The sequence below is a fragment of the Epinephelus lanceolatus genome, chromosome 1, assembly GCF_041903045.1.
Source record: "Epinephelus lanceolatus isolate andai-2023 chromosome 1, ASM4190304v1, whole genome shotgun sequence".
In the NCBI taxonomy this organism is placed as follows: Eukaryota; Metazoa; Chordata; class Actinopteri; order Perciformes; family Serranidae; genus Epinephelus; species Epinephelus lanceolatus.
In genome coordinates this window covers 18,221,034-18,509,391 of record NC_135734.1, presented here as the reverse complement: position 1 = coordinate 18,509,391, position 288,358 = coordinate 18,221,034, and the positions used below count along the sequence as shown (strand labels likewise).

At 41.4% G+C, this 288,358-nt stretch overlaps 11 protein-coding genes and 2 non-coding genes across 26 annotated transcripts; 8 read left to right on the top strand and 5 right to left on the bottom strand.

The window, feature by feature from the left end:
* The first annotated feature begins 24,265 nt into the window (after positions 1 to 24,265).
* LOC117256516 (uncharacterized) lies at positions 24,266 to 27,316 on the top strand. The gene is made up of 2 exons (XM_033625966.2): positions 24,266 to 24,637; positions 25,103 to 27,316. Exons 1-2 carry the CDS (start codon positions 24,394 to 24,396, stop codon positions 26,395 to 26,397), a joined length of 1,539 nt encoding a protein of 512 aa, XP_033481857.1. The 5' UTR covers positions 24,266 to 24,393; the 3' UTR covers positions 26,398 to 27,316.
* A 37,670-nt stretch (positions 27,317 to 64,986) lies between these two features.
* On the top strand, positions 64,987 to 171,142 carry celf4 (CUGBP, Elav-like family member 4). 11 transcript variants are annotated; one of them, XM_078166904.1, is made up of 14 exons: positions 64,987 to 65,590; positions 93,436 to 93,518; positions 148,485 to 148,533; positions 156,266 to 156,391; positions 157,382 to 157,461; positions 157,783 to 157,923; positions 158,293 to 158,431; positions 159,442 to 159,594; positions 160,021 to 160,131; positions 161,675 to 161,737; positions 162,124 to 162,201; positions 164,150 to 164,293; positions 165,445 to 165,639; positions 169,371 to 171,142. In XM_078166904.1, exons 1-13 carry the CDS (start codon positions 65,314 to 65,316, stop codon positions 165,570 to 165,572), a joined length of 1,572 nt encoding a protein of 523 aa, XP_078023030.1. In that variant the 5' UTR covers positions 64,987 to 65,313; the 3' UTR covers positions 165,573 to 165,639; positions 169,371 to 171,142. The 11 variants fall into 11 exon arrangements, with proteins under 11 accessions (XP_078023030.1, XP_033482280.1, XP_078023036.1 ...); XM_033626389.2 differs by having other exon boundaries at positions 162,121 to 162,201; XM_078166910.1 differs by having other exon boundaries at positions 156,263 to 156,391; positions 164,150 to 164,233.
* A 4,515-nt stretch (positions 171,143 to 175,657) lies between these two features.
* kiaa1328 (KIAA1328 ortholog) lies at positions 175,658 to 193,483 on the bottom strand. The gene is made up of 12 exons (XM_033625917.2): positions 193,400 to 193,483; positions 192,856 to 192,891; positions 191,040 to 191,314; positions 190,765 to 190,865; positions 190,488 to 190,603; positions 184,210 to 184,334; positions 182,526 to 182,914; positions 182,159 to 182,377; positions 181,823 to 181,918; positions 181,565 to 181,656; positions 181,188 to 181,299; positions 175,658 to 176,055 (listed from the first exon to the last, which is right to left on the bottom strand). Exons 1-12 carry the CDS (start codon positions 193,452 to 193,454, stop codon positions 175,827 to 175,829), a joined length of 1,845 nt encoding a protein of 614 aa, XP_033481808.2. The 5' UTR covers positions 193,455 to 193,483; the 3' UTR covers positions 175,658 to 175,826.
* Positions 193,484 to 193,627: 144 nt separating this feature from the next.
* Positions 193,628 to 196,357, top strand: tpgs2 (tubulin polyglutamylase complex subunit 2). The gene is made up of 7 exons (XM_033627095.2): positions 193,628 to 193,799; positions 193,915 to 193,994; positions 194,079 to 194,166; positions 194,333 to 194,473; positions 194,641 to 194,754; positions 194,882 to 195,045; positions 195,517 to 196,357. The coding sequence occupies exons 1-7, from the start codon at positions 193,724 to 193,726 to the stop codon at positions 195,733 to 195,735; spliced, it is 882 nt and encodes a 293-aa protein (XP_033482986.1). The 5' UTR covers positions 193,628 to 193,723; the 3' UTR covers positions 195,736 to 196,357.
* aqp7 (aquaporin 7) lies at positions 196,333 to 202,996 on the bottom strand. Its single transcript, XM_033627093.2, has 6 exons — positions 202,684 to 202,996; positions 201,396 to 201,522; positions 201,157 to 201,294; positions 199,642 to 199,760; positions 199,288 to 199,505; positions 196,333 to 197,954 (listed from the first exon to the last, which is right to left on the bottom strand). The coding sequence occupies exons 1-6, from the start codon at positions 202,819 to 202,821 to the stop codon at positions 197,756 to 197,758; spliced, it is 939 nt and encodes a 312-aa protein (XP_033482984.2). The 5' UTR covers positions 202,822 to 202,996; the 3' UTR covers positions 196,333 to 197,755.
* A 6,462-nt stretch (positions 202,997 to 209,458) lies between these two features.
* LOC117256731 (uncharacterized) lies at positions 209,459 to 215,348 on the top strand. The gene is made up of 4 exons (XM_033626338.2): positions 209,459 to 209,810; positions 210,310 to 210,438; positions 211,521 to 211,636; positions 212,295 to 215,348. The coding sequence occupies exons 1-4, from the start codon at positions 209,654 to 209,656 to the stop codon at positions 213,771 to 213,773; spliced, it is 1,881 nt and encodes a 626-aa protein (XP_033482229.2). The 5' UTR covers positions 209,459 to 209,653; the 3' UTR covers positions 213,774 to 215,348.
* A 5,957-nt stretch (positions 215,349 to 221,305) lies between these two features.
* Positions 221,306 to 240,360, top strand: LOC117256732 (retinol dehydrogenase 12). The gene is made up of 6 exons (XM_033626339.2): positions 221,306 to 221,645; positions 229,135 to 229,374; positions 229,522 to 229,611; positions 229,747 to 229,935; positions 231,822 to 231,931; positions 238,153 to 240,360. Exons 1-6 carry the CDS (start codon positions 221,489 to 221,491, stop codon positions 238,330 to 238,332), a joined length of 966 nt encoding a protein of 321 aa, XP_033482230.2. The 5' UTR covers positions 221,306 to 221,488; the 3' UTR covers positions 238,333 to 240,360.
* mlnl (motilin-like) lies at positions 239,575 to 243,222 on the bottom strand. 2 transcript variants are annotated; one of them, XM_033626342.2, is made up of 5 exons: positions 243,068 to 243,222; positions 242,365 to 242,495; positions 240,789 to 240,890; positions 240,586 to 240,691; positions 239,575 to 240,422 (listed from the first exon to the last, which is right to left on the bottom strand). In XM_033626342.2, the coding sequence occupies exons 2-5, from the start codon at positions 242,482 to 242,484 to the stop codon at positions 240,415 to 240,417; spliced, it is 336 nt and encodes a 111-aa protein (XP_033482233.1). In that variant the 5' UTR covers positions 242,485 to 242,495; positions 243,068 to 243,222; the 3' UTR covers positions 239,575 to 240,414. The 2 variants fall into 2 exon arrangements, with proteins under 2 accessions (XP_033482233.1, XP_033482234.1); XM_033626343.2 differs by lacking the exon at positions 243,068 to 243,222 and adding an exon at positions 242,934 to 243,044.
* Positions 243,223 to 246,966: 3,744 nt separating this feature from the next.
* Positions 246,967 to 254,035, top strand: nop56 (NOP56 ribonucleoprotein homolog). Its single transcript, XM_033627407.2, has 12 exons — positions 246,967 to 247,060; positions 247,741 to 247,830; positions 247,910 to 248,024; positions 249,275 to 249,439; positions 249,696 to 249,894; positions 250,181 to 250,368; positions 250,713 to 250,864; positions 251,055 to 251,155; positions 252,371 to 252,519; positions 252,729 to 252,850; positions 253,108 to 253,221; positions 253,468 to 254,035. The coding sequence occupies exons 1-12, from the start codon at positions 247,058 to 247,060 to the stop codon at positions 253,801 to 253,803; spliced, it is 1,734 nt and encodes a 577-aa protein (XP_033483298.1). The 5' UTR covers positions 246,967 to 247,057; the 3' UTR covers positions 253,804 to 254,035.
* On the top strand, positions 250,485 to 250,604 carry LOC117257573 (small nucleolar RNA SNORA26). The gene has a single exon (XR_004501710.1). It is a non-coding gene; the product is annotated as a small nucleolar RNA SNORA26 (small nucleolar RNA).
* On the top strand, positions 252,964 to 253,032 carry LOC117257568 (small nucleolar RNA SNORD57). Its single transcript, XR_004501705.1, has one exon. It is a non-coding gene; the product is annotated as a small nucleolar RNA SNORD57 (small nucleolar RNA).
* Positions 254,036 to 256,779: 2,744 nt separating the features above from the next.
* ubap2a (ubiquitin associated protein 2a) lies at positions 256,780 to 272,119 on the bottom strand. Of its 3 annotated transcripts, none has more exons than XM_033627291.2 (27): positions 271,986 to 272,119; positions 269,964 to 270,101; positions 269,424 to 269,501; positions 269,104 to 269,214; positions 266,217 to 266,379; positions 266,004 to 266,087; positions 265,859 to 265,922; positions 265,176 to 265,273; positions 264,938 to 264,996; positions 264,764 to 264,834; positions 264,367 to 264,553; positions 263,947 to 264,217; positions 263,513 to 263,814; positions 262,839 to 263,065; positions 262,454 to 262,736; positions 260,798 to 260,837; positions 260,488 to 260,662; positions 260,194 to 260,245; positions 259,665 to 259,974; positions 259,391 to 259,482; positions 259,242 to 259,292; positions 259,030 to 259,123; positions 258,520 to 258,936; positions 258,176 to 258,280; positions 258,004 to 258,071; positions 257,695 to 257,886; positions 256,780 to 257,605 (listed from the first exon to the last, which is right to left on the bottom strand). In XM_033627291.2, exons 2-27 carry the CDS (start codon positions 270,057 to 270,059, stop codon positions 257,510 to 257,512), a joined length of 3,786 nt encoding a protein of 1,261 aa, XP_033483182.2. In that variant the 5' UTR covers positions 270,060 to 270,101; positions 271,986 to 272,119; the 3' UTR covers positions 256,780 to 257,509. The 3 variants fall into 3 exon arrangements, with proteins under 3 accessions (XP_033483182.2, XP_033483185.2, XP_033483184.2); XM_033627294.2 differs by having other exon boundaries at positions 264,944 to 264,996; XM_033627293.2 differs by lacking the exon at positions 271,986 to 272,119 and adding an exon at positions 271,442 to 271,556.
* Positions 272,120 to 275,025: 2,906 nt separating this feature from the next.
* On the bottom strand, positions 275,026 to 286,730 carry dcaf12 (DDB1 and CUL4 associated factor 12). Its single transcript, XM_033627471.2, has 9 exons — positions 286,326 to 286,730; positions 282,714 to 283,004; positions 280,886 to 281,164; positions 280,411 to 280,471; positions 279,437 to 279,630; positions 278,593 to 278,658; positions 278,069 to 278,231; positions 277,237 to 277,415; positions 275,026 to 277,088 (listed from the first exon to the last, which is right to left on the bottom strand). Exons 1-9 carry the CDS (start codon positions 286,383 to 286,385, stop codon positions 276,930 to 276,932), a joined length of 1,452 nt encoding a protein of 483 aa, XP_033483362.1. The 5' UTR covers positions 286,386 to 286,730; the 3' UTR covers positions 275,026 to 276,929.
* Positions 286,731 to 288,358: the final 1,628 nt, after the last annotated feature.

Below are 288,358 nucleotides of genomic sequence, written 5' to 3'. Positions count from 1 at the left end.
CTCACTTTTTAAAATTGAAGTGAAAATGAACCTTATCTATGCTCTCTTCAAAGCCAGACTCCAATACTAAGTGTTTTTGGGGAAAATACATGTATTAAAGAAGTACTGAGCAATCAATATGTTCACCGTTTTCTGTGGAGGCATGTGAGAGAAATGTTTTCTTCATGAATTCAAGGTAACATGGCCCGACGAATTGATTTACAAATGGTCATTTTGTGGGTAAAGTATTCCTTTAAGATTGGCCGCTCTCCATGTCATATGATATCTAGTCTTTCTGACAACATACAGGGATGGAAAACATTATAATAATGTAAGGTAAATATATAATATTCATTTAGGTGAATGAGAGAGCCAGACATTTCCAGAAAATATATATATTTTTAAATGAAAAACTGTTAATCATATTGGGTACAATGATTACTTTTTTCTCTCAATGTTTTTCCATCAGTCTTTTTTGTGTATTTGTTTGTTTTTTTATGTGTCTTGCTGTGCAAACAATTAATGTGCAATGATACATTTAATCTACTTGTTAGACTTTTAATGGAATCTTGATTTATTGACTTCTTGAGTGTCAACTTAATTTTTTTTCATTTTGTTTTGTATAGTCGTGCTATAAAAGGGTATCCTAGCATTACTTGTTTCCTTGGGTCTTTTGTATTGCCATTGAGAGAAATACGTGTCATTGCTGTATAGGTCTGTTGTGGACCAAGCAGTCAAGCACAAAGAGCACAGGTTTAAAGTTACGAAAAGGTGGGTTTATTTTCCCCCTGAATTTTTTTTTTTTTTTTCAAAAGCAAATGACTAAAGACAACAGAATTAGACCTATAGGGCCCTTAAAAGAGGTTAACAAACATAATGCTACTGGAAAATAAGGCAACAAACAGATCCAACAGAATGAGCCACTGGGGCAACATACAGGCTGATCAGACCAAATTAAACACAAAGGGAAAAACTTACATAGACAGTAACTAAAACTAACACAAAGAAACCCCTAATCCTCCCATGATGTCACAGCTCTTGGTTTGTTCCACGAGATGACCTACTGCATAAAACCAGACTCCGCCCTCAGTCCCATCTTTTACCAACCTCCAACCAGGAAGTGACTTCAGGTAACTCAAAGACAAGCTGCAAATGGCAACATGACAAAACAATGTAAACTAACTGTGTGCACTTCATCTAAAAAACATTGTGTTGTCGAAGTGCTAAAAATTCTAAACTAAACAAACTGGTGTTGTATGTATTTTAAGTGACTGCAAATTAAAGGTAACTGAAAATGTGGTTATGGCATCTGTGAGTTATTCAACCTTTTGGCCATCCCAAGGTCTTATTCATATTGAAGTTCCTCAAAAAACAGTCATAAAATGCCCAGAGCTTGATATTTCTAAGTAGTAACTTTGATATTTTGAGGCCATAATTGCAGGTGCATTTGATTATTAATCTTAAAAAAGTCTTCGCCCGTCACTCCAGAAACTTCATTCTACTGACAAGGGACTTCCTGACATTTGAACCTGTGTGGGTTGTCCACACCTTGATGTCACATAAGACTCATTAACATCATTAAGTCAAAGTGGCAGTTATTTAATATTCAGATGAGTTGAAATGTGAATTGTTGGGAAGACACCTGGGGAGAAATGCCATAACAGGATGTGACCTTGACGAGTCATGTAACATCAACGTGAACAACCCACACAGGTTAAAATGCATTTCACCTACTACGTCTGAACATCTCCTCACACAGTATAGTCATATAACTAGTATAAATGCGCACAGCACTTTCTGTTAATAGTTTCTGTCTGTTCATGCTCTGCTGTACACTGCGTTGTACAGGAGTTAGTTCCCTGTGCACTTTGGGATGAGGCTTGTCAGCTGCTACCACATTTGGCTTAACAGGTACTGCTATTAGTGCCCTGTTCTCAGCAGGGTCAGTGCCTTTACAATGGTTTCCCTCTGCACTTATAAAGATTGCTACGTTTGTCTGGTCTGTTGTGGGAGTATAGGGAGGCCTGGACCCTCTCAGAGGACAAGACCTTGTATGAGATGGAGGTAACAAAATGCAATTAAACATGTGTTGTACCATCTGTAAGTCCAAGGAAGAGCTTGTATGCAGTGACCAGAAGCAAAAGATGGCTTGGTGCGATGCGATACTGTGGCTGTTTGGGTTATGACTTAATTTGTTATTCAGGTAACTACTAGCTGATAATCCTGGTTTATGTCACTGTGTGTCAGTTTTATGTTGAAAGGTACAGAAACTGCTGGTATTCAGAAGCTACTGTGCCTCTATAGAGTATTCTGTTTCAGTGCAATAGGTAAGAGAAGGGCGACTTGCCACATCTGTACTGTTCTGGTCTGTAAATCATTGGTTAGAGAGCCTAGAGACTATTCATGCTGTCAATGAAGCTTGCAGAAGTGAAAGGCAACAGAGAGAGAGTTTCTGTCGCAAATCTCATCCTCTCCTGACACCTGTCATCATTCACTTTTTTTGCAGAAGAAGAGCAGTTTCATTCTGTGGACCCAGGAAGAAAATAGTATTGAATAACCCCCTTGGTCAAATATTTTTTGAGGAACTTCAGGCGGTGTGATAAATTAGGTGGCCCTGTGGATCGATAGCGCCTGCTTTCTTCATAGCTCAAGATGGGATTTGTCAAATTCGGGGCTGGAGAGAGAAGTCCATTAAGTTCATCACACTGACTGGCTGTAATTTGGAGGTAAGAAAAAAACAACTGCATATGGAGACTGTGTGTATGTGCATGTATGAGCATGTGTGGATGTGTAGAGTATCAGAATCTGGTTTACTGCAGATTAGATTGTCACATAAAAGGAATTTGATTTGGTGTTCTGGTGCATAGACAAGAAACATAAATATAGAATAGTAAAAAAAATATGGTAAAAATATTTAAATATTGCTCTTATTGAATCCCATTCATGATTCTTTGCTTTTTTTGTTTAGTTTATTACTAATATTTCATATATATATATTTAGATATTATTATCACTGGTTTCTGTTTTAAATCAGCAGATTCTAGGATAACAAACTACAAGACTGAAAGACTATAGACCCTTAGGTTGTGACAGAATGAAATCTTAATAGGTTAACTGCAAGATAAATTATATAATGTTGTTATGTAGTGCTGACTTTGAGTAATTGTTGGGACAAAACTCACTTAGACACAGGTCACTCACAGGCATGTTTCTAAAAACAAATTTTTAGTTCATGACAGTCTGAACAGTGGTGATATATAAGCAAAGATGGAAATAAATACAAGAGGAGTACAAAGAAAAAACAGAACAAAACTAGGGACCATCTTGGAGTGGGATCATTTCAACCACCATACAGCGATCTGCGACTTAGACAAATGTCGACCAAGGGCGCATAGTTGGCTGAGGGCTATTGGCCCCTTCTCTACTTCCTGACCCCTTACTCTTAGCCTCCTTGCTCACTGAGATCTCGTCTACGTCCAAGGTTTTGAAGCTATCATGTTGACAAAATCTGTCCACAGACAGACAGACAGACAGACATATGAACGCCTGGTGAAGTGCTCAAAACGGCTTCTTTCGTAGTTCCCATTACAATCGATGTCTCCAGGACCCATTTTGCCACAATGAAGCACACACACACACTCATACACACCGACTCACAAGCTGAAAACTACACCAGCTGTCACTGTGTTACTGTAGATGGAAATAAAAACAACTATTCCAAAAACTTTTATTGTCTGCAAAGGTTTGAAAGTGAGAATTTCTTACGCCTATGATAACTTTTAGGCCACTTGCAGCACATCAAGCCGTAAATGCTTAACTGACACGTAGAGTGGTCTAGGAATGAGTCCTAAGAAATGAGTTAGCATTTTAGCTCTTCCGGTTCCCTCGTCTTGAAGTCAATTAGTTTATTTCAATGGGTTTTTGGTTAAATGCCTAAAATAAGTTCCATGGTTAAAACAAGCTTAAAGGCGCTGTATGTAAGAATGTGGCCAAAACGGTTACTGCACTCAAATTCAAAATACTGCCGCAAGTCGTGTCCGCCGCCTCCTCCCCTACAGATTTGAGGTTGCTGGACAGTGGCATGCTGGAGACTGATTTGTTTGCCCACGGGCGGCTGCCATGGGAGGGCTGCGTCGCCGCGTCCTTGATCTTCGGTTTTCCAGCGGACCGTTCGAGCAAGTCCGGCTTCTCTGCTGCTAACGCTGCTGCCGGGATACAGCTGAGGAGGAGCCGGCTGCTAATGCTATGTACCGGGACACTGCTAACGCTGCTGCCGGGATACAGCTGAGGAGGAGCCGGCTGCTAATGCTATGTACCGGGACACTGCTAATGCTGCTTGCCGTAGCTCAGTCGTAACTGTAACTGATGCTGAGACTCTACTGACTGTGTGACTGGTAGACGGCGGTGGGTGGCGCAACAGGTCAAAACACAAATTCAAAACATAAACATGATTTGCAGACCGTAAAAATGTTTTTTAAATGCGAATATTCTGGCTGTACTATTGTTGTCGGTGAGATCAGTATGTTATATGAACATTATTCCTTAGTCTCTGTGACATATTAGGAGGATTTTACAACTATTTGCTTTAGATTTCTTACATATAGCTCCTTTAAGAGACTTTCACATTTTGTTCTATGCCATAAAACATGTCATGTCATGTCACACTTATTATTTTTTAAGCTTTTATGTGTCTTAAAAAAAGGCAATGGCTAACAAGTGGCTAAATGAGACTACAGAATGTCATCACACCAAACACGGTTTTACAGCCTCGTTGTGGTGGCAGCGTTAAGTCAGGCGACAGGGGTGTAGTTCATTTATAGCCTAACATTAGCTTTTTACTTCTGGTGATTGCATTTAGGCTTGAAAAATTAAAACTTGTGTTGATTGTGAAGATTATCTTGCTGAATAAATCGTGTAAGTGTAATAAACATTTGTTTGCCACAGAGATTATTCTCTGCAGTAATCCAAAATCCAGTGGAAAAATCCTGTAGGGTTTTTGAAGAAGGAACCAGTGTGATACTAACTTCACATCAGCCTGCAAAAAAACGTCATCCCACACGGAAACATGCTGAAGAGCTGAGGACAATCAGCAGCATTGTCATTGTCACAGAGCGCTACCCGTTTTACATAATACATAATTACCTGACACATTTACTGTTTTAAAATATTGATCAGGAGCATCATCTGCTAAATGTTCATACAGCACTCTTAAAAACATTATTAACAATATGGATTTTTTAACAGATACTGAGTGAATAATAAAACAAATATTTTTTACAGATGTTTATTAGGTTTAGTTACATTCATGTAATTTATAGTGGTAGCTCACATTAAGCCAGTGGTTAATGAAGTTAATAAATACAAGCATGCATGACATTATTACACAAAGCATGAATTATTTGTGATTCTCTGCCATAAATACAATATGATTAGATGCACTTGGTTCATCTGTAAAATTTATGCAGTCTGCAAAAATGTATGCCTGAATACTTAGTGAATCTGTGTGCATTCGATTGCACAACCGCTGAATGCTTGTGTGTGCCGCTTGGCGAAGGTCACGGTGGCAACGTCCCTGCACGGTGATGTCATGTGCAAGCTTTACAGCAGTAATACCTAAAAGACCGATAAAAAAAACACAAACAAGTCAGAAGTTTTAATTAGACATGTTATTTGCTTAAAACAAAAAAGTAATTCCTTGCAACAACACATTGTTCCAGCTACACTGTAAAAGTTGTGAGGAACACTGTGTAACACTGTAGTTGGAGCTGCAGCTTGGTAATGTTTTAAATTGTGTGTTCTCATAAAGTATTCATGAACTCAGTTCAGTTTAATGCTGGAAATTTGAAGGGGAAACAACATAACAGAAATGCACAATTAAGGAAGAGAGAATCTCAGCAGTATTAAATCCTAATATTATGTCACTTGGTTATGCAACATATATAAACATAGCCCTTGATTACACAGTGTTTTTCTGGATCACCATCTAAAGAATATTATGTCATCAACACTGTTATCTTGCAAATCCTTCTGCTCTTCTTCCCTCTTCATCATGCTGCCCTATAGATTCTTATGTGACACACAATTTCAAAAAAATGGCATCCTGTCATTTGCTTTTACATAGGCACCATTCCAACAGTCCAACTTCTGGCATGCTAATGGCTGGCAGTCTTAATTAAAATGTCAAGGTGGCGTGATGTCCCATTAAGACTCCCCTCCCCTCCCCATGCCTTTTCTGCTTCTGATCCTCCCCAGGGACCTATTAGCCCAGGCCAAAATGATTGAAGTTCAAAGAGGTGAGCCCGAAGGTTGGATGCTCATCGCTTCGCGCTTCGCCGTCATCCCAGCATCCTCCAACCCTGACCTTTAGCAAGACAGCCGTCCCCGCTAATGTGCTCGCATATCTAATGAGAGAGCGCTTTAGACTCAGACCTCCCTGTCAGCTGTGTAGGCGATAATGCCACCAACGGTTACCCACCCTCCTCTTCCAGCCCGCCTCCAACCACCTCCACACTGACTAAACAAAAAAAAAAGAAAACGCAAAGTAATTTGTCAAGCTCTCCTGTCCCTCATTGTTGGACGATCCTTTGGCGCTTTGCATCTTTTTGATTCACCTTCTCCGCTTTCTCCCTCTCTACTTCTCCAGCTGTCCTTCTCTTTTCTTTACAGTAGCTGTTCTGCCGCTCCCTGTCCTCTTCCTTCCAAGGAAAGGTTATTGGAAAGGACAGGGCAATGCCTGCTTTTCATAACAGGCTCCTGTGGCTGTCACCGAGTGGCAGGGCCATTCTAATGAGCCTCTCTCACACATGGATGTAATGACGCTTCGACCATGTGAATCAGATTGTGTCAATATTATTTGTGTTATTGAAATGAGCACACCAAAGAAGGCCTCATTGGGTAATTGGTCCAGAATGTGAAGAACTGAACTCACTGTCCAGGTGGAGTCATCCACCAGCAGTATAAAATGACAGGTGTAGCTACAGCTGCTTTACCTGAGAACATGATGTGATGTGGTCGAACTTGAAGTTTACCAAACATTTGGATTATAGCAACATAACTGACTCTCCACATTTAAGGTTCTTGACACACCAAGCTGAAAGTCGGCCGTCGGTCAATGTTGAGCCGTCAGTGAGTGTCTGTCGCCCTAGTTTTCGCAATTTGTCCTGCAGTGTTGGCACTTGTTGGCCCTTGTCAGCTGTTTTTTGGCCTATTCAGCATGTTGAATTGCCGTCGGAGACAGCGGAGCCTGTCAGCGAGTGAATTCACTCTTATTGGTTATTCAGCTAACTTTAGTTTTAACTTTAGTTGTTTCTGTCAGCTAAGCAAGCAAACGACTAACGGCCTATTTCCACCAGATGCGTGTTGGTTGCGTCTCCGCTCCGGCACGGCAGCGGAGCCGATAGGATTCAATTCTAGTTAATGTGTGTGTTTCCACCGGCTGCGGCTGTGCTGCATTTCGGCTCCGGCTCAGCTCCGGCACTCCAGAGCCCTCCGCAACAGATACGCAGGACTTCTATTTTTGCCGGACGCCAGAGCACAACGCAGCAATTTAGCACAGAGCAGATCATGCGGGGCGGGAAGTCGTGCACAGAAACAAAATAAAACATCCGGTTAATTTTCAAAATAAAATACAATGTTCACGGCGGATCATATTTCCCTGCACTACACCTTGAAAACTACATAATGGGCAGAGGCAGGCCTGAAGTCAACAGGTCAGAGGTTTTCAGACATAATTTCACCTCGTTGACACCATGGATGAGGAGATATTAATCATGGCAGTGTACCGAGATGTCTTCCGGCGGAGCTGCTCCGCTCCGCACAGCAAACACAGCCGGTGGGTATTGACGGAAGACGGAGCATGCAGCAGATAACCAGCGCTGCCGTTCCGCAACGGACACGCATCCAGTGGAAATCCAGTGTAAAGTTAAGAGAGCATGAGATCATAAAACATCGTTACACTAAGTAAGATTATATTTTTTAGCCATTGAGCTCTTTAGATGAAACAGTTTGTAATTGTTTGTTATTATTTGCTGGCACTCAGTAAATATCCTTTGGTCTTTCAATATCAGGTTGTGTTATTAAGGTCCTAACAGGCTAACTAACGTCTTGAACCCGTCCTGTTGGTCTTCCGGTTTCTGTTTTTGAATGACAAATACAAACTACCACCACCTGCTGGTATGTGGAGTTATTTTCTCTCATACGGGCGCTGAACATATGTGCTAGTTAGTCTGGTCTTTGCAGTGTGTTGAAGCAACAAACATAGACTTTCACCCGGACCACGTCACGTAAGATTATAAAGTTCTTCCTAAACCTAACCCATGTGCTGTTGTTGGCAAAACCCAACCACATGTGGTTGTTGCTGAAGAAATAAAACATAAATTCACGGTGTCTACAACCAAACATTGATATGTGATGAGGCTGGAGTGAGAATGTGTTGGAGCATCAAAAAATTCCGCCGTCCAGGTCATCTCATCCTGCTGCTAGAGGGTGCCTCTGTGTGTCGGTGTCTCATGACTAAGTGTCAGTATTTGACGAGTTGGGAGAGAGACCGGGTTGATTCAAGTGTAACGTTTTGGCCGAGAGACAGTGAGAGGTGATGTGAGGCGACGCAACAGTCAGCCTTCATCGCCACTAATGTTGATGTCAGATTTGTGTATCTGGGCCTTAAGACAGCATTGGGATGCAGCTAATGAACTAGTGTCCATGTGTGTAGGAAGCCTTGTTTCCCATGAGAGCTGTGGTGAAGCAAGCCAGAGTGGTTGTGTTAATGATGTTCGTGTGTGTGTGTGTGTGTGTGTGTGTGTGTGTTTGTGAGCGACACACACGTCTTTCACCAGAGTGTTGCTCGCATCTCCTCTTGTACCTCTAGCCCATCTCCACCACAATGACCGCACGCCTAAAAGCACACACACCTCTTGTTCCACGTGTCTTAAACCTCTGGGACCTCCCCAACCTTCCCTCTTGACCTCCCCAGAGACAATTATCCCTACCCAGCAGCCCCCACCCCCCACCCCCTCTTCTTAATGGCTGTGGGTGGGATGGGGTCAAGGTAATCACTGGGCCATGAATATTTGTACCCACTCACTTCATCAGTGTGAGATTACCAACAGGGAAATCAATGAGCAGTGCCCTAATGAAGGATCTACACTTGTGCCCAATGGACCTGTTAGTTTTTATCTTTTTCTCCTAATATGGTATCAATGAGGTCCCCAGATACTGTGGCTCATGTATCATACAGTATGTGGCACTGGTGTGATGAGGGAAGGCAGGCTATTCACAAACCGTGCAGAATGTGCAAACTTTCATCATATTCAGGTTGTTGTAGTCATACTATTAGACTATACACATCAAGCAGCAGGGTTACTTTCATTAGCAATCGAGCTGAACAAGTTTTCACATGCTGAGTGGGCTATGTTACATTCATGCCGTAAAATAACTATGTGTTGTGTCAATAAAAATAATACAACTCTGACAATGTTATTATGGAATAATATCAGTGTTTTATGGTGGTGAGAGTTGCCTTTGTTCAAATGATCTCTGCTGAAATAACCCAATAAACAATGACACTTTGTCACTGAACACGAGCTCTTGTAAACTCCCAAGAATTTGTGGGTTTTGCAGTGTTGTGCATGGCAAATACCTCGTAAACAAAGGTGGCACAGAAATATGGCTACAGGAAAGGGTCAGCGTTGTGATTTATGCTTTCTGTTGGTTGTATATTTTCTAAGTTTGAGCTGACAGTCTGTTGGCAGACAACTGACTTCCATCTGTACAGACACTCACTGTACACACATAACTTACACATACTGTACTGTATATGACGCACAATTAGGAGGTGCACACTAAAAAAAAAAAAAAATCGCACTTTGCTGGACAGAAACACACATTCATGCACGGTGTCTCTCAGGTGCACAATGCACACACACACATTCAGATACATACGCAAACATACTGCTTGGCCCTCGGTCTGCCGCGCTCCAGCGACCCTATCTTATTAAAGCCTGTCAGCATAGCTAGCACTATCATAAGCTTTTTATTATTGACTCGGAAAATATGATAATTTGGAAATCACAGGCTGCCTCCTAAAGACTCCACCGTCACTTTCAATTTTAGCTGCTCTCCCTTCTTTTAATGGGAATGATGAGATAGCAGGAACTTCACAAGCTTCACGAGTTACACACTTTCTCCCTTCTCCCCCAGTATGTTAAATTATTTATTTATTTGTGTTTTTTTAATTAGTACATTATAATTGAGGTCTGTCACCTATTGCACCTTCAAAGAAAGCTAAAACAAATTTAATTAAAAGCGGTATCTCCTTTCATAGGGGAAATTGAATTATGTTTGAAGTAGGAGAGATTGCCAGCTGACAATATGTTTTCTTTATTAAATCAGCTTCTTTACCTTTTACTTTCATTTTTATAGCTTCCTTAGAATCCAATGCGAATCCATTCCTGGCACCCGCTGCAGTGCCAGTACTTTTTTATTTTGTGGCTCTGTATGTAAAATAAATTGTGTGCACTGTTTATTTTCTGCAATGTAAATGAACTTGAGCACCAGTGATCTGAAACTGAACACACTCCATATTGCATGAATTAAAACAGGGTTTCAAAAGAAGCAGTTAGTTTACAGATAGTGAGTTTATAGCTGAAAGTACACCGACCAAGATCTCTAACTCATCCACCCACAGATTTTCACTTCTTCTCCTATCAGCTCTTGTCTCCCTCCTCCCTCTTAGGGCTCTCAGCATTCTGGGATTACCTCCCTATCTATTCTTTGCATTCCCAGAGGCTCGCCGTGTGATCCATAATTCAACAGTGCCCCTATTTCTGGCCAAACTAGAATTTGAACTGTCCCATAATCTCCATCTGGCACTTGGAGGCTTAATCGGAGTAAACACTGTTGCTTCAATATTTTATTGACCCTCCGTCTTGATAAGACATAATTGGCATTTCTAATCTGAAGCGAGGAAATCTCAGGACCAGGTCCACAGTGTGGCTGAGTGGTGCGCCGCACGGGGCGGTCAGTCTGAGGAGGTGGAGAGGGAGTGGGGGGGGAAGAGATGGACCAATATACAGTAGAGTAATCCTTCCTTCAGAAAACACTCTTGTGTTAACAGAGGCCCTGCTCCCTCCTGGAAGGTGCAACAGGAAGGTAGCCCTGAGCTGTGGTCTGAGAGAGCACTCTGGCTCTATGATTGTGGCTACATAATCCTCTCCATTTGAAGAGGCTTGGTCTGCAGAAGCTGCTCCAAGAACAATGCTGGAGGGCAGGAATGATTCTGAGAAAACTCTGAAAAGCAATAAATGGTGCCCTCTCTAAAACAAATCTGATTGTCCCAGTTAAGACATGGATTGGACTCTCTTTAAGGAATACACTTACCTAAAAAATTATCATTTGTATATCAATTACTCACCTCATGTTACATTTCATTTGTCAAGAAAACTGCGTTTTTCTCGCATCCCTCCATGGTGAACGAAGGATACAAAGAAGGACAAAGTTACTGATGGATAAGAGTAAAGGGGGCTGTGTTTACCAAAGACAAAACTGTATCAAAACATCGCCTCATACATCTATTCAAAGTCTTCCGAAACACATGTATTTTTGCTAAAACCTTACAATGTAAAATACTTCCTCATACAAGTAGCACACTTGGGCAAGCACATCGGGTACCCAGGAACAGCGGTGGGCTTTAAAGCCAATTCTATATCGTAGCCAAACAACATTTGGGTCCGTAATGTGATACTGACATCAGAGAACTAACAGCAACAAGAGCCCCCTGCTGCATCGCCTCTCCTCACCATATCTCAGCCAAAACATTGCACATGAACACACCAAACTGACGGCCAACAAGCGTGTGTGTTCTGCGCCTGCATGAGAAGACGTCCCCTCCATACAAGCAGATGTTAGTAGTCTGTAATGGTAATTCATAAAGAGAAACCAGAAGACCGTCGTGACGCTAGTTAGCCAGTTAGCATATTAACAACACAATCCAATGTTTAAAGAACAGAGCACATGCAACAGTCAACAATAACACAAACTATTATAAAAAAGTTTCTGCTAAAGAGCTCAATGGATATAAGTAATCTTACCTCATATAACAAGTTTGTTTCAACCTCAGTCCCTCTCGCTCTTTGTTTACATTTGTCACTTCTCATGCGCTGAGATTAACTGCCAGTCAGAGTGATTTCATTTCATTCAGCACGCTGAATCGGCAGGGAAAAGGCCAAATAGCACCAACGAGGGCCAACAGTGCGGGACACACCACACCGACAAGGGCAGCAGGCGCTTTTTGAGAGTCACAGTCTTCACGAAATAACTCATTTCACTATCGGAATTTGGTCAGTTTGGTCCGATAAAATTTTAAAAGTGAATTGCCGTCCTGTGTATCCTGTTGTTCCCCATTTACCACACTATACAGAGCAACCAGTCATCTCTTTTAGCAACATTTTTTAAAAATCTCAAAGAGCTACAGGATTAATTAGGATTAATCATTTTTATCCCCATTCAAGATAGCAGGGGTCTAAACTTGAAGTTAGCCACTTGGTCGCTGTAAGTCCCCAGTGACTTCCTCTGTGAGAACCATGATGTGGAAGATTCGATTCATTTCATACTGTGGAAATCAAGCATTTTTGGCTTTATGTGCCATTGAGCAACTTTCAAGGGAATGACCAAGACCATGCCTCCAGCACTGCATCCAGTTCTTTTTATACAACCAAGAAACGTGTGCATTTAAACTCTGCTTGTGTATTCCATTGAGCAGAGTTCGACCCACGTGCTTCCCGAGGCTTGCTCTTTATCAATGCATGAAACTGTTTATGTGGAAACAATTTAAATACTAAGGTCTTAGCGAAAATGCATGTTAAGTACAGAGCACACGACTGGAAAAATGAGACTTGTATAATACTGCATTGCGTGAGTGTTTGTTAATGGATGTTTTCATATAGTTTTTCCGTTGTTAAACACAGACGCTATTTATTCCAATTCATCAAGAATTTTTTCAGTTAGTCTGTTCACCATGGCGGCATGTGAGAAAAACAAAGTTCTCTTCCTGAACTCCCATAATACAGGCTGAGTAATTGATAAACAAATGATCTCCTTGTGGGTGAGGTATTCTGAATACCATAAAGCCTGGCAATGCTTTATGACATTCTGATTATTTAAAGCATTAATCATATTATGTGGTTTGTACTCATGGTTTTATCTGGACTGAGAAGAGAGACGTCTTAATCAAAACAGAACCACGTGAATTCGTCTTTAAATTAAGACTATTGGTGAATCGTAGCATTTGTCTCGTCTTTCCATTGTGTGGGCCGCAGGACAAAGATATTACAAATAGCACCTTAAATGCTGCCACGCTCACTCAGCCAGTGATGCGATTTTGAAGGTGGCTCTCCAGCCCCCCCTCCCTCCACCTTCCCTTTGATCTTCCCTGTTATTGTCGTCTCACAATCCCAGTTTTGAGGGGGTGGCTTCTTGGCCTTTTGCCCATCTCCCAGGCTTTTCTCGGTAGACTCACTGCAAAAGCAATTCCTAAAACTTCTCCAGAATTGTCATAAAACTTTTAACTCCGGTCAAAGAATGAGCAGACTGGTATTCTGTTAACAATCCACACACCTGCATACAATTTCACACTGACTTAAACAACAGAATGGGTTAGTGGGAAGGGAGAGCATCTGACAGATATGTATCCATGCACATTTTGCATTGAAAACAGATTCCATTAGGGCCAAAGGTATTTCTCCCTGGGGCAGATCTTGTGAAAGTGAGAAAGATGGAAAATTGGCCAAGGCGAGCAGCTGAGAGCTAATGGATCAAAATTACCCCCGTCACAAAGTTTGGACGAGAGCTGACAAAATTGCTTTTTTCCGCTAACCCCTTTTCTCTCCCATCCCTCCCTTCCCCTCCTCTCATACACCCCGCATCTCAATATGAAACGCAGACAGAGAAATCCATCTGTAACGCAGGCATTGTCAGCGACTCGCAATTTACACCCATCCTTCTCTGCAGCTGTTCCTGTGCTTGATGGCGTGATAAATTAATCTTTTTCCGTGCCACTGCGTCAATTCTTTTAAAAGAATACATTAAGACACGTTAGAGACATTTTTTTTCCTGAAGTAAACATTTTTTTCTATCTCCCCTCTCAGTCACCATGACAAATCATATTCTCAGATGAAGAGAGAGAAAGCAGAGAGAAAAGAGGGGGGAAAGGGAGAACTGAGAGGCGAGAGCAACAGGGATGAGGAGAAAAGAGAGATTTTGGAGAGCCGAAGCACGGAGCTGCAGACTCACTCAAAGCGTGTCATTTAAGTATTCGTCAACATTTCCTGAGGGCAAATATAGTGGTCATAGCTGATCAAGCATAATGTCTGACATTCATTCTCATTGCCAGAGATGACAGAATGAGCAGTGCTCAGGCTGATTCCCCCGGCAGTCCAACCCACGAAAATCAACAGGCAACCGTCATTTGTCTCTGTTTGTCTCCGAAGCAACTCAGATTGTCCATCAACTACAGCACGCATCGCACCGGAATTTATATTGCACCTCCTATCTTCATACATTTTCATTGTCATAAAGATCTAAATCCCTGTTTCTGTTGCTGTTTTTGAAAGATACCACCAGCCAGCTAAGACTCCTGTTGAAGATTAGGTTCTCAAATGACTATTAGCTGAGATGTATTATACTGAGTCTGACACAGAACCACGAAATATGTTTAAATCGTTCTTTCATGATTAATGCTGCCGTTATGGCTGTACTCCAAGCTGTTGTTGTCCTCACCAACACAACATACAGTATGCACACATACAGTACTATACAAGGTGCATGACATGAATATTCACTCTATAAACCAGAGGGACATGTACCCCAAAGGGTACTTTTGTTGCCAGAGCATCCATAGAAAATGCACTGATACAACTTTACTACACATTGATGTAATGCTAATCTGATGTATATTTACAATAACCAGGAAAATGCTAGTGTCAAAGGCTACAGATAGAAATAGACAGTTATTTTAATGCCTAATGGTTGGAATTATTAGCTAGAAGACTAAACATTTGAATTGGCAACTAATAGAACTCAAAATAACAGATACATGGTTAAAATATGACAATATCCACTGTGATATAATGCCAAGGCAGATGGTATTTGCACCCAGGTGTCCGTAGCCAGCAATGCTTTTCCAACACATTCTCACTCTGACCTCTTCACATATTGATGTTTGGTCATGGACTTTCAACGTCCTGATACAACCTGCAAGGTACCTTGAATGCGTTGGTTGTTGACATTCTGGGGGGGTGGCGAGCCTAAAATAAGGACCAGCTGCGTTTCATGTCGATGTTCATGTTTTCGTCTGTCTGACACCATAAGTCACTGCATAAGTGCTGGACTTCGATGTGTGCAATTAGCAGTTTTATACATCCTACAAAGTGAAAGAGTCTAAAAATAAAAGGCCAACACTGATTCACACGTGACTCAAACCCTGGTCTTTTGCATGAAAGTCCTGGTCCTCTCTGGATTTTGTCGGTCTTTTGTTGGTCTCGTCACATCAAGGTGATGAGTACTAACGGATCACGGCACACAGCGGAATCCATAATAAAGCGCCATGAGGGTGGGTGTAAATAGCCAAATAGCTGCAGTAAGAATGTTTTCACCCAGGTGCAAATCGACACTCTGTAATGTTAATAACACCTCTTAAAGAGCCTTTCAAAAGAACATATTCAGAACATAGGAGGTAGTGGTGGGACTCCAAAATTTCTACATTTTAATAATTGACTGATATCTAAGTTCAGGTGGGTGAATCCTGAGTTTCTCATCATACAGTGTGTTTGAAAGTAACTCACGAGGTTTGTTACCTCTTACCATTGCAGTTAGGTAACCCCTTGAATTACCTTCTTTCAACACTATATTAAACCTTTGAGCTTCACATGGCAAAGGCATGCCCTACAGTTGGACTAACCAGGATCCACTTGGCTTGTCAGCCAGAGAAGGGCTTTGAACGAGAGAGCACACAGGTGCACCTGGAGATGGATGAGAGGGGGGATCAAGATCCTCCAGGGACACCGAGACCTCCAACTCCCCTCAGAGCAGCAGCCCCTGCTGGGCAAATGGATCACTCAGCCTTTGGTTCTCTCAAAACACCTCAGACCACTTTGTAAAGAAGAAAAAAAAGCACCCAAGAGCACGGTAAATCTACTTTAAGGGAGATGTACATGTATATTCATGCAGTGACAGGTTGTGAAGGTACACTCTCAAATAATGAATGCAAAGAAAATGTTCATGCATACAACCGCACAGTGCAGAGATGTATAAAAAATTCACACATACATGCTCTCACAGCAGATTTAAATGCACAACATATTCATGCATTTGAATAGCATTTATATCCCATGACTTTACAAGCAGTGTTGGAATAATGCGCATTAAAATTATTCTGTTGTTAAAACAATGTCTATGGCAAGTCAGCATGGCAAATTAACTGCTAAAGCACAGTTCAACCCAAAGTCAATAATGCATATTTTCCTCTCACTTATATGTGGGTTAAAGCGTACCTATGACAGCTATACCCATAGGCTTTAAAGCTACGCCATAGCCAACACTTGCCTTCTCAAAAACATACATTTAAAGGGACATTTTACCCCAAAATCAAAAGTACATAGTTTCCCTCATATCCACAGTGCTATTATCAATCTCTTTTTTTGGTGTAAGGTGGTTGAGTGTTGAAGATATTGGCTGTAGAGATGTCTGCCTTCTCTGTAACGGAACAAGATGGCACTTGCCTCACAGCAAGAGGGTTCCTGGTTCAAACCCAGGGTGGGCAGTTGGATGTTCTCCTCATGCCAGCGTGGGTTTTCTCCTGGTACTCCAGCTTCCTCCCACAGTCCAAAGACATGCAGGTTAACTGGTGACTCTAAATTGTCCGTAGGTGTGAATGTGAGCGCGAATGGTTGTCTGTCTCTATGTGTCAGCCCTGTGATAGTCTGGTGACCTGTCCAGGGTGTACCCCGCCTCTTGTCCAGTGTCAGCTGGGGTAGAGCGGTTATGGAAAATGAATGAATGATGAGATTGCAATGTCTCTTTCCAGATGGTTACTGGTTACTCAAATAATCCACAGAAACTAGAAACTATTTTCTTTCTACCAAACTACAATTCAAATCATATCAATGTGTAGAACATAGCATCCATCTACTCATGGACAGGAGGCTCTGACATGCTTGTGAAAATGCAAGATGTAAACATTAAAGGCGTCCTCTTCAGCTGAGCTTAACGCGAGTCAGGTCAGAGGTGCTAGGTGAGCTAGCAGTAGATGCACACTTCTTTCTGTGCGGTGATGCCGTAGGCAGGGTACTCATAGTTCCAACATGAAACTGCTCACAGCAAGGTCTGTGAATTATTTCTTGAGTCACCAGGTCATGATTTCTGGAAACAACTCACTTAAAACAACCTAGATTGATAAATAGCACTAAAGGTAAGAGGAGTGATGGCGAGATGTGTCCCTTGAACATATTGTACTAAGCAGCCACAGTGTGCACTCAGGGGACGCATACATGTCTCCTGAACACTCCTCACTGTCATGAATTTATGTGTTCTATAAGACATATATATATGTATATATATAATATCACCTGTCAATTTGTTTTCCTTCCCACTGAAATCAACCTCAAACTCCCCTAAAAAGCAATTTACCTAAAAGTGACTATCCATTTCATACACTGAGGACTCACTGCTGCAGCAGATGGAGCATGCGAGGAACACGGATAGATTTACAACTCATCACTTTGAGAGTAAAACTGGCACATACACAGCCTGTGTTTTATTATTGCATCACTGAGACCACACAGATTGCCAGTAACTCCTGTATCACTTGGTACTATTCTGAGATCTTAAGCCCCTCTCACCTTAGGTGCTCTGGTTATGAGAGACAATTTCCTGTGTGCCAGTTCCCATGGAGACTTGCTGAAGACCACAGTGCAAGTGCGAGTCTTGCAGAGAGGAGAAGAGAAAAAGTTAAATGCTGCAATACTCTGATGGTTTGGTAAGCCTGGTGAAACACACAGCTCATCAGAAAACATCGAAGAAATACATCATGTTTCCCTTTTTGTGTCAGATCATTAAAACAAAAAAGAAGAGATGACATTGTTATAAAAGACGTGTTGTCGAGGAGATATTCAGAGTCATGTTCATGAACTTTGCGAGGTCAGACGACTCATCTGGGACATTAGGGGGAGCACTGACTTTTCTAGCCAGAATTTCTGCGTGCAGAGTATAGTGGAAGGCCCCTGTTGTGACCAAATTAAAGGATCTTCTTTTGTTTGACAAACTCCACAGGGGAGATCAAGCGTAGGCAGAAACCCTTTTTGCCGCTGTTTCTAAGATTTCTCTCTTTTCTATTTTTTTTCCACGGAAGAAAGGATGTGAGGCACTGTCAAGACGAGCCCCCTGCAAAGAAGCAATTAAAAGCTCGGCCTTGTGAAGGTCTCGCTGCAGTACAGCCAGAAAAACAGCCTCGTGGTCGGGTGAAATGGAAAATGAAAAGCTTCCATCAGTCGTTTGATAGCAGGAGTTTGTTACAAGTTTACCAAAACAGCAGGAATGTGCCATAAAGGAGACTCACACGTGCTTGTCAATGATAAAATGCATAAGACCAAGTTGAAATTCATTCCTTTGCTGGTGAAACATGCCTGCATCAGACTTTAAAAGGCAGAAAAAAACAGAGCTTTGATACTGTAAGTAAGTGTCAGACTGCTGCTTGGAAACAGGAAGAATAAGACAGCAACGACAAGCAACCAAGGTTTTAAATCCTTTCATACCTTCGAGCAATCATTTTGGGTCAAGGAGTCTTAAAAAGCACATATGTGCTACTACAGCGAATGTTTATTCTGCTTTGCCAAATTTGGTTTAAGAGGCCTGTTGCAGTTGATTCTGCACTTCTGATGCAATCCAAGGTAAGGTTTGCTCGCATTACATTTTAGTTTGTCAGCTCCTTTCTTTGTGTAATTGCGGTGCCAATCATGATGGGGACTGTTTGGGTACATGTCGAGCATTTATGGTAACGATGCTAAATTGTTGTCGTGGTGAATTAGCATTATCGTGCAGTCTGTGCGTAGGGTGACATAAGAGAAACTTGTCTTCGCTTGCCGCTGCCAGTTGGCATCAAGAAATGGGGTTTTGAGACACAGAGGAGGAGTGTGGGATGGAAAGAGGATGAGAGAGATTTTCAGAGGAGAGGGGGCACGATTATCGCAGCACTATGACTTCAGATAGATGAGGATTCATAAAAGCAGACACAGGAGAGTGACAGAGAGAATGATACAGGGCTGCCTTATTACTGTGTAAATGTGATTTAGAAATGTTGAGAGAAAATTCTGAGCAACAAAAGATCTTTGATGATGAATTTAAATAATAATACATTCAATAATGATACATGACTAATATGAATTAATGATCAAATTGGTTAAAATACCAGTGTATTTGTATTACTCGCATCAGAAATCTCTCTGTCACATTATGGTGAATCATACATTATAGCAATAAGTCTAGGTATATGGTCAAGGATAGATTTAGCTTTAGGTCAGGATAAAAGTAAAGGTTACGGGTGCAGTGGTTAGTGTTAGCCTTAAGCCGGATTTATACGTATATGTGGGTTAAAGCGAACCTTTGACAGCTACATCCATAGACTCTAATCATATGCCATATGATTGGCATGCTGTCTCCAATATATAACTACATTTAAAGGGACATTTTACCCAAAAACCAAAAGCACTTAGTTTTCCTCTTATCTGAAATGCTATTTATCAGTCTAGACTGTTTTGGTGTGAGTTGCAGAGTGTTGGAGATATCGGCTGTAGATGTCTGCCTTCTCTCCAATATAATGGAACTAGATGGCACTCAGCTTGTGGTGCTCAAAGCACTAAAAAATACATTTGAAAAACTCAGCAGCAATGTCTCTTTCCATAAATCATGACCTGGTTACTAAAGATAATCCACAGACCTTGTTGTTAGCAGCTTTATGTAGGAACTACTTTCTTTCTACTAAATGACACCCGCCAACTGTATCACTACGCAGAAAGAAGCATGCATCTACTGCTAGCTCACCTAGCACCACTAAGCCAGCTAATTTTACACCTCAGCTGAGGAGTACATCATCATTGTTTACATCTCCCTGTCAATGAGAAGATGCACTCTTCCTTCTGTGCAGTGATACGGTTGGCAGGTGTAGTACGGTGGAAAGAAAATAGTTTCTAAATAAAACTGCTCACAACAAGGTCTTTGGATTATCTTGAGGAACCAGGTCATGCTTTCTTGAAAGAGAAATTGCTGTTGAGTTTTAAAAGAGGTCAACTAAACAGAGCCTAGGTCAGACTATGCTAACTTAACAAAAATTAAATAAAAATGAGTGGACTAAACTAGCTTAAACAAACTGAACAAAAGGGGAGCATGCAGTGTATAATGGCTGATCAGACCATTTTTGAAACAAAGGGGTAGCACAAAAACAAACTCTACCACCTAAACTACAGACGAAACAAAACAGGTCAAATAGTCTTGCAGTGTAAGGAATTTTTGCAAATAACTAAAACAAAAGCACCGATAAACTATACTACTCTAAATATATAACACCATTTCTATATTCTTAATTCTTAATAGCTTTTTTACTGGATATACTTAATATATCTGTACTATATTGAGTCTATACTCTCAATCATCACTTAAGACCCACTAGAGGTGTGTGGCAGTGTATATCTCCTGAGACTTTGCCCTCTGCCTGTATTTCCTTCTTATTATCTGTGTTTGGGACATTTGTGTGTGTGTGTGTGTGTGTGTGTGTGTGTGTACCCCCACAGCGCTCAGCTGAGGTCAGGGATTTATAAAAAGGTAGGGACTAGTTGCCAGACTGTAAGCGGCGAAAAAATAACACACATGTAGCAAGGTCAAACACCAAACGAAAGAGAATCCAGGGTTGGCTTTTACTTTAGCTTTCACTGATGAGCATGTTGAATAACACAAACCACAATCCTGCATTGCATACCATAAGACAGTCATATATTGTTCAGATTCCTTAGCCTAATAAAGTGCAGGATAGTCAGTGTGGTTTCTGACCATTTTTCTTGTGAATATGGAATTTTCCACATATAATAAAGGTTGTATGATGTACTTGTTATTTTTAATCTTATCTTGACTAGAATATAGTATTATATCAAATATAATTAGCATATTTCAACATTAATCTAATATTACATCAGATAATACCAGGTAGTTTGTTACTCATATATTTGCTACATCAACCCAAACCATCTTTTGTAAAGAGTGAAAAAAGGGTTGAGAAATACTCAGTTTTCCAGACCACATAAATCACACTTATAATCAATATTCAGCTTGAATCTTTCTAACCCGAGAATTCTATGTGGCCTAATATCTTGGAAGATGCTCCCTTAGCTTGTTGTTCACACAGTATTTGTCAAAAAAGTGTTGATGCTTTCTCACACTGCATTGGGATCATTAAATAAGGAAGACCAAATACATCTAAGAATGGACAGTAATTAAACTTATTGTGTTCCCAATATTTTTGTTGGAGTGCTTCTCTTTAAATATATTAATTATACCAATATAAATATTTTTCACAGTGGTAGAGATTTTTAATATAAGGACACTTTCTGGTATAGCATAAAAACAATAGCATACTACTTTGGTTTTACAGGTATTTTGAATTTATCAATACATTAATTCTAGGATAATAAGTTACCATTTTCGTAGTGACCTAACAGTGGAATTACAACTTTCGTCATGCGATACCATTGAGCTCCAAAAGACTGTTTCTCTTCTTTTCACAGTCAGGCTCTTTGATGTTGGCTTTTTATTTATGAACACAGATTTTCTCCTCATAAACATTTGATATGGAATAACAAAAATATAAAATATAAAAATAAATCAATCTTCTATGACAGTTGGGTTCAAAGTAATATTTTGCTGGTATCACAACTGATTAATTATAGCTGCTGTGCAGCAATGGGTCAGGTCCGGGCATTTTTAGGCAATTCTGAGCAACAAGCAGAAGAATTGGAAGACATTTAGGAATTTAGCAACACAATCCGCCTTTTGCATCAGCTGAGGCTTGAACTCACAACCTGAGACTAAGAATCAATTTCTATCTCACTGAGCTAATTAGTCAGTGACAATTCATGTGTAGCTTCACAAACTGACGAAGCCAGACGTGCAGGTTTAGCAGCCGTCCATGCATGGAAAAGCAGATTTCAAACCACTGTAAAAAAAAATCAGTTATCGAAACAAAAATCAGAAAATACACATATTGCATCTAGACAGCATGGAGATGTTGGTAATTTGTTTGTAACAATGATTGATTTGCTTCATAAGTGAAAAACTGATGTTTAACTAGTTGAGCTATGTGCAAAGTGAGAAGCCTCAGATGGTTTCACACTGAAGTATTGACACTGGATCTGGATTGGTTTATTTTCAAGCATGAGAAGGCAGATTTTCTATCAGGAAGAAGACTTGAAGATGCTGCACAGTGATCAGTCACGCTCCTAACCTAAGACAGTCATCTACCGCTCTAAACTAATTGGCAAGTACCAACTCAACAGTGGCTTCACAAACTGAGTAAGCCATTCACTGTTGTGCAGGAAAGCAGCCATCCGTGCATGGAAATGCAGATTTCAAACCACTGTAAAAAATTCAGTTATCGAAACAAAAATCTGAAAATATACATATTGCATCTAGACAGCATGGAGATGTTGGTAATTTGTTTGTAACAATGACTGATTTGCTCCATAAGTGAAAAACTGATGTTTAAAATTGCCATTTTTACATTGACTCCAATTGTTCACATTAGAGCAAAATTCAAAATGCTGTCAAAAATTCAGTTTTTGAGATAAAATTCTGAAATTTGCCACACATCATCTACCATGATGCTAGAATTTTGTCATTTTTTTCATGAACATTGAAGATTTATTTATCAAGAATTTGCATGTATATGTTTACAGTCAAACATTTTGATGCACTGTATGGTATCAACATAAAGGATAACAAATAAAATCTAAAAAAAAAAAATTGTACACATTTGGTACAATGCCCTGCAACTTCTCACTGCAAACACTATTGGAATTGTCACTTTGAAAATTAAATTGGAAATCTGGACTGATTAAAACAAATATTTTGTCAACAATAAGGTTAGTGAAGTGCATTTTACAATTTAATCTATCCAACAAATCACCTTTTAAAATATAGAAATGATCTTTCTGAATCTTGTGTTCTATAATACTGGCACAGAAACAATTATACCTTTATTTTATGAATGCATTAAGTAGCAGAAAAAAATATCCTGGATTGATGTTAAACATGATTGATGTTATTTTCTTATTATGAAAAAAAATAAATATCTGGACAGAGGTCATATCTTTATTTTGAATCTTCTCATTTCACATGGCAAGCTTTTCATCCAAATGGTCAGTGGTGTAGTGGAGGGTATATGGGTTATATCCACCTCTATTTCAGGCCATTTACAGTATACCCACCTATCAGCTAAAACGCCATTGGAATATAGGAGCGTACACCTACTTATTCCTCGGCAACCTACTAATCTACCTTTTAGTACAAGCATGTCATCAATTACACCTCTTATCTTACATATTTACCAGATATTTAATGCTCTGTTGTTTTTAGAACTGGGCCCAGTGAGTGACCTTGACCCCGGGGTATCCACTGGTTGTTACTGGTTGTGAACATTAAAATATTGTTACTGTACTTGGTGTAACTATCATTTGAAGCATTCTCTAGCACAAGAATTACCTTTGGGATATAAAAAAAGTTCTATTAAATTGAGTTAACTTGACTTGAACTGAACTGAAATGAAATCCAATGTCCACCACCTGAAGCATGAACTGACGCTGTACTTTAAAATACTATAAGGACTGACAAATAAAGCCATCAGGACTATGATCATTTACAATTCCTTGAAAACCTTATTTTTTTTTTATTTTTAAGTATATAAGTACCCCTGCTGTTCTTTGTTCTTGTTATCAGTTGTATTTTTTAATGCTTTGTATCATTTTTGATTGAATAAAGGACGTTCAGCTGTCCCCCATAGACATACATTGTGAGAGAGACGTGTGTAAATGTGTGGATAAGTGTGAAATGACTCGTTTCATTATCAGACTTTGATCCATCGGTCTGATCACATTTGGAAAGTCTAGAGAGGGGCAAACGACTGATTCAAGTAAACGGAGCGCTAAACCGGAAGTTGCTGGCGGAAGTCAGTAATGCGCATGCTCCGTGGGCCCAAGATGCGGAAGCAGCTCTAAGTCCGTTCAACTGTTGTCTTCACATATCCATGCTGTGTCTGGAGACGTGCTTTGCGAGTACTTAATGCGTTTATACTGACGTTACATGCTTATCAAGGACGTTTAAGTCATGGGAGGAAGTACTTGTTGTGTCATTGGCTGTAGCGGCCGTTCACACGACGGACAAGGTAAAAAGATAAACAACGGGATGTCTTTCTATAGTTTCCCTGCGTGGAGGCAGAACCAGGGAAGTTATGTGTCCCACGTCACGAAGAGCAGACGGATGGCGTGGATATCAGCTGTAGGGCGACTAGACCTCAAGTTTAGCAACATCCCAAGATCATATAAAGTGTGCTCGAGACATTTTCATTCAGGTGAGTGTCACAATTTGCTCAGCATTGTGCTGTACTTGGTGTTTGGGAGCAGTTTACTGTCAGGGCTTTCTGCTACAAAGCGTGTTTAACGTTGTGAATGGGTCCGTTTTAACCCAGTCAACGTTTTTTTCCTTAACTTACCAAGTTGTATTGTTGTTTAAACCCAGGAATAGTGAGTTAGCGAGTTGGCAAGTTGGTTTGTTTATATGGAAGATAGCCCGCTGCGATTACACGTAAAGATGGCTGCCGCTCTGACCATCCTGTTATGTTGATTTAAATAAGAATGTCCTTTCTACCCTCATTTTATGTCTATGCCTAAACTTAACCAAACTGCGGCTGAAAACTAAAGCCAAAAGCTTTTCTATTTTGTGTTTATGACTTTCCTGTTGGTTGCAAATAACTTGTATCCGTGTAGTAGTCTTTTTTCTGTCTTGGTTGTTAATTCAGCATTATGTCTCCCTGAAGGTAAACCTGCATATGAAATGGATGAGTCACATCCAGACTGGGCTCCAACACTACACCTGGGTCACTTTGAAGATCATGCCACAGAGTCACACCAGCAATCTCGCCAGCTAAAAAAAGGAAAGATGGAAGTGACAGCAGCGGATGGTGTGGACGGTGAAAACCAGGCAGAAGAGGAGGTTTGTGGAAAATGGGCAGAGGTGGTCGTGGCAGTAGACGAGGATCACGGAGACCAGGATGAAGAGGAAGCAGCAGAAGATGAAGTGGCACATGAACCGACAGCTAAGAGACCAAAAACAGAATGTCAGTTCTGTGAGCGCAGCAGTGCAGAAATCGACCGTCTGTTGCAGGAGAACAAGGAGCTCAGGTGTGAGCTGAATAAGAGAAGGATGGATGAACACTTCTTGGAGGCTAACACAGACAAGGTCCAGTATTACACAGGACTTCCATGTTTTGCTATTTTAGTCGCACTGTTCAACAATGTTAAGCCCTCCCTGCCGGTTACAAAGAACTTATCACCCTTTCAAATGATTTTATTGACACTCATGCGTCTGAGGCTTGATCTTCCAGTCCAGCACCTCGCCCACCTCTTTAGTGTTTCATGTGAAACTCTTTCCGCTGCCTTTGCTGACACCGTAGACGTTTTATATGCACGCCTTAACCCTTTGGTGCACTGGCCAGAGAGGCATTGTTTACAAGCCACAAAACCACAGAAATTTTTGGAAGCTTTTGGCCAACGTGCTGTTATTATTGTTGACTGCTTTGAAATACGTACAGAAAGGCAATCTGATGTAAAATCACATCCACTGGCTTTATCCCACAGCAAAAGTATGGACACAATGAAATACCTCATTGGTATTACACCACAAGGTGCGATATCATTTATTTCCAAGGGCTGGGAGGGGCACTCCTCTGACATGCACATAACTGAAAACTGTGGCCTTCTTAACAAATTGTCACCAGGTGATATAGTGTTAGCTGATCGAGGCTTTGACATCAAAGAAAGTGTGGGACTGATGTGTGCGGAGGTTAAAGCTCCTGCGATCACTAATGGACAATGTCAACTTGATGCTAAGGATGAAGAAAGCACACGAGCAATAGCACACCTACGGGTTCATGTTGGAAGGGTGATTGATGGCATGCGCAACAAGTACACAATGTTACATAAGACAATACCAGCTAGTTTGTTACTCCCGTGTGAGGGTGAGGAGATGACGCTCCTCGACAAGATTGTGAATGTTTGTTTCATTCTAATTAACATGTGTCCCAATGTGGCTGCAAAACCTGATGGATCTTAAAATGTGCATGATGAATGGGTGCTTTTCAACCAGCTTTGTATCACAACAGTGTGGGTAGTCTGTGTAAATGAACTATGGCAAACTTCCCTCCATTTTACCAGCTCTCAGATCTCTCTGCTCATCTGTCAGCTCCACTGGGTGATGCCTTTTACAGACGCAAAGAGTAAAGGAGCAGATCGAGAGTGAGGGCCACTCCTCTCCCTCTCTCTCTTAAACGCAGACTAAACCCAGATCAAATAGTAAGACTAAGCAGTGCTGGTCAAATATAAACCAAGATTCTGTCACTGCGTTGCCTATTTTTGCCTCAAATGTTTTCTGAAGCATATTCTAACTTACTGTTAACAGTAATTTGAGATTGTTTGCTACCAGCTGGCTGTCATATTGTTTCCTGTGGAAAAACGACCTAACTCACATTAAGTCACCCACTAGCAGGAGGGTTTATTGATCCAATGCAGCGCAGTGCAGTCTGGTAGTTGTAGGCTTTCTACCTCTTGCGCAAAAGCAAATACCACAGCCCTTCTACTGTGTTTTCTGTGGTTATATAGCATAGACACCAGTTACATGAACGAAAACATCTTTTCAGCAGTGAAATACTTGTGTAAATGTTATAGGAGATGTTGGTATATGTCATATATATACTATATATATATATATATATGTACAAGTCATATATATATATATATATATATATATATATATATATACAAGTCATATATATATATATATACACAAGTCATATATATATATATATGACTTGTATGCTTTTTAGCTAAATGTTTTGATGATGAAATGTTTATAGACTGATGTTTGTTTTTGATGATGAAATTTTTTGTACACTTGAGTGCTTCACATTAAAACACATGACATCATATGACCTTGTAAAACTTTGCTTTAATAAAAAAAAAAGTATTTTTAAGTACAATGTGCAATTTTTGGGTTCTTATTGTAGTGAAGGTAGTACACCGCAACACTGAACTTTTCCAAGTATGTGAACAATATGATTGTCAGAGCAAAGTAAACATCTTCAGACAGAGCAGTAACAGGCCACAAATAGTACAGTATACCTTAATAAAAGGAAGTAATAACAGGACTTATTATTATTGATTATTTATTTTAACTATTTACTTAATTCATCTATTAGTTGTTTGGTGTGTAAATAATGAGTAAACAGTGATAAATTCCCTCCACAGGCTCATGGAGACCAAGGTAATCTCATCAAATGCTGTGTTTTGTCAAAAAACAATCAAAAACCAAAGATATTCAGTTCACTGTACGGTTAAGACACAAAAACAAAACATTTGAGCTGCTGAAACCATTTAATTTTTTGGCATTTTCTTCCTGTCAAAATGACTTTAACAATTAATGGCTTACCAACTAGCTGCCAAATAACTTAATGTCAATCAACTGATAGATTAAGTGATTAATTGTAACTAAATAACAATGTGCATATATCAATAAAAGCAATCAGTGTGATAGAGCAGTAGGTTATGAATGGCAGCAGTATAAAATGATGCAAAAAACACTGAGAAGAAACAGCTTAACCTAGCGTGACAGTGTTTACTCTTCGTTTCAGATGCACAGCAGCCGACCTACATGGCAGGACAGGTAAGTTGTGCTTACAGTGACCGTGGAATATTTCTATAGTAATATTTGGCTCCGTGCTCCAGAAGGCACACTCTCTCAAAGGACTTACGTGCTTTTTGTACACATGATTCCCAGAATTCCTGGTCTGGAAAGACATGTACCACAACCATGTCCTTAAGAGTCCAAACAACCAGGTCTCAGCAGTTTGATCCAGTTACAAAGATTTGTGTCTGTGTATGGAAACAGTGTGTTTTCTTAAGCTGAAGCTTATTGTAGGACAATAGAGACAGAAGTCTTTGTCCTTTGTTTCTCAGGCCTGCTGGATGCTGCATGTTTTTATATATTTGGAAGGACACTTCTTTTCAAGGCAGCCTTTTCTACAGCAGTCGCACATTGTGAGTCCTTCAGTGGTTTAGTTCATTTTAGGTTTTGTTTGCCAACGAAAATCATTTAAATACACAAGACAAAAATAAAATAAATTAATAACAATATGTCATTATTTTTGAAGCAGTGACAAACTAAAGCAAGTTTTGCTGAAGCAAGGTGAAGGCTAAAGTATGTATTGCACAAATACTTTATACATTAATTACAATGTAAAACCCCAAATCCCCCAAAATATTCATATACATGCGCTAGTCTCAATGATTTAATTTTATATTTGTAAATCATCTCAGTTTTTATCATTTTTTTTAATCTTGCATATGTATTACACGTATTTCTTTTCATTTGCAATGCGACTCCACAAATGAGCTCCTTTGACTGTTATACATCTTTGTTTTTGTAAACTTCTAATTCCTTAGTTAACACTGACTCGCAAATATGGGGCAGCTTCTGGATATATGCAGAATGCATCTTTTTTGTTTTACCTTATACATTAGTACTAATCTACAGGTTGGTTAATGATAATCAGCTCTGTTTACAATTCTAAAGCTTTCTTCTGTAGCAAAAAAAATAATAATTTGTGATTCTTTTGTATGTGTTTTCTTATACCTCTACTCATTCAGCTTTTAGGTTTGTGTGATGAGGGTCTCTGCTTTTGAGAGCGGCCTTCAGAGCATCCATCTCATGCTCGACACCCCACCTGGTATGGGTGGTAGTTGCTTTGTGTTGTGAGTTGCACACCTGTTTCACAACGGTTAGAGCTGGCCTTTCCAAACTGGTGGCAAATACAGCACACATGTTTGAGGTTATAATTCTTCCAGTCCGACATGATGCGCACCAAGCGTTAGACTAATGCTGCTGCCTTGTGCACATCTCAACAGCTGCTGCCTGTGTGTCAGTCACACTTGCAGCATGTGTGTGTTTCTCACAGTGCGGCAGGATAACTGACAGTTCATATGTATCTATGCCTTTATCATAAAGAGATGTTGCTAAGCGTTGAGGCACTGCAAAGAGCTCTGCTGCTTCTGCATATTGTGTGTAATATTCCTCCATCCATGACAAACCAACAGATTTGCTATGCTGCAGCAGTGTTTCAAGTAGTGGTGATAACCACTCTTGATTACCTGGTGGATTTACATTTTTTGGCACATCTGCTTATGGCTGATGTGGTGGAGCATACACTCATACACTGGTCAAGCACTTTCTTCTGCACCACTGAAGAGGTGTAGTCAATCTTGTAGCCCACTTCAGCATGGATGTTGCTCAAATATTTGGTCGAAACCCAGTAGGTGCATCTGTGACAGTCTTTGCCCCACGAATCCAAACAGTAGCGTCCAGTTTGAAATACTCAATAACACTCAGTGTTACATACCTTTGAATGACAGTGTTTCCACAGTTCAGAGGTTTATACATTTTCGAACATTTAAAACTGCCTGATTGTGCAGCAGTATATGCACTTACACCACAAACAAGAGTGGTAAAAATATTGGGAAATGTGAGGGGAGGTAAACTGTCAGGAGCAAGCAGGGCGAACAGCATGCACATCCAAAAAACTTCTACAGGTGCTGGATCAAAAAATCAAACTCAAAGAACCAGACGGAAGATCCACACTGTATTAAAAGCTCCCAGCAGTTTTAATTGTGCAATGTTTTGATCTTACAGAGATCTCTGTCAGGCATTTCGAAATCACCATCACAAAGGTAAACTGTCAAGGTCACAAATCCATTCTTCTTTCAGTATTTTAATAAGGATCCATGCTTCTGATAATACAGTGTTTCTTTGCCAGTGATAGGAGTTTGTTTCTGAACAATACCTTTTCTTTCAAGCTACTTTCAAGCATATATCGCGAGCAGTGCAAGGAGGAGTACTGACAGGTCCGGGGGCTTGTTTGGTCCATCCGTGGCATCACAATATGGCAGTTTCGCCCCAAAATGCACTGCACTTTGACGTTAGTTGGCAAGTGCTATAGATAGAGTATTCCTTTAACTAAATGTGCACACTACAAAAAACTATAAATACTACACTATAAATAAAAAAATAAAAAAATGTACAGCAAGCAACATAAACTATGAGATAAACTATGAGTATGCTGTGTAAAACAAAAGCAATGTGTCTTCATGTATCTGTTTGCAAATTTATTGTGCAATGTGCACAAAGTGAACAAAGGTCAAACATAATGAGGAGAAAATAAACTATTAAAGAAGTATTTCTCAGGTGAAAAGGTGGTCTTTTCATGAAACTAGATTGTCTATGCAGCTGCATTGTAGTGGGGAGAAAGGTTGGACTGATTACCCAGAGCCCCAGTGGGAGGGGGCCCTTGAAAACCTTGGAATGAAAAGTCTGGGTTTGTTTGCACCCTGACTTAATAGTGAAAGCCCTTTGAGGCTCCTATTATCCCTTAAGGTTGCAAAATAGTTTAGTCCACCCGCGCACTAAGTTTGTCTCTAAACATCATAAATAATAATAAGAATTTAGGAAACTCTGGTTCAAGGACTTTATCAACTCAGTGGTGTGACAGATGAGCACAAGCAGGAGGATTTCAACCTTTTATGTTGAGGTAGTTTGAGCTGGTTTGTTTAACAAAAGAAGAAAGGAATAAAGAATATTAAACTAGACATCATGATTCCTGATTTGGAATAAGCAATAATCCAGCAAGGGTAATTTAACTTCAAACACAATAACTATAAACCTAGGGATCAGGAAATAACTTAACTGAAGCTTAATCAACACAACAAATAAATAATTATCATCTAGGTTTCTATTAATGCATTTAAATCAAAGGAAACTCACATTGTATAGACTCAGTTCAAACATTAGAAGGTAGGATGAGGCTGGTCAACATGCTCCTTTGTCCTCCAGAGAAAAAGGACTGCCACCTGTGAGCTGCTGCTACATATAGACTCTGGGCTCCATCCATCCAGGAAGAGGGAGGCAGTTAGGGATGACTGGGGATTTTTCATGCAGGTAGATGGAGACAGGTAGAGAGGTGCTTAAGGATTTTCTACAGAGAGACATGGATCAAGAGAGGGTGGGTGGGGCCCACAAAGATTGCTTATGCATAGGAGCCAGAATTTGGTGCTATGGCCCTGTGTCTATGCTGTAAAAAGATGAAAATACTTTTGAAATTGTTGTTAGATGCCTAGAGAAGATTAAGCAAAGGAGCTGTGGAATTTGCTTTTGCTCAAGAGGTAGAAACCTACAACAGTACTGCACCGCACTGAATGCTCCCACAGGTGGGTCAGTAATGCAAGCTTGTTTCTCCACAGGAAATAATATGGCAGCTGACCGATAACAAATCTTGTATTTCAGTGAAACATTAATCTAAATAATAAATAGAATATGTTTTTGAAAACATATCTTGGTTAATATTTTGCCAGCAGTGCTTAATTTTACTGTTTGATCTTGTTTTTTTCAGCGTCCACTTTATGTATTGTTGAATTGTTTCCAATCTGCTGTCATCCATCCTCATGATATAACTACACTTCAAAAGGAGGTAGGGGTATGAGGGGAAGAGATGCCCATGCCCACTTAGGAAGTGTATACCATTTCATACCACTGATGCAGCTTGTAATGCAGTATCTTTTGTTGTAGAGAATCTGTGGTAGCAGCAGCCCTCAATGAAAATCAGAGAGTATATATGTAATTAATATAGAAACCTGAGGTGTATGCAGGAGGAGTACTGAAATTTAAATCAGCTTTGTGTCAGCAGGTGCAGCCATTACAGGTAATTTAAAGCACAGCATTAACTCACTGTTTCATTTGGCCAAAGTGTTGGAAAACTGATAATGAGTGTTAGTTAGGATGCTGTGAATAACATATTATCAATTCCAGATTTGTAAAGCTTTTTGTGTGGTTTGAAGGACATTCTGTGGAAGTATGTAATAAAATGCTGGTAAACATTAAGCATGGGTTGGCTAATAGTTGTATTTCTTCCACTGCAATTTTAAAACTGGAGTTGTGCCTTGAGGACACACAGACTTGTGGCTGCCTCAGCTGTGTGAACCTAAATATCTGGTTTTTATTTGAAATATTATGCCGAAGCCAGAGGGTATGTGAAATTGTAATTCTTTTACTTTTATGTCGAGCTAATTTAACTGCCACTATTTGTCTTATTTTGAGTCCTTTGCCAAATAATTAGATTTTATTAGTATTTGTTACTTTTGCAGGTTTTTAATATTTCAATAAGGTTTTAATAACACCGGCTCCTCTGTCTCAGTGCAGGGTTCCCTGCTAGCTGCCTGTGGGTGCACTGGGGCAGTCTCTACTTTGCAGGTGAGTGGTGTGTTTTGGGTCCTAGTTGTAATGTATCAACTCTTAACTGGTGTTTCACTTTGTGTTGCCTCATTCTGCCCCGTTACAGTCTATTTTTTTTAGCAGGACCAGCAGATAAAATTCTCTTTTGTCAGATGTGATCAATACAACAGCACGTTCTATCAGTGCTCCAGTTGGCTTTGTGACTGCGGTGGCCATTTAAAAAATGAATGCACCTGCACTCTGTTGATAGACAAGGGGGTATTAGGCTAAGCCCTTGATTACAAAGCTATAGCAGCAGGATAGCTTGCAATTAGCTGCATGCAATTTACATGTATGAGAGCTTGTGACTAGCAGCTGTTGAGAATTTGAACTGGAACAAAATATGATTTGTTAGCCTATATTTTTACTCTAAAGATTTTAATTGACATCTACTTTGCATGTTAGTGCGAGTGTGTTCACACGAGCCATTAACTGTTCCTGTCCTGGTCTGTGCGGTGGTTGCTTCTATTTCAAGTCCGTTTTTCTTACAATAATATATTTTTTGCATTCATTGTAATGTCTCACAGTTGTACATTATAGCTAGTTTTATGTGCACACACTTTGAGCACTCTTATTTCTGGAATCATTGCTGCATGCAGCCTACGCCGTTCAACTTGCTTTCATCCCATTCTCCCCTGTCCTGCATCATAATGTCCTATCGAATTTTCAGCTCAGTTCAACATACTGTATCATATGCCTCAAAGCAAATGCTACAGAAAGGGGAACAAAATTCATATTACTTTTTTGCGTTCCATGTGTCAAGCCGTTAATGGACGGTGAGTGGAAGTGAAAAGCAGGAGCATTTTCATCTTTCCTTTCTCTGTCTCTTTTACACTCTGCGAGGAAGCACATGTAAATTGGCTACGAAAGGAGAGGTAGAAAACAATTATGGGCGCGACGCGCCTGAGAGAAATGAGTCTATTGCTTGACCTGTAATGAAGTGGAAAGTTGACAAGCCGGCTTTGTGTGACTCGCAGATTTGAATGCAAGGAAATGACTCCTCTGTACTGTCAACCAACAGGAAAAGATTGCCAATTATAAGTGCTGGCCTTCTACTGGCGCCTAGCAGGCATACTGATGGGCGAGGATGGACATGAATATTCAGTGGACATGAATATTAATGCTAACATTTTATAATAATGTCGCTAACAAGACCTTAACAAACTATTAGTTAATGATTAATTAAACATGAAAGACAGTCATTAATCATGCTATAAATATATGAACATGATAAGTCCATCATTAATGTGACAAGAGTTAAAAAGCTGTCTAGTAAACAAAGAACATGTATACTTTCACTCGCGTTAATACATCCATATGTAAACATCTAACAGCTACCCCCTTTGGGAAAAAACATAACAACAGTAATAGTCTGTAACATGACTATAAAGTTGATTCAACACCTTTCTAAAAGAAAAATTAAACATTAAAACCGTCATGATGATGGATTTATTGCAGGGCCGATGTATTACACTGCATTTGTTTTTTCTAGGTGGCAATTGAGTAAATATGCTCAGTTAAAAAAATGCTGCAACAGAGATTTGCTCAGCTAACCTGTTCAACAATACAGTTAAAAGCATATTTTGATGGAATTTGGGAACAGTTTTGTAGATCTATACTGTGGATTCAAACTCCTGGTTGACTCTTTAAAAAGGAGCATGAAGTCTTCTCTTATCCCCCACATTATTGGCAGCTTCAATATCTCCACTTTTACTCTGATATTTTATTTCCTGTCAAGCTTATGTGCATTTCCAGTCTCTTTTCATGATATTTTAGAGAATTGGTATCTACCTTAAATGAAGGGAACATTGTGTAACATTTTGCTGGATTTAGAGGCATCTAGCCGTGAGGACTGCAGATTGCAACGAGCTGAAACTTTTCCTGGGTAGAATTTCTTAGTGTTTATTGTTCAGGAGATTTTTTACCAGGAGCTGATTTATCCGCAGATGTCTCTTCATCTCCAAAGCAAACAGACTAGGTGATTAAAACTGGTAAAAACACTGAATAAAGCAGTTTCACGTTACAAAACAGTGTTTCTCTTACGCTGTTCGGCATGTTGCAGATGGGCCACAAGCCCAGCACCTACTAATGTGTGCTCATCTACTTTTCTTTGATAACTTAAAGTCCACACCAGGGGCAATTGCTCTGAGACAACAAGGGAGTCTGAACTTCCCTTAAAATTTCATAGACGAAATTGTCAAATATGCACTATTGAATTTACATTAAAATAAGAATTTACATTGCATTACATGTTACATATACCCGCACGTGTTCAGGAGGTTTTTAACAGGTGCCGAATTCTCTGCAAAGGGTCTCCTCCTTTCCGAAACAAACAGACCAGGTGATTTAGACCAGTGAAAACGCTGAATAAAGCAGCTTCACGTTAGTTTTTTCTGATGCTCTCATTGCAGAGGAACTCCTAACTACAGTGGCTGACATGAAAACGTGAAGACGCAAATCGCCCTGTGTAGAGCCAGTGTTTTGATTGTTTGTTCTGGACTACTTTAGAAACATGGTGATGCGACATGGCGATCTCTGTGGACAAGGACCAGCTTCCTGTGTAGCTATAAACAGCTCAGTCTAAGGTTACGAAAACAGTTGATTATAAACCAAGGAAAACATTCTTATTATCTTATATTCCATTTCTGCCAATATATCGCCCTAAATCCTACACACTGAACCATTACATGAATATATTACCTGGCATGCAGATGGTCGTTCCTTCAGTAGTTCCAAACTAAGGGACGGCCTGATGAAGTGATCCAGGTGGCCTTAAAACTCCCGGTCAAGTACACTTTGCACCATATCCATCCTTGTTAACAGAGCTGCTGAATATTTCTGAGTCACGCACAGCTGGTGCTACTGCAGCTCTTGGGATGTAGTGCTTGCCAGATTCAACATGAGGTCCCTTTTATTTGCCAGAAAATCTCCCCCGTGGAGCGCAGATTAAATATCAATTAATAAAACCCAGGTAGGTTCCTAAAGATTGCTTATTTGTGTTGAAATATGTGCATCGCTTGAATATTTTAGAGGGTGTGTGCAGCCTGAAACTGTGTGCTCAGCTGGTTCTGTGTATCTGTGAGGGCGAGATGTAGGTGTGTGTTTGTGTGTGTGTGTGTGTAGGGGTGGGGGGGGTTGCCTTTGTGCGGCGCGGCTGTGTGTATCCAATTCCAGTGTATTTAACAAGATATCTCACTTCCTCCTTTTTTTATCTTGATTCCATTTCTTGCCAGCACTCAGGGGAGCAGAATTCATTCGCACTCGTTTTTCCTTTTTCCTTTTTCTCTTTACTCTGCTGTGCACAAATTGTAACTCAGCCATTTCTGTGCAGCGGGGACGTTCTTCAGCAAGTGATTGTCATTCAGTTTCAAATTAGTTTGGGCTGATCTACCATGCAATAAAATCTCAACATGCTGGACAGAATGACATACTATTCAGCATGATTGTAATGGCCTGAAGTTGAGCGAGATGTGTTGTCATTGTCTCACAGCACATTGTGTGTCATCAGAAAAGTTACAGCATGCTGCTTTGCAAGCTGATAGCCTTGTTGTTTCTTTGGCATGATGTGTTTGTATATGCGCAAACATTTATTATGCATTTTAGCATGTTTCTGCCTGCATATATACGCTTGCCCTTGTGTATATAGAGTGTATAGAGTCCATACAGTATGTGCCTGAGTGTATCTGTATGGCTGTGCATGTGCCACCGTCTGTCTATCTGAGTGACTGACTGACAAAAGGCCCCCAGAGGATGGAGGCATGACAATCGCTCACCCTTCCAGTGTCATTCAGCATAGTACAGGAGCCATTAACTTTTAAAGCCAGGCCTCTCTAACAGCAGGCCTCATGCCGTTTAGCCGCCCCTCTGCAACACTTCAAATGGCCATGATGGACAGGAGTCAGACCTCTGTGTCTTGGCAGGGTTGCAGGGTGGAGCACTATGCCCCTGTCCCGCACTGTGGCACTGTTGGCACTGTTGGCACCTGGCTCCGGCTGTGTGTGTATGCGTATGTGTGTGCGTGCAGTCCGTCGGACACCGAGGTCGAGAGAATGCATCTTGATTGACAAGTCTCATCAGGGATAACTTAATGGCACCACCACCTACCAATTAGAAGTCATCAAGGTCCCCAATTGAAAGTGGTTAATAAATAATGTATAGCCACAGTAATACCACATAATCTGGATATCAGAAAGTCAAAGGTGGATGCATTATTAATGGGGCCAAATTGGACTTTAATAACTGTTCCACTGAATCCCACACCGCAGCAGAATTCACTTATGTTAATATGCCTTTATTATTAATGGGCAGCCATTTTCTAAAATGTTAACTGACTGGGGTGCTCCAGAGGCAGTTGCCAAGATTGACGAGCTTCGCGTCTGGGGAGAAAGAGGTGGGGGGGTGAGCGGGGGCTTGCTTATTTATTTATTCACCTACCTGTAGCACGTCGGCCCACATCATTGTGTCAATAATTCCCTAGTAAAGCCATTAGGCATGATCACAGAGGCCCAATTAACTCTGCAATGTGTGAGATGACAATCGTACATCATTAGCCCTATAATGGCATGCAGTGCCACAGCCTCTTTAAAAACAAACATCAAGGCTATTACTGGGAATATATGCCGTTGTCAACGTTGCTGCTCCAACCATTCTGACTTGTGCTCAAATGCTCTGCTGGAGATGTGCACGTCAAGTGTTATGGGACATTACACCAAATGTGTTTCGGTGAACTACTATGGGTTTTTCAGATTGAATGCATCTTCATCAAGGCATATTTGTGATGATCAAGTGCGCGGTATCTGCATGCGATTGCTGCATAACACAAATTAAGAGCTGCACTGTGTTGGTACTGATGTGCTGTTTGGAATAGGGTTCCTATACATTTGGAAACTAAGAAGAGCAATACAAAATGTCCAAAAGGCTGCTCTGTCACCCTGATTTAAATTCACCCATTCCTCGGCTCAGTGGGAGCTCACTGCGACTTCTGAGACAATTTGGTGGAGGCATCTCTAAAGGGGAACCGATAGACTAGCTAATATGTTCTCTCATGGTATTTGCATAATGTCCATGGTGCATCGCCAGAGAGCTGTTCTGCTCCAGTTCCCCCTTGTAATATATCTGGCAGCGCTTCTAAAATGCAGTTGTCGCTGGCACTGGCTTACAAATCAGACAGTGAAGCCCCATCCAGAATATCAAAGAAAACACGGTTTCAAAATATTTGTTTACCATCTGCTTTTGGACTATGTCCTGCACAAATCAACTTGATGAGATTGACTCTTGTTTTTTTTTTTTTGTTTTTGTTTTTTTTTTGTGGTGTACAAGTCCAAGATTTTTTTTTCTTCCATCTCGTCAAAGGTATTAGACCTAGAAGAAATAACACTGCCACGGTTGACAGTGGCGCATACAGCTCTTTACTTGTGTTGGCACAGCAGTTCAACATCGCCTTAAAAGCTCCCCTGCCCTCACATTCATAGGGATGTCTGTCTTCTAAATTGGTGGCAGAGGTGGTATCCATCTGTGTGTCACTTCTGCATGAATTATATTGTGGATGTTTGTCTGAAGCTTGTTATGCTCAGTATTTTGACATCCCCACACAGATGTTACCGTTATTACTGACCTAACCACCTTGTGTCTGTGTATGATACAGTATAGTTCCACAAGATGCATTTATATTCTTCTCACACTGTATGTTTACATCCTGATCTTGGCCTGTTCTCTCAAGCCAGTTCTTTCCTATCGGACCTTATGTTTATTTTGCTCCGGTATGCACAGTTGTGTAAGAATAAAACTCCAGGACACCCTGAACTTTCTGACCTAAACTCTGTTTAAATAGCTCAAAACATTCAGTCTGCTTTTTTTCTTAAAGAGAGAAAAAACAAACGAGGTCTATCCTCATTAGCACCTGAGTATTTTTGGGCTTTCAGTGAAAATAACTGAGTGCCATTTTTTGTTTTGTTTCTTTCTTAGTGAAGCAGCAGGCATCAAAGAAGACTGTGTTCTCCTCTAGGGACATGCTGTGATCTATACATAGATAGATACCACGGCATTATTAAGACATGGGTGCATTCAGTATACTGACATCACAGCCTGAAACTCTTGCGTTCCTCGAAATAGAGGGGTCCCAGAGGAGAGCAAGAGGGGTCAGAGACTGATTAAGGTAACTGCTCTCTGATCACAGACTATCCGCTGCTTTTCACAAACACAGCTTTACTAAATGCTGCCCACTCGCACTGCTAAACCTTAAAATCTTGTTTAGTAACAACTAATGTTTGTTCGGGTTGATGAACTGCCAGTATCGATGAAATAATTGACGTAACACTCAGTCTCCTCCTCTGTCACTCCCTCCTCATTAGTCATCTTGCCTCAACGCTCAGTTGACTTTGCGCTTCCTGTCAGTGGAGGCATCTAATCGACTAAAGCGGGTGTTTTCTGCCTCAGTAACAGAAATTTGCAAGGGTATGAGGAGACGGGAGGAAGCAGTGGAATTAAATGCACTGTAGAGGGATTGAGTGTGACAAGGCTGGGTTGTGTAAGAAAATCCTGTTTTCCAACTTTCTGACAGTCAGTCAATATATTGACAGCGTTTGTCACTACAGTACAGCTTTGGCGGGAATAGCAAGATGCCATCCAACCTAGGCTGACCTGTCATGCTTCGATTCGCTGTCGCACCGGCTCTTTGCAGGTGAAAATCCCGAAGCACGGAAGACAGGCTGCTCTGACAGTGAGGGCAATTCTTCCCTGGCATCCAAAACTGACAACCATCTCTTCAGGCGTCACAAACACCTCTGCAAAAAAGTTCCCTCAAACACTTTGGATGCTCATGGTTGAATAATATGCCACAGGGATGCTTCTAAAACTCCAAGAGAGAGATGAGGGAACTATAACTGCTTGTTAGCACAATTAAAAGTGAAGTTTATTTAGTCTCAACACTAAATTAATTAAAACACTTACCTCAACATCACAGACATGTATGTGAAGTCTGTTGGTTGAGTGTTGCACTAATGAGCATGTGCAATGAAAACAGAAGAAAACCTGGAGGTGAAACTTTTTTATGGCTAATCCACTCAGTAAACAATTTTCATTCAGTTTAACTGGCGCCATCTTGAAGTCTGGTATTCAGTTTTAATGATACATCTCTGGTACTAATGCACTGTAGCTGCTGTCATTAGCCCCTTTTACACAGCCTCACCAAGGCAGGAATTTCACGCTGTTATTCCACGTCACTGTTTTATATAAAAGGTACAACCTCAGAATGGGGGGACAGAGTTGTCTCGCCTTTAAGCCGGTATCAGAGGTAGAAACAGCGCTGAAGAAACGTCTTTGTAAAAGGGACAGCCAGCAGGACGGGAACGTGGACAAGATGGGTGTGACGTTTTGATGACATGTTATGTGTGCGCTCCACTCCCTGATTTTAGAAGCAGCTGGTGACAGTTAACAGCTCACTCAAAGAAGAAAAACAGCAGCCGTAAATGTCTGCAAATTAGGGAAACAATAAGACCAGGGAGCTTCTTAACCTCTGAGCCAAGGACAAGATCAACCGCCATGTGACAGGGACAGTAACTGATGTCGTTGTTTAGAAAGTGCTGCTGACGCATATGTTATATGTAATGCTAGACACAGACACTATTGTTTTACATGTTACGCTTGTCACGCCTCTTTTGCTTACATAGTGCTCGCATGCAGTCTATAATCACAGACTGGAGTGGCATGATGTCGCTGTTGTTTGGTTCTGTGTAAAAATGCAAAGGCTGCGTAAAGAAGAGACTTGGTAGCGGCCCTGATCTCTGTGTGAAAAGGGCTTTTAACATGTAACTACCTCCAGTAGCATTACTTCCAAGGCCAGAAACTGGCATAGCTTAACTAACCACATTAGTTTTGTGGGGTGACAGGTCACCAAAAAACAAACAAACAAACAAACACAACGAGAACTACTATATTGTTTTCTAAAGCTAAAAGTTGGGCTTTACGGAGTCTCTAATGTCCCATATGTTAATATTTTTATGTGCACAGAAGATAATCTTGCGCGCATAAGTTAATAATTTTTGCATGCAAGATAAGAAAATATTACCTTTCGGGACTTGCCCTGCCCTGTAGGTCTTAGATGCTATTGGAGTTTAGGCTAACGTTAGTAGCTCTGTCCTGCTCTTTGTTTGATATAGGGAAGTTAACAGCAACTCCCAAACACATCAGTTGGTCCTCACCCTAAACGTATTTAGTAATAACAGAAAACGTACTGTTTAAAAATATGAGGAAGTACATGAGATAAGCAGCCAATCATGAAAGAAATGCTAATCTTAAATTTTTCATCATCATACTTAAAATACTAGGACTACTAATGAACTCTAAACTGCAAGAACAATGCACATATCTCCTACGTGGATCATAAGCTGGTGAGGATGCTGACTTTATGCCAATCACAAACAGTGAGTCAGCTGGAAACATGAAAACGTCAGAGTCAGTGTTTTCAACTAGCGCATGAGAGCTAAATCTACCACTGTTATCACTGTAAACTGTGTACTAGACCAGACGATTGAAGATGTTGTAATAGCAACTGTAACTAATGGGAAAGGGGGTTCGCAAGCGGTCAATAAAGATGGCTAGCAACAATTTCTGAGAAACACTAATCTCTAAAGTATGGGGTTGTTTAAAAAAGTTCCAGCACCTTAAGTGTATAGGCTGATTCTTATACTTTTCAGACATTTTTAATTCTGCAATCACCAGTTACACAACAGCTGTTAAACACTTGAGCTCAGTAACAAGTTTCCTAATTAAGGCGCCACTCAGAATAATGCATATCTGTCACTGACTAGATGAGGTTCTGACTTATATTGTACACAAATAGGAAAGTTTAACAACTCAGTTTGTAACGTACAATTTGGCAGATTCAATCCAGATACAAAAACAAAAAAAGCTGCATGTAACTGCAGTGAAATATTGGGGCTATTAGAGTTTCATTTGTATGTGGTGGATAATGAGACATTAAATTACTTTGGCATCAAGTACCATAAGAGAGTAAAACATGGGTAATTGAATCATGGACAGTAGAAAGAGATGGAAGTGCAAAAAAAGGAAATAAATAAATGAAACAAGTTGCAAGTTTATATTTGAAAGAACAGAAAATGGCCTTTATGATGACTTTCACATGGGCTCTGCTCCCACCATGGAAAATTGCTTCTTTTGGTGTTTGTGCGTCTGTACCACACCCTTTCAAATCATAACCAAAGCTCCTAAACACGAACACACCAGGAGGTTGGAAATGTCAAACGTTCCCCTTTTTTTCCCCTCTCCCTTGGTATTCCATCGCTGTCTCACGACTCCATTTTTCCTTGCCTCTTTTGTGCCTGTCCTCTCTCCCTTTCAGTGGAGATGGAGAGGGTGAGGGAGTGGTGCCAGCAATGTCACGGCTGGAGAAAGCTTATCCTGGGTAGAGGGGTCTGTGTATAGAGTCAATCAGAGCTGTACAAACCCTTGATTGCCATTGACATTTACCGGGGGCCCATTTCCAATTAATCTTCAAGGGCCTCCACCTCTTGAAGCCTGATTACGATTTTCCCCCCGACAAACTGGCTAATTTGTAATTGGCCATGTGTCTGGCAGAGGAGGCTCTCCTTTATCACTGCTAGATTGAGACGTGGGGGAAAGGGAGATAGATGGGGGAAGCATCCCTACCCACCCTGTCTGCGTCCTGTCTTGCATAAAATAAATAAATTATTTTAAATGTATCTTTACATTGCAACATAACCTATGATTACAACATATAATCTAAATTCAAGATATTTTTTTGCTTGTTGTTTTATTTTTTTTCAGAGGGGTAAAGGCAGGTAATTTGGGAAACTTTCATTTGGGACCCCTAAAACTCTGAATACTACCTTGAGTGTTACTTTTAGAACTTGTCATAGACCTCACCTGTGTTTCTTTAAAGAAAATGTGTTGCCTGGGGCGTTGGTGGCTTAGTGGATAGAGCAGGCGCCTCATATACAAGGCTGTTGCAGCAGCGGCCTGGGTTCGGCTCCAGCCTGTGGCCCTTTGCTGCATGTCACTCCCTCCCTCTCTCTCCCCCTTTCACACTTAACTGTCCTATCGATTAAAGGCTAAATGGCCCAAAAAATATCTTTAAAAAAGAAAATGTGTTGCCAAGCAAAATACTGCAGAAACTTTGGAGCGTCAAACACATCAAGAACCCTTATCTCACTCTGATGACATGTTCAGGTAAAATGGGGCAGCTGGTAAGATAATACGAGTCAGTCATTTTTTATTTCTTGTTTGAATGCTTAAATCAAATAAGTTCAGTCATGAATTAATTAAATCAATAAACTAATTATTATTATTAAAAAAGAGTGGACATATGTGTGTGTGCTTTCATGTGTTTAACAGAGATGGCTAATTCTAGACTATTACGGCTAACATGAACTCACTGCAACATCCTGTGTGTGTGTGTTTGTGTAGGTCTAATACCTCATTTTTTTAAAGTGACAAAACACTACAAAGGTCTGTAACATTACATTTATGGCACTTGGTAGCCTAAAAATCTAAAAATATCCTGATTTCACGTCAGAAAAATGTCCCATTTTAGCTCAATTTTTGTGTTCCCATTTTACCTGCTTGCCTTAAATACTCACTCAAAACCCTTTCCCATAAAAAGCAAAGTGTATTGTGAGAATATTTTGACTATACATCAAACATGTAATAAAATGCAACATCCTACAACCATTTATACTCGTATTGTTTTAGCTGCAGCACTCTTATTTCCAAAAAGAGAAAATCAACATGCCACATGGCTCTGCTCATCCTAGTTATCTCAGACCAATCAAAATGATTGTTTTATGTACAGTGCATTTGTAGTAACAGTGCAACATGTTTATTGATTGGCTGCTAACATTGAAAGAGCCAAAATGTAAAGCCTTATTTATCCTGATATCTCGAATTACCTGACTTCACCCTGAGCCTGTCGTTTGTCTGTGTAATTCTGTATCAGATATAAAGATGAAGGTGTACTGTAGGTTTAAACATCAGATTTCATTTGTGAAATTCAAACTGTACAAGTTGTTCAAACTTTGTAAGTCCTGTTGTCTCACACTGTTGTTTACAGGTTCGGAGAATGTACCTCGGCTGTGTTGTGCTGCAGCGCTGCTTGTGCGAAGCTGCTGGTGAGGCGGCATGCTGTATGTTATTTAGTCTCTCACATATAGTGAGTAGATCACATCCTGCTGTGAAGACAGACACATACATACACATGCACCGCCTGCATGCTGGGAGATACTTATTCAGACTGCAAAGACACATGATTGTTCACAGGAGCGCACACGCGGTACACGAATAGGAGAGAGAGGAGAATGCATGTGAATATATGTGTATATTTAGCTTCACCAGGTTCTTTTCACATTCAAAAACGATCTGCCACTGACTTCATGGATATTATTTTGTAAACATCCCCACACACAGAGCACCATCATTATCAAAGATACAGTGCGTTCACATCCTGCACCTCTTTTTTGTGTAGTCGCTTGCTTTACTCTCCTTGCCTTCTCCCTCTGCTCGTCAAACTAACACACACACACACACACACACTCACAAACACAGTTATTCTGAATAAAGTGATAAAGGAACATTGTGTCCCTCACTCATCTGTAGACAGTATCAGTCAGAGAAATTTATACGCCCACAAACTCTCATATAAACACATTTTTTTCAGGGTTCTTTCTTTTTTTCTGGTACTTTCCTCTGTTTTCCTCCCTGTGTCTCACCACCGCTGCTGGATCATGAAGGGAGAGGGAGGGCAGTAGTGGAAGTGGGATTCCCAGACTGCCCGTTCGCCCAGCCCAGCCCCTGCACTGGCTTGATAACGCCGTCTCCGTCTCCCCCTCTACCCCCCGCCTCCTCGCCCTACTCCTCCCTCTGCCCCAGGCTGCTGTGCTCTGCAGACCCGTGCCCATGGCAAAGCCACCCAGGAATCTTATCTCCTGCCCAGGCTCATTCCTGGCCCTGCCTGTCTGCCTGCCTGCCTGCTGCTATGCATGCCCTCCATGTGTGTGTGTGTGTGTGTGTGTGTGTGTGTGTGTGTGCTTGTGTGCGTGCTCTCCACCTGTCCATTTCTCTCTCTCCCTCTTTCAGCCTGTTTGTCTCCTCGTCTCTCCATCTGGAAGACCACAGTCTTCCCAGAATTCCTGACACCGATCATGTGCCACTGATGCCACTGAGGTCCTGACCCGGTCACGTACAGCAGTCTCAGTGTGTCTTAATGTGTGCCTGTCGGACAGCCAGATTTCCAACACGCCTGCCTGGACCCCGCCACTGACTGTCTGTCTGTCTGTCTTTATGCTTGTCCACCAGCATGTGTGTCTTCCTCTATCACTGTCTATCTGCCCCGGTGTCTTTCTGCATGTTTTTCTACCTGTCATCTTACAGTACATGCTTGGCTGTCTCTCTATCTGCCAGTCTGTTTTCCTGTCCACATCCACCAGCTTGTGTATCAATCGTTCTACCAGTCACATCGCTGTCCGTCCATCTGTCTGTTTTCGTCACTGTCTGCCTGGTCTGTTTCTGTTTTCCACCATGTTTCTCTGCCTGTCATCTTATGTTCTTGTCTTTCTCCATCTTTCTCTCAATATGCCGGTTTATTTTTAATGCTGTTTTTTGTACGCTCGCCTCATTGGTCTTATATTAAACTTCAGTCCCAGAGGACTTCTGCAGACACAGTGAGTATACAAAATGCACACATTTAAAGCAGCTCCAATCAATACTAACAATGTATAAAGTTACTGTCGTAATGTGAAAGGTGGAGCTCATAATGACAAACCCAGGGAAAATTATCACTTAACTCTGCGTTCCCCTCAGCTCTGTGGAGCATTTTAGTGTTTTAGTTTTACAGTGCTTAACTTAACTGTTTTAGATCACTCTCGCCACTCTGATTCACTGTGTTTTCCAGATGCAGCAGGCAGCAGTTTTTAACAAAAAACTTCAGATAACCCCCGTTTGCTCTGAGCTCAACACCTAATGGCAGCTAGACAAAGCAAGCAACTAGCTGGTGAACACTGTGTTCACCAGCTATTACAACATTTAGCAGATAAGGAGCCTGATATTTTTCTCAGGAGTTGGTGGAGACCAAAAACAGAGCTAAAAAGAAAGTAAATAGTGGACATACATTCATCAACTTAACTTAACATCAACTTTAGTCTTAGTCTTGAGACAAAAATGCTTAGTCACATTTTAGTCATTTTCATCCTTCATAGTTTTAGTCGACGAAAATTCATGACATTTTAGTTGTTACATTTATTTTGTTTTCTATGTTTTTGTTTTTTATCTTCAAACTAATCCAGTAAGGCTAATTCATGTATCAGAAATTAGAATCAAGGTGACAGGTTGTACAAAAATGTAGACTTTTTTTTTCTACAACTACTAATAATGTCTACACACTTACAAACTTGCATTTCTCCAGCAGTTTTTGACAGGTTCAAGGGCTGATTTCGAGCACACACCTACTGATCATCATTTGAAAAGCTCAACATCTCTCTATTTATGCACTCAAAAACTTTGACACCACAAATAACTAATCTGAGACAACTAGGATTTGGCTCCATGTTCAGTGTTAACTCTGATTTATTGATCTCAGCGTTAAGAAGCAGAAAAATATTTTCTGCAATGTGTTAGTCTGGATTTTTGAACATGTGTCCTCTCACAGAGTTGGTGATTAAAACTAAACTTTCATCACTGTCAGAGAAAACTGATCTGAGTTCAGACTGTTTATTTACAGCACAGCAACACTCACAGATAACTGAGCCTCCTACCTGCCTGTCAAACAGCACCAACCCATAAACCTTCTGGATACAGCCTGGATTTGATTGCAGTCCTATGAAGATCAGCTGTGAAGTCCTGCGGCCAGTGGCTGCTTGCTCTGCTGCCGTTCAGCAACTAACAGGTGGGGCTGCGGCTAACAAACTCCACAAATCCATTCAACAGCTCCACCATGTACAGTCAGACACACACAGCTGGTTATTTACTGCTGAATTACAGCTCATAACTTGCACCAATGGCTGACGCTGCTCCTGTGTGAGTTTGCTGGCTAGCCAAACATCCAGACACAGACTATTTACTGGAGTTTGCCAGCCCGTTGCCAATGCGGCTTTTGAAGATAATTACAAGCACTGCTTTCAGCTTTAAATGTGTGATTGATTAGTTTTTCTCATCGGAATCTTTTTTTTTTTTTGGCTCGTCATCTTCCCGTTTTCATCATGGAAAAAATGGATGATGAAAAATTTTCACCGTAGTTTTTCAACAAAATTGAACACTGGTCTGCATGATAAATAATAAACCACTGTTTGACAAAACTTCCCTACCCTGTCTGTTGGACTTAGCCACAATTTAATTTGTCCCTAGTAAAGATACAAATGAACAGGAATACGTGGTTTGCATTTTAACAAAGTCACTTCCTAAAACAGCTGGGCACTGTGTTTTTAGCAAAGGTCACTTAGACAGGAGTAAATAGAGTATTTGTTGGGGACTATTTCCAGCTGTGGATTCATACATATTTGGTGCTCTACTTTGGTGCACCAGGATAGTGTATGTGCAATTGACTGGAAATACACAGTGCCCATTTTCATGGCAATGTGTGAACATGTCACTCAGTGCAACAGTGTTGCTCTTTTATGTAGTTTTAATCGTTTTGTGGCTAAGAGGCACAAACTATATCAGTCTTTTGCTAAACAGGCAAGATGTGTTAGTAGGATCCACTCAGTGTTATTTTTGTCTCTTCTTTTCCAGAATTTGTTGACAAAGCTTGTGATATTCTAGATTTTTCTTATCTTATAAACAACCAAAACTGTCTCCTGGGACAAATCTAGTCTGGTGTGTTTCTGCGTGTGTGTGGGGGGAGAAAGTAAACCAGCGTTGACGTAGTTTGATTTCTTTGTGTGACTTTCACACTGCACGACATGTGTACATCACCCATTATTCAATTACATCAGACAACAGAACGAGAGGCGTTTGCTACCTTGAAACTCTTGGATATGACAAGAAAAACAGCCAGAGAGTGAGACAGATGCCCCAGAGCACTCATCGTCTCAACAATTGACATGAGTAATAATCAACGTCTCCACCGACACGCCATTCAAATCTCCTCCCATCGACATCTTTGATATTGCTCGAGGCATTGTTCATTTGTTGTTCCACACGTCCGTCATGGTACAACTAGCCCCCCCAACCCACATCCACCCCTCCCCTAAACACACACACAAACACGCACACGCATACACTTCTCATTCTTCCCTGTCTGCGGCTGAAATGACTATTGACGTTTGGGTTTGGATTTGAAATGTGTTGGAACAGAGAAAGGTGGCGCGTGTGGTGAGGGAGGAGGGGGGGGGATTAGTTTGGACATAAAACAGCTCTTCCCTAGGAGGGCAGAGAGAGGGCCATTTCACAGGGGGTAGTCCCGGATATTATGTTCATTCCCTTTCTTTGTAATTTTATTAATGGGGAGAACATTAATCCTCACTCAGCCTGAGACCACACAGTCGGCAGTGGAATTTTTTGGTGGTGTGTTACAAAGATTTGTTGTTCATACCGAGAGGGGACGAGTTTTTAGTCGTCTGTAGCCTCCCTGAGTGTCTTTTCTCCGTCACACTGATGTGATGAGCCCCTCACACCAGCGTCTTTGTCTTGTTTTTCTGTGTTCCTGCTGGAGGATTGTGTGGTTGTGTGTTTCCTAAAAAACAAAAAAACAGGAGGGAAGGAGGGGGATTAAAGACACTGCTGTGTGTCCTTGTTCCTTCGTCTTTTCCTGTCTCCTTTGGTCTGTTTACCTCTCTGTGATGGAGGTCAATCATATTACTTCTCAATCAAAATAGTGATCCGTAATACCCGTGCTTTCTTAGTTTCAGTTCATTTAACAAGGATAATAGAGATTGATGTAAATATTCCATATGACATATCATCATTCAGCTAATGATGTTTTGTTGATTACCACATTAGCTCTCCTGATTCTACCTTCACATGAGGAATTATGGTAAAAATGATGCTGATGTTAAATGTCTAATGAAAGCCTGTAGCTCCTTTAGGTCGGCCATGTTCACTGGACCGTTTTAGTTACACGCAGGGGCAACGAAAATGAGGCGGCTCGTTCCAAAGTCAGAGGAAATTTAACATCAATAAATCATTACCGTGTTAATTTCGATCACCATAAATCACAGTAAACAAGCGAGCTCATCGCTGAGAAAATTGGCAGGCTCTATCGTTAAAGCTGTCAGAGTTTCTGACGGTGCTGGAAGAAAGTTTGATGGAAGACAACTTTCAGCGTGTATAACAATGCCAGGGAGCAGTGACAGCATGGGATAAGGCTTATGGAAAATGCGTTCTCCATTTTAGAAACTCAATTATCACCTCGACAATGTCCTCATTTGTTATGGTAATTATACAGTGCTAAGGTATCACAGTTGGGTGGCATAGAGGCTCAGTGGTTAACATTATCGCCACACAGCAAGAAGGTCCTGGACTCTAGCACAACCTGCAAAGACACATAATCTCCCCGTGTCTGCATGTGTCAGTGGTGCAAAGTGACGGATTGTGTTTACTCAAGTACTGAACAGTTTTGAGGTACCTGCACTTTACTTGAGTATTTGTATTCTTTGCTATTTTATACTACATGTCAGATGGAAATAGTGTTCTTTTTACTCCACACTGCAGCTGGAGCTACTGGTAATACAGGTTACAAATTAAACTAACAGTATCTGAAGTAGTTAAATAAACCCTAGCATGATCAGTAACTAGAGGAAAATACTGCTTATGCCTTGATGCTTCAGTATGAACAATATAATAATTTATAATACTGTACTGTATCTATTTGTCAATACTGTAATGTACATTTTGCAGATATTACATGGGTGACTTCTAATGGCATATTTTTACATTGTGCCATTCCTTTTTTACTTGAGCACTCTGGTTCCTCCCACAGAGCAGAGACTTGGAGCTTAAGTTAAATGTGAATGTTAACTTGCCTGTAGGTGGGTATATGTTTGTCAGTGTACTGTATGTGCTTGAACCCTGCAAGAGATTAAAAAAAATACTAGAAATGCTACATTTGAGCTAGAATAGTGTGTTGGTTCAGTCCTTAGGTCAGACTCATTCTGCATCACAACTGTGTGCTGAAGTGGATATCTTCATATATGTCAGGATACAGCAAATTTAACATTATGCAAAAGCACACAGGAAATAATGAAATTGCTGATTTGTAGACAAGTGTGCTGTGACCAAAATCAAGGTTATTAAAAAAGCAGAAGGCTTGGAAACATGTTGTCGCAGTGTCACAGTAGCTTAATTCTGGACATTTTTAGTATTTGGAAATGAAGCAACTCATTGGAAACCAGTCAAAATGCTGCTTAAAGGTACAGATGTATGTGCCAGTTTCTTACCAAATGCATGTCTTAGTCTGTCTGCTCTTACTTGCAAACATGATGCATGGAATTTTACAGACAAATGGTAGTTAGAGGAAATTATAATGCTAACCTACACACAGTTATTTAATTTAATTTAATTTAATCTTATTTTATTTTATTCAATTTTATTTTATTTGGTATGGACAACACAGTAGGATTGCAGGATTAGAACTGCACATTAATGGACCAGATGCGCTGTGTTTAGTGTTTGTAGCAAAACACTAATTTGCAACACCTGTCCACAGGAGGCTTTGTAACAATTAAACTGAAAGCTCTACAGGGAGTGAGAAATGAACTAAGTGTCCTAAAACATCAACTGGCCGCACAGGTTAGAAGCACAGATCACAAATCCTGACAAACTGTTCACCAAAGCAATGATCACACAGCCTAAGGAATGTCTGGCTCTTGTGTCACAATATCACACTATGTATTCTGTATAAATATATATATATATGTTGTGTGTTGCTGTAAGTGCATGTATCTGTGGTTTTTGAGGCACACATAATCTACACTCTGAAAAGGAAATTCTCCTCTCTCGGGGACAATACAATCTGTTCAACTATTACAGAGCCTTGAAGTGTTTGTTCTTCACCAGGTTCTGTTCTGTGCAAAACTACCTGGCACCGTCATTAAATGAGAGTGTTTGACCAGATCGCTTGAGCTAATAGCTAATTCTACACTCCGAGTTTAACAGGAGGTTGAGGTTTGAGTCTCCTCATAACTCATTGTGGTTTATTTTCTACCCTCAAAGTGCACGCACACGTCACTGATGCTGTCGCTCGGAAACCTGCCTATGCAATGCACCATGAACAACACTATTTACACATGTAAAACCAAAACCTCGGTAGGTCATTTTTTAAATTGTGTGCTTGCCTTTTCTTTTTAAATAACACGATATGATGATGTAACAATAATTATATTGTTATAATTTTGTCCTGTTATCCCTGTTTAAAGTTGTTTTGTTTTTCCTGGAGCTGAAATAAGACTACTTTAGATATATTTATACAATTGTATATGCTGACAACATTTGTATTTTTGATGTTTTCACTTTATGTATTATCTGGGGTTTTTCTGGACGAAGCAAAGACTTGTGGGCATAATTTTCCCATCTATATCCATTTGGGCTGTGCTTCTGTTTTTTGTTGGATATAAATGAATGGAAGTGGAAGCATCAATTCCACAACACGCCTCAGAGACATCTGGTTCCCTGCAGGCTTTATGTCAGAGCCGCACTTCCAGGCAGGTGCATTCCCTTTGTGTTTGAGACAGGGGAGCAGAGTACTGCGGTGTAGAGGAGATCGATCCGTCCTGGGAAGTGTTGTCTCTGCCTCTGCATGACATGAGGTTCTAACATCAAGGGAGAGGTCAACCGGCAAGAGTCAGGCCGACACACCTGTGTCCATTAGGCATGTGTGTGTGTGTGTAGGGCGGCACATATACACACAACAACTAATACATATACGATCATCTAAATTCATCCTCTGGTGCACATCAACATATCAGACACATATTTGTAAGTGTTCATGCTATATTAATTCTGTTAATTCCATTTTCCGGACAAGATTTGAGGATCGCTCAAGTGGTGGATATATATGTTCATTTAGGATGAAGTTGCCTTGGAAACATCTCCTAGCAGCATCACCCTAGTTAACTTCTACCTCCTAATGATTCAACACCTCAGTAATGAGGTCTAGGTCGGTAATTAAGAACAGCACCACGTCACATTTTTCTCTCTTTAAGCAGAAAGGCATATAGTGAGAAGAAAACAACATTTCTGGGGGTTTTTTTTAAACAAAATAAGAACTCCCTGTCAATTTGCAAAGCGTATCTGATATGTGGAAATTTGCAAAACCACAAACTATCACTCTTTAGGTGCACTACTTGTGTGCATTTCCTTTTTGTGTTACAAAAAAGGAAGAAACATTTATTCTGGAATATGGTAAGATTTTTACTCTGTAAGCAGCTCCCATAGAGCTGATCAACCTTTGTCTGTTCATGCACAGCACTCTAAAATGTGATTTCAGGATCTGCACTCAGTGTAGTCAGTATCTAAGTGCTACAATTTGTAAAACACTGCTGTTAATACATTTTTCTTGTCAGCTGCATGAGTGAGTTAAAAGAAAGATAGTGAACACTGAACCTAGGCCTTGTGATATGTCTTTCCCTGTGGGCTTACTATATCCAGATTAAGGGAGAGTTCACAGATAGGCGACAGGCTCCAGCACCCATATCCAATCAGACGGTTCCCTCAGGGGAACCATGTGGTGCACACATATGTGGCCACAGCCTCACAGCATGACACCACGGTGTCCTCCAGGAGTCCTCCACGAGGATCACGGGAAGCTGTGAGGGAAAGTGCAGCACTTTGAGCGAACGCTGGGTAATGTATTTGAAGATTAGGCGGTGCGTTTATGAGCACTGGCAAAATATGTCATGGTTTATATTATGTTCTCGCTGCAGCGCGAGTACAAGTAGGAAGACAAGGGGAGGAAGGGAGGGTGTGCTCATGTGCTGTCGTCTGCCTTTTTGAAGGCTCGCACTCTTCAAGGCTCTCCTTCCTTCTCCTCAAAAGCCTTTCTGAAAGTCTATTTGTAACACTGCTTACTTCTTCCCAGCTCCCTTTATCCGACAACACAATGTGGGTGTTGTATCCACGTCTGTGTGCATTGTAATGAATATGTGCATGTGTGTGCATGAAAATGCTTTATGTGGTCCAAATGTGTGTAGCACTGCCAGCTGAAGAATGAGTCATATTTTCTCTATCAAAAGGAGACACAAACTGTATAATGTACATCCACCTCCTGACTAAGATATTTAGGAACAGCCTTCTCTTTTCCCCCTCTTCTTTTCTCAACTCCATTATGAAATTTCTCCATTGCAGCTCCATATATATATATATATATATATTCACACACATACACCTTTCCACGGTTTTAGGACTGCATTACATTTTATGAAAACCCTCACACAATGACATCGGGCCCTAGAAAACCAAATAACCCAGCACCACTCCCAGAGCCATCACACTTGATCCGTGTATGAATGAATCACACTATGCTACCATTTTCCTCTCATCTCCCTTCCTGCCCCCCTACAGAACCGGAGCAAAGCCATAGCTCATATTTCCACTGACAAAAGAGGTGACAGTGAAAGGAAAGTGAAAAGGCTATAATAAATGCTACGGGAGAGGTACAAGGAAGAGAGTGCGGCGTCTGAAAACGGTAACCTTTTTCAGATGCTGATTTAGTATTCATTATTAATGACCTTTCCCTACCTGAGCAAAGCTGTTGCCAGGAAGCCCCTTCGTGTTTGTGTCTGCCAGAAGCTGGGGGCAGACGCTACGGCCTAGTTCAGACTTGTTGGCTGATGGATTTCTACACTCGGTATGTGTCTTTCGCACAAACACTGTTTAATTTGTCCCACAGAGCCCACGTGCTGAGTAAAGAATAGTATGAACATAGTGGGCAAGATGTTAAAGTTCAGAGAGACATGCTCGACACCAATTAGGGGTCAGACAGGTAAGATTGGTGTTTTGGTATTTACATTTTCTGTCTCTGCCTGGAGAGACACAGCAGAAGAAAATGTTGGCATTGTGCGTTTCTGAAAACCTCTGGAACATTGTGTTTCATACATATATCAACATTTCTAAAGTGGCGTGGTTTGAATACATGTTTATGAGCTGACTTTGTCATCAGGAGGTGGAGGGCATGTTGAATAGCGTGACATTTAGTTGAGATTGCTGCCAAACTACAGACCGCTGTCACAGACCAACAACAACAAACCACCTATTTTTCAGTGAGATTTCGGTGGCTTCTCCAGTTGTGATTGTGCCACTGAAAGCAGTTATTTTTTTGTGAGACACTGGTGGCATTTTTTTCCATAATTGTGCCACCAAATCTGTGTTCTTATGCCAAAACATGATCCTTTCTTGACAATAACCAAGTGGGTTTTATGCTTGAACATAACCACATGTTGTTGTTGAACAGAAACAAAATGGTTTCAAACTGTCCACTTCATAATAATGTACACATATAACATATTGGAGGGTTGCAGAAACATGCACTGCCAACATTTATTCTGATTGTGTTGCAGCGAGATGAAATGCAGAGCTGGATACAGGCAGTATGAGGAAGCCATCCTTTCCTCTCAGTCATCTTTCATTTACTGCTTTCTATCTCATCAAAAAGCATTTTTCATGCTAATTGAACTTAAAGAGCAACCATGCGTACAGCGCAGTGTGAGTGTGCGCCTGTGGAATGCACATGCATGTGTGTGTGTGTTTGTGAGTTCGAACAATGGCCTTAAACGTGTTCATCCAGGCTCGATATTCTATTCACAGAGCCCACACACTGACAATCATTCCTACACCGTGAAAGACATACTCCTAAGCACATTCGAACTTCACTGCCAGGCAGTACAGTAAAACTGATCTATCTATCTATCGCTCCACCTGTCTGTTTATCTAGCAATCCCTTCCATCATTCTGTCATCCTTTTGTCTGTCTGCCTCCATTCATCTGTCATTATCAGACAAAAAAAAATGTAACACATACTTCCTCTCCCCAGCCGATAAGACTCTACACATCACTCAGGAGCAAACCACGGGGGCCCCGGAAAGACACACACACGCACCAAACTCTACAAGAACTCACCTCAATTACACCATTATTTCTTTTGTTGTCATTTTTCTGTCTAAGACTTGAAACATATTTCCGCGCGGCCTCTTTTGTCTAGCCAAATGCCAAATTATTATATTGTAATCATAGGCTCTTCTCTGTGCCAGGGATTTAACTGCATCGTCAATATTCGCTATCACTTCCCCTTAGCAGCTATAATTAGACTGCTTACTGGGATGGTATTGTGAAGAACTTCAGCCAAACCAAAGTCTCGCAGCCTTCTGTGAGGAGAGGGCTTTGAGAATAACAATTAAAAGACCTTGTTTTGCCATCATCAAGCAGTGCAAGGGACTGTAGACTTGCCAGAACTGGTGGTTCATTGCTATTCAGGTGGTTTGTGTTCAGGTGGTTTTATCACAAAATACTAGCTTAAAGAGCTCTGTGGAGTGAGTTACCACTGAAGAGGTTCAGAAAGCAGAACAACTCTAAATGGAACATATTGTACACGCTGTAAGACAATGGTAATACTTTACTCTAAAATTCTAAACCTTAACATTTCTGTTTTATTTGATATCGTGACACCTGTGGTTACAAGTGCAGGTCAATACTACAGGTCCCAGAATCCCGTGGGGCAGATTATTGCAGTGGTGACTTTGTAAGAAATGCAATATAAACAGAATGACGCCTATTGTTTCTGCTTACAGTTCAATCAACTTGTGTTATTGGTATGCACATGTAGGCAGTTTGAGTCAAAGGCGGAAATGGCGGACTCCGCCACTACTCATGAAAACAACTATATAAAATATTTACTAGTGCTGAGCAGAATGCTTCGAAGCTTCAAAGTTCCAATCGTTGCCATAGTAATCGAAGTCCAAATCAGTATTCAAATGCTCTATTGCTGGAATAGTTTTAAGATTTATAAATATGACCCCCAAAAAGTCAAGTTTCTTGATTGGCCAAAGGAAACTAGCATATGATAAATCTGCAACCAGCTTGGCCAGTCACCTGAAACCCATAGGTAACAGCTAAGCCATTCTGCAAAGTATTCTGAAGTTTTGATTAATCACAATATTTCGCAGTGAAGCTTCCTGGTATTCAGGACGGCTCTAGTATTTACAGAATGTAAATATATTAACTGGTTTATCACTGAAGAAATGCCAAATCTAACATTTTTTTAAAAAGTTGAGTTGAGTTTCATTTAAAGGTCCCCTCCAAACACATTTTTACACAAGTATGTGAAAGTACTTAATATTGATATTTTCTCACATAAAAAGTAAAAGAATAAAACTCTGAAAAGGGGCCAGAGACTGTTTTACTCTTTCTCCTTCACTGAGAAATTCTGGATCTGGCCTCAGCCCTGCCCACCACCACTGCTCACACTAGGCTGACCGCTGAAAGAGCAGTGCACATCAAGATGGCTGGCATCAACATTAGAGGAAACATAGGAGAGATTCAGTCATACATGTTTGAGCCTCAGTCTGACCCAGACTCAGATGAGGAGTCCATTGTACTAAAATTGGCCGCTAGCAGAATGGTAAGGGAAGTTAGCATGTTTTATTTGTTTGTTAGCTTGTTAGCTTGTAGGCTAACTGGCAGTGGCTGATACGGCATTAGTGTTTGTGAAACATGCAATGATATCTGCTATGAAAGGGTTTGGGGAGATAGTAAAGGGAAGTTCCATGGTCCAGTTTACATCCAGAAACTGAACACTCTACCATGTTTGCTGTCAAAACTGTCACTATGCTAATGCTAACTCTGCTGTCTGTACTGACGGTGTTGTGTCAAAGTGTGCTCTCCTGTTGTTATCCCATATTAGACAGCAACTGGCTTTCATATTTGTGACGTACCTAATCTTACTTTTCCTGGAGTACGTTTGAATCTCAATTTGAGGGAAGAGCAAAGACATCACCCACCAAAGTAGAGCAATGTGGAAACACCTCTCTGGTGTAAACGTTGCACAGATACAAGTCAGTATAGTCAAGGTCGGACATTTAAGGGGACATAAGAACACTAGAAAAACATTTTTGAGTGGAATGTGGATCTTTAATAAACATTTAAGGATTATTTATAGCAATTGACAGAATTTATAAGGAGTATACAAACATGTAAATGGTTTAAAACACACGATAATATAAATGCAAGCACATTTTGAAATGTTTTTTAATTCTTAGTATTTGTCAGCAATTAGAATTCTGCTATTGATTTTATATTACTTTGTGTTATTACATTGTTACTCATTATATATTTTTCACATATACATAAATACTTGCATCGGCTTAAAACTATTTCATAGTGTGCTACAAAGCATTAATTCAATGTGTGTATGGGCCATTCTACCGAATTGGTGCAAACTGCTGTCCCCAAACAAAAAACCAAATTTAAAAAACATTTAAGTATGCAAATTTTACATGTTTAATAAGATCTTGCAGTTATCTATTGAAACACCAAATGATATTTAAGATATCAGTATGCTTAATATATATAAAATCATCATTTATAGGGTACTTTACATTGTGAGGTGGCTGTCCCCAACCCCAACTCCTAAATTTCAATTCATGAAAATGATAGTGAAATGATTTTTATAAAATGTTCTTTTGTTCTTTTTAGAAGGGTCTTTTTGATTTATTTGAAATGGAAGTGTAAAAAAGTAGATTGATTTTATATATTTTTTGTAAATCATGAAAATGTGTGTAAAAAATCTTGTCCCTCATTTTCTTGTCACTACCGAAACATTGTAGGTTTTAGTCCATAGGCTAAGACTGATTTAAGCCACACCTCTAATTTTTTTATCAGGAAGTATTCCTTTGTCCCTCTCATGTTTTGGCTGCATGGTGAGTAGCTAGGTCTCATCATTTTGAAGAAAAGGTGTTCAAAAGTCTGAAAATCAGTGTGTAACTTTAAGAGACGTCACTACCGAACACCTATTTACTGCACTTAAACAAACTTTTTTTGGTTTTATGGCAGAAAAAATAGTTTTTATGTGTGTGCAATAGTTCAGAAAACTGCTAGCTAACCATGTGCTGATTATCCTCTTTAAGCGAGGCTAGCTAGTTATCTAAAATTGTCACTACCGAAACAGTCACTACCGAAACGGTGTAATCTGAAATTCAAGCACTGTTATGTCATTTTCAGATATTTAATGTCAGATGTGTGTCTGATATACATGTGTTCAACATTTATGAGTTATTAGTTATTTTTATTGACATAAAATGATGACAGTCTTATTCAGCCGTGACAAACAATATATTGTGGTCACTACCGAAACGGTATTGTCACTACTGAAAATGTGCCGTCACTACCGAAACATGTGATGTTTTGTCAAAAATAAAGTATATTGAATTATGAACTAAGATATTGTGATGGTCTTTGGTTCAATGTGTATTAAAACTAATGAATCCTAAAGTTTGTAATCATTATGAACAACTTTATGCCCTTTTCAAAGAAAAATTGGATTCAAAATCCAATGATTCTGATAAATAATGGTTAAAAAATTTGTTAAAATTATATAGTTTTCAATTTACCTGTGAATTTTGAAAAATAAAATTTCAAAAAAATATATTTACAAGGTAGATATAAACAAAATTTTTATAGATTAATATAACCATTTATTTCATGTGATATTTCATTGTGTTTCGGTAGTGACAAATTTTGGGAGAGGAAAAATATTCCAAAACTGTATGAAAATACAAAATGAGAATTAACTGTACAACTACTAGAAATGTGTACCTTGGATATTATACAACTAACATACATGAAAAGTTTTGGGGAAAAGACACATTTATTTCAAGATGTTTCCAACTCTGACTTTGCACCAATTCTGTAGAATGGCCCGTATACTGCTTATGAATGCTAAATAGGGGGACTTGAATTGAAGTGTTGCCAAGAAATCCAGTGATGGATTATCCATTATTGTCCTGTCTCCTGACATTTTTGGACATGTGGATCAGCAGAGAGGCTACCAGCCCACAGTATATAACTTATCTGTAAACCTGTCACAGCAGCATTGTTTCACTTGTGTGTGTGTGTGTGTGTAGAGGGACATTCCTGCTAGTAAATAAAATCTCTGCTTGACAAGGCCGATGGAATTTCTGGGTCACATGATCAAAGACAGGCTCATATTTGCTTTTGCATGTAGGTTTGTTCACTTGTCCTGCGCCCATCACATGTGAATTACAGTGATCTAAAAATATGATGCACACATACACATGAGTGAGCACATGCACACTGTGTTAACACACACACATTCGCACACTTCCACACACGCGGTGACACAAGCGCTACACCTCATCCTTACTCCAGACATTTTTTGCCCAGGGGTATACCAGAGAACCAGGTGTTATCTCACTCCCCTGTGAGTCCCACTTTCCTCCCCAGAGCAATTAATGACACCGTGGAGTCAGAAACTTTGGCCCCAAAATGGCTGCCTATCTGGAATGGAGGTGTCACATCACCCTGACAACCAGGTCAAGCCCTCGGAGTATCATCAGTGTGCGCCAACAAAGCCAGGGGTCAGGGTTCAACTCACCTCCTGACCCCTCTGTGGAATTGATCTGTTGTAGTGGAAATAGGATTTTTGGTGCTGCATGATTCAGACAGCAGCCAGAGAGTGGAGACATTTTCTGCCTTGAATGATTGACTAGATGACTCACAACATCAGACACGACAATACGGTTTTATAGCCACAAAAGAACTGCAGAGGAATTAGGTTAATTTTCTGTCATGTTTCCGAGTGTGAAAGCATGTGTATGTATGGGTGCATCTATGTGCCTGAAGCTGCATTTATATGTGCGTGGTGCATACCAGTGCATGTGTGATGTTGTCAAGAAGCTGGTGTTTGTCAAGAGGCTTGTGTTTTCAGGGCAGCGAGTCAGTCAAGGAGAGGAGCTGTCAACACGGCTGATCTGTGCAGCTGGCATTCGGCACAGGCAGAGACGCCCACCCATGTCAAATGTCACAGCACTAATTTCTTTCCAATGTAGCCCAGGTATAACCGCAGGGGCGAGAGACAGACACACCTCATTGCTCCACAGAATGAGATTCCCAGGAGACTGTGCAATTCACAAATCTACAGGCTTTATTTTAATGAAATCCATAGCATCTTGTCATTTTCTGTTTTGTGCTCGGCTGTATGCTCGTTCTAGGAATTTTGGGCAGCATCTGCGTAATGCAACAATTTTCCAATTCTTACAGATAAATGGGGATTGTGTGCCTGTTAATATCTTGCACTGTGGCACCATTTAAACTTTGTTAAACTTAGTTCGTATAACTGCTGAAAATTATTTCTATTGCCTCTGGTCACTGGAGGGTGATGCCTCGCATTCTTAAATTATGCGTTAAATATGTGTGGCCATACTTTGGGGACCTACACGTGTGCTAATTTTATCAAGCACACAATATCCTACAGTGTGTGTGTTAAACTAAAGAAAGGTTGCAGGACATGTTTAGTCCATACATGTGCTGGCAGGATGTTGTACAAATAATTTTAATGGTTCTAAAACGCATTATTGAATGCATTTGTGCCTTTGTTTGTTTTTGCCCATGGGGAGACAATATCCCGCCTCTCAACCCAGTGTCAACAAACTTCCACTGTAAGACTGCTCATTCCACACATGACCCAATAAAAAACATTTTTCCTCTGGAAGAAATAAGAAATATTCCCACTCCCAATTACCAGCGATGTTTCTTTGGGTTTATGCATATCTCTGTGTCCTTCCCTATTAATGCCTTCATAAACAAATCATTTCATATGTAAACTAGATGGAAGTCGTTGTGTATAATGAATATGAAAACTCCACACGTGACATACAGTATAAGTAAAATCATCATGCCACACAGATACAGTACATGCCAAGAACGTTGTGTACTTTTTTATAAGATGACATGCACACATCTGAAATTACTGCGGTAATTTTTTCCTTGGCACATCCCTTCCAATCTCTAACAAATTGGTGCTAATCAAGTTAAAGGGGACCTTCCTGCCCTCCTCGTCCCTCTAAACTTTCTCAGCATTTAGTCATGCACCTGCCGTTTCCTCATTCCTTTGCGCTCTTCCTCCTAAATTACTGGGAGGTGATATACAGCCTGGGTGTCCCAAGGCTACAGGAGATTTAGAACTTTGTCCCATATGAAGGAGAGGTGAGAAAAGACATTACTATGCAGAATAGGTAATATTGAAAACGCCAGAGCTTTTTATGGTGCCCCATGCAGATTATCAATCTATTTGTGTAACTTGGCTACCCAGAATTTCATTTCCCTTTTCATTTATTTGCCTTGCTGCAACCGTTTACAGTGCCGAAACTGAAAATTGAAGCCATGACGAGCGGGGGAGCAATATTCCAAGGGCGAAATAGGCCTCTTGTGCTGTATGATTGCAAAGGTTCATTTGGAAAGGGGAGGGGGAGGGAATGAAGTGACCTCTTTTTGATGAGCTCAGAGAATATTTTGAGGGAAACATGGAGTCCCCATATGGTTGTCTACACCTTGTCCATGCTGTCGTCTTATAGGCCTCGAGCTTTCTGAGGTGTTATTGAGGATTTATTGCGCTCCTTGCCTTTTAAAAGAGCAACACTTGTCCGTATTGCCCTAAATTAAATTCAGCACCATGAACAGAGGCGTACATTTGGTAGCAGGGCCCTGTGTTAGTTTCAGCACCATGGACAGAGGCAGATCTCTGTGTTTGGTCTTGTTGTACAACTGCCGCTTTGTCATTAATAGGCTGCAAATATTAACAAAGTCCAGCCTTGATTCATATCACTACACAGCTTTTGGAAATGAAAATGAATATTTTTTATACAGAGTTTAGTGTTACAGAGAATAAAAAATGAAACGTGTTTGACAGACCTGGTGCTTTGAATTGCTCTCAGTGTGCCTGTGCAGTGGGCACAAATGATTTGAAGAGCCACACGGTCACATTTGAGTATACCCAAACGGATTAAAATAAGTGCCATTTTGGGAGCGAAAAGACACACAGTTACACGTCTTGCTCGTTAATTGCGTGTTATTATTATCAGTCCGATGGGCTCAGTCACCGAAGCCATTTCACTCCGGGCGACACTGAAAACATTTCATAGTGGCTCACAGGTAGTGTGCTGTGTGACGAAACAGACCGTGAGGGAACCATCGTGGCGCCATACCTTACATAATCATCACAGCAGTACCCACTGAACATAATTACAATGATTTGTGCCCTCCCATTTCACCCTTGTATTAAAAAATATTGCTCGAGGTAAGTCGGGCGTGAGCGCAGGCAAGGCTGCTGTGGTGAATGGAGTGTGGCCCCGAGGGAAAGCTTGGAGAGCAGTGCACGGTGTCATGCCAAAGAAAGCCAAGTCCCCCCCCCCACCCCCACCTCTCCACCTCCACCCTTCTCCACCCCTCCCGCCCCGCCGGGGCCCGGTCATGCCGTGAGAACGGGATGACATTACCGGGCCATTTAGCTGGCGGAGGAGCAGAAAAAGGTGAGAGAGGCGCCGAGTGTGTCGCTTTTGTTATTTAATGGTTGGCTAATGTCTAGGCGGAGGGGGGTATGCCTCATAGCCAAAAAATGAAAACAAATAGGTCAACATTATGAGCCTTGGATGTCGCTGCTATACTGTGAGGCCTTGGGGCTGCGTGGTTTGACTGAAGACACTGAAGCAGAACTGGAGAACACAACCGGTTCATTTTGATCATCACTGGAGGATTGTGGTCTGTGTACCCCACACTTTACCCTGTGGCCTGACATGAATATAACATATTATCATATATAGTAGGTATAGTATGATCATATGTGTAGTACTTTATGATTACTGTGGCCAAAACAGCTCACAGTAACAGTGTTATCGCAAAATATCTATAGGAATTTTGAAAAATAATAATATATATTCAGTCAAATTCATCTTGAACTTTGCTTATGTTTTTATACTTCTTCCTGGCAAATTAATTACACCCCAACGAGTGCAGGGAGGTGGAGACAGTCTGTAAAAATAACAATACAAAAGTGAACAGAAAGAGCAATTACACTTAATTGATATTGCAAAGGCAAGCAGATGGTGTTAGGAGGGGGAGACAAAGTGAGAAGGGAAAGAAATTATTTAAAACGTGCTGGATTATTTATATGATATTATAACATGTGTATGATTAACATGTTCTCAGTATTTAATCTTTGAATATCGCGGTTATTGTCAGTACCGGTATACCGTGACACCTCTGAGGCAACGACTTTTACCGGCTTTGCGTGTTTGTACACACGATTATGTGTACATGTGTGTGTATGTGTGTCAAGTACATTCCTTGTATTCCACACAGTGTAGATCATAATGTATATGCATCTTTATTCAACATGTGGATATTAATTTGCTGTCTTTCTGTGAGATAGCATCCCACACTGAAGCAGACAGAGACATGGTTAAGGACCACCCAGCCTGAGACACATTATAGGCTATAGCTCCTCTGTCACTGATTAATTTTCCATATACCTTGCTGATTGTTTAAGTGACATTCCTCAGACTGGATTTCAATAGGAATATGAGCACTCTTATCATTAACACATTGCCATGACCTCAGGTGTAGCTGTCCTTTAGGAACAGAGATAAACACCATGAACTGAGTCCCAAAGGAATAAAAGAGAATGGCCAGTGATCTGAACAGAGAGGTCATGCCAGTGCTCAGGTTAGAATTGAATGGGGAAATATCTGATCTTATATATCCAAAAGACGTGTCCGTCATCCTAAATTGTGCCCACTTTGAGAGTCCATTTGCACCTTCCCCATGTCACTAAATTCGGAGGTGTAAGATCACAGGTTAGGGGCAAAACAGTAAGATGATCAGTGTCAGATAATAAAGATCATTCTGTCTGGAGCATGGTGCTAAAAAAAATGTAATATGTTGAACCCAAGAGAGCAGGAATTTCTCTCCTTTTTTTCTACCTGTTTAATCAGGAATGCTCAGTTAATTTCTATCACAGACGTAAATGTGCTTTTAATTTATGTGTAATTGTTTTAGACCTTCACTCTGAATGGGGTTTAATATCAGCACCTAACTCACTCACACTAGATTTTCATAAATCAAGGACTGCTATAATCAGACTGGCCACTTTAAATTTGATTAAAAAACTGTTTGGCTGATGCCTAAAGGCCTGAAGTAAGCTCAAAATTAATTTCACGAGGAAACTGAATATTACATGTCCTTCCAAATGATCATTCAACCCCCTTTTTTAACGACGAAATAGCTCCTCTGATGTGTTTGTGTATTTACAGTGTGAATTATGATTGAGATTTTTCTTTTTGCTTTTTGTCTTTGTGAGTGTGAGGAAGCCTAAAGAGTTGCCGACGTCGCTGAATGTGGATTTTCCGTGCGTCGTGTCAATTTGTCCCACTCCTGTGTGACTTTTTTCCCCCTCTGATGTGCCCCCTCTGTACGCCACTCGGCGGTGCTCACAGACTTCCCCTTTCTGGAAATCAAATCATCTAATCCACATGACTTTGGAAATGGCAGAGGAAGCTAATAATACGTCGTCTCACCGGTGCGCACACACAAAAAAAAATGCGTTTGCAGTCGACATTAACGAGCAGTCGGGACCGTCGGATGAATCCTGCATCGGTGTGTTTTTAGTTTCGCCTGCGGGACTGTGTGCGTTTCAGCACCACGGAGCTGTCCACGGTCCAGGAGCGAAGTGAAGATGCAGGGAGTCACTGCTGCTGCTGCTGCTGCTGCTGTCGAAGATGAGGAAAGCTACAAGATGATATGAAGTGTGATTCAAGCACAAATCAAACCTCCTCTCCCATCACACCTACAGCAACTCTTTATTCTGACTGAAGCAAAAACACATCAGGAGTAATCTGCTGTCAGACAGCTGTGCAGCTTATTACCATTAATAAGAACAGTGTGCATGTCAGTCACGATGTAATGCATTCTCGAGTTGGTGAATGTGTAGTTATTTGCTCTGAGTAGGAGCACAAAGGACCGTATTCTCTATATTTCTCTATTTATAGACCCTCTCCCCTCGCTGGAATGTACCACTCGGTCCTCGCAGGAGAAAAGGGGGGACAGAAAACGCTGGGTTTGACATATGCCGAGTTTATAGCGGCCCCCCTTTGTTCAAACCTCCCCACTGTTCTGGCTGAGATTGAACTGGCCCCGTCCGTTTAAACCGAGAAGACACCCATACCGACTCCTCAATGCAAAAAAATAAAAGGGTGCCAAGAAGCTGGGACGAGGGAACGTGGGTGTAAATAGACAGTGAACGCTCTTGGTCTCTCTCTCTCCCTCTCTCTCTCTCCCTCTCCCTCCCCCTTCTCTTTCTCTCTGTCTCTCTTTTATGAAATCAATGAACGAGTTATTGGGTAGGACATAAATATAAGGAATCAAAGCCTCCACCGGGACCAACGGCATTGCGCGCTTTTGATATGCGTCTTCGCCAAATGCTACATGTGTTTTCACATCAGTGTAAATATTGGCTTTGATAGGACGAGAGTGGAATCAGCTCTGGCACGGCTTGGTCTCGGAACCAAATTTTGACCAAGACTTCCACCAGCTTTTTTTTTTTTTTTATTTATTATTATTTTTCAACGTAAAAACGATTCCTCCACCATCACCATCTGCTGCTGTTGTACCCATCCCAACTCACTGGCCGGTCCGAAGATGGCAACTTTAACCAACGGGCAGGTGGACGGCACGGTGCACGGTGTCGGTGTAGTCTCCGCCAGCACGAACGGGCTCGTGAACGGATTAAGCCACAGCCACAGCCCGGTGGGCTGCCCGGCCACCATCCCCATGAAGGACCACGATGCCATCAAACTCTTCATCGGTCAGATCCCCCGCAACCTGGACGAGAAGGACCTCCGGCCCCTCTTCGAGGAGTTCGGCAAGATCTACGAGCTCACTGTGCTGAAGGACCGCTTCACGGGCATGCACAAAGGTGGGTTAAGCCCGTGTTCCCAGAGACAGCTATGCTTCTACATGTTTTTGTCAGTGTGAAATCTGTCACACACTGGTGAGAGTGAGGATCCTAAAATCACGATTGTTGGCAAAATGTGCAATTTTCCGTCAGGCTGACTTTACGCATGTTGTTGTCGGGATTTGTGGCAACCAAAAAAAGGACATTTATCCCTTTGTTAGACTTTTCATTGCTTCTCCGATCCAGTGCATCATTTTCAGTCTTATTGGGCAAACATATCCAAGCATGAGGGTGTCACGAATCGGGAGTCACGACGGCATGAATTTATGTAGGGTGATATTAGGAGGAGCAATGTTCCTATGTGGGCAGTGTGTGCACGGGAGTATTCACACATCTAGTCCGGCGGTTGTAAACGTGCTTTCATTCACTACAGCGCTAAATCCAGGCCATTAACCTCACGTTTTCACGTTGCAATAGCGGGGAGGCTGTGTGTGATTGCCCGCAGCACCGTACACTCTGTTGCCCGTAACTCTCTCGCTGTGTGTGTGTGTGTGTGTGTGTGTGTGTGTATGTGGAGGGGGGGGGGCGGTCGCGCGTGCACGTGTGTACGCACGTGTGCAACACAAGAGGAGTAGGCCAATGAATATATAGTAATTTTCTACAGCCTTTTAAAAACCTTTTTGAGATATTCAGGTGCTGGTGATCTGAGTTATTCCTCCTTAAATATGAAATTTAAACTATAAAATAGAAACGTAAATTGCACAGAAATATTTTAATTGATTTTTAAAAAACTTTCTCACTCTGTGCAGCTGATTTTATACCTGCTCCCAGTGTCCTGTCTTCGTTACAGCTGTGAATTATCATAAACTTTTGGGATAACAATGCTGTATGGCCTTTTGGTGTAATATTAACAGCCTGCCTTGTGTTTTTGGTGCAACAGGAATGACTCTGCTTTATTCCTGTATTTTATTTTCCACTCTCAAGGGAAGGGTCATTCTCTGCAAATCACCATCTAATGAGAGGTCACTAATTGATCTGCCATACCTGCAGGACATCACCCAGGGGAGCAAAGTACATTAAGAATGAGCTATCACTTTTTGGGAACCCCCCCTGTCTTCCTCCCTTTAAAGCCCCCTCCGTCCCATGTAAACAATGTGTGACATGCACCATGTGTCAGGAAATGATTATGATATACAAATAATCGCAGAGGGCGGAGACTGTCTGCAGGCATGGGGAAACCAAAGAGGTGGAGAAGGGAAGGGGGGGGGGGGGGGGGGGGAGGTTATCTTTTATTAATAGCCCAGCTGTAGTAGCGACTCCCTGTTGGACAGTTAATCACCAGTGGCCCCAGAACTATAGGCACGGCTCGCCAGCTGATTCTAAGAACTGTCTCCTCACCGCGATATACGGCCCTGCTTCCCAGGCTGGGCCCCCGCTTTCATTAGCGAGCCCCCGCTGCGCTCATATTTTAACTAGCTGGAGGCTCTAGCTACTCCCTGGCTCGCCAGCTCACTGGCTCCTTGCAACCTGCTCGAAGGCCGCATACCCTCCACACACTCCTAACACCTTCCTGAAGTTTCTATAGAAGCTTCCCCAAATTAGCAGTAAAAGACAGCACGTCCCACAAATAACAGGCACAGTGAGTGACTGTGTGCTCTGCCGTCAAACTGCTTTTATTGAAGACTACACAGCATAGCATGAATCAGGTATGGGATGCAATCACAGCGAGAGTTTGAGACAAAAGTAAATACATTTATGAGAAGATACACAAATATTTTGGAGGGAAATGATGCATGCTGTTTCTCTGTGCCTTGTGAAATGAAAGCTATCTAAACTGTTAAACTCTGGCACTTTTTCCTGTATTTGTTCCAAAAAGTCTGGCTCACTGTTGCCAACCAGAAGCTGAAAAACTGTCAACTCATCAGTGCCATTTTGGTGGTCTAAAATAGTGTTGTACATTTTGTACATGCATGTTCCGATCTGTCACGACCCTCCCCTCTCCCCTTTTCCCTCAGCTCCTTCATGCAGTATGCATTTTTCAGAGTCCTGCTATAGAGTGGAAAGAGTCAAACCGAGGACATGATGACCCTTTAAGGTGTGAAATGCTCCAGTGGACTGAGGTCTATAGAGCTGCCCACCAGAAAACTCCTCTTCTATTCTTCTCCTCCATCTTTTCTCCTCTTCATTAACTCTGCTTGATCCCCCTCATTCTTTGCTTTCCCTTTTTCGCCTTTTGTCTTCACTTTATGTACTCGCTGTGACATGTTGCCTGTTCCAGTGACAGTGCATCATGTTGGATAATGGCTGTGGTAGCACAAAAGCCTCGGCTTGAACCGGAGATTGTAGATGATCAACTGTCATTTCCTTTACAATTTTGTTCTACCTCTGGTTTTTTCCTCTCAAATGGCACACAACTTGGTAACTGTCATCGCTAACAATGTAATGCCTCATCTGGGGATACTGTTGCATTCATTTAACTCTACCCAAAGAGACATGGCACCTTTACAAAGAAATAAGCATGGTTTTCAGCTGGATAATACAAAGCTTTTTTTTCTGCTACGGCAGGTAATAAAAGGCTCTCCTGTTCTGCTGTACATCAACAAGCCTAAAGAAACAGCCTTTGCTGTGGTAATGCTGCTGAAGAAAGAGACCCCTATTATGGCCATTGTCAGCCGTGCCTGTGATACTATTGCCATAACCCTCCCCATAATGACTCCATGTATCACTAGTAATCTAGTCTTTAGGATTCTGTCCCCTTGGAATGGAGGGGTGGAGGGAGCGGGGAGGAGGGGAGTATGGGACGGGGGTCTGCAGAGGCTCGGAGCGGGCGCAGGGACACCAGTGCAGGCCTACATTCTCCCAATGATTTTATTTCTCTCCCCTCTGCGACCGAGCCATGCTAATAGAGGCCATTTATAATGGTCACCGGCTGCTGCTGCTGCTGCTGCTGCTGCTGCTGCTGCTGCTGCTACCAAGCACAACGGGGCTGAGAGGCACGGCTAGCACAAAGAGCCAGCCCTTTTCTCTTTCTCCTCTCCCTGGCGATGCAGCATGGGAGGTGGAGATCTATTCAGGAAGAGAAGGTGTAGATATGATTGCTAGCACTATTCATCAGCCTGATTTCATGTAATAATCACCGGGGTAATTGAGCTGCAATGATACGGGGAAGACATTTAATAACCGAAGGTGTTATCTATTGTTTACTGCTGTCACATCTTCAGGCAGTATTGTGTTCCAGGCCAAACCTTTATTGTCTACATTTTCGTTTTTTCTGAGCAAATGCAAATGCAACTGTCACCAAGTTTGTTTTACGGCTGTTGTTTCATTTGGTGGTAATTTAATGCGAGTAATATATTTGTCCTTGGCCAAACTAAATACATTAGCAACAGTTCTCGCCATAGGCTCAGACAGTTAAAGTGGCTGCAAAGCCAGAGAGTTGCTCAAAGTCAAAGCAGGTGCTGAAACTCCACTTAGATTTGAGCCAAAAAGTCCATTTTGACCTGGCAAGTGATGTAAATAAAATGTCACAGGTCTTCAGTGCGGGTCATCTGCTTTTAAAAGAAGACACCACTGGTAAAATAACTGTGGGGATTAATGATAACATGTGGGCTGTTTTTCAGTTTAATCTCAATACTTGAGAAAATGGTTTAATATGTTTAAAAATCAAACAAGTGGAGATACAGCGTAATGACCAATGGTAATCGTGTTAAAATTTACCCATACTGCAGATGGCTTATGCCACAGATGGGGGTTATAATCTATGCAGCACATAAAGGGAGTTATGGTTCCCTCTGAACGTCTATGGTATTGATATTTCAGCCCTTTTAAGTGAATGTGTCAGGGGAGCAGGTTCAGAGCAGATCATTGGGCTCATCGTGTTTGGTGAGGCCAGGAAGTCACGATGCCAAAAACATGAAAGTCTCATGCTGTGTTTTATTGCAGGCAATTAGGTGTTACAGGTTGCCATTAGAGGAGTACTGTCTGCAGGAAAAAAAGGAGGATAAAGCCAAATTTGGCTCTGAACAAAGAGAGAGAAGTGCGGGTGTGTTTTTTCGTCCTGCAGGTCTGCGTTAATGCAGCATGCGTTCCGGCCGAAAAATTTCACTCTCGTTGCATCATCCTCTCTCTGTGGGATCCTTCTCTCTCCTCCTCTCGCATTTGGTTTGGGATGAGTGTGTGTTGGTGTGTGTGTGTGTTCATGTGCTCCTCCTCTCCTCACTGGCCCAGAATCCTCCACTCAGCTCAGCTCAGAATGCGCGCTCAGGCCCCACATTGTGCCCCGTTTCTATGAAGATGCGTCGCAATCGATTTTTGAGTGTTTTGTCAGGGAGAAAGGCAACATGTGTCACAGGGGGGGTCGCTTCGTACCAAAGTACACTCGACCACCAGCGCCACACCCACACACGCCACCACCACCCCTGTCCTGGCACAACCCAGAACTGCCAAGCAACAAGAGGGGAAACAAGAGGCGGAGTCTGAGCGGGGAGTACAGTGAGCCTAATTTGTCAGGAGGGCCGTTGTCAAGGCAGCACTGCCTCTGTTGTCCATTATTATTGGAGGGGACTGTCAGATGGGGGCCGGCTGATGGCCAAGCAGGGAGCCAGTTAGTCACAGTGAGAGATGACCGCACCAAGCCAAAGGAGGGAGTGCTCGTGGAGCTCGTGCAAGGATTAGCATGCTAACAGCAGGTTTGGAGTCATGAGGCCTGTCAGGGAGGTGGAGCCCTCTGGCTCGTCTGACCTCGGCGGTTCTCTCATTAAAACCACTGACCTTTACACACAGACAGAGAGAGATAATGTAAAGGGATGGCTCTACCTACATGGTCATCTCATTTCACTTCCTAAAGAGTGGATGAAACAAGCTGACATGTGTTCAGCACAAACTGCAAGTTTGGTAAAAGTATACAAGGGTAAATATGTTGTGTGCACATGTATATACATATATATATATATATATATTGGTAACACATTGATGGGTGAGAACTAGAAGGGCATATGTGACATTTGGGGCAAAGATGAGTTATATATATCAAATGAAAGCTCCTGATGAGCAAAATACCCAAAAGGGAACTTTTGAATTCTTAACCAATCTTAAGTTATTAATCAAAAACCAAAAGACTTAACACTGAACACACTGAACTAATTGGGGTCAAAACGGACGTAACTGCACTTACTTAAAAACTTTTTTTTTCTCAATAAATGTCAAAATATTGTTAATTTAGTACACTGTCATCCACATGTTTATGAAGTTTTAATATTTAAGATTAAAAGAAATAAAGAAACATAACAAACTCACTCACTTACTTCCCTCTGGTTCTCACCCCTCAATATGTACCAGTAACAAACGATTTAAAGTGTGCCGCATATTTGAAATGACTGTAATTTCAAACATACAGTCACATTGCCATTTATAGGCATTTGCCTCTCAGAAAACTTTTTGTGTTGATAGTTCAGGAGGGCATGCATGTCTGGTATCATACAGTTAAATGGTGGAGTCAGCATATATCAAGGTGTTAGTGTGTAGTTAATGGTTCCATGTGGCAAAGTCATGGCTCACTGTGGACGGCAGTGCTGACCTGTGGAGAAGCATAACACTGAAGATTTGTGGCCATCGTTACGGGTCAGAGAGACTGCTGATCTCAGCAATTTTCAGATAGATAGATAGATAGATAGATAGATAGATAGATAGATAGATAGATAGATAGATAGATAGAAGCTTTTTTATTTGCTTATTTTCAAGTGAATTTTTTGGTGTGAGAATCTCTCCAGGCATGTGATGTTTTATTTTTCCCATAAGACCACTGACTGTGTTAACTCACACTCGGATATCAATATTCTGATATACTAGAGACAAAAGTGATCCATAATACTTCCAACAGTTTCGAAGGCGAAAAACATCTCTGAAACATTTATATGCACAGTGGAAAAGCTTTCTTGTGTTTTGACACAGTTAAACTCCTCGGCCGATAGCCCACAGCTGGGTTAAAATAAAGTCTGCCTTAAATGTTTCATCAACATTTGGCCTTTTGTTTTCCATAAAGACAGGCTAAACAACTTGCACATGCTTCCCTCCTGCTTTCCTACTGCCGCGTGCATTGCCCCAGTGTACTGTTCTTCCAGAGGATGAAGAAAAAAATCATTTTTTTTGACAAATGCTCCTTGGAGAGGTAAATATTTTCTGTTTTCAAGGCTCTTGCATCAGCTAAGTATTATTGTGCTTCGTGTTCAATTTTTAAAAAGTTGACGCTTAAGGCCTCTTCAATCTTTTAGGTACACTTAATACCACTTCCAAGCCCCCCCGCTTCAAATACCGGTGGCCGGTTCAGGAGATGGTGAATGCAATACTTTTGAAATGTTGGAAAGTCTTACATGTTGTTTTTGAGATTTACTTTTGTTCCACTGATGATTTCATACTAATAATAGAGCTTCCTGTGGGGAGGAGCCCTGCGTTTTTTCTAAATATGTTTGGGTTTTGGTTTTTTTTGCAAGTTTAAAAAAAATCATCATAGTTCAGGATTAGCTAAGTAAAATATACTGATAAATAAAAACATATTCATGCAGCTTCACACATTATAGTCCCCACATGTGATCTCTCTCTCTGTTATTCCATATACTTTACATTTTGTTCCATTTCTGGCTTTCTTATCTGTGCCAAGCAATTACACGGGCACCATGCTCTATATGTAGTTGTTCGGTGTGAAAGGCTTAAACACCATTTCCTTTGTTCGCCAGTCAAAAGGTTATGAATCTCCTCTGTGCGTGAACTTGGAAACTGGTGTTTTTTGCCTTTTGGATTAGAGCTGCAGGCTCCTTTTATCAAGCTTTGCATAGTGAGGAGGCATTATGATAGGGAATATTATAATATCCGTATGTGTACAGTATATGTGTGTGTTTATACGGGCATGTATACATTTTCTCTGTATATTTGTTGTGTGTTCATCCCTTTATGTGCATATGGTTTTGATATATGAATGTGTGTGTGTGATTAAACTGCAGATTATAGTACTGCATGTGCCAAATATCAGCCCGAACTGAAGCAGTACTTCATAGTAACTTTTAATGTTTAATTGTAGTATTTATATTTAAGGCCGAAACCCGACTCGAACCCTCAGTGTCTGCACATTAAAATGGGTCCAGCTGCAGCTCTCTGCTGCAGAGGCTTTCCACGAGGAACGAGCAGCATGACACAGCAGCAATGTGAAAAATAGAAGCAAAGTTTGTCACAGCTAACTGTGGCAGTGGCCCATTAATGCGTATCCGTTAAGCATTTATTCTCGTTACATATTCTGCTCCAAATGTCTTTTATTGGCTTCAAACTGCAGCTAATACATTTAAATGTTTTTTTAACATTGTTCTCAAGGTCAAGTTGTGTTTTAATATCACAGAAAAAAAATCAAATCATTGTTATTACCTTGCAAACAGATATTGTAATAAGCCCCTGTGATTCCTCCAACCAGTGATACATGATACTTTCAATTACCTTTTTAGCCCATACACAATTGGCTCATATACACTAAACAAATCATTCGGCTTTGGAGATTTATGGTTCATAGAAAGTTGAATTGATGTTTATTCTCAACCAAATTGCTAAACATAACTCGAAGTGGCGTATCTGGGTCTGCCTGCTGGAATACTCCAAAGCAGGGATTACACGAGCCGTGTACTATTTGTCCCAGACAGAAAGCGCGTCAAAGACTGTCGAGCATGTGTGACTTGTCAGGCCGCACACATATTTAGCTTCCTCTGTATGCATGCATACCGTCTCCTGTGCTGTGCGATGACTGCCAGGTTTGAGTGTCCCTGATTCAATTCGCTTTCTTCCCCCATCTCCCTTCATGCCTATTTCATGTCCCCCCAATTAAAAATGCACCACGTTGACTTGTAAAAGGAAGGTGGGAATGGAGGTTAGGGCTTTTCAAAGATCTCTCTCAATTATTCAAGAGCAGGTTTGATTCAGAAAATGGAGGAGGATTAATAAGTCATGCAGAAGTTTTCAGAGGTTTTGGTAGCAAATGTAATGCAAGATGTTCTGATGAAACTAGCAGGAGCATCGACCAGAAAGAACAGTTTGTTGTCAATTGGGCTTGGCAAGTTTTGACTCCCAGAGTCAGCATCCTACATTTATGCTATCACTTCTCTTTAACAGATGTGAGAGGGATGTCTGAAGTTAGCAACTCAGGTCAGAGAAGCTTTGTTCTGTTTTATATTTAAGAAATATATTTAGTTGGCACAGTGCTGAATGACAAAAGGCAACTGAAGAGCTTTGAATTTGCGTTTCAATTTTTTGCATTTGTTTCTGGATACCCACTGGGTCCATATCATTCCATTTTCATTCCCCAAAAAACTGCAAATCAGTGCCTTTTGCTATCAGATATTACCATTCAAATCATATTGGCATAACATTGAGGGAAAGTACATCAAGGCTTTATCCTATCCTGCTGGTTGGAGAGCAGATAGACCAAAACATATCGCTGCAGAGGGAGATGGTGCAAGAGTGCGTAAAACGACAAGGAGCTCAAGACAGAGAGAGCGAGGGGAGAGAGGGAAGGAGAATTAGAGAGATGTTGAAACAGGGATGATGTAAGAGAATGCGTGAAAAGAGGCGAGGGAGATCCATGGAAGAGAGTTCGGGTGGGGGGTTGCACACAAAGGCAGACAAAGAATATCAAGAGGCAGAGCGATATACAAGAAAGAGAGCAGAGATTGTAAAGAGAGGTGCAGACTAAAAATGGAGGCACAGGGAGATTGTTCAATGACAGGCACGGAGTGAGCAAAAAGGAAGAGGGAAGGGGCTGAGAAGAAAAGACAGACAGAGAGAGAGAAGTAGAAAGAGTGAGGGAGTCCCAGAGACAGATGTCGCCCTCGCTGGCCCCGGCAGATTGATAGCTTCTGGCCCAGTTCCATGCCAGGCTTTGACCCCTCTGTCCTCTGCTGTAATTTATAGGCTGCGTTTTGCCAGATTTAAGCACTACTCTGTGGCCATCATGGCTCGAGAAGGAAGAATGACCTTCCTGGGATGGGAGCAGAATTAGACCCCTGCAGCTCTCAGCCACCCTGGGGGTAAATCAGCAAGTGCCCTCCATATTAGAGTGATCTCTGACAACATGTTAATTGGACAGGTTTTACGGTATGTTTGTCAAGCAATCATTTCTTCCCCGTGTATATTAGCTCCTGCTCTTTCATCACGAATTTCAATATGCACTAGTATTGTATTTGAGTTTTAGTGTGTTTAGCGTCTGCCAGAATAAATGTCTGCGTATCAGTCCAGTCACATTGCCATCAACACACAGCAGGTGAGAGGATGAATATATTTGATACATTTTGGGTGACACTGGAGCTCAAGATTTTGGCCTCATGCTGCGACAAGTCTGGACAAACTATTGTTGTTATGAAGTCATTTCCAATACTTCAAGTAACAGCAATAAAATAAAAGATTGTGTTGTCTTTACACTTTTTATAGAGCTTAATTTCTACAGAAAAAAAAAAAGTTTGAAAAAGGATGGAAAACCAGAAATCTGATTAGCTGTTGATGCTCAAGGATCACCAAATCCAAACCAACCAAGACAGTACTTGTAATATATATTGATAAAAAATATAGATTAAAAACAAGTTGCTATCCTGCGATAGGCAACCACATACCAGTGTCCAAAATAACCAACAAAAAATCATGATCAGGAATAAACTTGACAAATGGCCATTATTATTATTACTACTGTTCGTATTATTACAGTGCAGTTCTGCATGTGGTTTGTCCAAGTGGTGTTGCTGTACCCCAACAGAACACAGCTCACAGATGTATTCAACTAACACTAACATCTTGCTGTTCATGAATTATGTTATATTTGTCAGTTTGCTCATGTCAGGTGTCAATCATTTATGTCGTGTACAGTACAATGTATAGCTTTACATGCTTGTGATAAATAATGTAATATAATGGGAGGTTGGGGGGGTTAGACTACCTCAGCAGATTTGCCCTCCCCCTCATGTTGACTTCATGGCTACGGCCTTGAAAGCAACAGTTTTAACTTTGGCAGAGAACTGAGGGTCCATGTGGGAGTCTATCTATCGTATTAAAAAGCTGACTGACAAAAATGTTTTAGGGTCTTTAAGGGAGACTCTTGGAAATAAGTGAGGAAACGTAAGTGTGAGTGACTGACGTTCAGCTGGATTTAAGCAGGTCTGTGCAGGTTGTGAGGATCACTTTACCGGGGATGATTTTGTATCTCAAGAGCAGGTGGAAAACTTCACGGGTATGTTAACACACAATGAAGGTGGTTATGAGAAAATATACATTCTACGGAAATCAAAAAACATTTTCACTGAATTTCACTGAGCAATATGTAACAAAAGAAATGGAGCTGTAGCCAATGGCAAACAAACACAAGGTTTGAGTATTTCATTTACATCAAACAAAGCGCAAGCAGAGTACTCACCTTAAACGTGGTGTTCACCGAGCTGCTAATGCTCTATAGTGAATGCACTCTTTATTTATTTTTATTTATTTATATACCAGTGCCTTGTATTTGTGATCTTTTATCCATTTCATTGCAACTCATTTTCAATTTCCTCAGAAGTTTATTTATATATTTAACATCTGAACTTACAATTATATAAATACATGTTATTATGAGGTTATTGCGGCCAAATTAATTGCCTTGGAGTGTCCATTGTATTAAATATTGAACATTTCTTTTTTCAGTCTGCTGATCAAAGACACCTCAGACCACTGTCTGCACCTTTTTGTGTTTTTTAAGGTCTCCGTCACTCAGAGGCCGAGTTGCTTAATGACTGACCAGCTGCCGCCTTCGTGAGTCAGGCACTAATTTTTGCAGGCGCAAATTAAATGAAAAGCGAGGCACAAGTTTGCACTATGGTTTCTTGTAAAGTAAATATGGCCCTGTGTGTATCCGGCGTGTGCCTTCCAGTAGACTAACTTGGCTGGCTAGCCGGTGGGCTCAGCTGGGCTTGTGCTTGGCCATTCAGAGCGTTACTTCAATGCACAAATCAGCCCAGGGAATGATCTGGACAGAAAGCCTTCAGCAAATTATTACAGATTTGCAATTTAATGGCTTCTGAGGTCTCTCCCAGCCCCACACAGGTTCCCGACGAGACAGAGCCCATTAGTTTGGTCCTTTAATCACAGAACAGGAGATGGGAATCCTGGCCAAACCTATACATACCCCGCTTCACTTGGTGTGGAATGATTTCATGGGTTTATAGATAGAGACAGAGAAGTCTGTGCATGAGAGCAGGCATGTGTGAGTGCGTACGTGTGTGTGTAGGAGAGAGAGAAAACAACGCGTCCCTCTATGGATTGTTTATCAATACCATGAGGACGCACTGGGCAGGAGCAATTAATTTGGCATTGGCTATACCCAAAGCCAACAGAAGTCCACTTCATAAATACATAAAAATGGAAAACAAGTCTCCAATGTCATGTTCCAAAAATGTTTTCATTAAAAGTGGTTTCAGTTTAAGTTAAACATGAAAATGTTTTAATCAGCAACATTAAAGTTATAATTTTATCATTGTAATTAAATTTAATCATCAAGAGAGAAACATGACAAATGTTCAGTTAGTTGAGCAAAGTTTAGAAGAATCACTTTGTGTTCTGCTAAACTCCAGTAGACTGACCTGTTTCAGACTGAGCTGCAGAACAGCCCCTCACTTAAGCCTGTAAATAAAGAAAATATATTTGCTTGTGATTTATTACATTTTCTGTGAATTAATCGGCAGTTAGGCTCCAGACCCAAAGCTCTGTGTTATGGTCCATTATGGATTTACAGTGCAAGATTTCCCATTTATACAGGCTGAAAGAATGTATTTTAGATAATGACTTAACTTTTCTGATACTATTTGCGACAGACAAATGGCCAGCTTATACAGGGTGTTTAAGCAAGTCTTTTCCCTGACACTATACTTGCCCTGAGTAATGTGCCATCGATGCAAAATGTAAAAACTATCACTCCAATCTGCCTTTCAATGTCCCAATTTGTCCAAGAGGAAGCCAAGCTTTCTAAATGAGCTGGACAAAAGTGACTGCCAAAGGGGATGAATATATATAATTATCTGTGGCTGGAGCACCAACAAAGGGACTTTGAAAATCAACTTCGTGCGCCAAAGGCTTCATTAGCCTGACGACAACAAAATGTCCCCTCAACTCGCAGGCAGGGAAACACAGGTATCTGCAAAGCCATTATAAAAGCACGCCGCGCAGCCTCCTGTAGCCCAACCGCTATCTGTTTGGGATTAGAAGCTACTTAATGCGCTAATGTTAATATGCTAATGTGTTAATGTTATGTTTGAATTATTAGGTGATTTAAGAAATGGCTGGCTGCTGTTTTGTTGGTCTTACGCATTGACACGTTCGAAAGGACGGATAACTGTGTTTACTTTGCATATGGAAATCCCCGAATGTCTTTCATCTGTCCTTCCTATAGCGACTAGTGGTCCATGTTAGCTTTGCAAACATCTTAATTGTGTTAAATGGAGGAAAAAGGGGGGAAGATTAAAAGCCATTAATGTGTGTTGCGTGAGGGTGTGCTATTCCCGGGACGGTGCTTTTGTTCACTTTGGCAAAGCAGACGAGAGAGTTTCACCTTGAAACTCAATGCACACCAGAAACATTGTCATTGTGTGTGCCTAAAACGCTGCTGTCTCTCGCTCGCACTGTTTTATACACTGTCAGACTTGCTTCGCTTCGTCTTTGCATTTCTTTTTGTGATCGCCTCTCTCCATCCTCCTTCCTCCCTTTGTACGTCTCTCCCATTTTCTCTCATTCTGTCTCTCTCTTGCTTTTCCCTTTGTAGCACTGTTTCTCTCCATCACTCTCTCTCTCTCTCTGTCTGTCTGTCTAAGCGTCAGATAAGCTCACTGGGGGAGACTTTAGAGGACTCTCCATCTGTGTATAAATAGCTCTGGATGAATTATTGAGGGACCTGGGGTTGCTAATAATCCCGCAGGACCCATCTGACAATGACACAGAAGATGGAGGGAAAACAATTACGCAGGCTTTCTCCTTCAGAAGAGTGGGAATGGGAGTGGGGGGGACTCGGCGGCCTCTGGGAGCCTCCTCGCGGGGCCCAACATCTTGGCTAATAAACCCAATTAAGTCTCCGGAATCAATCGGAGCCCCGGGGGCGTCCTCTCTCTTCCTTCCCCGGATGGCGTGCAACAACAGGAAGTGTAATGATTCATGTTCCCCCTTCTGCGTTTGGATCGTCCTCTCATCTCCATCTTGCAGGTTGGCAAGGCGGACGGGACAGGACAGGATGTCCGCCGAGGCAGGATAATAGGACAGGGAGAGGAAAGGAGAGGAGAGGCGAGTAGAGTGGAGAGGAGAGGTGCACAGAGGAATATTAATGGGAGTGTTTATCCTGTAAGTGTTTTACCGGGGGGACGAGACATGGGACCACTCCCATGACAGAGTTAAAGCACTTTGTCTTCTTAGTGATACATGATTCATCTCCAGACGGATATTTGATAAATCGGCTTTGCCAGGTCCTTGTCTGACTGTTGACTCTTTCTATCTATCTATCTATCTATCTATCCAATTTTGGCAGATTCCAAGTTTCTTTCTTTGTAAGAAATATAATTGGCAAAATTTTCTAACTTTTTAAAAATGGAAAAATCTGTTTTATGTTCATAGTAAAACATTTAAACTATTGAAACACTTTTATATTTTCATCAAAATTGCACCAGGCTACAGGACCGTCTCTCACTGTCATTCCAATAAATCTCAAATAAAGCATTTTTGTTGAAAAAAAAACAAAAAACACTTTATCAACATGTTTTACCTTCACAAAAGAAACCAGGTGCAACAGATAAAGAAAAAAGATTATTCTATAGTGTGCATGAACATTTATGATAGAGAGTCAACTGTCTATCAGTCTGTCAGTGTATCTATCCATCTATTGCAGGCTGTTATGCCAGTATACAAGGCTGCATGACAACAGAAAGTAAAACATGAAAAAATGTCTTCTCTCTATGCATTTTATTTATTAGTGTAATGGTTCAGTGTCTGCAGATTCCAAAGCTATCGTCAGGTAGAAATGATTCTGCAAAACCCCGGATAACATTCAGTAGCCAGGTTTCCATCCATATGTTGAGCAAATTTTAACCTGATTTCCAGAAAATTGGCAAAACAAAATCCAAATGAATGCAAGTTTCCATCCTCTACTGTTGTATGAATATTTATAAGAGCTGGTTCATTGAGATAAACAGCCAGTGGCGTTGGTTCTCCAGTCAAATACCATTGAATCTCAAAGATTTGAGTCCTGGCTGATTTGTTGACACCTACGTTTCATATTAAAGGTCACGGAGTTCTGGGTGCAGCAAAACAAACTATTGTCATTTTAATAAATAAGTCAGGCAAATATTGGCCTTTTTCCATCATTCTGTGAGCAACCGTGATCTGATTTTACCCTGCACATGACACTGGTCTGCAGACAGCAGGGCACAGTTAGAGTGAAAGTGAAAGTTGGTTACCTCGCTAAGTTTGAGGTGCACCTCAGCCTGTCGCCTGCAGCTCTTCATCTAACAGCTCACTGTTGCTTCTTGTTCTGTAACTCCCTGCAATATTTCAAACTGATCTGCTTTTTTAAAAAATGCAGAAAATGACTGTTGTCTTGTTTTGCGGACACATTTTTGATGAACAATAGCAGTAGGTGCTAATCTCACTGAAAAACACATACTTGTAATGTGAAGCTGCAGCAGTGGGGCTTGCATTAGTAATATCTTAATTACAGCATTTTTGTCACAAATGTCACCCTCGACACCCACTTCATAATATTGCACATATATAAGCATGGCAATGCCTTCATCAGCGGGCCATACACTCAATCACCATTGTGTTACCTCATGCAGCGATAGGTGGTTACCTCGCAGACATTTATTTAAATGGAAATCTTCCAGGTTAGAAGAAGATGTCCCAACAGGATAACGGGATTAAAAGATTTCCAAGCAAACCTCAAATAGCGGAAAACAACATAGAAAACATGATGAGATATGGCATTTCTCTTTTGTTAAAGTCACATACTTTGTACAGTTTGTTTATATCACTTCACCAGCTTTTCCCCTTCAACTAAGCAAAAAAACTTTTTAGTAATGTTTCAAATGTTCTTCGAATTTCTGGTGTTCCCACTCAGGGTTTTTTTATGTGTGTGGTAGAGATGGAATCTCTGGGATGCTGGCTCAACAGCTCCTCTAAGGACCAGACTCTGATTAGAGAGTAGGGCACGGAGAGTTCATTCCAAAATAAACTTTAATGGTCACTTGAAGGAAAGGGTGAGTGTGTTTCAATGGAAAAATTTGCAATGGATCTCACCTAGGGAAGTGAGACATCATCAACTATGGCAGGTGCGCTAGAACCAAATTAAGAAAAATTCAAAATTATAAAGGGGCTTAACAACAATTATGATAATGGAAACTGAAATGGGTAGGCATTCCTACAATGTGTATATTGAAAACGCACATGAAAACAGGTGAATAGAAACACAAGGACTGACATTTGTTATGTCATGTTTTCAAAATTCTCCCTTTCTGTAAATGTGCACATATAGACGACATGACTTACATTAACATAAATCATAGTTAAGGTTAGACAACGTGAATCCTTGGTCCAGGTCAAGAAAATAATAGTTCAAGTTAATTAAAAAAAAACAATAACATTAAGAGCAAGTTTGTGACAGGAGGTAAATTCCAGTCTTGTGCATAAAAGACGGATGTACTATGTGCTCATCCGAAACCCCAACCTCCACACCCTGACTTGCCGCCTCAGGGTGCACTACATCCTGTGCTGGTAATGAACACTGGCTGTGGACATTTATTATGAAAGTGCAGAATCGTTCACTCTGAGCGTACTGGTGATTCTGTGAAACTGGGCTGGTATTTTCTCTCTTCTTAAGCCCTGACGTCCATGAGAGCAACCCAAATCACAGAAGAGATGAAGCAAGACATTCAACCTTAAAGTGCTGTGTTGTCTGGTTTTCAGAAGAGAGTTTTAGTGTCCCATGACGCTCTAAACACTGTTTCAGAGGTTTTTCCACTACGCCAAGTATAAAGTTCCCAAATGAAACACTGAACAGCGATTGGGCATGAAAATGCTCCAAAATAAACTCCATCTGTTATCAGTTGTACATTGTTATATTAGTCAGCATCAATAAATTTCCCAAAGTGCCCGACCTGGTATGTAACAGCGCAGACTTTTGGTTCATCTTAGGAGTCACTCCACGTTTAATAATTCATATTGTGAAAAGCTAAATTTGGGTCTCCCAAACATTTCCAGACAAAATGGCTGAGGTAGGATGAGAGTGAGACGATTCATCTGCCCGGATATTGGGGACAGCTCTAGACGTTCAGTGTGTGTGTAGGTGTGTGCGTGTGTGTTTTACCATCAGGGGAGCTTTTAACAAGTGTGTGCATGAGTGTGTGCTCAACCATTTATGTTACATGTGATTCATTGGGTGTTAGTGTTGCTCAGGAAGTTATTTTACTTTGTGGCACAAGAGCTCAAGCGTCACGTTAGCCCAGTTTGTGCACAAGTTTGTGTGTGGCTGTGTGTGTGTGTTTGCATGTGTTCTCTGCCCCAACCCTCAAGGGGCCGGGTGCAGGGGGTGGGCAGGGTGGAGGGAGGGGGCTGGTGGGTGGTGTGAGGGGACGACTCTGTCCTAATGATGCATTTTCTACGCCATTGATTCAGCGGCTCTGCTCTCCAGTAAATCCTTCACATGCAACACATTAAAGCTGGCCCTTTTTCCTCCTTCGCCAATCGATTAGCACAGCTTAGAGACGGCCACTCTGGGAAGCAGGGCGAGAGATGGGACTTGTTATCTTCAGGGACTCACACACACGCACATACACTTACACACACACACACGAATAACATTTGAAGTTGCTAATTCTTTCTCACCCTTTTTTATGTAATAAAAAATGTAAATCTATCTGAGGTTGTAATGTGAAAGTGCATCAAAGTGTGTGAGAACATTTTTATTTGAATGCATTTGCTATTAATACCTGTAATCTCTGGATTACTGCATGCATTTTAATATGGAGGTTGCCCACATCCAATTCTCTTGGTCTTTATTTGCTCAAGTTATTTTGTGTGTGTGTGTGTGTCTGTGTGTTGTTTTGTTTTTTCATTCTAGCCTCTTAAAGGTACCACTGTGCACAGATACAGGAGTGTGGCATGCACTTAAGAGTTTTCATTGTAGTCATCAGTGATTTTCTGAGCCTTTATTGCCATGAATCAGGTAATTTTTATTCCCACATTAGTTGCCGACACATTTTTGGGTAACTTCTAAGCAATTTGTTAAGTTTTTTTTTTCCAGCGTGCCCTGTCCGAACACATTCATTTGGCGCAATGATATAACAGTTTTGCTTTAAATGCCCAGTTATTAAAATTTATGTGACACCCCACAGTCAATCGGAACTCAGTATTAGCCCAGGATACAGTATAATAACTTTTATTTGACGATCTTCATATCCTCATATCAGAGAGTAATTTAGTTACAACCGGAGCCGCTATTGTTCTAAATTACTATGTCCTGCACTTTTAAGAATGAAGAAAAAAAGGCACAGATGTGCAGTAGCGCTGTCCCTTTGCGTTTCATCTGTCACCTGGTTATTAACTTCTGCTCTGTCTTTTCTTGCTCTCCAGTGGCGTGCTCGGTGTGTGTTTCTATATTACAGATTCTTCTCATTCCCCCAAAAGAGCGGACTAAGAGATCTGCATATAGTCGCCTATAGGAGAGCCAGGACTGCTATTACACTCCATTATAAATGAATTCACCTCCTTTTTCATAATACTGCCCTTAGTTCTGCCTCACTCTGCTGAAATAATATCATACTCAAGACCAGCATTCATTAGTCCACGAAACAGCTCCTGAATTTTCAAGGCCTTTTTTTACAGAATGAAAAAAAAAAATGCTTGATGTGGTCTCTGAACAGTAATTGGCACCCCCCCCCCCCCCCCCCCCCCCCCCCCCCCCCCCACACACACACACACACACACACACACACACACACACCCTGTTCACACAGAGTACAGTAGCATTCTCTGAGCTCGTCTTGTGTGCTTCAAAGTGCTTTTTTATTTAATCAGGTTTTACAGCTGCCAATTAAAGATTTTAAGATGATACGGGGAGAAAGTTGAAGTGTTCCTGGAGACCTTGGCCGTGTCCCCTAAAATAGCCTCTTTCCTCTGTCTCTTTTTTCCATTGTGAGTAATGATCTGAAAGGTCAGCAGAGGTGAAGGGGATATGAGCGACTGCTGCTCACTTTATTGAATTACGATGCCTCACAGAACCAAAAGTGTGAGTGTGACTTGTCTGGGTGCTTTTTTTTTTCCTTTGGTGCCAAATTCAGTGGGAGACATTTAACATAGACGAGTCTGCGGTTTTAATTAATCCAAAAAATTTCAATATATAACACTATAAGGACCTTTTCACAAAGACATTGAGATGGTTTGACATGCTCAACATGTAGGAAAACATCTGTCGGAGGTATATAAATACGGTTGCAATAGCTGTGTATATTTGATTTCCAGAAGCAGAATTTGCCACATTGCACTTATCAACTTTTCTAATTTTATAGTGTTTTGAGGCAGATGCAAACTGAAACGCAACAATCACATGACAGTTAAGGCCAATTGTATCATTCTTGAATCAGAAACTCTTGTAACACGACACTTACAGAGTTAGTAGTAGGCAATTTGTTGATTTTAAAGTGTTCATTTTGTAAACAGCATGCACACAGTTAAGTTGTGTCTCGTTTCAAAGGTTATGTCAAGTCAATTTTTATTTATATAGCATTAATCATAAAATAAGTTATCTCAGGACACTTCATAGAGCAGGTCTAGACCATACACTTTTAATCTACAGACGAATTCCCACCAAAAGCAAGCACACTGTGCAACAATGGCAAAAATGTCCTTTTGATGTACCCACTGTTCCTATGATGGTGACTATAACCAACCACATGAATGTTACACAAACTTCAGGACTAGTTTCATCATGTTGAGACCATCACACGGCAGTAAGCCAAACGTAATGTTTGTTGGTTGCATTAAGGAATACAGGCGAATGAATACAAGTTTGTGTTTTGAGTGATGTAATTTATTTACTTGAGCTGAGCCAATGAAGCCACATTTGAAACATCTATTCTGAGGAAAAGTTGCAGGGCAGGCAGAGGTCAAGCTCGTCTAATAGCCTAGACTATAAAAGCGTAGCTAAGCAAGCTTGTATTTCCTGCAGGCACTGTGAATGCATCACAAGCTGGCCAAGTTTAACAGACTGCTTTTATCATTATTTAAGTAACGTCACATCATCGTAAACTTAGCTGCTCCAAAAAATGAAAGGATGTTTTGCTGCCCTTTCATCTTTACTACTTAACAGTTAGCTATAGACTTAGAAAAAAAATCATTTAACTCGCTCAAAGATTACTGCCCGCAGCTACTGACAGCTTTTAATGGGGAATGTTTCCTTGCATGTTTCTCAATGCATGAGACGTAAATTGATCAACACAGCTTAAAAGTCCGAATTAAAAATATGAGCATTCTGTTTGTTTTTATTGTCTCTCTTGCATGACATGCGTTAGTGATGATTGGATCTTCAAATGTAAATTAATTTTGAGAAAAAGAATAGCGGAGCATCGTTCCAGTGTGCTCAACAGCACTACACCTATGGTTACAAGTCTGAGTCTGGACCCGAGGGATGGAGAGGGATGGCAGGGTGAAAAAGAGGACACGTGGTCATTTTGCTAACAAGGGCGACACCGTCTCTCCTCGTTTCCTCTTAAAGCTCCTACTGCTGATTAGTATTCCTCTGTTGCACTCAGTGGTACTCGTTTTCACCACATGACTAAAAGACCAAGGCTTTATATGCTATTTCTCTGAACACAATGAGTCAAGAATTTTCGTCTTTACTCTGACCCATTTCAAGAGTGAATTGAAGAGTGTTATCTAAGCCTTAGCACTCACAAAAATCCAGTCAGAACGTTCTTGTCTTAAGGTCAATCTTTTAAAAAGGAGAAAAAAAACATTCTTCTGTTTATTGAGCAAAGGCTGTCCTTGGTCAACCCTTTCAGGCGGAGATAAGTGCTAACAGAACTGAGGTAGGGGGAGATGTGGAGATTTCTATTGACTGACTGAAATTGGACAGCCTCAAACAAAGTTTCATGCCAAAGTTTTTCGAGGCAGAGTTCCAGGGCTATGCAGCGTGGAGTTTCAGCCGCGCCGTGGATAAAGCTTTTTAATGCTATTGACTCTTTTTAGGCTCTTACCAAGATGTTCTGAAATATTTAAATGATCACTGGGAGTTTCTCCCCGTCTGTGGCTGGGAATAAAAGGATAGAGTGAGAGGAGGGAACTTTTTATGTCAGCCTTTTACAATCCCTGAATTAATAGGCACAAGATAATTAGAGAATTCTGTGCAATAACATTGTCCCCAAGCTCTCTAGTCTTGTGTGGCGTCAGGCAATGCATGCTGGTAAAAAGTAATTCATGTGTCCAGTAACGCTGCAAAACGCTAATTCAGGAAGGCATTAGTGGTTTTACTTTTATCACAATCATAATTAGTTTCAAAGGAGAATTGCAAGGTCGGAGCGTCTCCATCCAGGGCCACAGCTGCCACTGAGGTCACAGAGGTCATGGTCTTTCTATTGTTCTGAGGAGTTTGGGGATTTTATCAACCGTACATTCTGTAATAACACGTAAAATGTACATGATGGGACTAAATATCTTTGGATTTGACTATTTAGCCAAAAAAAATAATTGAATTAAATATGACAAGGGACATTGCCACCAACAATTACAGCAGCTATAAACAGTATTTTTATATCAATGGACAATGCCTCTGTGTATGTGAAAGCGATCGCTCGTAGTGACAAGCCCACAGAGAACTATCCTCTGGCCCTCCAGTTCCCCTCCGTACTCTGTAGCTTTTTAACTTCTTTCGACTAACTATTTTTATGTTATTACTATAAATTGTTTTGCCTCATTTTTACCACTCTCATGTTGTTTCCAGCAGCAGGCAGCTGTTTGGGCCAAAAAAGCTAAAAAAAAAAAAAAAAAACCTCCCTATACACTGCCTAAAGGATTTATCCAGTGGTAGGTAGTAATGGGTTGCATTTACTCCATTACATGCAGTTTGATTTTTTAAATGACTTGTACTACTAAGAGTTGTTGTTTTGCAAAATATTTCTTACTCTTACTCAGGTACATTTGCAATAAAATATTTGTGCCTACATTGGCCTACACACTTCTTGCCACTTTTGCTGTTACATTTAGCTGTAACAAATTTTCATATTCAGCTGAGCTCACACTCATGACAGGGATTGTAACACAGCAAGCCAGAAGCACCCATACACACACGCACAGAACAAACACATGATGCAGAGCAGACTGTGTCCGAGCCTGTCCTGTGAGGATTCAGTAACCCATGGATTCCACCGGGTGCAGCTGGGCCTCGCTCCAGTGTGGTGTCGAAGTCTGTTCCTCCGTCCAATAGTGTTTCCCTCCCGTTAGAATGATAGTGAATGCGACACGACCAGCAGAGCTGATCACAGCCTGTCTAGACAAAGTTTATGATTCCACCAGATGTGCTGCAGCATAAGCAGCGCTCCACTCTCTTCTGCTGGTGACACAAAGATCTTTTGGTGTTGTTTTGCTTAAGGAGATTAAACAGTAGTCAACAGCTTGTGTTTTGTCATTTGTCTGGTTCTGGATGTGGCAGTTTGAGTACAATTAATATCCACTTCACTTTTGTTATTACCAGTTGACAACCTTGAATGTGATACACTGATGTAATAAATCGCATCTAAGTTAGTCGAGTAGTTTTTTTTTTCTTTACAAGATACTTTTGTACACTTACTTGAGTAGTTATTTTTGTACTTCTGCTTCAGAAAATATATTATAAAGTAATAATACTTTTACTAGATCACCTTTCTAGTCCTCCAACCACTCAGAGTGCTTTTCACATTGCGAGTCACAGTCACCCATTCACACACACATTCATAAAATGATGGCCAAGGATACCACACAAGGTGCCACCTGCTACTCACTGTTTTTAACACACTCACACACCAATGGAACAGCCATCAGGAGCAATTTGGGGTTCAGTACCTTGCTCAAGGATACTTCGACATGTGGACTGGAGGATCCAGGTATCGCACTGTTAATCTTCCCGAACCGTTGATCTACCAAGAGCCAGATAATTCCCACAGAAGCTGGTGGAGACCAAAAACAGAGCTTAAAGGAAAGTGATTATTAAACTCCAAATGCAAGCTAAAGTTGCTCTGTTCTGTAAACGGGCAACTATCACATTAGTCGTATTAACTTTAAAGTTACAATATGTCAGTGTTGTGTTTACGCTTGTTTTGCTGCCCCCAAGTGGCCAAAAAACAGTTATTCTAAGTTTAAAAATAAAAGACAGTCCCAGTCAATATAGCTGAGAACATGTCAAAATATTACAGCTGATTTTCAGTGCATACCTTTATAACTCATGAAACCTGCTTTAGTTATATCAGAGAAACTAAGAAGTCAATTTAAATCCGCAGTGTTGGTTTTCAAATATATTGATCCCAAGAGGATGACTTAAAATCAAATGTTATCTCTGTAGGTATAAATAGAGAGATAGTATATATACAGTAGTTTCCCAACAGTCAACTTGGGGAAACTACACCCAGCAAAGACAGCTCATCAAGTACACGTGTCCCGTAGTTAACAAGGTCAAAGCTCTATGTGGTCCAACACAGCTGTCGTTTAAATGAGGCCTGGTGACAGTTGGTGGATTTCACCACTGAAGCTCGTGTCTTTTCTTCTTTCCCCACCAGTAAGTATTCATAGTCTCCACCATTCCCTTGCTGCTTTCTTTCATCTTCTCTCCTTTTCTTCTCCACATTCCTCTCTCTCTGTCTCTCACTCTTTTTCCTGTTTCTCTCTCTCTCGGTGGGTGTGTGTCCCTTTAGGGTGTCTGCAGCGGTTGAGATAAGAAGCGAGTGTAGGACACAGGGGGATGGTGTTCACAGAAGCTAGGTGATCTTATCTACTCTCTCTCTCTCTCTCTCTCTCTCCCTCTCCCTCTCTTACCGAGCATCCCTCGCTGTTCTGCTTCTCCTCTCTGCTCTTCTCCTCCCCCTCTTTCTTTTTGCTTCCCCCCCCCCCCCCCCCCACATCTCTCTCCTCTCCTCTCGTCTCACACACACACGCGCGCGTTCTCTCAGATCCCCTCTGCGCTGCTGTTGATTTGAATTTGAAGTGATGGGAAACCAAATTGGCAGCATTGACAGCAGAAACAAACAGCTTATCTCTCTCTCCTGGGCCAATATGGGTCTTAGTCAGATACTAGAGCCGCTGCCAGCATCTGACTTGTGACAATGATGATAAATTGAACGTTTGTTGACTGTCACTTTTCATGTGTATGTATGTGAGCTTGTGTGTGTGCGACTGCGTTAGCATCTCCGTGTCTACATACGTGTGTGTGTATGTGTGTGTGTGTGTGTATGTGTGTATACACTCAGTGGTGGAACATAAATAAAAAAAAGTACAGCATGTAAGCACAGTTTGGAGGTACTTGTACTTTACTTTTTTCAAAGTTTCAAACAGGGAAATATTTTTCTTTTTACTACATATATACGCAAACTTTAGTTACTAGTTAATTTGCAGTTTAAGATTTTTTATACAAAACATATGATAATTGTAGATGAATAAACCCACTTCCAAACAGATGTACTTATACCCGAGAGGATACCTCTGTGGGGTACGTGGAAAGATTGTGAATTTAAAATAATAATTATGATTTGGTAAAAATGGAAGTATCCACATATTTGTCATTAGAAGGAAAAACAGGCAGGATTATAAACTGTTATGAGGCTGATCTTAATTATATATTTAGTGTTATAATGAACAGTAAACTGGCTACAAAAGACCGAGGGCACAGGGTATGTTTGAGCCAGTTGTAGCACTTCGAGCATTTGGATTTACAAGATGTATGTAGTATAGAAATGATAGGAAATAAGGTAATGGGCGATGCCATGCAACAAAGGTCTCCAGCCAGACTCAAACAGGGGACATTGTAAGTGCATAGTCAGCATTTTTAAATCCTAATATTCTAAGATAAAATAAGAATCTATTTTTGCAAGTACATTGATTTGCTGCCTGAATTATGTTCCCTGGCGATACTTTTTCAAGTGTAGGAAGGGCTTCGTTTTTGTGTTGCCTGCAGGTCAGAGTAGGTGGTTGGCTGGATGGTGGGCGTTTAAAGTCTGTTTTAAACTAAGACCATGAACTTTCCCTAACCTTAACCAAAGTGCTTTTGTTGCCTAAACCCAACCACAGACAAGAGTCTGGATATGAACCCTTGGATTCTGGTGTCACAGTCCTGTGCTTTGTGTGTGTAGTGTGTAGTGTTTCATATAAATAAAGAAACATCTCTGAACATAATCCAGGCAGTGATTATGTTGTTACGAAAACCTTTTTATGAAAGCAATTCAGTGATAGTGATACAAATGCATTATGCAGTTTCAGTGAATCAGAATGAATAGTGTATTGCAAGTAGGGCTGCCCCCTAGTAAGAATTTTCCTAGTTGACCAGTAGTCGTCATATAGGGCCATTCATCGACTAGTCATCCACATGTTTACGCTATAAATCTAATTATTAAATGATATATTTTGGGTGGGGCAACACAATGGTTTTGGTTCAAGGTGTGAGAAAGAATAGTATCAGTAACACTGTTAACATTGTGCTACATTACAGAGAAATACAAAACCGTACTAATGAACCTTCATTAATATAGGCCTATATTTTATCTACAAGTGCATGTCACACACTGAGCGAGCCGCCTGTTAATGACGCTGTCGGCTAATGGGCATGTAGCTACTTCCATGTTTCAGATGATACGTCATGTTTGTAGTCGACCAACGAAGATGAGTTTACATATCATCTTGGATTCGTCCTTTACTTCTCAAAATGATGCCACACTTTGGATTTCCTGCCGGACATGTTATTAACTAGCCTGTGTGATAACGGCAGGTACCAGCCCTGGAAATTAATGTGACTTCTGTCTGACTGCTGAGCGTGGCCACTTCCTTTGTCTGTCCTTTCAAATTAAATTCCTACATGGTCCAGTCATATAGGTTTTGATTTATTTTGACAAGGTGCAGCTCCTAATTTTTCACGTTTCACGTTTGTGTTTTTTGTTTTGTCTGCGACTAAGCGACCAATGAAATCTCGCTGACTAATGACCTTTCTGGTCAACTAACATTTGGTTGACTATTAGAAGGCAGCCCTTACTGCAAGATTGCCTAGTTTGGCAAAAAACAAATGAAAAATGCTGTCAGTTTTTTTTGCTAATACGTTCAGTATAAACATTTTTGTGACTTGCTTGATATTTTAATTAGCAACATTTCCTCATTATGTTCAAAAAGACCACTATTCGCTCAGCATTATGTGCCCCCCTATAAAACGTATTTGCTCTTTCAAATTAGTAGTAGCCTATGTAAAAGCAATTTTTTAGGAGACAGGTCCGGCCTGTGAGTGTTGAAACGTAACCATAAAACACGTTTGTCAAGCTTTAGATGCTACAAGCTTATATTATATGGAAAAAGTGGATATTGTAGAAAAACAAATTCATTATTGTCATCAAACTCTCCACTGATATCTTCAGTGTCAATATTTTGCAACTTGGCAAATATGTGATTTGGCAAAGTTATCGTGTTAAAAGAATAGAAAGTGTAATCCTGGTGCCATTATATTTTGTAATGACAGTATTTGTAGAGATGTGTAGTATAGAAATGTAATTTCTAGGCAGCAGTGTTATATAAAGGGACACTTGACCTCATCTGACTGGGCTGTGGATTTGACATGACTAGATGAGACAAGAGAGGCTGGGTACCCCTGGATTAACCTTCCCAACAGGAAATTAAGTAGTTGACATTATTTCCATATCAGCTACCCACAACATTAAAATGTTGCTTACACGTGCATCTGTAATAACAAAAAGTGCAATATATAATATAACACTTAGAGATAAAAGTGCTATTTTGGGAGTATTTGTTACGTTGTGGTCTGGTATTGCTGCTGGATCTGAACACATCTTCCATTACTGAATACACTGGATGCTGTGGGTGCCCGTGCTCCAAACACACGTGTGAGTGTCAGGCGTGTGAATCAGAGGCTCGCGTGTGTTTCCTGTGGGACAACGCCGGCATGTAGCGTTAACACGACAGGCCCGGAGAGGACGAGGAGGTAGCCAAGCTGTCAGCGGCCAGCTCCCACTTCGCCTAATGAGAAAGAGGCCCGTTAATTAAAAACACCAACAGGCGGAGCTCCCCAGTGTCCCGCCATCAGGACGACCCGGGGTTAAAGACACGGAGCCGAGAGGATGGGAGGCATGCTGCTTCTACATACACTACATGGTGCTGCCCTCAACAATAAATAGCCCCCAGTATGCAAGAAGAACAAAGCAAAGCACAACTGGAAATAGCTTTAAGAGGAAGGGGCTTTCTTTAAACTGCACTGTGCTCGTGTTTATTTGGCGGGGGGAGGGGTCTGTGATGATCGTCTGCTCAGCCCTTGATGTTTCCAGAACAAACTGTGGTTCTTTTGTCTCTTTGTGCTCGTGTTAGTAGCATGGCAGCAGGGAACAATTTGTCAATGTCTGCACAGAGACTTCTGTGATCCAAAAAATGAAAATAAAATTACCCAAAAGCCAGTGCATTAAGAGGTTTTTTTTCCTTGCAGCTTTAATGTTTACCACATTGTTCACTAAAAGAACCCTTCAAATGCTTCAAATGTATTCTAATATCATCACTGTGCAAACCCACAGACTAATTGTCCCTTGTGGATGACTTTTCCTTTCTTTCCCTGAATTTATTTGAATTCCATTTAAGTTATTATTTTTTTTCATTAAGTTAGAAAATTTCCAGAGCAAATATGCAAAACACCTGCAAATACAGTGTGAAGAATATTTGCCTCAGATTGAATCGTGTCACCGCAGCCTATCGTGCAATCGTCTTTGTAAGTGTTTTATTAAACTGTCAAACACATGAATCATTAGCCTTGATCTGCAGATTGACAGTTTGTCAGCTCTCTGACAGTGGCGTGCGCCTCACTGTCAACAGGGGGTGGCGAGGGAGCGGCTTACACGTTCCCCACGGCTTCTTCTTCTTCCTTGCCTCCTGCGTCTCCATCTTCCTTCCACCCCCACATGTCAGCCCAGGTGCTAACAAAACCGAGGATTGTGGGTAGTCTTGGAACATATGGAGCAGGGAGACGGAGAAATGAAGGGTGGAGGGAGGGGAGGGGGAGGGCGGGGGGGTGAGAAAGAGAGAGAAGCTGTCAGGGAAATGTCTATCCCTGTCACAGCAGCCAGAAGAGTGCGATGGACGAATGGATAACTGCTATTTCAGACTGCCAGGGAGAAAGCACAGTCAGATTTGATGTGTTTTGCGGGCAGATTGGCTCTCGCGCAACAGAATGCACAAATCGTCGCATCTCTAAGCCGCAATTTTTGGTCTTTTTTTTTTTTTTTTTTTGCTTGCGTATGGATTGCGTTTGTGTACAGAGGAATGTTCCGTTTGTTCAGTCGCTGAAATGCTGTTCACTGTGCACAAACACGCGCAGGCACACACACAAACACGAGCAAATTCCCAGTGCGGCCATGTAGACAGAGTTTCAGAGCTATGGCTGCAGGCTTACTCTCTCTCTCTCTGTGTTTGTGTGTGTGTGTGTGTGTGTGTGTGTTGTTTTTGGCTATCCGCTGGTGATTGGTGCAGCCCCCTCCCATGTTTCTTTCTCTCCTTCTCTGTCCTCAGTTCACATAATATAATCATCTCTCTCTCTCTCTCTCTCTCTCTCTCTCGCTGTATTTCAGGCTGTGCCTTCCTCACCTACTGTGCCAGAGAGTCGGCCCTGAAAGCCCAGAATGCATTGCACGAGCAGAAGACCCTGCCAGGGGTAAGTCATACACGAAGAAACGCCATGTCGACCCAGAAGCGAAAATCTTACATAAACACATCTTGGATTCACTCCGGCAGACACACCAACACAGATGCTCATTTTTAACATATAATGCCGTATATTCATTTCAAATCAAAGGGGACTGACTGTCTTTGCCATGCTTGTCATGTTCTGTTTATCACTGGCTGTACACCAGACATGAGCACAGCCCTTCTTTCTCTTAAATATCAGCCCCCCCCTCTCTTCCACTGCCTCCCTCTCTCTTCACTTTGACAGTCACACACACAAACCCATAGGGAGAAACCACACACAGCATCGCATCATAGGCATACTATTTATAGTCCTTCCTCCAGTTTGTGTAAATGAGTGTGTGCCTCCGTGTGTGTGTGTGTGTGTGTGGGCAAGTGTGTGAGAGATAGACGGAGAAGGATGAGAAGTGGGTGAGTGGGTGGATGTGGGCTATTTTGTACATTTACGTGCACGCTCTGCATCATGAGTGTGCATCATGAATGTACATCACGACAGCGTATCTTCACAACAGATGTTCACATGCTGTGGATTTTTGCACTCACATGTACACTGCAGCTGGAAGCAAAGCATGTCTCGTTTCAATGCACAGCTCCTATTCATGTGCGCTGGAACGAAGGGTTTTTGGCGTTGTGGTAAAGAAGAGGTAGATATTCAGTTGTTAGTGTGTGTGTGTGTGTGTGTGTGTGTGTGTGTGAGGGATTATATGCATTGTGAGCATTTTCTTTAGTGTACACATGATTTGATGATTACATGTGCGCACGTCTGTAATACGTTTCAGTTAGTGTGTGTTTGAGCGTGCATGCACCTGATTGCACGTGCGTCCTATTCTTGCGTGTGTGTACACACGCAACCCGCCTGCGCATGTGTGCGTATGTGCGTGTTAGGAAGTTTTGATGCGTCTCTGTCAGGCCTGGCTTGGTTTGCTCTGTTCGTTTTTAATGACGCCTCCAGGGAAGCTGACAGTCGCCGTGTTGAGCGCACAGCCTTTGATGTGAGTGATTATGACATCACAGACGTGCAGCCGAGAAGAGCGGAGGAGTGGGGATCCGTGCTCTCAGTTTTTTTTTTCTCTTCCACTTCCCAGTGGCATATTATTCAGAAAGAAAGAGGGAGGGAGAGACAGAGACACAGAGAGAGAGAGGAGGAGAGATTAAATATTTGGCCAAAACCAGAATGCGATTTTGTGTTCACACAAAATGTGCTGCCGATTGATGTTTTTGCCTTTGTTGCTATTGTTTGACACAGACCTGAAGAGATGGGCACAAAAACAACCTTTTATAAGGATTCTGTCTTTACATGTTTAAGGGAAAGAGACTGTATTTGGCTTCACACGCTACATAGTAATGCATCAACAACGTTTAATCAGTCACTTGCAATCAACATTGCTTTAGAAGGAAATGCTAATTAGCACTGCCTTTGCCAGCGGAGGACAGTCTCAGGTTTGCATTTGATCGATGGTGAGCGTTAAGTAAACAAAGGTAATGCCATAGGACAGACCTAGATGCTCAACAAACCCTGAAGCCGAGCGTTTGGAGAGGCAGACCAGGAGACTGTCTTTTGTTGCTGGTGGAGGTAAAGCCAGCAAAACAGAATAAATGAGTTCATTAGAAACAGAGCGAGGACTTGGCCCTGGGAAAGGCAGTGGGACGTTTTATGGCACACAAGTACACTCTCTTTCCTCCGTTCCTTTGGGGTTTTTTTCACCTACCTTCTTTTCTTCCTCCTTCCATCCTCTATCAATCCCCCACTCACAGGCCAACACAACCAAAACCCTGCAAATGAAATCCCTTTTTTCCCCCTTAAAGCCTCTTTCCCCTTCACTTCGCGTCCTGATGCGCTTTTTATCGTCAAAGTTGCTCCCCAACCCTTACATTTAAAAAGTTTTCTGCCGTCTTTATTCTTTCGCTGCCAGGTGAGCTGAGAGAAGAGGGGATTTGGCTTCCTAGAGGAAATGCCCTGTAAGCATGGCTGTAGGCTGTTGGTGTAGCTCAGACAAAGTACTAAGGGCTGCCTTGTGTGTGTGTGTGTGTGTGTGTGTGTGTGTGTGTGTGTGTGTGTGTGTGTGTGTGCGTGCGTGCGCAACTGAGCAGGTGCAGTGTCAGGAGAGACTTTGGGTAAACAAGCGACAAGCAAAAATACTGATGTTAAAGTGACACTGACATTGAACTATTTGTGATAGATGACAAATTGTTTTCACATCCCTCATTCATAGTGCCACAAACTCAAGGTACACAGGATTATGCTGATGGAGAGTAACTTTCTGCTAACGTAATTAAATCAACTCTACTGACACAGAAACAACTGCACTGTATGAGGACACTCAAAACACTCAAGAGGTACATAATGATAAGAAGCACCAAAAGCTCCCCGCAGCTTTGGATGGATCACAGACCTCGCAAGCACAGGCCCAGGGGTTCAAGGGGGCCACAAAGGTGGTGTCTCTATTTGGAGTGACTGTTTTGAACATTTTTCATTGGTTCAGTAAAAAGTAGGGTGTCCAAATCATGCTTTTTTTGCTCCTGATCCCAATCCAAGTCCTTCAATTATGAGCCAATTAGTCCTGATATTTATTTTTTTATTGTCTTTTTGTTTATTTTCTCCAACATTATTCAGCTGCACAGTGCACACTTCAAGTACAATGAGCCTATCATAAAACTTCAGTTAAAAGCCGAGTCTCAATTAAACAGTGAGTCCCTTTTAATGGCCAGGTGTGGCTACACATTCTGACCAATAAACCCCAGGTGTGTCTGCCACTGATGCTGCAAAGCACTTCTTTTTTATAGAAGTTCTTTGGATGTATTAAACCTCTTGAAGCCCAACGAGTTGTCGGCTACCTGCTTCAGCTAACATTAGTTGGCTGCTTAGATCGCCCATACAAGAATAAATGTTTGTCAGTATGGACATATACACATCATAAGCTTGGTTAGATTCTCTACAATTTAAACATTCATTGTACTGAATCCATGAGCACCAACGTATAATTCATTCAGATTTGCCGGACTGGTATGCAAGAGAGATGAAAAAAAAAAAAAAGGTAGTGACTCCTTGCCTCTGAAGCAGTCATGACATCTGAACTTGGATCTGTTTCTTGATTATTCAGCCTACATTCCTTTAGTCCATGGGGGTCCTCTGATCAAAATAATCAAAAGGGGTTTTCATAGAAATTAAACCAATTTGTGAACATTGTTTTAACAATACTGTTGTGTCAGTATGCCCTGTGTCATAACTCTCCCTCTCAAATGAATGATTCATAATCAATATGTTATAAGGTAGCCTTATATTTTGTACAAGTAATATTCATACTGGTTTAAATAAACAATTTGATAGTGGGCTACTTCCCATGTTTGCTGAGCAAGAGTTTTGTGTGAAAGGAATTAAAGGCCTGTCCCATATAGACCCCTGTCCAAAATATACACCAGCTGAATTCAGTGATTGAAGCAAATACAAGCCCGGGTTATTAATTGAAGTTCTACGGCACACTGAATTTAGTTAAAATAAATACAAATAAAAACTAAAACCATAGACTGTATAAAATAATGGCCGGAGCCACCGTGATATCACCCATTGGTTTGTGGACTCCTGTTTTGAAGCCTCCAGTTCAGCATTTCGTCGACACCATCTTGGATTTTTGGAGTCAGAGCTGACCATATTTGGATGAGAACATCAAGCTGTGGAGGAGGAAAGGGTGGATCTGATCCATAGACTGCTGCAACGCCTCGCAGAAATCCTGTCACTTACAGTAAAGCAGCCCTTATATATGTGTAAATTTAAGCCTTAATAAAATGCAAACAGGTGAGTTACATGAAAATTCATCCCCTGTACAGTTGTCATGAAGGGGGACATTAGCTATAGAGACCAAAACTGCTGTTCGTACCAGGCTGTAAACATGTTTATGTCTGCAGGAAAGTTGGGCATTTTAACATGGGGGTCTATGGGGATTGATTCCCTTCTGGAGCCAGCCTCAAGTGGCCAATCATGGAACTGCAGTTTTTGGCACTTCGAAATTCAGCTTTAATTTCCAGCCTCAGAGGTTGCCACTTGAATATAACCTGTACCACAAGTTTACATTGAATGTTTCCTATAATATATTGAATAACATATTTATTTTTGTTGTTGTTGTTTTTTGCAATATATATATCACATATAATGTGGATCTGTTTTGCCAGGAGTCTTTAGACAGCTTCTTAAATCTCCAGCATGAAGAATGTACTAACATCCAGATGTAGTTTTCAACCAACAGCAGCACTTTAGAGCTGTAGAAAAATGATAAATTCCCCCCCCCCCCAAAAGAATTTAATTATGTGGTTACTGTCTCTTTCGTAACCTGTCAATTCTTTCCAGTGTGGAGAAACACAGTCAATATAGTGCAAGATGTCCATTGAAGAAGTTTTGTGTCCTTAGCTGAAGTACACAGCTATTGAGCGGATAAATAGAGAAGGTTGTTTTTGGAGATAGTGACGTGAGACAGGCTTAAAATGGGGCGCGTCCCAAACGCCGGGCCCTGGCTGCCATATTTGTGATCCTGCGCTCCAGTTTCAGACTCGTACTACAGCAAGAGGCATTAAAAAGCCTCTATTGATTCTGGCAAAAGTCCTCACGAGTGGGAGGATGTGTTTCTGTAAGCGCACGTGTGTGTGTGGTTGTGTGCGTATGTGCGGGTCACAGGGTGGAGTTGCAGAACTCAAGCTAGTGCAGTGTGTGTACAAACCACAGGGTACAAATACCCACCAGCAAATCCTCCCTCACACACATAAATACTCTCTCACGCAAAAAATAAATAAATAAAATAATAAAAAAAAACTGATCTGGCATCCACTCAAACACACTGTCAGATTTACAGTATGTAGTGCTGAGGCACTACCATGTGCCCCCACACAGTGCACAAAAAGAGCATGCACTCCTGAATACTTAGCACCGTGTTCCAAGTTGGAATAATGCATAGAAATATACACCAGCACGCACAGGTACAAAACACACCGCTGATACTCACAACACATGCGCTCACTCTCCAAACCCGTCTCTTGTAACGGCAATACAACACTCCTCGTAAACACTTCCATTCAACAACATGATACTCTGATACTCACAGAAAGAGAGAGGGGGAGAGAAATAGGGAGAAAGTAAAAGAGGGAGCGAGCGAGAGAGAGAAATACGGCGTCGATTGACTCGCACTGTAATAGTGAGCCAGATGAGAAAATATAGAACACTGTGAATCAATGCGTCATTTCAGAGCGCTTTCACACACACACACACACGCACACGCACACGCACACGCACACACACATACACACACACATACATAATGGGGCACATATACACACAGAGTTTTCAGCCTAGGGGCAAACAAACAACAGAAAAGACAGAAAAGCAAATGAATAGCAGGAGGGAGGAAAGAGGAAGGGGCTGATGAAGGCAGGTTGGAGAGAGTGGGTGGATGGAGGGAGTGGGAGGAGAGGTATAGTCGAGGTGCCTCCATACCGACTGATTTGTGTCTGTTTCTTTTTTCGCCCCCCGTCCTTCTCTCAGTTGAGATAATGCCAGGGCAAGAAATCTATGGCATTGATTGGCTGCTGCGACCCAGTTTCATGGCAGCTTTTTCTCAATAAGTCGCCCTCATTGGTCGATAACTGCCAGGCTCCACAGGTGAAGTGGGTGAAGGGGTGTTTGGAGGGAGGGGGTAGATGGTGCTCCGTTATGATTTGTTTTCCATAAGCATGCACAAGTACAGTAGTTCACTCCTTCTTGTAGATTTAGATTAGTGGTGCAGTGTGCAGGAGGAATAGCTGCACATCCACATGAATAATGCCACAGGCCCTGGAGCTAAAACATCCCCTCCTTCTCCCCAAGCCATCACCTCATCAACTATCCTAATCACCCTTATCCAAGAGAAAACCGTTTGCCACATACCACGCTCCAATTAATGAATCCACAGTCATTGACAGAATGCTGGAGCGATGCACAAGCGTTAGCCCAAAACGACACCGGCACACGGCATCAATGGGGATAAATGCTTCACACACAAAAATGATTTTTGTAAACTCATAGACCCAATGAGCAACTTATTTCAGTGTGCCTCACAATAAACAGAAAGAGCAGCAGGCACTGGCAGTAGTCAGTGTAACAAAAGAATAAACAGTATCCAGTGTCCAAACCGGAACAAAGCTTTTAAGTGAGGCAGAATGCAGCCTGAATCTGGCAGGTCATAAGCCTGCAATAAAAATTCAAATGAGTCTCCCCAACAGACAGTACAAAAGCAGAGAGACTTCCTGAAAGCATTGTTTGTAATGAATTAAACACAGATTCCACTATTTGTTGATAAACTCATCGCTCAGTCTTTTTTTTTCCTAACATCATACAGCCTACCTGTTATTGGATCATATACACTATATGGTCCTGTCCACACAAGTTTGTTTTGGTCTAGGGCTATATTTTGTGGTTAGGCCCCCTAAGCCCAGTTTAGACCCAAGTTTTGCCACCAGACAAGTTGAAAAACCTATCTCCGCAGCAACAAAATCTCTATACCTCTGCTCTGATTTCCCGCTTTTCAGGCTAATTCCATAGCTTAATGTCATGTGAGATCCCTGCTACACTTCACTAGTAGTGATGAAAGGGCGAAAACACTTCAGATGGACAGTATTCATAACAAATACATCACAGTAATTTAAATGAACAGCGCTGATTAATCAGTCAATGAGTATGTGTGTGACATGCACACATACAGCGAGCAGCAGCAGCGACCCACCGTCTGACACCAGCACACCGAGGACAGAGACCGATATACATGTACATGAGACCGACGCGGGTGACGCAGAGATGGAGGGCAGTTGTCAGAGAACGCCACAGCAAGCAAACACGCTTTCTGTTGGCAGTTTAACTTAAGCAGCGGACTTCGCTACAAGCAGATTGGCTGTTGAAACACGTGACATGCCTCACTTCTGAAACCAGCTACTGGCAACTTGACAAGCAGAGTCGCAGGCGGCAACATCAGCTGGCTTACAGGGGGAATTTGCTACGTTTTAAGTGGATATCCGATCAGTGTTGATGGTAAATGCAGTCAATTTAAGCAATAATTTCCTCAGTGTGTGCTGCACTGACAAAGAAGCAGAGGTTTTCTGAGTTTTCCTTCTTCCACAGTGCTTAGGATGCATTGCATCTGAGCTCCTGACACTCCAAATACCCCCAAATACTCCCCAAACCTGTCCAGCATGTGAAGGTGGGTGTCACAAACACGGCTCTGCTTACAAAAAGTAAGCTCAGAACGGCCCCGAAAGACTCCTGGCTGGGGCTTGGGGATTACTTGGTGCTGATTGGATATACTCAAGGAGGGATGTGACGACAACAGAAAGCAACAAAATAGCCGGCATTTTTACAACTCAGCAGATGAGGGTTAGCTCGTTCATATAGCTTCCGCCGCCATGTAAAAAAAAACTCACTAAATGGCCCGTGAAAAAAATATTTTTTCTGGCGGATATCTTAGTTACAACATGATTGAGCTAGCAAAGCAGTTTTGTGTTGATATGTGTGGTATTTATTCAGTTTTGGGAAATCACGATGTCTAGAAAGCATCAGCTGACAGGGACAGCTAACAGCAGCAGCAAAGCTAACATCAGGACGTCATCTGTTGAAAGCCTCCCGTTGTCGGATACGACATGAAACTACTCCAGTTAGCTCAATCATGTTGTAACTAAGACATCCGCTGGAAAAAATATTTTTTCACGGACCATTTAGTGAGTTATTACAGACACCGCTAAAGGCTCACAGCTAACGGTATCCCTATGTCGCCCCGGTAAATGGTCGCGCAATGATTACGTCACATCCAGAGCCCGTAACTTTACAAGAACCTTCCTCATACTCCGCTCTCTCAGTGGAGACACGGCGGTTGAGAGGGCCGAGCGAGAGGACGTTCCTGTAGTAGTTCCTGCCCCTCAAATAGTACCAGGAACTTCTTCAGTGGAAACAGGCCTACTGTATAGTGCCTGGAAGCTGTATCACCACCACAGCCGAAAGCTCTCTGTTGGCCAAAACATAGCATTAGGGACACAAATACTCACTCCATGATCATCTGCCCTTTTAGCTCCACAGGACGTGGTTGTTTTTTCAAATGTATCTTTGCGATCCTGAAGAAGGTTTCCAGTCATTTTCCAACCAGCCACACTTGGCCCAACAATTGGCAATTGCCAATATGTTCAAGCATTTCATTTAAACTCAACAGAAACAAGATAAAGCTCACTAAAACTATCGTGGTTGGTAAGCCCACTGTTTCAAGAACAGAGAGAAGAAGCTCAGCACAGTGATTCTGTTTTTGTTGGCATCAGAGGGCAATTTGAGCAAAGACACCATTACTTGCTCTTGCTCTCAGCAACTGAGGTTTGGGATGGTCCCCCACCAGCGGTGCCCTGTTACGGTTCAGCTTCAGCATGTCCGTTGTCGGCTAATACAGTGTAATCCATAACATCCTCTGCACTCATAATAAATTATGCCATTTCACTCGTGGATATGCAGCTAGTTTGCAATGTATGACAACTAGGAAGATTTGTTTGTGGATGCATCTAGAGCACGCCCTCCTGGATACCCAGAGGTGGAGACTAGAAATACAAGCCGAAATAGCTTACAGTTCTTCCAAGCACAACTGACGTCACGGGTTTGCGGAAAACCAACACAGCCACTGTCTCAGCCCTCAGAGACACAGATAACACCAATAAATCATGTTGTTTTATGTCACACTATACCCCAAATTTAATTGGATGAAGTTAATGTTGAAAAACGGCAAAGTTTTCCTTTAAGTCGAACTGAGACCTGCCCCTGCAACTTTTCTCTACCATGTTTTAAAATAGTTTTGTCTTGTCCCGAATCTTTGGTCTGAACTGGGCTTTAGTTTCATTTAATGCTACAACATACAAAGCTATATTAGAGACAATGATATGATTCAAACCATGACAACAGTTTGTGAAGGCCTTTTTCCTGTTTTAACATGACAATGTGGAAGAACGATTCTGAACAGAGCCCTCACACCTCTGGGATAAACTGGAACAGTATCACCCAACATCAGTGGCCAATTCTTCTAATGCTCTTGTGGTTGAATGGGAGCAAATTCCTGCAACCATCTTCCAAAATCTTGAGACTTTCTAGAAGAATGGAAGTGTGTCATAGCAGCAGATGAATGCCCATGTCCAGCCAAAGTGTTTGTTTGATGGTTGAACAGTGTCCAAAACACTCCCCCGACATTGTTTCAACATCTGTGTTGTGGAGCCTGCATCTGACCATTTCGGAAACTTTTCAAAAGTGACCATCCAACATTCACACCCACTATGCAGTAAGCCATAAACACTTGACCGAACAATGTGTCCTATGAGCTAATTTGCTTCGAGCATAATGCCCACACCCTTACAAGACACAAGACAGCAACTACAACCAGGATGACTTACAGGGGCCTCATTACAGAAACTTCCTAAGTTTTCTATCTTATCTCGGTATAGGGTGACATTTGGGATTTTTGGTATTGGATCAAGAAACATGTTTCCTTATTACATTTAGGGAAAAAAAACTATCTCAGGCTCAGATTCCCAAATTTAAAAAGTGAGCATTTTAAAAAGCTTCACTTTATATAACCGAAATGTTCAAAATGTTCAGCCATCACATTTGGATGTAGTGTTTGGTCGTCCACATACTTTTGGCCACTTAGTGTCGTTTTGGTTAAACCCCTTAAAGGAGTGAAGCATGAATGGTGTCATAATTGTAACAAAGATCATTACAAGCCTACACACCATCTTTTGTCATATAAAGTCTGAATGCTCCCATTATCATTGGGCTCCAGGCCTGATGTTACAACCTCCCATTGCCAAGTGGAGTTTGAGCAGATTGTACAAATGAGAAAAAATCATCTGTCTGGAGGCAGCACTTCACTTTAGTCCAATAATCCAACTAATTTCAGAAGTGGTGCATGCTACCCGCTGGGCCAGTGGACTGATGATCCATATGTGAAATGACACACCTTTATACAATTGAGCCATATTGAAGTGCATGCAATGTCATAGCAGTAACCCAGTTTTTGATCTCACTGTCTCATTTAAAAAAGCGAGAGTTTGGAGATTTCGCCAGGACTCCCCAGTGTGACTATTCAAAAATGAGAATTTAGCAAAATGCCCCATTATCACTCTCCATTGGGACATGTGTTGAGACAAGTCTTGATGTATTAAAGCTTATTATAATTTCAAATAACACGCATTCTTCCCCTTTTAAGACAATTTACTACAAATTGCTGCTGTCAGAAAAGATGGAGTTCTCAGCCAGCAGTCCTAAAAAAAGTGTGATATGCTCTCTAAAGGAATGGATTGAGCTGTCTGGGCAATTCAAAACACCTCTGGTAAGTGCCATTATTGGGTGATTCAAATGTTTTTGTATTTGCTCTAAAAGCATGTCCCCACTTCAGAAATTTCAGAGGTGCCATAGCTCTTTTCAGCATCTCAGTCTATTGCTGGCTCAAGCTATTGTCACAGTCTGAAATCAACTTGTCCTTTCCTTGAGTTTGTATTGATCCAAAAAAGCATAGCCTTACAGCGCACCAGTGAGTCTTCATCCTCAGCAGCCCGCTCCACTGAGCATTTACAAGTGTTAATGTCACTACTGGCACTTTAGGACTCCTCCATGTACTCACCAGAATGGAAAGTGGTAAAAAGAAAGTAATTTCCAGGTACAAATGATTCACTTTTAGGTGGGAAAAAAGGAAAGGAAGTTTGACAGAAACTTCTCTCTGATATCCACATTATTGTTCAAGTGCTGAGAAATCATCCGGCCAATTCTTGCGTGATTAGAGTTGTTTCATAAAAGCCCTGCACTTCCTTATTCTTTCTAATTGATATAAACGTAGCAGTGGCTGAAGCTATCACTGGGGAGAGGACAGAGGCATGGGCCGCCGCAGCTGGAGCTATTCCTCCTCCAAAAAAAAAAAAAGAAGAAAAAAAAAGCTTTAATAGCATCTTAACCAGTGTGCGCCCGGCTTCAGCCCTGGCCGTGCGTATATTACATAGATTTAAGTACCTCCATAAGCTGGTTGTGATAGTCATTCTGCCATTGTCATAGTTTTAGCTCCTGCTGCTGCTTCTGCTGCTGCTGCTGTATTGAGTCAGCTTGACTCCAGCTGCTTTGAAACATCCTGCCAGTTCAGGGATTTTTTTCTCTGAATAGTTGTATGTCACACTGCTGTATCTCTTTGTTTTTTCCATGCTCTTGAGCCCCCACAGTGCAGTATGTCTCTCCACAACAGTAAGTGCAGTGTCGTCTGATATATTTACTGTAGCCTCTTAAGTTAATTTACCGTGCACATTAAATGTTGAGAAACAGGCAACAGATAACGATAAACAATAAGATGCAATAAATCAGTCACACGTACAATATAATGTATCTATTAGAGTGGTGTTTTATTGATCATTGGAGGATATTATGGCTCATATTGTATACCTTTCCTGTCTGTCATGCATTAGCGTGGCTCTGCTTTACTCTCTTTAGTGCGGGAAAGGGCAGAGGCTTTGAAACACCGGAGAACATTTCTCTTTCAGTGGATTTATTCTCTCCTCGGGCTTTTCAGGACTCTTGCAGCTTTTTTCGTACAGCATGAGGCTCGCCATACTTTTGTACTCTCTATATTAGTCTTAGGTTCTTTCTGGTAGTTTTACTCAGACCAACTGCTGATGTGAAACTAAAGTTCACTGAGAATAGTTGACTAAAAGCCCTTTGTTGTCATTAGAAGTCTCTTTAAAATACTCTATTGAATCAATAAACATTATGAATCACTTGTTTTCCAAAATTGTCTGATAGAATTTCAAAATAAAACTGTTCAAGGATTTCAAAATTGGTGTTAAAGTTGCTTTCTAGATGCAACGCTCCTCCTTTGGTAGCAGTATTTTTAAAGTGCTACTTTGGTGTAAAGCCAGATAACAAATAAATTATTTCACAATGACTGCAGAGGAAAAAAAATCACAAGCCCGTTTTGAACAAGGGCTTTTATAATGAGAACAACTAAAAGAAAAATTATTGTGTCAGTTCAAAGCTAAGGGCAATTATCATGCAGTGCTTGCATTGCTGTTTTCTCTGTCTTCTTTCATCATAACCCTGATGGCAGAAACTATTCAAGGAATGTATAAGTGATTACAGAAGAGCTAACAGTGTGGCAAGATGGAAACATATAGGGAGTTATTAGAAGACAGTGAGCCGTAGCAGGTTAGGGCTAGAAACAATAGCCATTGATTTGTTGCTGGTATTGTACTGAACGTTTTTTAAAACTAGGACTCAGTGGCGAGCCACGCTGCAATATTAATGTTGTTTTTCTTCTTACAAAAGTTCTTATGAAGCAGAAACTCACCCCACAGTTTTCACAGAGAGATTTTATTCTTCTGTAAATACCTTTATAATGCACAATGGTAATGTGCCAAGAAAAACCAAAACCCATTTTAGTTTCTGACCTTCAGCACCTCACCTTTGCTGTAGCTGCTGGAATATTTAATACAGCAATTTCAATTTCTTCGTTTGGCCATATCATCAACAGAGTGGGAAGCGGCGCTGGGAAATCTTGTTCCATACCCCGCTGTAGCAGCTGGCGAGCTGGTGGCCGACAGATGTGATAATGACACAACGCACCAGCTGAGGCTGGATAGCGGGCCACGACTCAGGCAGCTTTTAATAATTGATGGCAGCCAAGGCCCTGGATTGGCCAGTAATTGCATTACAGGTCACTTCTCAATAGCAATTTGTGAAAGTTGTGGTGATGTGTGCCGGGTGGCGATCAATAGGCACTGTCCAGAGATGCAGTGTTTCCCTCCCTCTCTCTCTCTCTCTCTCTCTCTTTCTCTCATGCTTTCTCTCTTTGTGTTTGTATGAAGGCCAGAAGTCTGGTGGAAACATTTTCTTTCTATGTTTTCTGCCGCAACAACAATGGAGATGCTTTCAATCCCCCAATCAAAATACCAGCTTCAAGTTGAGACTTCAGTCACTGTGAGTGCTGTCATCGACACCTTGGATGTACTGTTCATTCAAAGTATCTTTGATGCTATCTTAGAATGTGTCAGTGCAGTTAACTTAAAGGAGCACTTCACCAATTAAGCACTGCACACTTACAAAAAAAAAAAAAAAAAACCCTGACGCCCACATTACCCACAATCCAACTTGAAGGACAGTTTGCTCAGTGACTTGTCTGTGTTATACTAATGGAGGCTAGATTTATTGTTTTCAATTAGACACTTTGAGCCCCTAGCCTCAAACAAAGTGGTCTTAAACCTACTCTTAATCCCCAACTGGCTTCAACTCAAGTCATCACTTAGGTAAGCATCTGTAACTATTGCCATTTTCATTTGAAATGGATTCTAGCTCTGACTCAGATGGATGACATTCCTTAGTCCATCTTACTCCCACCAACAAAGATCTGATTAGTTCAGAACAGAACACCTCTCCACAACACCACTATGTAAATAACTAAAAAATAAAAGCAGCTAAGGCTCAGGAAGAGCTTTGTCAAGCCTGAGAAAATAACACCTTGTGATGTCATCCAGGTTATCTCAGCTTGAGTTTGGAGGCTACAAATTCACGACAGAAAGACTGTGTTGCAAACTCATGTAGTTTTGACGAAGTTCAAATTCACCAGGTATGTAGGGTCAAACAAAAAGACTTAATTTGCATGATGGGAAATGTAGGATCCACTGACCCACACAGTGGACTAGAAGTCAGGATATCTCATCCCCTCCTGCATGAATTTTGACTATTGTGGTTTTAATCTGTCTCTTGTGAGTCCCACACTTTTTTGGAAGTGCAATACAGCTAAAAGTACAGAGTGCTCCTTTAACATAGCAACATATGGCTCACATGGCCAAGACAGAAGTGATACTTTTTACATCTTGCATTAAAATGCTGATTACATTTATGCCTGGTCTTCATATTTGTCTTAATAGTCCACATTCAGATCTGATCTCTTTGTCCAGCTCAAACAACTGAACAGTTGTTGTCGTTCTCCACCAGAGCTGGTAGAGTACTTTGATTACTTTTTGCAGTAACGAGTAACCTAACGCGTTAGTTTGCTGTTTGAGTAATCAAATACTTCAGTAGCCTACATTTTCAGACAAGCCATCAGTACTTTTAGAACGCTGGTCCTTCAGCTAAGAAACAGCAACAACTGTCTTTTGGTTCTAATAACAGAGATAACGTTAAACCTATCAGTCTGAAAGAAGCCATGAAGCGTGTGGCTAACGTTAGCTATGTGGTAGAAGAAATGCTGCCGTTGTCTACGGTGGAGTCTAAAAAAAGGTGGAGGAGGACTCGCTGACAGACAGGCCAGACTCAGGACTTGCATTATGCCTGGTACACGCTACACGACTTTTCTGCCCATTCTGAAGGTCACTATGTCACATTACACGATTGTGGAGTCATAAAATCGTGCCGTGACTTGGCCAACAGACATGACACACTACACGTGTGTGATGTCATCGGGTTATTCTTGTCCTAGTTTTATTACTTTAACTATTAATGTTATTTGAGTCACTGTCATGTTCATGTTCATGTGCCAGCCGACATGTTGTTGTAGTCACCTAAAAGCGTCAGCAGATGGCAGGAGCTACATTTGAAGCGCCTTATGTAAACTGTCAAGCTACTGTATCTTCCACAAAATTCCTACAAATGTTTCAGAATAAAAGCCTATTTAGAAAATGGAGGGATTCTCTCCGCAGAGGTTATAAGGGGCTTTTAATTTGAAACAAGTGTTGAGTTTGAAATGACGGTGCGATATGTTAACTTTATAAAGACAACGGAGCGGATAAAAAGTAAATATATAATCACACAGAGGGATTAATAAATAATGGACCGTCTATAATGTAGTTTGTTTCAAATGAAGCTGGGAGCCTCTGCAGTTGTGGTGAGTAAAAACCCCGCCGCTATTTGTTAATGTTATTACTTTATGTCCGACCATGAGGATGTACCATTGTTTGCTAGCTTGATGCTAATGACAGTAAGGTTAACTCAGCGGGTTGAGAAAGTGCCTCTGCTGTTTCACACCATCATTTCCCCCTTTTACTCTGTGTGGTAACATCCCTAGAGGAAATATTAAAAACGCCGGGGTGTTGTTGTCATACAGTTGTCTATGGCAGCAGATCGTTCTGTGTTTCTACTGGTCAAAGTGACGGCTGTGATGGGAGAATTGGATCTCAGTGAAGGGCAAGTGGTCCATAACTTTAATTTTGGAGACAAAACAATGTAGGCTTAGCGCCCTGTGGTCCATTGCCCAATAGGAAATGTAGAATATTCAAAAGTACTTTAAAAGCACTTGAGTTACTTTTATGAGGGACTAACGTTGGAAGTACTTTAAAAGTAATTGAGTTACTTTACTCAGGGAGTAACTTTGTAAAGTAACTGGTAACTTTTCAAAAGAAAGCATCGCAGTAAAGTAATTTGATTACTTTTAAAGTAACCCTTACCCAAGTCTGTTCTCCACCATTTGCTTAGCCATTGCTTCATAAATGGCTTGGTTGCAATATGATTTGCCAAGTTTTGCTTGTTTACTTTGTCTGACCAAACTGAACACAGGCACTTGGTCTCACCTTGACTGTGGCCCATAAAGTATGCAGCCCCTGTGATCCAAACCAGCCCTGCCCCCCAATAATGAAGCTAAGAATAAAGAAAACTTGTTTGTATTACTTTTAAAAATACATAATTATATAGGGTGCACATCATGCTGTTGTCTCCATCTTCAGACCATGAACTGTCGTAAAAAGTTAAAAATCAATTAAAAAAAAAATCTTTACTGGCCCAAAGTTTTCTTTGAAACATCCGTCAGAGCCAGTCAAGAAGATTTAGGAGGCAGCAGTGAGGTCAATGAGCATGAAACAGGCCCACCTGATGGTAAAGACAGGAACAATAGGCTACATTACAGATGATGGAGGCACAGCAGTGGTGTCAGCATCAAATCAGAGACAAACCATTGAGCACCACAGCTTTAGTGTCGGATGAGGGTGAGCTGCAGCTGCCTCCCTGGTTTGGAACAGTCATGTGCAATTACATATTTCTGCACTCATAGTTCTTGTATGTGGCTTGAAAATACAGCTGCATTTATGTTTGTGTTCAATGTGGTCACAATGCACCCCTGACCACCTCCAGAGGTGGTTCAGCTGATTGGATCACTATCTGTCCTCAGTGCATTTTGGGTGCATTTCCACCTGTACTTCCATGTGGTCGAGCACTATCCGATTGCAGTCTGATCATCCAAAATGTATTCTAAAGCAGGGTGTAAAGGGGGTCAGTGAGTGGAAGACAGCCTCCAGTTCAAGAGGTTAAAATTGCACAAGAGCTCAAACTCAGCCTCGTCACAATGCACAGAGTACTTTTACAGTGTAGCACAGCCTCTGAGCCCTGTGCCCCCTCTGGCTCCCCGGCTGCACTCATTCTCATGGAAGTTATTTACTGTTCCAGCCACAGACTCCCTCCCCCTGACACACACACATACACATACAAACACACACACTCTATGTTCCTTCTCTTTCTCTTTTCTTGCTCCCATTGTTGATATCTCACCCGCTTTGACATGTAAACTATCACTGTGTCATCTCACTACATCTGGTGTTCATTCTTTCTCTCTCTCTTTCTCTGTCTCCTTCTCTTTCTGTCTCCCTCTCTCTTCTCCTCCTCCTCCTGTTTCCCTCCTGCTCCCTCTGCTGTGGCATGGAGAGCAGGAGCAGAGAGAAGAGTGGAGGAGACAGTAGATTTTGCATGCTCTAAATACAGCCTCTACGTGTGTGGGGTGCTGTCATCAAAGGAGAGAGGGGACAGGGGATGGTTCAGTTCTTTTGTGATAGTGTGTGTGTCTGTGTGTGTGTGTGCAACTGTTTGCATATGTGACCGAGTGTGCATTAATTTTAGCTAACATCAAAGATGCTCCCTCATCCATCTCTCTGTCTTTCCTCCCTTTCTCTCTTCCTCCCTCTGTCACTCTCTCTAATCCTCCTTTTAGCATCATTTTGTCCGCATTGCCTCCTTTTTTTTCTTGTTTTCGTCGTTATGCTCTGCCTTTAGCTTGCCTGTCTGTTTTGGTGTGCCTCACCTCTCTTGCATGTGCTTGGCGGGGTGTGACAGCATTGAGAAGTCACCAAAGAGGTAAATGATGATAGGCCATCCATCATGCTTTATGGACTCTGTATGGTGCTGCCGTGGAGAGTGGCTGCACTGTGCAGTAACTCAGAACACTCTGTCCCTCCATATAACCTGGCAGGGGCTCCGCCGCTCGCCTTCGCCTCTGCTGGGTGAGTGTTTATGTGTGTGAGACACAGGAAGAGCGTCGGTCTGACTCACCCACTTAAGTGTTTCTCTGTGTGTGTTTGTGATTCAGTGTGTGTGTGCATGCGTGTGCGTGTGTGTGTGTGTGTGTGAGGGGAAAAACAGAAAGAGTGTTTGTCCACACTGCCAGATTGTGTGCAACGAGCCTTCATTATGGCCTGATATGCCACTGCTGGGAGCATCAACTCTGACCAGCACAGGCAACGTGTTCTGTGTGTGTGTGAGAGAGAGAGAGACAGAAAGAGAGAGAAAGAGAGAGTAATAGTGAGAGACAAAGGGCTTGTGTGCATGTGTGGTGTGTTTGTGAGAAGCAATCTTGGCAATTTGTCTTACTGCATGATTTTATTTATTTTGATAATTAAAAGTAGGCCTGCCACGTCTTTCTTAAAGGGCAGCTTCAGATTTTTTTCAAGGCTATCTTCATACAGTACACATGCTACATGTTGAAAGAGTCGGTCAGTGTTATCATCCCTCTCCATACTGGCCATGTAGTGACATCATCCTAACAAAATTAGCATTAAAGGTGTTTTCATGCTGAACGGAAAGCAAATTTTAGACCCAGCATGATTGCATATGAAGTCAATGCAAAGACACAAGTGGATGGGAATTCACTCAGGATGGTGAAAATTGAGTTCAGTGAAAAATCTGGGCTTATCTTGTGGGCTTCATGACAGCTAATGTGTGTAAAGTCGGCACATTGACTGTTTGAGGCAAGTAAACACGCTGCAAAAATGCTCTAGTGGTCAAATTTGCATCAATAACGCAAGGTAAAAACTTGTTTTTTGTTGTTTGCTGAAGCTTATCTCAGGCTTTAGCAATCTAACGAGGCTTTCACACCAGGGACATCAGTCCAATCCGTGTGATTGATTAGTGTTAATGCTGAGCACTATGTTCGGGCACGGTACGTCAATCTGTGCCAGGGTCCACTTGAAAAGACTGGTCCTGATTACAGTTTATGTGTACTTGGTTATAGTTTGCATCAGTAGTGAAAACCACCTGTACGAAAACACAGAAGTGGACTGCTATCTAACGCGAGTAACGGTTGGAGAGTAGAGTTGCAAAGGCTTTTCTCAGTGCCGCCGGTATCCTGAAGTCTACATATGTGCGCAACACCCACCAAGCTCATTCCTTAAACTGTAGAGCCATGGGTGATAAAGTGGGAGCCAGGCGAGAGGGTCGTTTTTGGCACTGTCTCCAAAATAAGAACAATAGTAGGCATAATGTGAAGACTTACTCCAATGTATGGGCTTGGAATCTTTTAAAAACAAGTGTTATGCGATAATGACAAAAGTGTAGTCGGGTACCAGAACAATATTACTAACGTGAAAGCTGTGCAGCGGGGGAGTGGGTAGGAGGGGCAATTGTATTTGGGCATTGTACGAATAATTAGCACTTGATATGAAAATGCCCTAAGTTAGCCAAATCAAGTGGGCCTCCTCTACAGTTACAGTCATTACTTAATTCTTTTTATGGCTGCATGTAATTGTTGTAGTGGTTGGACACAACCACCAGGAGGGAGTTGCGTGTGGGTGTGACTTGGCTTATTCAGACTACTAAATCATCATGATAGCTTCAGAGGAGCAAGGCCCATGGATTTTGTCTCCTATTTTCTTAAAATGTAGATAAGAAGGAACCCTTACCTCTCTCAGCACACATATGGCACGTGAGTAAAGACCGACTTGAAAGAATCAGAACCTGTCCTTTAATAAAGCGCACAAACGTTATTTAGAATGCAACAACTGTATCAGCTGGCTTACAACCATCTACAATCTCAACATCCTTCTTGCTTTCTTGCAGCTTCCCTTGCAATCGTTTCCCTTTCTACCCATCATTCCCCCCTCTCCATCCCTCTCTTCCATAGCCTCCTCCCTCTGGTGAGCCCTTTCACACTTTTCTTTTGTCACCTTTCCACATGGAAGAACAATTGTTCTGACGGAGTTCACTCTGTCTCTTTCTCTCTCTCCCTCTCTCTGCCCTCCTCTCCCACACCTCCTCTCCTCGCTACCACTCTTAGATCCAGAGGGAATCACACTGTCTGAACCAAATGTGCCACAAACTTGTCAGATGATGTTTGTTTTCCACCCTCTTCCCGTACCTCTTTTTCAGTGCGCGTGTGTGTTTTAACTCCGTCTACATATTTGACAAAGTGCTGTGACATCCGCCGCACTCGCACGTCAACTGAATGAAAATTCGCAGCATCATTATTGAAATAGGAGTCTGCAGAGGGGGTTGAAAAAAGAGCGGCGGCCAGACTGAGTCACAAGGTTTGTGTGATAATAAGGTTTGTATGTTCAGACAGCTTGTTAGCATATTTGCGAAGACTATAAGTAAACAACCTTTCCACTGAGGCTCCCTGGAAACTTTGAATAAAGGATATTTTGCTGAAAACCAAAGGTGTTTAAGGGACTGAACAGCTGCGTTCTTGCCAGAACTCCACCGAGAAACAAACTCTCTATCCAATAAACTGTAGCACACACACAAGTTCCATTTCGCTGAGAACATTATTTGCCTCCTTAAATAACAAGTACTGTGTAGAGGCTGGCTCACATGGAGGTTCAACACATCACTGAGGTCAGCTGCTGAGGTCCCGATCCTTGTAGAGGAGAGTTGGACTTGTGGAGTTGGACTTTAATATTGATATTCTGGACCCTCAGTCAATCTGTTTAGCAAAGTTCAGCTTCAGGTTTAGGTCCGTATTTATCATTCCTGTTTGTCCTAAACTTCAGTAGCCCAGTTGCTGTGATCAACCATTGCTGTATAAACCTAAGTTCATGGACAAATACATCCAATGTCAGTCCAGCCAAGGGCTCCTATCTGTTAGAGATGACTGATCAATTTTGGTCAGAACAAGATGACGGAAAGAAGAAGAGCAGGGCGAGAGAAACTAGGCAAGAAGGACAGTTAGAAGGGTATGTCTGCCGAGGAGCATTGTAACTCACCTCTGGCAATCCCACACTGTAAATACACCTCTAAAAACTCATCCCAAACTTTGGCAAGACGCGGCACCTGCACCAGCATCCTTTATGAATGTCACACCCCGTGAGAGGAAAATGATTACGTTGCAAAGAAGACAGGGGGGCGGAACAGGAGGGGGTGGGAGAAAGAGAGAGAAGAAAAATCACTTTGATGGATTATGCCCCTCGTGGGACAACCTTGTAACGTTTTTGGACAGGATTCTAACTCGCCCCGATTCTCTGTTACAGCGATGATTCTCTTTTTTCTCCCATCTCCTTTTGTCATCCCAGACGTGCGCTGGCTGTGACAACTGCGCCCAGCGCTGATACCTAATGATACCGCTTGCAGGAACTAATTACTACCAGTGATTAAGAGAGGAGACGTGGCTTCTACCACACATGCTGTCTTTGGGTGGGGGAGCTTTTTAATTGCCTTTGCCAAATAAATGATGGCCAAAGATGCATGGACCCAGGCCTCTTAATGGAGTCTTAGTGCTTGGTGGCAAAGAGCGAAGACTTCAGGGCCATTGGCACTCCCTGCACACAGATGGTGCCGCCTGTTCACGACCGGCGCCTGTTGTTGATCGGTGCGTTAAGGGCACCTGTGAAATTAAACAGACAAATGAATTCCCCACTGGCTGCAAAACAGAATATTAGCATTTTATGAAAGATGGCTAAACTGAGGCATGCATTAACTGCTTTTAATGCTAGAGGGGGAAGCATTTGGAGGTAGTTAGTCAAGAGGTTTTGCGCATGTTAAGTTACTCAAGGAAGCAAAGATAAGGCTGTAGTATTCTCAGCTGCATGTTTGAGACGAGGTGCTTGTGCAGTTTTGTTAGCCCTTAAGCACATCGAGACCTAATTAACAATCATGTTCCACAGCAAGGTTGTCTTTGGCAAGGATCCAGTCCAACCAATAATTCATTTACCGAGAAGTAACACATCTTCCTGGGCAGTAAAGGACTTAAAAGTTCGGCATGGCTCTTGCAGGAGCACTTAGTGGTAAGCTACCACAGTGTATATTTTCTCTTTTAATGGCCGCCATGAGTAGCTCTCTCTGCACACTAATAATTAAAATGTCTGCTTCTTCACCTCAGTATGTTTTTAAATTCTAATCTGTGAGATTCCTGTTTATCTTTTTATTGATTTTGGAGACACCTTTGGTAGCAGGAAGTCATTGCTTTTGTGCTCAGGCATTTTCCAGTGATCCCTTTAAAACTGTGTCACTCTGACTGCACTGACAGCAGCTCCCTTAAGCTCAAGCAAGCTAACATGAAATGAACTACTGACACCAGGGAGACAAACACAAAGACAGAACTTAAGATGGTGTCTAAGATTACTGTGTCCACAGAGACACAGTAATATCATGTGTTAACACATTAAACATAATGACATGCTAACTATTTCATGATGTTATTGCTGCAGACATGCCACAGTCGCCTCAGATACTTAACCAAAGGCATCTGCTGCTTAGTAAGTTTGCCACTGGACCCACTGTACATTAGCACTTAGCAATACATCTAAATAACTGCATCTCAATCCAGGCACAGGTCCAAAATAATAATATAAGTCAATGTGGACTGCAGCTAATAAATGACAGTCCAGTCAGTCCAAGGGGAAAATATCTGCATCACTCAGTCACCATCTCAATTCTTTCTTCATCTTGGAAAGGCAATGCCCATGTTGACTCTTCTTTAAACTCAAAGACAACTTGGCATTCGCCTCCCTCTGAGCAAATAATGGTTTTCTACATTTTAAGTGTGGGCTTCTGCAGATGGCGCTCTGTTCCCCATCCACTCAGCTTTGGTTACTACCTCTGCTTGTGTTAACTACACAGTTGCCATTTTATTTGTGCCATCACAAACTGCACACCAGAGGACTTTTACCAGGGAACAGCCACACACACAGGATTGGCTGCTTACAGTTTAAAACTCTAAGTGCCTATCAGCATCCTGCCATAGCTGTCACTGCTTTAAGGGATACTTTGCTGAATTTCAACCAGCTTTGTATCATAACAATGTGGGTAGTTCGTGTAAATGAACTATGGTAAATTTCCTTCCATCTTTCCAGCACCCAGATCTCCCTGCTCATCTCTCAACTCAGATTGCTGGATCTAGGGCTGTCACTTGTCGCAGATTGTTCGAATGCTTGCCACCACGGAGAGTACACAAGCAGCTCAAGAGGGAGATCCGCCCCTCTCTCTCTTTCAAACTCAGTCCAAACACTGATCAAACTATAAAACTAGGCAGTGCTGATCAAATATAAATCAAGACTCTGTTACTGCATTGCCTATTTCTCACCTAAATTTTCTTCCAAAAATTTTTCAGTGCACTGTTTGGCTGTAATCTGAGAATTTGTGCACAGGAATTGGGCAATAGACTGTTTCCTGTATTGTAAAAACAAAGCCTAAAAAAACTAAGATCAAACATTAAAACTAAGCAGTGCTGATATATGAACAAAGAGCCCAGTCTCACTCCGAAGTCGTCAGAATCCGGCGCTTGGGCAGTGACTTGCAGCATCAGAAACCAAAGAATAAAGGCGTCCTTTAATGTTGGCATGATACGCGGCCGGTTGCCGTTATAGTTTAACAGTGCCCGGCAGCATCTGGGGGAAACACAGCGGGACAAGGACAAAAGTTAAGGCGGCGAAAGTCTGACTGGGGCAGGCAGGAGGGGTAGTGGATGGGTCCAACAAACACAGACTTTCACCCGAGAGAGCTGTTTTTGTGTCCCGTAAGATTCTAAAGTTGAAAGAGACTGTATGTAAATGTTAAATTTCCTGTAAAAAATGGGAGTTTATCTTGAAAGAAGACAATGCATGTAACAGACAGAACTTGACACCGTGTCCCAGAACGTCAACAACCAATGAACTAAGGTACCTTTCATGTTGTATCTGGACATGGAAATTCCATTACCAAAACATCAATATGTGTCAAGGTCAGAGTGAGAATGTGTTGGAACAAACATTCTGTTACTACGTTGCTTATTTCTCACCTAAAATGTCTTCAGAAACATATATTAGTTTACTGTTTAACTGTAATTCGAGATTGTGTGTTGCCAGTCGGCTGCCAACAGCCAAGCTTGCATTACTTCACCCACCAGCTGGAGCGTTTATTTGTCCACTGTGGCTCAGTGCATTCTTGGTTGTTTCTACCTCTTGAGCAAAAGCGAATAGCACAGCCCTTTTCCTCTGTTTTCTCTGGTCATTTAGCAACACTTTAAAAGTATTTGCATCTTTGTGACAGGCCAGTTTTATGAAAAGACCATCTTTCCAGCTATGAAATACTTCTTTAAATGTGCTTTGTAAGTAAATGGGAAAGAGAAGTGATGATGTTTTCTTAAATGAAAATCCTCATCTTATTCTTATTATTATAATCAGTCACATCTGATAGATGGAGGTCTGAGCATTATGCTGCTTTATGCCACCCAGATGTTGTTCTTTCTGGCAGAACTTTGATATACAAATCCTTTTGTCGTGAGCTGTGTGCAGGCAGTTGTACCGGTGAATCAATACTCATTTAACAGTGAGTTATAGCTGGATGTGTGCATATACTGGACAGCGTGAGCACAGTATGATTCTGGTGTGTTTACTCAATGAGTGCTGAGTCAGCAATAATGACACAGCATTTCTTTTCTTTCTCGCTCTCCTCCTCACTGTCTCCCCCTCTGCCTCTCTGGGATTACAGTTATTTCTCTTCTCTTGATCTCATTATATCATCAAGTTTAAAAGTACAATGCACTCCAAAGTCACTCGCGGTGAATAACGCAGACCCTGTTAGTCCGTCTCAAGCTGCTCGCGCTCTCTCCATCTCGGTGTCTTCACTCCTTCCTGTCTTCTTTGTGTTTGCATGCAATGCTGAGGACCTGGAAGTGCTAGTTTCTTTCATTTGCTCTGCCTCTCTTTCACCAATGAGGCGGACCGCTGGGAAAATCTGCCAGCGCTCGTAGCTGCGTGCAAGCTGCAGCGCTTTCAGCAGGGCCCAGATGTTGAGACTGGCAGTTGACTCTTGACGACAACACGCCTGCTCTTTAATTAAACTTCGGGAAAGTTGGTTTCATTTCCCTGTGTGAGCTGTACTGGCAATGTCTTTTTACATGTGGGAGTAAATGTACAACTCTTTGATTATTGTTTTCTTTTTACATATACATATATATATATATATATATATATATATATACTTTGGGCCTCAGCAAAGAATCATTTTACCCCTCAAACGACAGAACTTGACTCATCATCTGTGGTTGGATTTAGAAGATAAACTTACATAACACAGCCCTGGGAGCATAAAGATGGTAAATAAATCTCTTTAAATGGAGGCTGACAGAGTATCTGGCTGTGTGAGGTCACAACTGGTGATCTAGCTGAGTGTGACAATTTCATCTTCTCCTTCTCCAGTGCTTCCCTGCATTGCCTAAACTTGGACATTTGGTCTGTTTTTAAATTATTTGAGAACTATATGATAATGCAAATTTTCTGTAGGGAGAAATGCAATTCTTGTGTGTGTGACTTTCATTTATTTTTATTTTCCAAAGACACAAAATGAACCATTTCCTGACTTTTGTCTTTTGTCTCCATGACCGTTATGGAGATTTTAAGTATTAACAACTACCTGGTAACTGATATTCACCAAGTTAAATTCAATTTTTTTATTATTATAATTTTTCTTTCAACTTTTTCTGTCTTTCTCAAAACTGCAAAAACAGTTCTGTCCAATTATGTGGCGTCAACCTTCAGCGTTTGGGGAGCAGACAGACACACGTGTGTCTAGTTATTAATCACTGGGTGTCATCTTTGGGCAACACAAAATGCGTGTGCTGATGAATTATTGATATGATCTTGGAGATAACAGTTGCGCTCTAATTGCATGTCATCATTACCTGGTTGAAACCAGTCTCCATGTCCCCTTAATGTGATTACACATTCATAATTGTGCCGTTATTAGCCTAGTTTATTATTCACAACAGCAAAGCGCACTAATTGGCATGGGTCCGCAGCACGTTGTCACTCATTCTCTTAATTAAAGGTATATTTTGACTATTTTATGTCTGTGAATATATGGCTGTGGTCTAGCTTTTTGCTGTAGGGCTGAATACTTTCAGATCCCCTCCACTCACAAATGTGTCTTTCTTCTGTTTATGTCCCCTAAAATGTCTGACCTTGACGATACTGACTTGTATCTGTGAAAAGGGGGGGGGGGGGGGGTGAAGGGGGGCAATGTCTGTGCACTTCCCTATAATCTGAGATTCCAACACACAGTTGGCATGCAAGATTAGGTACATCATTCAAAAGCCATTCACTGTCTAATCTACAAATGCTGGCAAAGAAACCTGAAACCTCCATCGCAGAGCAAACTTATTACACATAATCAGAATATATCTTTCTGCAAACTTTGATAAGGTCACTGGTATATAGTTACACAATGTGACAATGTGAATGCTTGGTTTGTGCATAGTCCTTAGTCCTTCTAAGGCAAGCTCAGGGGTTTAGTGTTGCCAGAGCCCACAGGAACAACACTCCACAATGCTTTTTTCCCCCTCAGAGTTGGGATTAGAATATACGCAGTTCAAAATTAATGTGTATTTTTTAAACACTTGAAGATACACTCATTACTAAAAGTGTATGTCATCCAAGAGAGACAATACAAACTAAAGTAATGGTCAAAGTTGTGATGGATTCACATCGTCAGCTCATACATTAAGTAACACAACAAGTAAAAGTTCCACCCTACAAATTGCCAGCAGTCAGCCCAGTAAATTATATTTCTCAGACTCCAGCTGCCGAAAGAGGCAGCAAAACATCTTTTCATTTTAAAGTTACAGTTTACTAATAAAACTCTACACAGTATGAACAATAGTTACATGAGCCTAAAAACCAACCACAATTCAGCCCTGAGCAGAGTGACCATCTGCTATTGACAAATCACAAGACTGCAGTGTTCACAGCTCCACCTTTTAGTACCAGATCTGTGTGCTTGGTACCCATACCGTACTGCTCGGTGGAAACAAGGCTATAACCAAACAAAAGATACTAACCACACTTACCATTCTGATACATCTGCTGGTCAACGACTTTGGTGGTGCACAACAGACTCTTCATCCAAGTGTGGGTCTGACTGAGGCTCAGACATTGATGGCTTAATCTTTCCTTTAATGCTAGCCTTTTGATGCACACCCCTCGTTCCCTGGTCAACCTACTGCAAGACATGGTAGTGTGTGGGGCTAGAGGCCAGATCCACATTTTCTTGATGAGGGAAAAAGAGTAGATGTGCGTCCAGCCCCTTTTTGTTTAACCACATTAAACAAAGTATTAATTGTGGCAGAGTATTTTTACAGAAAGTAAAAGTTACAGTTCTCTGGAGGGGAACTTTAAATTATTCTCTGCAGAAAAAAATGAATTTTGAACCATGAAAAAATGTTGGTGTTTTTTGTTTCACCCCACTTGCATGGTGATGTTTAGTCAGACGGATGGTTTGTTGTTTTGTACAGCAGTAAAGACCGTGACAGAGGTATCTTGAAAAGTAGCTGCAGTAATTCTATCAGTTTTTTGTGTGGATATTCATGTCCCCCAGAAGGTGAACCCTACAAAATTCTGATTGTTTGCACCATGATACACTCCTCAGTATGTTTGGTATAACACTTCCATATTGTGGGTTGTAATTGACATTGCCTCTACGGTGCTGGCAAGGCTTTAGATTGCAGTCTTGTTTTCTTCTCACCTGCTGTTGTGAAATGAGCATGCAGATATATTATTTCTCACCGCCATTTTCACTACTTTGGTTTCTCTGGAGCGGGTATTTCACAGTCTCATGGGAGCCTCTTTGCTATTATTTTCATATATTACAGTAATCCCATTCCCCTCGCTCTTCCCCAGTCTTTAATTCCTTTTTGTCTCCATCAGACCTCACTCGTTTTTTCTGCTGAAGATGTCCTCATCTTCAGCTCTCTCACCTCGCTCAGAAACCCCTCCAGCTCCTCCTTCTATCTCCATCTTTCTCCCTCTCTGGCTCACTAACCACCCACCCTTCAACCCTCCTCGCCATATCTCCCCACCTTTCCCCTCACCCTCCCCACCTCCCCCTCTCCCACACTCCATCACCAGCTTCTTATCTGCCTCTCTCTCTGCATTTGCATCACCCTCACTTTTCCCTCTCCCTTCCTCTAACTCTTTGCCGACATGAACTCGCTTTCTCCCCTCTCTCTCTCGCGCCACTCTCTGTTGGTCTCTCTCTCTCTCTGCGTCCCTCCGAGGCATGTTTAATTAAGCGTAGGGCTATGTGTCAGAGAGAGAGAGGGAGGGAAGAGGAGAAAACTAATGCTATCTGGAGCACCAGGCTAGACTAGGCAGGGTCTCCTCCTTCTCTCCTCCTCCTCCTCTCCTATTTTGTCTTCTCCTCCCCCACTTCCCCCTCTCCCTTTGGCCTGGGCCAACCGTAATTACCCTGCTCATTAGCAGAGGGAAGAGGCAGGGGGGAGGAGGGGGGAGCCAACAGGGGAGCGAAGGAGGACAAGAGGAGAGGAAGACAGGAGCAGGGGAGGACAGGTGAGAAGGTAGGAGGAACACCTAAGATTGTCTTATGTGTGTGTGGAGAAATGGACAAGCGGGATGGTCTCTGTCAGAGGATGCAAATGTTATGGGCTTTTATTATACAATTTAGTGGCCCGATTAAATTGGACAGGAGAAACAACCTCCCCAAAAAATGTTACTTTCAAAGTCAGGAGAGTGAAAGCACCTGTATAGATGCTCTTAGGCCTGCTCGAGTTCATAATGGGCACCCCACATATCATATGTTCCTTTGGAGCTTCGGTTGGGTGCATCTTTAGAAGTTGTTGCTATGTGTCTGATTCTTAGGCACTATTTGTACATATGCATACGAAAAGTAAGTCATATATGTTACCCACGTAATCATGAGCCAGCAATTCATGTATAACCCACATTCGGGAAGGCTGCGATCACGTGACCAATGTGCTGATGGGAGTAAAGAAGGAAGCGATCCCTTAAGGAGTAAGGTTTGGTGATAAGGGGGGTCACAAAACATAGGACTTTCCCCCAGGAGACCTGTGTTTGAGACTGTGAAAGTCATTTTAAGGTGCGTCTTTGCCAAGTTTCTTTTTCTAAACCTAACCACAGTCACTTTACTTGGCTGACCTTTATTACTTTATGTGAAGAATATAACTTTACCTTAAGCATGTAACATCATTCGTGGGGTGGTAATTTGTAGGATATTATACAAACTGTTGTATGTGGATACGCTGAGAAGAGCATGTGCCCCATATAGGCTGAGTCCTTAGCAGCAGCTCAGGTTCGATTCCAATCCATGGCCCTTTGCTGCATGTCATACCCCCTCTCTCCGCCGTTTCATGTCTGTCTATCTGTCCTCTCTAATAATGACAGAAAAGTTAGGAGAGTTAAAGCACCTGTATAGATGCTTTTAGGCGTGCTTGTGGTCATGATGGATACCCCACATGTCATATCTTCCTTTGGAGCTTAGATTGTGTGCATCTTCAGAGGTTGTTGGTATGTGTCTGATCGACCTGTTCTTATGCACTGTTTCTACATATACCTATAAAAAGTAAGGCAACACAATTCGTATGTAACCCATGTAATCATGAGCCAATAATTTGTGTATAAGCCACATACTCAGAAAGGCTGCGATCATGTGATCCCTTATGGAGGAAGGTTTGGTGGTGAGGTGGTCACAAAACACAGGACTCTCCCCCAGGAGACCCATGTTTGAGACTGTGAAAGTCATTTTAAGGTACGTCATCACCAAGTTTCTTTTCCAAAAGCCAACCACAGTCACTTTACTTGCCTAAGCCTAACCTCTGTAACTTTACGTGAAGTATGTAACTTTACATTAAGCATGTAACATCATTCATGGGGCGGTAATTTGTAGGATATCATACAAATCATTGATTGTGGATACGTTCAGCAGAGTGTGTGCTCCATATAGTGGCCCAGGTTTGAGTCTAATCCATGGCCCTTTGCTGCATGTAGTCCCCTCTCTCTTTCCCAAAGTTCATGTTTGTCTATTTGCTCTCTCTAATAAAGACAAAAAGAGGCAAAAAATTATATAAAAATTAAAAAAAAAAAAAAAGCTAATGCCTGGAAAATTACCAGTGTCGCCCTGTTTAGTTCTGGTAACATCATGCGTAACAGAGAGCTATAGTCATGATGTCACACTTGGGCTAGCTTCTGTTCTGCTAGCTTATGCAACTCAATGTGTACAGGAAAGCCTCAATATCATATTGTGCTGAATTTCCACATGCCTTGCCAAAGCCTACATGTGTTACAGAGCAGAGTCCTGGCTGGTGTCAGGTGTGTTGATGCACAGACCTTACAAGCTTACTCTCTTGTTTGTCCAGGCAAGGTTCCAAGAGAGCAGATTCATCTGGCCCACATGTTGGGAGCTCTTTGGCTGTTTGGCTTCCTGTGTGCAGATTGGCTCGGATTACTTTGTCTCCATCCTTTTTAGTAAAATTAGGAAGTGCTTGAAGAATTTTATTTGAGAGGTGTGTTGTTTCTTCGGAGACCTTTAAAAAATTCCCCATCGTCGGGTCTTTTGAGTTTGCGTGCTCCTTTGATTCACTTTCATTTGACACTGAGGGACCACGACAGAAGAAAGAAATGTCAAATTTAAAATATTATATGTCAAAATTTGTTCAAAGTAAGCTGAGCATAACTCAGCTGAGTCTTGTAATGCGCCTCTCTTTTATCTGGGGGAAAGAACAGTGTTCCTCTTTTCTTCTCTGCTTCCCTTTCTCCCTTTATTTCTCATTTATTACCATGCATGTATCATCTCATGTCAGCCTCAGCTCTCTGTGCACCTTTCTCTCTGCTTTTTGCTCTCTCCCCTGAGTGCTATACTCCTGCTCCCCTTTCTGTCCCTTAGCTCTACCCTATGCAGTTTTCGTAGTCTTTATTAAAATCCCCCGGTTCAAATGAGTCTCATAATAATGGCAACGAGCTGAATGTGAAATAACATTCAGCTCCTGTCAGTTCTCAATCCTCCGCAGAGGCAACACAGAGTTTATTTCATTCCTTGAGTTGTGCACAGCATGTTTTACTCCTAGAAGCAACACTTTCGTTGACCTCTTTGATGTTGGGGAATGTTTTGAGCAACAGGGGTTTGCTTTCAAAGAAATCTTATCCTTATGTAAGGAAATTAACTTTTCTTTCCCCCTCAGTTCCACTTAATAAAATGTGACTCCTCACTAATTCAGCCCCGATTGTCCTACTCTAACAACTATATAAATATCCACACATCATGAACCAGGCAGGTGCTCTGTGTATCTGCGGACTGGAGACTTCTAAAAAAGAAACCTCCTAACCCCAAGGTAGCCTAATGTCATCAAAAACATACACTTGTAATATCAGCTCACTGCATGTTCCCTATTCATTAGTCGCCATAAAATGGTCAGAGACTGCGTTCATTTATCATTGGATACTAACAGAGAATAAGGACTCCTGTAGGGTAACATATCCACCAGTCTGAATCCCTCCAAGGGTACACCTGCAACAACAGTTTTATTTTTGATAGACATTTTAAATTCAGACCAGGACACACTGCAGACCTCCTCAGCATCCTGCACCAGAAGGGCGAAAAAATCCCTATGACAAGGAAAGGAATTGTGTATCATTATGGCTCAGCCCAGCTGGCAGAAGAAAATGTTGATATTGTACATTTCTGCAAACCATGCATACATTACAGTTTATACATATCAACGTTTCTAAAGTCATGTAATATATCAGCTGGCTTTGTCATCAGGAAGTGGACATGGCGTGACACCTAGGCAAGACGCCTGCTAAACTACAGACCACTGTTCAAGACCAACAAACAACAAAACCGATTGTGTTTTAGCAGGTCATTGTTGCATTTCCAGCTGCTTTTTAGTCACCAAATATGGTTGGTTTTTTTAGCCACCCATTGCTGTGTTTCCACTGTGGATAGTGCATCAAAAAGTAGTTGTTTTTTTACCAAGATATGCTGCATTTCCACCTGTCATTGTGCCACCACTACCTGGTATATTGAATCCACAATATGATATTTTCCTAACCATAGCCAAGTTGTTTTTGTGCCTAAACCCTGAAACCTAAAGTTTCAACAAATCGACTGTATAATAGTGTACAAATGCAACATATCCACGGTTTTCAGAAATGTACAATGCCACCATTTCTTCTGGCAGTTGGGTTGCAAGGGTGAAGTACCAAGATGCAAAAACAGGCACTGCCCCAGGGCCCCAGATCTCTCTGGGCCCTAAGAGCCCCAGGTATGTGTCAATGAGTCACACCTTATTTGATAAGTTGAAAATTGTTACAGGGTTTTGCAACATGAAGGTACAAAAATGAGTCCGCGATTGGTAGCCAGTCTTGTGGCCCAGTGTTGTAGAGGGACCTCTTAGTATTAATTCTTTTGTTATTTTATTTTATAATGTGCATTTGCATTTCTAAATAAAGTTGTCCATGATAACTGACACACAGAAAGCCTGGGGTCAGATTGAATTATTCCAGCGCATGAGTACTGGTTGGTCCCTGACTCTCTGTGCAAATAATTAAGCTATCATGGCTTCACCTGCACATCAACTTAGAAATGATAAGATAAATGGTGACCTCAGTGGCATCTTTGTTTCCTTTCATTTGACAGCATGCTGCGTGTGATGTGTTAGTTATTGTTCTTTTGAACATGCAGGTCAGGTTAGGAATCTGATTTTGGCCACAGCTGAAAAAGAACATGAACAGCCAAACAAAAAAAAACAGATCTTAGCTATAAATCCAGATTGAGCATCTAGTGGTAGCCTTGACGAAAGTGTCTGCATTACTCTTCAAGAGCAGAGTGACAATCTAAAAGCACAGGACTGCAGTGTCATGGCGTGTGATTCACTCAGGTTGTTGCTGCTACAAGATGACTCATCTTATGTCTCATCACTACCCTGTTGACCTTAGCGATGTCCCTCTCTATGTGCCCACATGTCCACAACCACACTTATCATGTCTCGTCTCATGATCTGACCCTGTGCTAAATGCATATGCATAAAGAGCAGAGGTACATTTGATTGATTACACGGAAGGTGGGCTTCAGATGACAAGCAAACTGCTCTTCCAGGCCAGTGAGCGTGTTTGATAAATAACATGCATGTCTCCAGGCACTGAATACATTTGAAACAAGGCACAAAAGCCTTAGTAAATCAGCCCCACTGCGTCTGTTTATCAGTCAACAGTCAGTCCAGAATGGTGATTTCTGATTGGCATTTACCCTTCTAACTCAACACAAAGTTGACTGATAGTTAAACTTTAGCGGTCTGAGCCAGCCAGAAATAATTGTTTCACATCAATGCTGAGATCCTGTGTGGGCAAACTAGATAACACTGCATTAATGTGTTGAAATAGCTTGTGTGAGAGTGAAAGGAGAAAATGGGGTTATGGGTAGTTTTTTCTGGTCCCTTGTGCACTTTAATAGTTTAATCAGTAGCTTATCTTTGTTATGTGTGTTTTATATTATCCAGCTTTCATGATCAGTGTCAAGGGGTTAGTCACTATTAAAAAATATTTAAAAGCAACTACAGTACTTACTGTGGTACTAAAAAATAATTATTCCAGTTTTCATTAATACTAGTTATACTTTCAATGTAACGATTATCACCCCTTCTGGATGTGAAACTGAAGCTAAATAACTCTAAATTAGACGTCAAACCCCATCTAATGATTTATTTTCATCATAATTAATTTTCATTCCGTCACTTGACGTGAGCGTGCACTGAACTACTGTAGCTCGGATGAGAAATTGCAGAAAAGTTGTCTTTCTGCAGGAGGGAGTATTCCCAGCTCTTTGATTTTATCGAGCGATGGGAAGAACATAAATCTCCTGCACACTTACTTAAAGCAGAGAGAATGTAAGCGGCAGTTTTTGAGGTGTAACAAAAAGGTAATATAGAAGTGAAAGTAATACAAGGCGGCATTGTAACACTGACACATATGTGACATATATGTATAAACCACTGTCCCACAACTCTACTTAATAGGCTTACACCAATACTTGTATCACAGAGCTCTCTGCTATTAACCTTTCTCTCCAGGTTTCCTTTAATAAGGGCAAAGTGGGAGTCCCTCAGCAAAGACACGGCAGCGTTGCAGTGTTTTCAGCCATTGTGATTTTAATTAGAGGAATTTGGCCGCAGTCGACATCATCAGATCCTCTCATTTGTAATCTGAGCGAGTTGGCTGGGGTTGACGAGTTGACGTCCAAGACTCAATCGGACTCTTTAACCCCTCTGAGTAGACAGATTTTGTTTTGCCTTACCATCTCAGGCAAACAAGATACTGCAGGAATTATGTTTCAAAGTGCGTTGAAGATCTGACAAAACACCATTATGGTTGAAAGAAAAAAATAGCGTATATACACAGTCAGTGTTATTTAGGTATTCTGGTGCCTCAAATTTTGCCAGAAACCTCCCACAGTGTGACTTTAATACAGTGTCTTCAGAGTCAAAGGGTTTCCTATGCACAAAAAGTGACAAATCTGTTTTCTACAATTAAAGCTGCACTTGGAAACTTTTATAAAAATAAGTTTTTGTCAGATTTGCTGTCATTATATCCACATAGCAGTCTATGAGACAGATGATCTGTGGCAAAAATAAACATAGGCTGTTCCTCTGCCTCCTCATATTGCTTCTTATGGCTTTACTGTGTGTGAAAGAAATCAACCAATCAGAGCAGAGGAGTCTCAAACACAGCTGTCAACATGTCAGTGACTGCTTGTGACATGCAGGCGAACTAATGAAATATGACTCAAGATTCTGTAACTGCATTGCCATTTTATTTAACTCCAGTGTTTTCAGAAACATATTTGAGTGTACTGTTTAGCTGTAAAATGAGAAAGTTGGTCCGGCTGGTGGGCGGTGTGTTGCTCGGTTGTTTCCACCATGGCGACCAGGTCACAAACTTTCTCATTTGACAGCTAAACAGTACACTAAAATATGTTTCTGAAAACATTTCAAGCCAGAAATAGGTAATGCAGTGACAGAATCTTGATTCATATCTGATCAGCACTGCCTAGTTTTACAGTTTGACGGCAGTTTACAGAGTGATTGACATTATTGACAGCTGTGTTAGAGACACTTTGCTCTGATTGGTTGTTTTCGGTGCTCTGTGGTAGATTTTAGCTAATGTCCTCAGAGGCCCCAGGGACATGATTTTTTTCACGGACTATCTGTCTCGTAAAATACTTTGTGGATGTAGTGATAGTTTCAGCAAAGTTATTTCCATAAAAGTTACCGCTGTAGCTTTGAGAGAGATTACATGGAGGAGACAGATCTTACCCTATATAGACTGTTTTATAAAGTTTAGTCCCAGTCAATCATCAGATCTCTCAGGAAACGTTCCAGTCAGTGGGTTTGAACTAAATATAAAATGACTGTTCTCGCTGTACGCTCTGTAACAGTCATACATCTCGTCTCTTCCAGCACTTCACATGGCGGGGGGTCAGTCAGTGCCACAGGGGGGCCGCGGTGCTCTATGCCTGGGCGTGCCATCTCAAGCGAGTGGCAGGCTTTCACCACGTGGACCACCTCTACTTTATTAGATTAGACTCTGGCCCTCCTCGGGTTTGTAATTGCATTTGCCTGATGCTGTGTATTTAAGAATAGAATGGCCTCGGTCCCTGTGGCCCTCCCCTACCTGATTTCCCAGCTGCCTCCAGGGGGAGCAGACCAGCACCAGCCCCGGGATAAGAAGTCGTCATGACAACCAGGAGGCAACTGGTGAGGGGATATATGGAAAGACCTAGTGTAGCCTTTCTACCTCTCTCTGTGATTCTTTCCTGGTGGATTTCTTCTTTGTTATTCACTGTTTCTAAATGTCTGCGTGGCAATTCACTTTGGTTCACTTCTTTGCATCCCTTGTTCTTGTTCTGAGAGGGACAACAAAACAAAAGCAGCAAATGTTTCTTTGTGCCGGGTCTCCCTGGGAGCAGGAAATGAAGGGCTGTCGAATGGGGACTCGTATTTCATCCTGTCCATAATTTATGGGGAGACTAGGTTTAGGAAGGGACATTGCGCTAACATGGGGTATGCTTGTCATAAGCATCTCCCATGAGTCATAAGCAACTGGAGGGGGTACAAATCGATGGTGACACATGTTTCTGTTAGCTGCACAGCGCACTTGATGCCATTTTCTCCATCGTAAGCATTTGGAGATAAACTCCTATTGAGTGTCATTATGTGTCAGTGATACTTTGTGGCAGTATTTGGCAGTTTGTCTGAGGCCATTCAGCTCGGCTTGTTAGGCTTTCCTGCTAGCATGCTAACTGCTATTGTGACTTAGCAGGTCTTGACAAGCCACTACAGGCACGGTTGGAACTTGACCTCCTTCAGCTGGCTCTGCTTTAGTGAGACAGCAAGCGTTACTGTATATGGCGTGGGACAGTGACATTCTTTTGAACTGGGAGTTGCACCAGCCGGAGGTAGTATATCATAAAGCACAACCTGTCTGCTAATCACAAATTACAGCCAGCCTCTCCTCTAGCCCTGATCCAGCTCTCTCCATAGGGAAGCCAGGGCCAAGGAGACAAGGAGAAGAATACTAGCTCCTGCCAAGTCCCCACCACTCCCCACTACAAGGTGCTTATAAATCGGCATCCTCACAGATAGGTCAAGGTTTTGATTTGGTCGTGACCTTAGTTCATAAATCTGAATGATGTAGGGGCCTTGGTTAAAAGGCTGCTGGATCAACTCTCAGATGGGACACCCCTCCCTCGCTTTCTGTCTCTTTCTCTCCTTCTCCGACTCTCTCTCCTCTTCCATCTCTCCCAACCTCACGTCCCTTTTTCAGTCCCCGCTGCAGTCTCGAGTCCCCGGAGCCTCTATAACAGGCAGAGAGAGAGAGAGAGGGAGAGAAAGATGGCGAGGGGGTGAAACAGGCAATCAATAAATCAATATGTTTTGCGCCACTAAGCTAGGGTAAGCTCACTCTCTCAAAGCTGCGCGTGCACGTACGCACACACACGTATACACTCACTTACAATCCCGGCAAATTTATTTCAACACACACACACAAACAAACAAATGAAGGCCCAGGACAGAATGTCCCTTGCCAAAAGACATTTTGTTGTTTTAGGGACTTTCTTTTTTCTCATTCTATTTCCTGTTTTGGATCATTAAGCCATTGATTTTTGTTTCAACGGGTAAGTGGTGGTGGGGACCCCCTGGGAGCCGGCTGAAAACCTCAACAGAGTGGCCCCAGCAGGAGTTTCTCTAGTTGTGACAGGCTGCTCCCAAGGGCCACTGGGCCCTCTTAACTCTGCAGGGGAGAAACTATCGCCTGAAATCAGTCATTCTGCCTCAGCATTCCCAGGCACTCCTCCGTATGAGTATTCACTTGGATATGTATGGATTTCTTCTTGCTAAATGTCTTTGCAACCACTGTAAGTACAAACGTACGCATTTAGTTATAGATTTGGATTCTGGTCCTCACAGAATTTCTTGTAGGTGTACAAATGGTCAGTTCTCTTCATGGATTTTAAAGGATGTAAAAAGTTGGCTGGAGCATCTGCTTTCCTATCACTATGTCCAATATTTTTAGGTCCATGGGGGCGGTGAGGTTAGAGGAGAGAGCTAGAGAGATACGGTGAGATACAGTAGCAACCCTGGCAGACCAAGATTCAGTTGGCCAACAGCCAGCAAGATATTACAGTCAGATATATAGTAACACAGATGGATGCACTCAGCCTAAAGAGGCTGACATATTGGCCAGCGCTGTCATAAGAATGACATAATACCTATCCTGACAGGTAATGAAAATAAAGGCCGCTCCACCGCAGAGTTGCATAAGCACTTTAACTTTAGCCGATACAACGTAAAACATTACCCCTGACATATGGTATATCCCCAGGGAAGTTTCCAGAGTGGTTGGATGTTAAAGGTGGAGGTCTGACAATTGGAAGTGGTCCCTTAACATGCTGTAGATGTAACTCTTGATTTCAGCACTCACAACCAAAACACCCGATGGGTTCTACTGTGCGTCTCCTTGATATAGAGATATTATTCTGCATTTCATTAAAATGCATCTCAGTGATCCGCGCCTCAGTGACTCTGCCCTCTCCCTCAGAAAATGCATTTTCAGCATGACAACTTTTTTTCTCGAGAGCGCAAAACTATTCAAATATGTGGAACCTTGTAATTATGCATATATGTTTTATATGTCTAATATAACAAGTAATTACTGGTTATATATATAGTGGTGTGAGCTACTGACAGTTTAGATCTTTTTAAACACAAAGGGAAGCACAGATACAGAAAAAAGAATTCAAAACATCACATTTTCTATTACATCTCTGTGTACAGTATGCAGTTGTATTTGCATTTAAAGCTATATTAGATTTACACTGTTGCATCATTATGGCAAAAAAGATCCCCGAGGTGGTTGGATCACCTACTCCATTCTATCTTGGGTGCATTTACATGTGCACTTTTATGTGGTTAAGCTCAGCCTGGACAAAATCCAAGTTCATTTGACTCATTTAGTGCCAGATGTAAAGAGGGTCTGTTTCACAAGACGAGATAAATATGAAAAACTGCTGTGTTTTGGCACCGTTCCTGCAGAGTACATCAAAGCATAGGACTTAAATTAATACCAAGGGAACATGGCATGTGAGCAGAAGCTCCTCAGCTCAAAAACAAAAAAACTGCCATGCAGTGATGAGGAACCGTGTGGCATACCAACATTTTAAAGTGAGACCATAATCTTCCTCTTGCAAAGTAAAAGTTTAATTCTTAAAGAGACAGTTCAGCCCAAAATGAATAAGTTGTTGTTTTTTCCTCTTACCTGTTCTGCTGTTTGTCAATCTAGATTGATTTGGTTTGAGTTGGCGAGTTGAGGATATCAACCATAAAGATGACTCTTTCCAAAATTCATGATCCATTTACTTCAAGATAATCCACAGACCTTGTTGTGAGCAGTTTCATGAAGGATCTTCTTCTTTCTACTGAACTACACCTGCCAACTGTATCACCATGCAGCAGGAAGAGTGCATCTACTCATGGACGAGAGTAGATGCTTGTGACAACGCAAGATGTTAACATTCATAGCGTCCTCCTTGGCTGCGCTGTAACGTTAGCTAGCTCAATGGTGTCAGGTAAGCTAGCAGTAGTCACACACTTCAGGTGTAGTACGATAGAAAGGAAATAGTTCCTACATGAAGCTGCTCACAACAAGGTCTGTGGATTATCGTGAGTAACCAGGTCATGATTTCCGGATAGAGACATTGCTGTTGAGTTTTTCGAATGTATTTTTTGGCACTTTGAGCACCACAAGCCAGTACACTTGTACACTTGGAGGTTTTGCTGCTACAACCTTTGCTAACGTTGGCTCATGTTAGCTAACTTTTCACAAGTAACCAGCTTATGGCAAAAGAATCATTGTAGCATTGTAAAATGTTCTTCTGGCATTGTCATCCTGCCTTTTTTTCCCTACACTTCTTCATTCAGATCTTCTCCTCTCCTCTTTCTGTCCCAGTCTCCCTCTGTTTGAAAGGAAAGGCAGCTGGAGATATTTTACAGGTTCAATTTGAAGGAACTTTTCCTCCATTAATAATGAAATCGTACCCTCCTCTCCTCCCCTCTTTCTGACTTCCCCCAGGAATGAACCTGGTGCTGCTCTGTTGCTGCTACTTAAAACTCTCTCGCACACTTACTTTCTCAACTCCCTTCTTCTTATCCTTAGCTAAACCCTCAGTTTTGCAGGACGAAAGAAACAGGGGGAGCTGACTAATGAAACCAATGTAAGTGAAGAAAGAAGGAGAGTCAGTGGCAAAGAGAGAGAAAGAAACCGTGAGTTAAAAGAGACAATATCGAGAATGGACGTTTTAAATTGTAACCAATTTATTTTTCAGTGCCACACATTCATTTTCATGGTCACCAATTCAATATTTCTTCCGTTTTCAGTCCCCTTTTGTCTTTTTCTTGTACGTGGAAATGCAGAGGAAGCCAGCTTTATCATTATTACAAAATAGCTGAGGCCATCGGTGGGAATCGAGGAATGTATGAGAGTAATAAAAGACAAAGATGTGTGATAGATTGACATTTTGGCCGCTGGTGTCCTTGCACGCCTGACAAAGACGAAAGATTCTTCCTCTGTGCCCTCAGCGTGTTTTCTTGTTGACATTGTGCCTGTGCATTCTTCCTGTGCAGGCTGGTGTGGTACATGCAAACATCAGCGCTCGCATGTGCGTATGTGTTTACTGCATGTGTACACTCAATCACGTGCATGTGCATATTTTTGACTCTTAAGTGTGTGGGAGTGAGAGAACATTCACATCGCCCACCTGGGCTCTAGCTGGGAGCCAATAGAGCTGTCTTACTGAAAAACTCCCTGTTGTTTCTTTGGCGGAGCCTAACAGGCAGATTTGACTGTATCACTTCCTTCTTACTCCTCCTCCTCCACTTGTACTCCTCTCTTCTCCCTCGATCTGCTCTGTTCCTCTGTTCCCAACACTCATCTCTTTCTCTCTTCCTGCCTTTTCTATATTTAATCAGCCAGGGAGTGTGGAATTAGTGATTATTTGATGGAAATATGCAGGCAAGTGCGTGTGTGTGTGTGTGTGTGTGTGTGTGTGGCAAAGAGGAGCTGATCTCTCATCTATCTGTCTGGATCTTCTCATACCCTCCTGTCATTTCAGTGCAGAGCAGAGTTTGGAGAGAGCAGAGGAGTATTGCATAAATGCCCTTGCAGGGTTTCAGTCGGACAGTACAGACGTGCATGGCACATCCGCGCTACTTCCCTCAGCTCACTCTTTGTTTCTGTTTGCTCTCACTCTTCTGTTACCCTAATCTTGTCTTTTTCTCACTCAGACTACATCCACACTGAGGCTGTATTCAGACCGACATTATGACCACATGGAAAAATGCAATTCTATCATTCACTTCAATGAGACTATTGAGGTACCTGCAGCGATGCCAGTGTAAAGGGCTCCAGCAAAAAAACGCTGGGTCGTGCAGAATAAAAGGCCAAAACCGGCTCAGTTTCTAACACAGTCCATTGCAACATCATCAGCATCACACTGTGGTGGCTGATGGAAGATATTAAAGTGTGCATTCCTGGTAGATTACTTACTTACTAGATTACCTGGTAAAGCCATTGAGACACTGAATAAAATAATTGTCATTGTTATAACTTCAGAGTTCCTCATGATACGATAAAATGCAGAGCTCTTTTGAGTTGCCTTAGCCTTAAACCAGTTTTCAGTATTTGAAGCAAGACGTCCACACCAACCTAGCCTTGCATAGCCAGACCTTTGTCCAGCAATATTCCAACGCTGGACAGAGTCTGGCTGAATCCATCATAATTTCACCCTGAAGGAAATGAACGCTGTTGGTTGTTTGTATTTCTTAACTTATGTATTTACTTACAATTTATTTAGTAAACCAATCACAATTGTCTTGGGCGACACTAAGCCCAGAATGCAGCAACGGTGCTTTTGCAAAATGGTGTCGGGAGGGAACTTGTTTTTGAGAGGCGAGTGCTAGCAGTAAAATGGCTAAGTCCCTACAAAAGAAAACACCACATAAAACATTAAGAGATGTCTTAGTGTGTGATTTTCTAGCCCAGAAGTCTTTACTAATATTGAAGTGTGGCTATAGCTCTGGCTATGTGAGACTAGTTTCATGTGGCAAAAGCATTTTGAAAATTGTAACACGCAAGAAGTGTGTTACCATCTCTGATAGGTGGCAAATGACAGGCTTTATACCCATGGTCTACATCCTGTGAACCAGACTAACACCAACCAAACCCTATATACAACCTTTATGACTTTTTTGGTGGGCAGGACTTAGCTGGAGGCAAAACAATTCTCAACAGACATTAGTTAGCACTAGCTAGCAAGTTCTGTTGGCTTGTTTTAGACAATGGAGGAAGATGATACTTATGGTGCATTCAGAAATACTCATTCTGGGTTTCAGAGCGCACTGTGGCACAACTGGACCAATTTGTAAATTCGGAGTGCTGTCTGAATGTACCGTTTGGTTATCCAGAGCACCGAACTGTCAGAGTGACAGAGCGCACTCTCTGCACTCTGTCTTGGGAGACGGAGCAGCAGAGCACCGAGCGGAGTGAAAGTGTGATTAACTCAACGGTTCATTAATTCATATAGAAATATAACACTGTTTCTTCGACTAACAGGGCTCTCATTTTAGTGTAGAGCATCAGACTGAATTTACGAACAGACCGCGTCAGGACATTCACTCTCCAAGACCCCGAGTGTTACTGAAAAAGTAAACACTGACCAACCGGACCAGACTGGCCGACCCGTATGCTCTCACTCAGTGGATGGATGATTTGACAGGAAGCTGTGTGGGTGATTACTATGCCAATCTTACAAAGGAGGACAACCTTTAAACAGTTTCCTTGATTTTGTTTTTGCTATGAAAGCTAACGTTAGCTAATGCACTAAAAAAGTTAGCGCTACGGAGAAATCCAATATTCTTCTCAATACCTCCCCAATTTCTGATGAGATGGGCATGATAACCTTTAATACACACAATGTTATTCATCCCTGCAACAGGAAATACTTTTCCCCTAACCTGCACATATGAGCATTTTTGATGATCGCCTCCGTGCAGTCCTTTCGTCTTATCGCATTTAACCATAGTTGTCTTCAGTCTTCAGTAGCAGAAGGTATGCGATAATATCTAAGTTTTGAGCCATGACTCCTTTTATTCTGGCTCCCAATAACACAACAAGATGACATTGTAAGCCTCCTATCTAGCCTACAGTCCTGTGGTGGTGAGTCATGTTTTGCCTCCAGCTAATAAAATGAGTTCATTGTGATGTCGGTCCTATAGGAGAGCTGTTGTCAGTTTGAATGTGTGTGGTAAGCCGGCTAAATGTTCTTTAAAAAAGGACATGCATCCACACTAACGTTTAACAGGTCGTAGAGATCTACCCATACTGAGTCACCTGAACAATGGTAAAACTCTGATTTTGGTCGGCAGTTTAACAAAACTGCAACTTAGCTAGAGAGTCACAGCTGGTTAAAGCAATAGTGCAACATTTTGTGAAATACATCGATGCCACTCTCATATCTGTCCAAATACTGCAAGCAGATGCTTAGCTTAACTCAGCATAAAAGCTGGAAATAGGAGAGAAAGCTAGCCTGTCTGTCTAAAGATGATGAAATCGGCCTTTTAGCACCTCTAAAGCTCGAAAATTAACAAGTTATATCTCGTTTGTTTGATCTGCACAAAACCAAAGTGCAAAATGACAAGTTTATGAGGTCTCCGCCGGTTGCCTGTCAACTTCAGGGTGACTTTACAGCACCCCTGTAAAACTGCATGTTGTTTCACGATTTTAAACTATCATCTATACTATATTACTATAACTATTATCTCTCTTCTGCCCACTCCTGCTCTCCACCATCACCTCTACTTTGTTAAACACAGCTGTGACTTAAGTATTCTCATTTACATATTTTTCTATTTCTATTGTCAGACGACCGAGTGAACATAAAATAGTGATTTGATTGAGTCTCACACATTCTGCTTGTTAACCAGACAAACCATATGTTGATATGGTGAGCTGCCAATAAAAACACTATTTTATGATTGCTGTGTGACAGAATAGTTAGTGTTTTGTAAATTTTAGTCTTTCCAAACTTACCTCGCCCTCATTGAAACATCAGGCGGGCGTTTTAGATGGTTCCTCTCTGGAGAACAGTATTGAACAGTTTTGTTTTTGGGGTGTGAACGCCCGTTTAGTGTGGAGAGAAAAAGATGAGTTATGAAATTTGGCTGACTAAGTGTGGACATATTTTCATTTTGTAGCTCTGTAGCTTCTCAGTGACTCTGTTTTCATCTTTTCTTTCTATATACATTTTGATTATTTTGTTTTTCATCACCGTGTCTCTCCCTGCCTTTTTCCAATACAAGGGCAGGCTATTGTGAGTGACAGCTCATTACAACAGCATCTCCTCACCCCCTAACCTTATGAGACAGAAACAAGAGGGTGTGTGCGTGTGTGTCTGTGTGCGTGAAAGCGTGTGGGCATGCATGTGTGCATTTTTGTGTGTATTTGAACATGAGAGTGGCTGCAATTTCCTCGCTTAGTGCATTCATGGTGTGTTTGCCCGTGCTGCTATTTGTGTCTATATTTACATTTGCATATGCTGTAAGGTATCTTTCATATGCACAGGCCTTTCAAGTCAGCTCTCACTCTCGTCTTCACATACTCACACATTCACACACACACACGCAGTCCAGCGATATGCAGCTCATGAATACTCCCAATTATGGGAAGCCCACTCATCGTCTCTGTACCTCAGTGATGGCTGGAGAAGAGGACAAAAGTTGTGCGGGGATGGAAGTGAAAGCAGTCCGCCCGGTTCAGAATATGACAGCTTTTGAACTTGTTTTTTTCTCTCTCTCTTTTTTTTTATTCATTAGATAAGTGAAAAGCAAAAACCCAGTGATGGCACGCCAGTACCAGCCATGATTTATGTTCACCTCTGGAAAGAGAAAAGTAGAATTTATGGCTTTCTCGTCTGGCCTAATCTTCACTATATGCTGCAAAGCCCAGGCAATGCAGTAAGCTTAGACGGGGAGGGAGAGAGAGGCTGAAAATTGTCCTCTACACTTTCTCTAGTTAGCTTTTTCTTTTTTTTTTTCCTTTCTCTTCCTCTCACTTACTAACCAACTCTATCACATTTTGTCCTTGTCATTTTTTTCCCTCCTCCTGCAAGCTTACGTACACGGGAGCACCCGTACATACACACACTTGGTGCACACAGTGAAGCTTTGAACACTTCTAATCACACGCATGCAGGTGCACTATGCACACAGAGGCACGCGCTCGCGCATAAACCGAGAGAGCTGCTCGGCCCCTCAGCGACACCTTCACTCCTCTCGCACCAATTTTCTCACACTTTTTCATTCTCTGTGTCTTCTCTTCTTTTCTTTCTCTCGCTGCCTCGCTCCGCACCTCCGCCCTCAACCGCCTCCACATATAGATCCTTTCTTTTTATAGTCAAAGCTATAGTCCCCATGGCAACACCAGAGTTGTTGATTGCCAAGGTGCTGTACGTCTAATTATGTAACTATCGCAAGGGGTTGTGTTGTTTGTGCATGTGTGTGTGTGTGTGTGCAGCCTATGTGTTTCTCACGCCGGCACTGTCCTCTATTAGCAATGCTTCTTTTGTGATGGATCAAGCTGTGGTGCGATAATCGATCCGTGTTCAAAAGATTGAGTCAGATGTGATGTCTTGTGCAGCAAACGTGTTCAAAATGGAATATGTGACATGTTTTATGTGCACGTATCCATGTGAGAAGAAGACATACATCTGTGTGTGTGTGCATCTCATTTGCACATGGGTGTGTGAGGGTGTAGTACATGTGCATGACACAGGCAGGTGTGAAGCTATAACAGGTTTTGACAGGGTAAAATCATTTGGGGGTGCAGATGATGTGCTTTTTTTTCATCCAGTTACGGTGTGACAACAGAATTCTCAACCGTCGATTCCTATTAAAGTGTTCGCAGGAAGCATAAATCCTGTCTGCTCTCATTCCACATCGATTCTTATCCAGGTAGAGCACTGAAAAGACGGAGGGAAAATGAGAGGGGGGGGGCACACAGTTTTATGCATTAGCTCACCGTGGAAAAAAATAGTTTTCACACTCATTTACTCTATTCGTGAACAAATTCGCACTGAAGAAGAGGAGGAAGAGGAACGAGGGAGAATAACAAGAATAGAAAGGAAAACAGAAAGAGGACTACATTTGCATTTTAACCTCTCATTCAAAACTGCACGAAAGCCGTCCCACTACTGCCAGCGTTCAGGCTGCTTGCCAGTGAAAGAAGGAGAAAACAGGAGGAGATAAAAAAGAGGTGGGCTGGTGTGAAATGGATCAAACAATGGATGTGAGAAAAGCATTGCTGTTCTCAACCAACTGCAGGCAAAAGAGAAAAGGAGTGGAGGAGGAGTGGGGGTGTGTGATAACTTGCGGCTTTTAAAATGTCTGTGTTTTGTAACTAGCTTTCTGACAACAGGTCTTCAGAAAGTTGGAGAAAAAAAAGTATTTTCAGAGCTGGTTAGCGTGCCAGAGAAATTTAATCAGGAAGCAAAAGGAGAATAAATGGAGATTATTTAGTCACACGTGCTGCTCCCAAGGTCAAGAATGAGCCGCCTCACTCTTGGATGAATCCGATTTGGATTTGTGTGTGTGTGTCCTGTGTGTACGCCTGCGCCTGTCTATCATTCTCTGTTTTCATGTTCTGTGTAAGAGCCATGTTGATGAAGGAATCAGCGATGATCAGAGGGTCAGACAGGGAGGTTTGCCTCCTTTTGTGATCTCTGTGTGTTTCCCTTTCATCTGCCTTTGTGGAGACGTAGTGATCTCGGTAGACACTACTGGGACAGCAGCACCACAGAGCGAGCAGCAGCATATAGAAACAGGCTGGGAAGGATAGTGACTGCATTTTTCATTCACAGTTTCTCAAGCAGCGATTTCATGGTTATTGAATTGCTTTAGGGTGATATTTGTGGGGCGTGAGGTCATTTAACACGCAACTTCTGCCGTTCAGTGTCTTTAAACTTCCGCCATCAAACCAATATCAGCAGGAAATGAGAGATATCAAGTCCTTGTAAATACGTTGCATGCATGTTATTGTTCAGTTTTTGGTGCAGCGCTTTATCATCTTGCAACATTTTGAACATAAGGAAATACTGATAAATGAGGGCAAATGTCTCATTTGCCGTAATGCACGCTGCAGCCACGTTGTTGTTCTACTCGCCACCTCAGTGCTGCGGTGTAACAGCCAAAGAAAGCACAGACTGTGCCAATTCATAATTCATCTGGATGCTTTTTTTTTTTTCTTACGTTTATTTCGCTCACCTCCACTCAGCTCTGACTGCAGCATGCCACTCAATCCCAGCCCAAACAACTGGGCCAGGCTGTCCCGTTGTCAGAAAATACTCCTCTCATCCTTGATCTGATGTGATACAGATTGCCAATCTCTGTTTGTCTGTAAAGATGAGAAGGGATAAAGCGGAAGAGAATGCAACAAAAGGAAAGAGATTGGGATGTTTTGCTTTATAGTCCTCCTTACCCTCACACACAGACATTGATCTCTCTGCAATATGTTTCACTTGAACATCAAAAGAGAGGTTTGGTGTTTGGCCATTTGTCAGGATGAAGAACTACAGGGGAAGGAAAGAGGCCAAATACTCACTGAGATGTGCAGACATTAGTGGATATTAAACCTGATGGGAATCCAAGTGGGATTTTGCCATTCATCAACTTTCAAGCCGTTATCAACGCTGTTTTCGACTAACCTGAAAGTCAAACAGGACTTGGGACATCACACTGCATTTTGGGTATGTTAGGGGTGATGGCAGTTGTTGTTTGTTTGCATATGGTGCCAATGACACAGGTGCTGTTTTTGACAAATGGCCAGTAAATGATCAAAAAAGCAGCCAGCAGCATGGAGAGGTCACGGTTAGAGAGACGGGAAATTGGCAGTGAATTATAACAGCAATTTGACAGGAGATAGGATTAATTCTTGAAATAACAAACTTGAGGTATTAGTTTAATGCAGACTTAATCAGAAGACATCAACGATTAAGAAAACGTTGTATGTTGTACAAAGTAAATCATGTTTTTCCTTAGCATGAAACTTAAATTAAAAGATTTTTAAGGGGAGTTGTGTTACTTTTTCCCTAGTTCACATCCCTGACCACACTGTGCACCATTTAAAAATCTATGCCAAATTTTTTTTAAAAAATTCTTCACATTCTTATATCAAAATCCAATCAGATTTTCTTCCCATAAAACAAAACATGACACGTGCTGACGTAACTGTGTACCAACCAATGTCAATCAATAATATCACAACACCTATTGATTAACCTGCAACTTTTAGCTGCACAGAGCTAAGATTAAGTTAGCTTGCTAGCAAATGCATGTTTAGTCTGTGTGTCTTCGCTCCCCTAAAACACCGTAGCTACACCCTGTGTGACTAGAATTTATTTATGCTGAGGAAATTGGTACCTGTGACAGCTCCAGATTATGTTCAAAGCATTTTACAAAGTAACATTACAGAGAGCATATGATGGGCATCATTTCTCTCTCCCTGACAGAGACCACTATTCTGTTGGCGTTGGACCATCGGGGCCAGGGGTGTAAATATAGACAGTGTAGGCAGTGCGATTGCACTTAGGCCCCTGGGGTGGTGGGGCCTGTAGAGAGAGCGGGCCCTTGCAAGTGGTGCAGATTGCCAACTTGGAAATATACCTCTGTGCAAAGACAAATAATAAAAAATGTATATGTTATTAATTTAAAAACAGTGCCATTTGCTATATTCGTCCTCAAAAAGGCAAAGCCATCTGCATGGTTTTCTTTTTTTAAATAGTATCTAAAACAAAGATAGATGCTTTTTTCTATATAAGCTATAAAACCTATAAATAAAAAATCTATTCAATTGAATGATTAATTTCTTATTTTCTTTGATATTTTTGTCAGATACACAGTGATACTGTACTGTACTGGGTAATATGTATGTTGATGTTGTCCAATGTCAAGTCTTTATTTGTGTCAAGACAGAACATGCACGATAGCGTGCACTAGGGCCCATCATAATAATGTGCACTGGGGCCCTTTGTAACATCCTTACGCCACTGGTCGGAGCATCACTGTTACGACACGCTCACTTTTATATGATGAAATCCAATTCCTCCTTACGTTATATCCCGCCTGCCTGTCCTGTTTTACTTAACGATAGTGAAGCTAGATAATCTTGAAATGCTGTTTCATCTGAACGTCAGGTATATTTTGACACCTAAACTTTTGTTCTTTTCCTTAATGAATGCACAACTTTTAATTGTAACAAAGTACATCTGTGTTGTGGTATTACTACTTTTAGTTAAGTAAAAGATCTGAGCACTTCTTCCACTGCTGGTTAGAGAAATATATTTTTAACTGCACCTCATGTCCTATTCAGCGCCACTGAATAGGACATGAGCTTGCATGTCTTTAGCATTGGGTACATTTAGTAAATTCATAACCATAATATTATACACAAGCACTGTCTCTGTCTGCTGAGTGACTTGTTGGCTGGAATAAAACGTGTGTTACCAAGATTAGCCCGTGCACTCGCAAAGAGGATCACTGAATATGAGGTGAGGCGATGCCATTTGACTGAGTGACCTGAATTCAGCTCCTGATGAACACATCTTGTGCCATGGGAAAAATAACTTCCCTCCTCACACAAGCTGATTCCAGTTCCATTAGTCACATTACGGCACTTCGCTCTGCAGTCTGCAGTGGTAATGGCGGTGGAAGGGTGTGAGCTGCCCTTTTGCTACACATGTTGTAAAATACTTCTGTGCCTCGAGAGGTTGCAAAAGTCAATAAAATGAAAATTTTACATGTACTGTAGGAGCTTTGATGGAAATGCGGGGGGTATTCCATGGGAGTGTAATGCTTCTGTGAATTAATGTAAAATCAATACTTTTAAAATAGGTTGTCCTCTTTGTGACCACTGGTGAAATCTATTACATGCCTGCTAAATGTTTCTAGTTTTTCAGCTAATCTCACCACAGAGGGTTTTTTTCTTCCCCTGTGTTCACGGGCCCGGTTTCCCAAAAGCATCTCAGGATTATAACCATATTTGTTCAGCTAATGTTTCCATTGGCATGTTTCCATCCCAAGATGAGTGTTGTGCATGCTGAGATACTTTGGAAAGCGGGACCAGGTCGAGTGCCAGTGCTTTATTTGACAGTATGAATAGCGGCATTTGGTTACACTTAGACCCTGTGGCATTGCTCCTGCAGAGAATCTCAACATCTGGAGCTGTTCCCTTTCAGATGCTCGCTTTCACATACTGAACACTTAGGAATCAGTAAATATATGTATGAACAAAAAGCACAAAAAAACAGCTTAATTCAAATGGGGACGGGGACAGAATGACGTCAAAGATAAAGGGGCCTTCACCTGCAGAATGTAAAATAGAGCAAGTTTTCACAATAGTAGAAGAGGAATATTATGAAGGCAGCCTTCCTTGCTTCCCTGGGAGAGTTTCATGGAGTGCTTTCTCACTGTGATAATGAAATGACCCGGCCTGCACTGCTCCACTCTCTCTCTCAAAAACACATCTGCTAGACGAGGGTGAAAATGAGAAAATCCTACCTCCTCTCCCGAGTTTCGTAAAGCATACTTTCAATATTCTTTTTCACAGACGATGATGGGAGTGTGAGTGACTGCTTGCTCTTGTGTCCCTGCAAGTGTTGTGAATTACTGTGGCTGCATGTATTAGTTTGTGTGCAGGATGCTGGCAAGTTGCAGTTGTCTTCTCAGCAACTTGTAATAAACTGTATTTGAAGCGCATCTGACATAACAAGGCCCCATACAGAAATTCGGCGGATAGAAATCCCATAGAGTTGTCATCGTAACAGTGTTTTTGTAACTTCATTTCTGTGTTTTGCACGCGGCAAAATCAATACAGTAAGCAGCGCAACTCAGATCAAGGACTTCAATTTTGTCCCATTTCAAGGTAGAATCCAATATAGCAAACTATAGTCCCACACTGTTTGCAGCTAATCTTGTGGGCCTCACTAGACATTCAGGCCGTACTAGACTGATTCAGAAGAATGACTCACCAGTTTGGTACAGCACAGGCTGCATGCAGACCATGTATTCCCTCAGCTTCTAGTTAGCAGGGAATCTATGGCAGCACTGAGGCAGAGCGCTGTCATTGAGTTACATAATCAACAGAGGAGTGTAGCGAGAATATGTGTGTGTGTGGGTGTGCGTGCCCGTGCATTTGTGTAGCCGCCGCAGTTCTTTTTGAGCTGTCGATCATGTGGTACACCAAGGCCACTCTAACACGAGGCTGCTGAGGTGGACTTTCAGCAACAATGGAGCTAAGCCCGTGTGTGTGTGTGTGTGTGTGTGTGTGTGTGTGTGTGTGTGAGCATGTGTATAGTGTTTTTAAAGGCATATGCGTGGATGAATAGGCAGCCCCTTTCACAAGGCTGAGGAGAAAAAAGGCACGCTACATGCAAGGTATTAGGTGTGCATGCTGAGAGATGAGCCAATTTACAGAACATGTTGACTCACAAGGATACATTTACATATTCATTGTGTGTGTGTGTGTGTGTGTGTGTGTGTGTGCGTGTGTGTGTGACTCTTTGTATCCCATTGTATGTTTCCATGCATGCTTGGATGCATAGGCCTATTTGTGATTTTGCATGTTAGTGCACAAGCCAAGCTTGTGTGTGTATAAGCGTGCATGTCTAGTCGTGTAAGCCTACCCTCTTGTGCCTGTTTGTGTGTGTCATGTGTTTATACACTCTATGTCGGCATCTCGGCGCGTTTTTGTGTAAATTGTAGATGGCATTTCTTCTCATGCTGGCATTAGGCTGAAGAGAGCTTCATGTATTGTCTGTGTTTTGTGTTGCTTCTGCTGCTCAATGATGCCATCTGGCTTTGGCTAACACCACCACATACATCCTGGGGGAGCTATCCGTGCTAGTCAGCGTCTGGTTTTAACAACTGTTTTGGGATCGGTTGTCCGGTGGGCTGGTGCTAACTCACCCTATTATGAGCAGGATGATAAAACTGACCTTGAAGCAGTTTATGGGCCCGGGATAATGGAAACCACTGATAGAGAGCCCATGAAAGTCCACTCAGTTTTCAGTGACAAAAGAAAATAATGGTTTAACCACTTAACATTATTTTGAACTGTATCTAAAAATTTATGAGCGCACATTCTGCGGCTTAACTAGCGACGACAAATGAAGACACTGATTAATCTACGAAGTTAGGTCATGGGATTTGAGGTCTTAAGTATGTAGTAGTAGTATATTAAAACTTTAGGGATGGAGGTCTTATTTTGATAAGTTATATTTTTTTGTTGCCTATTTTTGTAACTGTTTTGATTTTAAAAAAAAAAGGGAACATGCTGATACTTTAAGTGCACTTGCATATTTTATATTTTGTAAATTCCCAGTTAATATATCTTCATAATAAAGAACAAATATGAGAACAAAATTAAGAATTATAGTGCAGTTAAAAATTTGCTTTAAGTTTTTACCAAAAATGTATGTCACGATAAGGGACAGCAGAAGAAGAGAAGGTATTATATTTTTTATTTTTTGGGAGAGCAGGAGTGGGTCTTTTATGTTTGTCTTATCCCAAAAATATATCTAATTTCAGCCTTCCTTGGAAGATTTGTTAAAAAGAAAATAGACTGTCATGTTTGCCATGGATTATACGTGGTTGTGTCATGTGCAGAGTAGGGATGTGTGCAGTTGGTCGACTAGTTAATTAAACACAGCTACCATTGCTAGTTGGCCCCAGAAATACTAGTGTGTGTGTGTTTGATTGGAGATAAGTCGATTTATTTTGTGATTCATGTTTTGTAGGATATTGTGCAGTATTCACGATGCACGATGTGAAGTGCCACACATTTCAGTGGCATTTAAAATAGAGTTTGCATATTGAAAAAATGTGATCCATGACCTCAAATGGCTATTATAATATATGCAATATTTTTCTGACAATGTTATAGACCTTATAGATTATATTATGCTCAGTTTTGACTGTTTTCTAGGGCTGTCCTGAATATCTTTTTTTGTGCCTTGAAGCTTATGTGAGAATAAATATTGAGAGTACATAAGTCACACTTTTTTTAAACATTAAGTTTTCAGTCAGTGCAACTAAAATAATGTGACAATTAGCCACTTTGTTAGCAACATTAGCCACAGTAGCTAGAAAAAAAATTTGCAAGACAGCTAAGCTGTTACTTACAGTTTTCAGGTGATTTGCCAAGCTCGCTAGCCTGGTTCCAGACCATAGACCCCGCCCACTCAACTGAGTAGGCTTGTATCTCTGGTCTGGCATACTTCAATGAATTTGCGATTTATTTCGTCCAAACGATGGAAGGACCAATGAACGCCGGGGGTCTAGCGATTAGCCAATCAGCGCCACGCTGATGTCAAGGTGTACGCCGGTGGGTAACTGGTGAGGATGGCAACAATGGCGACCACTACAGATCCTACAGACCACATTAATGATGCTATTGAGGTATTTCGCCACTACTCGCGTTAATGGAGGACCAAATTAAGGAAGCTGCTAAACTGGATTTAACAGCGATGCAGCTGGGCGTGCACGACGACGGAGACATTTTAAACGGGCAATGCTCGCTTGTTTTCGGCACCCCGAGACATGGATACTAATGACGTCAGATTCTGGGTGAGTCGTTGATCTCTACTGATTGGTTAGGGAAAAAATCAAATTCCCTCCCCCTTGTAAATCGCCTTCAATGGGAGCTTCAGTCTGACACTCAGGCTACAAGCTTGCTGTATGTTTGTGATGTCCCAGTTTCCTTTGGCATATTTGGCACAAGATGTTTTGAGGCTTATCTTTGCAAATTTTTAAACTTTTCCAACAATACAAGTTTTCAACATCTTGCTAGCATTTCACGTGTGGTCAAACCGTCCCAATTTCAGGAGTGCTGGACAGCTGGTGACTGACGTTAGATGAGAATGAGTTGGAGTCATAGAACTAACTTCAAAGTTCCTTGTCTGAGAATAACTGATAGGTATGTATATAAACCAACCCTTCAAATACTGATTTGGTTGTTGTTTACTGTATTCAAAGCTTTGAAGCTCTGAAGCATTCAGGTCAGCCCTACTGTATTCTGAGTGTTTTCTCACTTTTAGACATGTCGACTCATCTAAATTTAGATTTCAATTTAAACATCAGGGAAATTAGTCATTGGGAACATCCCTTGTGCAGAGGGACATTAAATTATTTTGAGATTTTAGGGGGCAGGGTGTTGCAGGGTTTTTTCCAACAGTCCAAAAAATTAAAAACTCAAAATAATAAAAGTGAAACATTAAAAAAAAACAAATAAGTGTGCATGCCTAAAATGTCAGTACAGAGTGAAATGAAGACCAGGAAAAATAAACACAACCTCAGAGGCTCAGGGCCGTCATGCACTGTGCTGGTTAAGACTGGTGCTTGCATATAAAACCAGTGGAGGTGGAACACAATTAGGTCAGATTGAGGCCAGACCATTTGTATGGGTCACAGTAAAAGCGCTCATATGTATGCAGGCTTATAGGACCCTAGGGAGCACTGGGCTGACCTTGTCCCATGCTCTGATCTATGTCCTCATCTCCCCCTCTTCCTTTTTTATAACCACATTTCTCTCTTTTCAAACAACCCCCCCTCCCCTTTTTTTATTTTACTGTTTTCCATTAGTTTCTTTTCCTTCTCACCCTGTTTGGTTTCATCCCTCCTAAAATCTCCCTGTTTCCTGTCCAGCACCGTTTTTTATTCTCTCTTTCACTTTTTTTTTTACTCATTTTAACTCCCTCTTTCTTTCCGTTCCCCAATTCCTTTATCCCCCTCGTCCTTTTTCCATATCAACAGCCAGTCTGATAAATAATGCATCACAGCACATTAAAAACATTAGTAGGGTTCTCTTGGCTGTCAAAGAGAGGGAGGAGACGAGGGAGAGGAAGGAATGGGTAACTCCATTTTAAATAAGTGTTATGGAGAATGATGTGATTTAATATTAGCAGCGGAAAAGCGCCAGGAAAGGGTGAAGGTCTGAGCATTAATTGTGTTTCGCGTCGTGACATTGTGTCCTGGCGCTCAAAGGTTTCGCCTTTGGTGAATCATCTGAAAGCCCAGAGATTCATTAAGATGATGACTGTATCAGCAAACTCTGAAGAAAAGATTTAATGACATTTAGCAAAACACTGATGCTGCATCACACAGAACCTTGACCTTTCCCTCCTCCCCTTTCATCCTCAGCTTTCTCCTCTCCTTTCCTCCCCTCGTCCCTCCTCCCCCAACCCCCACCCCCCCCCCCACCCCCCACCCCCCTTTCCTTCCATTCCTCCTGGCAGCGTGGCGATTGGCATTATTAAAAATTGATTGGCGGCGAGCGTTTAGCAGGGTGGTGAGGCGGAGAGGGAAGGTTTGACAGGCAGGAGTGAAATGAAAGGAGGGCCTCGGCGGACACACTGTGGAAAGGTCTCACTGGGGGACAGACAGTGTCTGTGTGTATTTGTGTGTGTATGCACTTGTATGCACAAGCTTGTGTGTGAGGCTAAGAGAGGATTGTGCAAGAACATTTTGTAGCGAGGCTTAACTCATACATACTATGTTTATTCTGTGTACGGGTTGATTTTGCTGTGTGTGTGTGTGTGTGTGTGTGTGTGTATACATCCACCTCAATATATCTGAACAGTCCACACAGACCACTTGACAATAGCACACGAGCATCCAGGAGCACCCACAGAGAGGATACACAGTCACAGCAGCTCTGCTGACCCAGAGTTACCTCTCCCTCCATCCCTCTTTCTATCGTTCCCTTCATCCCTCTGCTTATCCCCCTTTCCAACCCTTCTCTCTCCTTTCATCTCACATCAAATAATATTTCCAACCCATATTCCCAACCAGCTATTCCCCCAATGGCTATAAGTGCTACAGCTTTGGAGATTTTCAATACACTTTACCCGCAATTTGGCTGAGTGATTCTCAAAAACTTTTTGGGAGGGGATGGAGGGTGGGAGAGGGGTAAAAGCATGAGCTATTACATGAGTACACAATGCTTACTGGTTGTCTCTTGTTTTCTTTTTTTTTTGTTCTCTTTGTCCTCTCCTTGCTTCTGTCCCCCTCTCTCACAGATGAACAGACCAATCCAGGTGAAGCCAGCAGACAGCGAGAGTCGAGGAGGTACTGTACGCCCTTCCTTCTTTCTTTTCTTCCCTCCCTTTTCCTTGCTACGTTCCTTCTCTTTGTTCTAACCCTACAAACATGCTGCCTGTGCGTATCAGCCTCACCATTATCTGTCCCATTAGACGATGCCCTGTACCTCAACGCAGGCTGACAGCACGGCCTGGCCGGACCCTCCAGTATTCAGAACACATTATGTAAACAGTGTTCCTCCTGGCTGCCGCTGCCCCCAGCTCCTTTTCTTAGAGTTTCATCATATGCACCGATGCACGTGCATGTACGCACATACACAGAAACATGCGCAGCGCGTAGTGCTCGAGGGGAAAACAGGCCACTTCTTTTTGTCAAACACCTTTAATGACGCTGTCTGCAACCAAGCAAGTCCCATTTGACTTGTGTCAGAAGTTCTTATCAGCCAAACGAACTGCAGATTGAATTGACGTATCCGTGTGAATGAAAGTGGACGTCTAGTCTGGTATTTCTTGTGTGCCGTACTGTATTGACAGCTAAGGCGGCTTAAAGCGCTTTTTCTGTGTCTAGACATGTAGTGACCTGCTCCTGACATCAATCAATGCACTGTACAAGAGAAGATTGATGCAGTTTGACCGTTTTTGGCTGGACTCTTTCAAACTTTGCAGTTGTTAATATAATTGGCACCAGAGCGATTCTTCGGCGGCGAGAATAAGGAAAAGAGAGAGGAGGGGAAAAAAGAGGAAATAGAGCATGCAAGGAGTTGAAGGTTGATAAGCAGAGGGAAGCATAAGGACTGAGAGAGAGGTGTTAGCCTGTAAAGGGAGAAAAAAAAACCCTTTAAGGAAAGGAAGAGAGATTGTGCGACATCTTCCTCTATTTAGTTTGGTGGTGCTCTGAGTATGATTGATGAAGCGGGAGGGAACAGAGGCAAGCACCAAGCGTGAGGAAGCAAAGTGAGGGCAATGCATGCCGTCCATACCTCTGTCTGTTATTTGGGTCTACATCCTCAGCCTGCTTCTATTCTACTCATCCAGTCTCAACACTTATTTTTTCAAGACTATTTCTGTGTCTATATCTTTTTTTATTCTCTACGCCTTGGATGTTTTTCTCAGACATGAATGCAAAGCTACATCGTACTGTCAGGGTGTTACATTTTAATTGCAGTGGTGGAAGGACTTACAGTAGATCCTTTACTGCACAGAACTATGAAAATAAACCATTATAAGTAAAAGTTCTGCGTCTAAAATCCTATTGATGTGAAAGTACAGAAGTATTATCATTAACATGTAAAAGTAGTTGTTCTGCAGAAAATGTCCCCAGTGACTGATATCCTGTGTTATTATATATTACATTTTTAGACTGTTAATACTGATGCATCAGTGTAAAAAGTGTTTCACTGCTGCAGCTTGTGGAGTTGGGCTACTTTGAAAAATGTCAAATAAAGTTCGGTAGTTTAGTCCAGTGATTCTAATGTAAGGGTCAAGCCCCCTCCGGTGGGTCACAAAATAAATCTGGGGGGTTGTGAGATGATTAAAGCTACAGTTGGTAAAATAACTTTTTGTCTTATTTGCTGAAACTGTCACTATATTCTGAAACAAGTACATGACACAGATGGTCTCTAAAAAAAACATGTCCCCCCCCTCTCCTACTGCCTTTAATGGTGTTCACTAGAATCAGACCGCGGTGTGGCAGAAACAACCAATCACAGCCATGGAGTTTCTAATGCATTTGTCGATAATGTCAATCGCTCCGTGGACCACAGTCATACTGTCAAACTAGGCAGGTCTGATTTAACATGAATCAAGACTCTGTCACTGCATTTCTAACCCTAAATGTTTTCAGACACATATTTTCGTGTACTGTTTAGCTGTAAAATGAAAAAATTTGTGACATGTTGGAAACAGTCGAGCAACGCACACAGCATCGCCCGCTGGCTAGAAGAAATATTCTCCTTTTACAGCAAAACAGCACACTAAAATATGTTTCTGAAAACATCTGAGGTGAGAAATAAGCAATGCAGTAACAGAATCTTCAATTCATATTTGATCAGCGCTGCCTCATTTGACAGTTTGAGTGCTGACGACGGAGCGATTGACATTATTGACAGCTACGTCAGAGACTCCCCGGCTGTGGTTGGTTGTTTCTACTCACATGCAGTAAGGCCATTAATAATCTTTATGAAATAATGGATCGTTAAGGCCTTGAACAGTGATTTAAAAGAAACCATCTGAAAATTTTAGAGGGAATTCACTTGATGGAACAACTCATAGCCTTTTTCCGCCAAAAGGAGCATGTGTATGCAGATTTTTTTAACGTGGGAAAACTTTTAAAAACAAGCGATATCTTCTTTTCCCATTGCCAGTGGACCAGATCTGTTTAAACAGCTCTGCAGTAGATGAGTATACCTTTCTGTTTTGTTTTTTTTGGGAGTTTTTTTTGTTGTTGTTGCTGTTGTTTTCTTTGGTATGTCACATTCGATGTCACAGACGGACAGAAAACAGATTCATAAACAGTAGAAAGCAGTAAGGAGGCCAGTGAAATGTTTTTATATCTTTGCTTTTTCAGTCTCTCTCTCAAACTCATGCCGACTAAATACTGAATAATGTTTGAACACTGCTCGGACAGAGAAGGACAGTATTTTGTGTATACAATGACGCACCGGAAAAGGAGCTAAAATTAGCGTTTCCACCCGTGACATCCAACACATGAGGAATCCAAACTAGACACTGTGTTTTATAAGGGTTCACAAGTCAAAAAGTCTGGCTGACACTGGTTTAATCTTCAGCAATGCATGTTTTTTAGAAGCTTTATGCATGTGCTTACTAGTTACTGTTACTAGTAACTATTCTAATAACACACTGTATGTTTGTACTTGAGTAAATTTACTTAATTACTTTCCACCACTGTCTGATTGTTGATGATCAGAAAGGAATGCTGCTGAACTGTTGTGCAGTGAAAATACATAAGAGAAGTTGGAGTAGAGAGTAATACATTTTATGATTTTTAGTAATCGTCTTGCCTACTAAATATTACAGTAGAGGAAAATCAGGGAGTCATTGTCATATGCTGACTGTGTGTGTGCATGTGTGTGAGTGTGTGTTAACAGTCCTTTCCCAAAGAAAGACGTAATGTTTATTGGTGCCTTCCCAGGGGAACTGTAGGCTTTATCCACCAATGAGGTGTGTACTGTGAATTTGTATGTGTGTGTGTGTGTGTGAGAGAAGGTGGGGGGCCAAACATTTCAAGATGTGTGTGTGTATGCAGTGTGTGTATGTGTGTGTCCTCCACCCCTGATGTGCGCTCCACTCTTGTAAACAGCCCCCCCCCCCCCCCCCCCCCACACCACCCCCACCCAGTGCAAGGCCAGAGCGCAGATTAGTCTTGTTGACTCTGCAAGGACACCCTGTCAGGCACAGGCAGCGGGGAACGGACCCTAAGCACGCACGCACGCACGCACACAGATAACCACACCTACACACACACGTTAATTTGCAGAGCGCATTTAGAGGCAATTGCACTGAGGCTCATTAATTTCCCAACATATACATCCATTTCCACAAAGCTCAGAATCTGTGCAACGTAAAAACAGACGGCCCTGCACACCGACACATCTGCTACTGGTGTGCGCTAACACACTTTCACCGTCTGCCTCACAATTTCCCTCAAACACTCATTCAGTGACTCAATCATGCTGTCATGGTGAATAATGAACCAATGCTGGACCTCAGTCTGGCTATATTTTATTAAAACCCATATATGTAGAATTTATATTGGATATCATCCTGCAATTCTTTCTGACAGCATGAAAGTTTGTTTGTTGAAAAAAAATAGAAAGAGAGAAGTTTGGTGGAGGTTACGTGTTGCTTTAGTCTACAGAGACATTTCACCAAATGTTCTGAAATGCCAATTTTAACTTGAAGAAAGAGGAGGACGGCAGTTGCTATGTGCAAAAGACTGGTTGCTATGCTATGTGTTTGTAAATCAGAAATAGACCAAGAACGTGTTAAATTGGTGCTGTGTGACTTGATAACATGAACAAGTCACATTCCTTATGTTTTATCTGATGTATCTCAGTACAGAAAGTACAGTGTGTGCTTTCCAGATGCCATGTTAGGGTAAATGTGTGCATAGCTTCCGGTGTAACAACAGGTTACCCTCCTTGCAACCCCACATGCATGTCTTATCCGTTGGATTCAGTGCAACCTTTGACTTGTGTATAGCACTTGTTACTTCTGCTAGATTGTATTTATTTCTATCTCATTTGTTTCACAGTTAAATTTGTTGCCTCATTATTGTGCAGCAGGCACTAGCATCCTGTCTGCGATGCATATTTAATAATAATAACAACCAAATGTGTTGTCACATGTAAACAGACCTCCCCCCCCACCCCCCGGACAGCCTCTCTGTGGAACTTAACTTAGACTTCCATTAAATTTTAATCATGTCCTGACCTGAGGACAGACACACCACCATGTCTGTCTTTTGAATACGTGTGACGAGCACAGTTCCTCACAGGTAGTACTTGATGTACTGAAATTGGCCAATTAGCCACATAAGTCAGATTTACAGATTGTTACACAAGCTATTGTTACTTTACATTAGATAACATATCATATTAAATATAGATACATCAGGGCAAAGTGTTGCTAAGATGTCATCTAAGGTGTCATCTCTCTTCACGTAATGTATTTACAACTATGTGAACAGAAAATATGATAGAAGAAACATGGAATATCTCGTTTAACAATCCCCTCGTCCCACTTTATGATCTACAGTATAAGGGACTCATTTATACGGTGGCTGAGAAGGGTCAAATGTAATACAAACAGACACAACACAAGCAAATAAAGCTCACACGCACATGGTTTACAAAATGTGCTACAAAACACTCACAATAAAATGGAAACTGTTTCCAGGAGACACGAAAAAGCGATGCACACGGCCATGCGTTTTTTGTATTTGGAAAATCCATTAGTCTGCATTAGTCTGTTGTTTATTATCAGACTGCCAATTCAAACAAGTTTACAGCACCATAGGAAAGGTCTAACAAGTGTGAGTGTCCTCCAATTGGAGAAAAGGTAATTTAATCAGCTTATTGTTAACTGGTGAACAAATTAAGCAAAGTGATTTCATTTTGTAGGTCATGTCAGCAAAACCTACGGGTAATTTAACATGCTTATCCCAAATTACAGGTTCTGAAAGTAACTATTAATGTTCTAACTATAGCTAACGTTTGCCTGTGACATAATTAATTGTGTGCATTTTGTCAGATTATTTGATCAGTCTGATAATGAGCAACAGGCAAGTGTTTCACAGCCGTGTGCATCACTTTTTAGTGTCCCCTGGAAACAATTTCCGTTGTGTTGTGTGCGTCATGTAGCTATTTTTTTTTTTTTTTTGTATGCTGAGCATGTGTCATCCAATTGATGATTTCATGTCGTCAAGTTGGTAAATGTTTTCTTTATTCTGCACAGGTGTCGTCCAGTTGGTGAAGATCCTTCTTTATTTTTTCTGTTGTGTCGGTTTACAGTGTTTTTGCCCTTGTCGGCCACCATACATTTACCTTAAGTTAACCAGAGAAAATACTGTCTTCTTCTCTCATGTTCAGATATATCACAGTGTGACTGCACCTCTACTTCAACATGTTGTTGTTGAGAGACAGAATATTACTTACAACGGTTAAAAGAAGCCTGAAACTGAATTCCTTCACACTGATTGTTGTTTTGGCATCACATTATTACAGTCAAACAGCTCACACAGCATAGAGCAAGATGCTACAGCTAAAGTAATCTAGAAACTGGATAACCACAACATTCACTCAGTGAACTGCCATGAAACCTGGAGTATCATATCAGCCTCTCATCTTAGATTTTGAGCTACTGTGAGCCAGACATGTTGGAAACTCAGTCTGACTGTGAGTGAAGTATTAGTGGGTAATAGGGGTGTAACGGTACACAAAAATCTAACTATTAAATATCTTTTACTTATTGGTAACCTTATTAAAACATACCACCACAGCAGTTAACTCTTTTTACACAATTTTTGAATGAAACAAATATATATAAAATCCTGCTTTTTCACATTGTTTGAATGAAAATAGAAATATAAAAGAGAAAAATAAAATCCTGCTGTTTTTTTAACACATTTTTTGAATGAAAAATAGAAACATACATTTCTGCTTTAGCAGTTTTACTCAATTAAAATAAAAAGTATAGTGCAGCTGGTCAGCTTTAAAGCCTGCTCAGATTCAGTTTTACTAGGAATTTACTTAGCTTTCCCACTTTGTTAAAGTGCAGTAAACAAAACATGCTTATATCTAAAGTGCAGCTTAAACAATTTTACTCAACTCCAATGGCGTTGGTTATTTCTTTAGCGCGATGGTCAGGGAAATGCTCTTTCTTTTTAAATGACGACGATATCATAGTTTGCACCAGATTGCTTTTTCTAGTCGTGCCGGTTAACGTTCAAACTCGGGTGGTGTCGCTTTAGATGCGTGTTAGCATGTTAGACGTGTTTCCAAGTACATACCCGACCGCTGTTCTGCAGTGTCGGCACACTGCTTTTGTCTTGTCAACTTGTTTATTTCCATCTTCGTATTTTACCCTGAAACCAAAGTGTTCCCAAACGGAGGACTGTTTGCGGGTGGGTCTTCAGGTTCGTCAGGCTCACTTGCCATGTTGTCAAAATGCGAGAATGCACAAAGTGAAAGCGGAGATTTACGGGACTCGGTCCATCACTCAATTATGTCCGTCGGGGAACTAGATATTTTAAATGGTTCGGCTCGCAAAAACGGAATTAAAATAAAACAAAATAAAATAAAATAATATCCTGCGCCCAATAATTCGGTACAGGGTCGTGCCGAACTGAAAGTTGTGTACCGAATGGTTGGACACAAATACATGTACCGTTACGGCCCTAGTGGGTAACAATATCTTTTTGTCCCAAAGAGATTAGGCACATGGTGAAGACGTGATGTGAGCGAGCATTGTGTTGTTACCATCAGACAAACTTTGAATTGCTGCACCATGAGCATCTGTGACCAGAGCTCATGCTCACGGCTAGGCGCCAACTGTGTTCCCACAGGACAGAAACTGCACAGAAAAAGATTTTCTTTTTTTGATCATGAGCTTATCTTCCACTACAAATCTGTAATGGAAACACAGGTGGAAAATATTAATAACTGGAGAACCAGGTAAACCAGGAGGAACATGCTATACAAGGAGAACTATTGCTTTATTTTAAATACACATTGTACTACAGATGCTTCAGCGAGAACCACTGAATGTGGCATGAGCGAGGACTGCTTCATCAGCGCTGCTAAAGTTAACAAATTTCTAATTCTACATGTTGTTTATGTAATACAATTATCAGCATCTGTCAGCTACTTGTTATTGTAATTGTTAATTGTTATTCTATTGTTATTGCATTGCTGATGTTTTCCAAATGGAGCTAAACACCTACATATGACCATTGTTTAGAATAAGCATACTCGTTGAGAATTTGTGTTTAAGCAAATAGCTTCAAGCCATTAGCTTCATTCAAACCCAATTGAGATCTTAAAATGTGTGAATAAATCAGCGGGTAACATATGTTACCTCGGATAACATATACAGTCTGTTGTGTCACAAAACGTTCTTCGCATGCAAGTAAGGAAGAGTAAATATGCTGCTGTTTCAGTGAGCATAGCGTGCCTTTATGTTGAATATCAAACGGCATCTGTGATCCTCTGATCGTGACCTATTCCTTTTCCGTTTAGAAGACAGAAAGCTCTTTGTGGGCATGCTCAACAAGCAACAGTCAGAAGATGACGTGCGGCGCCTTTTCGAGTCCTTCGGCAGCATCGAGGAATGCACCATCCTCAGAGGTCCCGACGGAAACAGCAAAGGTGAGTTTATAGCTGTTTATGACTTTGAGCCAGCACCCTGTGTTTTTTCACAGGCTGCTACACAGAAATGATTTGGCCTTTCAAAGTTGGTGACTTTGCAAAGTTCCCCTTAAACACTCCATGTTGAGCGATATCAAAGCAGGCTTTTCCACAATCATCAGAGGAGGGTTTACATAAGAATACTGTAGATTCTGTAAGTTTCAACAGTAAATGCCATCTGAAGGCTTTGCCCAAAGGAATGAGCGATATAAACCAGCAGCTCTTTACAGATGAACCCCATTAACCTCATGAGTCAACCTACATGGCTCTGATAAGGGAGAAAAACACAAGTCAACCTCCTTATTAACCACAAGGCTTCATGTCATGCCAGAAAAATGTCCTTCCGAAATGTTGTCAGAGTGCTACACAAGTTCACTGCATGAAGTTCATCAGTGGGCTTAGCAGCCAATCAATGAGGCCCGATGATAACTAAGCCCGATGATTACAGTGGGCTTGATCATTCTGATTCCTCCGTGAAGCTCCATTAACAAGGCCTCATCAGCCAGCTTACTCGGCTAAGTGGGCTTTAGCTCAATAATTACTGGGAACTTGATCATTCAAATTCATCAACGGGGCTTGTCAATAGTAAGCGACACCAGAATGCTGTGGCATTTTAAGCCCCATCAGAGGATCCCAAAGTTGTTAATGGTGTCAGAGTGGCATGTTTAGTCTGTTTATTGAGCGTCGATCCACACTGATGCAGCCCTCCTCAGCAAAGAGGGCTTTGTTTACTAAGTGTTTGTTGCTGTAATGCTGTAGGAAACTTATCCCGGGTATGAAAAAAAAAAACAAAAAAAAACAGGAATCGTTTTATTTTTTGTCTTGTTACTGGCAATGTTTTGCAGTGATACTGTATGATATACTTTTCAGCAAACTTTTCTCTTTTGTTCTCACTGTCTCTTTTTACCCTGAGTCATTTTCTCCCCTCTCTCTCTCTCCCTCTCTCTTTAGGCTGTGCATTTGTAAAATACTCCTCTCATGCTGAAGCTCAGGCAGCCATCAGTGCACTACACGGCAGCCAGACAATGCCTGTGAGTACATCCTAACCGTGAGCATGTAGATTTATGTGAGAGAGGTGAGTCACGAAGAGAGAGATGAGTCACAGAGAGCTTAATTACCTTCTTAAAGTTAAGTTAAGCTATACTTTATTAATCCCAGTAAGAAAATTTGTCTTTTGCACATGACCCAGCCAAACTATCTCAGGGCAGCGGGTGCCAGCTCCGGCTCTGATGCTATTGCTTTGGCAGGAGAGGATGCGTAGCTTATGTCATGTGTATCAATATGCACTAACATGTACTGCGTGGGCGTGTTTGTGTGTTTATGTGTGGGTGGGTGGATGGGTGGGTGCACAGGGCGCCTCATCCAGTCTGGTGGTGAAGTTCGCCGACACGGATAAGGAGCGCACCATCCGCCGCATGCAGCAGATGGCTGGTCAGATGGGCATCTTCAACCCTATGGCCCTGCAGTTTGGAGCCTACGGAGCCTACGCTCAGGCAAGACGCCCCGCAAAACATCTTTTTTTATCCACAGTTATTTATTCAATGAACCACGAAGATTAAATGGAGTGCTCAAGCTTAGCTCACATCTGAATCGGAGATAGCAAAAAACAGATGAGCTCTCCCTCCAATTAGGAAGAATATTTCCTCAGGATGTGATGTGAGATGTCTTTATTAATGCTGGTTTGGAAAAAAAACATATCATGAGATTCAATACCTGGATATTATCTATTAGTTTCTGTTTTCTCACTTTCCTTTAACACTGCTTCCTTTTTGTCTTTCGTAATTCAGTAGCCTCAAAGTCTTTCTCCTATTCCTTACATTATTCTCCACCCTCCTTAAAGTCTCCTCTCCTCCACTGTGCAGGTGCAGCAGCAGGCGGCGTTGATGGCGTCTGTAGGCCAGGGAGGCTACCTCAGTCCAATGGCAGCCTTCGCTGCTGCACAGATGCAGCACATGGCCACCATCAATGGCCTCCCGGGAGCACCGCTGACCCCGACGTCAGGTAACAGCGGGGAAAAACCAAAAGGTCAAAAGGCGTACTGAATTTTTAGGCATATTTGTCCATCTTATCAAAGTAGGGAGTCATTTGTTCACATTAATTGGAGTGCAACCTATGTAGTCTAATCCTAAACTACATTGCATCTGTGTTGCTGTCTCACCAAGTTACAAGCAAACTGTACTGTTACTGTCTTATTTATCCAAATTTTCTCCATCTATGGTGTCTAATACAAACAGCTTCCTCACAACACTACTCAAATGGTTTGGTGTCATGATCCGTTAAGCACAGCTCGCTAACTTCCTCCATTTAGCATTAGCGAAGAGGACAACAATAGCCTAGCTTACTGAAAGGGCAACAGGACATGCAGTTGACAGTGCATGACACTCTTTATCCAGTATATCTGATTTTTGTTTTTCACTCACTCGATTTTTAGAATAAAACAACATTATAATGGTGGAAAATCTAATAAAAAAAAACAAACATATGAGGTGCCTTTAAAAACAGTGGTAACAGCAAGGTAATATGTAATGAATAAAAACAGTATGTTCCTTTAAGGCCTTACTGTCGTATTGCAGTGGAAAAATACAGTAGACATGAACAACTTTCACTGGATTCGAATAGGCATACTTTCACCCAGAATCTATACGTGTTTTTAGATGCACTGAAGGGCTGCAAACGAGCATAACTCACTGTGGCATAACATGCAATCATCTGAGACAAACACATAATTGGTACCCATAAGATATCCTCAACACAGTGTTCACCATTCTTATACAATATGTCTAAGGTTCGCATCTAATGGCTGTTGTGTCACAGTAAGGGCCATACTGGGACGAGAAATCAGCCCTGACATTTAGTGTCTTCACCGGCCCACTGGACCGACCCCTCTGACATTTAGGTGGCCAGTCAAAGTAAAACTTCTCCATAATGTCTTTAGAAAAAAAAAAAAAAGACAGTACAGTGGAATGCTTACTATTTTTCTCTGTCTTTGCCCGTCTGACCCGCGGCTGCAGGTGGCAGTACTCCTCCAGGCATCAGCGCCCCCACAGTGACCAGCATCCCCTCCCCCATTAGTGTAAATGGTTTTACTGGCATGCCGCCCCCCCAGGCAAATGGGCAGCCTCCCGCAGAGGCTGTCTTCACCAACGGGATACACCATTACCCTGGTAAGTCTGGTAAAGTCAGGGGCATGTATGCAAACATACAAACTAACTCTCAGAGATACAGAAACATTTAAATGATAATAACAATACTGCTGCTATATTATTAAACCATGAAAATGAAACTTAAATCCTTATAGACACACTCTGCAGTAAATGCATTCATTATAAGGGGAAAGTGTGCATGCTGCTGGCTTACAGGCGTGAATAGCCTTGAAGCATGTTCAGGAGGCCGAGGCCAGACGAATTTAGCCCACAGACAGTCAGCATGTCGAGGAGATGAGTGTTTGGCAAAGGTGCTTATGGGCTGCTGGAGCCTAAGTATGCGCTTGTGTCATGAGCCGTGGCTAGTACCTCATTGGGTTTTTTTGTCTGTGAGGAGGTGGAAGAAAAATCTGTCTTTTTTTTTCCTTTACACTCTTGTCTCTCCAGTGTTGCAGGAGGTGGTTTTTAGGGAGGACTCGGAGAAAAACGGCTTGGGCGTGGCTCCGCGGAGTTGTTTTGGGGTTCAGGGTGGCTGCTTCCTCTCCTCTCTCTCTGAAGGTAGCGCTCCTCTCCCTCCTTCCTATCCTCTTCGGCTCCCCCCTCCTCCCCTCATCCCCATGGGCTCGAATAAAGGTCGATAAGATTTTGAGTTTGTTGAATAATGTTGGGAAATAATTTCAAAGTCTGTGGTTTAATATCAGCCTTTATAAACCTGTGAAAAAACTGCATGACAAATTCAGGGTTATGAGTGTTTAGCAAAGGTTTGTAGCTGTAGAAAAAAAAAAACTGAGTTTAGATTCAAAGGAGAAAAGTGCTGAACTCCCCACTTTCTTTTTGCAGTGTTAGACGTCATACACATTGACGTCACAAGAACGAATTTTGGCCCTAATTTTGGAGCTGAAAGCAGGGGAACTTTGAGCATTGATTTTCAGTTTTCTTCTTTGAATCTGCACTCAGATTTTCACAGTTCTTTTGCCTTTGAATCTTTGATTGATCATTGATATAATTTGTCCATAAAATTAATTAAGATGTTCACAAAAAAATCTACAGCTACAGATATTTCTTCACATTCACACATTTTATTTTTGTCATACAACCACAGGATTATACACAACCACTGGCTCTGAAATTGTTTCACAAGCGTATGATTTATTGCCCTTTATTTGAGCCCATAATTCTCTCCTCTCGTCCAGCTATCCGAACCGTGTTTCAGTGTTGCTGTTAGTCCACGGTGTGTTCAGTATTTCTTTGGTTTTTAGTGGTCATGGGGTTATCAGTGTGTGTACGTGGTTATCGGTGTGTGTGAGTGTGTGTTCTCTCAGTGGTGTACTTAATGTGCATGTACTGTGTGTACAGATGGGTAGTTATAAAGTGTGGCGCGGCATCTGTGGTAGCTACACGTGTGTTTAGAATGGGGGGAATATTTTCACGTGTAATTTTTTAATAATTAAATGTATCTCCCACATGTGAAGCGATAGCAACAGGTGCATCCCGTGCTGTGAGTGTGTATTGTAATTGTCTTGTTTTAAATGTGTAGCTGCAGCAGATTGTTAGAACAATTAATGCATTTCTTCTGCATAGGATTTGTTTATAATAGATAGAAATTATTTTCCTTTCCTGTGGTGACAGTGGAGCTGTGTGTTGTTGTTTTATTTTGTTTTCACTGTGGTCCTTCAAAGTTTTACTTTTCTGCTTCCGTTGAAAAAAAAAAAAGAGCTACTTTTTGAAATACTTTAGGAGCAACATAAAGTAAAAAGCCCGGCGAAGGAGCAAGAGATTTTCAGAATTCAGTTCCTCACACGCTGAAAGCAAAGCAAGCTGACACCTCACTGTTCGGCTCTCTAACCTTTCTGCTCTTCTTCTCCTGTCTGTTCTTCTCTCCATCGCCTCTCCTTCCATCCCTCCTCCCTCTCACCCTCGTTATATATTACTCTCGCCTTCCTTCCGTGCCCTCTCCTCCATCTACATTCTCCCTCCGTCTCTCTCTGCCTCATCTCTCTCCCCCTACACACACACACACACACACACACACCTCCATCCATCCATGCTCCCCCCTCCACCCCACCTCCTTCTTCTTCTCTCTGTGTCTCTGGTGGAGCAGCTCAAAGTCCCACTGCAGCTGATCCTCTCCAGCAGGCTTACACAGGAGTCCAGCAGTATGCAGGTCTGTCTGTCACTCTCACAGCAGCACTGATCTGTGTGTGTGTGTGTGTGTGTGTGTGTGTGTGTGTGTAGGTGTGAGAAGGAGGGAGATGACAGAGAAAAACGAAAGGAGAAAGATAAAGCTTCCTTTGTTTGAATTTGAATTTTGATCATGTAACATTAAGTGTTTCGGTCTCACTACATCAATTTATTCCCTCTGTTGTGTTCAGTGTGTGTGTGTGTGTGTGTGTGTGTGTAACATGTAGACTCTATTGTCTGTTATCTGATCGATTGCCTGCTGTGCCCCTGCATATATCACATTGTTTGTATGTATCCGAGTGTGTGCGTGCGCTCGAGTCATGACTGTTATCTGATCCGTGCTGTGTCGGTGTGTGTGTGTCTCAGCAGCCTACCCCGCTGCATACGGACAGATCAGCCAAGCCTTCCCCCACCCTCCACCCATCATTCCACAGCAGCAACGAGAAGGTAACACACACACACACACACACACACACACACACACTCGGCACACCATTCACTCCTAAATATTCATACATGCCGCAAACATTTACTCATATTTACTTCTCTGTTTGACTTTAATCCTCTCGCCAGTACAGCCCTGGAATAAACACCCACGTTTTAAAAATACCCGGTCCTCACTTTGTTTTCAGCCATGATGATCTCACCTCTCGCCATTCTGTTAAAGCAAAATATTCAGAGTGCTCACACTTGCGCAGAGTATAGCATCAGTCAGGATTGATAAGAGACGACTGACGAGCTTGAACTCTTATTTTTCAGCCCTTTTAAAGACACCAATGAGGGGACACATTTAAAATCGAACAATAAAGCACAATAAAGAGTGTCAGGTTATGACATGGTATATGTACGATGCCATCCTTGCCGGCTGGAGGTTAACTAACTTTACTACCGTTACACAGGGTTTCAAACTGAGCTGTAAACCTACCAATGAACTCAATGACCTCCCTGCTTGGGACACCCATGCTTGGGACATTACTGCCCTCTTGTGGAAAATAAACAAAACAATGCACATCATTTAACAGCTGTGGCATCCCAGAGGCTTCCATTGAAGCAGTTAGTAGCCCTCTGATCGGGGATACCTGAACACTCTTAATGCTGAAGCTGTGAGTTTTCCATTACAGCCCAAACTGTCAGATGACCCAGAATTACTGGCTGCATGCTGAGATAAACTGCTCTGCACTTTGCAGCTTTGATGCCAAACTTGATTTCACTTTTAATATTAGAGAGAATATATTTTAAGTTCTATAAAATGAAAGTCTTGGTAAAGAAATCTGGTATTTTCTTTAACATAGGAAAACATTTGTAGCTATTATTATTACAACATTTAATTTAGGAATTCCAATATGTTATTTCCATGGCCTTGGGAAGTTAAATCAATATTTGTTAACATGAGCCTCTCTCTGTCAAAGCCGGAAACCTGAGAAGTAAGTCTCAAACTTGTGATGTCATCAAGTATAAAGTCTGGAGCTGAAACAGAAAATGTACCCACACATTCAGAGCATTCCCCTGGGCGCTCTCAGTATGATCTAGAACATCTTTCCCAATTCATTCTCTGTGGAGCAGCTCCCGATGACGTCACTAATTTGAGTTTTAGCACTCCAGTTTTTTAATTTAGGAGACTTGCTCATGTTTACTTAGATATTCAGACTGTGTCAGACCACAGGAATAACATATGAAATTTGAAAATGGGTGTAGTTCTCCTTTTAACTCTCAAATCCTCAACCAACTTTCACAAAAGTGATTTGCGAGTTATGCAAGAGTCCCCGCAGGACTCACAAATGTATCTGCAATTTGCAAGTCCTGCGGGGTTCTCGCATGCTCATACATGGGTTGGAAGTGTTTGTTTTGATTAGGGAAACTACAGAACAGCGAAATTAACAGGGGAGGATACGATCTCATGTGGCAGATCGGAGCTTTTATATTGCAAATTTGGTGAAATGAGCCCCGGCTTCATCAGGAAACGGTTCAAATAACATCTTTAAATGTCTTGTTTTGTCCGACCAACAGTCCAAAACCGAAAGATATTTAATTTGCTGTCTCATGAGACAAAGAATAACAAAAAATAAGTCAATTAAAAGGCTGGAACTGAGGGATTTTTCTTTTTGATTTTTAATAGATTTTCAAATAGTTGCCTGTCTGTTGACTAATCGATTAATCAACTAATAGTTTTAGCTTTAATGTTGCTTAATCCTGATTTGTGACATCATGTTTTTCCTACTACTTAAAATCAGTAAGGAAAGAGAGTACATTATTCTATCCACTTCATCTCAAAGTCTCCTCCTGCCGCTGTCAACCTTTCATGCTTCTCTCCCTCTCCTTGTCTCCTTTTCTCTGACCTTTGCCCCTTATCTCTTTCTCCCCCTCTCTGTCTCTCCCTCTCTGTTTCCCTGTGCAGGACCAGAGGGTTGCAACCTGTTCATCTACCACCTCCCACAGGAGTTTGGGGATGGAGAGCTGATGCAGATGTTCCTGCCTTTCGGTAATGTCATCTCCTCCAAAGTGTTTGTGGATCGGGCGACAAACCAAAGTAAATGCTTTGGTGGGTAAAAATGAACAAACCAAAAGATTATTGGTTATTTATTCTGATTATTCTTTTTTACTAATCACCTTCTTTACCGCAGTCAACCCCCCCCCCCCCCCCCCCAACCTCCCAACACCCCTCCCTTAAAAAAAAAAAAAAAAAAGAAGAAGAAAACAGACGAGAATTTCTCTAGAGTTGTGCAAAAGCTGGTTGTTACTAAAAAGAAAAGAGAATGAGTTTGTCTGGATTTTTCTATTAATCATGAAAGCTGTTGTCTTTTGAAGCTCCGGCTAATTTCTTATTTTGATAAATATTTCAGTGATATATATATATATAACTGTTGTAACATCAACAGTCAGACTGATCACGATAGACGTGAGCTCTGTTTTTAATGCCATGTTTGCACAGTTGCATTGCCGCTGTGCTCTTTATGACATATAATACAAGTGCTGACTCTCAGTCTCTAACTTACTGTAAGCAAAAGCACTGCATGCTGAGAATATAACAGTTGCTTCAGCATGCAGAGATAGAGAGACCGCTGTCTCACTTTATGCCACTGACAGCACAATTTAGCCGTATAACGTATAATTATGTGGCAAATTATAAATGGATTGTGGAGAATAGTTAATGGAGAGTCCGTCAGGTGCAACCTATTTGCAAAGTAGCTTTTGCTCATTAATACAACACAACGTTAATGTTGTATTATTCATGTTGCAATTTTGAGATGCAGGTTTTTCATTTCGTGATTTGATGCTCTCTCACTTTCGAGTGGAAGTTAAAAACCGAAACTCAAATACAGCACAACCACGTCGATGTTTTGGTTTTTACATCCCATCACCAAGTTCATATTGTGATTTTGGTTGCATGCTGCGCTCTGTTACAGTTGTGATCTATTGTTGTTGTCATACTCTGTGTCAGCTTTACTAATGATTATGAAGTGCTGTATTTACTAGTTATTGTATTAATGCTTAGAACTAATAGTGCATTTTGTGTGAATGTTATTGTTTTACATACAGATGAAAAAGTTTTATAATTATAAATTCATGTAAAAGACTGCTTCATCTTATTAAGCTCATCCTCATTATCCATTCTTTTGTGATCCCAAACTGTCCTCGCCTCTTCATCTAACCACATCCGTCCTTCTCTCCCTCTTTTGGCCTTTCCCCCAGGGTTTGTTAGCTTCGACAACCCAGGTAGTGCCCAAGCTGCCATCCAATCAATGAACGGCTTCCAGATCGGCATGAAAAGACTCAAGGTGCAGCTGAAGAGGCCAAAGGATGCCAACCGCCCCTACTAGCCCCCTGCCCCAGCCAGCCGCCGCCACCCTGGCGGCCGGGGCAGCCGTCGCACACAGGGAAAGACAGGTCAGACACCGACCTCGCCTCTGCGTGGAAACATTTGTTGTCGCTTTTCAGTTTGATGGGTGATTAGCTGAACCAATGCATTCACAACCGCTGTGTATTATACTGACAAATGCTCAAATGGCAAGCCCATTCATGGCACTGCCTGATGTCGTTTCAGTAACCTTTTATAAATGTCATAAAACATTTGCAGATGCCTAATAACTAGCTGATCATCTGCAAATTGCTTGTAAAGAATAGTGATGAAGTTTTACCCCTTTGTTGATAGTTCAAGTGCGCATTTGTAAATGTTAATTCCACCCACATAATCATGACTCAAGATTTACTGTAGTGTATTGTTGCCAGTTTTCTTATGGGCGGCATTACATGCACATATGAGAACAAAACTTCCAGGTTTTGACGATGACTAACAGTATATTACGAATAAGAAATGTTAAATATATTACTTTATTATTAAACTCTCTGCTCTCTACCACACAGTTGATATAAATACTACTGTCAGTTTTCATGGCTGGTTGAAACAAACAAAGCTGTAGGAGCATTTACTTACACGAAGCCTCCTCTATTTGTAGAACAGCTTTACAGTAAGTGACCCTGTATGTTACCCTGTAGGTAAAAGATAATTGGTAAATGGTTCAGTGTGTTGCACAGGGAAGGAATTGCTTCCAAGGGAGAGGCATTTATTACCCCTCAGGCGGGTAATTGTGCTGTTCCTCTTTGTCTCCTCCCTTCATCTGTGTGATGGAGAGTTTAGGCTGTGTCGTTCATTCACCACTGATGACTTCATTCAAGGGCAACTTATCACCCACTCACAAACTAGCTGAACCATACCAGACGGTGTCCCGAGGCAAATCACTGCGGGAAGAAAAGCGCGATCTCATATGAATGTGTCACAAAATATGTGGCACCATTACTTCTGATGTATAAAAACATTTTCAACGGGAAGGCAGAGAAAACATCTCTTTTTGATTTCCGTTTCTTTTCGCCCAAGATTGACAGTTATTACAGTGTTTGAAATGTCAACTGATAAACAAGCTTATTGCCATTTTTTCACTTGCATCCCCAGTTTTACTGTTCTTATACCCAAATATAATCATCACGCACTATTTTGGCACGCAGTTATCAAATTGACAAGTCCATATTCAGACAGCAAGCTGGAGAACTGTTTTCCTTCTAATGACACACGAGGGTTAAGGTGTGTCTTGATTAAAATCCCTTCATCATTTCAAAAACAGCAATAAACGGTTTGATTTAAATAAAAAAAACAATCGTAATTGTTTTTCACTGGGGAGATTACAGCATCACTGCCAGGGAGCTAAATTAATTCACTGCAGGGTGAGCACTGATTTGTTTTCAACATTGTCTCCGCAAAATTATCTTTGTTTATCCATACCAGAACTTAAGTGTCTTAGAGCTGGTGAAGATGTCCTGTAAATACATATCCCACTGCTCCATCTGCATGTAAATACAGCAAGTATTAACAGCACAGGAGGATACATAGGGAATACACTGCACATAGTCACTGAAAAAAAATTAACAGTAAAAACAAATGTTTCACACATTAACTTTTTCTTCTGATGTGATGTAGAAATTTGATCTCTTATGTAATAAATGTTTGAGCCCAGAGGAACAAGCTGTCTCTTTGAATTGTCTAATAAAGATCCAAGTAAACAAACAAATGACCAAACAAACGACACATACAATTAGAGCATATAATTGTTGGATATTTATAGCTCTTATAAACACACAATTAATATCAAGTGTATTAATAATGAAAAGCTAACAAGACCCAGACTCTACTCTCCTACTCTACTCCTCACCAGGGGCTCTGAGAGGCTGTACTCGCAGTGCTTTGAGCTAAATGCTAACATCAGCATGTTGAAATGCTTCCAGTGGCAATGCTTGCATGCTGATGTTTAGCAGGTATAATGTTTACCATGTTCACCATCTTAGAGTGTTAGCATGCAAACAATTGCTTATTAGTTCTAAACACAAAGTGCAGCTGAGGCTGATGGGAATGTTACCAGTTTTGCTGGCATTTGGTAATAAAGCAAAGTCAGGAACACTTAAGTCAAAGAACATTTTATTTCCATTTGCAGTATTATATTTGACTGTATGGCTCTGTTCTGGGGCCTCTCTGCCTTTCCTAGGTCTACACAGAAAGCATCTTTCATGCGCCTACGTGGAAAGCCTTTAGGCAGAGAGAGCACACTTCTCTGCCCTTCCACGTGCCTATGTGGAGTGCCTACATGGCACGTGGAAGGGTGTAGGTACATGGAAGGGCAGGGAGGTTGTAGCAAAGAACCCCCAGGAACAGACCACAGCAAGCATCAATGAAAAACACAAATAACACTGATAAGTCAGACACAACATGAAAAGGAGGAGCTGGGGTGGAGGTGGGTTGCAAAGTGGCTTACAGAGGACGCAGCAACACTAGGCAGGCCAGAGCAGTTTAAATAGGGCGCCTTGAATGAGATTTGCCAAATGGTTGCATAGAAAGGAATCGTGATCTATCAGCTGACTCCCTTCCATTAATCAGCTGCTCCATCAGTTGATTGGCTGTTTGAGATCAGCTGATGTAGCTGGGACGGGAGCTGAGCTTGACATCATGTCCTGCCTGAACTTACGCTATGCTAAATTCTTAGACGATTAGAATTATCACGGCAATCCATTCAATAGTTGTCAAAACAATTTACCACTAAAGACAATGTGATGGTGGGGCTAGAGGAAAAGTGCTGGAATCACCACAGTCCTTTAGATACAGCATCTCAAACCATGAATGTGTGCACAACATATCATCCTAATCCATCCTGACTCACCAGGGGAGTCGTTAAAGCCACGTTTCCTCCAAACACTTTCGGTATAGGTTGGTACCCTTAGAACCAGTACGTTACCCAGACGGACATGTATCTACACCTTAGATCTGTTTAGCATTTCCACTGCAGACATTGGGCAGGGTGGTTACCAGATAGTAACAGCTGCATCAATGCTACATTCAACTCTTGCTTTATTTCCTCTTCACTAGCAATGCAGAGGAACGTCTCTAACTCACTGATCGTCCACAGTACAGGGTTGCATGGTTTGTGGGTCCTTGTAGAGCAAGATTGATGATTTTCTCTTGACCAGTCAATGGACTGCATTGGTTCTAGCTCCACCTTCGAGTATCAGATCAGTGTGTAAGGTACCTCAACATAAGGGTGACGAAAAATGGATGTCATGGGGCAGTCTTCTTGGCGCCATCCACAACTTTGACATTGGAAACACAAAAATAACCGTTCTAATGTGTGATAAACTGAACTGAACTCAACCGGTCCGCTTGGTAGAAATGAGGCTTAGAATTTATCCTCTGGGTACCTTGAATATCTGTACCAAATTGTCTTGCAATCCATCCACAACTTGTCAAGATATCAAACTAAGGTCTAAAAATGTCAGCCTCATGGTCACACCAAAGAAAAAGGCATGGGATCCCCAAAGTTGCAATCCAATCAAAAGAATTTCCTCCTTGAGAACAAATGATAAACTCTCCATTTGTAGTGGTTGAGATATGTCAGTCTGGACCAAAGTGGTGGAGCAACCAACTAACTGATTGATATTGCCATCCCTGATGCTACGTCACTATTGTGGCTTAAAATGTTCCATAAATCATATGCTTTACCACAATTTAGTGTGAATTTGTTTTGTTTTCCAACATATTACCTGACTCAAACGAGTTTTGTTTCTCCTGTGCTTTTCAGGTTTTGTTGAGCTGAATCATATGTTGACTTCTTGCTACCCGCCACTGAGTGCAAACTCAACATCTGGACCACTGAGGCTGCTTCAGAAACAGAGGAGAGAGAGAGAGAGTGATGACCGAGTCAAGGACACCTCCTTTTGGATGTACTAAAACTTTGGAACTCAGAGAGAATTTGTACCAGCCTGGCTAGCCCCAGGACCTTTTTTCTTCTGCACACATATACACACCTCTTTCCCCACAAAACCCTGCTTGAATGACAGCTACCTTTTCTGGACCACAAAAACTTTTACTTGAACAGTGAGGAGAAAAAAAAAGTAAAAGAAAACTCTATCAAACCTACTTACAATGACCAACCCCACTGAACTCTTAAAGGGAATATGGATGTCAAAAGTCCACCAAGAACAAAACTTTTTAAAAACTGAATAGAAGATTGCCGTAGGAGATCTTTCTGTAAGATGGTTTGAGTTTGGGGCAGTTGACTTTTGAAGACCAATTTATAAGACTTGAAACAAGAAGGGACAAGAAATTCTTGGAGTGAGAACTTAAGTAGGGAATGTGATATTTTCAGGACACAAATTGGCTTCGATTTGGGATGGCCATCTTTAGCTCGGAGTGCCTGTCCGTTTCCAGGGGATACCGTTGCCAAGGAGAGCCATAGCAACGGTCTCCAGGGAGTCTTACCTGTCATTCCTTAGTTGTTTTAGGGACCAAAAGACCAAACATTTTTATTGCTGAGGACTTGTAGCTCTAATATACTCGGACCACTGCATCTCTTTCAGTCAGTGTTAACTGGTTGAGGAGTTGCACTTAAAAGAAGTGTACATTTCGAATATATACAACACATGTATATATACATATATATTGCTGATATGCTTTTTGAATACAGGCAAAACTATTTCAGATGACCAAATGGGGTCTCTCACTTCGCTAGTTTACAATTACTCAAAATGTTTATTTTTTTCTCTTCTCATTTTGTCTTGGGAGGGATGGCGAGTGCATGGGAGGGGCTGCTCCGTATCACAGCCTTATCTTTTTTAACTTGACATCCTAACCTCATAGATAGAATAACATCAGAAACGTTTGAAATATATGAACTTGTTTATATTTGCAGTACATATATATGTATAACAAGCATTCAAGCAAATGTATTCATATATACAGTATATATGGATAAATAGATATTAATCACAAACAAATATATGTATTTATATGCACATATTTTATATATGTGTGTCTGTATATAGAACGGCGACTGACTATGTTGAGCTGTAATTTTTTGTAGATTTTAGCTGGAGTTTGAAACATTGCTCTGCTTGGGAAGAATCGCAAATCTGGCAGCTCCCAAAACTGCAGGCATTCCTATCTCTGATTACCTATATGCTGACACACAATATATTGCTAAAAGATACATGTGTGAGAATACACATATGGTGTAAATATTATCTGAAAATGCAAAAAGCCACATCTCAGTAGCAGGCTTTAAGAGAATCAGGCTAAATGATTTTAGAGGAAAAGGACAATTATCTTCGACTCTATTCCAAACATATCTTTTGAGCTTATACATACACACACACACACACACACACACACACACACACAAACTTCTCTTTGAAACTTGAACCAAAATGAATACGTCTCACAACCCTTGCTCTCTTTTGCATTCAGTAAAGTGCATGTAGCGTATGGGCTGTCACCATGTCAAGGTGTGCCTTGTCACCTGCAGAATCTGCCATCAAGCACTGTGCTCTCAGAAAACAAAGAAAAAAAAACAAACACACACTACTGCAAGCAGCCAACGCGCTATTATGATGTCAAAACTACAGCCAGATCCATATCATTTGTCAGCAGCGTAGAGAGCTTTCAGTGCATGTCCAATATAACAAACCGTCCAACAACTGTTGGTCCATCAATGTCTCTGAAAAAAAAAATGCATTTAGAACAAACGTAGACTCATGCGATTTCACTTCAGATAAAAGCGGGCATTAGGTAACCTGTTAGCACAGGTGCTAACTATCAAAGTTGTGTGCAGGGCACCTGTGACTACGTTCCACTGGTTGGAGTCAAAACTAGGGTAAAGTTCAGGGTTGACATGACATGGTTTAATATGAGAAGTGATTGAGCTTATTGGACCTGACGTGAGGGTTTTAATGGTTATGAAGGTGATGTAATATTGATGAGTACGTTATAATTAGAGAGCTGGCTTCCCATCGAGCAGAATAAGAGAGGTTTTATGTACTTTCCCATCCAGCAGTTAATGTGTGGACCTCTGCTGGTAAAGCTTGACATGAAGCATATCCTTTAGAAGATGTTATATTGCCTTATGTTATATATGTCCTCATACAATCAAGTATTAAAGCATAATGAAACTGTAAAATGAAGCAATAAGAGTGAAAAGCCATTTACCCATTACAACTGCTGTATCACTGGGGCTGGTTTCATATTGCTTTAGCATACAGTTTCTCATAATAGTCGACAAAAATGGTATGAACACCTACTATATACCTGCAAAAGGTCAACAGACTTGGATTTATTGGACCCTGCATTCAACACATATTCAGCTGGTGGAGATTACTCAATGAATATTTATATACATGAATATTTATAAGGCTATATGACACTTTGGAAGACAATGCTTCCTGTTGGGTGCTGTTACTAGTTTTCCTATAAACTGCTCATTATGCCATTTCCCTAGTGTCTGTGTCTAACCTTTTTAGCAGATTGAATAATTTAACATTTACCTTCAAATCCGGTGAGGCTAAAAGACACCACTACACATCCCAGGACGCCACTGTTTGTATGTGCCACACAACAATGACCAGATGACCATCATGATCATTTTTGCTCCGACAGTATCCGCGGTTGGTTCGTACAAAAACGCCTTGTACATCCACCTGAGCTGCCTTTGAGCCGACAATAACATCTGAAGCTAAATGTCATATGTCTGGTGTCCCTGATCGCCACACTGTGTGCCCTCTTTGACTGCCCCCTCGCTGCTCTGAGAAAATTGAAAATGGTGTCAACGCGGTCTGTGCTTTTCTAATGGTTTGTTTGAGCAATCACTCATGTCTTTCACCCAGCCCATGTTTTCATGTCGAGTGAAATGAGGGAGGGGAAGCAAGAACGACCGCGGGAACTAGAACGCCAAGCACCTCTTCTTCATTTGCTCCAACTTTAAGCTGCAAGTTTACATGAGAAAAGTAAAACAAAGTATCGTGGTTCAAAAACAACAAGAAACAGAGCAGAAGTTTGAATATAAATATATATAAATATAAATATATACATAAACCGATGAATATACTGTAAATTGTTTCCTTTTTTTGCTCTGTTTTCCTCTGTACATAGGTTTGCATATTTTATAGGACTTTTACTTCTATCTACAAGGACTGGATAAAGTACTTTAAATACTTTAAAAAAAAATATATGAATGAAAAACATGATAATGCTCAATAAAACCAGGTACAAAAAAAAAAAAAAAAAAAAAATAGTCGCTAGGATACGGTACAAACTGTAGGACCTGACCAAGGCATTTATCCAGAATACAGTCAGGGAGAGCATTGACCTCAGTTAGAGCTTAGACACACATTGACCTATTTTATAAAAAAAAAAAAATACTTTGATGGGTTCTATTCATTTATCTATTTGTTTAGATATTTATTTAATAAGTCATGTCTAAGATAATATGCATGCTTTCATGGCATTATTTTTCTATGAGTTGGTACGTGACCAAATAGTTTTTATATGACATGCATGGGCCACTGTTGTGGTCCACAGATGATCATTGTTCCTGTCTGCAGGACCATGCCTTCAGCACTTCTTTGATGATGGGGAAAAATGCTCCTATTGACCAAGTGATGTCAAAGACAGATTTTTAATCATTTATTTATGCGTTTATTTATTTATTTATTTATTTGTGTTTATGTATTTATTTATTCGTGCTGTTTGATTCAAGATCTGAGCTCTCTTGTTGCCACTGATCTGTTCCGCTTTGTATCACCACATCACATTTTACCACTCTTAGAGTATTGGCAAACTCTGAACTTAACAGCTACAAAGACTGATTTTACATTTTTCCTGTTGCTGATAAACTCTTCAAAAACAATGCAGTGCAATACTAAAGCCTTATGTGTATTTGTATTTACAAATTCATTGTTCTGTTCCAAAAAAAAGTTAGCTTTGTTAAACGATTGTTAAAAAGAGATGCCAATTAGAGGATTCCTCTGTCATTCTGAACACCATTTGCTCCCGTCCTGAAACCTTTAAACAAAGTAAAAAAAAAAGGAGCAATTCCAACTCAAACACTCCTTCATAAACCAACTGTTCAATCAGATATGTATTCACAACAGAAGATATGCCTTGAGGTCACTACAAGTTGCTGCTAATATGTAAGGATCTAATGTCTGACGGATTGCTAATCACTGATTAACTGCCTGCATAAAATGCCAGTTTTGATTTTGAAATCTTTATTCCCCTCCTCCCTGTTTTTCCCATCTTGCTTTGTATTGTTTGACGGAGCTCTGATCTTGTTCAGCTGATGTGTTCTACCAAGAGCAAAATTCAATGAAAACTGCACTATCTCATCGAAAACAATTGAGTTTACTATCATTCTTTTAAGTGCTGTTATCAGTGGTTTTAATTTCTAAAGCTCAGTAGTGTTGCTAGAATCACATTTTCCTTCATATGGTTTTCAAAGTATTCTGGAAATCTATTTCCCAATTTCAGCACACACAGAGGGTGGGGAAATGAATGTTGCATATTAAGCTTTGCCGGGTTCCTGATGAGCTAAGCTTCTGATTGGGCAGTGCGCTTTAGGCTCCCGCCCCTGTCTCTCCAGACTGCACCATTCTCTGGTCCCCTGAACTCTTTTTTTGTAATTTTAAATGAATGATGCGTCTCAGCTTAGCCCAATAATAAAGCACAGTCTAGAATAAAGTGTCCTGTGTCGTGTCATAATTACTGATGACTCAATGTGAGAGTCCCCACACAAATGTCCCCCTTTATTCTCTCCAAGCAGGAGGTGATGGTTTGGTCTATCCATCCAGTATCAATTAATCAATACATATTGAGAACAATTACATACACGCTAATGTTCGACTAGTATTCCAAATATGTTAATGTCCCAAATTTGATAGGGCCATGTACAGCACATTCTGTTTGGATTTTCAGTATTAGGCCTTTTTCTGAGTTTAGCATTTTACAATTAAGACGCGGAATGTGCCAAGATTATTCTGGTTTTAGTTGCATTATTTGGAAATGCACACAGCACATTCGGAATACGTTTCTCAGTTGGGGTTTTACCACAGTTTGTGCTGTTTATAGTTGGCTCTGTGCATTGTCATGAATGTCTTGTATACACCCCAGCTAGCCAACAGTATGTCAGGCTGGGGTAGAGATGTGTGCCCAAAAGAAAAGCCCACATTTCCTGTCAGAAGTAGAAACACACTTTCTTTTAAACATTATTGAAGACTTCGACATCAACAGGTTTTTAAAAATGAGCAAATTTTGCAAGGCCGACCTTTTCAAGAAGGTGGCTGAGGGAAGAAAAGAAGGAGTCTGCTTTTACACTTTCCATCAAATCCACCACTGGTAGGAAACTGTGAAAAAATCCTATTTTGAGCAAAGAAGCAAAATGAGACAAACGACTGCAGCTGTTCCACTGTTCTGTATTTTGATGTGATAAACAGCACGTTAGGTCGTGTTAATCCAAGTATGCACGGCTGCATGTAAACAGGAATATTAGTGAATGTTCATTTTTATTTGCCATTCAAACACCGTAGTAGGAATATTGTCGGGGCAAAAACCTGGCTGTTTTGGGCATGTAAACATACTCAGTGATTCTGAATATTTGAAATGTTTCATCACTCATTTTTTTGCAGTATCAACACACCAGTAGCAGTTGTGCTTTCTCACTCTCTCTTTTGTTTATGTTTACTACAGTCATTCTGCTGTTCTCTGCTACTGACCAAGAAAAGAAAAGTCAAAAGTTATATTTATTGTTTCATATGTATTTCAAATCGATATCAAAAGTGGGATTGAATATAAATATTCTTCAAGGTCTTGTGTCAAAAGTTAGAAATTCCAGTATCATGACAACACCACCACCATGTACCGATGGTTATCCAGATTTTAATGATTTAAGGATAATTGTTTTCAGTCATGATAAATTAATAGATTCTTAATGTGAAATTGAAGTTCAGTTCGCAATATTGCTGCCAGTGTCCTCAGAGATAACTGGCATAGCTCAATGGTAGTTTTCCTGCAGTGACAAAATAAGATATCAATTACAAACTTGAAGCAAAGCCAATTCTGAATAAATATTTGTTTATTTGTATTAAAACCACAGTAAGACCAATGTGCAATCTACAACATCATGATCATTCTGATTTAGAACGGTGACTGAAAATGTAATGTTATTGAAAAGTCAAGACCACAAAGGTGAATAAAGCCATTTTCTTCTTTGTCAGCAAATGAAGAAAATATCCTCCAGTATTTGGCTTTCTTCCAGGTCCTGCTGGGTGCTCTGAGGATAAGACCCAGCAGGGGTGAGCAGGGTTCTGCCCGCTGGTTTGGGGGCATGGAGGCCCAGTCTGCGTTGCACTGTTTTGGGTCTTCGAGTGGACTGCTTGCTTGGCTCAGGTGCAGAGACAGGACTAAAGACATCCAATAGATCAACCAAAGAAAAGTCCAACCTGAAAAACAAGTAAGGGAGGCTTTTGTTGTTTCATTTACTTCATCTTTTTTTCACATGTGACCTCAGCTTGTTTCAAAGGTTGAATTGGCACAGGCTACATTTATAATACAGAGCCCAGCGGAGCCCCGTAGACAGGCAATGTTGTAAATGAGTATCCTCACGCTGTTTCATTGTAACAGAGAAATGCACACAAAGACCGCCAGTTACGGTACGTGCACTCAATGTTAAGCAGCGAGGGTGCAAGCCAAGGGACCAACACCAGACATGCACAAGGCCAAAGTCTACTTGGAGCCCGACGCTTGTACAAAAATATTTGTCATTCACCTTTCACTTGTTAACACAGACAATATGAAAGCAAATCTCTCTTCGACGTGTTAACAAAATCTTTCTTGCTGAAGTGTCTACTGAACCCTAACAAGCAACGTTAACAAGTCAAAACCACTGGGGCGTCCCAGCAGAAAAACACACTTTCTTGCAGGTGCGAGAGGAAAAAGAGGGAGAGAACCCGGTGCTTTCTCCCCTGGAATAGAAATGAGGGAATGTGCAGTGAAATAAATAAACCAAAACGGGGGAGATTAAGCTAATAGAGATTCAATCCCTCAGTCTGGCTGGCTTGATAAATTATTCAGTGTATACACAGTCGAACAACGCCATTCCAGATACAAAACATGAATTCTTTAAAGCACGCTCCACTGATGTTGCTAACATAATTCTCTGCTCGTTTAAAGCTGCATCGATTTGCATCGCACCGCTCCGTACACAGCTCTCCCAGGTAAGGGCGATCTTTGGCGTGTACTTGTTGATATGCATGTGGGTGGTCAGCAGAGAGACACACCAGTGGAACTTCCAATCAGGGTGCATTTGTGTTCCTCCACACGCAACTATAAACCTTGATATGTCATGTTTTCACACTAACCTGAGGCAGCACACATCAGTAGCTTGGAAGCTTTAAAAGGCTATATTTTGCTATAGCAACATGAACTAATGTATGCACATGTTTGAGCGCAAGGGGGAGAAAGTGAATGAGGGGCAAGTTGGCTGAGGGATGATAACTGATGAAAAAAGAGACTGAAGCTCAAGTAAGTAAATCTGTCTTCCTCATTTGGTCTCCTGCCTGTCAACAGCAAAGGAGAAAGAGAGAGAGAGAGGGGAGCATGAGCGGGAGTGAGTGTCTGTGTCTGTTTGTAAGGGAGAGACTGGAAGCGAGTGCAGCTTTGTGGATAGAGAGGAAAGCAGAAAGGGAATGTGGGGGAGGGACTTTGGCTGGGTTCCTTCTCTCGAAATGTGAGAATTTGCATTTTTATTTGTTGATTTATTTAACGGACAGGGCTCTCAAACAGCCATCCATCAACAAACGACATGTCGGTAATGAATAATGCATCACTTACCGGCGGTCACAATCTATAACAAGGGGAGTGCGGGGGGTAGGGGTACAGTTTGGGCAGTAATGGGGGGATGGCAGTGGGTGGGGTGAGGGGAGGAGGAGGTGGCACAGAGATTGCACGCGGGCTAGAGAGAATGCCAATAGATTTTCAGAGAGGTATACAGTGCAACAAAGAACTTCATTTCTTGGCTCAAACTTGTGTGAAGTAAAGTTGTGAATTGCTGCTCGATATTAATATCCCCCATAGGAGTCCTGGTAAATCTATTTTACTGCTACATGCATACAAAAAAATGCATGGAGAAAAGCAGCAGGAGCAGGTTCCTGTTATTATAAAAAGGAAAAAATCTAGCCTGGGCTGTTGGGTCATTCTGATAGCATGAAGAGATGCTTCCTGTGCCCGTCAGTAGAACAGAAAGAAGACTTAGGGAGTATAACATCTGCAGAAAGCTGATTCTAACAACATTATACTCTTTAATGAGCCTGTATGTAAAAATCAAAACTACTTTGAAACAAACAGTGATTAAGCATTCTGCCTTCAAATACCTCCTTTCCTTTGTCCTTTGAACACGTATACAGAACTGCACCTTTCTTAGTGTAATAAAAACCTTTGGGCTTCATTCTCCCAGCGCACCAATACTGTTTGCCTCTTTTCTAGCTCTATAAGGCCAGATAAAATTCCCACAAAACTCCTCTGCCTACGCTCCCCGCCACCTTCCTTCCACTCGTAACTTTCACTGCTTATTTGGCTCCTCTCTTTCATTAAAGATAGCCGTCTCGCCCTGGCGCCCCTTTTCATTTGCAGTCCAAACAGTAAGATAAAAAACCTATAATGGCCAACGCGTATATCCCGCATGTCAATTTCCCAGCCAATCAATAGCAGGCGGGCAATGGCAGGAAGGATGGAGATGAGATGGGCGGGGTGCGCTGGAACTGTCTCATTACTAACTAGCACAGGATTCATGGAAGGATTAAGAAGGTCACTTAATGTTAACCCCGGCTTGGTTTTGCAATTTGCACATCAAGATTGAATTGGTTAAGATTAGGTGGCCACGAGGGGCATGCTGTTGCCGAGTAAAAGAAAGGGGTTCAGTTTACATTCTAAATCCTACAGTAGGATATTTGATCTGGGTTACTGACCTATCACAATAGTGTTTTTGGATTGTTTATGACATACTGAGTGCACTCTAGTAAATTTTTGCTTGTGTAACGAAAGTAGCGTGTAATGCTGATGAGATTAAAAGCAACCACAATAACATGTAGTTTAGGCTTAGGCAGTAAGGTGTCATAGTACACCAGGTTATTCAGAAATCCCAACAGTATGATTTTCGTCAAAAATACAGACACTCTCTAATAAAATCATACGGAGATGCTGTTTTGAGGATGTAGTGCACACCACGAACCACCAGAGGTCAGTTTCTACTGGTGGAACACGCCGCTGAGCTGACAAACACTGCGACTGCGACTGGGAAAAAATAACATTGCAGGACCGTAATGAGCCCACCAGTTTTGATGAAGTGTGTTTTACGATGAGTAAACAAGGCAATTAGTCTAAAAGTCGAAAGAGAGAAACTTGAATTCAGAGGGTATTCCTCTGTTTAATAAGGAAAATAGGTTTCAGAAAATGAATGTTCTTGCCATTTTATAAGTTAATATTGTTCATTTATTAGACTGAAAAAGCTGAGAGAGCTTGCGGAATGAAGCAAACTCGACGATCAGGGGTGGGGATAGCACCACACACGGATACTGTCATATACCGTCAAATTTCAGAAAGGTATAAAGGTACGAAAAACAGATGCTGCCCAGGCCTAATGTCACTTCTTATTCTTAAAACTTAAATTAGTAAGATTCTGTGAAGTTATTGTCATGTTAACACTTTACAATAACATATTTATGGCAATAACACGGGGCACTAATGACTAATTCTTTAGATTTCAGCACAAGAAAATGAATAGAAGTGAAAAACTTTGGTTACTCATTGCCAAACTGGCCTAAAATGAGCTAAGGACCATTACATACACTATTGTCTTATCTCATTCACTGCAATTTATCCAGCTTAAATTTTCAAACTATTTTCATGCAGATATTTTTTAAACACTTTTAAGAAAAAGAAATGTCTAATCCAAATCAGTGGATTACCAAAGGATTACAACTATTTTAAGAGATGCACATGAAAAAACATGTTGTAAGAAAACCACAAAAGGCATCTGAGAGGCAGACTTCCTCATTACTGGTTGTAAAAAAAATAAATAAAATAAAAACACTGTGTGTAACGAAGAGTCCAACAATTTTAATAGGCTTTGGAGGTGTAAATGGATGGTAATAAGATCTGATATCCCGGGTCCCCTGCTGGAATTAATGGGCATCTGCTGGAGCTCACAGTTCAGCTTGGACCGCGCACTGCTTTGTTTAAGGGTTACTCATCGAAAGTCGAAAACTCTGACTGCATCTCTGAATACTGTATCTCCTGTTAACCAGTACTTTTACAAAAAAAATCTGACATTATGCAAGAACAAATTGGATCAACTTTCAGAATTGTAATTTTTAAGAATAAAAGTCTGCAGCACCACTGATACAAATTGCTTCTCGGCAACTGATATTTTTGCACACAGACACACACACAGACACACACACACACACACACAGAAGGTAAGATGACACATAGTCAGGTTAATCACCATTCCGTGTAAAGAGTGTAAGGAAAAAAAAAAAAGGTAATGAATGTCCTTTCCTTTTTAGGTAAGTCTGATGCTTGCACTCAGTGATTCATCCCTGTCCTCAAAACTCCTCTACCTTCTTAACGTCTTTCTCGCCATTTCCTTCTCTATCCGTCTCAACCTGCTCTAACTTTCCTCGCTTCCCATTTCTCACTTTATCCAATGCCCTCACCCCTCACTCACCCTCAAACACACTTTTAACATCTCTCCCTCACTCTTGCTTTCTCTGTCTCATTACTGTGGCAGAGAGAGAAGGGAGGGCAGTGTGTGCATCCAGAAGTCTGTTCAATTACACCTGCTGCAGGGTCCCTGCTAGGCCGACTAATGGAACGCAGCATGTCTCCTGACAGGCTGGCCACAGCGCTAGCTAGCCCAGTAAAAAGCTTCATTTAGCCTCTCACAGCTCGAAAAGTTAGCTAGACTAAGAAAAGACATCATTTAGCCTCCAACACTGCAGCAACTGCGAGCCCAGTTAAAGCCTCCAGATTCATATTTCTTATTTGTACTATATTTATACGTTTCATTATTGTTAATATTTCTTCACAACTAGAGGAAGAAACGGCAATTGCCTTAAGAGGTAAGAGAGAACAAATAAAATACTGAAGCCTGACAGCTTGCAAATAATCTTCCCAATGTCCCCCACAAGACAGAAGTAGCCTGCCCAAAGAAAACTCACTCAGACTTTCCCGTAGAAGAGAAAACCTTGTTAGTCCTGAAGAAAGCTTTGTTCTGCACTAGTTTGAAATTCTGCATAAAGATTTGTGCCTGGATCTTTCAAGTTCTTAACTGTGCTGTTTTTCATTGTTGCTCACTGCGCGCTGAGTCTTTTCTTCTGGCTGGCACTTTGGTTCTGTTAAATTTAACCACACACTTCTGTGAACTGACTCTACTAGGTTAACTAACACTTCTAACTTTGTTGAAGTCCTACTGCTTCTGCAGCTTAATAAATAATGCTTCACTTAACTTTAAACTATTAGAATAAAAGGTAAATCTTTATAAATGCTTCATTTGTGTTCCGTAAAGATGTGTTACCTAGCCTCAGGAGACTTCTGGATCACAGACAATGAGATGGGCCTACTCAGGCTTGCAGGGGACTTAGCAGGAGATGTGGCCATGTCCTTTCTGGACCGCTCTAAGGCGTCCGCTGAGAGATGCAAGATAGGAGTGTTATATTTGAGGCAAGAGCAACAAGGCTGAGAGCAACACAGGCAAGACATTTGAGAAACTTACCCTGGTGATATACAGTTCTTTATCTAAGTTTTACAGGTATATGAAAGTACTAAAATACTCAAGTTTAAATAAATCCAACTCTTGAAAGGCCTAAGTCTTTCATGTTTTGAGGCAAGATTTTCATCTTGTGTGTAGACCTGTACACACATAGTTCTGATTAACTGAAAATACAAGCTTACCATTGTTATTGTCCAGAGGAGTGGGTACAGTTTGGGAGTGTTTTCTATGCAAGCTCTGTCCTGCAGGATGTACCTCTGCATCTTCACACGCACTGTAGACCACAGACACAAAATATTAAGGTGGTGACATGAGTATATGGATGTTCGTGTGTGTATATGTGTGTTTTTGATGTGTAAGGTGTGTGAGCGAGCCTGTATGTGAAAAAAGAGTTGCAGTGTGAGTGTCTGTCTTCCTGTCTACCCGTTGCCTTGGTTTACCTGGGAGGTAAATCTTGGTGGGAGGGACCCTCCGGCAGGAGATCTCCATTTTTAGTGTTTGACCTACTGAGATCAGATTGAGTAGCTTGCTGAAACCTAACAAGAATATAGAAGAAGAAAATGGACTGAGGTTTTACTGGTCTGAAATAACAGATAATGAAAAGTAAAAGGGCAAACAAAAAAGGGACTAAACACAGACAGGTAATTACTTCTTGGATAGTCATAACTATCTATCTGGCCACTAACTATGAGAAGTAACTACCAATTTGTGCCTCCGAATGTAAGCTAGCAATGTGACCAGATACGGTTCATTTCTCATTGGCGTCTGTATTCTACCTGCTGTAATCAAGACGCGACTGACATAGCTGCTGATTCTGTCTGTTGAGCCTCTCTTCCTGCTCAGCCAGCCGTGCCTGCAGCCTCTCTCTCTCCATTTCCAACTGCATCTTCTGCAGCAGCAGCTGGTGCCTCTTTTCCTCCCAGTCCTCGTGACCCAGCAGAGGCCTGGTCAAGCCTTCCTTGGCCTCTGAGCCAGTGGCATTCCCGCTGTGGAGCCTGTGTGCAAATACACATTTCATTAGCGTAATGTCCTGACATTTTTCTTGTGTATGACTTGATAAAATGCACAATTTCATTAAAACTACAGGAAAGTAATGCCATCATGTGAGACTATAGATCATGACTGTACAGAGTACTACTGTACCTTTTCCAATCTTTAGGATTAAAGGTGTCGTTGTGGCCGTTCTCAAGATGAGAGACATTTTTCCGTTGCCGTGTTCCATAGCCACTGTCTTGACCACAGCCTTGGCAGTGCTCACATCTGTGATGGGACTCTGAGTGTGGCTCCCTACTCCCCCTTTTCTGACTCCTATGCTGTTTGATCGACCCATCAGTTGGACTGAATTCACTTGCACAGGACTGAGAGGCACAGTTGCTTAGGGTTTGTACTGCTGCCTTTCCTCCACCACCGCTCCTGTGCACTTGAGGCTGTTGTGCTCGAGTAGCAGCGAGGCTGAGGTATGAGCCATCAAAGCCTGAGCCATTAGCTCTGCTAGCAGAAGTTCTGCTGGGGGCTTCCTCACCGCTGAGCACCTGGATAGAGAACAAAGAGGACAATGAATGCATTTTGGCCAATTTAGGAAGCCTCTGAAAAATTGATGGAGTATTTCAGCCAAAAACGTTAGACTGCTCCATAAAACCCTAATGTAGAGCTGGGCTACAAACCAAAATTTACCAATACTGAATAAGGAGTCACTAACCAACCTAATTTGCTCATGTTGCAATGTGCAGTAAAAGCTTTCCCCGTGTGCTTGTGAGGGCTGTTTCACAAGAGCTCAAATATCACTTCCAATTTGTGTGGGCTACCATGACCTAAAGCTTTTTTTTTAGTCTTAAAGTCTACTTTTTTCCCATTTTACGCTCGTAACTACAGTGATTGTGTATTAAGCTCTGAGTGCTGCCAACACGCGGGTGACAATACACAGCAGTACTGTGCCTGAACACATCCTGTGTAGAAAGTGACAGAGGACTCATGCCGCCGCTGCTGCTCTGCAAATGTGCTGCTTTCACCATGCAGCTTTATAGGCATGGTGTTAGGGTGGGGCTGGGTTTATAGCGGCACAAATGCAAATCATCCTTCAAAACTGTAAACTGGACAGTGGCCACAAGATTAAGAGGACAATTTCCAAGTGAGCATAACTGGCAGGTAAGCCAAGGTCAGAAACATTATGAGATAAACATAAGGAGGGAAAGCCCATCTTATAGTTGACTGGGGATGAGACTGTGACTAATTTGCTGAGGGTCAGAGAGCAGGCAAACACACATTATTCAGAGCCACGGCAAGACAATGAGGATGGCCAAGTCATCTATTCTTACAGGGGCTGAAGCCAGAGAGGCGTCTTCGCTTCTGAAGTGTCACCTTGAGAGAGTTTTCACTATGTTGTAGTCATATCGAACCAGTGATTGTTGTGGACTTCTACGGTGCTTTGTTATGCATTATTATGGCACTTGGCCATGGGACAATGTGCTGTAGCATGTGTTGCCACTGCACATTTTTGTGCCCGAGTGCCTGACGGATGGGAAACAGGAGTATTCTCTAAATATGGCTGAAACAGGAGCAAGTGTGCAGGTGTTATTCTTTCCTTCATGTACACCGTATTTTGATAGCCTTGCACCTATGTGATGTGTGTATAATTATTCTCCTTCATATAGGAGCAGGCCTGATGACCGTTCTTACTTGGTTAGTAGCAGAGAACAGAAGAATGACTCAACTAAACATTCAAAAAGAAAGAAAGAATGTGTATTAATTAATCGATATTTCTGACAACACTACCTGCTACAACACGCATTTGCAGTCTACCACCCACCCACACTGTTCCATACCATACCTTGCTATGGGCTTGTGCCTGGCTGAGCTGGGCGATGGACTGGTTAAGTTTCGCCTGTTGCTGAGAAAGGTATTGTTGGTAGAGTCCGAGCAGCTCCTGGCACTCTCTGTACTGCTGCTGCAGGCCTGGAGGACCAAGGGTTAAGTAACTAACAAACAACAAGTAAACTGAAAATAACAAGACAAAACCTTTAGCCTAAAACATTAAAACCCTCCCCTGCATTCAGCTGAGAGAAATCCTGTGCAGGCTTAAATATTTTCACAAACATTTTTAGGGAAATAGTTCTATGAAGTAAAAATGAAAATGAACACAGTGGCTGTACTGAGAAGGTAAGGAGAAAGTTCTTTTATGCAACTTAAATGGAAAAAAGAGAGTGGATTTAGATTGACAATCTGAATTAAACCCTTGTTTCTGCAATCAATTACACATTGGACCAGAAAAGTAGAGGGAACAGCAAAGTTGAAAACAGAGAGGGAGAAGAGGCCAGCAAAATCAAAGTTGTTGTTGTGGCACGGAGCTTTCACCATCTGGGTCGGGCCAAGCTGTGTTGAGCTGAGCTGGGCTGTGCCGTGCCAGGCTATCTGCCAGACAGAGAGCTGGCAGACACAAGAAAACTAATCTGGAGCGGAACTACTGCTGCGCCTCAGGAGCCCACTAATGACAGTGGCAGCACCACACCACACCAGCACATACAAAGATAATGAGCACGAGAATGGGGAGACTACACACAGACACACTCGCACACATTCAATAATCAACCTCGGTCTGACTCTCACTTCCTAGTGCACACACACACACACACACAAACACAGCGAGACATGAGAGCACAAATTCCCCACCTGCACTGTAAACAGCCCACACACAAACACTACAATAAAGAAAGTGGTACACGCACACACTCCCGCCCAAGCTGACCTTAAAGTGTGTTCCTCCAGGCCATATCTTTTTATGATGGTGGCCCTGCTCCCCCAGCTGATGAGTTTCTCAGCATCCGTTTGGGAAAAAAAGCCCCCATTTTAAAAGAAAATCAAAGTTCAAAGTAGAGCCTTATTGAAGGAATAGTTGGCGGAACACTCCATAAGAAAACACTTTGGTTGTTAGAAGACTTCAATCAGGCTGTGGAAATGAAACAGAGGGAAAGAGAAGAGAGCGGGGACGGCTTTGAATTGAGGACCAGACACCAGACAAATGCAATGCAGCAGCTTCCATAAACATTAGGAAAATGTGAGGAAACACTTTGATTGAACCCTCTATCTAACTAAGCCTCCTCCACCGCTGCACTGATAATGTCCATGGAAGTAGTTCTATATGGACATCACAAGGATATCACATCATGTAAACCTTTACTGGTAGGTCTTCTTCTACATCATGAATAAGGGTCTTGAAGGGGAGATACTGAATATGCTCGTACAGCTCCACCTCACCTCAGTCCAAGATAGAGAGTTGTTTGCTGAGTCGAAAAATGCATGCTGCTCATATTTCAGCATTGGCATGAAAAACCATTTCCACATGATTTCTCATGCCTAAAACAAATGTTTCCCAATAGACACAGATATATAGTACAGTACACTGGAATACAGATTGGCTATGGTGGGAGCCCACAGACCAAAATACACACATGAAGACTGTCTGTGTTACAGTACCAACAGGACTGCAGCATCATAGCATCCTAATGCCATAATTGAAGGTAACATGTGTTAATGTGTTGACAAGCTGACGCAGGTAGTCGACAGCCAAGCGCTAGGTAATCTGAACCGAGTGGAGCAACACTGATAAGATTCCACCTCTCTGCCCGTCGCCACACTAAACATGCTTCTTCCACAGCCTTGGACATCAGCCAATGGGGGCCAAGCACTCGGCAAGCCCCTAGTTTACATCAGAGCTGCAAAGTGCCAACAATGACTTACTCCTCCCCTCTGCTCCAAAAATACTCAGAATCAAGGGCTTGGGCTGAAGAGGCTTCAGACGGGGCCTGTCAAAATGATTCACTTCCCTGTCAGGCTGAGGCTCAAATGAAATAATGAAATCCACTTCAAGGTGGAACAAATTTGCACAGGAGAGGGGAATATTTTAAAGCCTGCTTTAGCTCACTGTGCCAAACAGATTGAGCCTGAGCAGGAATGTGAGAGAAATGGGGGCGGAGACTGATGTGTATGAATGTGTGTGTAAGGAAGCAATGACGGGGAATTAATAGAAGACGACAGTTTACATAACTGCTTCAATACTACTGAATCTAGAGAAGAGACATTAGTGCAAGTCACACAATAAACCCACAAATAACGTCAGATAAGTATTATTTTGAAAAGGCCTTTAAAATTCTGAGAGCAAACACTGAGAAAACCAGTCTCATCATAACTATTCTCAGCCATCTTTGTTGCCACGATGACGACTAAAATGTGTAACCAGTTTTAAAATCATTGCACTTGACATCTGTACAAACTGTCTTTTGTCTAAAGAATATGTCGACTGCACATCTGCAAAAGAGGACAATTCAAAAAGCCAAAAATAGAGGCCATGCATTGTATTGGTGTGCCAACAACAACTCAATTAAATTTTGATTGTTTCAGCAAAGAGTCAATGCATTATGCATTATTAATTTCACATTAAGCCCAAGATTGGTTCAATTTGATTTTATTATATTCAATTAAGAATTTAAACTGATTTAGTCAACAATTACATAAACCTTACTCTAATACTCCAGTTCATAGAATTATATTTGTTTACAAGGTTAAACTTCAAATGACAGCAGCTCAGTGTGTTTATATTTTTCTAAACCTCTCCATGGACACAGACTTTGCTGCTATTTAGTTGTACAGAATGAGGGGCTCACAAAATTGTTCTTAAAAGGCATACTATGCAGGATTTTCCTAAACAAACAATGTATAGGCTCATACAGAAGAGAATTATACATGTGGGATATGTCGATATTATTCAGGTTTTAGGAGCATTCTCTGGACATGTATACAGCTCATTCTGAATATGCGCACCAGTTAGAGTTTTTACCGCAGTTTGTGATGACACATGTGCCTGTATACGGTCAGCTATGTGCCTTGTCATGAACGTGTTTTACTAGCTAACAGTTTGCAAGGCTGGGGTAAGACAGAGAAACTACTTTTAAAGATTATAAAAGACTTGGAAATCAATACTCATTTAGATATGCACATTTTCTTTCCAATGGTGACCTTTTCAAGAAGGTAGTTGAAGGAACGAAAAAGGGAGGACGTGTTTGCACAGTCTAAGAAGTCCATCAACAATGGAAGAACTGTGAAAAAATCCTATTCTGACACAAAGACACAAAATGGCTACAGCTGTTCCACTTACCAATATTTTAACATGATAAAACAACATGTTATGGCACTTTTATGTGAGTATGCATGTCTGACTGTGAATGGGAATATAAGTAGAATATTTACTTTCATTAGCCATTTAAACAGCTTAGTGGAAATATTTTCTTTTTTTGGAATAAGGGCAAACATCTGAATATTTTGTGCATTTAAATGTAGCCAATCATTTATTATGACCCACTCAAATTGCATGGCAGTGTGTTGGAGAGATCCTGCCTTCGGCCTGTATTTCATTATTATTTTGCTGTGGTCGGGACATTTTTGGTTGTGCCATGTAGCCTCGAGCACGGTAAGGGCTTCATAAAAAGGTAGCGACCAGGTGCCAGACCATAAGCAGCACGCATCCAAGAGGAAGCTACAAAAATCACAGACAGCACAGAAAAACACAAATATAGTGAGTGCCAGCAGTTAGCTTGTTCAAGTATTTGCTTTTCCTGGTACGTTGCTACAACAGCAGTGTGGGGGGGGGGGGGGGGGGGGGGGGGGGTCTGAATACTGTTTTTACAAACAGAAACAGACAATTCCTACTTAGCATACCTTTAAATTAACCAGTTAAAGTTACAGTTATTTTCCATATTTCTTGGCAGTGTCAACAGTATTCCCAAGGTACAGTTTTCATAAAGTAACAGACTAGAATTTAGGTTAATTTGTTTAAAACCTTAAATAGATAGCGTGCACTTACACAGCACATGGCTTAAACCGCATATCTGTTTCCTACAATAAAGGCAAGATACAAAACATCCAAATCAGATCATGACAACATGATCATGACGTCAGGAAATATTAGGGGCTCAATCTACCTAAAAACAAAGCGCTAAAAAAATCTCCAAAATCTATCTTCTTATGCACGCATATCACAAAAAGCACACTTGATAAAACCAGATTTCCACATTGGAAATGTCAGCTAAAAATGGATTCTTCTCTGACAATCCTCTATCACAACATGTAGCACTTTTCAATGACATATTCAAACAGGGCTGTTATTCCCCTCTCTCCATGGCCTCAGGATTCCCTCCAATTGTTTCAACTCAATAAATGGCATTAGCTCTAGCGCCTGCTGTGCCTTGTTCTGGATACAGCAAGTGTTAGTAACACCACCTTGACTTCTGCCCATGCCAACATGCCTTGAAGTACAAAAGGCATCCTTCCTATCTGAAACACAAATTCAGTCCTGTGTGTCAGTCAGTTCCAAATGTCAGCCGAACACCCTAAATATCAAGGGTACTTTTTCCCTCTCATCCTAGGTGGCTTGGGGCTAAGGTATAGCCCTACATTCTTTATAACCCTGACAATCCTGAATCTTGCTTAGATAAGATAAACTGAGGCGTAATGGAATTAAATTTGACAAGACTCTCATTCAGTGTGTTTGCCTTTGGTGTCTCCTTAACCTTTCAGAGAAGTGCCGGAACCTTCTGCCTGAGAAGGGCCTTCATGACTCCTGCACGCACTTTAAAAGACTGCGTTATCCCCCCTGAGGTGCTTGGATCCTAACACTTTTTCCTCTCAAATACCTTTTTAATGGAGTTTAGAAGTTTGGTGTAAATGCCAAGTCTCCGAGCCAAACTGCCTTTAATTGAGTTGTGCTTTCCTAATTTTCCCCGCTGCCGTTGCCAATCGTGCAATTTACCAGCGGGGTCAATTACTCTTCATATTTCGCAGTGTTTTTAACCTAAATTGACTGCTGGCCATGTTCTGGTTTGACCTGAGCGGAATTGTTATGAAGACAGTAGGTGGGTTGTGGGGTGCGATAAACAGCATACTATCACTGTAATTCAAGCACTAACCTCATGCTAGACGATCAAGAATGAGCTGGTGACCTACCTGATCTCATTTTGTGAGAGGGAACTGAGAGATATAGTCTACAGTTAACGTTCAACATTCAGGGAGGGTTACAAAAACACATTGTGGTGAAAGCAGTAAATATCAGAATTCATCTTTGGATGATATGATGATTTAGATGGTTCGGGCCACGGCTCCAACCTTGAAATTGATTCTGTACACAACAGCGGATAAGCTACAAGCACTTGCAAAATACATCTGCAGCAGGCATCAAATCATTCAAATGAATCTCAATCTGCTCTATTTCTCTGTCTTTTGTATCAAATTGAAGGGTCTTGGCCAACATGGCTTTGCCTAAGACAACACTGCCCCCTGCAGACTAACTTATGGAATAGCCCATGCACCCATGGAACCATACAGCCGACAAAATACTGTATAAAATATAGAGATGTGTATCTTAGGGATATGTTCCAGTGTACTATGAAGAACTGGCAACAGTTTTTATTCCAAACAAAGACTATAACAGACGATCTTACTGAATGATCCCCCATTTATGGTTTAATTTGGGATAATAAGCGAAATCTCTTGGGGTGTGTTCAATGTTAAATCTTAATGCACCACATCTGACATTCTGGGTAAATATGTTTTCTACAGGGATTTCTTTAAAGAATAGAATGATGCAACTGCACCATCATATTCTAGTTATAAAAACATCTTGGTAACAATTACAAAATTGATGAAACTATCATACCCTGGAATTCTTGAGGGACCTCTGGCTTTCTCATAACAATGCAACACAGTTTGCAGCAATCAATACACCATGATTGCAACAATCAACAAAGCATGGAGCATATTTTAAACCATTAAACATAGCCATGTGCTTTGAAAATTACTCAAAAACACTAAAAAGGAGGATGTGGGACTTAAACCAGCGTGGGTGAAGTGCATTTATTCACTGTTCCACTACGACTTAGTATTGCTACTTGCGACCGCACATTAAATGCTCTACCATTTCATTTAAAAAAAAACAAACAAACAAAAAAACAATATGGCAATTACGACAAATCACCTCACCCACCACTGCAAAAAGTGGGTGGGTGAGAGAATCCAACTCACTGTTGTGTTTTTGTTTGTTCAGTTATTTTGAAAGGATACTCTCCCTCTCGTGTACAATGATCAGGTTTTGTTGCTCCAGCTGCTGGATCTTGCACTCAAAATTTTCCTGTTCATCTTTCAGACGCTGTACTGACTCCTCTTTCTCCTCGCTCACTCTGGAGAACAGGAATTAACGGTGTTAAAAGATAGGTGGTCTACATTATGCAATCCATGTGTGAAAAGGGATGAAAAGACACCAAATATAAATTGTTCCATTCATACATTCATATGAACTTTATCACTGTCTTAGAGTTCAGTGGCATATACTGCTGGGTACCTGGCTAGTTCTTCAATGAGGTTTGCAATCCGGCGCTTATCTTCAGGACAGAGGTCTTTCAAACAGACCTGGCTCTTAGCTCTGCTCGTCTCAGGGAAAACCTGTGCAAAGAATGGTTAGCAAGTATTCAAAGATATTAACACTAACTAATAACGAAATTCTGTCTCAAAATACCCTTGTATTAGATTATTCTTATGCTCTCTTCCATATTCACACATTTCGTCTTACACCCATGGAGGGAAAAGAAAAGTACCCAACATAAAACATTAGTTTACCTGTGTCGAGGGGAGAGAAGTACCCAAGGCTGGTGAGAGGGTGTGCTCTGTAGCTGCAGCAGCACTATGATGGACTGACACTTTTTCCTTGGTATAAACCCCTGAGCGCTCACTTTGTAAGTGACTCAGTTTCTTGCCACCTTTCTTTAGTGTGGTCTCTGTCTTGCAGTCAGAGCTACGCCTGGCTCGCATCTTGGTATCTCTGTTACTGGATGTACTGGTGCTGCCTGGTCCCAAGCTGAAAGGGGTGTGAGTCTTTACCTCTCCATCCACTCCTGAGACAGTTCGTGGGAAGACAGAAGAAGAGGATTCTATGTGTAAATGATCTACATACAGCGGGGGAAATAAATATTCAACACATAAACATTTTTTCATTTAACTTATTTCCAATGCAGCTGCTCACATAAAATTTACACCAGACATTGGTATTACTTCAATAAAACGACACAGATAAAGAAACTGTAACATTTAAATACAGAAAAAAACTGTGTGCTATTATTCCACTTAATTGCACACAGTTTTTTTCTGTATTTAAATGTTACAGTTTCTTTATCTGTGTCGTTTTATTGAAACGACACAAACATCTCCTCCATGTATTGCTAACTCAATACATGGAGGAGATGTTTGCAATGCCAGCTTTAAGACGCCTCCTCAAACACCTTTTATTTTCTTCCTCTGGAACCAATACACCGTCTCCTTTGCAGTATGTTTTGGATAGTTGTCATGCTGGAAGGTCTACCTTCCTCTTATTCTCATCATCCCGGTGGATGGCAACACATTTTTCTCAAGGATTTGCTGGTACATGGCTCCATTAATCTTCTCTTTGATAATTTAAAATCTGCCGGTGCCAAGAAAAACAGCCATATACAACGATGCTTCCACCTCCAATCTTCACTGTAATTGTGGTATTTTTAGGTAATGCACAGAGCCATTTTTCCTCCAAACAAGACGTATTTTATTGTTGCCAGAAAGCTCCATTTTTGTCTTATCTGACCACACTACATTCTCCCAGTAATCTAGAGGATCTCCAAATGTCATGTAGCAAACTCCAAGCAAGCTTTTTGGCAACAATACAATGGGTCATGTTTGGAGGAGAAATGGCTCTGTATATTACTCTAAAAATATCCCACCTACAGTGAAGTCTGGTGGTGGAGGCATCATGGTATGTGGGTGTTTCTCTTCTCTTGGCACCAGCAGAGTCAAAATTATCAAAGAGAAGATTAATGGAGCCATGCACCAGCAAATTCTTGAGAAGAATCTATCGCCATCCACCACGATGATGAGGATAAAAGAAGACTTTCCAGCAGGACAAAAATCCAAAACATACTGCAAAGAAGACTGAGTATTGGTTCCAGAGGAAGAAAATAAAGGTGTTTGAATGGCACAGTCAACAACCTGACTTAAACCTAATAGAACATTTGTGGATGAAGCTAAAGATCAAGATTCACCAGCGGCCCTCCACAATCTACAAGATTTGAAGACTGTCTGTGTGGAAGAATGGGCACAAATCCCCCCAAACACTGTGAAACATTGGTTTCCTTATACAGAAAGCGGCCATTGCAAACAAACCATGTCCAATACTTTGTTCCTGTGTCAATCCACTTTATTGTCAATGATTTTCTGTATGGATTGAAATATTACAATTTTTCTATCTGTATAGTTTAATTGAGTTAATCCCAATGTCTGGTCTAAATCTCATGTGAATAGCTGCATTGGAAATGGGAAAATGTTGATGTGTTTAATTCTTATTTCCCCAGCTATATAGTTATTTCAAATTGTGTTCAGAAATTGTCCAAAAAACACCACTGAGACTCACCAGGAACAAACACTAAAGGCTGTTCCTCATCTGACACTGTGTGAAGGCAAAAATAAGACAGATAGAGAAGTGAACGGTCAGTAAAATGAAACTAAAGTTTGTTAAGGCATGTTCTTTCTAACGCTAACTGTCTAATCAATACCCTCCTCCCGTGTTTTAGGGCAAACAAATAGCTGGTGCCCTACAATCACGTAACGTTAGAAACAAAACAAAAGCTCGTTGTCTAACTCCTTAAATGCTGAACAGGGCTGCTTGGTAATGACAGTGAGCATTAACACTATCATCACCATGTTTCAACATAAAATAGGCAACGTTAACGTAACTTTACAGACGTAACTTCACATTTAATTAACCAATTACCGTTACGCGTAAGTATCAATACGTTAACTTAAGCTAGCTGTCTCACTTCCTCAGAAATAACAACTTCCCAGCGTTGACACAAAAGTACCATGTGTGAGACCCTCTAGAAAACTTTTTATAACTTTACATAAAATGCATACGAATGGCAAAGGATGCTAGAGCATTTTAATAAATGTAAGCCTACCGCCATTCATCCAAAATATCCCCGAGTTTCCACTTTTTGCTGCCGCTGCCGCCATGTTGAAACAACCGCCACCACTCCCTGGGAGCCAAGCGTTGCTAAGGGATTATAGTCCCGCCTTTCTCTTTCAACTCAACAGCCAATTGGCTACGCTACGTGAAGGCGTGCTTCTATTGGCTGATACATGTGTCAATTCTGCGTCAGAGCTGTTGTCGCTTCCTGTTTGTTGCCAGCTGAGTTCTGTGGAGAGAGGTGAACGGTGCAGTGCAGATACCTGCAGAGGATGCTCTCAGGGTTTTCTACAAATTTGTGATTGCGGTCTTCCAAATGGAAGAGATAAAAGATAGCTTGGCATTTAAAGGTGTGGCTGAGAGACTGACGCTTGGCATTACTCGAATACTCGGTGTGTATTATGGGTTTTTGCTCTGACACTAGCTATTAACGTTGTTAGCTAGCAGACAGATTCATGTTTCACTGGACAGTTAATTCATTTTCTGAATTTGTCCCTGTTGTGTCAGAGAACATGCCTGGTGTGGTCGATGTGCGTTTTGTAGAGAGGGAGCCTGCAGAGAAGAGGAGCCTGCTGTCGTGGGAACAGGTGAAAAATGGACACCATAAAGACATTAAAATGAGGTCTGGTTATACATAATTATCATGTGAACCTGCTGTATTTATTCCCCAGAAAAACACTTGTATTTTGCCAGAGGACCTGCGAGATTTCTATCTGACCATTGATGGGTTTACACTAACCTGGAGCATTAAACTAGACAGTAGGTGACCTCATTAGTTTTATGTTCTGTCTGTAATAAAACCACTCTCACATAAGTTTTAATTTAAGGATACTATTAAGATTACATGATAAGGGTGAATGCAAATAGCTCCAGCAATTTCTTTCACCAAAGACTTATGTGTATGTCATAACTGTGTGCCTTTCAGACGAGTGTGTTCCCCTTGGGTGCATGATGATTAACAGTGTGGCCAGGCTGTGCCCACTCCTTCAACCAGTATCATTATTCTCCTTACCCAATGCACCCTCACTGGCCGACCTGGACTGGGAGGAGAGCAACACAGAGAGTGGTAAACCTCACCTGTCAGATCCTTGCGCGGGCTCAACTCTACAATTACACCATGTCAAGTTTGATTAAGTCTGTTTGTGTGCTCAGTTGGGCAGAAAGCAGGCTAATGAATGAAATGTTGATCGGAAAGTAAATATTTATTCAAGACTCATTAATGCTATCTGCCAGGGACGGGGCATGCTCCTGCTGCACCCCATTTTGATGCCCGGAGCCGCATCTTCGAGCTGGATTCCTGCAGTGGGAATGGCAAAGTGTGTCTAGTCTACAAAAACTGCACTCCAGGTGTTTTGTTTGTATTCACAAATTGCAACTTGAATGATTTTTCTAAAAAACAAAGTTAATAGGACATAAATATTTTATCTATTTTAGAATAAACTATCATTTAGTTGTTTATCTTTGTATTTTTCAGGTGTGGTAGCCCAGCAGAGTGAAATTTGGTTCCTTGACCGCTCACTATGTTGGCATTTCCTGACGGCAACCTTCACCTCCTACTACCGACTGATGATCACCCACCTGGGTCTGCCTGAGTGGCAGTACGCCTTCACTCCATATGGCCCTAGCCCCCAAGCCAAAGTACGTAATCACTCTTTCTAAATGGCACCTTCAAAATTTATTTTCTTTGTTTTTGTTGTGTATTTGATCTTTTAAAAGTCTTTCAGAATTTATCACCCATGTTTAGTTTCAGTTGTTAACAACATTCAAAGCAGATTCATTGCAGATGTATAAAATATATTTTATTCATTCTATTCCCTCTACAATATACTACAATGTTGGCAGATGTAACACTTTATCAACATGAGGCAACACTCAAAGTTTTAAGACATTAACACAAAGCATAAAAGTGTTGAAATAGGACATTTGCGGCCTAGTCCTTTAAGTCTCCACCTCCTTACTGTCTTTTACTTCTATGCATTGTGTGCCAAATATCTCTGGGAATTTGGCAAAGAAAGTTGTAGACATTGTATTTGTTGTTTTGTGTTATTCCTTCAGTGTGCAAAACTCTAAACAGCATTGTAAACTGTCTACCTCCTGTTCCCTCTACAGCAGTGGGCATCGCTGTACCAGCCACTGACTTTCAGCAGTGAGCTCAGCTTGGCTGATCCTGTTGGAGATTCCCATCTCAACAAGCTGGATCCTACAAAGGCCTTCAAAGGCAAAGTTAAGACACCCGTCCCTAAGAAGAAGCAGTCGACACAGTGTAGCCAAGGGAGCACTGCAAAGAGCCAAGGCAGCACTGGAAGACACGGCGGAGGAAAGCGGTGAGATTGTTCCCATCCAAGGAACTTTGCTGTCTATACAACCAACACAGCTTAGAGGAGCAGCCTGCGATTCCATCACTGGCTGGATTTGGCGTGTTAGCCTCTCTACGCTCCATGGGAGCATGTTGTCCCAAACTAAGTTTGGAATGCTGCATGTCTGCATAGATACATAACCAGCATTTTTTATCAGCTTAACACAAGGCTAAAGTGGCTCCAGCTGGTGCAGGCAACCTGGCGTGTGTAAAGATGTTTCTAACCTTGTGTATGTTAAAGATTTCACACAATAAGAGCAATTTTTTTCCGAAACACATGGAACATTGTGATAAGACTAATATTTTTTTGTTTATCTTTCACAGTTAAGTGTTAGTGATGGAGAAATGAGGCATGCTAAAGCACTGAGGTTTACCAGCCAAGTGCATCACCGATAGATTCATTATTCAAAGCCTTGTTTGATAGTGTTCACCAGTAACTTAAATCAGACAATTCATAAAAAATGATCATGCACTGTTGACATGTGACAAATAATCAGGGCATGTTGTGATAAACTGTACCACTGCTGTAACCCATGAGAAGGACCCATCAATACTCAATAAAGACACAGTTTATATCTGTAGTTATCATAACTAGGCATCTTTGTTGTAAATATTTAAATTTTTTATGTATCATACAACAATAATATATACAATTTTAGAAGAGGTATGAAATTCGGTAAGTAACACATCTCTAATTTTACGTCAAAAATTCAAAAAAATTGAAGGAAACACAAAAAATTAATACAATACTATGCAGGTTTCAATTCAGTAGAAGTGCTTGATATGTCTACAATTTTAAACTCATTGTTCCACAGAAAGAAATTGATCACACGATTCACTGAAAAGCTGCGATACCGAGCCTCAGTGGAAACTTCTGCACATACTCGACAGACACCTCAGCGTTACAGTATCAAACGTTGCATCACTTTAGAGTGCGTGCAAATGTGAACCATGAAATGTTGCATTATCAAATTCTGACAATAAACCATCAGTCTGGTAATCAAGTTTCTCACAGTGACTGCTGCATCACTGCAGTGCTTCACCAGTGCTGTGTAAATCTCCCAAAGATAAAAATGAGCCAGAGTTTAGGCCCAGTGATTTCTTGTATAATGCCATCTGCTCTGATGACTCCGTATCAATTAACCGAGGTGAGCAGGTTGTATTCCAGGAATTCAGAGATAAAATGTGCTCGCTTTATCCATTTAGGGCTCTTGATGCCAAATATATACCGCTGTGCAGACTTAATAGACATCTAGGATTAACTTTTTGGTTCAAGTACTTTGGAGCTTCTACAAAGTTAATCAAGACACATTTACACGTTTTAGCTTTAGGCTGCTGTGCACTGGATTGTTGGAGAGTTCAATGTGTATACTATCTTCGTTTGTGCGAAGGCCCTTTCAAGCTGTGAGGAGCCGACCCCCACTGTTCCTATTTTATTTTCCTTAAGCTACATGCTTATTTAAGTGCAATGTATGGGGGCTCTTTACTTTCCTTTATATACACTGTGGTTTAAAAGCTCATGTAAGTGGTCTCCCGTTGATTGTTATATCTTCCAAGGTTATATCAGCTGCTATTACCTCAATAATATAAACATGAAATATCAGCTGTGACATGTGTTTTTTCATCTTCCATGCATAAAAATGACCTTAATATTTAACCTTCTGTCCTGAATGTAGTTACTATAATGGATTGGAGCCCTACATGTCAGCATCACAGTTTAAAATATCCCATAATGTATGTTATATGTGTTGCAGTCACTGGTACGGAGTAACCAAGGCTGGTGTTGAAATTAATCCCATTAAACAGACCCATCATTTTAAAACTGCTTGAGATGTTCATAACCTTATTTGAGCCCTTCTCTCTTATTGTGAAAGTTCTTCTGTCCGCCATCCGAGCAATTTGTCTCTGGTGCGTTTTCATCATGGAATGTTTCGGCTGCATACAGGTGTCCACGTAGCTTTGCAGCCTGTACGCTCTATGTAGTCGGGGGTCTCAGACACATTCATTAGCAAAGATGTTTTCCTGTTTCTCCAGAGGGGTAGTCTCCTCCTCAAAGTCCTTCACCACCCGCTCACCTTGCTCAGAGAGGGGAGGGTGGTGCAGTTCCACCAAGGCCTTGTAGACCCCTGCACCCAGTACTCCTCCAATAAGGGGGGCAACTATAGGCACCCACCACCACCCGTTTCCAGCCCTGCACAGATAGAGACAGATAAGTGTGAATTGATTTAAAGTTACAGGGGCAGATTCAAGAAAAGAAAGCATTAATATTTAAATAAAGCATTTTTCCATTGCCATTGTTTAAGATGTTCCTAAAACTGGGCTGTCTATGCAATAGAAAGTTGCAGATCCTTTTGAAATTGGTGCTACATGACCAGAGAAAACAAGGGGAAAGCGCTGTGGCATTTGCTTTTGCTTAAAAGGTAAAAAAAAAAAAAGAGAGAGAGAGAGAGAGAAAACTTCAACTACCAAAATGCACTGCACTGCATCAGACCAATTAATAGTCCCACTGGTCAGTAACAACATGGCGGTCTGCTGGTCACAAACAGGTAACAAACAATCTTGTAGCTAGTCCATATTAATGGTGAGAAATGGACGACACAGTAATGGAATCTTTGTTCATATTTTAGCACTGCTTACTGCACTACAGGAAACAGAAGGATGCAGACTTCCTGTTCACAAACTGTTGTATTACAGCCAAACAGAGCATTAAAATATGTTTCTATTAACATTCTAGGTGACAAATAGGCAATACAGTAACAGAATCTTGGTTTATATTTGATCAGTACTGCCTAGTGTTACAGTTTGATTAGAGTTTGGTCTGAGTTTGAGAGCGATAGATATCTTGTCATATCATTGGGGTACAACACATGCGCAGTAAAATCTGGTCTGCACTTGCAGAAAGTATCAATAGCTGGCGCACTATCACAGAACACAGTGGACGATTGCTTTATGTCAGTGAAGCATCTGCAGGTTGGAATATTTCTGCATGTAAAATAAAGATATGGGTGAGAATTAAAATTCTGATATTAATGAAAAGGTCTGGATTAAAATACCATTTAAAAAAACATGCTTTCTATATTTAAACCTTCTGTTGTATATCAGCCGTCATCCAGTTGAGAGTACCCCAAAATTCTGTCAGGCCGAGTGTATGCCAAGTCATACCCTATAGCTCCCATGGGGTCAAAGAGCGTGCCTTAGCCTTCATTGAATAGCCTTGACAGAAATGAGGAAGTACAATCTATAGTTCCTCAAACAGCCCTAGAGCCAGCACAAATACGCTGGATGACGCAAACGAGCAGGGAGATCTGGGATGTGGTAAGATGGAGGGAAGTTTACTATAGTTGTTTACAGCTGGTTGACAAGCAGCCAACAAGCAACATCCTCTTAATATGTGAGGAAAAGCTATACGGGTCATTTGATAATTAACAGAGATATTTTGCCCTCAACTAACTCCTAGTTAAAGTGACATGTACAGTAACAACAGCAAAACCTCCCATAAAAACCAATACATCTTTCCTCCATACCTGAACACATCAGCCCCCCAGCCTGCTATGGCAGTGAAGATCCTGGGTCCGATGTCTCTGGTGGGGTTGATAGCATAGCCGCTGTTGCTGCCCAGAGAAATGCCAATGAGCAGCACCAGGAGACCCACTACGACAGGCTCGCTTCCCGCCGCAGCTGGTTTGTTCTTCTGGTCGGACAGAGCCATCAAGCACAGCAGCAGCATAGCTGTGCCAAACACCTGGCAAGCACAAAAATCAAAACATCACATAAATAGCTGTGTGAGAAACAACACATCAAAGCAAAATGGTCAGTGCAGAATGTGTAGGATGACAGTGATTTGCAGTTGCAATCCTTTAATCTGGTTTCATAGCTACCTGATCAACAAATCCCGCCATCAAGGAGAGGTATGGTGCAGGATAGGTGGCAAAGATACCAGCTGTGGCCTTAACTCCTGTTACAGTCAGGTTTCCTCCACAATAGTCAAATATGGCTTCTGCATATGGAAACAGTATTGACAACACAGACACTCTTAGATGTTTGACTACATCAGAAAAATCGTGGCAAGAATTACATGTATAAGATTCTATACAGTTAAGGTCAACATTATTAGCCCCCTTTATGAAATCAACCAAAACCCTTAGCGTTTCCATGTGAATGACCATAACCAAAAGTGTCTACCACCTCACAACTGACAGCTTCTTGTGGTTGTGCCTAACTAGGTTGGCACATGTCTCTTGGAGGATCTAAGCCCATTCTTCTATGGCAAATGGTTCCAGCTCATCCAAATAGCATGGTTTTGGAGCATGGACATTAACCTGGAGCTCCCGCCATAGATGCTTTGTAGGATTGAGATCTGGGCTCTGAGATGGCCACTCCAGGACCTTGATTTTGTTGTCCTTCAAAAGGTTTCAGACCAACTTGGATGTACGCTTCAGGTCACTGTCTTGCTGGAAGACCCAGTGGCAACCTTAAGCTTGACTGGCAGCAGATTTCTTTACATTATCCTTCAACATAGTCGTCTTCTTCTTGATCCCATGCAAGCGAACAAGGTTCCCTGTGCCTGAAGCAGCAAAACAGCCCCACAGCATTATGCTGCCGCCACCATCTTATACTGTGGTACCTATGTTTTTAGGGTTGAAGGCCTCTCCCTTCCTTTGCCAGACAAAAGTGACACCCATGTGCCCAAACAGCTCAAGTTTAGTCTCATCAGACCAAAGGACAGACTTCCAGAATACACGATTCTAATGTTCACTGGCAAACTTCAGTCCGGCTTTGTTGTGCCGCTGGGTGAGCAGAGTTCTTGGACGATGACCTCGAAGCCCAACACAATGAAGAATCCTCATAACAATTTTCCTTGAAACATCAAGTCCAGAAGAGGCCAGTTCAGCACCAGTCATCTTGGCAGAAATCCCGGGATTGTTGTTGACATCTCTGACTATTTTCCTCTCCAAAGTTTTTGAAATCTTGCACCTTTGACCATGCCCAGGTTCGTTCCTAACATTACCTGTTTCCTTGTGCTTTGCAATGTTAAGACAGCTGTTTACATACTGTGAAACACTTGGAAATGGCAGTATAGCCTTCTCTATAGATGAGCATCCACTATCTTCTTCCTGAGTTCCAGACTGATTTCTTTACTTTTTGGCATGATGCAATTACTTCTTACCTTAAAAGTAGTCTCTTTCTATCCAGTGTTCAAGTGCCACTAGCCCTGTTCAAGTTCAGTGCTGATTGACTGCTAAGGTCTGTTTTGAAAGCTGATTGATTGGTCAGGTGTGTTTTGAGAATTTTAGGGAAATGTTCCATAGTTCCTTGGGAGCTAATCTTGACCTTAACTGTAAGAATACAGGTGTTCAGTGTAGAGTGTGCTTGAACATGCAGTCTGCCCTCACCGTAATAGACAGCGTAAATTGTTGCTGCGGCCAGAAACGACCCCAAAAACTGTGCAAAAACATACAGAGGCAGCATCTTCCACCCAAGGCGGCCAAACGTGCACATTGTGAATGAAACTGCTGCATTCATATGAGCCCCTGTTAGAGCAATAAAGCAAGAAGACATGTCAGATAATAGTGATTGGTAATGACTTTCAATTATTCTTGATAGTAGGGTTTATAAGGGTCATCTTTCATACCTGAGACCTTCCCTCCAACATGGACCCCCATGGCAACACCCAGTCCAAAACCCAAGTTGATGCTGAGGTATTGTCCAAATGCTCCTTGACCTGTCACGACCTGAGCCACCGACCCCAGGCCAAACGCCTAGACACAGAGAGGAGAAATCACGCAATTAAAAAGGAGGAAATTACAGGGGAATTTCCAGAGAGTGTAATTTGGGAAAGCCAGTGCCAGACATAGCACATTTGGCGCCTTAGGCAAGCCCCACTCCTGCCAAAAAAAATGTATTATGATCTTTGTATTTACTGTATTTTTGTAATAAATACAAACACCAACAAAAACTAATAAAAATTCAACATTTATACAAAGTTTAGCAATTTCTGTATTGATTTTTTAAAATTCAAATAAATAAAATAAAGAAATTGTGGGAGTGGTGGCGTGCTAGGCAGCCCCCCATGTCACCTATAGGAAGATCTGCCACTGAGGGAAACATTCTATCTAAAAATTAAAAATAAAAACAAACAGATGGACCTTTAATTCGCAGTTGTGCCACTAAAGTCAGTGCATCAGTTAGGTAGCTGCAGTGTCAGTGAAAAATGAGTTTTGTTTAGAAATGTTTAACTACGGTACTGTATGTGTAACAGAGCCTGAACTGAGGTGAACTAAACTGTCATCTAACTTGAACGTCAGTGAAAGAGGCTGTGACCCCAGTGAAAGAATGCTGACACTGAAAAACATTCATTCAAAAAACAGGAAACGTGGTTCCTCTTACGAAAGTCGTGTATTTAGGTGAAGAGTGACTTCTGTTTATTTAGTGAGTAAAGCCGAGCGATGTGTGCTCATGTACTTATCAACAAGCTGTGTCCAGCATATGTTCACTGTGAGTGTGAAATGTATTTCTTCCAGGGTTCTGAATGAGGGGTTTATTTTAACAGCTGACATATAACATGTGACTTTGTCAACCCTCTCCATGTGGCCCTCTGCCTGACCATTCCTCCCGTAACACTAGATTTCCTGTTTCACCCACTTGAAGCCACCAATCCCCATCCATGACCCCCACCATGTGACTGAAATCTGCTTGTGTGCATGTGTGTGCTTTTGAGAGAGGGGACACATTGTCAGGGTCAGGAGCACCACATTAATAATTAATGGCACATGGTTGGCACAGATAAGCATGCAGCAAGGTTCAAAACAGAGACGAGCTCATGAATGGAAAGTGAACTTGTCACCAGAGGGATGGATATGAGAAGCTATATTACTGACAGTTTAATAAAACCAGTCATTATTACAAGAAGCTTTTCTTACCATCATGACATATGTGCAAAGGCATTCAGCGAGTCCCACCCGAACAATTTCATTCTTCAGCCAAACTCTGGGTTGTGTTACGTTGACTCTTTTCCGCTGAGAGACACCTAGTTCTACTGACTGCACTAAGTCCTTCATTTCTTCTTTTCGTTTCAAGATCAAGCTTAGACCTCCTGGAAAAATCTGTGGTGCCTTCTCCTATGTCAAACAGTAGTCCTCAAACAAGTCTCCTTCTGGCTTTTTTCCTCTTCCCCTTCTGACGCCTCTTCACTTCTGCCCTACTCTCTTTGTGTGGCTCCCTCTCCCTGTCACATGTACCCATTGGGATCTATCCACTTTTTATAGCCTTAACCCAACCCCCTCCTCTTGGATATGTAACACCCACAGGCAGACCCATCCCCCAATAGCTTTGCATTATCTGAGGATACCAGGAGCCTAAGGTTGACATGTACAAAGTTCGGCAGCGGGCCATTCAAAACCATGGCCCATGGGTCCATTGTAATACGCTACACGTGGCCCAACAAAACATATTAGTCAATCAAGTAAAATCACTTTGCATTTTCTCCCTTCACCTCAAGATGGCAGGACTATGATACATTTACAGGAGTCAGTTTACAATTACATTTTTCAAATTTATTGTATAACCTATATGATGTGAGAAGCAGCTGCCCCCTGGTCTCGTCACATTATCTGATCTTGCCCCCTTTCAAAAATGTCACACCCCTGTGCTGATGAAAAATGTTAAAGATTAACCCGCTGTGCCAGAGATGTTAAATGCCCCCTATGATTGACATAAAAAATAGTAAGACATGATGCTTAATTAAAAAAAAATCCATGTGAATTCACATCTGTAATACAAATGGATCTAAATTTTAGATCTGTTTGTTTAAGAGATTCTAAAACCTATCATAGTCGTCCCTTATATATGTGTCAGTTTGAGATATGAGGATGTTGATGTTTCAGTTTTAATGCTTTATCAGTGAACATATTACAGCAAAACGCGCAGGATTTACAATAGCAATCACTTGCTCACAGAGAATGTTATTCTGCAAAATACATTTCATAGACCAGTCTGTTCTGGGAAAAATGTTGCCATTCGTATGTTTATTTATTTTTCATTAACATCAGACATTTCTGGTCGATATTGTGTCATGTGTGTCATTTTTACAATTTAACTACACAGTTAACTCTGTTACATACTTCACATTTAAACCAGAGATCAGAGGGCGGTTGGAAAACTACAGTACAGCAAAAAGTATTGATTAAAAGCAGAGCTTGATTGACCACATCAGTCACACCTATGTGGTCTGATGGACAGCGGAAATTTCCAGAAGCTTGCCCTCATGTTCACACATGCTTACCCAATCAGTACCACTGCTCTTTACGTTTGCTAATGTATCAAGAACAATTGATTCTTGCAGACTGCTGTTTTTGGAGAATTGCTTGTCAATATCACTTGATACATAAAGACTGACTGAATAGTGCTACTAAAGCATTAGAAGCTCTTAGGTGATAATAATATATAAATATAAACATGCCAGGTAGAATGGTTTGGTGTTGCAACCCTTCTGGTTACTGGAGACATTGGCTGCAGACTCTGAACAAAAATGGTGCTAAGCAGTGCCTAAAAGTGATTCTTTGGCTCGGCTGCCCAGGGAGAACCCTGTTTGGTGCTATGTAGCACCCATCTTTTAAAGGCGCTTTGACAAATAGTGCTACGTACAACCATCAGAGACCATATAGCACTATATAGTTTTTCCATTTTTGAGCCTGGGAGCCTTGAATGATGCCAGATAGTATGTTTTTAAATGACACTTTAACTTGAAATATGAATGGTTTTTAATTCTTTTTTATTTAACTTTGGCTGAGAAGATCCAGAATCTGTACAAAATGCTTACTGAGAAACACAGTATGTTCCCTTCTCCAACCAGGAATAAGGTTGAGAGCCCATCCTCTGGAAAATATACTGTTTGCAAGCTATTTTAATGTAGTGTTTTTATTCTTTCCCCAGTAATCTAAACTAAAATAAGTTGAAGAAGCAGGCTTAAATGGTACTCCACTGGTTCTTCAGTTTGGTTTGGTTTACTGCATGTGAAAAGAACCAGGAGAGAACTTCTGAAGAACAATACAGGGGCTTAAAAAGTTCTTTGTTTCCCATTTTCCACCAAATTAGCTCTGATTCTTGAACCGGTCACATTCAGGATTCTTTGTACCTTGGTGCTATCTAGCGAACCAGTCCCGTTTTTATACCACTTTTGCTTGGAACCTCTATAGTCAAGGATGTTTCCTTGTATTTTTGGCTCCAGCTGAGAACGAACTCTTCAGGTTCCAAATCAATTTATTTTTGGTCAAAATGCTCTGGACGATTCAAAATTAGGTTTGGGAAGCAGAACAGAACCGGTGCCACGTTTGCGGGAAAGGGGTATGAGTGGCAGCTGTGCTATAAAGGGCGCCAACCCCTGAGAAACCAACATTTTCTGTTTGCACTTACTTGCACTACTAGTGTGTTCATCAGTATTTAGTGTCTCCTTAAAACATCCCTGAGAGGTTTTTCTGTGCAACTTGCACTATTCCTCATACTATATGATGTTATGTATATGCAGGGTTGTTTCTCTAAATACAGTGTAAATATTGTCAACTTGGTGATGATCTTTTCACTTGCTTGTGTTATTTCCTTCAGTTGCACCATATAGAGATCACTTGGTCAATGTGGAACACAAATGAATCAGTGAAAATGAGTGTGCCTGTTTTCAGCAAAACAAATTCGAAAGTCGTTTTTGGACTGAGAGGATTTTCTCAACCTTTTTTTTTTTGCATCACACCAGTTGAACTCTGAGACAAACTGGTAGCAGTAAAGCTATGTTGCTGTGCCATATCAACCTCTAGATTGCTTGCCTTGCGAAATACCAGTGACTGCATGATCTTTCAACGTGCAGCAGTGATGTAGCTGGGGCAGAGGGCAGAGGTTTATTTTTTCAAACTTGTGCTTTTCCAAAGTTCACCAGAGTAGGATCACTAAGATGCACAGCCACTGTGATAGCTATGACAAAATATCTAAATAAACTCATGAACAAATACAAAATCTGGAGATACATTCTAGTTGCCGCTTACACAGACAAATAACTATCTAAATTTGATATGACTGCAACTCTACAGACCATGAAATCACCTGAGATTCATCAGACATGTACATGCAGACCTAATTACAGCAGGATTAATATATTGTTGTTTTTCATCACACTGTAGTGATGCACAATTAGAAATGATGCAATTATAAGAAAATAAAATACTACCTGATTTTATAAGCTGTCAACTCAATTAACTTAAAATATTCAATTAAATATGAAATGAAAGAGTAATAACTAATGAGCAGAATTTGTCTAAGTCCTGCTCATAACCAATACAACTTGTTGGCATGTTTTGCCCTCCAGTGGCCATAAAGGTGTACAGCAGTTATTTAGGACTATTTAAGACTCAGATACCATAACACTAAAAAGTTAAATCTGTATGAGTTACTTTGGGAAAAAAAGGGGAACGTGTTTGTTGTCTTCACTGCTGCACAATTTCACACAGCTATCCAGTCAAGAAGTTGGGGATGGTTTGATCTTTCCTTTGAGTCAAATATCAAGACTTTCCGAATCTGCCTTTTCTTACGTGTATGTGAAATATATGCAGTGGTGGAAGAAGCGTTCAGATCCTTTATTTAAGTAAAACTAACAATACCACATAGAAAATACTCCACTGCAAGTAAAAGTCCCACAATCAAAACCTTACTTTAGTAAAAGTATGTATTAGAGGCTAATTGTACTTAAAGTTAAACGTAAAAGTACTTATTCTGCAGTTAAATGATCCCTGCCTGTGTTTCATTTTACATATGATGTTTTTGGATTAATATTACTGTTACATTAATGTGTATGTCACATTTTGCTGCTGTAGATGTGTTGAGGTTGTGCTCACTTTAACTCCTTTATATACTGTTAAACAGTTTACAGCAGTGCTTCATGTTCTATAAGATCAGTGTATGTTGGTAGCATCTCTGCAATTCAGCTTTGTGACAATGCATTTTCCAGCTGACCCAAGAGGGTTTTTGAATAGTTAATTTAGTTTAGTTAATTTAGTTTTATCTAATTTTCAACTTTTCTTTTTTATTTTTTCTCTTCAAAATCATCAAATTTGAAGATTCAATGTTTTCACAATAAATGTTAGCAATGTACATTTCTACAAACCACAGACCGTTACAATTGTATGTTTCATATGTAGCAGATATATTGAAACTTTACAATTTACTATCAGTTTCTAAAGTTAATGTGGTGACAACGCTGTGGTTAACTTAAATCTACACGTAGTTCTCTTCCATGGTGTCTGCCATATTGTTCTACAGTAACCTAGAACGGACAGTCAAACACTGGCTCTAGATAGGGCCCTTTCCATTTTCACTATTTTGATGTTGGCCACCGTATTTCTCCTACACGCTAGGTACAGTTTTAGTTCTGCAACAGCAATGCTAGATGCTGCTAAATCTCACACTGGAGCTTCAAATATTAAAGTTTCACATCATAATCTCATTTAATATACAAGCTGCTGCAATAGAAGCTAGCTAACATTTAAAGCAGGCATGTTCAAAGTCCGGCCTGGGGGTAAATCGTAAACTCTAAGTGGCATGTGGCTTGTTGGTCATGTATGTGGCCTACCATGCAATATTGGTTAAACAAGAGATTGCTTTGCATTTTCTCCATTCACCTCAAGATGGCAGGATTATCACACAGTTTGCAGTAGGCAGGCATCAAGTAGGAACTGCCAGGCAGAACTGATGAGTTTCCATATGCAGACAACAAACAAACAATTACCCAACAGCAGACATTTTTTGATAGGTAACAGACATGGCCACAGTAAAGAAGTGTTGAGTCAACAGCGGGGGCTTTAACTTTATGGAAAGTTAAATACTTCAGCTGTTGCATTTGTCTCATTTGTGTGTGATTTTTTTTTCATAACCCATATGATGCAAGAAGCAGCTGTCCCTCCAGGTATTTTCACATTTTCTAAAATAGTGCCAGTTCAAAAAAAGTTTGGACATCCCTGATTCAATAATAATAATAATAATACATTTTATTTATACAGGGCTTTTACAGCTCTCAAAGATGCTTTACATTTAAAACCAAGGAAAAGAAGTACATGCATATAAGTGCAAAGAGATAAACAGAAGACAACGACAATATACAACAACAAGGTGCAAAAGCATAGTGCAAAACAAAGAAAAGGAGGGCACATGAGAAACAGAGAACGAAAAGCTAATGTTAAAGGTTAAAAGCGGATTTGAAAAGGTGGAGTTTGAGGAGTGATTTGAAGGTGTATGGATTTAGACAGTCACGGATGTGTATAGGGAGGGTGTTCCAGAGGGAGGGGGCAGCTATGGAGATTTAAAGTCTTCATCTAACAGATATGTAGGTAAAGAGGAATAAATCACATATCCATTATTCTAAATATTTCGGCTGCTGTTTAAAGACAATGGATTATTTCAGGAGTCTTGTTGCCACACAGAAGCTATAGAATGACCAAATGAAAAATTAGAACGACAGTCTGAATATATGTAATGAAATATTGAATGAAATCTGACATAATTAAGGCACTTGCGTCATCTGGTGTCTTCAATGCGATTAATCCATATGGATGTTGCTGCAAAAAGTGTGACACTATGACCCTGTATACACTTGGTATTAACATGAGTCCTGGGTGATCAGAGCACAAGTGGACAGCTCTCAGTACAGGTGTGAATGCACAATGTGTCCTCACCGCATTTTGAGATCTGATCACTCAGACCACATTTGGAGGTGGTCTAGGCTGCATATGGTCCCATTCTGTCAGCAGTGTGGACGCTAACGTGTCCTGGGCCACACCGATGGGCCGCCCACTCAGCAGACATTCTTGCTTATCTGACTCAAACTTGTCTCTGTTGCTGTTGTTTATTTTCATACAGAGCGGGGAAGTGAGGTCTAATCACAAGTGGTCAGTGCAAGCCCGTGGCATAGGTAGTATAGGGGAATGCAAAGGACACCATCTCTCATTGGGGGTGCCACAAATGGGGGAAGAAAAAAATCAAAATATTTATCTGTGATTTTTTTACTAATACTATAACTACTATTATTTTTAAATGTTACGTAAGGCTACATGAACATAGCAAAGCCTACAAAATAATAGAGGCCTCTTTTTCTGGGTTCCTGTGCCCCCCTCTTCATGTGAAAGAAGGTTATGTTAAAGGTTGTTTCATAAATGTGTATTATTGAATTTGTGCTCATTCAAAGGTAGTGTAATAAAGGACTGAATGACTTTAAGACTGTTCATTTACTTTTTTTCTATTGTGTAGATTTCTGTTATTCCCTAGCACAAAAGAAGTTTTTTTAAAAAAAAGGGAAAGAAAAAGAAAAACAACAGCATCGGCTATTAGTGAAATTATTTTAAACATTGGTATAAGTATCAGCCCGGAAAGAAATTTGTGCATTCCTAGTTCAATTGGAAAGTTAATTTGTACATTTTATTATTTTACAATGTCATATATTATTCTGTTCTTTATTCTTCTGAACAAGTCCATTTGTATTTTTTATTGATTATTGATTTATATGATAATGATAACACATGTACAACATGTTACATCACAGTATACTCTCACACTACAGTGAACTATTCTCTAACACTGATGTCTGCCCTGTAGGTTTGAGTTGAGCCCCAAATGTTTACACATCTGGCTCCGCCCCTGCGTTCATAGGTCATGGAGCATTGCAATGAACCATAAAAGCAGATTTATTTATTTTCTCAGGAGCAGCTGCCCAGTTAGAGATTGTGCAACCTTGACCTGCATGGTGTACTATTAAAGCATTTTAGACTACACCTACTACCGCATATGCTGACCAGCTGCTCATCGGATTCCTTTTTCATTTACTGCTAACAGACTCCCACGGTCAGCACGGACTGTGCAATGTTTTTGTTGGATATACTTTGTCACCCGGTGTGGGCATTTACCACGGCGCTGCTGGCGCTCGTCGTGCGCCTACAGCGCAGAGGGCGCTGGGATCCACGAGCCTGCACCGTGCGGCTGACAGGCAAGACTGCTATTGTGACAGGAGCCAACACAGGTCTGTGGAATTCAGTCGGTTTTATTCTCACTTGGGTGATGACACGGGGCTGTATGGACATGGACTTTTTTACTGTAGACCTAACAATATGAATGCTGGCTGTTTGTTCTTGGATGCGTGTTTAAATTTGGCAGTTCTGTATGGGGTGCCCTTTGTAAAGTGGCTCACACTTAAATTAAGCAACATTTTGCCACATTTAGCTTCAAACTACGGAAGCGTATTGCATTCACTTGACAAATAAAAAAAACCCTGTTTTTCTGAGTAATTTTTTCTGTTTTTCGGAGTAATTTATTTATTTTTCTGTTTTTTGGTGTAATTTTTCCCTGTTTTTCTGTGTAATATTTTCTGTTTGTCTGAGTAATATTTGCTGTTTTTCGTGGTAATTTTTTTCTGTTTTTTGTGGTAATTTTTTCCCCTGTTTTTCGTGGTAATTTTTTTCTGTTTTTTTTTTTGTAATTGTTTTCTGTTTTTCGTGGTAATTTTTCTCCTGAACGAGGAGAGATACTTCAAAATCTCGCGAGAAGCTCCCACCTGGCACCTGCAAGTGACCCCTGCATCCATGGTGACTGCTGCTGCTGGATGTATTTTGCATCCGTGCTCCTGCTCCTAAAATACGGGATCAATAAGGGTAAGGCACGTAATTAGTTACACACAGGGTATGATAATCTAGCTATGTTTTCCACTGCATCCTTCTAATGTAGGCCTATCGCTCAGTGTAACAGGTTAAGTTAGTAACAGGTTGTAACAACGTTAGCTGACAAACGTGTATGGGCATGATTCAGTTGTCAGCTAACGTTAAGCTAACAGTTTTTTTTCCATCATGCTGGCCATTGTTACTCATCACAAATTAACCGCCTTTCTTTCAATATATTGGCTTGGCACAAGTAGAACGAGCTAGAGAAACCAGTGGTTTCGCTAGAGAGGGGGTTATGCTAACGAGCCATTCGTCACAACTTTGTTTAACTTATATGCTATAGTACACGCTAACACTATAGAAACGTAACGTGAGGATATTAACATAGAAGTAGTTTAACATGAGCACGTCAACATAACCAGAACATCCTAGATCTTGCTTGTGTTGTACGTCGCTTTGGATAAAAGCGTCTGCTAAGTGAAATATTGCCAGTAGACTAGTCATTATATTGACGCATCATGACAAGTAATTTGAGTTACTGAGATTGTTGTGGTTTGTCATTTAATACATGCATGCACCTGATACACAGAGAGGAACGATCCTGCATGAAACGTGCGTGCACATAAAATTATTTAAAATTTGAAACGTTTTTGCACCTGCTTACTGGTAAAGTACAATGAGCTACTCTATATGTTGCAAAGCCCCAATCTGGATTTTATTTTCAATTTAAATAGTAATAGTAATAATAATAATAAAGCCCACTCTATGTGCTGCAGAGTTTAGTCTTCTGTAATATTTGAGTAATGTTATTGTTTATGAATAACCAGTGAAAGCTTTCATGCAGATGGACATTACACAAACCTGTTCTTGTGGTGATTTGAACGAGCACATTCAAATATCTAATGACAGGTCGACTTTCAAATGAGTATACATACTGTATAGATAGGGTATTTATAGGTCAACTGTTTATGCTTTCATATAATTTGACAATATGACACTATTGGGCTTTAGAGTTTTAAACATGTTAATTGTTGGTGCAACAAATATTTATCTGCCTTTTTCCAACATTTTTGCAGGGCCAGCAATGGCTACATCCTCAAACCCCCCCTTCCGACAAGATGATGGTCTGTGGATATTTCTTCAGAACAGAGGTGTTCTTGAGGAGAATATTCAGAAAATGCAGCAGGATCATGTACGTTAACATACAATTGTTCCTGCAGTACTATATTATTTTTTTAAAATTATTTTCTCAACTATATTTTTATATTTCACTGAATTTCAATGTATTACACATGTACCTTTACATTTTAGACTATCACATGTAGTGCCAGAGGTTCAAATATTTTCATTTGTCATCCCCTCCAACAATGCATCCTGAAATATGGAGAGACATCACTGTTATACAAATATATTAATAAATACACAACCTATCCCCTGCTTTATGTGAAGTACTCTATACCATCGAAGTAAGACTTAATTCATCAAATTGGTATGAGAATAAGCTTTTTTGCAAGTATGGTAATGTGCAACAAATGAATGAAATTTGATAACTTATGAACTTATGAACTCATGATCATACAGATAATGTATATGGTATAAGAACAGTTAGAACAACACGTTCAATAAATATCATGCTAAAATATGATATTGAATATATGGAGTTGAAATGATAGTAAATGCCATCTGACTCCATTTGAAAACAACTGCATGACTGTAAACAGGATTAAGTAGGCTTTCAAGTTACTGTTGATGTATTTGGTTGTCCTGAAATTGAGAAGTAAGTAGTCTTGGAGATAATATATATTTTAAGATGTGTCATGTCTAATGTATACTTTTTGTATTTCTTGCAGATTGACAGCTCGGTAATTGGAGACATAGATGATGCCACTATGGCTGCTTACATTCCAGCCTATGGTGACAGGATTGCCACAAGGCGTTTCTGTTTGGAAAAACAGAGAAGAGGTGGAGATGATACAAAAAGACAGTCCTTATTTGAAAAACTTAAAAAAAAAATGGGCACAATGAGCAACAAAGGTATTGATCAAGGTTTTGAGCGGGAAAATCCAGTGCAGCCAACAAAGATGCATCTAAAAACTAATAAGAGAGCCTGTAAGATGACTAGAAAAATAGAATTAGGGTGGATACATGACAACAAACAAGTCAGAAAACGCAGTGGTGGAGGGACCAGAGTTCTTGATATTAACAAGAAAGCCACTAAAAGCGAGATTCTGTCACATGCTAAAAAACTGTTTTTCCCTAATGAAATGTCGATGAAGGGAAAGTGGGAAGAGTTCAGTCATGACATAGTTGACTTTCAGGAAGCATGTGTTGATGAGGATGTTAGCGTGGGAGACCTCTACGAAACACAGAAATTGGGGTTGTTAAGATTTTATTTGTTCACAAACACCCTGACCAGTGAAAATGAAACAGAGGAAGGAGCTGATATACAGACAGATGAGCAACATGAAAACACAGCAGAGCCTGGTCAAGAGAAACACACAATGGAAGAGGTCGAGCAGCTGACACAGAAAAGACAAAACAGTCAACATCAAATGTACATAGTGGAAGGTGATGAGCAAAGCACTGCCACAATGTCAGCTGTTGTCTCTATTGATCTTACATCTTTGTGTGATACATCAGAGGTCATTATTGGTCCTTTGCCAGGTGGGCCGTTTTTAGGTGATCTCGATGATACACTCGTACATGAGCCAATCCTTGCAATAGAAGAACAAATGAACATCCCCACCTACACCTCAACTCCTACTGATGCTGAGACAGCCTCTGCTAGACCACCAAGTCCTGCCAGTGAACTTTTGTATGTGACTGTGAAACTTCACAGAGTGACACTCTTGGATGAACTGATTGCCCAATTCAAGGATGATGCAATGATGAGCTACTCTGTGAAATACAGCTTCATCGATGAAATGGGGGCAGATGCTGATGGTGTGTCCCGGGATGTGTACGCCGCCTTCTGGACAGAATTTCTAGACTGTGCTGCAGAGGGTGCAGATGTGAGGGTGCCATCATTATCCCCAAAATGGCAAAAGGAGGAATGGAAGTCTGTTGGCAGGATATTGGCCAAGGGACTGAAGGACCATGGGTATTTTCCATTTCGGCTGGCACAAGCCTTTACAGCAGCAGTCGTCTTTGGTGAACACTCTGTTTCACCTGATTTACTGGTTGACTCGCTGATGTTGTATCTTAGTCAGTCTGAACGTGATCTCTTGTCCACTGCTTTGCAAGAGGCTGTTGTCGGCAATGATGAGGAAGAGCTTCTTGATCTGATGGATCGCATGGGAGTGAGAACAGTACATCACAGGATAACTTGAGAGCCGTGCTTGTCCAGGTGGCTCACAAGCAAATAATCCAGCACCCAAAATATGCACTGGATAATACTGCAGAACTTGCAGGACCGACACTCAGGAAGTTTTTCCCCAGTGTACAGGATATGAAGAAGATGTATGAGGATCTTAAACCAACAACATGAAAGGTGTTAAAGATGATAACAGCTTTTCCAGCTACTTCAGCAGACAACCAAAGTTTGCGATTTTTTCCATCAGTACATTAGGGGACTGGATGAAATTGGCCTCCAGAAGGTGATGAGATTTCTAACTGGTTCTGATGTCATCTGTGTAAAAGAAATTCAAGGCACATTCACCTCTTTGGAAGGGCTAGCACGGCGGCCAATTGCACACACTTGTGGCCCAACTTTGGAGCTACCATCAACTTACAACAGCTATCCTGAGCTTCGAGCTGAAATGGAGGCGATACTGTCCTGCAACTCTTATGCAATGGACATTGCATAAGAGTGCCTAAATGACCTATGAACACATACACACCTTTCTCTTCCCCATCAGTGCCAGCTATTTAGGTTTAGACTGTGTGTAAATGTGGGATAGAACATGCAAGGAGAATATGCGATTAGCTCAGGAGCTGTATGATGAGTGCAGAATGTTTTTATTTTATTAAATTTCAAGATTTTGGTTTTATGATATCAAGAAACAATTTATATTTTACTTTGATCTAACCCTCCTGTTGTCCTCGGGTTAGGAAGGATGGAGGAAAGAAGGGAGGGATGGTGGGAGGCAGGAAGGAAGGAAGGAAGGACAGAGGGGAAGAAAGAAGGAAGGAAAGAAAGAAAGAAAGAAAGAAAGGAGGGATGGAGCGAGGAAAGCAGAGGGGGAGGGAGGAAGGAAAGAAAGAAAGAAAGAAGGGATGGAGGAAGGACAGAGGAGAAGAAGGGAGGAAGGAAAGAAAGGAAGGAGAGATAAAAGAAGGAACATTCAAAGCAGATTGGATCAATTTGACCTGGGAGGGAGGACAATACATACAAAGGTTATGACACTTTTTGTTATCAGAGCATTTATGGAGAATATGTGATTAGCTCAGGGGCTGTGTGATAAGCAGAATGTTGTTTTTTTTTAAATTTCAGTATTTTCTTTTTATCATACCAAGAAACAATTTACTTTGATTTAAGACAATTTTTGTTATCATTCTAGAATGAGAATGTTCAGACATTAAACAAAATTCTTTCATGAAGTTAAATTTTCACTGTTAAATTCTAATAGAATTGGAACCTTTACCTCATGTCAGATGTTAATATTGACCGTGTTTGTTAATCTGCTCTTAACAGTAGAAGGTACTTTGAGGTGTTTTTTGTACAACTAAAATCACAGGTTGCTGTCTTGTTTTGTACAGCTGTCTTCAAACAAATTGTGTCTGTTGATTCATGTTGTTCAGTAGTCCTGCTCTAGTGAGACATGATCTGTTTCCAACCAGAATCTTAAAATTGGAGTTCCTGTTTGTTATGGGGTGCTTGTATTGTGAAAGGTTAAAGTTATCAAATGTGTGTAAACTGAAGAAAAAAGGAAGCATGCTTTAATTAAAGATAAATATATGCTTCATTTGTTGAAAGTTTAATGACAACTGCACTTCACCATAAATTTATAGAGTGACATTTCATCCAGCTACATAAGCAAAGCTGATCTGACCTGTTTCCATGTTTGAGAGTTGACATAATCACCAACTAATTTTAGATACAACATATTCCTACATCTTATTACCAAATTTTGTTACATGTAATTGTTTGGATGCAATTGACACAGTAAATTGAGGAACAAAAACAGGAAATTATATTTCCTAAATGCTTAATTAAACAACTAAATATCAAAAGAGAAAAACCTTTAACTTCTCATTGTTAACAGGAATTCTGCCTGTAAAAGAGCTATATTTCAAAGTCAGCATACACACCATTGAGGACAAGATAGTATAACGTGTTTGATTTATAATTGATATGGCTGTCCAGTCTTTTTTGTAGGCTGTCCTTTTTACAATGCACCCAAGACTTTCCATTTTTCACAACATGTAACGTGATGCGATATTTCAGAAAGAGAACATACAAAGCCCAAAGGGGAGATGTCCATTAGTAAAGAGTTCAGTAATTCAGTTTAAACACAACATGAAATTCATGGTCCATAATATTTTCTACCCAGTCATTTGATCCAGTAGAGCACGTCGTGATCATTATATTTGAGCTCGTATGTAAGCACGTAAGAACATGTAAAGCTCAATGGCTTCCTCTGGAGAGGTGGGTGGATGAAGATTGTTTTCTGCCATGGCAAGGCAGCAAATGTCAAACACTGTGTTATCACAGTGATATGGTCCTCTCTGACGGCATTCCTCTCTGCAGGCTTGAACCTTTTGTTGGGATACCTCTTTGAGGTACTCTCTGGCACCAAATAGTTGGGGTAAGTTGTACATCATCACTGGGCGCCCACCTGGAGACACAGCATTTCTGCATGGGCGAATTCTGTGAGTGTTCCAAAGGTGAACAATGTCCTGCAGTTCTCTCTAAATATAAATAAAAATAGAAAGTGAGAAAATCAGTTCACACATTTGCAATACCAACTGCAGTAGCTATATATTATGATGCATTAAACTAGCCAATAATATAGTTCAAATCATCTCAATCTTAAACATCTGCAGTAGTAAACTGTAAAATGCAACCTTAGATACATAGTAAAACACTGACAGGGAACATTTTACTGCATTTTACACTTTTCATTAGCCTGACTTCACCAGACAAATCCACAAATGTGAATTGTCTTGCCAGTTCAAATGAATATGAGAGCTGGCAGACAGTCTGGTTTACCAGGCTAACTTTTCATACTTTAAGTACTTTGAATATATACACTGCTGATAATACTGTCCTTTTACTTCATATAACCTACTTTGAGTGGGAATCACAGTGTGGTATTAGTACCACAATTAACCATTACACAGGGTGGTAGCTACTTTGGTAAAATACTTTTGGTGAAGTAAAACCTCTTAATACTTCAACCATTAAACAGGTGTCAATGGTATTATTCTGACACATTAACTGCGGTCAAGTAAACCGCTCCAACATTTCAAGTGCACCCGTATTGCAGTAAATACACGGATACGGCTGGTAAAGTCAGCGCTAGTAGGCTATACTACAGCATGTATAAACTTCCGGTTTTCAAAATAAAATGTGAAAGGCAATTCAAATTCAAATAAAACACAAGAAGCTTGTGCTCTAAAGAAAAGATCAACACTCAGTGAAAAAACCTAAGCCCTATGATAAGCTAATATGGCAAGGCTTAACTATACAAACCAATGAGCAGTGATAACTAGCATGTCTTTGGGGTCATCGGGTGGGAACCTCCTTTCACCAGTGTTTCGTCTAGTTGGTCCCACGACACCTCCAGGAGGCTAGACAGTGATCTCCAGCGTCCCAGAGACACTCCCCTAATGCCAGGTCTCACTGCTCCCCTCCCTGCACCAACCCAATAACCTCCTTTACCTTACTTACACATGGCTTTCTCAGCCCAAACAGCACTGCCACCTTCAACCAAACCCAGGCTCCATACATGCGAGCTCCAGGTAGAAGCAATGCTGATACTACCTTTCCTAGTACATTCACCATACTCTATTTCACATGCTACATAGCATAACTCCAATATAAGCTAAAGTTAAAGGAGCTAAATGAACTTACAGGATCAGCAAACACACTCACCTTGCCGCATGGCCTCAAACAAAATGGATTCCAATAGGCCACTCCCACACTTAAATACTTCCTCTTCCTGGATTTCCTCCTGAGAGGAAGTGGATCTCTCCACCTGATCTCAAGGAGTTATGTGCCCTATTTAGTAGTTCCCCCTGCTGGCCCCCAGCTGACATTACTTCTTCTTTTATAGATAAACTGGCTACATTTAATTGCTTCATCTGACATTTCCCTCACTGTCTTCCTCAAACTCTGTCCCCGCACTCCGAGTTCCCCCAGGAGCGAGACAGCTGATCTTGCTATGAATCCCCTACACCCCAGTTCCACTGGACAAATCCTAGATAATAAAGAGACAGACGTGTCAAAATGATCCAACGCTGATTTTGAGCCATTATGTCACATGACCCTGGAAGCTATTGAGCTAAAATGCATTTTTTTTTCATTATAAATTAACGTTTTGACACGTATCTTTTTATGCCTTTCACATTCTATTTTGAAAACCGGACGTTTGTACACGCCTAGTATACTTAAACTGACTTTCTCAGCCATATCCGAGTAAAGGCTACAGTACGGGCGCACTTGAAATGTTGGGAAGGCTGGCTTGAACACACAAAAACAAGAGACGGCTGGCTTGACCGCAGTTATTGCACTATGGGGGAAAAACACCAGAAATGTATTGCAACTTTGAGGTATACATAATAGCCTAGGTACTATATAAAGCAATGAGGATACATTACCTCTATTATTTCAAGACAAGTGAATTGTATGAGACTTTTGTCCAGGAAGTCACCAGAAAAGTAGTCAGAGTCTTTTAAATCTTGAAACACGTTCATCCAGAACTGTGCATGTTGCTTCCTCAAAAATCCCCACCAGTTCTCTATCCTCTGGTTATGATTGCTTGAGCCATACAGATAACATCTGTTCGAAAATCCGTCCATATGATCATGCCGCATGAACATCTGCATCTGCTCCATGTAACAGTTCTCCGTCCCTAGGTCAGATCGAATTCGGGTAGCAGTTCCATTCCTTGATGACACCTCATCAATAAAGTATCCAGCGATTATCTTGGGATCACTGTTTGTAGAGTATGCATGTAGCCATATCACATCCGTGAAAACCCGTCTATTGCACCATTGATGCAGATCCCGTAAGGTTTGAGTTTATCATACGAGTCTATGTGCCACAAAAAGTTTGGGCATGGATTCTAATACATACGCCGCCGAAGGCGATTCCGGCGCCTCAGCTGCACTCCCCGTGGATCCAATATTTTCATCAGTCTCCTGATTGTCTCTTGAGTCACCACGTAGCCAGCCCGAATGCATTTCAGATGCATCATCTTGTATCCATGGAGATTGCCATATGTGTCCAACTGATTCTGGAGAAACACTGCAATGTCCAGCAGATCTGAATAGGCTTTTCGTCTGAACAACCTTAAAGTCTTAAGGTGCCTGCGTAAAGTCGACAAACTAATGATAACACCATCTATATGACTTAAAGACAAGAGTATCTCCCAGTGTCTCAAACCCAAAACAAAGTAAAACTGGATTAAACTAAACAAGCGGGTCATGTTTGCGTCCATTATGTCAAGCTCTCAAGAAAGGAATGAAAACGTCTGTTGTTCTATTGCTCTCTTAACTCAGAAAAAAAATACTCAGAAAAACAGAAAAAAAATTACCACGAAAAACAGAAAAAAATTACCACGAAAAACAGAAAAAGAAAAAAAATTACTCTGAAAAACAGAAAAAATTACTCAATAAAACAGATTTTTTTTTTTTATTTGTCAAGTGAATGCAATACGCTTCCGTATCAAACAACTAAAAATGTGGTGTGATTTTTTTAAGTCACTTTTTACCACATTTACAGCAATATTTGAAATACTTAAATATAATGTCACAGTTAAACCTAAATATTAAATGTTAAATCTAAATCTAAATGTTTAATCTAAATGTTAAATATTAAATCTAATGTTAAAGGGATAGTGCACCCAAAAATGAAGCCATTATCTACTCACCCATATGCCGATGGAGGCCCTGGTGAAGTTGTAGAGTCCTCACATCCCTTGCGGAGATCAGCGGGGGGAGCGGCAAGAACACCTAATGGCTGATGGCACCCCAGACTAACGTCCAAGAACACAAAATTGAAACCACAAATTATCTCCAACATGCTCATCCGTAGTGATCCAAGTGTGCTGCAGCCCCGACATAAAAAGTTGCTTCAAAAAACGTCATATGAACTCTGTTTTTAGCCTCACTGTAGCCTGTAGCTCTGACTGCTTCTGTGTGCTCCGCCCTCACGTGTGCGCGCTCAGGATGATCGGTGATGCACGGTCTCTGAAGAGCAGCAGTCTCGTCAGTACTGATGTCCAGATTCTCAAGTGCAGGCATCGCCAATTCCCAGTCTGAGCAGCAAAGACTTTCCTCATCCATTGGCATTGCTTTGTATTTGAAACAACTGCACCACCAGGTTTCCAAGTGCTCGACTCCAGTATTATGCAGCTGGCTGAGGGTTAGGCTCATGAGCTGTGGTGGCTGCTTCGTCCAGTAGCCTGAGTTCCGTCCGTATATTCGGGCTCAAACAAATATGGCTCAACAAAGAAATGCTGTTCCTCCTCAATTTCAAAGTCTTCAGACATGTTGGGCTGTCCTTTACTAAAAGACCGTAGTGCAAATTATCTTTTAGCTACTGTGGTTACGTTGTCTCCCCCTGCGGTGCACGTGTCACATGATGTAAACACGGGTGAGCAAAGCTCGTGCTTTCGCTGGTCTCGCGCAAGCGCATGCACGGAGCACAGAGAAGCAGTCAGAGCTACAGGCTACAGTGAGGCTAAAAACAGAGTTCATATGACGTTTTTCGAAACAACTTTTTATGTCGGGGCTGCAGCACACTTGGATCACTACGGATGAGCATGTTAGAGGTACTTTGTGGTTTCAGTTTTGTGTTCTTGGACATTAGTCTGGGGCGCCGTCTGCCATTAGGTGTGCTAGCCGCTCCCCCTGCCGATCCCACTGCAAGGGATGTGAGGACTCTACAACTTCACCAGGTCCTCCGTCGGCATATGGGTGAGTAGATAATGGCTGAATTTTCATTTTTGGGTGCACTATCCCTTTAAATCTAAATCTAAATGTTAAATCTAAATGTCAAACCTAAATGTTAAATCTCAATGTTACATGTTAAAATTAAATGTTAAATCTAAATATTAAATCTAAATGTTATGTGTTAAATCTAAATGTTGAATCTAAATGTTATATGTTAATTCTAAATGTTATATGTTAAATCTAAATGTTAAATCTAAATCTGAATGTTGAATCTAAATGTTATATGTTAAATCAAAATGTTAAATGTTAAATCTAAATGTTGAATCTAAATGTTAAATGTTAAATCTAAATGTTAAATGTTAAACCTTAATGTGCTTAGTGAAACTAAATATTTAGCTAATATGCAAATGCACACTGGTGGTCAATGGAAGTACCAAAATAGACAGACTGGTCAGTCGAGGTCAGACTGTGTTTATAGCATCAAATAACGAATTAAAACCAAACTAATTGGAGAATATGAACACTTGAACATACATCATCGTGATAAGAACTAGCTACCTAAAATGACAGAAACCATGTTTGGGGAAATTTTATTGAGTTTTATTTAAACTGCACAGGAAGACAGTCTCAGATGATCTGTAATGAGTGCTGGGGGTCATCACAGTATACCCACTACAGTAAACTAGACTCTACCACTGATGTCTGCCCTGTAGGTTTTATTTTAGCCCCAAATGTTTACACATCTGGCTCCGCCCCTGCGTTCATAGGTCATGGAGCATTGCAAAGAACCATAAAAGCTTATTATGTTTTCTCAGGAGGAGCTATTTATTTTACTATAAAGCACAACCCGTCTGCCCAGTTGGAGACTGTGCCACTTTGACCTGCATGGTTCACTGTTAGGTTTTTAGGCTACACCTACTTGAGGCTGGCGCATATGCTTTCCATTTACTGCTAACAGACTCCCACGGTCAGCACGGACTGTGCAATGTTTTTGTTGGATATACTTTGTCACCCGGTGTGGGCATTTACCACGGCGCTGCTGGCGCTCGTCGTGCGCTCTCAGCGCAGAGGGCGCTGGGATCCACGAGCCTGCACCGTGCGGCTGACAGGCAAGACTGCTATTGTGACAGGAGCCAACACAGGTCTGTGGAATTCAGTCGGTTTTATTCTCGCTTGGGTGATGACACGGGGCTGTAAGGGCATTTTTTACTGTATCATTATGAAAGTGTTTGTCATAAGGAAAGTGGAACTTGGGGGGCTGTTTGTTCTTGGATGCGTGTTTAAATTCGGTTCGGCGGTTTTGAGCAAGCTCTTGATCCTGAGCTGTAAATCATCTTTTCCCACTGCTCAAGCATTTCCCTAAACAGACTGTATAACAGGAAATTCCATCAGCATGAATGGTATACTGACTTTTCTGTGACCATGAATGAGAGGTATTAAACCACCGTGAACACAGTAATGATTAGCCTATAAAATGCCTCTCTCGTCATTTGTCCTTTCCTTAAACAGAGCTTACAGTCATTTAAAAAAAGAAACACTAAGAACATGCTTTGTGTATAGACTTGACTGTTGTCATAATGGCTGTGAATGTTTCAGCTAGATTAAATATTGCATTCATGAGTTGCATCACAGCCAGATGTCAAATCTGTCTGTTGCCTATTAAAGAGCAAGTAAACAGTGTGACAGAACTTTCATCTTGTAGTTATATCAAGTTCATGTTTAACACCACTTTAGCAGTAACTGAGAATCACCTGCAGAATGAAACAAGATTTGTTTCTAACTGCTTGCTTGATAATCACTATTACTTATACCTCATTACTTTACCATTACTCGCCATTTTTATGTCCCCTCAAATAACACATACTGTAAGAGCTGCTCTCTGCTCTCTGCTCCCAAATAATTTTTACACCTTTCTAAATATGTGCCATTGATTTTCTTCCCTTTTATTATCAGTATACATCATAGATTTGTATATTTGTACTAAATTCATATTGTATTTATTGTGATATGATGTTTTTTTTTTTGCCTGTGAGGTTTATACAATTAGATTACAGCCTATAAACCTCACTGCTACTATGTTATCTTTGTGAGGCACAGCTCTTTTTTCTTAGTTTGATTATGAACAGTTAGGGGCAGCATGGTGGTGAAGGGGTCAGCACTGCGGCCTCATGTGAGGAGGGTTATAGGACTGACCTTGCCAGTCAGCTGGGGCCCTTCTGTGAGTGTTTGCACTTTCTTTTCACAGGGTTCCCGAGCTTCCTCCTACAGTTCAAAGACATGCAGGTTAGGTCAGTTGAGGACTCTAACTTGCCCATAGGTGTGAATGTGAGTGTGAGTGATTGTTTGTCTTTAGCCGGGAGTTTCACGTCGTTAAGCCGCCTCACCGTTCTGTGAGGCACAGTTGTGGCATGGGGTTACAGAGTTGTCTTGCTTTTAAGCAGGCAGTGGAAGTAGTAACAGCACCAAAACAGCATCTGTAAGAACATAAAAGAGACAGCCAGCAGGACAGGACCATCGTTAGCACAGGTGTGACATTTGATGATGTGTTGTGTGGGTAACCCACTGGCAGGAGATTTAAAAAGCAGCTGATAGCAGTTAGCAGCTAACTCAAAGAAGAAAAACAGCAGCCGAAAATGTCAGAAAACTGGGAAAGCAATGAGGTGAGGGAGCTCCTTACCCTCAGAGCAGAGGACAAGATCAGCAGCCATATGACAGGGCCAGTAAATGATTGTTATTGCCATGTTGATGCCATTGTTATTATTTACAAAGTGCTGCTGACGTGTATGTTATATGTCACAATATAGGCCAGTACTGTTGTGTTACATGTCATGCACGTCACGCCTGTTTTACCTCAGCAATGTCGGCATGCTATCTAAAATCACACAGTGAAGCAGCAAAAATGCTAAGGTGTAAATAAGGGACTTCATAGCAGCCCTAGAGTAAGATATCTGTGTAAAAAAGGCTTCAATATGTGTCAGCCCTGTGATAATCTAGTGACCTCTCCAGGGTGTGCCGTGCCTCTTACCCCACCCACTGTGGCCCTGAATAGGATAAGTTGTTACAACATGAAAATGAACAATCAGGATGAGAATTATTCACCTGGCTTCTCAGTTAAACATTTTTGCCTCTTTGTGCCCTCTGTATAATTTTAACTTTTTCAGGTTTTACTGATTTCTTTGTTCAAGTTTATTTCTACAGCACCATTTCATACAACTAATGCAATTCAGTCATTTAAAAAGCAAGAGAAAAGATGAAAAATAGAGACGAGCAAAAATAGAAAATTAGATACAAGCAATAAGGATCAAGATACAAATATATGACTCTATGTCAGTAAAAAGGTCTTGGGGTTACTGGGCATATCTGATAAGGATTGTAGAGCCAGGCCAGCTGCATTCTGGAGCTTCAGAGCAATTTTTAGCCCAACCATGTTCCCTCATTTATTCCACAGGGAAAACAGCTGAGTCATGTCAAAGAGCAAAGTCAATGCAGTCATTGCAGTGATATCATATCGTGTTTAAACTCTGAAGCACAGCTGGTTGTAAATCTCAGTGAAACTAGGCATGACCCCAAATAACATTTCTTAAACAGATATCAGCACATGTAGCATGTGAGTCTTTAGGCAACTCTACGAGATTCTGGTTTCATTTACAGTCCCTTCAGGATTGCGCTGTTGTTGTGGCCTGAAATGCCTGATTTCACATCAGCTTTTCGAGAAAAAAAAACATTGTTGGGAGCAAGTTAAAATTGCAAAGATAGTTGTGGTGGTGTCTCGGATTCAAGATTTGTTAATCTCACACCGATGGCAAAACTGTTTGACTGTCGTTAAACCTGTAAATAACCGTTCGGAATCATTAGCCGTGTGATGCTAACAGTGAGCACATCCACTTCATGTCCAGTCGCACAACAGCAGTCTTATGATAAACAGAGAGACCTGGGGGATGAGTGAATCAATATGTTGTGCACAGCTTTACAGTGAAATGACCCTTTACCCATTTTAAATGGTCTAATTTGCGGTCAAGTTGCGGTGACTGGACAAAATTGCAACACCACACAGAATTCAGGGGGGTTGCAGGTAAACAGTTCATGTGGAGAACAAATCTCGGAAACCCTCAGCTATCGTCTAATGATTAGCTTTCAGTCGATAGAGGTTGGCTGTCTGTTGACTGATTTGTCTGACATGAAACAGTTGTTTCTCAGTCAAAATAAAAAATAACCAATAAGTGTCAAAGGGGGACTTGATAAGCCAATCAGCAGCACCAGCAGCACCGTTGTCCAGCAGTTGTGTTGTCAAGTTGTTAGGCGTTGCACCTGAACCAATGAGGATTAATTACAAGAATGCCAAGCATGTTGACATCTTGATTTACAAGAATAGCAGTGTACATCTTGTGAATGTCACCTGACATCATTTCTTTTTATGTTGCTCCGCTCCACTCTTAAAACCCAGGCAACACACACATGTTGGCATGGCTACGCACGAGTGTGGACTTAACATGACGTTAGATTCAGGCAGATACGTTGGTCTCCAGTGATTGGTTAGAGAAAATCAAATCCCCCTCCCCACGAAAAGCCATTAGAGTGGAAACAATTTCAAACAGAAGATGGAAACGGAGTGAAACAGGTTCACATTGCTGTCTGATATCAGGCAACAACACATGGGCAGTTTTGGCAGATGTGGTGGTGTTCTGTTGGGCTACTTTTTATTTAATTGGGCGGGTAAAGGAGTGGCAGCCAGTACAAGTGTAGATAACCAACAGTCAGAACTCTCTGACAGCAGCTCAAAACATAGAAGGCAAGGACATTGCCAGGCTGTAATGACCCACAACAGGGAGACAGTCATTTTTACAGCTCAATCAGAACACATCATAGAGAAACACATTATAGTTGTTTTGACCAGCAAAGCTAAACTGGAGCGGCAATTATCTTTTCCAAACATTGAAGTTCCATTGGCTTTCTTATCAGCCGCCACATTTCTTCTTCCTTTCCTGTTGTATTTTGGCACGCCTATCCTGCACCGTCTCCCAAAACAATCATATTGGAAGTCATATGAGGACAAATAACATAAACACAGAATCAGTGTTATGTCTGGTCTCTCCTCAGAGACTGTTTTATAAGGTCAATTTACCCAAACTACAAAAAAAAGAAAAATATTTTCTGTCATGCCTGGCCAGGTAGAAAGAAACCATCTTATTGACCAAATGCCTTGTCAATAGTTTTCACATGGGAACTATGACGTGATCAGGAGTGTTGCCCAGTGCATCATCTCTGCTGATTCAGCCTTTACCTAGAAATGGACTGAGGCTCTTTCATTTCTCTTTGTCTTTCTCTTTCAGTATTGCCAACAAAAACTATATATAATATTTTGGTTTCTGGAACCCTGTAAGTGTCCACCTGACTCACATTAGAAAGAAGAAGAAGGACACCATTAGTAAATGTGACATCAGCTATCCATGGCTTTAAACAGTATTTACTTCTCCAAGTTTACAATCAGACAGCTGTTACGCATTAAGCAACAAATAGCAATCACCAGTGAGTGAATGTAGCCAGCTGTAGGTTTCTGTTGTGTTAGAAAGTTGATGGACGAGCACGACTTCTTCATGTCCATCTGTGCTAATCACTGCTGAGCATACTGCACATTTGTTTTATTATTCTGTTACGTCCTGTTCCATTTGCCAGTGTTTGAAAACTGGCTCATATGGTCCCTCTGCATGCATGAAGGCAGAGAATGAAGTGAACTTAAAGCTGCATTATTTTTTGTGCAGTTAGTGCACACAGATTTTCTCTTATTTTTGTTCTTGTCCATAATTTATTCCTATTTTGTTAACACCTATTGATTTCCAGGATTTATCATGTTGTCTTATTTTTGCTCCTCTCTTAGGTAAGGGGAAATCATCTTAACATCTCATTTTCACAGTCCATAAATTCTTGTCAAATGTGAGGAAACACAAGTTTCACATCTGAGAAACATTTCAAGAGTAATTACAATGATTGGATTTCTAAATTTCAGGCCTATAGAAATACTATTATGCTTGGTCCATCGAACCCAATTACTGTAATTCAGTTATTCTGCGTCACTCTGCTGCCAGGAGTGGAATATAATTTAGTACATTTACTCAAGTAGTGTACTTAAGTACAAATTTGATGTACTTTTACTTTTAAGTATTTTGATCTCATGCCACTTTCTGCCTCTACTCCACCACTCTTCAAAGGGAATATTGTACTCTTCACTCAGCTCCAGTTATTTGAAACCTTAAGTTCCTAGTTACTTTACAAATTAAGATTTTTGCACGTACACCATTTCAATCAGGAGAGACTCATTTTTATAGTGAAAAGAATATTTATTAGCATGTGCATATATGAATGAAAAATGTGAAAAGTCTTTGGTGATTAGAGATGGCATGATTTAAGGAAGGTGATGAATCCATAGTCGAACAGGGAACCCCCTGGGGTCTAGACGCTGGTGGTGTTGGTAGAGGTGGTGAAGAGGGGATGAGAAGAGGATGTGGAGAAGATGGAGAAGTGCTGATGAGTAGTGGAATGAGCCTTTGTTGAGCTTGTCCTGGACTCTAGATACAATGGCTGGAGGTGAATGGAGTGGAGCAGGGCACAACGAGTCTGCCTGAAATGATGAAGGAGGAGAGAACAGATTTAAAATTTTGCAGTGGCATCCTGATTGGCTGAGAGAGATCATGGTGAAGTTTACCGTAGACAGCTGATTAGAGGAAGCAGTGGGAGTGGGATGGAGAGAACTGTGAAAGGATCAGTCGACTGATTAAAAAATGAATTGGCAACTATTTTGATAATCATCATAATCAAGTCATTTTTCATGCAAAAACATTGCATGGTTCCAGCTTCTCAAATATGAGGACTTGCTGCTTTTCCTTTTATTAATTAGTTTAATTATTAGTTTCTGCATGAGCACGTTTACTAACTTAAATACATTTTCCTCATTGTACTTACACACTTTTACTTAATTAATATCTTAATGCTTTACTTGTAACAGAGTATTTTTACAGTGTTGAGTTAGTACTTTTACTAAAGTCAAGGATCTAAATACTTCCTCCATCACTGCTGCTGACACGAGATATACAGCATCACAAAGAGTTTTGTCATTGCTGCGTTTTGATTTCCCTGGAGCACCAGTACTGACACTGCGGTGAATCATTAAGTAAATCAGTAATTTGGTTAAGTTTATATTACACTGTTTGGATGTCACCACTGCTGAAGGTATTCTTCTTACAGCCTGTGTTTGGTGGCATCTCTCCAGTTCTTTGGTATGTGCTAAAGTATTTGCGCATACCACAACCTTATTTATTGTTTAGTGGGTGTTACCAGTGCTAATACTTTACTTATGATCCAGTGGGATTCCTCATTCAGCAGACCTGGGTGAGAGCAGCTTTGGATGGTTAAGAATGTTTGATAAATCTGGAGTTGACTTCTCTTAGTTTTTCTCTTAACAGAAAATTAATTGAAAATAAAAGAGAAAAAATAAGAGAATGCTCAGCCCAGTGTGATAATCAGAGCTTGTACACTAAAAACAGCTGCCTGTTGCAGCTGGAGACAAGGTTGATAGGGGTGGAGTCGTGGTAGTCCAGAAAACCAGTTGAGCAATTGTAAATTACAGTGTGGAACGCTTCAGATTTGACACAGTCACTTGATCTACTATAAACATAAAAGCAATGCTGCCACACTGTAAGCACAGCAGTCATCATGTGTGCTACTGGAAAGTCTCAAGAGGTCAGGTTTCTGTGCTAAAACTTGTCCCCTATTGCTAAAGGAAAGGCCTTTTAACTTCAGCCTCACTTAACATGAACCCACGATTAGGTTACCATGTGGTGAGCTCGACTAAAGTTTACAAAACAAAGCAGGAAATCAGATTCCTCTGTTACAGCTGAGGATGATAATTGACAGGCTCACACGCACCCAGGAGTGCACTGATTTTAACAGACTGTGATTTAATGCAGAACAAGTCTGACCTTCCACCTACAACTTGACAGTCTAGTCAGTCGCTGCTGAAGGACATACACACCTGTTGTCATTATCAGTAGATGATCTGCACCACAGTGGCGTTAATGTTACAGATAGCTGTACCGCACACACACTATTTGGCCTGCACTCCCTGTCTCCCAGTGGCGCTCTGAGAAATTTTAGAGGTGGCCAGATGGGGCCATTGAAAATCTTGGAGCAGCACACCAAAACCAAAAGCCTTTACTGGATTTCAGGAATTCTGTTATGCTGTTGAAGTATAGGCCACGGGCTAGGTGAGACCTAAGTCAGTATGGAGAGATAAGGAATTGCATAAGTTACTGATGATGGGACCTGACCTCATAACAAGTCTCCAGTTATTGGGAAGTATCAAAATGGCTATCAGACATAATTAATAATTCTTTATGTTAAATAATGTGACTTACATCAAATCACTTCTTGAGGCACCATTCCTTAAAAGGGAAAAATGATAGCCAGTTAATGATATCAGTCTCATAAAGTTTACTAAACTATCAATTTGGAACTCTGGTTAATAGTTACACGGAGAGCTGAGAACAGTTTCATGGTCACCTGTTTATTGTCATGTGTTGTATGGGTATGTTTTGTTATCAGATGTAAACAATTTTTTGCTCTCATCCACTCTGCTAGGGATTGGAAAGTTCATTGCCTTGGACTTTGCACGCCGTGGGGCTCGTGTTATCCTGGCTTGTCAAAGCGAGGCCCGGGGAAAAGCAGCACTTCAAGAAATCAGAGAGAAAACAGGAAACTCCAACGTCCACCTGCGTCTGGTGGACGTGTCCTCCCTGGACTCTGTCAGGGAATTTGCAAAGAGGATTCTTGAAGAGGAGAAAGCTCTCCATATCCTTGTTAACAATGCTGGAGTATCAGGTAACAACATGAACACAACAGAGAATATTATAACCTACAAGTGTTCAGCATGAAGAGTAGAAGTGTAAAAGTATAAATGTGTTTGTGTTTGTGTTTGTGCATATGTATGTGTACATTTGTAATCAAGTGTGTACAATCCCATTACAGGGTTACCCAGGCAGATAACCAAAGATGGGTTTGATACCACTTTTGCCACCAATGTCCTGGGACCGTTTCTCCTCACAGCCCTGCTGCTGGGTAAGACTCTGCAGTCTCTTTTTAGTACAGCAGGTATACTGTGGACTTCTGTGGAGTATTTGTCTTTCATTTTCTCTCTCCACTTCTCATCTCTTTCTCCCTTTCCCTGCTCTGCATATCTCTGATTTACTCCAGACCTAATAAAGCGTTCAGCTCCGGCACGCATTGTCACCGTCTCCTCAGTCAACCATAAGAAGGGTCGTGTGGACTTCTCTCACTTCCATGGCGAGAACCTCACCTATTACATGGATATTGTCTACAACCACACTAAGCTGCACAATGTCATCCTTACCAGCGAGCAAGCACGCAGGCTAGAAGGGACAGGTAGGCTAAAATCATGATTTTTATGATTATCGCTTATCAGTATAGCAAATGCATGGTTTCCTGTTGAATAAGAGCTGCAGAGAGTCAAATCAATTTCTTCTAATATCACAAATTTGCCAAGGCGTAGATTTTTTGGGGGGGAGGGGGAGGCACAGGGGACAATATCACACGCGCATTTGTCCCTACCAATAGAGACGTGAAAGTAGCAGGCAACCTGTTGCTTAGTGGGAGCAGGCGTCCCATATCTGAAGGCAAGTCACCCCCTCTTTCTGCCCCTTTTACGCTTACACTTCCCTATCTAATAAAGACAAAAAAGCCCCCAAAAAATCGTTTAAAAAAAAGACAGTAGCAGCAGTTGTATTTTATTTTGACGAACTGCTAGAGCGCAACTCATAGATATAACAAAACAAAGCAATGGTTGCAATCTGCCAGAAAACAGACAGAGGAAGAAGCAGCTATGCATGATCTAAACAGGAAATACCAGGACTTCTCCACAATAAATTAATGCAAAAGGCACAAATTGGTGCAGAAAATCCACCAGAATGCTCCCAGACCGTCCACTTAATATGTGTTTCCCCAAATGTTGAAACAAAACCTACAGCCTTTCAAATTTGCCTCAAGGGGCTTTACAGTCTGTACAGCATACGACAGCCTCTGTCTTAGGACCCTTGTTTCAGATTTTTTTTTAAATCCCCAAAAAACCTTTAACATGGAAAACATGGAAGAACCTCAGGAAGAGCTGATGGCTGATGGTCCAGCACAGAGAAGCCTTGACATTACCCATCGGTTTGTGGACTCCTGTTTCGAAGCCTCAAGTTCAGCATTTCAGATGTCGCCATCTTGCATTTTTGGAGCCTGAAGTGACCATATTTGGATAGGAGGGAGGAGTTGTGGAGGAGCGAGGGGTGGACTAGACTGACTGTAGCGACGCCTCGCAGACAGCGTGTCACTCAAGCTACCCCAGCCTTAATTATGCATAACTTTAAGCCTTAAAGGGCCAGTGTGTAGGATTTAGGGGGCTATATAGGGGAAATGCTATAGGCTATAATGTGTTTTCCTTTGTGTATAATCACCTTAAAATAAGAATTAGCGTGTTTTCATTACCTTCGAATGAGTCGATATATGTACATAGGGAGCGGGTACTTGATTATGAAATTGGCAAGTTGCACTACCATGTTTCTAGCCCAGAACAGACAGACCGAGTACTGGCTGTAGATAGGGCCAATCACGTTTTGCTTTTGTCATGTCGCCCACCATAGTTTGAAGCTTGTCTGCAACAAGAGCATTGAAGACACATTAATTTGCAACATGAAAATTCTCCATTCAGTGTTTTTACCAGTTTTAATCACCTGTTCTGTTTGCTTTGCAGAGGAAGAGACTTCAGGAAGGTGTGAATTAGGTTTTATTCTGTACAGTCATAGACAGAAAGTGTATGACAATGCAAATGTGATGCAGTGACAATGAGTGACTCATGACTTATATTTTTGCTTTGTGAGGCTCCCTTACTGAATGTTGAAATAAATGTTGTTTTGAGCTGTTGGCCAAGAAGATGGCTCTGATGTTCTCTGTGCTTGCCAGCTCCACTCTTAGTCAAACACATACTGGCGTGGTTACACCCCAGATTTTCCAGTAGAAGACCTCTGTTTCCAATGTGTCTTTTTTTCACTGTCCTCTAAACTTAGAGTCAGTCTTCATAAATCAGGCAGATGAATGCACTTGTAGCTTTCAGTGAAGCAACTGAAACTGACTTTCCCCATTTCAGTCATCTGAAAAGATCAGAAAAACAATCACAGAGAATGGCTGAGCTTACAGTTTCCCTGTTCCTCTCTGTTTCTGTCTGTACTGTGAATCTAAGTGTCTTTTTGTTTTGTCTTTTTTGCATGTAGGCGTCACTGCAAACTCTGTCCACCCTGGTGTTGTCATGACAGAAGTGATGAGACACTATCCATGTATAATTCGTTGCATTTTCAACCTCATTGGAATTTTCTTTTTCAAGGTGAGTACATTGTTGCATTTCGTTGCAGAGTCCACGTAATTTCTCCACTGTCATGTCTTGCAACCAGTTGAATGTGATTGGTTGTTGGTTGGCAACCTCTGCCTGTCACATAAATGCAGTCTCATCCAATTCTCTCGCTCAGCAGCCTTTTAACACAGAGATCGTGCTTCTTTACGCCTCATTTGCATTTTTGCACAGAACCAAACAACAGCAGTATCATGCCGCTCCAGTGTGTGAGTTTAGCATTGATTTTTGATAATACCTAAATAACAGATCCCAAGATGGCGGCTATTCATTCTGATTCATTGTCATGGAGTTGCTCTACTGGTGCACATGCCAAAAAAAATGTTTGTAGCATCCGGGTTTAATTTTGCAGTATGCAGCCCTCTGTGAGCTCCCACTCTGCTCATAGACTCTACATTGTGATGATGTCACAGATTTTTTTCTCTGCTTGAGGAAGATTTTACAAATATAAAACCTCCATGGATCAAAAACGCATTAAGTAGTTATTATTGAGGTTGTTTGCAGTTTGAGGTGTCCGGTCAGATGTCTCCTTTATAATGGTAGTCTATGGAGAAAAGTCTATGGGCCACTGGGGATTTCTCTCGCTGCAGTACTGCAAATGGCCACTGGGAAAAATTGGCAGCAAAGCTGAGCAGCGTTCCTGGGAACCTGACTTTTAGATAGCATGCTGGCATCACCGTCACTTGGGCAGCGCTTTATCAAGAACAACAATGGCATAACATGGCTTCAGCAATCATTTACTGTCTTATGCCGTGGTTGATCTTGTCCTCTGCTTGGAGAGTAAAGAGCACCCTCACTTCATCGTTTTTCCAGTTCATGGACATTTTCGGCCATTGTTCTTCTTTGAATTAGCTGCTAACTGTTACAAGCTGCTATTTAAATCTCCTGCAGTGGGTCACATAACATGTTGTCGAAACATCGCACCAGTCAAGCCCATGGTCCCACACTGCCAGCTGTCCCTGTTACACGGATGTCTATTCAGCGATATTACTACCTCTGCTGCCGGGTTAAAGGCGAGACAACTCTGTCCCCCAATTCCATGATCGGACCTTTTACAAAAAAATGGTGAGGCAGCATAACGGCACGATATTACCGCTTTGAAGAGACGGTGTGAAAGGGTTAGTTAGAGACATACTAGGTTCAGCTACAACAAGACTCAAATCTGCTATTTCCCTCAACTGGAGATGCTAGAATATTCCATGAAAAACAGAGCAATTTAGTACTAAATAGATACACCTCATTAAAGACATGTGGCCCAGTTGAAAGAGCTGGCACTGCTGTTGTGTGCCAGAGAGTTTTGATCACAAGGTAGGATGTTTGTTTATGAGCATGTGTGAATAAGTCTGTGTGTACGTGTGTAGCCATTTGCAACAACTGGCTGAATTGTGTCTTATTGTCTGCAGTCGAGGTTTTGTGGTTGTAATGATGAGCGTCAACAGCCAGAAAACAAACAAAATGTGTAAACCAGGTGACTAACTGAGAGACACAGGAAACAAAGCTGGTGAAACTAAGTTTCACACGCCATGAGTACAGGAAATCTGATATAACGAAGTAAATTAAGAACTTGATGCAAGCGACCATTGCTCTGAGGAGTATTTGTTCTTCAAAACAGGCTTTAATTCAGACTCCCAGCTTACCAAATACAGCAAAGTCAGATGGTGCTAGGAATGCCCCTGATTCATGTTGTTGTTGATTTGGTTTTGGCTCTGCACTCCAGCACACTGGAGATCATTGTCCAAATAATTATGGACCTGACTGTATAATGAAACAGCCATCTTGTGCTAAAATGTTGGCTTTCAGTTTCAGTTCAAGTGTGTTGACATCCATGTCATGATCGCTACGAACACTGTAGGACAGGAGATACTCAACTTACTCTGCCCAGGGGCCACTTCTGCAGAATGACAAGAGGCCAGGGGCCATTTTATAAACAAACATTGATCATTAATATATAAATTTAGGCTAGACCTTTGTCGAGGGGTCAGGTGGATACTCATTCTTGTGACCGCAATATCTCAAGAACGCCTTAAAGGAATTTCTTCAAATTTGGCACAAACGTCCACTTGGACTACAGAATAAACTGATTAGAATTTGGTGGCCAAAGGTCAAAGGGCAAAGTCACTGTGACCGCTGTAGATATGTTTTTGGCCATAACTCAAGAATTCACATGCTAGTTATGACAAAACGTCGCACAAATGTCCAATCAGATATACAGTAATGATGAAGTGATGACTTTTTATATCCAAAAGGTCGAAGGTCAACTTCACTGTGACATCATAACATTCAGCAAAAATACTTTTCTGGCCACTACTTAACGTCATATCTCAGGAACAGAAGAGGAGACATTTGGTCAGATACTGAATTGGTGCCCACATTAAAATTGTGCTGGCTGTATAGATGCTGCTGAGGAGAAGATGTGTGCGATATCCATGTAAACTGTAAGTGCAACTCAACTTGTTTGCAGAGGCATAAAACTGCTGTAAAGTACTGTATAAAAAACTGAAGTGTGAATCACTTTATTTGGATTGTGAATCAGAAAATGGTCAGTGGGCACCCTTCACCCATCTGGCCTGCAGGCCTTAAGTTGAGTATCACAGGTGTAGGAACTGTATACCTTTTTATTCATATTTTAATTTCACTTTAAGAAGTCACAAGTATTTGAGAAGTATAATGCCAGTGTTCTATATTGTTGTTATAGCTAACAAATCCCATAAAGACTAAAAAAAATCATGGTTTTTAAAACTATGGTACTGGCCCTTTTACTAGCTAAAATGAGATCTGGCATTGGCAGATTTTAGGCTAAACTTTTAGCTGTACCAAGCTAGTCCACCACCGTTAACTCTTGTATGAAAAACAGGAACCTGCAATTTAGTCTCAGGCATGGGTGGATTATGTGACAGTGGGCCCCTGGGCACAGACAAGCAAAAGGCCTCACCACCTCTCCTATGTAGAGATACAAAGTCTATACACAGATTTTGTGTTGGCCTTTGTAGTTGTCAGAATCGCTTTGTGTTTGTGTGTCTCTTTGTGCTAATTTTGTGTGTCCTTGTAGTTGTTTTGTGTTGCTTTGTAATTATTTTGTTTCTCTCTGAGGTGATTTTGTGTCTCTTTAGGTGTATATGTGTGTCATTTTTGGTAGTTTTGGGTCTCTGTAGTTTCTTTGCATGTCTTTGTGGGCATTTTAAGTCTCTTCCTGGTCAATCTATGTTAATTCGAGTGACATTATGCAGGTGAAGGGCAGGGGGGGAATCTGACACTTTGGGCCCCCAAGCCCGTGCCCAGTAGAGCCATTCAATACTCTATTCATGGTCTCAGGTAGTTGGTAACTTCCCCAGTGATGCTCTGTCAGGCCCACAGACATCTTCACTTGTTGCTTGCTCTGGGGCCTTGTGCCTTCAGTTTGGTGTTCAGCAAATGAATTACATTCTCAGCTGTATTGGGATCAGGTGTCTGGCTTGTCAAGTCAAGAACACTTCACCATTTGTCCATAAAACACTCCTTTCTGCATATGTTTAGAGTCATTGTCCTGCTGCATTGTTAAAGCATGATCCAGGGAGTTTTAATACATTCACTTGAATCTGAGCGGACAGAATATTTACTATCAGCAGTAACATCCTCGATGAATACAAGTGAGCTAATTTCACAGAATTTGCTAATCATTCACTTACTGTGGCCCCTAAAATTGGGGGGGACTATGTATAAAAAGCATTTTAATTCCTAAATGTTTACCTGATGTGGATGTAAAAGAATTAAAGCTGAGAGTTAGCCCTTTAAACAGTAATTTATTAAAACATTTATGATAATTTTATACATTATTATATCAGTTACAATGATATTGTACTCACCAAAGTAATTGCTGAGATCTGGGAACATGGCAACTTCACTACAAAGTCAGACAGGACAAGAAACTCACTGAACACTGAGACCTGAGGTCATACAGGTTTAAGAGGGGGTGGTGGAGGTGGGGCAGAAGGGTATGGACAAATTCCCAAGACTGCGGTTATATGGCATGCATTGTAACTACTCGGCTACCAAGGCATTCCATGCAAGGCAACAATTTTGCCATGTTACCTAACGAATTGGAGGCTGACATTACTGCTGTGACACACACATTGTTAAAGCTAGCATGAAAGTAGTGATATATTAATATTTTTTTACTTTTTTGATTTATTTCATTTTATGATTTTACGATTTATGGTTTGCTATGATTTGTGGATGGAAGATGTAAGGGAGGGAGACGGTGAGCTCTATTCGATCCCCAGCGCCACAACAGGGTGGGGGATTGTGGGGCAGCTGCGCGCTTCACCGGGCACAGACAATACCCACAGTGAGGTAAATTCTTGGGAAGATGTTCTGTAGTAAGCTGAAAGATGTTTTTTTTTTTGGTTAATCAATATCTGCTGGTGAGTCCGTGCCTGTTGGGAATTATAGGCTCTGATTGTTGCTGAAGTCAGAGGCCTGAAAGGTGAAACAAGGAGTTACACTTTATGGGATTTCGGTGAATGGGATCTCAAATCACCACCTCTTTTAAATGAAAAATTTCTGAATTGCCTGTTTGTCCTGTTTTATGTTCATTATGTTTATTTCATGTGAAGTGATCTAAGCTTAAAATGCTTTTATTGTGAAGCGCTTTATGCTGCATTTCTTGTATGAAGGATGCTATATAAATAAAGTTTATTATTATTATTGGTGTCGGCTGTGTTGGCATAGCTTGTCAGGAAGGGGCTAAATAATGCTACAAATTTAGGCAAAATTTTGTCAAGGGAACAACTGGAATGGCCATTTTCAAAGGAGTACCTTTAACTCTCAACTCAAGGTATATGAATGAAAATTGGTTTTACCGGTACTGAGTCTCACCTTAACTTAAGAAGGCTCGTTCCCACTAAACGTTTTCTCCCTATAATTTATACTCTGTCAAATGTATCTAGAAATCTAGAAAGCCTTTATTGTCATTGCATAGGAATACAACAACATTAGTGGTGACACTTCATTGATACATTCCAACAAAGAACATAAAAGACACAGGATATTTAGTGAGGATAAAAAATCAAAAGTATTTGAAGTGCATCCTCAGTTGACCTGTCGGCTCTGTAGGCGAACTGACATGGGTCAAAGGGGAGCAGGAGGCTGGTTTTGATGTGGTGGAGGGCTAGTTTCTCCAAACACTTCATTATTAGTGAAGTGAGTGTGACTGGTCTATGTTCATTCAGGTGCACTGAGACTGCCTTTTTGGGGACCAGGATGATGGGTGCTGACTTCAAGCAGAGTGATATGGCGGCTTGTGCCAGGGAGATGTTAAAGATCTTTGTAAAGACCACAATGAGCTGTGCTGGGTACTCCATCTGGTCCTACAGCCTTGTATATTTGTTTTTGTAAAGACAAAGACAATCAGCCTATCTGAGGAACAATGAATTACCCAACAAATTTATACACAGATACATAATGCATTAAAACAGGATTGTTTTGGAACTCTAACTGTAATGGTTTTAGTCTATGCAAATCAGATAGTCAGTGACTTAAACTGTAAAACATGGAGCCAAAGTATATCAGTATGTGAATCCTTAACTCTCCATACTGTCATAGTTTTATACTTATCTATATACCACAACAGCATATTCGAACCCTGAAATTCAGTTTCTGGTTTTGGTGTCCAAGATTTTCAGTGGCCCCATCTGGCCTCCCTTATGAAACATTTCTGAAAACAGAATAGCAAAGAGTTTTCTTTTCCAAATCTGTTTGGCTAACTGGGTTTGTTTTAAAGGTTCAAAGTGTTCGGTTGAAAAATGCCAAGGTAACTGCAGCGTATTCTCAAGAGATGCATCATGTTCCTGTTTGTGTGTCTAAGATGTACGTTTTCCTGGAATTCACTGATAAATGCAGCATGTGGTGTTCCACATGGAACCATGGCTGCACATAAACAAAGCTTTCACATGTGCGATCAATTACCTTTTTCTTTTTTCCAAACACTCTCAGAGTTCATGCTCTTGAACTAGTACATGTGATTTTATCAGTGATGATTATCGGTAGTGGCAGACTGTGCTTAACATCTGGTTATACTAGACACCCATCAGGGCAGAGATTACGCAAACATCCCTGTTGCATATTTGCACCTGCAGAGATATCTGTCTTCTTTTTGTTGTTGTTGTTGTTGTTGTCTGTACTCTCACATTTCCTCTTCACCATTCTTGTCTTCCTCTCAGTCTCCAGAGGAGGGTGCCGTCAGCTCAATCTACTGTGCAGTAGCAGAGGAAATGGAGGGGGTAACTGGGAAGTATTGTGACAGCGACTGCTACCTGGTCCTCCCCGCCCCTTTAGCTCGAGACGCTGCCCTTGCAGTCAAGGACTTTGAGGTCTGCGAGAGACTGACATCAAAGCTTTGAAACAACTATCAGGCAAAAGGAGGCCTGATAACGGAGAAGGGGTCAAACTCCAGTGCACCTCCTGAGTGAACCATTGTGACATGTCATAATGTCTTAAAAATCAACAGGTGAAGCTTCTGAAAACATTTTCATGGGTAGTTTGAAGGGACGTAACGTGTTTTTAAGAGAAGCACAAATTATTCATTTCTTGTGTATTTGTGAAATAATAAAGTTTTGTCACTTGTGTTGGTGTCACTGACTTTTAAGGGGGAACTAATTTTTTTTTCAACCTGGGCCCTATTCCGATCTACTTTTGTCTAAATGAGTGATAGGATGTTCAATAGGCTATGTGACATTTCTCCAGTACGAAGCTCGGGCTGACCTGCCTGCAGCCTGTGAGCACGTGCTATATTAAATAATAGAGCACTGGGACAGCATCAAACAACGCCAAAATACGTCCACTAAAAGTGCATTTTTTCCACACAGATAGGCTCGGGTCGTTAGTATAATTAACCGACAACATAACGGAAAGGAGAAATGAGCATCTGTGTTTACCTTTAGCTGGATTCGGACATGTTCCTCTGCCTGTTGCTACTCCCTGTCTCTCCTCGTCCGGCTCTGCGTCTGTGTATGTCCGTGTACTCCGTGTTCAAATAAATAAAGGCAGTCATCAAATTCAAATGGCTCATCCAGATCCAGTTGGTCAAAATCGGGTAAAAATTCGGACGTTTGTTGTGGCAAGTCAAAACACTCACTCACTCACTTCGAATCCAGCTAAAGGTAAACACAGCTTCATACTGGAGAAATGTCAAATATTGAACATCCCATCACTCATTTAGATAAAAGTAGATCGGAAAATAGGGTCCAGGTTGAAAAAAACATTGGTTCCCCTTTAATATCAGCTGTCTCTGGTTCTCTACCTGGGGGTACCCACCACCACCAGGGGTTACCAAAGCTTCACGAGGGTCATGATTTTTTTTTCTTGATTTTAAGAGTTGTAACTTTAATTTTTGTAAATTATACAGTAGGCCTATATCTCAGCATTTCATTCATTTTTGTGAAGAAAACTAAATGAATTTGTTTATTTTTAAAGCTTATATTATTTTTCAGGATATAAACTCGGGAAAAAATCTCACAAGATAAGGGCACAGTAAAGGTTTGAACATGAACTACATTCATAGAGCTCTCTGCCAAACAGCCTCACTCATCCTGCAATAGACAAGGAAAACAACCAAAGAGCCAACAGAGCAATGGTCAAGCGTCAGGGAGAAGAACACACTGAATTTGTCCAAAAAAAAGAAGCCCATTAAGTATGTATGACTGTTCAATACTACAAACACATAATTCAGCAGAGAATCATGTACAAATTTACTAAAAAAAATTAGGAAGAAAAATTAGCTTTGATACAATATTTACAGGAAAAAATCAGCTTTAAAATCATCCAAATCACTCACTTTACACAAACTTCCTGCAGTCCAGATATTAATCCAGGGGGCCTCTGGCCTTCACTTGGAAAATGTCACTTAAATTAACACGTACTGAACAGGAGACTCAAAATGACCACAAAGAGACACACAATAACTACAAAGAGACACTAAGGAACCACAGTGAGACATAAAATTACAACAAGGATCCTGTGAGATGGTGCAGCCCAGGGGCCCATTGTCTTATAATCTGTACTGTACTGCTTTGTACTGTTGTTGTTATGCATTTATGTAATAACTTACAGTCACCTTGTGAAGGGTCTTCAGGTTACTCAATGATAGAAAATGGCTCCCTTAAGGAAAAAGGTTGGGAACCACTGGTCTAGGTAATTTTCATTTGTGAAAATGGTGACTATGTTTTCCTCTATTCAAGGAAGTCATGAGACTGTCATTGAGGTTAAGTGAATGAGTGAAATGAAAGAGTTCCCTGAGACATGCTGACACCATGTGGCCAATTCACGCTAACATGCTTCTTCAAGAAATCACAGCAGACGCTACAGTAGGTTAAACAATCACTTTCTTTTATTGACTGATTCATTAAAACACAATAAAACATTTGAACATTCAGTGCTTTTTGAAGAATTTGTACAGCATTCGTCCCCCGGTGTCTTCGACCTTGCTATTTGGCTGCAGAGACAGAGATAGTGAGGGAACAGTTTATAATCATGGCACTATCACTTATGCGTCTATAATCATTTTTGGATAATAAAAGGAGACACAAGGCCATGTTGTGTGTCTGCAGAGAAGCTTTTGTGTCTCGCTACACTTTCCACCACACCAACACTTGTACCTTTCTGACGTTCCTCCACTATTTCATGGATGATCTCTTCGAGCACTGGAGCCACATGATCTAGCTGTTGGGGTGAAAGACGTACGGCAATCTCCACTGTTTTATCCTGGACACACAGACGAGGTATTAATGGCTTTTATTCAATGACACCATTCTTTGTGAAAATGGCAGCGATACATGTGGAGTGTTGGGTATATGCTCACATGATTTCCACCACCTTCCACCAGAGGAAGTTGCTGGACTGTAACCTCTTCAAACTGCCCATCCTCCGACCGAGGCTCCATGTCCTTTCTGCCTTCTCTCTCCTGCAGCACAGGCACACAAACACAAAACACACATTTACACAAAAATGAAAACTTGATACAGAACTACAGTCACTGTGCACATGTATGAAGAGCCAAATCCCGACATAAATCCCTTATCAATAAACTCATTTTGTTCCCTGAGCCACGGTCAGTTTATCAGTGTCTTATACTGATTTGGCAATGTGGGTGACCTCCACTTGACCTTTTTATGTAACTTTATCATTCAGACCTCACAAAACTAACACACTACACTGGAAAACTTAGGAGAGCTTCCCTGTTGGGTAAAACAGAGAAAATACTTCGCACAGTTTTAAAAATGAGTCAATATTGATGTTTTTTACTACTTGAACTGCAACTAAATTTTATGTATCTGCTAGGTTTCTTAATAATTGGTGTATTAAATGTCAGAAAATACAGGAAAAAAAACATGCATTTTACAGGTTTTTGAAACCCAGATGGGTTGTTAATAAATTGTCTTCTCCAACTAGCTCACCAAAATCCAAAGATGTTCACTTCAGAAGCAAAACGTCACAGCTGAGAAGCTATAACAAATGCAAGTTTGGCCCTTTTGCTTAAAAAAAACATATTTTTATTTAATAAGAAAAGTTTGCTCATTATTTTTCTGTTGATTGACTAATTGTTTCAGATCTGTTCCTTCACCCTGTCCTACCAAAAAAAAACCTTAAAATTATAATTCATCAACACACTAATTCAGTTTCTGAGGTGAACCATTATTTTAAGGGATTTTTAAATATGAAATAAATAAGATACAATACTTTGATCTGCCTTTACTTTATTAACTTTAAGCACATTTGTCCCAAACAAGAATTCACAACTTCAAACGATTTTTTAAAAGTGTGTTAAAAGCCTTCAAAATCTAAAACTAACAGAACATACTTAAAACATTGGTGTAAAAATGTACTGCTATAATCATGTTTGCTTTAAAATATGTATGAAAATGTTGGCCCTTTAAAGTTGTGTCTGAGATTATTGTCTAATTTCTACAAAAACATTATTTAATCAGACATATAATGGTGTTAGTTGTATCACAAGGACTCCTGTCTCACTTCCTGGTTTCCAAAGAGGCAGGAATGTTGCTCAAGTACTGGTGAGCTTTCTACTTTCTGATAAATCAATCAATCAATGATCAATAAATAATATTGCTAAAATGAGTATTTGTCAGCTCCATAAGACATCAACTCTGTCAAACATCCATTATGTATCCTGGCCCATTACAAGGTTATATAGTAATGATTTTGATCTTTTAAAATATATTTTCCCAGCCTAATTGAAGAGAATACATCAAAAAATATTATATGGTTTTGTCACAATTCTTACGAACAGCATAATATGAAAAATCATATTACATAATCAGACAGATGCTCATCCAGTAAAGCCATGGAGTGATATAACCCTTCTTCTGCTCACTGCTCACTGCTCACTGCTCACTGTCCAACCAACACAGGCTGCTTACCTTCATCAGCATCAGCTCCTTTGGACTAAAGAAGGTGATGTGCCCGTCTGTCCTCTCAGCCAACAGCGCCACCAGACACGCCAGCACCAAGCAACCAGCCACTGCTCCGCGCATGCTCATCCTGCTCTGTCCTGGACACATACACACGCGTGTATATACATACTGTACATATAGGCATACATGCAGAACAGCAGGTTCATGCACAGTACAGTCCACACCACAGGGGTGAGTGGCACTGAGGCCAAGCCACTACTGAAATATGGGAATGTTTTGTTAGCAGTAGGAAAAGAAGGGCGACACTCCAAATAGGTCAACATACAGTCTTTGACATGAGGTGCAGTGTGTGTGTGTGTGTGTGTGTGTGTGGCAGACACAGTTAGTGAGTTGGAAGAGGAAGAAGGACACCAGGGATCTCATGTCATTATTATGCAAGGGAGACGTTGACAAATAGATAGCAGATAGGGAAAGAGAGAGGCGGGAGAAGGAGGGGGGAAGCATGGAAGTAACAAAACACAAACTGCTCCACTGACAAGTGAGATAAGAGGCCAGAGTGGACCAGCCATACTTACAACAGCAAGACAGCTCCATGCACAAATGCAAGAGAATGAAGACAGGACGTCAAAGAGGACAAAGACAGGAGTAACAGAGAGAGAGGGGGGAAAAACCCGAGAGACAGAAGCAGAAGAAGCCATATGTTACTCACGTGCTGTGTCAGCTTTGGTCAGTTGTTTAAGGAAGTGTGCTATGAGATGAGCAGAGCTCCACCGGTCTGAGTGACTGCCTGTCCCAGTCCGCCTTTATATCGAGCCCTCTCATGAGCCCTGAGCTTTTTACTGTCCTCCCTCACATCCGCTCCTCAACAGGCTCCTTCAAGCACTCTCGTCTATGATCCTGGAAACACACGTAGTACTCAGGAATCTTGCTTTCCTTTATTAGGGCAGTAAAGTCACCGTGCCTTTGACAAGATTGACAAAATGACACATTGATGAGCAGCTCTGTGGCATATTATCAGAAAGTCTGTATGAACTAATGTACGTGTATGTTCTACACATACCAAATAAATCACATGTGATATATAATGAAGATAAAACTTATTCATAACTCATCTTAAAACAGACTATTGCTAACAGAGTGAAAGTTCAGTCTGTACAGGACATTTATTTGGGTCATCAAGTTAAATACCGAAAAAAAAAATGTGATTAATATACTGGACTTCAAATATGTTTGTGTGTGTGTGTGTGTGTAGCAGTCAGGGGACGATCTCTCCAAAGAGGTCCGTCATAAATCCTCTGCTCTAAACTATTATCCAACACAATGCGACATTTATGACCTTCCAGTAATTTATCCTTGTGTACAAACAGACCCAGATGCATTCGTTCCTTGGAAACCTCATGACCCTTAAAAACTCTTTAACAATGCTCTTTCCTCCATGTGACACTGTTTTCCTGATGATGGTGAAATGTTACCCCAGGCTGGGTTTGTCAGGGTACTCTGCAGGAGTGGACAATGAAAATATTGCCACCATTATATCTGGTTTATTGCAATTCAAGGACACGAGGACAGCTTTGTATCTGTAGTACTTCTTGTAACACCACAGTGACGCACACGCTTTTGTTACATTTTTCCATCACTTAATATTAGGCTCTTTATAATGAGTTGTTATGTTCGTGGAATTGACTTGTACTTGTTTTTTAACAGTATTTTAAAGTGGACATAGACATGTGTTTTGCTTTAACTGATTATTATTAAACAAATGTAATGTGATGTAACTGTAAAAGCTACAGACTTCATTTAAACGTTACAACACTTCCAGCTACTCAACTATAATTCAACTTTTTATATGTTTTGTAGTTTTTGAGTTATCACAATCAACAGTTTCAGCTGTTTTCAGACATTTTCTGGGTGTATAATGGGTGTGTATTGGACCGGATGTTCACAGCGAGAGTGGAGGACTGAACTGTCAGAGTGCAGGGAGCTTCTCAAACATTTCTCTTCATCTCGCTGTCACATCCCCCCTCCGCTCCCTCATGCTGTCCCCATTTATCACCACAGCAACAACTGCTTACACACATACACACACATGTGAATCTCCAAATACAGAGCACTGGCACATACTGCCTTTACAACTAACCATTCATTCAGGGACAGGTGTTGCTACATGGAGAAGCACATATAGTTTTTTGACCGCAACGCCGGGCCATGTCAAGCTAGGTGAAATATTGTTCTTTTGAATGGTTTACAGACACAGATTCATGGATGCCTGCATGTTTTCACTGGAGACTACAGTGGTGAGAAAAAACATGCATCAAAGACGAGAAGAAGAAATGGGACTCTGTTTCCATCTGATGAACAGCACTCGGTTATGTAACACAAGGGTGTCACTTAGTAAGAAGCCTGTCTATGCAGTCCCTCAGTGGCTTTAAGTTTAGGCTTAGCCACTATACCACCTCTGGGGCAGAAAAATGAATCCAATGCGATAGCGCCAAAAACTGCAGTTCCTCTAATGGCCACTTGAGGGTGGTTCCAAATGTGAGTCAATTCCCATAATCATCTATGTTAAAATACCCAAATTTACAACAGAAATAAACATGTTTACAGCCTGATACACAAAAACAGATTTGGTCTCTGTAGCTATTTTTATATAACTCACCCGTTTACAGTTTAAGCTTAAAGTTATGCATAGTTAAGGGCGGCCCGCTTTGAGTCACAGGCTGTCTGCCAGTAGTGTCCTCAGCTTCCCAGTCAGATCCACCCCTCATTCCTTCACAGCGTCAGTGTCTCACGCCCAAATATGGTCACTTCTGGCTCCACAAAGCCAAGAATGCCGAACTCGAGGTTTCAGAATGGAAGTCCACAAACCAATGGGTGACCCAGGGTTCCCACACATTTTCATGGACAAAATTGGGAAACTTTTCCATGACTTTTCAAGGACCCATAATAATGTTTTTTCTTGCCCTACTTGCCTGGCATTTTTTAAACATATCAGATTCAAACTCTATTCAAACATAATTTCAGCTAGCTGGCACACATGAAGAGAAAGACCGAACAGGGCGAAAAAATGAAGACAGGTAAATGCTAGTGTCGAAATGTTGTCACACACCAACACATATTAGAGCTACGTTAAGTCAACAGCTTCAGAAAATAAATGAGCTGTTAGTTACGTTATGTGGGTGGTTATCCACGTGAAGTTTACTGTCAGTACACACAACAAAATATCATGACTTTTCCAAAACTTTCAATGATTTCTAGTAACTATCTCTTGGCTAAGTCCCGCCCGCAGACTGGCCAATCATAAAGTAGCATCAGGCCAGCTCAGACTAGGGTCGGAAAACAGCAGTTGTGCTCCATTGACTCTAGTGCAGTTGTTTCAGATTTCCTTAATTTTCAGACTGGTTTTGTGGATTTGGAGATAAATGTTGTGTCTGAGGCACGTCGTGTATAAATGATACTTATCACTGGGAGAGGTTAGAGAAAGATATACGTTTCCTTCCATGTTCCAAATCCAAAATCAAACCCTGAAAAGTGTAGGGTTAGCTATCTAGCTGCTGAAGATATAGCCTACTGAATGTATACACATGCTGCTTTTGCTTTTTAATGATTGTAACACTGAATAAAGGCCAACCCTGTTGTACAGGAACCAGTGAGGGGAAGCAGGGAAACTTTGCTGATATTCAATCAGCTGTGTGTCATCACATTGTGTACAGATGAACTTTGTTCAACTTCCCCAGAGATCCCTGCCCGTCCAGCAGCGGAGGTCCGGGTGCTGGCAGCGGCACGGGGGTGAAGCCAAACACCGTTCATCTGCACACACTGCGATGCCACACAGCTGGCTCAATATTAGCAAAGTTTCCCTTTATATTCATTGTCTTGTGTGGCGATCAGCAGTGATGTGGTGGTTCACTTTTACACTGTGATCTGTAGCCTATAGTTCGGCTTTAGCTTCTAACTATCTTTGTCTTTTTAACCTGTTGTTGCTGCTGAGTCAGTTTGACATCCTGGATATATCCTTCAAACACAGAGTGTATACCCCTCTGTCTGCTTCTCTCTGGTATCACTGTTTCATTCCTCCAAATATATGATAATATTTCTTCAGGGAGAGCAGGTAGTTACAGTGTGGGCTTCATGCTTACTCTGACAGCTTGTCAAACCACCTCAAAGGGGCGGAGCTTAGCCACAGGTCAATTCCATGACTTTCCCAGGCCTGGAAATGTGATTGTGAAATGACCTTTCAGGTTTTTATGAACGTGGGAACCCTGGTGACCTCACGGTAGCTACGTCTATTATTTTATACAGTCTATGCGGATATCACCTGTGTTGGTGTGAAGAGCTTTAAAGATTTACAGATACAAAGGGGCTTGAGTGCCACAAACAAGATACAAAAGAAGAAAACATTAAGAGAGGCAGTAACACATTGTGGGGTTTGTTTTGTTCATAGGATTTGCTAACAATAAGAATAATATAAAGCAACACGAGCCTTACCTTTAAAATCTAATTTTACTTCAATATTGGAGGCTGACTTTCTGCTTTGTTTCCAGCAGATGGAGCCTTCCCAGTCGGGTCTCGCGTTGTTAGGCTGGTATCGCGATACCAACGTCACGTGGTATATAGCTGAAACGTGTGATAGCCGTCTTTTTCTCGAGGTGACGGAGCTGAGCAGACACGCGCTGCGTGCTGCTGCAGAGATTTACTAATCATGGTAAGAGAAGTTGTGCTGAGTGTTTGGTAGTTACTACGTTTGTCAGCGTAGGATACAGTTGAAGGCCTTTTAACATGCCTTAAAAACAGAAATAGCTATTTTTATACGTTTACTGCTGTTCAGCTGAAGGCCTTTGAACAAGAGAGGAGCAGTTAGCCACCCATGTAGCTAACATTAGCAGGAAAATGCCTCTTAATTTAAGGACTTAGGTTGCCACAGCGTACAGGAGCAGCGTTGTCAGTCGCAGTTACGCGAGAGAAACCTACTGACTTTTACCCAGTCGCAGCACAAGCGCTGTCGCTAGTTTTCATGGACGTTAGCTGGGCTGTTAGCATAAGTTAGCACAAGTTAGCTTCATGGCACTTTGCTGCACGGGCCCTGGTCAACACGTGGGTTCATGACGACAACGTGTCGCGCCTCAAAGTTGTAATGCAACGTTATGAGATGAATATTTACAAGTTAGTCATGACTGCTTTTAAATCTTTTATTGCATGTTTTTTCAAAGTAATGTTTAGCTATGAAGATACTATAAATAACTGGAAATATTGGGTCACCACGTGGAGACCGGATGCACGCTTAACATTGCACATTAACGTTACCATATGTCATAAACTATTGTAATGTCTGTAATCTGTAGTTTTCTGTTTGGCTCCTTAATTAAAATCCATTTACATTCACAGGTGCTGTTGCACGTGTTATTCGAGCATGCGTCAGGTTATGCGCTGTTTGCAGTCAAAGAGGTGGAGGAGATCGGTATGCTGCTGCCTCAGGTGGGTCCTCTGTCAGCGCTTTTTGCTTTCATAAGTGTTTTCCAGATGAAGCAGAGATAACGGTGTGTGCGTCTTTTAGGTGGAGGAGAGCGTGCTGAGCATTGGAAAGTTCAACAGCATGGTGAGCCTGGCTGCCTTTTTCCCCTTCAAGTCGGCCCAGGCTGCTCTGGAGAACATGAACGCCATCTCTGAAGGCAAGCGCATTTCTCACGTTTCCTATTTTGTGGCTGTAGTGGTGTCCTCGGTTGTAATGATGTTTTTATAATCTGTCAATCCCCTGAGTTACTGTGCTGACAACCTAATGTTAACCCTGAACAACTGAGGACAGCCTTTTGAAATGCAGCAATGTTTGAAGATGATCTGACTTTTTTATTTGATTTTTATTTCAGAGCTGTATAATTGTTAGTCATTCTATAAAACAATAACCAATTTGTTCTTCAAATCAGTAAATGCGCCTTACCTTCATACATCAGCCAAACATGGACCGTTGAATTCACTTTGAATTGGTCAAATTTGTGATGATACAGGGCTTTTTGCCACCTGACTAAGATGGCTGATCCATTATTGGCAGTGTAAATACATTGAATACATTAAAATGTAAATAACTAAAGCCTTAATTGGTTTTAAAATGTCATATCAGTCTTGCAGAAGTCTTGAAATGTTTGGGACATAGAAAGTAGAGTTCTATGAAACTCTTTTCCCTGGCGTTGCATTGTAAATTCTCAATATGACTCACTAAATGCCTCGCACATTAATGTCAAACAGAAGCGGGTAGCAGAAGCAACAAAAATTTGGTTTTATGTTACAATGAACAATTGGGCAAAAATGTCCCAGATGCCCACTTGTGTTTTTCCCCATTCTTTTTTTTTTTTTTTTTAAATTGGCTCAAGTTTTATTCCCAGTGCCACTGAAAAAGTCCTAGTTTTAAATCTGATGTACCTTAGGCTGTAGAAACCCTGTTATACTGCCTGTGATTTTTTTTATTATTTTTTTTATAAAAATACACGGCACAAGAAAGCGGCAGTGGTGTGATTATTTACCATCTCTTGTGGTGGCTGATTCCATCCTCTGCTCGTAGAGCAGTCCTGACTTAATTGTCTTCCCAATATGCGGACATTTTCTGCCACTGCTCTACTTTAAATTAGCTGCTAACTGCTATCAGCTACTTATTAAATCTTCGCGTCTGATCACATGCTTAACATATCATCAAATTGTCAAACCTGTGCCACCCATGATGCTGTCCTGTTTATACAGAGGCTGAACAACTTGTTCAGGTGTGCTGAGTGTTCAGAATGTAGATCTGCACACTGAAGCACACCTGATTGTATTTTCAGAAATCGCAAGTCAGTGTCAGATATTTCAAATGGCTTTGCTGCAGACTCTAAGCTTCATTTCAACAAAGCGTGCACGGATAGATTAATAATCTCCCCTCCTTTGTTTGCAGGTGTGGTTCATGCTGACCTGAAGTTGTTCCTGGAGACAAACCTGTCGCTCTCTGGGAAGAAGAAAGCCATGTTGGGGGTTTCAGATGCAAAAGTTGGAGCAGCCTTGCAAGAGGAATTTACGATTTCCATCCAGACCGGTGGGGTGGTGGCAGAGATTACCAGAGGTGAGGATGGGAAGATCATGCCTTTTCTTTGAATATAAGAAGTTTGGAGTAGGTAGTTCGTTGGACTGAGCATAGTATTAAAGTGTCAGTAGTCCTAGCATTGTTAAAAAAACGTGGCCTGTTGTGATGTGATTTTTGTAATCCTGAAACTCATGAAGGTTCATACTGAAAATCTGAACAGCCACTGGTCACATGCTGTTCAGCTACTGTCCTGTTAACTGAGACAAACCCTTCCTTCTGTGCTCTGTCCTGTCAGGTGTACGTCTGCACTTCCACTCCCTGGTGAAGGGCCTGACTGCCCAGGCTGCCTCCAAGGCTCAGCTGGGTCTGGGTCACAGCTACTCCAGAGCTAAAGTAAAGTTCAACGTCAACAGGGTGGACAACATGATCATCCAGTCCATCGCTCTGTTGGATCAGCTGGACAAAGACATCAACACTTTCTCCATGCGTGTTCGGTAAGGTTCCCCCATCACACCACTCCCACAGAAGTTGCATCTGTTTGAAAGGGTGTTTCACATTGTGGTTTTTCAGTGCTTGTGTGTTTGAGTGACTGTCACTTCCTGTGTGGCATGGCTCTTAGGTTTGAATGGTATCTATTTTTTCAGATCTTCTGACATTTCATGGGGATATATGGCATATTTGATAGACAGAAGTCATTGTAGCTTATCTGACATATCAGTTATTTTTGCACATCCTCCCGATGCTTACCTTTTTCTATCAATCTTTGTCTTGTGTGTGCAGTGAATGGTACGGCTACCACTTCCCAGAGCTGATCAAGATCGTGGCAGACAACTCGACGTACTGCCGCCTGGCTCAGCTCATTGGAAACAGGAAGGAGCTATCGGAGGAGAGTCTGGAGAGCCTGGAGGAAGTGGTGATGGATGCCGCCAAGGCTCAGGCCATCCTGGATGCATCACGCTCCTCTATGGGTCAGCAAACCATGATCTTTCAATCTTTAGATGTTAAAATACACACAACACCTGCTCATTTGCACACTAACATTTTTAAATAGCATTTATGTCTTGAACCACACGGAGCCCCTTATTTGCCCACCCTGGACCAATAATTGTCCTTGGTGACTAACACAGGGGGGCAGAATAGCTCTCTCATAAACCTGTAGTGAAGGCACAAATCCTCACTGTGGATCCTGTCGGGAGAAACAACACAATTTTACAAGTGTAAACTTGATAGTTGAGACAGCACCCACTGCCCAAAGCAAGTGGGTCAAAGTATCTCCCTGCCTTACACCTTGTCCTGATGTGTTCTTCTCCAGGTATGGACATCTCTCCCATTGACCTGATCAACATAGAGAGGTTCTCCAATCGTGTAGTGTCTCTGGCTGCCTATCGGCTGGAGTTGCAGGAGTACCTGCGTTCAAAGATGAGCCAGGTAGCTCCAAATCTCGCGGCCTTAATCGGAGAAGTGGTGAGTAAAAGTTTAATTTTCTTTTTTTGTTACTCTGGGATCAATGATGTTATACCAAAATCTGTCAATCCCCTGAATCTCTGTGTTGAACAAAATATCCGGTGCTGATGGTCCTCACTGTACATCAAAGTCAAATCCACTTTTACTGGTAGCTCTGTCAGATAGACTGACGCTGTTTTCTTTTCTCCAGGTGGGAGCTCGCCTGATCTCCCATGCTGGGAGTCTGACCAACCTGGCCAAGTACCCGGCCTCCACCGTTCAGATCTTGGGAGCAGAGAAGGCCCTGTTCAGGTACTGGGGCACCCCCTCCCTGCTGGGGAACAAAGTGGCTACCGTGATGGCAGGGCTGGGCAGGAGCAGAGCAGGGTGACTGGGGGAGACAAAACTAATGACTCCTCTAGAGTGATCCCTCTCGCCCGAATGCACCCCCACAGTCTGAGCAGCCACTCACAGCACCGAGGTAGAAAATCTGAAACTAGTTAGAGACTAGACTAATGTGAAGCTTTGTGCACTCTTTGAATGCAAATGTGTCTCCACCGGCTGCTCCACCAAAATTTTCTGTTTAATTTGGAAAAATTGACATTTAAGCTTCAGTTGGTAACTTTAAAAAAAAATATTGTTTCGGTTCGCCTGGTCCATTGTCAATAGTGTGAACACTCGACGAAGGTCCAGGAGGACCGAAGAGCAGTGCAGGATTCAAATACTCAAGTGGTATTTTCCAACACACCTGCATCTGAGACGGGTATAAAAATATTTGCTGAATCATCACTATCTTGGAATATGTACACGTAACAGAATCGTGCTCTTCTACTGAATTAAAATTGTGTAACTGCATTGCCCGTTTCTCACCTCACGTTTTCATAAACAGACTATAGTGCACTTTTAAGCTGTAAATTAAGAGTTTGTGACCTAGGTACCATGTTGAGGAAGTGAAGTAAAGGATCAAGGTCCACCTATCGACCGGAGCAAACATTTTACAGCTTAACAGTACACTAAAGTGCATTTTTGGAAACAGTTGGGTGAGACATAGACTGCAGCAACAGAATCCTGATTCGTATTTGCTCAGTGCTGCCAAGTTTTACAGTTTGAACACAGTTGATGAAAGTGATAGACAGCTGCTTTAGAGATTCCTCTGCTCTGAGTGGTTGCCTTCATTGACATGCAAAACGAGCACTAGAAGTGTGACAAGGCAATAGAGGAGGCAGGAGTTTTCACACAGCACTAAGTAAGCCAGATAATCTGAAAAAAAGTGATCGCTCCAGCAAATATGACAAAACCAAAAACAAATTTATGAAAGTTACCAACAGTCTTTAACCAGTGAGGAGACACATTTGCTTTGGCCTGATTTCTTAGTCTATACTTCATATGTAAGCATAGCGCCTCTTTACCACACGACATCTGTGGTACAGTGCCTAAGGTTTAGACTGCCACTCGTGCCTATTGAAACATTTTACAGTTTCTTAAGCTGTTGATCCTGAATGTGAAGTGAGCTGTATTTTCACACAGAGCCCTAAAGACTCGTGGCAACACCCCCAAGTACGGGCTCATCTTCCACTCCACCTTCATCGGACGTGCCGCCGCCAAGAACAAAGGCCGCATCTCCAGATACCTGGCCAACAAGTGCACCATCGCCTCACGCATCGACTGTTTCTCTGGTGAGCAAAACGCCCTTGTGGAACAATGCCCACTTTGGCTGACAATCAATGCGGCATAATTGCAATGATGCTCATATTTTTCGTCAACAGTATTCATCCCCCGGGATGGTGATGACAAGCTAATTCCTGAGCAAAGCCACATGTCGCTTTTAACCACTGTAATCCTCTGTTGGCCCTGTGATTGATTTCTATTGTCTGTTTTCTCGCAGAGGTACCCACGAGCGTGTTTGGTGACAAGCTGCGCGAACAGGTGGAGGAGCGCTTGTCTTTCTATGAGACGGGCGACGTGCCACGGAAAAATGTGGATGTCATGAAAGAGGCTGTGAAAGAGGTGAGCTGAGAAAAACAAAACTGCTGAAGCCACAGCACATGAGAAACTGGGTTACACTGTATTGGACATGATCAGTTAAAGTGAATTAAGGTGGTTGCTGTGGTTTTGTCAAATGCTGAATGATGACAGATCTTTCCCTGACATCACTGTGAGGGTACAAACTGATTTAATGAGCCTGATGCAGCATTGAGATACTTAAGTGAAACCTGATGTATCCCCCCAATTGTAGTTGCATAACTTTTTTTCTCTTGTCCCAGGCTACTGATGTTGCAGCTGAGATCAAGCGCAAACTGGAGAAGAAGGAAAAGAAACGCAAAAAGCGCGAAAAGAAGTTGCAAGAGGAAAACGGTGAAGCCAACGGTGAAGTTGAGGTAAGCGTTAATTGCAGAATCTGGTCATGCATGTTTGATTTGAGATTTGACCCACTCATGTGGTCCTATCTCAGTGTACGACATGCTATATCAGCCTGACTCCGAACCATTGGCTGGTCCTAAACAATGGACTTGATCACTGAAGTGAGTCAGACATTGCAGCCATTAAATGATATACATGTGAGGGTAGCTTGGAATACAAAATCAGTTCAGTATTGTCACATACATTTGTTTACTTCCCTGCAGGTAGAGAATGGAGAAGCAGAGGTCACTGTAGTAAAGAAGAAAAAGAAAAAACAAGCAGCCGAGGAGAATGAGGCAGAGATGGAGGAGGCCCCTGCTGCAGAGAACGGAGCAGCGGACACTCCAGCCAAGAAGAAAAAGAAACGAAAAGCCGAAGCCGAGGTGGAGGTCAAGGCAGAAGAAGCTGCTGCCACAGATAACGGAGCAGAGGAAACAGAAACTCCTGCCAAGAAGAAAAAGAAACGAAAGACTGAGGGAGCAGAGCCAGCAGAGGAGACCCCAGAAACACCTGTGTCTGAGAAGAAAAAGAAAAAGAAGAAAAAAGAGGCTGCAGACTAGACACTGTGGTCAAAGACTGAATCTTTATATCCGTGTACAGTTTCTTTTTATTCACTTTACTTTTAATCCGAAGCTAGATTATGTAAGCAGCTTTATGTTATACCGTCTTTTTTTGGAAACCTCAAAGCAGGTTAGGCTGCAAAGAAATGCTTATGACTGTGCCTTGAAGTCAGTGACATTTACTTGTAATTCTGTAAATAGCTATGAATTAAACTTTTGTCAAGTAAAAACATCTTGCAGTTTCATGGGTTTCTTGTTTTGCAAGCTCTCCTAACGTTTCAAAGAGAAACGAGTAGTCTTGCATGATCATAATGGTCTATCAGAGACCGTCTCTTACTTGGGACAGTTTTCCTGATGTCTTTTTTAGGACAAACTTCTCATATAATGCGATGAATGCATCAGCAGTACTTTGAGTTAGTGTCTGGCCTCTCATTTCCCATATGCTTTTAGAAATTGTTAAACTAGATGTCAGACCTCTAGAAGGCACCTGTTATCCACATAACTTAATAGCCTTAATGACCCTTTGTTTTGTTTTTGTTTCCTTCCTTGATTCTACAAAAAGGACATGATTGACAGTAATTGCTACTGTGCATAATTCTGAGAGATGCTCCCTAATTTGGAAATAGAATTTTGAGATAATTATTAGGCAGACGTCTTTAGTTCATAATAACAAAGCAGATATTTTTCCTCAACTGAATGCATAGCACGTGCATAAATACATAGCTGCATATGAGTAGTCAGTCAGCAAAGCTCTGTCATCACATTGAAGTGTCTCATCCAGCTAAATCACCGGCATCCTGTAACTTAGGTGTGATGCAGCATTTATTAATTACTGTTATAAACTGCACCTGTGTTTGTCAAAATGTCTGTCAGAAAGACTCGAAGAAGAAGAACGAAGTCATTCAAACTCACCATTGTTGAGTGTAATTAAGGTTATACTGAACACCTGTGTTGGTGTCCACTGCCACTGTATGACTCGCCTGCAGCTGCCTGTAAGCTGACTTACAGCTGGTGGAACCGGAGACATATAAGAGTAAGTGTTTCAGGAGAGAGGACACTAATTGCTGAAGATTTGAAAGTAAAATTTTTCCCATTCTTGATTGATATACAACTAACGATTCTTAACCAACTTAATAACGCACCACACATAGGAGTAGGAGTCAGGTCTGGACTGCAGGCAGGTCAGTCCAGTACCTGCTCTCTTTTATTACAAAGCTACGCTGTTGTAACTCCTGCAGAATGTGTCTCATTGTCTTGCTGAAATAAGCAGGGACGTCCCTGAAAAAGACATCATCTGGATGGCAGCACATGTTGCCCCAAAACCTGTATGTACCTTTCAGCATTCATGGTGTCTTCACAGATGTGAAGTTACCCATGATGCCATGGGCACTAACACACCCACATACCATCACAGATTCTGTCTCTGAACTTTGAGCTTACGACAGTCTGGATGGTCCTTTTCTTCTTTGCCTGGAGGACATGATGTCCATGATTTCCAAAAACAAATTGAAATGTGGACTTCTGTCATGACAGCACACTTTTCCACTTTGTGTCAGTCCATCTCAGGTGAGCTCAGGCCCAGAGGAGTAGACAGTGTTTCTGAATGTTGCTGATAAATGTCTTTCACTTTGCAAGTGCACCTTTCCAAAGTGTTCCTAAGCCCGTGTAGTAATATGCTTTCTACAATCATGTTGGTTTTTAATTCAGGGCAGCCTGAGGGGTCAAAGGTCACAGGCACTCAGTGCTGGTTTTCAGCCTTGCCCCTCAAGTGCAGATTTCTCCAGATTCTCTGAATTTTTTGATGATATTATGGATTGTACATGGTTAAATCTCTAAATTTATTCCAGTTGTGCTTTAAAAGACCTTATTACTACACTGTTGGGACTATTTGCTGTCACAGTTTTTCATAAAGTGGTTAATCTGGCGCCATCCTTTCCTGTGAACAATTAAGCCCTTTGAGGATGCACACAACTTTCCCTGTCTTTTCTTGCCTGTGTCCCATTGTTTTTGGAATATGTTGCAGGCATTAAATTCAAAATAAGTGTATATTTACAAAAAAACAAAAAATAAAGTTGATCAGTTTGAACATTAAACATCTTGTTTTTGTACTCTATTCAAGTAAGTAAATGTCAAAAAGGATTTGCAAATCATTGCATTTTGTTCTGTTTTCCACAGTGTCCTAGCTTTTTTGGAATTGAGGTTGTATAATAATTCATAGACTGCATTCTAATCCAACAAGTCTATAACTCTTTGTTTACTCCCTAAGACATTTCTCTTTCTATTCTTTCACAAAACTTAGACTATGTCAAGTTATTCCAAGGGACTGACTTGACACAGTATACTCTATCTTGTAAGGGGTCTTCAGAGAAAAAAACAAGAGCATTTGAGCTAAGCAAAGACACAGGCCCTGCCATACTGCAAAGAAATGGAGTGTTATATTTTCAACTCACGAATGACATGAAAGTAAACATTAGAGGCTTCATACAGCTGCTGTTTACGGCAGTATTATTAGATTGGACTGTATTATATTGTGTTTATCTGACTTGCTCTCTATAATTGTTATCTAATGAATGGTGATATGAAGTAATCTCACTAAAAACTGATTATGGTCCTGCTGTGTCAGATTTCATGTGTTCCAGTTATTAGTACATATAATGTTATCTTTGAGCATCAGAATTAAAACCACTGACACTTGAAGTGTCGCTGTAACTGGTGCCTGAACCTGTAAAACCTGTTGACTGGCCTCTTCAGTTTGTGCACACAAGCCTAAAGGTACTGACGTCCATACTGCCTGTGATCCTTTGGTCATTTAGTATATCAGATATGTTACCACTTCAGTCTGTGCTTGTTTCCTTGATTACCTTGTGAGACTGGGGAAACTTTGGTTTATGATTGATTCATATGTGTGGATGTAACGCGTGGGTCTGAATCCAGAGAAACAAAGTGGTGGGTAAATACTGATGCCAGACCCATACAAACTGTTCAGAGCTTTTAATTTGGACAACAAGGATTAAACCAATGTTAAAATGACATCAAATCCAAGGCCTGGCTGGTAAACCCAGCCAACTAGTAAGAGTTGAGTAATGAGAGACAGATGGAGGGAAACGGGGCAGAAAAAGAAAAGTCAAGCTATTAACTCAAGTCACCCTCAATATAAGGATTCACAGATGCGGGAGACCAAAGTTACAAAAACGTATTTCTTCTAAAATAAAAAAGGCCTTTGCCGTGAAAATGATGTGTAGAATCTATGTACATCATTCTCAGTTCATGTATGCATACAAAAAAATCCACATCACAAGATGCTTGTGTTCAAGTATATTCACCAACTTCATCTCCATGATTTAGCATTCTCATCTTTCCACATTTTTTGAAATAAAATGTCCTTCAAAATAAAAACAAAATGCAGAAAACCACATTTTATGTCCTACCAATACATATATACTGTATAAATACATACATAAATATATTTTACATACAACAGCCATAAATTTGAAAAGGGGATATACAGAGCAAAGGGGAGGGGGGTGGTAGTGTGTGTTTTAGCTTGTGTTGTAAAATGGTTTGTCCCTCTATGATCTTGTCAGTCATACGCGGGTGTGGTGTTGTGTGTCTGTGTCCATTCACACACACACACACACACACACACACACACACACACACACACACACACACACAGACACAGACACACATCGTAGATGTAGCCATCTCAGTTGGCCCAGTAGGGGGAGCTGCCGTAGCTCGACTTGTTGACTTGGCTCTTCTGCTGCAGGCTGCTGGACTGGCCACGCTGGCTTGGACCACCCTGAATGTGGACAGACGTGTGTGTGTAAGCATCATAAAAAACTCTCACAGGTAAAACCTGCACAGCAACAAATTATCTGCAGGTGTTACCTGTCCATCCTGAGCTAGATGGTGGTGCAGCAGCTGTGAGTGTGGTTGCTGGTGAGGCAGGATGTGGAGGAATGGGGCCGGTGCATAGCCTCCAGGAGCTGCTCCAGGGTTCAGAGGTCCTGGACCCCCCAGTGCTGATGGCAGACTGAAGGGAGGAGGGGTCCCCGCATGGAAACCCTGCTTATCAAAAGACTGCAGACAGAGGAGGAGGGACAAATGACACTCAAAACCTTTTTATTTATTGGTATAAACACCAACTCCACAGCAGGACAACAGGGTGGATGGCTAGTCGAGGTGTTTCAGGCTTACCTGGGTCTTATTGTAAACACTTCCACTGATGTCTGGCACACCCGAGTTACTGGACGTCACTGAGACGCCTGCAGAATGACAGCAAACACATTTACACGTCAGAACTCCACATGACTTTAAAAACTAACCTATTGGATTGACACATTAAAAAGAGTGTGTTTCTTCTTCTTACCTTTCCCGGGCCCAGAAGCAGCAGATTTGGCTTGTGCCTGTGAGGAGGAGTTGTATCCTTTACTGTAGTCCACTCCTGCTGGCCCCGCTGTCAGCTCCTCATACCCTGGGACAGGAAAACATCAACTTCAGAGTCCAAACAATACACACAATTTCCTGTGCAAGAAAATCCTTGTGATAAGGAAGGACTGATGGAGCATAGGGGACCACGATGGAAGTAAGTCCAGGACTTTGACGTTTTGTTGCAGAAAATGTTTTGTATGCGTCTATTTTTACTGCTGTATAATACTAATATACAATGATAAATATTAATTTCAACAAAAACTAATTAGTGTACTTGCTTACCTGAGCTGAAGGTGTGCTGGCCGTAACCGCTGGGCTGCTGCTGTGTCTGCTGCTGGAAGGGGCTCGCCGAGGGGTTTCCCAGACCGAGGCCCATACTGTGCTGCTTGGCCGAGGCTGGTCCGGGGCCCCCGGGAGGAACAAACATGGTGGGGCCATACTGGAAGGCGGCAGCACTGGGTACAGCGCCAGGCACCCCGGGGTAGTAAGGCAGGCCCGTGTAGCTGTAGCCCGGAGGCAGAAAGGCCTGCTGACTGCTGTGGTGCTGCGGCTGGCCCTGCGGCTGAGGCTGGGCCTGGGGAGGCTGAGGCTGCGCCTGGTTCTGTCCTTGGCTCTGGCCTTGGGGCGGCTGTGGGGCCGCCAGGCTCGTGGGGGGTGCTGGGGAGGTGGAGTCATTCCTGCCGAACTTTGTGACTTCACCTGACGAAACAGATGAGATGTCAGGTGAGAACAACCTCTTGATTTTTGGATTTTTTTTTCAGACAAGGCCAGGAAAGGGTGAAGGGGCTTTACCTGAGTAGGGGCTGTTGGCTAGGCTCCCGTCTCTACCAGAGAGAGTCGCTGTGGGGCCGGGGAATGTGATTCCATAGTAATCCTGCAAAGAGGGCTGAAGGACAGGAGAGGATCAGGAGAGGAGTCACATAACAACCAAACAAGCTAGAAAACCCTGAACAAGTACTAAAGAAGAAGTGAAGAGCTGTCCTGAGAGTGTAGTGGTTGCCCACCATTGGCAGTCTGGACTGTAGCATATGAAGGTCTTCGTAGCCATAGATCTGCTGTGAAACACAAAGGACAGGGACAATCAGCTACTAAAACCGATAACCAAGAAAAATAAGCACACTGCAATGATTGTAGATCCTGAGGGGCTACTTACTGGGTATGCTGGCAGCAGCCCCCCTGGGCCCATGATATACTGGTTGGGCAATAGAGGAGGCACTCCCTGGGACAAGTTAGGAGGAGCTTTACCTGTCAACACAATCACACAACAACCATCCCTTTAATATACGCTCATGTGAACAAACAGCAACAAGTATTTGGGCTTATATTATCAGCAGAGCGCAACAATGAGTGAAAACAACTCATCACATATTAACATTCCCCATGTCCAGAGTGTGTGTGTGTGTGTGTGTGTGTGTGTGTGCGCATACCAGTGGAGGAGGAGAGAAGGGGTGTGGTCCTGGGGGCAGAGAGGTTGGATGTGGCAGTAGCTCCATTGGAGCCAAGTCCCAGCGCTGTGCTGGCAGCAATGGCAGCAGAGTGAAGTCCGCTGGTGCCAACGATACCACCGACTGTGCTGCTCATGTTGTTGCCCATGTTGGGCATGTTGGCCAGGTGGCTGATGCCGCTGCTACTGTTGCTGCTGTTGTGGGTTGAGTGGAGTGCTGAGGGCTGCGATGACGTGTAAGAGCCAGTGGTAGGAGCCAGGGAGCTCACGCTGCTGTTGTCAACACTGGTGTACTGAGGACATACGGGAAGGGGGACAGCCGTTAAATTTGAAATATATTTTTTAAATTTCATTTGGCAATGCATACATACACGCACTGTTTGTGTACTGGCACTAATATACTGCAGATCAAGGGTCTCTACTGTAAACACCTAGGTGGCATTACCCTCTATATTTTCATGGAGGCAACAATCAGTGTGACTGTGGTTGTGGAAGTCACGACAGGTACTTACAGTGAGAGAGCTGGAGCCGAGAGCTGAAACTGAGGAATGACTGCTGACATGGCTGCAGAGTGAAGGCAAAGAGGACAGACAATTTTAAACACTAAGAAAGTATTACTGTGTATTCAGAAATACATTTGTTTTATATAAACAGGAGTGGCAGCATGAGGCACCCACTAGTCTGCTCTCTCTTAAGAATTCCGGCTGACCAAACATGGTGGTAAATTCAACTCAAGCAATGAATTTCAGGTTTCCTTATTGCCCAGTCAAAGCTGGTTATCAGTCTGCCATGTGTGCGTCTGTCACCTGTTGAGGGAGTTGAGCTGGCTGGCTGAGGGCAGGTCCTGTGCCAGGTTGGAGAGCGTGGTGGAGCTGTGTGCAGGCAGGGTAGAGGGTAAGTGGGAGGAGGGTGCTGAGGCACCGTTGGTGCTGATGCTTAGAGACGGCGACTCTGGCTTGGGTGTGGAGGATGCTGATGAAGCTGAGACAAGGACGAAAGAAAAAGTCTTTATTTGTAACAGACTCAAAACAGCCCAGCCCAAGAATAATGGCTGTTGGTAGACATTTACAATAGAAATTATACACTGAAGAAATAAATCAGTAATAGGTAACTTACTGTCTAGAGCTGCAGAGGTCCTTACACCATTCAGACCATTCTGGGGATAAGAAAAAAGCCACTTAGTGTCAGTGTATAATGATAATGGGAATGACACAGTGAGGACATTTTTCCACCGGTAAATAAACTTGAGACAACATCAGTGTTACCAATTACACAGGATATTTTACAAGATAAGATATACATCAATGACACCAAATATCTAGAGAGGCAGGTTATTCCTCAGCAGCAGTTTGTAAAGTCTGAATCGCGGGGTGGAAAATTTATCGGTTGATCAGTTTGTGGTCGTGTGCCATGATGCCAATCCAGGTGTGCCGTTGGATCTTGTGATAACCACACATAATTATTGCAATATTCAACTTGAATTTTTTAATTGACTGTATCAGTATGTTGTGCACACCCTTTTCCCAATAAAGAGGCAAACTCTGGCTAAAAAATGTAATTTAATTAAAAAAACCTTCATGGAGAACCTATTTGTAGCCGTTTGCACTTGGGAAATTTAGGTGTGTGACACATCAAAGGCCCTGATTGGCAGCCAGTATGAGGGATGATAACATTTAAAAGGAGAAAGCCGAGAGTGGGACAATGGATCACTTTATTGTACAGAGCAAATTACAACAAAGCACCAGCAAGACGACCTACCACCGAAAGAAAAGAGAGAAGAAAAAAACTGTCAGTAGACAGTATCCCAAAAGCTACCTGTGTTTTTTTATTGTCTTGTGTCGTGAGAAGAGTGATAACACACGTTATAGAAGCTGCACAGATAAAAATACAGGTGCCTTGAAATTTTAGCTTGTCCTTTCGTATGCCTTGGGCACAAAGAGTTTGAAAACCACTGGTTTAGAGGAATAACTGCTGCAGAGTGAAAGCAAACTTTAAGATCCAGAGCTGGACAGCGGGGTGTGCATGGGAACAGAGCCAGTTATATCTTAAGTAGTCTGGAGAAAAGATGGACAACACTAAAATGAAAGCGCTGTCGTTCTAAGAAATAGAGTGTTCTAAATTAAGTTACACTTTCACTGCACCTGGCAATGTGCTGCTCCATCTGTGCCCAGTGTAGGCTCTAATCTCTGACAGTGTGGTGCTCTAAATAACTTAACTGTAGGCTTTATTTACTCCAACAGCACTCCTAAACAACGGTCCAGCTCCAAAAATAGAAAAGAAATATGTGGCGGCAAATACTGATACTGTGGCAGGCCACCACAAATATATCAATGTGTGGGAAACCCTGGATCTTTAGAAAAAAAAAACCTGATGATTAGAAGATTGGCTTACTGATATCATCAGGTTCTCTATTAGCATTAGGCTTTAAAAAAAAATAATAATAAAGTCAATAATATTGCCAAATAGGCACTTTTGCTTTTCCTTTGACAGCAAATCCTGTTTTACAAATTAGGATTTTATTTGATGTGCGTGATGAACGATCAGCTGAAATAAATCTGCTTATACAACCTTTAAGTTCACACAGTTTCCCAACATGGGTCTGAACCTCATGTGAACTGTTGACCTGTGACCTGCAGTTTCTCAGTGTCACACTGTATATACAAGACGCAGATATGTGAGAAATATTTTTACTGATTTCTCATCTCTATCAACTACAGAAGTTAAAATCCTTAAAAGGCAGGATAAGCATTTCTGTTGCGTATTTCCACTCACCATGACTGGCCCCGTGGCCTCTTTGCTCTGGGAAAAGGCCAGTCGTGTGTGAGGGGGCATGGTCCCATCGTAGCTTCCCCCGACTGTGGAGAAGTGAGAGGAGGAGGGTACAGAGGAGGAGGTGGTGGAGGCTGTCGAAGACGAGGAGGAAGGGTTGGAGGAGCTGGCAGTCCCTAATGAGGAGGGAGTGAGGCTGGGCAGCGGCACCGAGGAGTGATATACTGGCTCTGATGAGGAGAGGGGAAGAGGCAGGGCAACGGAGAGTGGGCTGCCCAGCGACTCACTGCAGGACAACAGCAGGGAGAGAGGAAAATGTTATCCGACAAAATTTGTTCTTCATTATATATTATAAAGAGGTGGAACTAGTCAGTCAGCAGTGACGTACCTGAGCGGTTTAGAGTACAGGCTTGTTTGGCTCTGTGTCCCTGGTCCCGGTGCAGGTGGTGCTGGGGCAGGGGCCGGTGTGGACTCCCTGGATGCCACACTCACACAACTGTCCACGACTCCAAACTCCGGCAATGCCGACTCAGAGCCAAAGTCGAGAGCTCCAAACTGGAGGTTTAGCCCGGGGACGTCAGCTGAGCCTGGCATCTCTACCGCTGTGGAGGGGATCTGCCAGGATGGAGGGATCACGGTCAGGTTTCAGTATTGTGACTTTATGTTCATATAACTACTTACATTTGGTCACTTACAAAACATTTGCTACAATATGTGAGTTGTTGCCTTGACAATCGAGATACAAAATCTCAGACCCACACAGGACAGTGAAAACCTTCCATAAACCACCACGCAGTCTGGTTCAGTTTAGTTCAGATTAAAATACCCTGGAGCTGGGCACCTGGTAACTCATTGGGTAGAGTGCATACCATTAAGACTGAGTCCCTATTGCAGCGTGGCCGTGGTTTGAGTTTGGCCCTGGCCCTTTGCTGTGCATCATTCCCTGCCTTCCCTGTCTCTCTATCGCTTTAAAAAATAAAGCAGAAATGCTAAAAAAAACAAACACAGGAGCTGAATTCAAGAGAAGCCACATGTGCATCAGATTGTAAGTGCAACTCTCACCTTCGACGTGGGAGGTATCCTTCGTTTCTGGCCTTTGAGCTGTGCCCGTTGCTGCTGTGGTGTACTGCTGCCCTGAGGGTCCAGCCCTGCGCCGGGGGCAGGAGGTTTAGCACCAGCAGCCATCACCGGGCCTGCCTGTGCTAGTGTGCTGGTGTGGTGGGGAGCAGGCGAGGCTGAAGCGGGGGGCGCTTGCTGTTGCGATGGAGGACTGGGTTGACGTGCCAGAGGCAAGGAGGGGCCGGCGTGCCTCTGAACCAGCTGGCTCAGCACAAGAGAAGGCTCTGGCTGCAGGCCAAACTCACCTGCAGTGACAAACACACAACCAAACAAAAGGACAAAGTGTGGTTATTAAAAAGAAATCAATACATCTCTACATTCATATATGGGACAAAAACACACAAACTTCTATTCATGGCTGCACTGTGAACACTTACGGCTGAACTGCGAGGACAGCGAGGTGGTGTTGGATTCCGACGCCTTAATGTCCCAGCTTGATGAGGAGGGTGGAGGTACAGGTGCTCCCAGGCCTGGCAGTCTGCCAATAGAGGTGTTGCTTCCTTGGGTGCTGGCAGGAGGTGCGGCCTGGGATGAAGGTAGCGGACCCAAGCCAGGACCCTTTAGCTGTTCCAGTATCTGAGCTCCAGCGCTGGGCTGAGTCCTTTTGGCCTGGCCCAAGTCCCCAAAACCAGCTCCCAGAACTGACGACTGGTAGAGACAGAAGGAGAGTATAATGGTCAGTCTTTGTTTCTGTGTATGTAATTATTCACATGTGATATATGGAGGAATGTGTATGAAAAAATGGTGCAGAGAAAAGCAACTTTGTTTTCTTTTCTTTTTTTTTCTTTTTTTTTTACCAGAGCAGCATGAGCATAGCTTGTGCTACTGGTGGCGTTGCGGCTGGGGGGCAGCTGCTGTTGCTGTGATGGCTGGTGGTGGTGATGGTGGTGGGAGTTGGTGAAGACCAGACTCTGAGAGGAAGAGGACGAAGGTGGTTCTCTTCCCCCAACTACAGGCTTCTGCAGCAGAGAGGCGAGGTCCAGACTAACACAGAAACAGTTGGTAAAGTCAATTAGAAAATGTTTGCAGGACACACAGTCAAAAGCTGCTAAATGTTATGTGTTATAAATGGATGTATGTATGCTCCGACAGCTTGACGGACCATCACAAAGGGGCGGGGCTTTACAAAGGGTCAGTTGTTGTAAAATTAAGTTACATCAGGGCCAGTGTATTATAATTGCTCCAGTAAGGTACCTTTGCCCAGGTGTGATGTGATTCTCAGCAGGAGGTGCACATGAGGAAGTGAACACTTTGGTCTCCGAGAGCTGCAGGAACAAACAACAACACAGGAAACACAAGTGTTTTTTAATCATGCACCAAACATTTGCTTGTGACTGACAGACTTCTCCTGTAATTGTATCAACTCACACTAACATCTTCATTCCAGTCCTCAGCTGACCAGTCTTCCAAGGTATGTCTCCAGGTTACTAGAGAGCAACAAGTGATCAAAGTTTAAATACAGGTGGGATAGGTAGGTAAACAGGATGCATGATGTCTGTTGCTTATGTACATTTGCATAAAACACACAGAGCTAACAGCTCTGTCTGCTCAATACATTGAATGTATTTGTTCACCACAGAGTAGCACACTCGTCTGAAGAGCTCACCTGTCCCATCTGTGCTGTTATTGGCTGCCGTGTCCCACACCTCAGTTTGTGTGGTCCCTGATCCAGCCTCCGAGGTATAGTCTGCTGGATTGAAGGTCCTGGGGAACAGTCACGGAGAGGTATATTTAGTTACACAGAAGTAAACTGAAAGGGCAGGGAGAATTTGAAATATTCAAGTATTATTTTCTTACAAAACGGTGTCTGGAGTAGGGCTGGGTACTGTTTTTTGTACCTTTTTTTGGTATTTTACTCTCTCTGCAATTAAAAAAAAAAAGTCTAATTTCTGAACACTGAACGAGTTCTGAACCCAATGGTAGTCTGAAGTAATAATGTTTATTATTCATACTATTCACTGGGCTAAGATTTTTCTGGCCTTTGGGGTTCTTATGCTGTGTAGAAGCTGAGGTGAGATACATTCACAATTATTTTATTCAGATGTTAATGCAACTGGTGACCAAAGACTTTCAACAGACACTCTCTAAGAAGCAAACACAAGCATGTAAAAAGACATCCCAAAGAGGTGCGGGGAAAATGCTCTCATTCAGAAACAAAAACCAAACAAAAGTCAATTTTCTAGCCTGAAATAACTCTCTGGTTCTAATTAATTTACACCTAAAAATATGTGAAAATTCCTGTGAGTGTGAGTGTGAGTGTGTGTGTGTGTGTGTGTGTTGCCACCATACCCCATGCCCTGGGCTGAGAACCGGCTCCCTGGCGGTGCTCTGCCTCTGCCTCGACCTCCAGATCCTGCATCACATTCACATCAAAGGTCAACATCTACCCCAGTGTTGGGTGAACTGAAAAGTGTTTTAATGTGCAACTGCTCACCTCGACCACCGCCTCTGGCCCTCCGACCTCGATCTGAACCTCTGTCCACTGGTGTCACCTCCACACCATTCTCCTCTGGACGTGCTGTGTGTATAGAAACGCATGCAAGAATGAGAAGAGACACCACTTTAGTAACAGTATGCTGTAATCAAACATAGTGGAGAGAGAGACTCTGAACTAGATTTAAGTTTAAGTGAAGTTAAAACTCTATACCCGGTCGACTGCGACTGGCCCCCCTGCCCTTGCGGTTGGCAGCCGCACGGCCCTTGCTCGCCTCCCTCTCTCCTTTCTTCTCCCGGTTTTCCTTGTTCTCCTTGCTGTCTGATGGACCGTCCTTCACCAGGGGCTTCTTCTTCCCTACTGTCTCCCATGAGGTCTAAATACAGAGCAGAAACAAGAGGACGAAGAAGAAAAAAGTACAGATATAATGATTATAATTGGAGCACTAACTGTAGCTCACATGTTCCCTGTTGCACTAGTTTCAAACACTTACAAACTATAGCCAGAAGTAAAAGAAGATATCAGCACTGACAATAAGCTTCAGTGAGCAGAGTAGGCAGTTTTCTAAATACAGAAAAAAGTTTCTTTGCCTCCAGTTCACTAACATTTCACAGTTGTATCATGTCAAAAGTAGCCTCTGGCATTCTGTGGTTGGTGTATTTTGTTCAAGAGGATAAAGAGACACTACCAAACACTACAGAGGACACTGTAAAAACATTTCTGGATACAGTAACAGAAAAGCTGTTATGTCGGCTATTTTTTTGACCAACTTCTGTACTGAAGTGTGCACTATGCAGCTGTGTTATGTAAGATAAACATCAGAGGAGGACTTTTAATTAATAGGCAACATTAAAACAACTCAGAATGAAACTAAGGGTAAAACAACATACTGATTATAATTATACAATCACTTCAGTTGCAATGTTAATTATTTAATAGGCCACTCTCCTCTTGTGCTACACCTACTCTTACAACACAGAAAACTCACTCAGTAACTACTCCTTTTGTTTACGACCTTTAGGATCTTGAAAAGTACAGTAGAAGCACATGTAATGACAGGGTTACAGTATATACCATAACAACAGAGACTTCCACGTGAAAGGAGAAAACCGGCTATTTGCTATTTTTGGATTTCCACAAAACCAAAACAACAACCAGGGTAGTTGTCTGGCTGGCCGCCCTGCCCGACAGCCTCTCCTCGCCATCTGTGCCAACTGGTACTCTTCAGAAATCGTGGACAGTGGTGTAACTTTGTGCTAAAATTTCCTGATATTAGAGAAAGCAAGCTGCTCAGCAGTCACTGTGGCAAAGCACAGCTCAGATATGGCTGACTGAACTCGTTTTCACCAGCATTTACAGAAAAACCTACTGTTTTTCACAGCATTTGTTCATCTTCTGAGCAAGTTACATAACTTGAAATCTAGTACTAATGTGCCGGAAAGCTTGAATCTATTATTCAAAGGGATACTATGCAGGACTGCGTGTTAGGCTACTGTTTGTAAACACACTGACTAGCGAGAGTGTAAGTAAAGAATGACCTCAGATTCACTCCAGTTTGGTGTTTCGTCTCGCTATATTTAAATATTTTCAGCGCTGTGCCTCTTGGATGCCTGCTGCTTACAATCTGGCACCTGATCGTTACCTTTTTATAAAGCCCAGACCTGACCTCAGCGCTGCAGGAGTACACACCCATAAATGTCCCAAACACAGAAAACAAGAAAAGAACAGGCATAGGGAAAAGACTGTGCAGAAAAATACACCACCACACACCTCTAGTGGGTCATAAGTGATGATTAAGTGGGATTACTTCTGCATGAGTCGATACATTTCATTTCGGAAAACCCTGCATAGCATTACTTTAACTAAGGAAAAAGGTCACAAAGACAAATTAACTATCTCTCTGTAGTGTTTCCTGTTTTGTCAGGCTGTGTACACAGGATGCGTTTCAGGCATCTGATTCTATTTTAGTCAGTGTAGCTGTCTTTACAGGCCATGCAATGGCTTGCATTTTGCTTTACATGCATTTTAAAATCAAAACTACAGGGACTGTGCATTGGGCTTTGCACGCCGCTAAAGCACAGGTGATGACACAGCAGAACTCCACCTGAACACATCCTGTGGGTCAGGCGAGCATGCTATTATTATTCTCATGCAGATAGTTTGGTTCTGTGAAAGCAGTATGCAGACTGATTTGTTTATCCTGATTTTATTTCTCTTTAACAGTCACAATCTTTGAGTTTACTCTATGTGTTTTTGTTCACTGTATCTCATCTTAATTGTGATAATTACACCAACAACAGATCATAGTGGGTTCACAATAACCTGCATGTTCTCATCTAAAATCTCGACTGTATCAACACTTGGACAAAAAAAAAAAAGAAAAGAAAAGAAAGTGAGCTTTACCTATTTGAGAATCTGAGAAGTTTTTTGGTCATGATCCAGCCGACTGTCAATAAGCCTGCACTTTTTAAAGTTTGTGCTTAAGGACTTGTTGCTTTGACAACGGCCTCCACATGAATTTTAAACCAGCTTCGTGGCACAGAAGAAACAAAACAGACACATGACAAATCGTCAGCATTCTTATCTGGATAACTCTGTTATCTTCGTACGAAGAACAGGGTCTTGGTCTGAGACCTGTTGTGTAGTGTGTGCACCCACCCTCACATCAACATGTCAACACTCTGGGACAAAAAAATGTCTTTTGGCGTGAGCAGCACAGCAACTCAGAGATTCCCAAAGTCTTGCAGCACAAGGCCTAAGCTGTGGCAGAGAGCCAGCATGCACAATACCAGGACCATGAAACCGGCCGAGATAAATGATACTAAGCCATTATAAAGCTTATTACTGTTGTGGAAAAAAAGGGCCATTTGATTTGTTGAAACGCAGGTACAATTGAAAATCATGCTGTTGTTTTACCCTGTGCTCCTCAATTTTCCAAATCTAAAATCACACACTCAGTAAAAACACTTATTGTACTGAGGTGCTGCCCCATATTCTGCCTTCCAAACAAAAGAAATGTATTCACAACTTCTGGAACTGCAAATTCATACAGTTGAAAATACCAACAGGCTAGTACGTGAAGTTTAAGAATGTTATTCACCATGTCCGAGGTGCTTTCCAGGAGAAAGTTGATGGCTCTGCTAACATCCTCGTTGCAGTCGTGGAGCGCTACCATGCACTCATCCTGGTTCTTCCCGGTCACCTCCATCAGCTGGGGAAAGCAATAAACACACATCGTATTACAAATGTTTCCTAGACAACAAAGATGTACCAATGACAAAATGCACCAGTTTTGCACTGCATGACAGTAAAAGTCATGGTGTCACTCCAACCTTAAAAAATAGCTTTTTCATGTGTCTATATAAAGCATAGGGGTCATGGAAGAACAGAGACACGGTAAATGGCCTAAGTGTTTCTCACCTGGTTAACTTTGTCCTCAAAGTCAGCATCATTCTTGTCATAGATCACCTGGGCAAGCCGGATCTGTTCAGCAGTAGCCTGCAACACAGAGAGCAAAAGGTAATATATTGGTTAACAAGAGGAAAAAGCGGACAACACAGTATACTCCACTCCTCAGTAACATATAGTTGAATTGAGACCTCTGGGTAAGTTTTAACAAAAGCTTAACATTATAAGCTATAAGGTGGCAGAGCTGTTGTACTGTATGACATCAGACTGTATGGGTAAGCCTAAAAGGATGAATGAAAGTGTTTACTTGGTTTCTATTGTCTGAGGCAAATTGTTGCAGCTAACAGTTAATGTAATCTGAGGCTGCAATTAAAAAAAAATCCTGTTCAATATTGACCAAGGAGGTCTCCTTGCACAATGTGTGCACTGTGGTTTTGTTGGCAAGGGCAATCGTGTGCACACTGGTGTTCTGTCTCAACATTTCTGTGGCTAAGAGAAGCGTGCTTTCACTATTTTTTTTTCCCTCATTTTCATGTGGTTGCAGTGGCTCACCTGTATCTGTTTCTGTGGTTGCGATGTGTGAGTGGCAGCAGGCAGCGCTTTTTCCCGAGGGCCCCGGGCCTTGTCGCTGCCCAGCGAGCTCATCATATACAGTATATACAAAACTCTGTATGTACAAAATAGAAAAATCTGCAGAGGGAACAAGAGACATGGAAGGATGAGTGAAATCAACCAACAGCTCTCACAGATTATATCCACAACCCAAACACATTCACTTCATTTACAGTGTTGTTACAGCCAAGCCTCAATACTTTTGCTTGGGCGAGTGCATAGAAAGAAACAAGTGTTTAACAGCAGAAATATGTGTTGTGAGCATAGCTAAGCCTTATTGCACAATCATGAATACTGCCCTTATGAAGGCTGTAAGACACAGTTGGCCTGGTGACACAACAGCTTTGCTGAAAATCTAGGTCAAGGAGGGAGAGCGACCCAGTGTCCTCTTACAAACAGCACAGACCACTAAGTGTGTGAGGCTGAACAAACACTACACACCCTGACCCCAAATCCCCTCTGTATGCTAGTTTACAGAAACTATGATTATAAACACATACACATACTAAACTGCAGTAAAATGCTGAATTCTGCTCTCTGTGCATTTGACAACTGAGTCCTGTGCACATTGCACTTTGCAAATTGGGTGTGATACCACATAATCAAGCATGAATAATTTTCAGTGGCACAAATTTAACACTTCTCACAACCATATACACACACACAGGAGCTTTATCCACCTGCAAATACATAGAAAAAGGGGATTGCTTAATACCTTGTAAGGAAAAATACCCTGCAGTGCAATTTGAAATGCAACCTTATCCTATGGTTTCCATTACTGGAATAATAACTACACATATCCCCAGTGACCCATTTGTTTTATGTCAGAGAACAATAGCAATCCAGCTTACAGTGCCTGAGTGACGTTGGCAAATGCACTGCTGCCATTGGCTGCTGGTGTGAACAAAGCTAAAGCAAAAGGACGAACTGGCTTTCAATGTAACTTCAGTAAAAAATATAATATATCATAACTGAGAAACCTTCAACAGAAGCAGCACTTTATATTTAATAGACAACATATTAACATATCATTACAAGCACGGGTGTTCACGGTGTTAGAGATAAACAATAACAAAACAACCATTGAGTTACTCCGTTCATCTCAATTGTTCATCACATTTAGTTGGACATGCCGATATGGCAAATAATATACTAGTTAAATTACACATCCATGTTGACATATATTATCATCTACCCAGTCACAGCTGACTAACTGACATTAGCCACCGCTTGTTTTAATAGTACAGGAAGCGGAGCGTTGTTTTGAATCAATGCTAACGTTAGCCCGCTGCTGTTAGGTTACTTATTTCTCAAGTCTACATATGGGGCTATTCACTAACGGTTGTCGTAGCATGTCTAACGTTATCTAGCACAAACAAAACAGATTCTCGTAGCGTCCTTTTCGAATCAACACTGACCGGCTTGGTGCTGTTGGTACTAGGGTCCCTTTGTCCTCGCTAGCATTGCCTCAAGTTAGCTACCAGCATGCTAATGCTGACACTGTAGCGTTACCGTCGATACTGAACAAACGATGCAGCGGGGATGAAGCTAGCTAGCGGTGCTATCTAAATCTGGTCCAAGTTGATAGCCAACGGTCGTCTAACCGGCTTGCTCGTGTCTTATACGTATTTATAGATCCGCTCAGTTATCTAACGACACTGGCAGTTACATCAGGCTTGTCCTCGACACCTTAACAACAGGCTAGCCGGCTAACAACGTAGCTGTGTTAAAATGTAAAAGAAAAAGGCCTCTCAGCGGAGCACAATCCCATCCCGACATTGCTCGCCGGGAAACAAGACAACAGAAAAATTGCGAAAGACATCCCCCACAGCCCCGTGGAAGAGACACAGCCAAGCCAGCGACTAACTATCTCAGTGAAAGCGCGCTTTAGTTAAAGGTTTACACGCGTTGAAATACAGAAAGTTAACTTGAAAACCATTGTAGGAATACTGTTTTTATTACCTGCTAACACGCTTCACTCGGCCAGCAGCAGACAAGGTGGTCACGTGACGTGCGCTGCCGTGGTGGATGCTCCCCTCTCCTCGGGTCACAGCCTGAGACTGTAGTCACAACCGTGGGTGAACCTTACTAACACTCACTCTCAAACACACGTCGCTCAAACTAGGATTGACGTTTGTACTTTTATGTCTTCATATTTTTTATTTTGTCTTTTTATTTTGTCGTCTGTAGCTACATTCCTACACTATGTGAGCACAGTGCAGACTGGTCTACCACCACAGACTGTCCTGTCCTGAAGCCACCATATGGTTGGATAGTATTAAAGGGGAACTTCACCCATTTTCAAAATTCATACATTTTATTCCTATGGTCTAAGACAGTCCAAAAATATCAATTAAAATCACCAACTCTCATCCAAATTCAAAATCTAGAGTGCTAAAACTCAAATTTGTGATGTCATAGGATATAAAGTCTGGAGCTGCTCCATAGACAATGAGTTAGGAAACATGGATGACACAGAGCATCCATGGGTATATGGGTACATTTTTTGTTACAGGACTGAGAACACAGCAGTAGACTAAAGCTCATTTGGCTATATACAAAATTAAACAATCTGTGCGTCCAAAAAGCAGGCCCCCATTCATTGTCTATGGAGCAGCTCCCGACTTTATGACATCACAAGTCTGAGACTTACTTCTCTGGTTTCTAGCTTTGACAAGGAGTAGCTCATGTTCACAAATATAACTTGGACTTCCCTAGGCCATGGAAATAACCTTGGAAGTTTTAATTTAGGTGGCGTTCCCCTTTCATAGCAACGGCTAAATTAGCAGTGAACAGAGGTTGAAGCAAGTTATTGTTCTGCAAAGCACCAGTAAGTCTCTGAACTCATGTCCTAAGGCAAGTTTCATGTCCTAAACTTAGAGTTTAGAGTCCCACACAAGTCATGATGTGCTAATAATGTATGAAATTTACAAAATTCATAGTTTTTCAAAATTTTGCATTTGTCATTACAACTTCATTGGAAGATGTTACATCCCGGTCTATAATTTTCAACCTACATGTTTAGCATACTACAATTTGTTTTTGGTGACCACTGCAGTTTTTATACAGTACAGGCCAAAAGTTTGGACACACCTTCTCATCCAATGTGTTTTCTTTATTTTCATGACTATTTACATTGTAGATTCTCACTGAAGGCATCAAAACTATGAATGAACACATGTGGAGTTATGTACTTAACAAAAAAAGGTGAAATAACTTATATTCTAGTTTCTTCAAAATAGCCACCCTTTGCTCTGATTACTGCTTTGCACACTCTTGGCATTCTCTCCATGAGCTTCAAGAGGTAGTCACCTGAAATGGTTTTCCAACAGTCTTGAAGGAGTTCCCAGAGGTGTTTAGCACTTGTTGGCCCCTTTGCCTTCACTCTGCGGTCCAGCTCACCCCAAACCATCTCGATTGGGTTCAGGTCCGGTGACTGTGGAGGCCAGGTCATCTGCCGCAGCACTCCATCACTCTCCTTCTTGGTTAAATAGCCCTTACACAGCCTGGAGGTGTGTTTGGGGTCATTGTCCTGTTGAAAAATAAATGATCGTCCAACTAAACGCAAACCGGATGGGATGGCATGTCGCTGCAGGATGCTGTGGTAGCCATGCTGGTTCAGTGTGCCTTCAATTTTGAATAAATCCCCAACAGTGTCACCAGCAAAACACCCCCACACCATCACACCTCCTCCTCCATGCTTCACAGTGGGAACCAGGCATGTGGAATCCATCCGTTCACCTTTTCTGCGTCTCACAAAGACACGGCGGTTGGAACCAAAGATCTCAAATTTGGACTCATCAGACCAAAGCACAGATTTCCACTGGTCTAATGTCCATTCCTTGTGTTTCTTGGCCCAAACAAATCTCTTCTGCTTGTTGCCTCTCCTTAGCAGTGGTTTCCTAGCAGCTATTTGACCATGAAGGCCTGATTGGCGCAGTCTCCTCTTAACAGTTGTTCTAGAGATGGGTCTGCTGCTAGAACTCTGTGTGGCATTCATCTGGTCTCTGATCTGAGCTGCTGTTAACTTGCGATTTCTGAGGCTGGTGACTCGGATGAACTTATCCTCAGAAGCAGAGGTGACTCTTGGTCTTCCTTTCCTGGGTCGGTCCTCATGTGTGCCAGTTTCGTTGTAGCGCTTGATGGTTTTTGCGACTCCACTTGGGGACACATTTAAAGTTTTTGCAATTTTCCGGACTGACTGACCTTCATTTCTTAAAGTAATGATGGCCACTCGTTTTTCTTTAGTTAGCTGATTGGTTCTTGCCATAATATGAATTTTAACAGTTGTCCAATAGGGCTGTCGGCTGTGTATTAACCTGACTTCTGCACAACACAACTGATGGTCCCAACCCCATTGATAAAGCAAGAAATTCCACTAATTAACCCTGATAAGGCACACCTGTGAAGTGGAAACCATTTCAGGTGACTACCTCTTGAAGCTCATGGAGAGAATGCCAAGAGTGTGCAAAGCAGTAATCAGAGCAAAGGGTTGCTCTTTTGAAGAAACTAGAATATAAAACATGTTTTCAGTTATTTCACCTTTTTTTGTTAAGTACATAACTCCACATGTGTTCATTCATAGTTTTGATGCCTTCAGTGAGAATCTACAATGTAAATAGTCATGAAAATAAAGAAAACACATTGATTGAGAAGGTGTGTCCAAACTTTTGGCCTGTACTGTATGTGAACTAAATTATCTTAGGATCATTTTTCCAACTGGCTCTCAGTATTGTTTATTCTTCATGGCTCTCTCCTGCAACTTGATAGGATGCTGTTGGATTGGTTCAAAGTGGATCTGGGGAATTAAGTGTTAATGTGTTAGGAATGAATTGTGTTAATGTTAGTTGATACAGGAAATGAGGGGAAATGAGTCATCAAATTTATGGCTCGAGTGTGACTCAAGTCCTGCGACCTGAGTCCACACCTCTACCAGTGACCCATTTCAATCCAAAAGAAAATCCTTCAATCAGATAAATGATAAACATAAAAAAAAGAAACATTACATCAATATACATTTTATTTTTATTATTTACTCTTTTTAAAGATTTAATAGCTTGTTTTTTTTCAGATGTTTATATCTTACAATATCCTCAGATTCAGTCATTTGTAAAAACATTCATGAGGCATGTATAAAAAAAACAGGGCATCACCAAGTAGACAGATCAATCCACACACTTCCTCAGACATATACATAAAAATGTATGCAATTGTCCCTATGTATTTTACACATACATATACACATTTATATATAAAATCCACTTTAAAAGTGTTGGTTATTTGTTCAATTTGTGGTCGTAATTGGGGTTTCTCTTTTCAATGTCATTATCATGAAAACTGGAGAAAAGTTCCATGTAGAAAAAGGAAAACTATGATCGCCTGTGGCAGTCTTTCACAGAAAGACCCAAGGAAGGCAAAAACGTAACTCAAGCCTACCCTGCCTCTACCAAACAAGGAAAAGAGCAGAATCACTCGCTCCTTGGTGTAAAAAAAAAAAAAGAGGAAAAAATAAAGTTTTACAACTGTGACAACCAATGTGTTTGCCTGCAGCATCTAACTCCAGGGTAGAGTCCAAAAAGTCTCCTTAATTCTCCTTGCATCCTTCTAGCTGGATGGTTGAGAAGGTCAAAATAAGCCATAGCAGATCTTCTCCTAAGTTACTGAGGAGTCGTCCAAGAACTATGGGAGGGGGCTTAACCCAGTAAAGGCTCCTCCATCTCTGATAATACTGAATTCGCTACCAAAACTTATAACCTTAGGGTAAATTCTCTAGTAATACCAGAACGGTTACAGATCAGAGTCTGAACACCACTTAAGGATAGAGCTGCTGAAAGCATTCTGGTCAAAGAGCAAAGGAACATAAGCAAAGGGCAAAGAGACAATATATCCTTCAAAAGAAGCAGATATAAACACCCCCGACCAACCAAGTAAAGGTGACAGAGAAAGGGGAAAATAAATACAAATAAAGCAAATTAGAATATCAGCAGGGGGTATTGCCTGTCAAATCACACACAGTCAAAAAAATAAAATATGCATTTGTTGGGATTAATTCAAAGCAGAACAACACCGCATTTAGCAATCTTAATGTTTCTCCTTTGTATCATCTCAGTGAGAGAGACATGAACACAAGGTCCCATTTTGATTGGCTTCTTCATTTTACTTCTGCCAGGAGAAGAGAGAAGTTCGTTCTGATTGTTGTGGGACAGGACGGGCTGTTCCAACCAGTTAATATTCTCGATCAAATGTCAAACAGCAATCCGTTTCAGTCCTTCAAAATGAATTGTCTCTTCAGTCCGTCTTCCTCTTACCCCTCTCTTTTATTGCCGTCCATTTCAGTGAGAGAACGAAAAGGAACTTTTAAGTGAAAAATTCCACAGCTGTTTCACAAAGACGCCATCTTTTATCACAGAGGAAGCAGCAGTAAACACTATCCTTACATACAAAAACAAGCCAGCAAAAGACCATAGCCTAATCCCTGCGGGTTTGATGTTTTAAAAGATGAGAACTTGTATTACTTTATTCTTAATGTTTTGCAGTACTCTTCTGAGTTGCTTAGTGGCAGACTTCACAGCTCTTGAAAATTACTAGTTAATTGTTTGTACATTTTCATATAAAACGAAACTGAGTAGCCGAGGTGGAAGGAGCAAACTAATAATTGGAGGAGAAGGGGAGTGTAGTGTAGTGGTGGACACAAACATACACAACAACAATATTCAAAGCAGTGACACGGTGAGGGCAAGATCATGCTCCTGAGTCCATGTGTGAGCAAAACAGAGTGACAATTCAATGAGCAAGAGGGATACCAAAGACAGCGACGTCAACGGACTTGAAGAGGAAGAGGGATGGAGGGACTGGTTAAGATCTGGACAAGGATGTAGTGACAGAGCGATGGATGGGGCGAAGAGGCTAGCTCCACAGTCCTGCGTAGTTGCCGTGCAGGCCGGAGCAGAGCGGTCCACCCGCTACAAACAGCTTGGTGCCAGAGTCGTCGTAGCAATGGGTGTACACCGCGTTGGGGAAGGAATGAATGTCTGAGAAGTAACTCCTCCACGTCTCATCGTGATTCTGAGCAGAAGAAGAGAGGAAAAATTATGAAAATATTAGTAATCCATGACTACAATGCTTTAACACTAGTGTCAGGACAACTCAGTTAGCACTTTTGAAAAGAAAGGACTAGTTTATTGGTAATAGGAAGAAAAAAAAGAAGTTGTACCAGCCAGCCTTTCCCTGTAGTGAGTTTGAGGATGCCATCTCCTGGGCACTTCCGGTACCCTCCAGCTGGATTCAAAGGGTTCTCCAAAAATCTCTGGGCCCGGATGTCGTAGAACAGCAGCGAACCTTGGCCGGTGCCCACTGTCACAATGTGTTCGTAGAAACTCACTGACCGGATCCCTGCACAGACACAGATGTCATGAATGCAAAGCTACTCCAAAGTAGTGGTATTTAGTATGCAAGTGGTATTTAGTATGCAAACATCAACACAAAGTAGTTCAGCTGCTTTCTGCTTGTGTTATTAGCTTCTTATGCCCCTCTTACAACAAGATAAGCACGTGTATGCAGGTTTTTTTAAACACGAGAGAACATGATAGACTGCATTCCTGTTGCCAGTGGCCCAGAGCTGTGTACACAGCCCTGCAACAGACAGGTGTGCCTTTGTGTGTTTTTTTATTTCCTGCGTCATGTTTGATGTCACCAGAGGGCAGGAAAAGAGGTTAGTAAATAGTAAAAAGCAGCATGGAGGCCAGTGACAATGTGATGGTGCTTGTATGTTCGAGTGCTGCTCAGAGGGAGATAGACAGTATTTTGTGGCAGCCTGTCACTTTATTGGCACGTAGGTCCAGGTGTTAAGCCTCCATTATTACAAATCGAATCCAATCAGAGCTGGAGCAGATAAGAACCTGTGACCACTGCAGTCATTTGACCCCGGGGTGAATGCAGATTGTAACCTTTCGTATTTCATAAAAAAGCCAGGTGCTAGCAAGTGTTAGTTGGGGTTTTTTGTGTAGTGGGAAAAGGGGCCTTACAGAATTTTACAGATCACTTACCGCTTCCTCTCTCTCTGGAATTTACTGACTTGATGCTGTGTGTGGGCTGCCGTGGATCCAGAAAGGAAACATGAGCCTGAGAACCCACAGCGTACACCGACCAGTCCTGTCCATATGCCAGACACACATTCTCTTTGCAGTGAGGCAGCTTGGTGGACAGTATCTAGAGGGAAACGCCACTGAATGTTAAATGGGAACCAACAAAGGATGATGTCAAGAACAGTCCTTCCTTCTTCACATGAGGGCAAGTATGTACAGCTATCAAGTACAAAAGCTATCCAGCACAACTCCACTGTGAAGCTACATTAAATAAGAAAAGCAAAAGAAAATTAAAAATAAATAAATAGAGGATTATCTAATGTTTTGGTAACTGACCGCATATTAAACTGATCTGGTGTTTTAAAACAAACTACAACAAGTTGTAGTCACCATGTTCTACATTGGTTACATGTATCACCCTAGTATGAAGTGTGCAGAGGAAATGCATCACATGATTATTAGTCAAACTATGCATTGTGATTTACCTTGCACAAGTTGTGCTCAGCTTTCCAGAGGTGAAAATAGCCATCCAAAGACACAGCACCCAATTCCTGGAAAGGTTAAAACGACATGGGAAGACAGATGTAAATGACTGAAGCTAAAGTGGGTGGAAGCAGAACACAGAAACGTCATTTCCTGCCAATAAACCTTTTGCAAGTTTAGCAAATTATGCTCAACCTCAATGTTTTTAGTATTAAATACTCTAACACAAAAGAAAAAAAGAAAAAAGTTGTCCACAAACCACTTCTGCAGCAAAATGCATTCCTTTGCTGTCAATGTGTATAATCAGAGTGTTTCAAACACTCCTTTCTCCATGTCATAAAGTATGGGTAAAACACAGCTTTCATTTGTAGCTACTTTAGAACGGTGTTAACGCTGTTGCACATGACTGTTTTATTAACTTGGGTGTAACAAACAGCTTATTGCACTAGTGATGAATGGAAGATGTGTATTGAGCTAGATTTTGATTAAGTGGAGGTGAGCAGGCTCTGTGGATGAGTTACTACTTAAAGCGAAGTTCAACACATTCTTGTACAAAGAAAAGGGTGCTAACCTACAACAGCAAATCCATATATCACATAGAGAAATAAAATGGGCTATTTAAATCCCCTGACAACAGTCAATTAACTATTAACATCAATGAATATGTATCAATCAGATGACATAAATCTCAGTGTTTGAGTTCCTGGGCTCAAATGATCTTTTTCTCATAGCTTGTGTTTTCCTAAAAACTGGCACCTACTAAATTACACCTCGTAATAAATATTTCATGAACAGTGTAATCACATCACATGGTTTCCCCAACAGCTGCGTCAGGATAAATCTTACTTTATGGTTGTTGTTGAAGGCCAGAGCACGGACTTTACAGTTGTATGGGTTGGTGTACTCCTTTGGGATGTCCTTGAGGGCACGGTGGGAGATGTGGGCGTATGAGGGTACTGCCTCCTCGTTCTGGCTGCGTTCTGCCTGGCTCATTACTTCCTCTGTCACCTCCCACAGGCCCATGGAGCCATCTCTGGACCCTGGGAAATTCAACATATAAGACAAATCTTGACTACTGCTTAGTTACAGTATGTTTCTACTAACAGCTTACAAACGCAACACATAAATATAGGACTGTCACGAGGGTATGTAGTGAAGAGTTGTGAAGGCATGTAAATACTCACAGAACTCCCTAAAAACACAGTATTTCACCTAGGGGTGGTGCCTTACATTCTGCATCACACAGACTGTCATGTGCCTGATGCACTTTCTCATCGGCTCACATTTGGTTGTCTCGTCACTTCTTGGATGAGTCCTAAAAAGTTGCTTATTAACCGAATCTTCGCCTTAACCCAAAGTTTAAACCTACAGTAGAGCCCATGCCGAACTGTTTAAAAGGAGATGATTATTTATTCTTATAATAAATGATTTACAAAGGTGCACTCCGCATTTTGCTCCTTATACACTACTGTTCATACAGCTGCAACAGCAACAAGACCTCCCTGCAGATTTTAAATGACTTTCCCTGACTGCTGATAAATTCTCAAATTGACCATCATAAAGTTATACTGGGAAAAATGTACAACTAAATAGTGCTAAAATGTATTAAAACTTAGATTGACTAAATAATGACCATCATCATATAAAGTATGAACGTGCCCGAGCTGAGATGTCCGAGGCCGTCACGGATCCAACCAGTGTGCGCTGCTATGTCCTGCAAAACCACGCCCATCAGGGTGAAATACTGCATTTTTATGGAGCCCCTAAAGCTCACAAAGCTGTGTTCATTTCACACAGCTAAGATCATAAAGACAACTCACCAGAAACTGCCATGTTGTCACTGATCCATGCTATGGAGAAAATCCAGTCATTGTGACCTTCCTGAAAAACAAATGGCTACCATGTAAAAGCAAAACAACAAGGTTTACAAGATTAACCAAAATATATGATGGTTAAAGAATTACAGTATTTTGCTGTTCTGTGGTTGAAGGTATGCCAATCAGGGAATCCATCACTAATGTTCTGTTATCTTGTCATTAAAAGTGTTGAATTGGAAAATTTGTCATTGTGTGGCACTGGATAAAAAGTCAGGAATCACAAAAGTCATGTTCTGGGGACAATAAACAAAATCTGGCCAATTCTATTACAAGTGCAAACATTGCGGCTGGTGCACAGACATGTTTGATATATCTGCAAAGAGTTGACCCAAACTGATCTACTGCAGCCCCAGAGAGGTTCAGCAGCCACAGGCCATAACTAGATGGCAGTAAACCCAAACAGAGCTAAACCACTCACATCTCCCACGCAAACAGGGTCCAGTGTGGGCAGCTGGTAGATGGCCAGGCTGTTGGGATTGTCTCCTCCTGTGGCGAGCAACGTTCTAGAGGGGTTGAGTTCAATAGCGTGGATCCCACAGCCCTGCTGGTCCAGCCGGGCACGAGAGCCTCCTGTGGGGTGGTAGTGCTGCCCCGCCACCACTGCACCCACCACTCCAGAGCCTCCACCATTACACTCCCTGTCCTTCAGCATGGGAATGCGCGTTATCTGGCCCGTCAACACATCAGCTACAAAAAGCTGCAGGTGAAAGAAGAAAAGACATTGAATCAGAATAAGAGATTCAAAAGTTAAAACAAAAACTAATTACCGCCCTGCGGTTGTATGGCCTCACGCACCAGTCAAGTTTCTCTTACAGTTGATTCCTTCCTCCCCGCCCCAACCCACCCACCCCAAGCAGCACAGAAGATCTATACAGTCCGCACAGTTTCAAGGTGGACAGCCAAGATTAATGTCCCCAATTCAGTATCTGACCACGTCTCCCCTTCTGTTCCTGACATATGACATTGAGTAATGGCCAGAAAAGTGTTTTATGCAGAGTATTATGATGTCACAGTGAACCTTTGACCTGTTGGATAAATGAGGTCATCAATTCATCATTATATCCTATTAGACATTTGTGTGAAGTTTTGTTATAATAACTGTAAGAATTCTTGATTGATGGCCAAAACGTGGTAAATGTATTTTAATGTCACACTGACCTTGACCTTTGACCTTCAAACACCAAATTCTAATCAGTTTGTTCTTCAGTCCAAGTGGACATCTCAAATTTGATGAAATTCCTTTAAGGTGTTCTGGAGATGTTGCATTCACGAGAATGAGACAGATGCAAAATCACAATGACCTTGGACCTATGACCACTAAAATCTAATCAGTTCATCGTTAAGTCCAAGGGACGTTTGATCTGAATAGGGAATTTCTTCAGATTCGACACAGTGTGTGTGTGTCCGGTGATCTGACTGAAACAACCGGGCTGACATTCATCCAGTAGAAACATTCAGAAACACTATCACGGATATGAGGGCCGTAACGGTTTGTGTTTTCGTAACTAACTGTAATGGTGCGCGGGTCACGGTTCTGTTAGTCTCGCATAGCTAGACTTCTCCCACGCTGTGTCAGTGCTGAAGAAAGTTCTGGCTGAAACAATCATTATTCTGCACAACAGGAAAAAACAACATTCTGGGTTGTTTGTATTTCTTCAAATCAATCACACATGTCTTAGGCAGCACTAAGCTGTGGATGGAGCGACATTGTTCTTGCAAAATCGTGTCAGGAGGGATGTTATTTTGGTGGAGCATTTGTGCATAGGGAGGTGAGCCCTGGAATTAAAAAGGTTTTCTAAAAATGATAAATAGCAGAGGTGCACCACCTTGCCTGAGATAAAGAATGCCTCTGCTAAAGTCTAAAGAAATTTCATTTTTATGAAATACAATATTAAACTTAAGATTCAGGCAAAATGAGAAGAGGGACGCGTCACATTGCAAAGGGAAACCCTGCTCACTTTAATGAATTACTTAGTTACTGAATCAAAACCAAGTAATTTGAAAGCCTAACAATTATTTCAGCTCCATTACTTGCATTATACTTACTCTGATATCAACCTTGTTACAGTGTTAACATGACAGTTGCAATAATCTGAGTATTGCCCTTCTCTTTTTGTAATCAAATTACTTGAGTGCAAGTAATCTTACTGATTAAGTGACAGTACTCTCATATTAACACCAAATCATGGAAATATATGTGAATTCCTAAACAATTAACACAGGTTATTAACAAAATGACATCTCACCGTGTTGCACTTGGTCCCACACACCACCTGCCTGTGGTTGAGCCACTGTGAAGCAAACACCTTGTTGAGTCGCCCCAGTGAGAACTCCCTCTCCTTGAGGATGCCAGGGAGCCTACCAGCTGCAAAGCCCCGAAGGCTACGCTGGAGCCGCAACTCATGCTGCTGTTGAGGTCTGAACTCCCGCCCCCGGAGGGCACATACCACTGAGCGCCGACTGCACCACCACTGCTGGGCATGGCGTGATGAACAAGAAACACGGCTCCGCTTGTGTGGCGTTTGACACCAGCCCAGCTGTGAAAGGAGAGGGGGGGGGAAATTAATTAATTTCCAGATTTTTTGTGGGAAAAGCACAACTTATGTCAAGTCCAACATGTTTCAGAGATTATCAATTAGGGATGTAACAGTGCACATATTTCTCCTGCACTGTTCAGTACAGAGCGTTCAGTTCAGTATGCAACAACCTCAGTTTGGAACAGAAATTCTAAAGGCCAGGTTTTTCAGAAAGCTTAGCACTGGTGCACTGGTTGCTGGCTATCAGCTGTAGCATGCTAGTCAGCTTAGCACAGTAAGCCCCAATTTGTACAACTGAAGTCAAGTATGCCCGTGGAAACACTTCAAACATTCCAGTTACGGCAGCATCATCCAAATGTGTCAATTACCAGAACAAGTCAAAGGCAGACTGGAAGGCAAGTCTCCTGCTGCAGATTTGGACCATGTCAAAGCAATAACTAATGCTATGGAGTGGTTATCGCTGTGTATATGTAACCACACTCACATATACTGTACATTGTAGTGAATCAAATTAAAGCATGTGGTCAAAGTGCTAGAGCCCCACTATAATGTGCCTTCTCGTGTGCATTTCCATCAGTCTGTTGTGCCTCCCCTGTACAAACAAGGACAAGCTGCAGTACAGTTCAGGAATTATTAACAGGTCAGAGTTCTGATGGCACATTGCTGACATTTGTGTTTTTACCTCTGTCAAGGAGGTCATGCTTCCGGTTTGGTTTGTGTGCTTGTTAGCAGGATTACAGACAAAGTACTAGCCCCATTTTCAGAAAACTTGCTGGAAGGGTGTAGCACATACCAGAGAAGAACCCATTAAATTCTGAAGCAGGTCCGAATCAAGGGGCAGATACGTAAATTATTTTGGACTTTGTTAACTTTGCGAGATGGAGCAATTGCCCTTGGTGGAGATCTGCACTCTCAGGGTGTTCTTCTAGTTTGTTCTTGATATTTGTCTTTTTCTTTTGACAATATGTCAGTATTCGAGTGCCTTAACTCTTACAATAAGATTTGTAGCCCATGAACCACCACTGAATCTTTACCATTTTCAAAATGAATGCTGAAAACTGCACCATACTGTGATCCCAAAACCAAGGTTCATACCAAACCATTTATTTTGTATACCGCTACTTCCTTACAATCAATAATTAACATTTTACATGGAATTAAAAAGAACGTACAATTACATTAATTCATGATATGACTATATACCAAATCAAACAAGTCTTCAAATAACGTGATCTCATTGCATCGGACCTTCTTAGCTTTCAATAACTACCCGCGCTGAGCCGTACCCATCCCCCAGAGGACTGTGGACACATATGTGTAGCTCGCTGGTAAAGATTTAAGAGCCTTAGTGGATCATGGGAGTATTACAGCAAAACCACACATCCACACAGTCAATGACACTTCATCAGGATGGGTCAATACAACCCTAGTGCACACAAGAGCGCTGAATTTGATCTTGCTCAGGTAGGCCAGTGTTATTGTCCGTCTATAATGGAGCTTCAGACTACACCTATTGTTAGTCAGCAGACCCGCTGACTGCATTATCACTGGTCAGGAAAACACGAAATCTCTTTCACACAAACACATGCTAAAAAGCGTATTGGCTGAATCACATCATGTCACACCAGTCACACTTTTGTCTGACCATCCATTTAACCTTCGTAACACTAGCTGCTTGTTGCAAAGACTTTAATGGGCATTTAGAAACCGCAATTACAGCTATTCTATTCACAAACTCACAATTTACAACCTTAGGTCACAGCGGCAGCACAGCTTTTAAAAATGTTATTCCACTTTATTGTGCTGGTTTATCATTCCGCTTTGGTTTAACAGATTTATTTAGGGACATACACTATTATTGCAAAAAAATTGCAATTAAAAAATTGTCAAATAAAATCTAACTCCTTTCAAATTACAGTGGTGACAGAAACTGACAGAACAGTTAGTCTTGTAATCAAATGAAGAAATCATCAATTGGATGACTTTTTATTAATTTTAAAGCTGCTTAAACAATGCAGAGGACACAGAAGTTTGGATGCTTTCAGGTGTCCTTGAGCAACATTCCTCTCTTTTACAGGTAAACACTAGTTGCAGACATTACAATAAAACTACAAATGCTTCTGATAATTATTGTCTCAGCAGGACTGGAAATTAGCACAAGCCACTAGCCATATGCTGATAAAATATGTAATGGTAATCTGTTGAGTGGCTGGAAGATTTTGGAAGCCACCAGCAACAGTGTCAGGTGAACAAAAAATTTATTTCCAACCCTGAACCCTGGCCTAATTACTCATACCCATTATAAGATGTGTAACAGTACTGGGCCAGAGGATACACACAAAACGTACTTATATTCCCTGGACCTCAAAGGGATCTGAGGTGCTGCAGCTGTTTTTTTTTTCTTGTGGTCTTTGATTGTTATATCTGAGGTGAGTGCCTGATAAATTGCTGATATGTTTATGGTCTAATTCCCCTGGTGAATAATGGTAGCCCCACACGCCCAGACATGCCTTGACATACAATGCAGATAGGGCAGGTCGTACAGTAGCTTTCATACAAAAACAATAATACTGCCAACTAACTTCTCGTTAAAACCAACGAATATTTTGTGGTGTCAAAAACTGAGCTTAGGACACGTTGTGAGCTGAGGATGTTCGTGCTGATAAATGTTGGCTGTCAATTAGGCAGAGGTCCATTTCATTCTCCTGGACAGGCCGAGCAGTCGGCCGGTTGGTCTGTATCTACAGTAGCTATGCTAGCTAACTGCTAGTTAACGTTTCTGCTAACGTTAGCTAGCGCTATAGCTAATAATTTGACACTAGCTATGAAACAAACCAGGATTCATCGATGACTAACGATATTTAGGATGGTTACTAGAGGATGACATGCAATGCCCCATCAGAACAAGGGACTGTCAACGTTATCTACATATGAAAATGTTATTTAACTGTGAGTGCAATTAAATAATTGCCATAATATGTTGCAATAGCTAGCCCTTTAGCTAACGTTAACCTGGCTGTCGTCTTGATAACGAACTGCCGTTGGATAACGTTATGCTAACATTAGCAGGTACTGACTTTCGAATAGAAACACACTAATTATATTATTGATTAAATAAGACCACAGCTGTGACTGTTTTGTGCATGTCATGTCGACATAGTCTAATATATTGCAGTGGTTAATTTGTTGAAATGTCTTCAATAGTCTGCCTCTGACATGGCTTGTATCAGCTAACCCTGGCTAGCCCAGTGCTAGTTAGCATGCTAACACAACTGACTAGCATTGGCTAGCTAACATGGATCAGCACCGGTTTCCGCCTACCTGTTGTTGGTCTTTGGGCTCTCCTGCCTTCCTTTTCCTGCTAACTGTTTTTCTCGCCATAATCTGATACACACAGCTCCCTCACCCACATGGAGGGTAAAAGTGACGCTGGACACTGGATCATATAATGGCGATATGCTATTTTGTTCCTTGGCCCTCGCTGGAAGCGTCCGACGACGAAGAAGGGCGATCACATACGGGAGAGGTTGGTTAGTCGCTGGTTGAGATTGCCGCCGACTTGCTGTCACTAGCTTGCCTTCTGGGCTCCTAAACGATACTACAATCTGACCGTATTCCCTTTTCAGCTTCGACAACGTCGCTAGCTGCTGCCAGAGGGTTCACGTTCTCTTTTTTTTCCTGCCAAGTCGCGTCAGCAACGGCGAAAGCACTGGGCAGCGCGCAGCCGCACTCAAATTAAACATCAACAAAAACAAGGTCGTTCGTGAACGCGAGCGTCATGCGTGCTCGTTCACGTCGACTGCGTGAGCTCATTGATCAGATGATTCTGGTTAGTCTCCGTTTTAAGGACATAATATTTTGTTTCAGTAGCAAAATGGATCGTCAAATTGAACAACTGAACATATATTAATAAGCAAGTTAATATGTACAAATATAAACTGAATAATTGCCTTTTATTTATTTGATAGAATTTCAGGTAATATATAAATATCCAAATTAAATCATAAGTTATCAAAGGTTTGTGCTCTGTTAAAATGCAGTTTTATTAAATGAATGTCAGATTAACAGAAATAATTTAAATGATTTATATATAATTTTATTGCGCTAAACTCTGTTGTTTATGACACATTCCCTCTTATGTCCCTCTCTTGCAAGGAGCACCTGTAACATAAATAATTTCCCCTCTGGGATCAATAAAGTATTTCTGATTCTGATTCTGATTGTTTATAATTGTTACTGTGAACATTTAGTTACCTGGCTATTCTCAGATTAAAGGAAAGACATCATGAGTCTTAATATTAGAAACTCTCCACAGAGCTAGCTTACTGGATTTTTCTGAATGTATTCATTATTTGCATGGGCACAAAGACATGGTTGACATGGAAATCTGAAATCATACAGATACACTTTTACATGCCTTTAATAATCCTCTGCTTATTAACCCTGGTGAGCTCAGCCAGACTGAATATTGTCTCTATTCTGATACATAATTGTCTTTTTTTCTGCTGACTATGCCATGGTTAGATGTTTCCAGTTGCCACTGACAATACCTGGATAGACATCCACCTGTATTGTTGCTGCAAACTGAACAGAGAGAGAAAAAATGCATTTGCTGTAAAAGAGAGAAAACATGGAGCAGAAAAGCTGTCCCTCCACACCAGCTTAGGTCAACACATCTAGTATGTTATGACGATACTTGAGAAAATAACCACGATCACATTAAGCTCAAAAAGTAACAACAGCAACGATCAACAGTCTCACCACTGAAAAGATGTGCACATTTAATCATGTGGATTTTCCAAATCCTTCAAGAGGAAATTGAACATTTTGCAAATCACATTTCAGGAGCTTGGGAAAGGACACTCAACTCGGCCACCTCTTATTATACCATAAAGATATTTCAATGTTCATTAGATTCATTAGCGCCCCATGTTCAATTATGCAGTGGCTTAGAGGTGGATCTGATATATAAACCCCTTAAATATGATGCCCTAAATAATGAGAACCTATATTAATCCTTACACAAGGAGACTGTAACAGAAATGGGAGGAGGCATTGATGGAGGAGGTCCAGAGGCTGTAGAGGCAAGTGAGCATCCACTTGCTTTATGTATGACTAAGGAAACCACACTTGAGTTATGTAAGGCGACAATAATACCACTTATGTGTCTGTCTGTAAAGTAAATTTTTTTTTTTTTCTTTATCACAGTAAATCAAAACGGAAGGCAACTAAGAACAGAAGTGGTGGAAAACAGATTTGTTGATCTTAATGTCAACCACATATCAGACAAAATGCTGGCTTGAATAAGGATACTAGATCTAACCTCACACCTTGCTCGTGTCATGTTTGCCTGC

What these genes read in the sequence shown, in the direction of transcription:
- kiaa1328 (XM_033625917.2), bottom strand. Translation starts at nt 193,454, where the DNA reads ATGGCGGCAGCGGCAGCAAAAAGTGGAAACTCGGGGATATTTTGGATG. An exon ending in CATTGTACACGAGAGGGAGA is followed by an intron (nt 184,335 to 190,487) that starts GTATCCTTTCAA and finishes TTGGTCCTCCAG; the next exon opens with GCCTGCAGCAGCAGTACAGA. An exon ending in CACCAAGATTTACCTCCCAG is followed by an intron (nt 181,657 to 181,822) that starts GTAAACCAAGGC and finishes TGTGGTCTACAG; the next exon opens with TGCGTGTGAAGATGCAGAGG.
- dcaf12 (XM_033627471.2), bottom strand. Translation starts at nt 286,385, where the DNA reads ATGGCGAGAAAAACAGTTAGCAGGAAAAGGAAGGCAGGAGAGCCCAAA. An exon ending in GTGGGACCAAGTGCAACACG is followed by an intron (nt 281,165 to 282,713) that starts GTGAGATGTCAT and finishes TTTCACCTGCAG; the next exon opens with CTTTTTGTAGCTGATGTGTT. An exon ending in ACCCTGTTTGCGTGGGAGAT is followed by an intron (nt 280,472 to 280,885) that starts GTGAGTGGTTTA and finishes TTTGTTTTTCAG; the next exon opens with GAAGGTCACAATGACTGGAT.
- tpgs2 (XM_033627095.2), top strand. Translation starts at nt 193,724, where the DNA reads ATGGAAGAGATAAAAGATAGCTTGGCATTTAAAGGTGTGGCTGAGAGA. An exon ending in CTGGAGCATTAAACTAGACA is followed by an intron (nt 194,167 to 194,332) that starts GTAGGTGACCTC and finishes TGTGCCTTTCAG; the next exon opens with ACGAGTGTGTTCCCCTTGGG. An exon ending in GGAGAGCAACACAGAGAGTG is followed by an intron (nt 194,474 to 194,640) that starts GTAAACCTCACC and finishes GCTATCTGCCAG; the next exon opens with GGACGGGGCATGCTCCTGCT.
- nop56 (XM_033627407.2), top strand. An exon ending in GGTGGCAGAGATTACCAGAG is followed by an intron (nt 249,440 to 249,695) that starts GTGAGGATGGGA and finishes CTGTCCTGTCAG; the next exon opens with GTGTACGTCTGCACTTCCAC. An exon ending in CGGCCTTAATCGGAGAAGTG is followed by an intron (nt 250,865 to 251,054) that starts GTGAGTAAAAGT and finishes TCTTTTCTCCAG; the next exon opens with GTGGGAGCTCGCCTGATCTC.
- LOC117256516 (XM_033625966.2), top strand. Translation starts at nt 24,394, where the DNA reads ATGGGAGGAAGTACTTGTTGTGTCATTGGCTGTAGCGGCCGTTCACAC. An exon ending in CTCGAGACATTTTCATTCAG is followed by an intron (nt 24,638 to 25,102) that starts GTGAGTGTCACA and finishes GTCTCCCTGAAG; the next exon opens with GTAAACCTGCATATGAAATG.
- mlnl (XM_033626342.2), bottom strand. Translation starts at nt 242,484, where the DNA reads ATGAGCATGCGCGGAGCAGTGGCTGGTTGCTTGGTGCTGGCGTGTCTG. An exon ending in AGGAGCTGATGCTGATGAAG is followed by an intron (nt 240,891 to 242,364) that starts GTAAGCAGCCTG and finishes CCTGTGCTGCAG; the next exon opens with GAGAGAGAAGGCAGAAAGGA. An exon ending in TGGAAGGTGGTGGAAATCAT is followed by an intron (nt 240,692 to 240,788) that starts GTGAGCATATAC and finishes CTGTGTGTCCAG; the next exon opens with GATAAAACAGTGGAGATTGC.
- LOC117256731 (XM_033626338.2), top strand. Translation starts at nt 209,654, where the DNA reads ATGTTTTTGTTGGATATACTTTGTCACCCGGTGTGGGCATTTACCACG. An exon ending in AAAATACGGGATCAATAAGG is followed by an intron (nt 210,439 to 211,520) that starts GTAAGGCACGTA and finishes ACATTTTTGCAG; the next exon opens with GGCCAGCAATGGCTACATCC. An exon ending in AGAAAATGCAGCAGGATCAT is followed by an intron (nt 211,637 to 212,294) that starts GTACGTTAACAT and finishes TATTTCTTGCAG; the next exon opens with ATTGACAGCTCGGTAATTGG.
- LOC117256732 (XM_033626339.2), top strand. Translation starts at nt 221,489, where the DNA reads ATGTTTTTGTTGGATATACTTTGTCACCCGGTGTGGGCATTTACCACG. An exon ending in TAACAATGCTGGAGTATCAG is followed by an intron (nt 229,375 to 229,521) that starts GTAACAACATGA and finishes ATCCCATTACAG; the next exon opens with GGTTACCCAGGCAGATAACC. An exon ending in CCTCACAGCCCTGCTGCTGG is followed by an intron (nt 229,612 to 229,746) that starts GTAAGACTCTGC and finishes GATTTACTCCAG; the next exon opens with ACCTAATAAAGCGTTCAGCT.
- celf4 (XM_033626387.2), top strand. Translation starts at nt 65,314, where the DNA reads ATGGCAACTTTAACCAACGGGCAGGTGGACGGCACGGTGCACGGTGTC. An exon ending in CCTCTCCTCTCTCTCTGAAG is followed by an intron (nt 160,132 to 161,674) that starts GTAGCGCTCCTC and finishes CTGGTGGAGCAG; the next exon opens with CTCAAAGTCCCACTGCAGCT. An exon ending in TCCACAGCAGCAACGAGAAG is followed by an intron (nt 162,202 to 164,149) that starts GTAACACACACA and finishes TTCCCTGTGCAG; the next exon opens with GACCAGAGGGTTGCAACCTG.
- ubap2a (XM_033627291.2), bottom strand. Translation starts at nt 270,059, where the DNA reads ATGATGAGCTCGCTGGGCAGCGACAAGGCCCGGGGCCCTCGGGAAAAA. An exon ending in GCTGTCCTCGCAGTTCAGCC is followed by an intron (nt 263,815 to 263,946) that starts GTAAGTGTTCAC and finishes TTGTCACTGCAG; the next exon opens with GTGAGTTTGGCCTGCAGCCA. An exon ending in CCAGCACACCTTCAGCTCAG is followed by an intron (nt 258,281 to 258,519) that starts GTAAGCAAGTAC and finishes TTCCTGTCCCAG; the next exon opens with GGTATGAGGAGCTGACAGCG.
- aqp7 (XM_033627093.2), bottom strand. Translation starts at nt 202,821, where the DNA reads ATGAAGGACTTAGTGCAGTCAGTAGAACTAGGTGTCTCTCAGCGGAAA. An exon ending in AATTTACGCTGTCTATTACG is followed by an intron (nt 199,761 to 201,156) that starts GTGAGGGCAGAC and finishes TTCCATATGCAG; the next exon opens with AAGCCATATTTGACTATTGT. An exon ending in TGGGGGGCTGATGTGTTCAG is followed by an intron (nt 197,955 to 199,287) that starts GTATGGAGGAAA and finishes CTATCTGTGCAG; the next exon opens with GGCTGGAAACGGGTGGTGGT.